At 40.5% G+C, this 288,358-nt stretch overlaps 3 protein-coding genes and 1 long non-coding RNA gene across 7 annotated transcripts; 3 read left to right on the top strand and 1 right to left on the bottom strand.

Moving 5' to 3' along the window:
• Positions 1-18,188: 18,188 nt before the first annotated feature.
• Positions 18,189-84,741, top strand: LOC127570846 (centrosomal protein of 170 kDa protein B-like). Of its 4 annotated transcripts, none has more exons than XM_052016737.1 (20): positions 18,189-18,268; positions 19,739-19,882; positions 26,731-26,820; positions 27,126-27,206; positions 29,402-29,458; positions 29,542-29,683; positions 42,006-42,119; positions 49,033-49,515; positions 49,861-50,660; positions 52,635-52,835; positions 54,007-54,127; positions 54,224-56,128; positions 67,624-67,840; positions 70,872-71,004; positions 71,696-71,734; positions 71,851-71,991; positions 77,294-77,382; positions 78,329-78,422; positions 79,292-79,343; positions 79,528-84,741. In XM_052016737.1, exons 2-20 carry the CDS (start codon positions 19,778-19,780, stop codon positions 79,815-79,817), a joined length of 5,154 nt encoding a protein of 1,717 aa, XP_051872697.1. In that variant the 5' UTR covers positions 18,189-18,268; positions 19,739-19,777; the 3' UTR covers positions 79,818-84,741. The 4 variants fall into 4 exon arrangements, with proteins under 4 accessions (XP_051872697.1, XP_051872705.1, XP_051872690.1 ...); XM_052016745.1 differs by lacking the exon at positions 18,189-18,268 and adding an exon at positions 18,420-18,539 and having other exon boundaries at positions 67,729-67,840; XM_052016730.1 differs by lacking the exon at positions 18,189-18,268 and adding an exon at positions 18,420-18,539.
• A 13,379-nt stretch (positions 84,742-98,120) lies between these two features.
• LOC127571006 (5'-3' exonuclease PLD3-like) lies at positions 98,121-126,701 on the top strand. Its single transcript, XM_052017018.1, has 10 exons — positions 98,121-98,201; positions 101,034-101,185; positions 107,178-107,361; positions 114,204-114,327; positions 119,617-119,744; positions 121,747-121,947; positions 124,311-124,450; positions 124,550-124,712; positions 125,090-125,186; positions 126,493-126,701. Exons 1-10 carry the CDS (start codon positions 98,121-98,123, stop codon positions 126,699-126,701), a joined length of 1,479 nt encoding a protein of 492 aa, XP_051872978.1.
• Positions 126,702-128,796: 2,095 nt separating this feature from the next.
• Positions 128,797-149,880, top strand: LOC127578648 (uncharacterized). Its single transcript, XR_007957549.1, has 3 exons — positions 128,797-128,813; positions 132,212-132,318; positions 149,855-149,880. It is a non-coding gene; the product is annotated as an uncharacterized LOC127578648 (long non-coding RNA).
• Positions 149,881-151,305: 1,425 nt separating this feature from the next.
• On the bottom strand, positions 151,306-227,086 carry LOC127570925 (neuroblast differentiation-associated protein AHNAK-like). Its single transcript, XM_052016910.1, has 10 exons — positions 227,004-227,086; positions 202,078-202,130; positions 201,015-201,119; positions 197,494-197,598; positions 197,204-197,360; positions 192,007-192,176; positions 175,857-180,261; positions 166,939-175,205; positions 161,757-166,821; positions 151,306-153,754 (listed from the first exon to the last, which is right to left on the bottom strand). The coding sequence occupies exons 4-10, from the start codon at positions 197,506-197,508 to the stop codon at positions 152,760-152,762; spliced, it is 19,074 nt and encodes a 6,357-aa protein (XP_051872870.1). The 5' UTR covers positions 197,509-197,598; positions 201,015-201,119; positions 202,078-202,130; positions 227,004-227,086; the 3' UTR covers positions 151,306-152,759.
• Positions 227,087-288,358: the final 61,272 nt, after the last annotated feature.

Below are 288,358 nucleotides of genomic sequence, written 5' to 3'. Positions count from 1 at the left end.
GGATAGTCAGCATGGCTTTGTTTGTGGGAGATCATGTCTTGCAAATTTGTTAGTGTTTTTTGAGGATTAATGAGGACAGGACAATGGACCTTGTCTATGTGGACTTTCGAATATGTCCCACTTGGTAGGCTGATCCAGAAGGTTAGAATACATGGAGTCCAAGGTGGGTTAGCAAATTATCCAGAACCACTTTGTTAACAGAGTAATGATGGCAGTTAAAGATAGAGGAAAACAAACAAAGGAACTTGTAAAGCTGAAGAATGCAGGTCAGAGTTGTTGGGTGAGATCTGGAGCCCAAGAGGAGAATCCTGGAAATGCCCAGCAAGTAGTGTCTATGGCGAGAAAGAAACAGAGTTAATGTTACAGGCAGATAATGTTGCAACAGAACTAGATGGTTCCAGTGCAAACAGGAAAACCAGGCTATCTGAAATCATTAAATTCAATATTAAGTCCTAAAGGCTGCAATCTTCCCAGGAGGAAGGTGAGGTGCTGTTCCCAAGCTTGTATTGAGCCATGCCTGGTTTCTCCTCTTTGGAGGAGACCACATCATGAGTACTGAATATAATAGACTAGATTGGAATTGCTGCCTCGTTTAGAAGGATTGTTTGGGTTACCCGAATGATGGGAAGTAATGAGGTAACTGAGCAAGTCACACAAAATGCTGCAGAAACTCAGCGGGTCAGGCAGCATCTGTGGAGGGAAACGAACAGTCGATGTTTTGTGTTTTCCAGGTGAGAGGGGAAGGTAGGTGGGTGGGGGAGCAGGGAGATGTAAGAAGTTGAGAGGTAGAGGAGGCAAAGGGCTGAAGAAGGAGGAATCTGGTAGGAGAGGGCAGTGGACCATAGAATAAAGGGAAGGAGGTGGGGGATAGATGGGCAGGTCATGAGTGTGGGAGAAGGGGAAGAGAAAAATAGTTAATGTTTCAGGTCAAAAACCCTCCATCAGAACTGGAAATGAGAGAAAACCAGGTAGTTCTATGTTGCAGAGGGGTGGATAGGACAAAGGAAATATCTTTGGGATGAGCATCTCCTGAAGCATTAACTCTATTTCCCTCCATAGATGCTGCCTGACCTGCTGAGTTCCTCCAGCATTTTGTGTGTGTTGCTCCATATTCCAGCATCTGCAGAATCTCTTTTGTAACTGAGCAGGTGTGGCATCTCCTGTGATTGCGTGAGAAAGTGTTGTGAGAAGGGGAGTGGTTGGTGAAGATGAGAGATGCAAAATGAATGATCATTTTGGAATGCTGAAAGGGGCGGGGAAGATTGTCATCTACACTGGAGAATCCAAACATTGGTTGGATCACCATTTTGTAAAACATTTCTGTTCGGTTTACAAAGGTGATCCCGAGCTTTCATTTGCCTATCATTTTAACGCAGCATCTTATTCCCATTCTGACCTACATGTTTGTGATCACCTACATTGTTATGCACAGTGAATGCTAACGAAAGCTTGTGGAATAGAACTTCATTTTCCACCTTGGCGCTTTGCAGCCTTTGAAAATCGATACTGAATTTAACAATTTTAGATAACTTTCATTCCCTGTTGTATCCAAACTGGTCGGTTCTGCTGTATGGTTATCCATCTGTAATACTACCTCAGTTTTTCTCTCTGCAGACACTGACTAATCTGCTGAGTATTTTGAGCATTCTCCTTTTGGTTTCAGCAACAGCATTGATCTGCATTCCACAGCCTTGCATATCCCTTTACCTCTTTTCTCTCTCTCTCTAACTTCCCTCATTAGTTTATTAACCAGATGGCTTTGTGAATATCAGGATCACCCGGACAACTCTGGCTTCATCCCATCAAAGATATTTCCTGTGTCCTGTCCACCCCTCTCCTGCCCTCTCTGCAGTGTAAAACTACCTGGTTTTCTCGCATTCCCAGTTCTGATGGAGGGTTTTTGACCTGAAGCATTAACTACTTTTTTTTACCATTTTAATTCCTCCTCTCTCTCTGCATGATCAAGCGGTAATTGGGTTACTTTAATGCCTTATGAAAGCACATGATGATAAGTTTGCTATTGCCTAAATACCCCGACTTATTTCATAAATCTTCAAAATGTAAATATATTTTTAAGCCCTTTCTCTATACAGCTCTTCTCTAAATCTTCTCTAAGATTTGCAATCTGTCTCCATTATTTTCCAGTTGAGAGGGAAGCCTACCAGCAGGTTTCATTAATGCTAATTAGTGGGCGTTTGATAAGACAGAAGCCTGTGGTCACATTTCACTTTCATTTCACTTCCTTCCCTGTGGGGAGGTAATTGACCTCCTCCTACCACTTGGTCTTTATGGCATGATTAAAACAGGGAAGTATATTGAATTTGTATCACACTGGTCTATGGAGCAATGCACAGTGCCATCGTAATGCCGGTATGATTGTATGCTTGTCAACTATTCTGAACACACCTAAAACAAAATAAATACACATTTGTTAATTTTGCTAGAGATATTCATCCATTTTTTTTCCACTGATCTTTGCATGTCTTCCACAGCTGAATAATCAACCACATATCATGCTCTCAGGCTGGAAATGACAGCCAGAAACTGATCTACAGTGGCCTTGTGTTACCTTCCAGTTGTCCCCTACTTCATTGAGTCTTTGCTGCAAGAGGAAATAGTTAAGATCAAACACCAGCTATCAGGTTCAATATCGATCTACAGTCTAATGAATCTGATTTTACTTTTGCAGATTTTTGTTATTAAGCAACTGTAACATTCAAAATGCTTGTATAAAGAATTACAATTTATATACATACTAGCATCCAATCTGTTAGGACCTCTATAAATGGATGAATACACGTTATACTTAAGTATTATTTAGAAATAGTATCCAAATTATATCCAAATAGTATAAACAATTTAGCAGTTAATAGTATCCAAAGAAAAAAGCAAACTATGGTCCTTTTCAGTGGAATAGAAATCAAAATACCCAATAATGCTCTTTAAAATTATGAAGGGCTTTGCTTGGGTAAACTGTTTTGACTTTACAGTGTTACGGACTCAGTGAAAGTCCCTTTAAGATAGAGAGTGTGTGTGTATGTGTGTGTGGGGCGTGCTTACGTCAATAGAAGATAAAGGATGTAATGACGTTGTTGAAGAAGAAGAAGGAGAGAGAGAGAGAGAAGGGAGAGAGACACGAGCCTGCTAGTTTTCTCTGTCGATGGATGAGAAACAATAACTGTGTCTGCCACTGAAATCCATGTATGGAAGTTGGAAGTAATCCGGTGGAGTTCACTTTGTTGCTGACCTGTAGAAGGAAACAGGTATTTGTGTGTGGATGACCACGATTCGGATGCTTTTTGGGGTGAGGAAGTCACTACCAAGTAAACACTGAAGTGTCGCTGGGGTTCCATCGTGGAACATTTGGATTTCGTATTTACTCTCTCTACGTTTCTCTATGTCTACGTCTTATCTTCAGACAACGGTGGTTGTTGAAGAAGCCTTTTGCTCATGTTTCACCTTATGACTTGCGGAACTGAACTTTAAGAACCATTCTGGAACTTGGAGTTTGGGACTTTGTCACACACACACACGACGAGTTTAGTTTTGGGGTTAACGTTTGAGGTTTAACATTTTTGAATTCTAACATACTAACATTTTTACTTTTATTTTACATATTATCATAAGTAGTGATTAATAAAATAGTTTTTAACACTGAATTATGCTCAGTGTGTTTCTTTTGTTGCTGGTTCGTGACAAAATTGGGGGCTTGTCCGGGATAGTTCCCAAGGTTAACGAGATTCGTCCGGGATCCAATCCAAAGATTAACGAGTGTCATCTGGGATCGTTCCCCAGATTGACGAGATTTGTTCGGGATTCAATCCAAAGATTTTTGAGGGAGGTCTGATAAATTTTTTTTTTAATTGGCTTGTGTGTGTGGAAACCAGCAGCAATGGATATTAAGGCATTTTTGGAGTCACCAACCCTACAGGGATTGGAGGTGGCGAAAAAGGATGATTTGTTAAAGATTGCTACAAGGCTAAACCTTACAGAAGTAAAGCAGTCTATGAGAAAGGCAGATATTCAGAGACTGATAGCTGGCCATTATGTGGAAAAGAAGGTGTTTGAGAAGGAAGTGTTAAAACAGTTTCCTGGCAGTGAAATAGCAATTTCTGAGGCAAAGGTGCAGCTGGCAAAGATGGAGGCTGAACAAGAGCAAACCCAGTTAAAGATAGAGGCTGAACGAGAGCAAAAGAGATTAGAGGCCGAACAAGAGGAAAAGAGATTAGTGGCCGAACAAAAGAGATTAGAGGCCGTACAAGAGCAAAAGAAATTAGAAGCCGAACAAAAGATAACTCGGATGAAGTTAGAGGCTGAACGGGAACGAGAGATAACTCGCATGAAGTTAGAGGCTGAACAGGAACGGGAACTAATTCGGTTAAAGTTTGAGGCAGAGGAGAAGGAAAAACAGAGGCAGCATGAGAAACAAATGAAGCGTAGGAGTTTGGAATCTGATTCTGATGATGGTTTTTCAGCCAGTAGGGAGGTTCGATTAGTCCCTCCTTTTGAGGAAGATCAGGTTGATCAGTATTTCCAACATTTTGAAAAGGTTGCTGTGAGTTCAAACTGGCCAAGGAAAGGATGGGCTCTTATGGTACAGAGTGTGATTAAAGGGAAAGCTCAAAAAGCTTATTCTGCTTTGTCTGCTGAGGATGCAGCTGATTATACCGAGGTAAAACAAGCTATTGAAGGCCTATGAATTGGTACCTGAAGCTTATAGACAAAAATTTAGAGACTTGAGGAAATCTGCAGATCAGACTTATATGGAATTTGCCAATGGAAAGAGAATATGTTTTGAACGATGGTACATGGCTAAAAATGTAGATGGGGATTTTGATAAATTGAAATAATTGATACTAGTGGAAGACTTTAAAAGATGTGTTCCAGCTGAATTAACAACATATTTAAATGAAAAGGCAGTGGAAACTTTACAAGAAACTGCTAGGTTGGCAGATGATTATGCTTTAACCCATAAATCCAAATGGGGACAACCTAAAACCTTTCAAAAGAGTTACAAGGACAATCCAGGTAAACCGGAGATTAAATTGGGAGGTAATCAAAAAGGAAGGAAAAGATGAAAAGAAGCCAGGGCTGGAGAAACCTGTTGAGCGTACTTGTTATTACTGTAGGAAACCTGGCCATGTGATATCTAATTGTGCCCTTTTGAAGAAAAGGAAGGAAGCTGTGCCTAATGCTTGCTTTCAGGCAATTAAAAATTAAAAAGGTTTAGGAGATGCTGTTAAAGATCAGTCCTTGCAAGAGGTAAAAGCGGAAAAGTTGGAGGAGGTGAGAAAGGAATTCCGTTCTTATGTATCAGAGGGTTTTGTTTCACTGAATGATGAGTCACCCCAGGTGCCAGTGAAAATTCTTAGAGATACTGGGGCTAGTCAATCTCTCTTGCTGGACAGTGTTTTAAATTTTGGTGAAGAAAGTGACACTGGTGAGGTAAATCTAGTACGAGGCGTTACAGATGACACCATGTCTGTCCCTTTACACAGGGTGATTTTAAAGTCAAAGTTCGTAGAAGGACCAGTCAAGATAGGGATAAGACCTAGGTTGCCAGTGGAAGGAGTTTCTTTGTTATTGGGAAATGACCTTGCGGATGGAGAAATTGTTCCTGTGGTACGGTTAACAACCAAACCAAGGATTGATGAGTCTGAGAATGATCCAGATGTTTACCCATCATGTGCGGTGACTCGATTTAGAGCTAAAGAATTAGCCAAGACAGACAGTCCGGTGCAGTCTGACGTGGTTCCTTGTGACAGTCCTAAACAGGAAGAAAATTATAATGCCTTATCTGAGACTTTTCTGTCTTCACTGGAGGATCAACATCCTTGTAGTGAGCCTGAATTTAAAGATTTGTCTTTGTCAAGGAAGGATTTTATGGTGGAACAGACAAAGGACCCTGAGTTGACAGAATTGAAAGAAAAAGCACTCTCATGTGAGGAGATTGAAAAAGTGCCAATTGGATATTATGTCAAAAATGTTAATGAGGAAATGGAGACCTCTTCATGTTCCTGTTAATGAGGAATGGGAAGTTATTCATCAGGTTGTTGTTCCAAAAGTTTATAGGGATGAAATTTTAAACCTGGCCCATAGTATGCCTTTGGGTGGTCATTTTGGGGTGAATAAAACTGTAGGGAAGATCTTGAAACAATTCTATTGGCCTGGTTTGAGAAAAGATGTGGTGATGTTTTGTCGAACCTGCCACACATGTCAGATGGTAGGTAAACCAAATCAAAAACCCCCTGTGGCTCCGTTGAAACCAATTCCTGCTTTTGGTGAACCCTTTTTGAAGGTGATAGTGGACTGTGTTGGCCCCTTACCAAAGTCTAAGACTGGAAATCAGTATTTGTTAACCATCATGTGTGCCACTTCTAGATTTCCAGAGGCAATACCCCTTAGAAATATTAAGGCCAAGATGGTGTCAAAGGCTCTTTTAAAATTTTTTACCTTGTTCGGTTTGCCAAAAGAAATCCAATCTGATCAAGGTAGTAATTTTATGTCAAATTTTTTTCAACAACTAGTCTATGAGCTGGGAGCAAAGCAGATTGTATCATCTGCATATCACCCAGAATCTCAAGGAGCTCTGGAGAGATTTCATTCTACTCTCAAAAATATGTTGAAGACTTATTGCTTTGAAAACACAAAGGATTGGGACGAAGGCATTCATTTACTTTTGTTTGCCGTTAGAGAATCAATCCAGGAGTCAATAGGATTTAGTCCGTTTGAGCTTGTATTTGGACATAGGGTGAGAGGACCTTTGGAGTTGTTAAGAGAGCAATGGGTTAATGAAGAAGTGCACTTGAGTCTGTTGGACTATGTCCAAAAATTTAAAACTCGGTTGGAGAGAGTCTGCCAGCTAGCGAGAGAGAATTTGAAAACTAGCTAGATAAGAATGAAGACATATTTTGATAGACGTGCTCGGCCTAGGACATTTGCAGTGGGGCAAAAGGTGTTGGTATTTTTCCCTAGCCAAAATAATCCATTGCAATCTCATTTTTCTGGACCCTATGTTATTGAATCTCGAGTGACTGATTTAACATATATAATCAAAACACCAGATAGATGCAAGAAAACACAACTCTGTCATGTAAACATGCTAAAACCTTATTATGAGAGGGATTCAGTGGTGGCCTTGGTGGATGATGTAAAGGTTGTTTCTAGAATGCCTGATGTTGATGTTGAGGAAGGCTAATTTAGACCAAATATTGTTCCATCAAAACTAAAAAACCAAAATATCCTGGAGAACCTTGAAACGAAGTTGGACCATTTACAAGTTTCACAAAAACAACAGATAAGAGAATTAATTTCAAAATTTAAAAATCTGTTCCCAGATGTTCCAAACAGAACATGGATAATTACCCATGATGTTGATGTTGGGGATGCAAAACCAATCAAACAACACCCATATCGAATGAATGTGGAAAAAAGTAAACTTGTTGATCAGGAAATAAAATACATGTTGGAAAATGATATTATTAGACATTCTACTTCAAATTGGAGTTTGCCCTGTGTTATTGTACCTAAACCTGATGGAACTGTTAGATTTTGCACAGATTACAGGAAAGTGAATGCTGTAATGAAGTCAGATGCTTACCCTATTCCTAGGGTGGATGATTGCATAGATAGAGTGGGAGAGGCAAAATTTCTTACGAAGATTGACCTATTAAAAGGGTACTGGTGTGTTCCATTAACAGATAGAGGAAGGGAGATTTCTGCCTTTGTAACCCCTTCTGGATTGTATGAATACAATGTTTTGCCATTTGGAATGAAAAATGCTCCGGCAACATTTCAACGAATGATTAATTCAGTGATTCATGGGTTAAAACATACAGATGCCTACATTGATGACTTAGTGACTGGGAATGATACATGGGAGGATCACATATCTGTGTTAGAAAGGTTGTTTGAAAGACTTTCCAAGGCTAACATTACAGTTAACTTGGCTAAAAGTGAATTTGGCCATGCCACTGTGACGTATCTTGGGTATGTTGTAGGTCAAGGCAAGCAAGCTCCTGTTCAGGCAAAAGTTCAAGCAATATCTGAGTTCCCTATTCCCACAGGTACGAGGACTGTTAGAAGATTTTTGGGAATGGTTGGATATTATCGAAAATTTTGTAAAAACTTTGCTGATATTGCTCTTCCCCTAACTAATCTTCTGAAGAAGGGAGTAAAGTTTGTTTGGACAGATTCTTGTCAAGAAGCATTTGAGAAGCTGAAAGCCATTTTATGCTACCATCCTGTGCTCAAAACACCTGACTTTGAAAAGCCATTTTCATTAGCAGTAGATGCCAGTGATGAAGCTGCAGGAGCTGTGTTAATGCAGAAGGGTGACCTTGATGATATTGACCATCCTGTAGCTTACTTTTCAAAGAAATTTAATGAGCATCAAAAGAATTATTCCACCATAGAGAAAGAATTACTGTCGCTTGTTTTAGCCTTGCAACATTTCAGTGTATATGTTTGCACCGCTCAGAAACCATTGACTGTATATGCAGATCATAACCCATTGGTGTTTCTGAGCCGAGTCAAAAACAAGAACAGAAGGCTGTTAAACTGGAGTTTAATTTTGCAAGAGTTTGATCTCATGATAACTCACATTAAAGGCAAAGATAATGTGATTGCTGATTGTCTTTCCCGATGTTAAATGGGAAACCTGTATCTGTACTAATCTGATAGTCTGTAATTGTGTAAAATGATAATTATTAACATTACTAACTGTATGCGTGGTTAAATTTTTCTTGGGAAAAATTTTTTTTTTAGGTGGGAGGTGTTACGGACTCAGTGAAAGTCCCTTTAAGATAGAGTGTGTGTGTATGTGTGTGTGGGGCGTGCTTACGTCAATAGAAGATAAAGGACGTAATGACGTTGTTGAAGAAGAAGAAGGAGAGAGAGAAGGGAGAGAGACACCAGCCTGCTAGTTTTCTCTATCGATAGATGAGAAACAATAACTGTGTCTGCCACTGAAATCCATGTATGGAAGTTGGAAGTAATCCGGTGGAGTTCACTTTGTTGCTGACCTGTAGAAGGAAACAGGTATTTGTGTGTGGACGACCACGATTCGGATGCTTTTTGGGGTGAGGAAGTCACTACCAAGTAAACACTGAAGTGTCGCTGGGGTTCCATCGTGGAACATTTGGATTTCGTATTTACTCTCTCTACGTTTCTCTATGTCTACGTCTTATCTTCAGACAACGGTGGTTGTTGAAGAAGCCCTTGCTCATGTTTCACCTTATGACTTGCGGAACTGAACTTTAAGAACCATTCCGGAACTTGGAGTTTGGGACTTTGTCACACACACACACGACGAGTTTAGTTTTGGGGTTAACGTTCGAGGTTTAACATTTTTGAATTCTAACATACTAACATTTTTACTTTTATTTTACATATTATCATAAGTAGTGATTAATAAAATAATTTTTAACACTGAATCATGCTCAGTGTGTTTCTTTTGTTGCTGGTTCATGACAACAGTGAATCTGAGACCCAAGATGAAAAATGCACGATAGCCACCATTGGATCAATAAAGAAATTCAGGTGAAAATTCTTTGTACAGAGTCAGGGGTGGGGGGGGGGTGGAAGATGAGACTCTCCTTGCCACATGAAATGACTGAAGTTGATAGCTTTGCTATATTTAAAGAGAGGCTTTCTCAGTGAAACTTGATCTATTTGCCTTATGGATTATACTTACAGCTCTCAATGTGTTATGTGGGCAGCACCACACAATGTAATGGAGGAAACGATTAATAAATAACTGCTTTTAACTATAATTGCATCTTTGTACTAAATAATTGATCTGGAATTGATATTTATAACCACAGAATGCCTTCTGCCATGGTTTCAACTATCATATGGTGCATTTAATAGGTCCCATTTAAGTTTCAATTTGCCTATATAAAGAAATCCCTGTGTTTTGGGTAATTCTAGTCAACAACTATTTAAACAATGGAGATGTTTACTCTCTTGCTAATTCCTTCATTTTTCTGGGAATACAATAAAAAATTAATAAGGGAAATACTCAATAGATCAGGCAACATTTGTGGAAAGAGAAATGGAGTTATTACTACAGGTTCGTTTCTGATTATCTAATCAATGACGTGAAAAACTTAACTGTTTCTTTTTCCACAGACACTGCATGATGGTGCTTAGCCCCTGCTCTACTCTCTCTACACACATGACTGTGTGGCTAAGCACAGCTCCAATGCCATCTTCAAATTTGCCGACGACACTACTGTTGTTGGACAAATCACAGGTAACTATGAGTCAGTTTACCGGAGTGAGATAGGACAACTGGTTGAGTGGTGCCACAACAACAACCTCTCGCTCAATGTCAGCAGAACTAAAGAGCTGATTGTTCATTTCAGTAAGGGGAAGGAGGGCGAACTTGTGCTGGTCTACATTGGGGATCAGCAGTGGAGAGAGTCAGCAGCTTTAAATTCCTGGGCGTTAACATATCAGATGACCTGTCCTGGGCCCAACACACAGACACAATCATAAGGTAAGTGCACTTTACTTTCTTAGGAGGTTACGGAGGTTCTGCTTGTTACTGAATCCTCTAACAAACTTCTAGAGATGTACTGTTGAAAGTATCCTGACTGGTTGCATCATGGTCTGGTACATCAATTTGAATGTGCAGGAACATACTGTAAGCTGCAGAGAGTAGTGGACTCTGCCCAATACATCATGGGTATATCCCTCCCCATCATCGGTAATAACTACAGGAGGCGATGCCTCAAGAAGGCAACATCCATCATCAAAGATCCCCACCATCTGGGCCATGCCATCTTTTCACAGCTACCTTCAGCCTGAAGCCCCACACCACCAGGTTCAAGAACAGCCCCCCTCCCCCCCCCCCCCAACCACCATGCTTCTCTTCTTCCCTTTCCTAGCCCTTTTTTCCTCTCCTTTTACCCATCCCCTCCCCCACACCTGCCTATCACTATCACTTACCTGCATCTACCTATCACCACCTTGTGCCCACCCCGCCTCCCCCCTTTTGTCCACCCATCACTTCTCTGCTTTTCCCTCCTATATATCTGGCTTCCCCTTTTCCTATCTTCAGTCCTGAAGAAGTGTCCTGACCCAAAATGTTGACTGCCTGCTTTTCTCCGTGGATGCTGCCTGGCCTACTGAGTTCCTCCAGCATCATAGTGTTTTTCATCAAGAAAAACTTTCCTTCAACCATTCAGTTCTTGAACCAACTGGCAAAACCTTAATCACCACTAAAGTTTAACAACACTATGATCACTCTTACTTTGCACTAAAATTGACTTTTTTTTGTTCTAATTGTGCTTTTTCTCTTGTAAAATTATGTATAATTTGTGTTTAATTTGTATTTTTCTTGTGAATGCTGCTTATATGATGCTATGTGCCTGTGGCGCTGCTGCAAGTAAGTTTTTCATCGCACCTGTGTATACATGTACTTATGCATATGACAATAAACTCAACTTTGACTTTCTGAATTTTCATCATTTTTGGGTATTTTATTTCCAGATGACCAACATCTGCAGTCTTTTGCTTTTGTGAAGACCACATATCAGGAAGCACTTTGTCTATAACATTATCCTTACAATCTCAAATTGAATTAACTTAAAAAGTTAAATGCAGTTATACAATGTAATGTGAATTGGAAAATATTCAGCAGCGATGTCATATTTGTCCAATCTTAAAACTGTCATTGATACATTTAATTCATTAAACATTAATTAAATTTCTCTTTTACAAGTGCAGAAGACGGAGAAAGCAAATGTTATTACTACTAATCCCCATTCCACAGGGTGGTTAACTGCTAAATTGTTTATACTATTTCAATCAAACAATCACCTTTTACCTTTGTGACTCTTAGATGGTGATTAATTAGAGATAAGACAGAAAAATGATTGATAGCAAACAGATGAATAAATATTTTATCTAAAGTTCCTTAGAAGAGAAGGTTACTGCACATGGAACTGCATTAACCTCTGACTAGCTCAATGGTCCTGGGAAATTCCAAAATCCCATAAATTAAAATTTGTAAAGTATGGCCACAGAATAAATTTAAAAATCACAAAGTAAAACTTTCCCTTGTCACGTAGTTGACATTGAAATTTAACATCTGCTATAACTCATATAATCATCACTCAGAATGAGTTATAGAGGTGTACAGCAAGGAAACGGACCCTTCAGCTGACTAAGGTTGCCTGCATTTGGTCCATATTCCTCTAAACCTTTCCTATTCATGAACCTGTCCAAATTTCTTATCCTGAGAAAAAGATTGTGACCATACACCTTTTCTATGCCCCTCATGATTTTATAAACCACTACATATAAGGTCACCCTCAGCCTCTCCTTATAAGTCAAGCCCTCCCATCCTGGTGATGTTCCTGTGAATCTTTTCTGCACCCTCTCTAGCCTAACCATATCCTTCCTATATTATGGAAACCACAACTGCACACAATATTCCAGGTGCAGCCTTATCAACCCCCTATACAGCTGTAATGTGGCTCCCAACTCTTGTACTCAATATTCCATCCAACAAAGGCAAACGTGTCACATGCCACCTTCATCACTTTGTCTACCTGCCTCAACACCTTGAGGAAACAATGTACTTGTACCCCCAGGTCTCTATGCTCCACAACACTCCCCAGGGTCTCGCTGTTCACGGTGTATGTCATGTCCTGTTTTAATTTCCCAAGATGCATCACTTCACTGTTATCTGAGTTAAATTTGCTTTACCCACTTTCCCAGCTGATCTAGATCCTGTTGTGATTTTAGACAACTTTCTTCACTGTCTGCTACACCACCAATTTTGGTGTCATTTGCGGACTTGCTAATCATGTCACCTACATTCTCATTCAAATTGTTAATGTATATGCTTCCAGTAAATATTTAATCTTTTCCTCACTATCTGAAAAATCTAACAGCTAACATTTAGTAGTTAGATTTTCCACAATCATCTTTCTTTTTCAATCTTTTTATTAGTTTTCATATTAATACAGATTAATATATAACATCAATGATTGTACATGTAATACAGAGATCAGAAGAACAATCATGGCATAGATAATCATAAAGAATAAAATATAAAAAATCTGTAGATCCAACAATCTCTTAGTAAATGAATATAATATAAAAGAAAGGAAAGAAAAAGATTTATTATATAAATAAAAAAAGAGAAAAAAAATCCCCAAATCAATAAGAAAATTATAAAGAGTATATCAAACCAAACTAAGCTAAACAGAAAAATTTCAAAAAAAAAGACTGGACTAAAATTTCTCAGTAGAAACAGAGCAATATTATGTTGTCAACTCCGTTCCTCTAAGTTATTGAAAGGGGATCTATATCATGTGAAAATATTGAATAAATGGACTCCAAGTCTCTTCAAATTTAAGCGAAGGATCAACAGTACCACTCCTAATTCTTTCCAAGTTTAAACATGATATAGTTTGCGAGAACCATTGAAAAGTAGTAGGGGGTATTGGATCCTTCCATTTAAGCAAAATGGATCATTTGGCCATTAATATAACAAAGGCAATCATATGGTTAGCGGAAGCAGATAAATGGCCAGACTCTATCCTTGGTAATCCAAAAATTGCAGTGATAGGGTGAGGTTGTAAATCAATCTTCAATACATTCGTAATAATGTTAAAAATGTCTTTCCAATATTTTTCCAAAAGAGGATAAGACCAAAACGTGTGTCAAAGAAGCCACATTCGATTTACATCTGTCACATATAGGATTTATATGGTGTTAAAAACGAGCTAGCTTATCTTTTGACATATGGGTCCTGTGAACTACCTTAAACTGTATCAAAGAGTGTCTGGCACACATTGAAGCTGTCCACAATCAATTGCCTAATTTTATTCATTGAATTGTATTTATGCCTTCTATACATCAATGTTTTGCTTGAAACTCTGTCTCTCATCAAACTGAGGTGATATGAGCTCATGCAAGAATGCATCTGTATTATTCTTTAGTTGAACTCTTAAGGTAGTTTTTACTTTTCCTGTTTGTGCTCAGTTCACTTTTCCAAAATTAGTTGGAAGAGTTTATCATGAAAATATTTAAAATAGATTAAATACTAGATTATATAGCTGCACCATCTCCTGTGCTGCATTGTATAAATATCATAATGTGCATTTGGCTGTTAAAGCTACAGAACTTATCTGTAATTTGTGTTATTCTTCTGTAAGGTCAGAAGTTGGGATGTTTGTGACTATAGTATTCAGTTCCATTAACAAGTCTATTGATAATGAAACCCTCCTTGTCCATCTTCAGTAAGACCAAGGTAACATTTAGGCTTGGGTTAATATGTGGCAAGTAATTGTGAACTACCAAGCAGTGTCCATTTTCATCAGGAGAGTCTAATCCCCTCCTAATGGCTTTCACCAAAATCATAATCACTAAATCTCTCACTATCTACTTTTAGAGCACCAGCTTTATAAATATACTTACAACCAGAGTTCAGAGACTGGATATTCTGTGTTAAATGATTTAGTTCCTGACTTCCAAAATCCTTTCCATACTTTACAAAGCACTTCAGAAGTGAGATGGCATTTATTCCATTTGCCTCCATAACTGATGGAATAATTCTTAGCTGTCTGGAGATATGCTTGATATTATATGGAATGAAAAGGCTTTATTTGGTGGTGTCCCTTCCTTCACCTTGAACATTCATTCCCCCCATAACTGGTTGTAGTATGACTGCAGTGTGTACTAACTGCACCAATCTCAAACCCATGTTTAACATCCAAAATGGCAGGACAGATAGATCATCACAACCCCGAGTTCCTCTCTTTGACATGGAAATATATTGTCATTCTCTAATTGTAGCTGAGTCAAAATCCTGGAAAATAATATTAATTAACAGTGCTATGGAGTACCTTCACCACATGGAATGGTTCACCCCATCTTCTTAAAGTATAATTAGAAATAGGCAATATCTGTAGACTTTGGCACAATGTCTACATCTTGTGTCTGAATAAGAAAGCAACAATTATATTCATGGTGAGGACCTCTTGCTTTCCCACACCATTTCTAAAATGTGCTAATAAAAATACCACAAACTAGTGGAACCTCTAATTCAGGGAAACCCAATCTAAAGCCTATGGCACCCCATGCCTTGATTCACTGAATCAGAAGCTCTAATATTTAATGTGTGCAAAGCCTAATGCATCTTGCATGGTCGAATTTCTTCTGTGATCATTCATTATTTCTATCGATGTACGGTGGAGAGCATTCTGACTGGTTGCATCACAGCCTGGTATGGAGGCTCCAATGCACAGGATTGCAAGATACTGCAGAGGGTTGTAGACTCAGTCAACTCCATCATGGGCACAACCTCTCCACCATCGAGGACATCTTCAAGAGGCAGTGTGTCAAGAAGGAAGCATCCATCACTAAGGACCCTCACCATATAGGTGCCTGAAGACCCACACTCAACGATTTAGGAACAACTTCTTCCCCTCTGCTATCAGATTTCTGAATGGTCCATGAGCACTACCTGGTTATTTTTTTGCACTATTTATTTATTTTTGTAATTTATAGATTTTTATGTCCTATATTGTACTTACAAAACAACAAATTTCATGACATGTAAGTCAGTGTAATAAATCTGATTCCTAGATTCTATTCTATTGAAAGAGGATCTTCTGGTGGTGGTGGTGCTGAACTTAATCAACAAAAGTGTTAGGCAGTGGCAATTAGAAATGCTGATTAATTGGAAAAAGCATCATCCTAGAGGAAGGTGGAAGCCTCATAGTCTCAAGCAAGGACCCAGGTAGAGTGGAGCTTCTTCATGCTGAAGCAAGCCAACCCTCCAGTTAAAACCTGCATCAGTGTTCTCACAAGTCCTTGTATGTGCAGTAGAATTTTCTGTGTGTCATCAAACAAGTGCTGTATGCTGTTTGACATACTCATGTTCACATATATTGCACTTAGTAATGTTGACAACAGTTTTAGCCCGGGGTATTCTATTCCAACCTGAAAATAGTCGTCCGAGCACAAACGTTTGGGAATCCTTCCTTCAATCCCCTGTCCCTCATTATTGATTCTAATAACTTCCCCACAGGAAGTGTTAGATTAATAGGTCCAGAAATGTGAGTTTTTTTCTCCTCTCCTCTCACGTTTCTCAAATAAGGGAATTATATTTGGATGAGTAATTCACCCACAAAGAAGTTTGAATATTTTGCTTCAAAGTATCTGAAATAACTGTTTTAGTTCACTGTAAATTAAAACAGTTCAGAGACCCACTAATAGAAGTTCTTTAAATTAAACTTGTTGGCTCTAGAAGTGAGTTTCTGTTTCCCACATGGTTTCCTCGGGGAGTTTTCTAGTGAGGTACTGAATAAGAATAATGTTCACACCTCACTCTCTCCCAGTAACATATGCCTCTCCCTTTTTAATACATAACCGGGTGGAACTTCATGACATCACCACAGGAAACTGTGGCTATCCAAACTAACTGGTAGTTCCTAAATTGCCACTGACGAGCAGTTTTAAGAAACAAATACCGTGCTTTAAGGCACTGGTAAGTGTATGCTTGTAATATTACATTTGGGCCATATATCATTGTACTGCGTCTCTCTTGCTCTGGTAAATGAATATTTTCTTTTACATTGTTTAGCTCGGCTTTGCTGGAACTTACATTTGCTTTAGAATGGGCACCTGCCTGTATCAAGCTCACATTCGGCGCCTCTCTATTTTACAATATGCGCGTCTTTGCCACAAATTTAATTTTCATGTGTTTGAAGCCACATTCTTAGCCACACATTTAAATTGCGTAATTTTCTGAAGTTGTGACCTCAAAGGAATAACGTATGCTATAATTTTTGGAAACCTTAATTTCAGGGTAGGATTTATTTTAAGACAACCAATGTTCAATGTGAAATAAGACACGCCTGTTCAACAGAGACACCTCTGATCTGTACTATTATGAGAAAAATATTGAAGTAATAATTATATAGGTCTTTGAAACGATTTCACACAGGAGTTCCAGGAATTTAAAATTTGATTGCTTTTGAAGGAGCACGCTAACCTGCAAGAGCACACGCATGTTTGCGGGGCGGGAGTACTTTGCACTCCCTCCACTTCGCTATGGGGGTTCGCACCGGCGACACCAGTAACAGTGCCGATCTAATATTGTTACATTTTCAGTAAGAATTATTATTTAAATAGTTCTATAGTCTAGTGTTAGAAATTAAAGAGCTGATAATATTTTGAAATCAAACAACGTATCCTCTGACAGAATGTACACTAGAACTATTAGCAGGAATCTGGTTAACTTTCTGTGTAACGAAAAGATTAGTAATATTTACACATCGTAACACATTTAATACTTAGATTATTTGAGTTCAAATAGATAAATAATTATATTGGAGATGAGTCACAAACACATACATGTGCATTGAAACGTGGAATACTGTTGCAGAAATACAAATGGAACGGATAGATTTTATTTTCGTGTTTCGAACACTTTATCAAAGAGGTTAAATACGACACTGGCACAACATTTCTTGAGATCAGGGAGTCAACAACAGAACGCTCAACCTGTTATCTTCTGACATGCTGATGGATTCCGCTTTTCCAGTTCGCTCACGGATTCCCAGTATTAGCATTTACTTCAGTGCTTTTAGGCATATAGCCTTCACCTCGACGTGTTGACATTATCCACCGTATTGGGAAAAAATAAACGTTTGGATTGATACAACATCCTTCCCACAGTAACGTCCGCTGGCAAACAAATCGTGTCTCTGGGCGTTCTTTCATTACTAATGCAAACTTTGGTCACTGAACTGAAGAAAAAAATATCCCGAGGAATCTCCATAAAACTGTTTTGGGGCGCAGCGATATTTACGAGAGTAATAAAGTACTGATTAGAGGGTAAAGTCTAAGTGCACAGGCAGGATGGTATAATTTACCATGTAATTAGATCGATGCGCACCAAGCAATTTTTTAAGCAAATGTTGGACAGACCATGTTTCTTTAACGTTGTATCCGTTCACTCTGCATTACCAGGTACATGTAATATTTGGTTCAAGTGGTCTCCAGGGGGAGGAAACGCTGTGTCCTGTTGCATATCCCGGTCTAGTCACCTTCCCTCTCCCAGGCGGAGAGAGCGCTGCTGCTGTCAGGTGGCGGCTGACGTCAGGAACCTGGTGCTGGCGGCGGGGGGGGGGGAGGGAGGGAAGGAGGGGAGGAGGCGGCCGGGGGATGTGGATGTGGCTGTGGCGGCGGCGGCGCGGTACCTGAGGCTTCCGGCCAAGCGCGGTGCTGTCTCCGAGTGAAGGTGAGAGCGTCTCTCGGTGCCTGGCCGCGGGTTGGGCCGCCAGGCGGGAGCAGCCAATCCCCGGGCGGGCTCGGCCTAGCGCGGCAGCCGGGTGCTAGGGTGCGGGGCAGGCGGTGGCGGGGGGAGAGGGCGGGGGCTGAGGCGGGGAAGCGGCCGATCGGAGAGGCTGCGGGCCCGGGGCGGGAGGCGCGGCGCCGGCCTCGGCTTGGCCATCACCTGTCAATAGGCTGCTGCCGAGCTCTCGGCCTCTCCGAGTCGTCACGTCTTTTGAGTGAGTGATCTTCAATCAGATGTTTCATTCTGATCCCAGTTGTCCGGAGCCCAGTTCATTGTTCTGCTCGTAGATCAGATTATTTTAATATTTAATGACAGATGGTCGTGAGGAAAAGGCGACGATCTGAGATTGCACGTTGTGCTGCGGATTGTCTGGAAGGCTTAGATCCTTTCCTTTTTCTCATTTTTTAGACATAGCCCAGATTTTCCAATTGAATGAGGAAAAATAGCAATTGCACCAGGATTATATAAATTCTGGAGGTTGCATAGATCTTGCAGGTTCGCCCAGATGTGGGTTTCCTTTGATGTTGTTTTGGTTAATAATGTATACGGGGTTTCCATTCAGTGAGGCAGCTTTCAATTTTTGTGCCGTTTAAATTTCGGCCCCACTATTATCTTTATAACTGTAAATTAGTTTAAAAATAAGTTTGCTCTACCAATATAACATGAAATCCGTGCCTTGCATTATCTGAGGAGGCTTGGGCAATTTCAGAGGGGAGCTGCAGTTTTCTATCTGCTTTTGCTGGTTTTATTTTGGTTGCATGTGGCAAATAACTGAAAAAGATGGGTGGAAACGGGAGAGGGCGACCTACTTTCGTGCCACGAACAGTGTTTCCATGTGCTGTGTGATTTCAGTGGAATAGTTAAAACAAGAGCCACCAGTACTCCGTGTTCACCATATTATCTCTGTTACAAAACGTGCTGAAAATTTTCTTTCTCTCCCTCACCCTTTCCTCCCGAAACAACCACTCATCGAAAATATTGCAGTGAATGGGTGGATATTCAAGAGTAATTTCAAGACAATAATCAGTCCTATAGTTCAAGTAATTCAACACCCTAGAAGAGAATTATTCCCAGATATGAAATCTTGCCCATCTTGTTATAATCCTATAAATGTTGTGTTTAATATCATTTTTTAAGAAAGAATGCAAAAGTTTTCATTAGGGGGTTTGTAAAGACTTATTTATAATTATTGAATATTAATATAACAGCTCGTGTTTATAGTATTTTGTGAAAATATTGTTAATAAAAATCATATCTATCATTGTTTTTGTTGCTGATCAGTGTTGCATTATACAGGAATAACAGTTTTTTCTTCCTCACTTTACTCCAATTTCTATTTTAAAATGTGAATTTTAAGAGAAAAAATACTGCAACTTACTAATCAAATCTGTTGTATTTGACCTTTTTTTTTAGCATGTTGAATTGTGGAAATTAGGTGCCAAGACACCAAGAATGAGTGTTACTTCATGGTTCCTGGTGAGCAGCTGCGGCTCTCGCCACCGGCTCCCGAAAGAAATGATTTTTGTTGGGCGAGAAGATTGCGAACTAATGCTTCAGGTAAGTAATTTTAACCATGAGTTGGGCTATTCACAAAGAAGCAATCTATAGAAAGAGCACAAATAATGCAGCAGGAAAGCAGCAGAAGATTTTATTCTCATTTAGACTGTAAGGTTATTTTATTTTTGGATTTTCCAGTACTACTCACTGGCAAGATTACATCTGGATAAAGACTTATTCCCAGATCTTTGCCAGTGGTACAAAGAGGTACGTTCTCATCCATGGTCTTCAACTCTTTCGTTTTCCTTTATTTTGTTACTTTTGGAAAAGGCTTCACTAGCGCTTAGCCCTACTGTTGCACATACATGAAAGCTGACTCATAATGTTCCAGTATTTTGCTGGTTCTTTTAAACATTGCCTTCTCAGATGAGAATAAAGGCTTCTGAATTAATATGCAAATATTTTCGCTGTGTTGCTGTCAGTCCATTTATAACTTTTGGTGGTTTTTGCCGGCAGAAATGGCAGGTAACAACGTGGAACTAATGCTGAGTTACCTTTGCATACCAGGCTGAGATTTTTTTAAAATCAAAAGTAAAATTTTTGTTTGGGTCTGTGGTGCTAATTTATGGATGCTTATTCCTTGCATTCTCATATATAATGCAGGATTAGGTCAAAAGCAGCATAATGATTGCGTGTACTTTGAGTCCATGTGTCTTTACAGTGAAGAAGTTGACGATGTGAGTGCTGTGTGTAGAATGTTCCTGCTTGGTTTTATATCAGTTGTTGGGATGAGGTAACTCTTCAGTGATAAACATGGAACTACAAGAAGGTTACAATTTTCTAATGTTTTTAAGTACAGCATAGAGCACATTGATCACCAACTAAAACAGTGACATTAATACTAATAGCAAATCAGAAGAAGTGTTGTTTTGAAAGAAGCAGAACCATTTACTGTAGAAAGTTAAATATGGGTATATGGCCCTTTCAGGCTATAAGGTTTAATTTATCTGAATTCTTGTAACATTGGAGGTATTGTATATCTATTATGCCCTAAAATTACATTTTAGGATTATTATCCATCTGTCAAAAAGATCCTAAATTTGAATGGTGAATGTTGCAATGGTCCTGATTGTAAGAAATACTTCTGTTTTAACTGAAGTCTGCAGTGGCTCTTCAGAAATGCCTGAAATGAACATTCCACTTAAGATGAATCACATCCATATTCTTATTGACATATAAATGTATATAAAAAAAAAGGAACAGGCCTGTTGGCTCCCTTGAGACTCACCACAGTTCAAGAAGGTCATGACTGATCTAGTTGAAAAACAGTATGATGCTAGAGGAACTCAGCAGGCCAGGCAGCAGCCGTGGAGAAAAGCAGACGGTCAACGTTTCGGGTCAGGACCCTTCTGCAGGATTGAAGATAGGAAAAGGGGAAGCCCAATATATAGGAGGGAAAAGCAGAGCACTGATAGGTGGACAAAAGAGGGGAGGCGGGGTGGGCAGAAGGTGGTGATAGGTAGATGCAGGTAAGAGATAGTGATAGGCAGGTGTGGGGGAGGAGGGGAGAGGAGATCCACCGGGGGATGGGTCAAAGGTAAGGAGGGAAAAGGGAGGTAGAAAAAAGAGAGAGGCTAAGAGAGGGAAGAAAAGAAGAGGCATGTTTGCGGGGTGGGTGTCGGGGGCGGGGTTTGTGGGGATTACTTAAAGTGGGAGAATTCAATGTTCATGCTGTTAGGCTGCAAGGTTCCAAGACGGAAAATGAGGTGCTGTCCCTCCAGTTTGCGCTTGGAATTCTCCTGGCAGTGGAGGAGGCCGAGGACTGACATATCTGTGATGGAGTGGGAGGGGGAGTTGAAGTGACTGGCCTCCCAGCCTATCTCTTTTTTTTCCTACCCCCCCTTTTTTCCTCCTTACCTTTGACCCATCCCCCAGTGGATTTGCTCTCCCCTCCTCCCCGCACCTGCCTATCACCATCTCTTACCTGCATCTACCTATCACCACCCTGTGTCCTCCCCGCCTCCCTTCTTTTGTCTACCTGTCACTGCTCTGCTTTTCCCTCCTGTATAATTGGGCTTCCCCTTTCCTATCTTCAGTCCTGAAGAAGGGTCCCGAAACATTAACCACCTGCTTTTCTCCACGGATACTGCCTGGCCTGCAGAGCTCCTCCAGTATCTCAATTCCAGCATCTGCAGTCCTTTGGTTCTCTAGTATAACTGATCTAGTCTTGGCCTCAAAACTGCTTTCCTGCTCCCACCCCATTATCCTTGTCTCCCTTGCAGCTAAATATCTGTCAGTCTATTGCATTGAGTATATTCAATGACTCTCTCTCCACGTCTCTCTTGGATAGAGGATCTCGAAGATTCATAACTGAGCAAAGAAATTTGTCCTCATCTCCATCTGAAATGGAGCCTCCTATTTCAAAACTAATCTCCCTAGTTCTAGATAACTTGATTGGGGGTGTCCTTGCAGCATCCATCCTGTCAGTCCCCTTCAGAATCAACAAGATCACATCTCATTCCTCTGTACTACAACGAATATGGGCTCAACCTTTCTTCACACATCAACCTTTTCACCCCAGTGAACTTCCTTTGCACTGTCTGCAATGCAGATACATCTTTCCTTTAAATGTGGAGACCAAGATCATACGCAGTAATCCAGAAGCAATCTCGCCAGTGCCCTATAAATTTGTGTCAAAACTTCCTTGCTTTTAAACTTGATAGCCCTTGCAATAAAGGCTAGCAGTCCATTAGCCTTTTCAACTGATCATCCGTATTCAGACCCCTATTCCTGCTTTCTCCCCTTGATCAGTTTAGGCATTAGAACTATACCTAGCTCCTTCTTGAATATTTGATGATTTGGCCTTGGCTGTTCTAGAGAATTCCACAATTTCACTACCCTTTAGGAGAAGAAATTCCTCCTCCTCTGAGTGCTGAATGGCTTGCCTAGGCTATAATCCTGGTTGTGGACTTCCCCCAGCATTGGGACATCCTTTCTGCACGTAGTCTGCCCAGTCCCATCAGGATTTAAGTTTTGATGAAATCCCCTCTCGTTCTTCAGAAATATAAGCCCAATCATCCTAATCTCCGTTACTACATAAGCCCTTCCATCCCAGCAATCAGTCTGGTGAATCTTTGCTGCACTCCCTCAAGAGCAATAACATCCTTCCTCAGAAAAGGAGACCAATATTGCACTCAATATTGGTCCTTCTGTAGAAACCAACATACCATTTACTTCCTTAACCACCTGCTGCACTTGCATGATTACTTTCATCAAATAGTGGATGAGAACACTTGGGCCTTATTGCACCTCCTGCTTTCTTAATCTATCGCTGCTCAGATAATAACCTGCTTTTCTGTTTCTTGGCCCCAAATCACATGTATCTACATTATACTACATCAGCAATGCATTTCCCCACTCAGTCCAAATCACACTCAAAGCTCTCTGAGACCTCCCCACAGTTCACACTCCCACTCAGCTTTGTGTTGTATGCAGATTGGGAGATATATATTCCCTGATCTAAATCAGTATTATATATTGTGAATAGCTGGGATCCAAGCACTAAACCCTGCTGTGTCCCACTAGTTGCTGCCTGCCATCCCAAAAGGATATGTTTATTCCTGCTCTTTGTTGACAGTTTCCCAATCAGGTCTCTATCAATGTCATTACATAGTCCCCAGTCCAACATGCTTTAAGTTTGCACACTAAACTCTTACATAGGACTTGTCCAAAGCCTCCTGACTGTCCAAATACAGCACAAGCGCTTCTGCATGATCCACTCTTCTAGTTACTTTCTCTAAAAGTTCAGTAAAGTTGGCAATTATGATTCCCTTTTCAGAAATCCACGCTGATTGATCGACTCTGTTACTCTTTTCCAAATGTCCTGCCCTCACATTTTTAATAATAGACACTAGCATTTTCCTTTGTACCAATGTCAGGTTAACCAGTTTATAATTTCCTGTTTCCTCTATCCTTTTTTAAATAGTGAGATTACATTGGTTACCCTCCAATTCATAGGAACTGAATTAAGTGTCCGAAGAATGTTGGGAAAATAACCACCAGTGCATAGACTATTTCTAGTGTCATTTCCTTTAGTACAGACTATAGTTGCAGACTATTGTGTCCTGGGGGTCAATCCCATCAATTTCCTTAACACTATTTCCTTACTAATATGGAGTTTCTTCATTTGCTTTCTCTCATGAATCACATGGTTCCCTAATGTTTCTGGGAGATTATTTGTGTTTTTCTTTGAAGCAGAACCAAAATATTTTTTCAATTGGTCTACCATTTCTCTGTTACTTGTCGTAAATTCATTCAAATTCAAGGCCTACATTTTTCTTCACCTTATCTTTTTCTCAGTCTGTTTAAATTTTGATCCAGCCACAATAAAGAAGTAGTTAGTATGTTGTGTTAGGAATTGAATTAATTGGAACATTAATGATTGATATCAATTTATGCAGTAATTATCTTGGGGTGGTTCTGTAACTTTGAACATTTAATTGCACCTTCATAACCAATTAAATTCAGCCAATCTTAAATAAATTATCAGTTATTGCAATAAAATTAATATGCAAATGTAGCAAAGTTTCTATATGTTAAGCTATCAATAAACATTACCAGAGGAAGGAGCCTAAAGCAGATTAAAGTGCTGGGAATAGCCAGAGACTTTGACATCTTCTGTTCAAGCATTAAAATGAATGTTTAAGTTATTACTTATCATGTTGAATCTATTTTTAAAATTTACTATTTAAATGTAATAGTCAATCAATTAGAGGTGCATACACACATTGGAGCGGCACAAAGGATTGTTCTTTTGTTTCCGGAACTCAAATTAAAATTCAGCCTGAATTAATGCGATTAAAAGCTAATGCTTCTCTTTGCCTGAAAAGTTCAACAAAAGACAAGTTTGGGCAGTCTGGATTCAATTTCTAGTAGGAGTAGTTCAACAGCTCCAAACAGCAGTCTCGCAAGGATGGTTGGTGTAGGAAATAAAATGGTCGTGACCAAACTGTTCTTCCAGGCTAACTTGGGGCCAAGTAGTGCAATCCACATTGTTAGCACAGACTTCATTTTAGCCCTCATTGTGATACTGTAAGCCCCTGATTCTATTGCTCTTTGCTGTTACTTAGTATAGATTTTTTAAAAATGCGCAAATCTTATTTCCTTGCTTCACAATGAATTTGCGTACCATCACAAATAAAAAATATAAGCGCATACCAGTGCTTTTCGTTCTAAGCTGGAGGATGTGCTATTTAATATTAAATAGAATATAATACCATGTCACATGAAATATGTTATTCTGTTCTGGTCCAATTTTCTGTAACTCGGTGTGTCCACCTATTCTGCAAGGATAGGTTACTCCGTCCATGTCAGTACTGGGAGAGCATCTTCACTGTAGGGACTGCGGTGGTTCAAAAAGCCACCATGCTTATACAAGGCTGGTTAAGGACTGGGAATTAAATGCTGGTCCTGACAGTTATACTCACAACCAATGAATGAGAAGTGATATTGCCAAAAAAGCAATTGATAGTCAATTCAGAGTTTAACCTTCAACAACTTTTTTTTAATTAAAATTATTAACTTTATTTTTACACATTGTCCCTTGAACAGATTATGTTTAGGATGTGCATGAAACGCTGGTGATCTTATTTTTGACCTTCTGTGGGAGGAGATGCAGTGCAGTGTTTTAGTAATTTTTCACCATTTCAGCATCAGATCTTCTGGTTTCCAGGAAATAAAAACTCTTGAAAGTCAAAACTACAGATGCTGGAAATCCTAAATAAAAAGAGAAAACGCTGAGAGTACTCAACAGTCAGATAACAGGTCTCATCTGTGGACTGAGATGAGGAAGGATGGGTCTGATGAAGGGTCTTTGATCTGAAATGTTCTTTGATCCATTTCTCATTCCACAGATGCTTCCTGAACTGCTGAGTGTTTCCAGTATTTTCTGTTTTTCAATTCAATACTCTTCAACAATATTTAAAACATCAACAGAGAAAACAACAGAATGACTCTTAATTTTTAATTGGCCCCATGGTGATTATAAATGGTAAATATTTAGTGGTAACCAGAAATAAAGTACTAATAATATGAAATGTATGTAACTTCCATTCTCAATAGGCTTAGGAAACAGTTCAAGCTTGAAACAGATCATGAGTTTTAGGTAACTGTTTATAAAACTGCATTTTGAAGAAAGGCCTTAAATGGCAACCATATAGTCTGTCAGCTTAAATTAATTGGACTGTTTTTTATTATTCTGGTTTTTACTTGTAAGTTTAATGAAATCTTGGAATAGTTGTACTGTAAACGATCATTCACCTTCTTCCCCCCCCCCCCCCACCCCCAACAACCCCTCTTATTCCATTGATTGTATACTTTTGTATTCTTCTGGCTCTTCCTTTGTTTTCTCTGCCAGCCACTGCCTCCCACCCCAATAAAGTTTTTATCAGTCTCTCCCTCCTGCTTTCTTACCATCCGTAGTCTCTCCCAATCTGCTTTGTCTTTCCTTTTCCCTCCATCCATGGCAGCTTTCCCTTTCTTCCCTCCATTGTGCCTTTGCTTGCTTATGTCACATCACCCCCACCCCCCCCCCAATTTTGATTGAATCATACTGAGGTGATTAAAGGGAAAATAAAGACTTAAATTTATGTAGAACCTTTCATGACTTCAGGATGATTGTTTTAAATGTCACTGACATTCAGCCTACAGTGGTATTGGTGTTAAGTAGAAACTGTTCAATAAAGATATGAAAATTTATGTACATACGATGTCTTTACTGTTCTACATGTTTTGATTGTAGTTACTTATAATGCAATGAGAGCTGTGCTAAATTGGAACCAATTAGCACAATATTGAAGATAGTTATTTCTTTCTGACTGGCTTAGAATTAATTATACATGTTCTCCCAGTCTCGCAGTGTAGACAAGCAACATGCAGTAATCAACTATGACACAGCAACAGATGAGCACCGGGTAAAGGACCTTGGAAGTCTAAATGGGGTATGTAGAGAAACAATAAAGCCACTGTTTCACACCGTAAGTATTATAATGTTGTTAATATAGTTCACTGTGTCAGAAAAATGTTTCATTTTACCAAGGTGAGATTCAGATCAAGGTAAGCATATGCTGTTAAATCAAAAGCTTCCATGATACAATTCTGATTTAAAATTCAGCCTTTTTAGAAATGAAGACGTTAATTACTTGTTTTCTAAAGATTACTGTTGATTTTACTCATAAAACTTTTCCTTTTATGTTTGAATACTTCTCATGTACTTATAATATTGTACCTGCATTTTTCTCTGCAGACATTTGTAAACGATGTAAGGATTCCTGACCAAATCTACGTAACACTAAAAGTGAATGACACTGTTCGATTTGGATATGATATCCTTTCTTAATCTAATCCATCTTTGAAGCCTTTATTGGATATATAATTGTCAGTGAGGACACCTTGATGTACAGTGCAGTGGTGAGATCAAACCTGAAGAACTGTGTGCAATTTTGGTTTGCTGTGCTTAAGAAGGGATAAGCTTGCCTTCTGTAGAATGTGGAAAATGAATGTAATTGTTACCTCTCCAGGTCAATTTTAAATATAGCTTGAGTATCAAAGTCCATGAGCAGTCACTTTGGTTCATGACTGTAATAAAAATGCAAAAAAAGATATATTCAGAGAATTGGAGTGCAAATGAGTAAAGATTAAATGTCTTGTCTGAAGGATGAGGTGAACTGTATGACGTATTCTTTGTCTTTACAGTAGCAGTCAGCCAGGTTTCTAAGTACGAGTACCATGTTTATGAGAAAAAGATAAGGGTCGTATATATTTTTTTAAAGACTTTGAAATGACCTAATTGATAAGATATCTTTATTAGTCACATGTACATCGAAACACACAGTGAAATGCATCTTTTGCGTAGAGTGTTCTGGGGACAGCCCACAAGTGTCGCCACACTTCCGGCGCCAGCATAGCATGCCCACAACTTCCTAACCCGTACGTCTTTGGAATGTGGGAGGACACTGGAGCACCCAGAGGAAACCCATGCAGACGTGGGGAGAATGAACAAACTCTTTACAGACAGTGGCCGGAATTGAACCCATGTTGCTGACATTGTAATAGTGTTACGCTAACTGCTACACTACAGTGCCTGCGGTTTTGAAGGAGAATGAGAACATTGGCCTACTAATCGGAGTGCAGAAGTGTTAATAAGCACATAATGCAAATGCCAGTGACAACTGGGAGATTTGAGATTGTGAGGATATTGTGGTCCAGGTTTTCAAATCCATGTAAATGATTTATGTGGCTTCAGGAAGTAGAAATGGAAATGCCTTTTAATGTGACCGAACTCTAGTAAGGTTGGATGGTCTTTACTTACAAGAAAGTGAAAGAAAAGCCAGTAATTTTATACATTGCATAAGTACTTTTTCAACAGCAGGCTGATCTGGATCATGTTATAATGTGGTTGTATTCCAGAGTGCCACCTTGGTTTAAAATGTTTAAAGGTAGAATTGAGCATTGTTTTGATATTGCACTTTCAAATGAAGTGTTTTCCATACCTGTTTTGTTCTTGTAGATTTGCATTGCTAATGTTATAGTTTTACTATTTGTTTCTTGCTTAATATTTCTTTTATAATCCATTAAAATCATTTTGGATTGTAAAACGGTATATTTTACAGCTCCTTTCAACAAAAATATTTTTTCTGCCAGATATTATCATTTTGATAGATTTCTAAGCCATCTATTTTATTTAAGAAACATTCAGTTAATAAATACATAGTAATATAGTTTTTCTTTGGAAACTAGTAATGGCTTCTATTTACAATTAGGGAAGCCATAACAAGAAATTACAGTGCATAGATGTGAGAGTAAGATAGCAGATCTCATGGCACTGCTTTTCTCTCACTCCTAATCCACTCTGTTCCTCTCTGTACAAGTCTTCTTTCTTTCTATATCTTGTATTTGATATTAATTCACCTTGTTCACTATGCTCTCATCTTCTTTAATTAAAGAGATAAGTTACGTATTTTAGGGGAGGTTGGATAGACATATTAGGGAGGAGGGAATAGAGGGTTTTACTTAATTGAAGTTACATAAGTTAGGATGACAGGGAGCTGAAGTAGCGTATAAACAGCATCAACGGTTGGCTTGATTGCCCTATTTCAGTAGTACATTTTGAGATTTTGTGTGTGTCTATGAATGCATTGTAACTTTAGCTTTATTGCACCATTATCTAGTTGACATTCCAGCAATTTGACTTGCAAATACAGTGTCCTATCAGTGTGCATGGGAAAAGTCTGTTTGATATTGTTGATCATCAAACTCAACATTACAGTAAATTTCTGATCCATATTTAAAAAAAAATCTTCCATGGGAAGGCAAGCCTTAGGAACTGCATACTTGGTTAAGAGAACAGCGATATCAATAATTGAATAAACCTTTCAGAATGGTGCTTGACTCCAAGATTTTGGGATTTATTTGTGTAATTGCAGGAGCAAAAGGAGCGAGATTTAGAAATTTAAATTGATCTGTAATTTGTCTCATTCTTGAAGTATTTTCATAATTTTGCTTTCTTAACAAATATCACATTCAAACATGTATATGTTGGAAAAAAGTACACACAGAGTTCCTGAAGAAGCCCTGAAGGTAAGTGGAGCTCAGCCATCATATAAATCAAAAAAAAAGAGAAAATTGCTATCTCATCTTGTTTTTCTTTTGTGTCTTGATAGCATGAGAAATACACCAGTCAATTTCAGATACATGTGAAAACAGCAGAAGATAAGAAGGTGGAACAATCTGATATGGCACAGGACCAGTCAAGTACAAAATTGGAGTCACCAAGACAAAATCTTGAAAAGACTGAAAAGAAAGGTGTGCGTATTTGTTATTCTTTGGCAATATTGTAATAGATGGTTTGTGTCACTCTTCCCTTATAGCAGTTGTTGATAAAAGAATACTACATCAATTGCATTAAAATTTTGGGTGGATTGTAATGCTTCAAGTTGAAAAAGATGAAATGTTGCAATCCATTCAGAATTTTAAAATACAATCTAGTTTTCAATGGGAAAGGATCGTGAGGTTTATTTGCAATGCCTCTTATCCTTAAGGTAGAATTGAGATTTGTTATTTATGTAATATATTGGTAATTCCAGTAGCCTGCACTGGAGCTTTAGCTTGGCCTTCAACCTCAGTATGCGTTCAGGTGGCAGCTGTATTACCAATTCATTGTGCAATGGTGCAGACTAAATGTACAGGGAACAAGAAAATCTCTCCATAGTTTTAAGAATGCTGGCTGTTTACATCTTCATACAGTATGTATCAAAATAGAGGAATAGGTCCGCAGCCAAAATTTGCCTTTATACATCCCTACTGCAGAAAACACTTGCCATCTCTTAACTGCATTTAGGAGTACTAGTTTTATTTTTCTGCAGCTGAATCTGGATGAATTATGGGCATATCTTTTTCTAGCAATCTGGAAATATGGATGGCCTTCCCATTTTGGATTCCACTTGAGCTCAATTCCATAACTCCTACTACAAGCACATGTAAAAGCCCAGGGTGGCCTGTTCAGATTTTCCCTTATTCCTGACAATTGTGCAGGTTCCTGCTGGTGTGAGTTCACCTCCCACTCTTTGGTGCTCCACTTTAGTTACAATATTCAATGTTGATATAATGCATCAAGAGAATTAACACAGCACCTAAAAATTCTCACTCATGAAAAAGGAAAAATTATATTATGTGCACTTGTTCTACAGTTACCTGCAGGTATAGCAAGCAGATAGAAAGGCAATTGGTATGACAGCCTTTACTGCAAAGGCATTGCTGTACAAATGTAAGGCACACTTGTGTCAATTGTAGATAGCTTTGGGACAATTAATGGAAAACTGTGGGCAGTATGGTCTCTGTACCCAAGAAGGGTATACACTGGTAAACTATTTATTACTATCCCATCGAGTGCAGATTCATTAAAACACTCAAGGTATTTCTATCTGAATGCTCATAGGTACATGCCACCAGAAGACATGTGTTCAGACTATGCTCTGCTGTGTCAGGAACTTGGCATGGAGCCCTGCTGTCACTCCCACCAAGTTGAGGGTCGATGAGATTACTGTTTCATAGCTGCAGGAATGCAGCAGTGGAGAGGGCAAGAGTTGGCATCAGGTACCCAGGACAGCAGCACCATGTAATGCATTTCTCTATGAATAATGACCCTTCTTAGTGCTGATTCCAGTAGCACTGCCGTCCCTGGGAACACACCCTAAGTGCTAAGCAAGGTACCAGTGTATCTGCCTTGGAGGTGGCACAATATAGATTGACTAGGTTGATTTCTGGGATGGGGGACCTGTTTATGAAATGAATTTGAAATATTGTAATTTAGAAGAATGAGAAATGATCTTCTTAAATAAGATTTTGAAGGAGATAGGTTAGATCTTAAGTGTCTGTTTCTTCTGGCTAGAGAGGTTAGAACTAGGAAGCGCAGAATAAGGGGTGAGTAAATTAATGAGGTAATTCAGTCAGAGAATTGTGAATCTTTTGAATTGTCTACCTCAGCAGATTGTGAATGCTGAATTCTTGAGACTTCTCAGCACTTTTTTTCCCATTGTCAACCAATGGATATGGAGATTGGGTGGAAAAATGGAGTATCAGTCATGATTTTGTTGATTGGTGGTGTAGGCCAGGCTTCTATTTGTTCTGTTCTTGTAAGTTTAATTTCTGTTCACAGATTAAGCACTACATTTTTTAAATGCCTCTGCAATACATAGTATAGCCCATTCATTATCAAATCTGCATTTGGATGTAAAGAACATTTTATTCTAGCTACAAACACAGAGTTCCTAGCTTAGACATATATGCTAACAATTCAGTTTTAATATTACTTCCTGACATTGTGATGATAGTAATATTATAGTAATAACCTGGAGCAGCTGTTTCACTGGTAGCAAAGGAATTGCGCTGTAGCTGAATCAATGCCAGAATATAAACTAAAGCAACAAAAGGTGGACCAAGAGATGTGTTGCCTTTTTTTTGGTCACTCTAGTGTTTTACCAGTGATCCAGGAATTGCTGCTCAATGTTAGTCCTCTATTTTGTAAACTTTATTTCATTGAAAAAAGAAAACCTTATTTATATCAGCAGTTTAATTTTATTTCCATTCCCTAAATCAAAGATGTTTGTTCATCGCTATTTTGAATGATAAATTCAGTTACATGCCAAATTTGCACATGGATGAACGTAATGATTTTTAAGTAGTAAAACAGTTATCCACTTCAGTATGAAAAACAAAGGTAATATCTGGAAGAAATAGCGGAGGTACTTAATACTTTACATCAGTATTCACTACGGAAAAAGATCTGGGTGATTGTAGTGAGGACTTGCAGCAGGCTGAAAAGCTTGAGCATGTGGATATTAGGAAAGAGGAGGTGCTGAAACTTTTGGAGAGCATCAAGTTGAATAAGTCGCCGGGACCGGATGAAATGTACCCCAGGCTGCTGTGGGAGGCAAGGGAGGAGATTGCGGAGCCTCTGACGATTATCTTTGCATTATCGATGGAGATGGGAGAAGTTCCAGAAGATTGGAGGGTTGCGGGTGTTGTTCCCTTATTCAAGAAAGGGAGTAGAGATAGCCCAGGAAATTATAGACCAGTGATTCTTACCTCAGTGGTTGGTAAGCTGATGGAGAAGATCCTGAGAGGCAGGATTTATGAACATTTGGAGAGGTATAATATGATTAGGAATAGTCAGCATGGCTTTGTCAAGAGCAGGTCCTGCCTTACGAGCCTGATTGAATTTTTTGAGGATGTGACTAAACACATCGATGAAGGGAGAGCAGTAGATGTACTGTATATGGATTTCAGCAAGGCATTTGATAAAGTACCCCATGCAAGGCTTATTGAGAAAGTAAGGAGGCATGGGATCCAAGGAGACATTGCAATGTGGATCCAGAACTGGCTGGCTCACAAAAGGCAAAGAGTAGTTGTTGAAGGATCGTATTCTGCATGGAAGTCGGTGACCAGTGGTATACTTCAGGGATCTGTTCTGGGACCCTTACTCTTTGTGATTTTTATAAACGACCTGGATGAGGAAGTGGAGAGATGGGTTAGTAAGTTTGCAGATGACACAAAGGTTGGAGGTGTTGTAGGTAGTATAGAGGGCTGTCAGAGGTTACAGCGGGACATAGATAGGATGCATAGTTGGGTTGAGAAGTGACAGATGCAGTTCAACCCAGATAAGTGTGAAGTGGTTAATTTTGGTAGGTCAAATATGACGGCAGAATATAGTTTTAATGGTAGGACTCTTGGCAGTGTGGAGGATCAGAGGGATCTTGGGGTCCGACTCCATAGGACGCTCAAAGCAGCTGCACAAGTTGACTCTGTGGTTAAGAAGGCATATGGTGTATTGTCCTTCATCAATCGTGGAATTGAATTTAGGAGCCGAGAGGTATTGTTGCAGCTATATAGGACCCTGGTCAGACTCCACTTGGAGTACTGTGCTCAGTTCTGGTCACGTCACTACAGGAAGGATGTGGAAGCCATAGAAAGGGTGCAGAGGAGATTTACAAGGATGCTGCCTGGAATGCGGACCATGCCTTATGAAAGCAGGTTGAGGGAACTCGGCCTTTTCTCCTTGGAGCGACGGAGGATGAGTGGGGACCTAATAGAGGTATATAAGATGATGAGAGGCATTGATTGGGTAGATAGAGGCTTTTCCCCAGGGCTGAAATGGTGGCCACAAGAGGACGTAGGTTTAAGATGCTGGGGAGTACGTATAGAGGAGGTGTCAGGGGTAAGTTTTTTACTCAGAGAGTGGTGAATGCATGGAATGGGCTGCTGGCAATGGTGGTGGAAGCGGATACGATAGGGTCTTTTAAGAGACTTTTGGATAGGTACATGGAGCTGAGAAAAATAGAGGGCTATAGGTAAGCCTAGTAATATCTAAGGTAGGGATATGTTTGGCACAGCTTTGTGGGCCGAAGGGCCTGAATTATGCTGTAGGTTTTCTATGTTTCTATGTAATATATTATTTAAAAAGTGCAGGATTGGGAAATGTTGATGTAAAAGGGACCTGAGTGTTATACACCAGTCACTGAAAGCAAACATGCAGGTATAGCAGGCAGTCATGAAGACAAATGGTATGTTGGCCTTCATTTCAAAAGGAATTAAGCACAAGAGTAAAGACGAATTGCTGCAATTATGCAGAGCTTTGGTGAGATTACACCTGAAGTATTGCATGCAGTTTTGATCTCCTTTCCTAAGAACAGCTTTGTTTCTCACAGAGGGACTATAGCAAAGGTTCACTGGACTGATTCCTGGGATGGTAGAACTGTCATATGGAAAGAGATTAGGTCAACTAAGCCATATTTACTAGAGTTTAGAAAAATGAGAAGGAACCTCAGTGAATCATGCAAAATTCAGACAGGGTAAGGAAGACTGGATGCAGGGAGGATGTTTCCCCTGGCTGGGTTATCTAGAATAAGATCACAGTCTCAGCATATGGGATAAGATATTTAAGACTGAGAAGAGAAAAGTTTCTTCCCTTGGATGTTGATGAAGCTGTGGTATTCTCTATCAAAGTATGTGGTGAAAGTCAAGCTGCAGAATATATGTAACGTTGAGGTAAATAAATTTTTGTACACAAAAGGGGATTGCAGAAAGAGAAGGAACATGGTATGTAATAGAGGTTCAGACATTATCATGTTGAATGATCTAGGAGGCTTGAAGAGGCATGTGGACTGCTACTACTCCTATTTTTAATGTCTGAAATGTATTTTAAATTCAATTAATTGCCATTATTCCTAAGTAAAGTAAAGCCTAATGGAAAATCTAAGGCTTTTTGAAATTAAAATCTTAGCTACTCGGGTACCTAGAAGTTTGTGTTATTTAAGCATTTCATTTGTATAAGCCTCAAACCAAACCAAAAGTGGTCATTAGAATTTGATATTCTATTAAAAGGAATATCTGATTTTGCAGTATGTTCACTTATTTGCTGACCTTACATGAAGCTATGTAGTAAACACTTAAAAAATGAATTTGAGTAAATAATGAGGAAAGCAGTTAAGGCAGATATATTATCCTGGGGTTTATATTGTCCTTGCTGCTATTATACTCTAATGCGTATTTTACGATTAGAATATAAAGGCATCTCTGTTCTGACTGCCAGTTTTAGTTTTAACATGTAGGAGTGTGTGGAATTGCTGATTTAGGCATTTTGACAAAACTAATAGTTTTGCATTCCTTCCTACAAAAGAAACTGTTGTCTAACACTAAGGCAGTAAAATTAACAAAAGAATGTATATCTGCTTACTAATTTTATTACTTCCTACTTCTTTGGAGAATAACTGCATTCTCCATTAGATTTCACATTATTCCATTTATTTACAGTTTAAATTTATTTGGTTGTTTTTGTCTCCACGGGTGCAAACAAGTTTAATAATTATGAAATAATACTAAATTATTTGCCTCATGTTGTTTCATCTTTGTCTGCTATAAAGTTGTAAGTTATTTCTCAAAATGTCAAAGAAAAGCAAAACCTTGCAGTTGTTGGAATTGTAAAATAAAAACAAAATGCTGGAAAACACTCAGCAGGTCAGGCAACATTTGTGGATCGAGAAATGGGCATGAATCTGCCAGTCGGGTGCTGATGATTCTCTTTAACTAACCTGCATTTCTTCAAGAAAGTCCCTAGGCCCAGTGGTGGCTTAAACTGACAGTGGCATTTTCTACTGTGTTGCCAGCTGCCTCTGCATTGCACCGGTGGAACATCAACAGGGTAGCACAGAAATCTGCCTGCTGAGCCATTGGTCCCATTGAAATTAGTAGGAAGAAATGGTTGTCAGGATAAGAGTAAATAGACTGTTTTCTACTTTGATTTAATTCTGTTAGTTATGCATAATTAATTGTTTTTTAAGATTTTTAATTTTTTTTAATACTACCGAGGTGTTTTTGAATATTTGTGAATGTCAGAGAATTAATTTAAATGAGAGCTTGGAGACAGAAGGGACTGCAGATACTGGAATCTAGAGCAAAAAATAAACTGCTGGGACAACTCAATGAGTCATACAGCGTCCATGCAGGCAAAGGGATATCAACGTTTCAGGCTGAGAGCCTGCATGCAGTCCCTACGCCTCCATGGATGGTGCTTGACCCTCTGAGTTCTTCCAGTATTTTATTTAAATGAGAGCTTTGTCTGCCAGTGAGCCTAAGAGCAGCGTGTCCTTGTTGTCAAGGTCTTTCTGGCAGCACAGCTGGTCACTTATGCTTGTGGAGGTGCTGCACTCTGCTCGGGTGTGCTGGGTCATGGCAATGAACCAGCCACTCAGGACCATGCTGAATTAAACAGCATGGTCCAAGGGCAGAGAGACTATACTTTATTCCCATCTGAGGAAAAGCTGATGCAAATTTGGCACTACAGAATTAGTGGTTCTCCAAAAGGATTGATGCAGTGCAATTCTGTTAGAACTGTGAATGGATCATGGTCAGCTAGATTAAGAACTGTGAATGGATCATGGTCAGCTAGATTTGAGGCTGAAGCTCAGAGTTAATTTATAGATTCCTCGCATTATTATCACAACATAGAAGGAGGTTCTTCAGCCCCTTGAGTCTCTGCTCTCAGAGCAACTCCATCAATCCTATTCCTGCACTTAATTCCTGGTAAACTATTCTCTGTCACATGCCCATCAACTCCACCCTGATTCTCCTACCACCCACCTACACTAGGGATAATTTACAGTAACCAATTAACCTACTAGCCAGTGTGTCTTTGGGATGTGGGGGAAAACCAGAGCAGCTGGGGGAAATCCACACTGTGAGATGGAGGACATGCAAACTCCTCACAGACAACGCTTGATGTCATTGAACCCAAATCGCTGGAGTTGTGAGGAAGTTGAAGGGTCTCAACCTGAAACGTCAACAGTCCATTCCCTCTACAGATTCTGCCTGACCTGCAGAGTTCCTCCAGCAGTTGTTTTGGTCACTAAGCTTAATTGACAGGGAAGTTACCCAGTCAACTCTACTCTGATTGGCTTAGCATTGTCACAAAATGCATTGTATTTTAAAATAAAAGTTTATTTGATTATTACACTGCTGTTTTGAGACATAACTTTGTGCAAATATGAAAATTGAATTTCCTACATTACAGTAGTGACTATGCTTCACAAGTTCATTGGCTATAAAGTGCTTTGGGCTAAACAGAAAGGAACATGAGTGGTGCTGTAGACATGCGAGTCTTTCTTTCTGTTTTCTTTATAGTAAAGTCTAGTTGAAACTGTAAATTACATGAAAAGTGATTTGCCTAAAATAATGTTTCAGTGTCTCTAAATAAAAGAAAGGATGTTTCTGCTCTAGTTTTAAAATTTAGAATTAAAACATTAAAGGAATCTTAGAATTCAGTAGAGTAGATATTCATGCTGCCTCCGAAATTCATTCTGTTGAAGTCAATGAAATGAAATGGGAGGCAGAATACAGAGTACAAATACATGGTACATTTAGTGCCACTGATTCAGGTAGAATTTCTTTATTTGACAGTCATAAAGCCAAGGTGCCAAGTTCAGTTGTAATGTACTAAATTCTGCTCGTTTTAATAATTAATATTTTAAGCAATCAATGAAATTTCCTGTTGAAAAATACAGTGCATAAATTATATATAATACTGCAAAATAAATATAGAACTGATTTGAATATTCTCAGCTGATAATTATGGAGAATACAGATGTAACTGAATTATATTAGGACCACTGTAATGGAAGGAAAATTGCTTTTCCTGCATGGTATAAACCTTTTCTGCTGAATACTTTGTGTAGTTTGAAAATTGTTTGTTTAGCAAAGATTTTTATATGGTTTCTGCCATTGCATGATGGGAAACTCTTTCTTTGGACTTGATGTTTAGTGGGTGTTTTATATCCGGCCTATTTTCTATTATGCTTCAATGAACAAGTTAATGATGGTTTTGAGCTTGGCCTATGTGCACATATAAACGCATCGTTTCCACACTGAAGCACAGACTGATGTTGGAGTGACCTGAATTCTGAGTGGAGGCAATGTAGGTTGAATAGCTTGCCATTTGTGCTTTAGATTAGCTACATTCCATTGGGAAGCCTGTTGCCGAGGTGAAGTGCTGCATTATGTGAGAAAGATTGAGAAAATTGTGATTGCTGTTACAGAAATATCAACAGGTGTATGCTGCAAATTAAAACTAATTGAAGAAACTTGCAAAACTGGATTAGCTTGTTTAACTTGAAAATTAGTTTAGTTTAAAACTACTCAGTTGAAGCTGACATTAATAAGGTTTGATTTTATTGGTGCATTTTGGTAACTGTGTCTGATATAGAAGGATCAGATGGTGGGAATGTTACACTTTTTTTAAGGAGGCATTAAAAATGTCCTTGGATCTTTTTTCCCTGTGTAATTTCTTGCCATTTTGGAGCTGGGAATAGATTGTCTGTATCTGGAGACAGGTGAACGATAGGTCTGCCCATTGGAGATGGCTGAATGCAGTTATGGTCTGAAATCTATGATTTTGGCCTGGAATGAGTTCTGAGGTTGGCTTGTTTTTAGTGCTGATGGAGTTGGATGATTTTGCATAGATGACATAGGCACAAATGGAATTGGTGGTTCAAGTCATGGATCGATCTTAGGTCACAAGATGCTTGTGTTGATTTTTTTTATATAAGGACTAATAGAAATTTGCACAGAAGGAGGCCATTTGGCTCATAATATCTCTAGAGACCAAAGAAGTGCAATCCAGCTTGTTCCCAGGTTCCAGTTTATGCTCTATAACCTTGTAAGCTGCTGGACTTAAAGTGTACATCCATGTACTTGTGATGAGGATTTCTGTCTCTCTTACCCCTTTGAGGCAGTGATTTCTGGATTCTAACCACCATCTGGATGAAAAATCCAGATAACTACTAAGCATTTTGCCAAATTTGTATCAATTGCAGATTTCAGATTTGTGTTTCCTGAATTCAAGTTCAGGCCATCAACATATAACAAGAAAAGTTTTGGTCCTAATTTTGACCCCCTAAGGGATCCTACTGCACACATCTCTCTAGTTGGAAAATCAATTCTTAATTACTGCTTTTCGCTTCTTATCTCTTGGCCAATTACATTTTTAATTATTCATGCACAGGATGTGAAAATCATTCAGAAGGCCAGTGTTTACAGTCCATTCCTAATTGAATTTGAGAAGAAGGTGACAAACTGCTGTCTTTAACCATTCAAATTTGTGCAGTGAAGATACCCTGAGAGGTCTTTCAGGGAGTACCAGGATTTTGACCCAATGACATTGGATCAGTACATATTTCCAAGTCAGGAGAGTGTGTGACTTATAATGGAATATGAGGTAGTCATACTGCCCTTGTAGTTAGCAGAGATTGTGGATCTGGGATGAGGATTTGGAGAAGTTTGATGAGTTGCCTCACTGTGTCTAGTGAATATGTGGCTGAAGTACAAATTGCAAATCTTCATCTCTTGCATAGAATACATTTCATCTTAAATTTTTGCTATTGTGTACAACTTGGGTTTCTGAGTTTTTCAGATTACATTTATTCTTTTGGTTATGCGTATTTTTGTTTTTGAGTCATTACTTGGTAAATATATTGCATTTGGGAGGATTTGAAATATACTATACAAAAATATACAGGAGCATTGTTTTGTAAGTATATATCCTGACTTATGTCCTTTTTTGAAATATATGTTAGACATCTACCAAAAGTTAATAATCACAAGGAGGACTGTTGACTTGCATTTGTTTGAAAGGCAAACCTACTGAAGGCTGGGGTTGAAGTTTTAAGCTAACAGCCAACAGTTAGTGTTTAATGAAAGATGTTTTGTGTAAATTGAATTAGAGTGGTGCATGTCACAACATGCTTTGCATCAGCACTAGTTTAGTCCAACCGTCAATATTATTACTCCACTATGGACTTGGGAAGGGAGAAAAAATTTACCACCAGGATTGAGAACATTTACTCTCTGAGAATTAGAACAAATTTAAAAGCTTAGGTGTGTAAGGACACATTTCCATTTACAGATAGTCCTTTAGGAACAAAACAATGGGAATATCTGTAAGAAACCAGCTAATTTGTATATAGAATAGAATGTATGAGTCATATACTTCATGATGGCATTGAATCAACTCTTACATTTTATTAAGATATAATATTTATAAAAGCAAATCATGAAAGATTTTGTTGGACTTTTACGGTAAATTTAAAATGTTTTATTAAAAAAAAGTGAAGAAATAAGCAGCAGGCAAAACTTTATTGAATTAGTTGAAGAAATTAAATCTGTAGAAATTATTACCTCATCCTTGGCATCAATGAAAAAAAAGTCTGTCACACCTGAATCATGTGCTTAAATAGTTTTGAATTACATGTTTTGACCTTGATGATTCAGTAACTAACTTATTAATGTAAACTAATCCAAAGAGGTTTAGGCAGTGAATTAGGAAGAAAGCACAAAGCAATGATGGTGTGGTAGGTGAATATTGCCATCAATCCTATGTATGGCTAGATTATGAATGAGAGTTGGAAAATAAGAGTTTGGACATAGTTGCAGAGAGGAATGTGATTTTAGTCATGGAATGATTTGATAATTGAACAAGAATTTGTGACCAAGAGGATTAGAGATGAGCTAGGATCAAGGATAACAGAAGCAATGAGGTAGAAGTATAACACACAAATCTGAAAAGGTACGTAGGCCATTCAACCCTTCAAATTCCACCATTCAATTTTATCACAGCTGTGGTGCATCAGAACTTAATTTATCTAACTTTCCTGTATATCCTTTATGTTTTGATAAAACATTACGATTATTGAGGCTGTGAAGAAAAAAATTATCAAACTTGATATCATTAGTTTCAGTTTTTTGGAGAGTGAGCTCCAAAATTCTTCTAAATTTTGTATGTAAAAGTGTTTACTGAGTTCAGTACTATTTAGCCTTGAGATAATTATAAGACTTTGTTGAAAAGCAAAAAATTGCAGATGGTGGAAATCTGAACTGTACGAGTCCAAAAAAATCTTCTATTTATAAATACTTAAATGTTTTATAAATATTTTGTTAAACTGAAACGCGGCATCTGTATTCTGAGCATCTTGTGGAGAGAGAAATAGAGTTAATGTTTCAGGTCAGTGAACATCAGAACAGGAAAAGTGAGAAAGCAAGCACATTTTAACTTGCAGAGTGGCAGAGAGGACAAAATGAATGTCTGTATTGGGATGGAGATCAAGATTGTCCAGGTGATGCAACTGCTTTTGATACTAAGAGAGGGAAATGAATGCTACTAAATGATAGCTGATCTGTCTGAAGCAGTATAAATAGAGGATGGAAGGGAGCAGTTAGAGAAGGAAATAAAATACCAGCATGCTGGAATTGTGAGATACAAACACAAAGGTTGCTTGAAATCTGGAATGAAAGAGAATACTGTAAATACTTAGCAGCAATACACAAAGTGCTGGAGGAACTCAGCAGGTCAGGCAGCATCTATGGAGGGAAATAAACAGTTGATGTTTCAGGCCGAGACCCTTTATCAGGACAGGAAAGGAAGAGTGCAGAAGCCGGAATAAGAAGGTGGGGGGAGGGGAAGGAGCACACTCAGGCAGGGGATAGGTGAGTTCAGGTGAGAGGGGAAAGGTAGATGGGTGGGGGAGGGGGAGAAGATGTAATAAACTGAGAGGTCATAGGTAGAAGAGACAAAGTACTGAAGAAGAAGGAATCTGCTAGGAGAGGGCAGTGGACCATGGAATAAAGGATGGAGGAGGGGAGGAGAGGAGATGGGCAGGTCAGGCAGCATCTGTAGAGAGAAAAAGTGAGCTAATGGTACATATGGATGACCTTGTATCAGATCTGGTCTATTCTGACACATACATATCTGAAATTGTTGAATTCATTATTGAAACCTATGGGCTACAATGTGGTTAGATGGAAGATGAGGTGGTGTTCTTCAAACCTACATTAGGGTTCATTGGAAAAGTGCAAAGAGGCCAAAGATAGAGGTCATGGTGAAAATGGGATGGAGAATTATAGGTCACTGGATTGAATGGAGGTATTTTGCATTTGGTTTCTCACTTGGTATCCATTCAGTCACAGACATTCCATTTGTTTTCCCGCCCTCACTGTAAATTGAAACATACTTGTTTTCTCACTTTTCCAATTCCAATGATTACTTATTACATTTTGCTTATGCTTTTATTCATTTTTTCCTTAGATGGTGCCACAATTAGACCCACTCCTCTGTATGGCCAACCATCATGGTGGGGAGATGATGACGTGGATAATCAAGGAGAAGGAAGTGAACTGAAGAAAACCGATTCCGTTAAGGGTATTTATCAGTTTATAAAATTAACCTACTGATTGCTACATTTATTTGTCAACTTATTCTTGGTTATTTGGGCTTTAGAAGCAGCACAGAATTGCATGTGAATGGGAATTAGTCTGCAAACCCTTATGTTATAGTTGAATTCACTCATCAGTCTGAGTGGATGCAATCAATTAGTTAGTGATATTCATTTCAAGAATTGCTTGTAGAGAAATTAAAAATGCTATAAAAATATGGTTATTTTTCACACATCTTTCTTCATTGATTTTTTTTAAGCAGTGAAGTAAATTGCAAGGCAGATAAGTGGCATTTAACTTCATGCATATTCAACAGAACAGTCATTTTTCCAAGAATTATTCTCACTCAAATTCCCAAAGATACTCTTTCTTCCTTGGGCACCTCAATCTCTCGTTGTAGGTTCTTGTTGCCCCACAGGCACCCTTCTGCAATATCCTCAGTCCAGAGGGACCATGTCAGAGATTTCTTCTCTCTATGTTACAAGGGCATTTTTGCTCTATGATATTGCTGGTCCTCATAGCTATTTTTGGATGTGGCTGACACAGTGGAAATTGCTGGTCCAGTACTTGCCAGCAGCAACTAGTCCTAAACTCCGAAAGCAAAAACAGTGTTAGTATCAGGTCAGTCGATTATCAAGGAGTAGAGAGATGGTCATACTGTCTACCAGATTCCAAGCACATTTTAAGCTCATCAGTTTTGCAGTCTGGTGGGAATTATGTGCTACCTGTGAGCATCCTGTAGGAATAAATAAGAAGACCAATTTTTTTTCCTTATAATTTGATTTAATCTCTAAAGAATGCCTCTTTCTTTCCTCTGCCCATTTTGAAAATATAATGAATGGTGTTAACGTCAAGTAGGTTAAATTAAAACTTTTTAAGCAGATTTATCTCAAGTGCTGTAGAGCCATCTGTTTGAGAAACTATCCTTCCCAAGCTTGCCCTTGTGTTATGTCCTTTTGAGTTGTAACAGGTAAACAAATGTACATTAAACAAATCTATGATCATCTTCTGTAGGTGTACAAATATGTGCCTAAGCATATGCCCCATGCTTCAATCTGCTAATTGTTTGTATTGAAGCACACTTGCCTGGTGTATACCAAATACATAGGATTTTGTTTCTGGTTTTAGAAGATTGTATAAATTAATTGAATTTCGCATCTGAAGATTTAGTGTTGGGGTTTCGAGAATTTAACTAATTTGGTCAGGCTCCATTTTAAGAAGGCAAAGGGCATGTGTGGGAGAAGCAAAGCTGTAGCTTTATTCCATGCCTAGCCTGTGCTGAGTTATCTGAAAAATAGCACTGCAATTAACATCCCACCTAAGCATCAGTTTACAATTAGCACTACACTTAAGTATCAGCCTGAATTATGAGTTCACTTTCCCAGATTGTGGTTGAACCCATAGCCTCTGACTCATAGGCAAACCTGATCACTAAACCAAGGTGGTACTATTTTGAAGTACGGATTCTTCCTGGTTTCCTGGCTACTTTCTGAAGCAATCTTCATGTAGTTACTAAACATCATTGGATGAGTTTAACTGCAGCCTTTTAGAATGCTTTTGATGGACACTGTTAACAATCTTTGTTGCAACTTGTACAAAGCATCTTTCTTTCTTGCTATCCCACTTATCTGCTTTAGTATGGTTCAAAGGTATAGGTGACAGCAGAATGAAGGAAAATCTTGGTTATTTTACTAATTATATGTATCATAATTAAATTGACCATTATCCAATTCTTTTTGAATGCATCACCTCTAATTGGGCTATACCCGACAATCTGAAATAAAACAGAAAATGTTAGAAATACTCACTAGATCAGCAGCATCTGTGGAGAGTGAAGCAGAATTAACATTTCAGGTTAATGATCTTCCATTGGAACTGCGTAAACTGAGTGAGAGGTAAAACGTGTTTCAAATCGAAAGGGGAAAGGGAATGGAGAATTAAAAGGAATGTCTCTCATAGGATTGAGGACAGGAGAGAAGCTTGTTGTTTTCTCTTTCATTGCAATAAAATAGTAAATGTGCTACAATTAGCCAGTTGAAATGTTACTTTTCAGTTTCTTGCTAGACAGAATTCTTTTAAGCAACTTTCTACCTTCCATATGCAAGTCGAGGGATCCTGCTTTAGAAGGGATTAATAGCTATAGTTCACTGTATTTCAAACTTGGAATTTTACTTCTGTGACATATAATTATTTTTGGAACAGATAGTAAAGAGATTTTCTTGAATGACAATCAATATTTTCAAAACAGTTGTTTACTTTGTATAAAATATTTGTAGAATATGTCTTTTGATGATATTTCTGGTTAGATATTTTAAAATACTTGCCAGAAACGTTAATGATGATCAGATTGTATTCCAGTAAAGAGACACACAAGCCCTCTCCCTATTTCATCTAGCCCTATCAGCATATCCTTCTGTACTGCTGTATAAGTATCTATCCTTAAATGCATCCAAACCATAACCATTAAGTATTCCTTCTGATAGTAAGTTCCACACTTTCTAACCAGCAATTTCTGTTGGATTTCTTGATGGTTATTTTGTATTTATAACCCCTGTTTGGTTTCTTCCCCCAGCATCCTTCCTCTACACCCTATGCACAGATGCAGAGACCTCTGATAGGTCATCACTTGCAAGTTTCCCTCCAAATAAGAATGTTAGAACATGAAAAATATATTCATGTTCCTGTTTCTTTGTTGTTAATTCTATTTGTAATATAAAGACAGCTGTGTGTGTAATAGCCAGAATTCTGGACAATTTGCAATGTGTGTTACAAAGCCACAATGGTAAATAGAAGCTATTCTTGTAACAACTATTTTTTTTTCTGGATACTGAAATACCTAATGAAGGCTCACTTTAGTCAACAGAAAATAACCTGCTCCTCATCATGTTATGACAAATGTCCAAATGATGCTAACAGCTTAGATGAAAATGCTGACTGTTTCCTTGGACATATCCTGCAGCCATCAGCATGATATGTAAATAATTGATACTCTCTTGCTGTTGTAACATAAATTAATTGTAGCAAGTACTCATTCATGTAAATTCTAAATTATACTCACCAAATCTGTGATTTTTTTTTTCCCCAGTAGTCAGCTGTAGATTATTTCTTGGGAAATCGAGAATGAAAACTACACTGTTGTCTAATGCAGTGGTGTGAATCTCACATCACACTAAGATCACAAAATGTTGTGGTTGTTGGTTTCATTGCTGAAGCTGTTGAAGCACAAGCAAGCTAGAATAAACTCCACACAAAGGCTGATTCCTGATTTTATCAGGATTTAATTTGGTATCTGAATCCGGTAGTTATAAATTAGTTGGCCTTTGTCCCCCTGACCTAGATAATATTTATTTGCTGTTAGTCTCTTCTTTTACTCTTGGAAATCTGCTCGATTGTCATATTTCTCCTTGGTTTGATTAAACAGTGTCTCACTGAAATAATGTCTACCACGTAATGTTGAATTTACATCATAGTTAATGTAAAACTTGAAATATATTTGAACAACATTCAGTGTTTGGTTGGGATTAAACATCTCAATAAATACTGTCTTGATTCCTCAGTTTTGTCTCAGGCAATTGCAAGAAGCTCATGGATATTTTTGTTACCAAGACAGAGAATAATTATTTACCAAATTCCACAGCTTCAACTTTCCCACTTACTGCAGACCCTCCATATTCTGCTCCTGAAACAGTGCATTTCATCAACTTCTCTTCCATCCCTTCACATTATCCTTTCCACACACATCCCACCCACAAGCCCACTTCTTTTCCTCATGACCCCGTTCTGATAAAATTATTATCCTTTCTGCTACTTTTCCTCCTCTTGTATTAACTGGCCTTGTAAACACTCTATGTCAAAATATCTGACTTTGGCTTCTAAATGAAATCTCTATTTTCAGACTCTCTTAAATGTGTTGCTGGCTTTCAGATTAGTGCCCATCTGTCCCACAAAATTGGAATCCTCCTCGATGGGTTTCCATCCTCGTCCTCACCCAAATGCCAGTTCACGGTTTCTGTGGATGCCCATAGTTCATTATCCTTCTTTGTCTTCCCCAGTCTTTTGGTAGCTTTTGATATGAATGACTACCCTTCCAGTTCTTATTCTCCATTGTCCAACTTGGTGGAACATCTTTACTTGATTTTGTTCTTATTTAATTGATAATAATACAGGTTATTTTCCCACAAACCATACTCCAAAAGTCATTGTTGGCCTCTTAAACATTATTTACATGCTGCGGCAAGGCAGTATCATCCCACAATCTTTATATCCTGACATCCAACTTTACCTTTCCTCCAGTGCTCATAATCCATCTTGTGTCCTTGTTGTCTTTCATTTAATCTTGGATAAATGCCAACTCAAAATGTTTACGATTGAATCAATCACTTTGGTCACAATCACAAACTGTACCCTTGCTGACCATTGTTCCTCTGCTCTGGCCACCGGTGTATGTCAAATCAAACCACTCATAACTATGCCTCCTTTTCAACCTAAAGTGAGTGATCAAACTTTTATCGTTATCATCACGAAGAGCATCTCCATAACATTACCTATGTGTTGCTGAAATCCTGTCAACTCTGCTTTTAACAACACTGGCATGTTCTTGGTTGACTTCCATTCCTTACTGTTTGGAACCTTCACCTCTCTAAAGCTATCTACATCTCCATCCTCCCTCTCATTTAAAAATAAACTTATAACCAAGCTTTCACTTTATCATCTAATAGTTCATGTGGTTCAGCATTCATGTTTTCAAGATGTCACATAAATAACAACAGTTTTCATTTATGTGGTGCTTTTAATGATGAAAAAACATCTCAAGGTTCTTCATAGGAATCGTATGAAACAAAAAAAGGTCAAAGCCAAGCCGTGCATGACAAAGTTTGGTCAGAAGTTGGTTTTAATGAGCATCTTAAGGGAGGGAAAAAACAGTAGTTTTGGGAGAGAATTCTAGAGATTAGATTTTGGCAGCTGAAGGAGCACTCACCATTGAGCAATGAAGTTCAGGGATGTGCAAGCTAATGGAATTGGGAAAGAGCACTTACCTGGGAAGTGCTTTTCTCCACAGATGCTGCCTGGCCTGCTGGTTTCCTCCAGCATCATAGTGTTTTTCTTCTAGATTCCAGCATTGGCAGTCTTTTGTTTCTCTCACTTACCTGGGAAGTGTTATAAGCAGGAGGAGATGATAGAGAGGGGCTGACGTTGCTATTGTTGAAACAATGCCTTAATTTTAAAACTCTCATCTTTTTAAAGAGATCCCTTCTCTTCCTAGACCTCCTAGGCCTCACCACTGTGGACATAAGAAATGGAGCTGGAATAGGCCATTCAGCTCACAAACCATCATATATTAAGGTCATGGCTGCTCTTCTACCTCAACACCATTTTCCTTCTAAATCCTTTGATTCCTCATTATACCAAAATCCATTAATTGTAGTTTTGAATTCAATCGATGATGGAGTCACCAAAACCTTCTGAGTTAGAGAATTTCAAAGATTCCCCATCCTTTGAGTGAGAAAATTTCACCTCATTTCAGTCATTCATCGTCTACCCCTAAAATTCCAGATGAAATATCTGAATTTAAATTCCCTTGCTGCTGTGGTGGGATTTTAACTTGTTTCACAGGAACATTAGTCCAAGCTCCAGATTACTATTTCAGTAACTTAACCATTGTATCATCCTTCTCCATTTACTGAATGTCTTGCTCTCCCATTTCAGGAGGCAATTAAGAATCAACCACATTGTTGTGGGTCTGGAGACACTTGTAGACCAGATAATCCAGTAGTTTTGTAGTTATCGTTGCTAATACTATTTTTTTAAATATTCCAAATTTGGTGTATTTAAAGTGCACTCCTTTAGCCTTACAGTTTTGTGAGGTAATTTACTCTCATGAAACCCTGGCACCTTTTGATGATCCCTTATTTTTGGTCACTGCACCACTAATGCTTTTGCCTTGCTTTGCCCTTTATTACAAGGGGAGTATAGAAATAGGGAAGTCTTGTTACAGCTATACAGGAAATTGGTGAGATCTGGATTACTGCACACAGTTTTGGGCTCCTTATTTTTAGGGGGGTTATACATTAGAAGCAGTTCAGAGAAGGTTCGCTCTTTGATTCCTGGAAAGAGGAGGCTTTCTTATGGAGAAAATTTGATCAGTTTGTATGTATGCATTACTTTGAAAGAATGATATGTGATTTTATGGAAACAGAAAATTCTGAAGGGGCTTAATGTGGTATATAAGGGAATCTAGAACTAGGGAGCACAGTTTCAGAAGGGGAGGGGGTCGCTTGTTTAAGACAGAAATAGATTTCTTCTGTGAGGATTTTCTAACCCTGGGAGCTGTGGAGTCTCAACCACTGAGTATATTTAAGACTGGTAGGCTACGTTTTGGTCTATAGGGGAGTTGAGGACTGTAGCGAATCCTGTGAATGTGGAATTGAAGCTAAGATCAGGTCAGCTGTGAATGGCAGAATGGGTTTGAAGGATTGGTATTGCCTACTCCTCCTGTATTGTGCATTGCAGCTGAGGGTCCAAGCTCTGGCATTGCCTCCTTAAACTTCTTTACCTCTCTTTTACGCCTCTAATCAGTCTTTAAAATCTACCCCATCAGCCCCAAAATCACCTTTCATGCTGTGGTATCAACTTTTGTTAGCCAACGCTCCCATGGAGCATTTTTTTTGATGTCTTACTGTGTTTAAAGATGCTTTATAAAAACTGGTTGTTGGTGATAGAGCAGTGACACAGCAATATTAGACAGCTACAGCAATATTAGACAGCTGCATCAATGGCAGTGGAGCTGGAAGATCCAGAAAGTAGGTACAGTAGTAGTGGCAGAGGGTGAGAGATGGAAAACATTGGTTCCAAAAGCTAAGAACCCCAGAAAATTAATTTATCTGTATTCTTCTCCATAGATCATTCCAAAGAAACCCCAAGAAATGAGCAGGAAATTAATGGAAACCTTCCGGATTATAAAGACTTTGGAGATAAATCTGTTTATTCATTTCGAAGAGAGCCCAGCTACTTCGAAATTCCAACAAAAGAATTTCAACAGCCGTCCAAGACTCCAGACTGTGAAGTTCATGAAATTCCAACAAAGGACACTGATACAATTCCATCACCTCGAGTTCAGAGTCATGCTTCCTTTACTATTGAGTTTGATGATGGCACCCCAGGCAAAATGAAAATAAAGGATCATGTAACCAAATTTCCTTTGAGACAAAGAAAGGCTCAGCAGGTAGAAAAAGTTCCTGTACAGGGTGATGTACTGTCAGCAGAGAATAAAGTGGTTGACTGGCTGGTTCAGAATGACCCAAGCTTAATGCTGAAAAGGCAGGCGTCAAGGGATATTTACAGCACCAAGAGTGATCACCAGGTTCATATAAAGACTCTAAAAGGTATTGTTTGTCTTTTCTGATATTGAGGCCTATTAGGAGCTTAAAATCCGATGATAGTGTTCAACTATAAAGGAATGTTCTTTTTCAGAAGGCTCTTCTGACTACCATATTGCCACAATCCAGACCTACTTTGAATGCAGTTTTTTTGTAACAGAAACAGAAAATATTGGACCAAAGGTCTTTAATTTGAAATGTTATTTATTTTTCTTCTCTTGTACAGATGTTGACTCACCTGCTGAGCACTTCCAGCACATTAGCAGGAAGTAGATTAGCAAGAAAATGCTAATCTATTAAATTAGTTTGTCAATTTAACTGGAACATTCATTGTTTTTCTTTACTTATTAGGTTGTAGACATGAAGATGGTACTCAAAGTGATTCGGAGAATCAAATTGCTTCTAAACAACAGGAAAAAGGAGACTCACCTCTGGATTCACCTCCAAGGCAAATACAGATTTACAGTGATGGTAAAATGTGCCAGCTCCAACATGACCAACAAGATATGCCCATGGGCCAACAAGCTTTTGTTATTGAATTCTTTGATGATGATAATCCTCGTAAACGTAGAGCACACTCTTTCACTCAAAATGCAAATGCCATGCACAATGATTCTTATATTGCTCTCAGAGCTAAACTAGAAAAACGTAAGGGCACCTCAACCTGTGAGAAAGTTTCAGTACAGCAAGCACAATCTTTAGTGCAAATGAGTAAACCTGCTGCTAGTTCATCACTTCCCCAAAGGTCTAATTCACTAAAGAGAGAAAAGACTGAAGAGCGATTAGGCACCTCTGCTACTTCAAGCTCCAAAGGTTCACTTCGGAGTTTTGGGAGTGTGGGACGAAAGAGTAAACTCAGCCAGGAGTTTGCTGCTGAACTATTGAAAGAAACTGCAAAAAGTGTTAAAGTCGATAAACCTTCAGATCCTGTTCCTGCGACAGTTGCACGTGTGTCAGTGACACCTCCTTTACCAGAGGCACTAAAAGCACCATCAACACCTTCAACAAAGGCAACCTCAAGATCAGCTGATTCACCAAAGCCAAACTCCAGACAGGGTGATCAAGACAGTTTAAGTGACACTGGCACATACACTATTGAAACAGATACACAGGACAAAGAGGTTGAAGAGGCTCGGAAGATGATAGATCACGTAAGAAACAAATATGCAATTAAGTATGTCATTTAAAGAAAATATGATCTTCTGACACATTCTATAATTTTTAATTTCATAATCTTTACACCAGTGATGACCTAATTATTCTCAATCATGTGCTTTTCAGTTGCTAGTTAAGAGCATAGAAATGGACATTTGTAATGCACTTCTTCCATGGCTTTATATTCCTCCTTCCTTGGCTTTATATTGATTAATATGGAATACTAACGATAATCTACTTTTAAGGCCCACCGAGTAATCTCACTGGTAGTCATTTGCTGTTGTATAGCTGTCTTACCCTTGGGTAACTTTTATTCATTTTGTTGCTTCACCTCTGGAGATAGGCAGTGTTGGCAATGCCATACTTGGTGTTTATCTCCAATTTAGGTGCTGCAGCCCTTCCTAAAGTCATTCTCTCACTGGTGTTAGGCCAAAATCCTGCTTTATCTACCTATTAGTCAATGAATAAGTCATTTGTTCAAGACAAGATAGTATGCTGCTTGGATGACATGATGAGCTTCCCATGTTGTCATTTTGTTTCAACAAACAATCTGTTGGAGAAACTCAGCAGCTCGAGCAGCATCTGTGGGAGGAAGGGAATTGTTGACGTTTTGGGTCGAAACCCTGCATGAGGACTGAGAGTGGAGGGGCAAGATTGCCAGTATAAAGAAGGAATCCCAGACTGATAGCCCTTTGTGTTCTTGGTTATCCCCCTTCAGCAGCTGTCTCCCTGTCTCTGAACTCTATCTCTGCTTGCCTCTCCTACCTGGCACAGCCTCCTCAGTCCTCCAGTCACCTTGGGCTCCTGTCGCACCACTCCCTTCCCCCTCTTTCTATTGGCCATCTCACCTCACCGCCCTCAATACTGTGTGTTGCTCCAGATTCCAGCATCTGCTGTCTCTTGTGTCTCCTGTCACTTTGTTAGTCCATTTTGGTGGTGCAGGTCACAGATCTGAGAAATACTGTTGAAGTAACTTTGAGTTGGTACATCCTGCTGAGTGTCTGGAGCAAGGCTATGATTGGGGAATGGATTCTCACCATCAGCAGGTAGCCCACTGGCGGTGCTTGACAGCACTTCGACTTTAGGATTAATTCAGACCTATATTTTGGAGACAAATGGAAGCATTTATTATTTTCTATGCTTTTTCTTTTTCATGTACTTCTAGCTAAAGACCCTCCCAAGCCTTTCTCCAACGTTGCTCTGTTATGAGTGGCTAATTGTTTAAATTTTTTTTTCTGCCCTTCCCAAGATCATCGAGCAGGACAGCAGAGCTAAGATCAGAAATTCAGATCTACGCTGTTGAAATATTTTCAGGGTTCAACACATTCCTTGATCATGTTTTTTTATGATTTAATAGTTGTTAAGCAATTTAAAAGAACCCCTTGTTTTGCTAACAATTAGACAGGATTGGAAAGGTTTTAAAAGATTCAGAAAATTGCAGTATTTGTTCGTCACTCACTTGTAGAGCCATGCATATATGCAGTGCAGTGAACTAAAATAATCGGCCCCTCTTCCCTGCCTTCTGGCTCTCCATTATTAATATCTAGCTTCCCTTATCAGCAGTTGTTTATTAAAGGTAATAACATAGTATTGTTCTTTGTTGGGTAATCAGATAATCAAAATTAGATCACCCAATAAGTACAAATGGTATCAATTAACCACAGGAATAGATACAATTACATGATAGACAAGGTGGCTTCATAAAGTAGAGCCAAAGAAATTGAACTTAAATGACTTAATCTCCTAATAACAAATATTCAACCATTGTTCACATTAATTGACTTGTCCCTGTGTTTAATATAGATAGATATTTATTAGTCACAAATACATTGAAACACACAGTGAAATGAGTCTTTTTGCATTACTGAGAATGTGCTGGGGGTAGCCCGCAAGTGTTGCCACTCTTCTGGTGCCGTATTTTGCTTGTTTGAAAAGCTGTGGCTTACTAACTCTTATTTATCTTTAACCAGGTGTTTGGTGTTTTTGAATCACCTGACTTTTCTGGAATTAACTCTGAAATTTATAGACCTGTAATCTGTGGTGAAGATACTCCAACACTAAGGGATGAAGATAATGTGTGTAATCAAAATACTAGCACTATTTACCAGCAAGCACCTACAGTACAGGCATATCGCACTACAGCCATTACTGGTTCTGATACTGTGCCACAGGTAATGGTTAATAAAATAATAAATATTGTTACAATACAGGTGACCCCTACATTATGTCAGTTTGGGTAACAGAAATTCTCCCTTACAGAATTCACAAATCACTGTCAAAAAATCCTGTGGTATGGAATAAAAATTCTCTCACTGAATTTATGTGGGGGAAAGCAAATAAAAAAATGTATTTTTTTTTAAATCTCGCATTTCTTGACACACATGCAGATGATATGGCTTCGCGATATGAAAAATTACAATGCGGATGTTATTTTTGGAATTAGGAATACAACCCCCCCCCGTAACTTGGGGGTCATCTGTATCTAGATTTTGGGTATCCAGCTATTAAAATAAAGTGGTTATTGTGTAGCAGTTCAAAGTGCATAAAATAAAATGCTATACATGCATTTACTGTGTTTTTTGTGACATTGCTTCATGCTACAACCATGCTACACCTGGTGTTTTGCCTGGCTATGGGGTTCTTTGGGCAACATTTATTCCTTGACCATTACCATTGAAACAGATAAATTGGAGTTTTAGCATAGCATTTGTATTACTGGACTAGTAATCCAGAGGCCTGGATTAATGATTAATGATTCAGAAATGTAAATTCAAATGACAACATGACAGCTGGGAAACTTAAACCCATCTGGTTCACTGATATAATTTAGAGAAGAAAATCTGCCAGCAGGACTATATATGTGATTACAGGACTATATATGTGATTCACAGAGGTGAAGTTGGTTTTTAACAGCCCTCAGAAGTGGCCTAGCATGCTGCTGAGTTGTGAAGGAACCAATAAGAGACACAGTCTCAGCTCCATATGGAGGATGCCCTCATCTTGTGTGGCACTACAACTTAATGTGTTCCGATATAATGGACACTTCCATAAGGTCCTTTGGGCCATCGGAAAAGGTCAATATTATTCCACCACAATTGGCAACCTTGTTGCATGGTATGACCCTTGCTTTGTCAAACCAGGGATAAACCCTGGTTCAATGATAAACCCTGGATCCTGAGTGCAGTGCTGGATGCATCTAAAAACAGGGTGCCACCTAGTGAAGTTGCATTGCAGGACAACAATTTTTGGGAAATTCTGGGCCAACCATGCATGAGAATTTAATGTGCAAAGTCTTGCATATATGTAATCAATATTTTTGTATCCTCTTGGTACAAATTCTAGGTGCGTCCAGTAGGCCCCATATCCCATGGAACTCAAAAGTGGGTCTCAAGATGGGCTAGTCTTGCTGATGGTTATAATGGTTCTGTGCCAGTTAGTGGATTCCATGACCTTCAACAAGGGAGTGAGTATTAAAGTTAGTAATGTTTTGGATAAACTTGCAATGGTACTATAGGTTTATTTTGTTCTTATCTTCTCTCCATTTTTATATTTTTTGTAGAAGACTCAGCCACAGTTGATATTGGAACTTATGGCAAGAGCATTGAAACTCTAGATTCAGATGCAGCATCAACAACTAGCCAGTCATCTCGAAAGCGTCGGACTCTTCCACAGTTGCCACCCAGTGAAAAACTTGATTCTCCAAAACCAAAAGATTTTCTTCAGCAACGTTCTCCCCCTAGCTCTGAATCAATAAAGAAATTAGAAATGGAATTGCGCTCCTTTCCACAGACTCATGAAAAATTGTTTATTTGTGAAGACAAAGACTTGGAGCCTGACAGTCTGAGTGATGATGATAAGTCTGATGACTCTTCCCATATTGCAAAAGGGAAGGGTAGGAAGTATAGAATTTCCCGGGTTATTAGAAAATTGCACCAAGAGCAGACGTGGAATGATCAGGGAACATCTGATATGTCTGAAGGTGGACCACAGGTGACTGATGCATACACACAAAGTACAGCCAAAGAGCTTTCAGACTCAAGTGGCAGTAAATGCTTCTCAGAACATGATCTGAAATCTTCTTCCTATAGTAGCATAAAAGAAAAAAAGTTGGAAAGCCCCGCTAAACAAACTTCACTAGCTAAAGTGACATTAGCAAGCTTGGAAAGAAAGACAAAAGAACGAGAGTTTAGCTCAAAATCATGTAATGTTTCATCCTCTACAAGATGGTCATCTGTCTCGGATACCAGCAAGGCTGCTCTGGAAAACACAGATGCAATCAGCTCCACAAGTAAAACAACTCGAATAAATAACAGAAGTCCCTCCCGAGAAAGAAAGAAGACTTCATCAAAAGATTCTCGTGCATCTGTTATCAGACAAGAAAGCTTTACTAAAGACAGACCAAGTATTGATACCGCAACATATAAAGTTCCTAATATTTCAAGCCAGTTGTCAGTTAAAGATCATGCAAGAACCTCCCACAGGACAGAATGCACAGAGGACACACACCTCATTCTGAAGGATACCGAAGCTGCAATGGCAGCCTTAGAAGCAAAACTCCAGTCTCAAGATTTCCATTTTAGTCAGCAAGAAAGTAATTCCCATGTCCAAGGTGATTCCTTCTCTGGAGAATCAGATAATGACACAACAAGTTCTGTAAGTCTGAAAAGTAAAAATACCACTAGTTCTGTGCGGAAACAGAAGAATCTCAGTAGTGCACACAAAGGGAAAACAGCTGCATCAGTCCAAGACCATCCACATCAAGCCAATGCTCGGGAACGACTGTCTGAGAAGCGCCGAACCCAGCTTCTGGATACAACCAATAAACCAGACTACAGTCGGCGTTTCCAGCTGAAACGCAGCACAGGATCACGTGGCTCAACAGACTTCACAGATGATGAGAGGTCCTCCAGCCTTCCATATTTACCGATAACCGATACACTCTCTTCTGACCAGGAGCACACTCAGACCAGTAAACCTCAAATGCGTAAAAAGTTTTCTGGTTCTCTGCGCATGAAGGAGGATTCGAACAAGTCAACAAAATGTTCAGTACAAACAACACTGACCCGTTCCAACAGCCTTTCAACACCCAGACCAACCAGAGCATCTCTGCTGCGCCGTGCTCGCCTTGGAGATGCTTCAGATAATGAGGGTGCTGATGTGGACAAAGTTTCATTGGCTTCAGAACTGTCCACGACAAGTTCAACTTCTTCAAAGCAACCAACTGATAAGAAATTATCACGGCTTGATATGCTAGCTTTGCCCCGGAAACGAGCCGGTTCACTCACTGTAAATAGTGACACAGAAACCTCAGTGTTGAGGAGCAGTTTTAGTGTGAGAAGCGTTGATGTAACTACTACTAGTCGCAAGTCGATCAGTACTGATGCTAAAACAGCAGCTAGAAAAATTACTGCAAGTACAGCAAAACAGACAAGAGTCCGTGGTAATGGTACAAAATCAGCTTCTAGTGAGTATACACTAAAAGCATATCAAAAGTACATAGTTTGGAAAGCTATTCAAAAATGAACATTTAATAATGAATTGTTGGCTGTTTTTGTTTGGAAACCTATGTTTCAACTTTATGAACAGATCTCTTAAGTTTCCAGATGTTTTCCTTTGAATCAATTTTTTTTTCATCTTCCCGGTCCTTCGAGATCTGTTTTTATCCCCATTTCAGTCCTTCCTATTGCTCAGTGATGCTCCTTTTCAATTCTCTCCCCATCTTGATAATTTTCCTTCCCCTAAGGCTCTAATTACTTCCTCGTCCTCTTCTTCTATACATCTTTGAACCCCCATGTCTCTTTTAGCATTCCTTGAAGAATGTACTATAGTATTAGTAGCTAAACTTGTTCATCCCCCTTCCTCTTTTCCTTACAGCTCCCAAACCTGGTGGGATGCTAGTGGTGACTCATCTCACCAGTTACACAGCCACCCACCACTGAATCATTAGACTATGTCAATGAATCAGCAATTATGAGCTCTCTCCAGGTTCTCATTCATCTTGAACATAACCCTCATGGACGATTTTAATAAGTGATGGATAATATTCTAACCCTAGCTGAAGGCCCCTTTTTGTTTAGATAGGGGAGCAGATGTAGGCTAATTGGCCTCTTGAGTTTGCTCTGCCGTTCCATAAGATTGTGGGTGATCCAATCTTGACCTCAAAACCACTTTCCCATTCTTACCCCATGCCCTTTTCTCTCTTGAAGTTCGAACTTCTGTCAGTCTTCACCTTGAACATATTCATTGATTCAGCTTCCATATCCCTCAGAGTAGAGAATTCCAGAGTCACAATCAACTCTTCTTCAACTGTCATGTTCTGAAATTATACACCATAATTCTAGACAACTGCACTAGGGGAAACATTGTCTCAGCACATACCTTGTCAATCCCCATCAAATCTTGTTTCTTTCATTCTTCTAAACTCCAATGAGTATATGACCAGTCTGCTCAATCTTTATTTGGATATCAGCCCCTTCCTCCTAGGAATCAATCTAGTAAATCTTCTCTACACTGCTTTCAGTGCAAGTATATCCTACCTTAAATAAGGAGACTAAAACTCTACACTGTACTCTTACCTTGTGCAGTAACCTTTTTTGTGCCTTATTGAATGCATATTGAAATCCAAATGAGCTAAATCTACTGGTTCCCCTTCATCCACTTTGTTTGTGTCATCCTCAAAGAACTCTAATAAATTTCTCAACCACAATATCCCTTTCATAAAACTTTGACTCTTACTTGTCTTCCTTCATCATTTCTGCCAGCTGCAATGGGATCCCACCAGCAATTGCATCTTCCCCTCCCCATCCCTTTCTGCTTTCCGCAGGGACCGCTTTCTCTGTGACTCCCCGGTTCGCTCATCCCTCTCCACCTACCCCTCAGTGTCCCCTGTCCACAATGGCCATTTCAAGCTCCCGGTTGCATGCCATTTCAGCTCCCCTTCTCATTCCCACATTGACCTATCTGTCCTTGTCCTTCTCCATTGCCAGGGCCAGGCCAAACGCAAACTAGAAGAACAACACCTCACATTCCGCCTAGGTAGTCCACAAGCCAGTGGTTTGGACATTGAATTTTCAGGTACCCTGCAGCTCCTGTGTTCTTTTCTCTCCTTCTGATCCCCTAGATTCTCTTAACCCCTTCCACCCCTTTTTCCAAACCAGCTTACCCAGATTTGTTCCTCTCCCCCACCTGGTTCCATTTTCCCATTACCCCCACACTTAACCTGCTGGGTCTCCCAGCCTCCCCCCAACTGGCTCCATCTGCCCATCATCCCTCCCCTGTCTGGCTTCACATCACCTTCCTTATTCATCAGATCTCAGCCTCTTGTGTCTCCACTTATCACCATCCAGCCTCTGTACTTCCACTCTCCCCTCCCCACCTGGCTCTCTCTGCTCCATTTTTTAGCTCTCCTTATTTGGTTTACGTGCCACCCTCCAGCTGCTGTTTCCCACCTCCACCCCTTTTCCGCCCCACGGGGCTCTATCTGCCCATCATACCCCACTTCACCTAGTTTCACCTATTGCTTTCCAGCCCCTCCCTCTCACTTCTTTATACGGGTTCTCTCCTCTCTACACTCTCAAGGTCTCAATCCAAAATGTCGGCTATCCCTCTGCCTCCACAGATGCTGCCTCATCCACTGAGTTCCTCCAACAGTTTTTTATTTGCTCCAGATTCCAGCATTTGCAGTCTCTTGTGTTTCCCCCTTAATTGTCTTATGCTTTTCTAAAAGTCCTGCTATTATCCCCTTAATAATGAATTAAAGCATTTTCCCAAATAACAGATACTAGGTTACCTGGCCAATAATATCCTGCTTTCTGTTTCCCTCCTTGAATAGCAGCATTGTATTTGCAGTTTTCCAATTCTCTGGGAACTTTACAGAATCTAAGGAATTTTGGTAGATTGCAATAATTGCATCCACTGTCTCTGCAGTCACTTCCTTTAGGATCAGAGGATGTAGGCCCTCAGGTCAAGAGACTTGTTAGCCCCATTAGTTTATTTAGTACTTTTTTTCTCTCGTGTTAGGGGTTGTTTTCATTTCCTCCCCACTATCCCCAAAGGCCCATCGATTATCTACTTTTGCTGGAATACATTTATGTCTTCTACCATGAAGATTGATCCAAGATGATCATTTGGTATTCCTGCCATTTATTTCTCTATTCCCATTAATTCACCTGTCTTGTTCTCTTACTTTTGATCTTCCTTTTTACAATTCGATTTTATATTATTTCTTAGATAAAATTGAAGTCTATCTTCTGCCTCTTTTTATAATTTCTTTGATCATCCTTTGCTGCTTTCTCTTAAAAAAAACCATTCCTCTGGCCTACCACTATTCATCATAGCACTGTATGCCTTTTCAATTTGATGCGAAGATTAACTTCTGTAGTTAGCAATGGATGGTGTTTCCTCCTCATAGAGCCTGTCTTTCTCATTGAGACATGTCTTTGAGGTTTATGAAGTATCTCTTTAAATATTTGTCACTGCCAACCTTTGAAGTTAACCTTTGAACTATCATTCCAGTCCACTTTAGCCAATTCTAACACCATTGTGACTGCCTTTAAGTTTAGGACACTGGTTTCAGACTGAATTTGAAAGCCGCCTATGGTATGATCACTCTTTCCTTGATGCTCCTTTAATTAACTGTGAGATCTTTAATTAATCCTGACTCATTCCATAATACCTGTTTGAAAATAACCTGCTCCTTAGTGGTTCCTCACGGTATTGCTGTAAGAAATTATCCTGAATGTACTTTATGAATTTGTTCTCAAGACTATCTTTGCCAGTTTGTTCTGTCCAGTCTGTATGATTTTCCATAACAATTTCAGTAGCTTTCTCATAACCCTCAGTTATTCCATGGTTTTTGTTTCTCTGTTTTACAATATAGCTGCTTCAAAATGGCCTATATACTACTCCCAACAGTCACTTCTTACCCTTGCTATTTATTTCTTATCTTTACTTGCCATCTGGACATAATCTTATACCACAATATCTACCAAAACTCCTTTTAAAATGTGATAACATTTCAGTGAAGCCCCTTGGACAATGTTGTCATCTTGAAGATGTACATGTGCAAGTTGTGGTAGCCCTATCCAATGGCATTCTTTTAAAGACTTTACAGTAAAATTTTTATAACCTGTCACTTCCACCATCTGTATTCTCCAAAGACAAAGGGGGGCAGACCTGTCTGTGGCCGCCATCCTTCATGAGATCAATTAATAGATGAATGCGAAGCTTTAAGGCCCTCATGACAATTTCGTGAACAAGGTACTTGATTCCATCAATGTGTAAAATGGAGAGCTTCTTCACTTGTCCTGAGATCATCATGAGGGTCTTAAGCCCACAGACTACAGCTATAATAATATCACAATAATTCCATGTTTATAACACCTTTATGATTTGGGCCAATGCAGAGAGTTTCCCACTGTGCTTCCCATGAGCAACACCTTTACAGTCAGGATCCAACAGAGCTTGCAGTCACAGGGAATACTCATTTTTAAACCTGACACCAAGAATTTTACTCTCCCTGAAAGGGATACTGGTCTCTCGACTCCCTCAAGATAAATCCTACCATACATTGGAAATTTTTTAACCAATATTCTAAGTTGCATCTATTTCAATGCAATGAGTACTGTACCAATGACATAGGCAGGAAAAGTGACAAGGTCCTGCACAGTGAATTTAGGGAGTTAGGTGGTAAGTTAAAAGACAGGTCCTCCAGGGTGGTGATCTCAGGATTGCTACCCGCACCACGTGCTAGTGAGGCAGTGCAGTTTAACACGTGGCTAAGCAGATGGCGCAGGAGGGAGGACTTCAGATTTTGAGATCATTGGGCTCTCTTCCAGGGCAGGTGGGATCTGTGCAAACAGGACAGTTTGCACCTGAACTGGAGAGGCACCAATATCCTTGTGGGAAGGTTTGCTAGTGCTGCCCAGGGGGGGTTTAAAGTAGAGTTCCAACTCTGGTGGGAACCAGAGTGGTAGGGCAGCAAGTGGAGAGGCTGTGGGGAAAGTAGATGTTAAGGCTATAAGCAAAGATGGAAACCGAAAGGTTGAGCATGGTGGGACTAATGTTCTGAGGTGCGTTTATTTCAATGCAAGGAGTATTGTAGGTAAAGCAGATGAACTTAGAGCATGGATATGTACGTGGAATTATAATGTTGTAGCCATTAGTGAGACTTGATTGCAGGAGGGGCAAAACTAGCAGCTGAATGTTCCAGGGTTCCGATGTTTTAGACATGATGGAGGGGGAGGTATTAATGGGGAGGGTTGGCATTACTCATCAGGGAAAATGTCACGGCAGTGCTCAGAGAGGACATACTGGAGGGCTCGACTACTGAGGCAATTCGGGTGGAACTGAGGAAGAAAAAAGGGATGACCATGTTAATGGGACTATATTATAGACCTCCTAATAGTTAGCGGGATTTAGAAGAGCAAATTTGTATAGAGATGGCAGACAGTTGCAGGAAATATAAAGTTGTGATAGTAGGTGATTTTAACTTTCCACATATTGACTGGGTCTCCCATACTGTAAAAGGACTGGATGGGATCGAGTTTGTCAGCTGTGTTCAGGAAAGTTTCCTTAATCAATATGTAGAGGTCCCAATTAGAGGGAATGTGATACTGGATCTCCTCTTAGGGAATGAGACAGGGCTGGTGACAGAAGTGAGTGTAGGGGAACACTTTGGATCTAGTGACCATAATTCCATTAGTTTCAAGATAATTATGGAAAAGGATAGGACTGGTCCTAGGGTTAAGATTCTAAACTGGATGAAGGCCAATTTTGATGGCATCAGAAGGGATCTGGCAGGCGTGGATTGGGATAGGTTGTTTTCCAGCAAAGAGATGCTTGATAAGTGGCAGGCCTTCAAGAGTGAAATATTGAGAGTACAGAAACTGTATGTTCCTGTTAGGATAAAAGGCAAGGCTAACGGGTTTAGGGAACCTTGGTTATCAAGGGAAATTGATGCCCTGGTAAACAAAAAGAAGGAGGTACATATCAGGTATAGGTAGTTAGGATCAAATGAGGTGCTTGAGGAGTATAAGAAATGCAAGGGAGCACTTGAGAGAAATCAGGAGGGCGTAAAGTGGACATGAGGTTGCTCTTGCAGACAAGTTGAAAGAGAATCCAAAGGGTTTCTATAGCTATATTAAGAGCAAAAGGATAGCAATGGACAAAATTGGTCCTCTTGAAGATCAGCGTGCTCAGCTATGCGTGGAACTGAAAGAAATGGGGGAGATTTTAAATGGGTTTTTTGCATCTGTGTTTACTTGGGAGACAGACACAGTCTTTAGAACTGAGGAAAAAGAGTAGTGAGGTCATGGATCGTACCTGAATTATGGAAGAGGAGGTGCTTGTTGTCTTGAGGCGAATTAGGCTAGTGCAGAAATTGCAGGGGCCCTGGCAGAGATAGTTAAAACATCCTTAGCCATGGGTGAGGTGCCAGAGAACTGGAGGATAGCTAATGTTGTTCCGTTGTTGAAGAAAGGCTCTAAGAATAAACCAGGAAATTATAGGCTGGTGAGCCTGACGTCAGTCATGGGTAAATTATTGGAAGGTATTCTGAGAGACAGGGTATATAAGTATCTGGATCGATAGGGCATGATTAGGGATAGTCAACATGGCTTTGTGCATGATAGGTCATGTCTAACCAATCTAATTGAGTTTTTTGAGGAGGTTACCAGGAAGGTTGATGAAGGGAAGGTAGTGGATGTTGTCTACATGGACTTTAGCAAGGCCTTTGATAAAGTCCCTCATGGGTGGCTGCTCCAGAAGGTTAAGTCGCTTGGCATTCAGGATGAAGTAGTCAATTGGATTCAACGTTGACTTAGCAGGAGAAGCCAGAGAGAGGTGGTAGATGGTTGTCTCTCTGATTGGAGACCTGTGACTGGTGGTGTGCCACAGGGATCGGTGCTGGGTCTGTTGTTGTTTATCATCTGTGTTACTGATTTAGATGATAATGTGGTAAACTGGATCAGCACATTTAAGGATGACACCAAGATTAGGGGTGTAGTGAACAGCAAGGAAGGCTATCAAAGCTTGCAAAGTGATCTGGACCAGCTGGGAGAATGGGCTGAATAATGGCAGATGGAATTTTAATGCAGACAAGTGTGAAGTGATGCACTTTGGTGGGACAAACCAGGGTAAGACTTACACAGTGAATGGTAGGGCACTGAAGTATGCAGTAGAACAAAGGGAGCTGGGAATACAGATCCATAATTCGTTGAAAGTGGCATCGCAGGTAGATAGGGTCATAAAGAGAGATTTTGGCACATTGGCCTTCATAAATCAGGGCATTGAGTACAAGGGATGTTATGTTGGTGAGGCCAGATATAGAGTATTGTGTGCAGTTTTGGTCACCCACCTACAGGAAAGATATCAATAAGCTTGAAAGAGTGCAGAGAACATTTACAAGGATGTTGCCGGGACTCGAGGACCTAAGTTACAGGGATAGGTTGAATAGGTTAGGACTTTATTCCCTGGAGAGCAGGAGAATGAGGGGAGATCTTACAGAGGTGTACAAAATTATGAGGGGTATGGATAGGGTGCATGCATGCAGGGTTTTTCCCCTCAGGTTGGGTGAGACTAGAATGAGGAGTCATAGGTTTAGGGTGAAAGGTGAAATATCTAAGGGGAATCTGAGAGGGAACTACTTCACTCAGAGGGTGGTGCGAGTGTGTAAGGAGCTGCCAGCGGAAGTGGTGGATGTGGGTTCAATTGTAACATTTAAGAGAAGTTTGGATGGGTACATGAATGAGAGAGGTATGGAGGGCTGTGGTCCAGGTGCAGGTAGATAGGACTAGGCAGAAAACCAGGCCGGCATGGACTAGATAGGCTGAATGGCCTGTTTCTGTGCTGTAGTGCTCTATGTCTCTATATATAGGGGAGAAATTTATCTAACGTTACCAGCACTAAGTGTGCAAACATATAGGTTTAACTTAATAGGATCATTCCATTTTAAAGTATAATTAGTTTAAAGGTAATAGTTTAAATGTACCGAGACAGAAGGACAATACAGAACTATAAAACAAAATTAATTAAATGGCTTTTCTATCACACTTACTAAAAATTTGGGATCAGTAGATGGAAGATCTTCCCTCCTGCTACTCCTATCATTTTGGTGCCCACTGAGTGGTGCTTGAATACTTCCTGTTTAAAACATACAGCTTTTAAGCAGGCAGCATATCTGCAATCTCCCACTGCCTCAGAGCCATACTGTTTAAAGAGCAATGCAAAGAATGAAGAAAAGATTACAAATGAAAATCAAAAAAAAACTGCAGATAGTGTAAATCTGAAATAAAAACAGAAAATGCTGGAAACACTCTGGAAAGAGATGGTTAATGTTTTAGGACTAAATTCCTTTTTCAGGACAGGGAAAAAGAGAGAAGGCCCTGGTAATTTAAAAAATTAAATGCAACCTCTTGTCAAATCCAGAAAGTTGTGTTAATATGGAGACAGTGAAAGATACAAATCAGCTTATTCAGAATGAATGCCTGATGCAGAAATAATAATTAAACAATCTACAATGCTAGCTCTCAAGACAAAGCAATGTATTTTGTTTGGTGAGCGAGGCTACTCTCACCAGTAGTGTCTAATGATGCCAGTAGTATACATATAAAATATAGTGATACAGTACAGAAACAGGCCCTTTGGTCCAATGAAACCATACTGACCATCAAACATCCATTTGCACTAACCCTACATCAACCCCATATTATTCTCACTACATTCCCATCAGCTTCCTTCAGATTCTACCACTCACCTATGTACTAGGGACAATTTACAATGATCAGTTAACTTACCAACCAACACATCTTTGGGATATGGGAAGAAACTGGAGCACACAGGGGAAACTCGCGTGTCACAGGGAGAATGTGTAAATACCACACAGAGAGCACTAGAGGTCAGGATCAAACACTGGAGCTGTGGGACAGCAGCTCTACCAGCTGCTCTGCAGTACTGCTGATATATAGACAAATGAGAAGAGCAGATACACTAAGGTCAATAGAACTTGTAAAAGTGCAGTTGAATACCCATTTTGTGTGCCTAGATAATGCTGGTGAACCCATGCAAATAGAGCCCCATTATATTTGTTGCTTGTTGCATAGAGCATTATATCACGTTGAAGAAAAGTTTATACTCATGGAAACTAAAAAGTCTCAGGAAGAAACAGAATTTGTGTGAGAGGTGAGCAGTGACTCCTCTTTCATACAGTGGAAAATATGAACCGAAAGAGGAGGGAGTAGCTCAGGAAACAAGAGTGTAAGAACCTAACAATTGTGTTGAAGTATCAAATAAAAGACGGTTGCAATCTTTCTTCACCCTTGCAGAGCTCCTCATTATCAAAGACAAGCCAATTTTCTTCAAAAAACTAAAATACAAAGTTTATCCTGCTTTTATCTTACTGAAAGTCGGCAAACATACATTGAAGTTAACTTGTACTTCTATATCCTCGAACTATATTTACTTTCCAAAACAATGTTCACCTGACCTCCAGCTTCAGGAAATGATATCCAACCTTTATGATTCTTAACATGCCTGATCTCCTAATCTGGAATTTGAGATACTTTTTAAATCAGATGGGGTTTAGCGGTGGGCTGTAAATGGTTTCAGTGTGTTAATACACCATAGTGGTAGGATTGTGTTGCATAGCTAGATCATGTGGAAAGTTACCATTCTCAACTTGGGCTGCAAGAGAAATGTTATTAAATATTTGTTAACAGGAAGAGTGACATTTCAAAGGTGAATAAATCTTTTGTTAATTCTACACTACACTTAGAAGAAGCTTTTGTAAAGATGTTTTTTTAAAAAGTCTTTCATCTCCTGAATGGTGTAGAACAGATGAATCTAATGAGAATATTCCAAAGTATTTTCTATGCTTTGGTACTATTACTGAGCCTCATCAATATAATATCATAAAAATTATTATATAAGCTTTGTTCAGTAATTGCATCCATCTTTATAGTACTCTTTGAATAAAATTAATGAACTAGTGAGCAGAAAAAGATTTAACATTAGTAGATATCTTGTTAAGGGCTTAAGTTTTTATTTCTCATTCTAAACTCTAATCCTATTTGCTCTGAAATACTAACAAAAATCAGATTAACCATCACACTACATTTATTAATAACAATTACTTTGGCAAGTTATGGTATTTTCCTTACTAAAAAAACTCATGTTTATTGAGCATGATGAGGTTATGTTTTGCTTTTTCATCTACTAATCTGTGATAAGTCCTCTGGCTATTTTATAACCAAGTTCTTACAGATGGAGATTAAAAGTTGGGTTTTGCGCTTCAAATGCATTCACGGTTTTATGTACGTCTTAAATGCTTCACTTTTTTGCTGGCTTAAGTTGCTAGTAAGATGTTTAAAACATTACATTACATTTGTTTGGAGTGAAGATTAGAGTAGCATCACTATTCACAATAAAGTATCACACAGCATCCATATCACTAATAATACCATTCAATCCATGGCTATTGAGTATGATAATTGGCCCAGATACGTGTCCTAAGAGTATTAGTATTGATTTTCAAGCATTATTTTGCAATTTTCAAATGAATGTGAAAAGAGAGGGAGGCCTGGGGGTGTTTGTGCACAAAATGTTAAAGTTGATAGTTTAATAAAACACATGAGAACCTGGATTTTATCTTTAAAGCAAGGAAGTTATCTGTGATCTATTTTTTATAAATGTGTTTGCTGTGCCTCATCTGGAGTATTAAGTCCTAGTTTAAGAAAGGTGTGATTACAGAAGAGATGGAAGAACAGGAGAAATAGAATAGCATTAGGAATCAGGTTTTAACATTCCTGAATAGACTGGAGAAGCTGAAGTGTTCTGGTTAGGGCAGAGGTAGCTTAGAGGAAGTTCAATGGAGCTGTTTAAAGATGGCACAGATTTAAAATAATTGGCAAAAGATCCAGAGGTGACATAAGGAGAAATTTTATTTTCATGCAGTGAATGGTTAGTGTTTAGTATGCACTGCCTGGTTGAATTGTGGATATAAGTTTAAGCATAGAAGAAAAGTAAACAGCCACTTGCCATGGCCAGCATCTACAGCTTCCAGTGGGAAGTAATTTCACATATCTTCTGTACTCGAAGAGATGTTTCCTATCTTTAATGATCTTGCTCTGCCTTCAAAGTTACGTCAGAAACCCTCAGCGGGTCAGGCAGTATCTGCCGAAAAAGAAACAGAGTTAATGTTTCAGATCAAAGACCTTTCATCTGCAATTTCTGTTGATCTTTGTTTAAAGGCATGCTCTCTCATCCTAGTCTAACTCCAGCAAAACAGGTTTCTGTCTACCTGCTCCATCGGCTCTTTTCAAAATCCTTAAAGCCTTAATCAAATCACCTCATATATTCTAAAGAATACAAACTAATTTATGTAATCTCTCTATAGCATATCCTTGATGCCCTGATCACATTCTGATGATACATTCCTTCCAAGGCTAATATAACTTTTCTAAGGTACATTTCCCAGATCTCTGTGCAGTACTTACAGGTGCAGAAAATTTATTCCCTTTTGTATCCTTGTTAAAATTGCAATATTCTGTTAGTGCCTCTTTACTTTCTTGGTACCTTACCTGTATGCAATTGATACCCAAACTTGGGTTTCATTGGGCATCATTGATCATAGTTTTCTGTTACTTCCATCCTTGTTATGATGCACCAGAGTTTTCTTTCCAAAGCCAAGAAATCCTTTGCATATCTCAGGAATGATTATTGAAACAGCATTGCCAATGTTCTGTTTCTAAATGGGAAAATGTTTTTAATGGAACATTCAAAAGGAGGCATAACTATTTTAAAAAAACTCACATCTGATCTGTGTGAATTGACCTCTGCTACAAATTTCTGAACAATCTCCATTTGTAAGAATTGTGTATGTTGTTTTAAATCTTGGGTTGTTCTATCTTTTGCCTTTGTTCTTTTATCACCTTTCTCTTTGTCTAAAACTAATTCTTTTACAAGACTCAAGATGGAGACAACAAACTTCAGATTACACTTCTACTTCAGAGGAGGAGTATAACTCAAATCACGCTTCTCCTAAACACAACCGCTTACATGCCTCAACAGCTACCCACAGCAACAGAGCCCAGTCTTCCAGTTCAGGAAGAACAAGGCAAAATGTGAATGATGTTGACGATCCATATGAAAACTGGACTACACACAGCGCAGAAATTGCAAGGTATTAAGAATTTTGCTTTATAATATTGATCCTAAAACTGAAAACCTCATGGTTGTGTACACCATTTAGATGTGTATTTCTCTCTCTCTTTTGCCTTGCTCAATATCATGCATCATTTGAAATAAAGATCATAGGCTTGTGAACTGCACCCAGCATGTCCATATCATTGCTGTTAATCCAGCTGTTAAATGTGCATGCAGAGCCCCAGCCTGATATCTTTCTCTGGGAGGAAATGCCTAGTTACTTGACCTATTCCCCTATGGCAAAGATGATATCAGAAGTTCAACATCAAAAATTAAGGATAAAAGCAAGAGCTGATGTAATACACCAAATCTACTATGTGTACTTGTAACTCCTGTTTAAAGGGAAAGGAAAGGCTTAGTCATGTACATTTTCTTTAAAGTATTACTTTTTTTGAAAGACAAGAATAGCTGTCATAACTTTATCAATGTTATTGTTGGCATGTGGACCTTAAGTAGAATCTCTCTATGTGCAAAGTCTCTGTGATAATGCCAGTTTCGGAGGTTGGCCTGGACTAACTTTGCTGAAAATACCAAAGGCTGTAACTTTGAAGAGGCCTGAAAGCCACTCTGTCTCTCTCCTTATAATGGAGTGATTTCTGATGTTCCATAATTTTTAATTCTCATATATATTTGCATTTGCAGACGTGGAAACGGTCTCAGTGCGAGTGACGTAAATTAATTCAAAGTACTCTATATAGAATAATTGAGGTTAAGGGTTTTCCTGATCTTGAACAAAAAACAAAAAATACACGTTTCAGGTCTGCAAATTTTTTTGATTTTCATTCCTAATCTTGAAGAATTTTCCCCTTTCATCAGCAAAAGTCTTTCTCCAAGATAAATCAGAAAAACAGACTGTTATCTTTGATACTAAATGCCGTGATATTGGAATGATTCACGGTGTCTCTTCTGTGTTTTCACCTTTGGAAGTTAACTGATTGCTGATGAAATTTTGATAGCCATTTAAATGGTTGCAGAACTCTTGAATGAAATTCAGCCAAATAGCTCAAATTACATGTCCTGATTAAGTTCATGTTTTGTTCTTTGAAACTTGCAGACTTTTGAGTTACACTAGTATTTCAATGCAGCTTTAAAAAAATATATATAATTGAAAAAAGAAATTATCTCATCAAATATTTCTCTGGTTTGTGATGGCATTGGTGGTAAGGATTGTTTAGTTCTCTGCTGACTTTGGTCAAATTATTGTGCGGTAGTAAGATTATATACACATGTCTGATTTCCAGATGATTTCAGTTAGAATTGGAGATTTAAGAAAAACTGGTTTAAGCTGACATTATTCATCTTTTTAGTAAAAAATATTACAATACAGTGAAAATTTTGATAAACCAACAACCACCAAGTATTAAATCTGCACAGATGATGAAATCTGTTTCACAGCCAATTGTCTAGTATGGGCTACCCTGTCTTTCAACTACAGCCTGAGGGGAAAATAATATAGTCAAATTGAATAAACTCTTCCAAATTAATTTTGAGCACCCCCCTCCCCCCACCGGATGTGTTGGGATTTTCCAAATAACTTGCAGGCAACAGTGCACTAAATTAAGGTTAGTTCCTTAGAATACAAGTCCTGCTCCAAGAATATTAGCCAATGATATTAAAAACAGGTTAATGTTCTAAAAATCTGTTTTTAATATTATTTGCTAGTATTATGCCAACTAATCTACTGCTTGATATGTTTTGAGAATACTAATTATTTAGATGTTCTTAAAATTAAACATAAAATAAAAATAGTTCTATGAATAAGTACCTGCATAATGTGTGAAAATCAGTGACTTTGGTGTAAATTCTTCACTCAAAAGTAGTTGTAAGGTATGTTTTTTAATCTGATTGTGACGGTTTCTGAGCTCATGATAAATATTGCATAATTACTGAAATTAATATGATATACCACTGACAGTACAGTTTAACAAATCATTTCAGGTTTATTGATACTGTAGTTAACTACAGGGAATTTTAATTTGTCACAATGGTTATCATTCAATTGATGTTGATTGAATTTTGCTGTCAGTTTCCTGAAACAGCACATGTTCTGGTGCAAGTATTACTCTTGGCATTGATTCAAAAGTCTAAACCAATGTGTTGTACTCTTTATTGCATCAGGTTTTGAGTCAGGCTGTGAGCTTGACAGCATGGCACTAAAACAGAGAAGGCATCAGCCCTCCTCATCTTCATAATCTCCTTCATCCCTACAACATCTAGAAAATATGTTCCTCACTCTTTTTCATTTCTGCATTGGCCACCATTTTCTCAGCTCCCTAGGTCTTATGCTCTGGAAATTCCTCATACCTAGCCTTCAGCTGTCTCTAATTTTACATGACCGTTCTTAAAACTAACCTTCTTGGCAAAAGCTTCAGTTACCATACCTATTATCATAAAGCTTGTCCCTGTATCCATTCTCCTTGACTCTGAAACCTAGTACAGAAATGCAAAACCAGGAATTATGTTCAGTTTTAATACAAAAACACATGGGTGTGAAATCTTTATATATGCTTCCAGATTTCAGCTCCGTTGGAAGCTTTTAAGTTTTAGAACAATTGAGTGAAGTCCTAGCTGTTAGCCTGATGTTATGCTCATAATGTGGCTGTCTTAGCTAGAATTTTGGAAAAGAAATATTGAGAGCCAGCTCCCACTGTTAATGTTACTAAAATTAAATCCTTGTACTCAAGTCAGATTTGCAATTCACAGGAAACTGGCAAAATTGTTGTTTAATGTAATAATGGTATTAACATTGGAACTCAACTCAAGAAAAAATTCTCCCAGGCAACTGATTGAAACAGGTGACAGTTGAAATTAGCTGTGATAAAAGTACACTTAAGAGTTAATAATATCATGTAAGAATTATTTTGACACAGCATTAAAATCTATATTACCAGACTATTAAAGTGTATTTGTTTCAATGTGATTTGTTTTTATTCCTAATAATTTTACTTAAATGCCAACGTATCTACTTAAAAGCTTTTGTTAATGCTAAATATTAATATATGTTTCAGACTCAGCCAAGATTTAGCTAAAGACTTGGCAATCCTTGCTAGAGAGATTCATGATGTGGCAGGAGACGGAGATTCTTTAAGTTCATTGCCACCTACATCTACCCTCGGCTCCACAATTTCAGCCAGGGAAGAGGTAAGGTCACAGTTTTAAGAAACTTCCAGTGTGATCTTGCAAAGGTTCAGGTAAGTATATTAAAATGTATTCAGAGATAAAAGTTACCTATCCATTTTAAGATGACCATAGGAAAGTGAATATTGGAAAGCTGATAAATTTGTAAATAGGAAATTATCAATTTTACTTCCCTTTCAAATTGTTTACTTCCTTATGAGTAAACTTCACATAGTCTTTAAGTTTACTCATAAAGAAGTAAGCAAGTATGGATACCACAAGTAGATGCTGTGGAAGTCCTGCTTTTTCTAAATTGAAAGCAAATTTGTAATGCTGATAAGTTGAACCTGCATACCAGAAGCACATCTGAATTAGAAATATTTTGATCAATTTTGCTTACTTGCAATTAAACATTTGCAGGAATAGTGCATATTTTTGGCAGTTTATATGAAGTTTAGAAAGGGGAATGTGGTGAGTGCTTAATATTATTCCTGATTGTGTGTAACCAGATTGATGACTATTTAAAATAGATATATCTTTTTAACTGTTCAACCTTTTCCATTATAACAATTTAAACCTCTTTAATAGTCTGTTTACACAGACAAAGCACACTTTTGAAACAACTCAGTTCCATTCAAGTCTATTGCAAAAATTTAATAGTAGTTACAATCAAATAATATGTTGTTATATCTTACTTCCTTTTTCATTGACCCAGATGCCAAAATCATCATCACGGACATCCCATAACTCGCAGGTGCATCATTTAGTTTCCATCTCTCATTTTAAAACATGTGATTTCATAATTGCTTAATCACTGAAAAAACACATTGTTAAACCAAGATTTTAAATACACTTTACACATTTTTTTAGTTGGTGCAGCACATTCCTGAAGCAAGTCTGAACTTCCAGAAGGTTCCCCCAGAATCTTCGGGAATTAGGAAAGATTTGGATCAAAATATGAATGATAGCAAAGATCCAGATTCAAAAAGAAGAAGCTGGAACAGAGAAGAGGTTGTCAATGTTTTCTTTATATTTAAGAAATGCCACGAGTTGCTTTTATTTTCAGATGTGTGGGTGCATCATTATATATTAACTAATGTAGTGACGGATAAATTTGTAAGACACTGTAAATTTATCTGTACTGTTTATGATGTCAATGTGTCATTGCAAAATGTTTTGTGTGGAATCTTTTCAAAAACCATCACCAATGCATATTATTGAGATGTACAGATAATTATGAAATACGCCAGAGAGTGTAGTCATGATTTGAGCATTTAGAAGACATTGATTGAATTAGTGTAAAATTGTGTCATAAAATCAGAATGATACAGTGCAGAAGATGACCATTTGCTCCATTGGATCTGCAGCTACCCTTTCACAGAACAACTTGGTTCTTTCAATGTAGCCTGGCAATTTCATTTCCTTAAAGTATTTAATTAATTACCCATTTATTACTATTGTTGATTTTTACTTTTGAATATTCATCCACCATTCTATAGTGCTTTCCTGATTCTAAGTACTGCTGAGGGAAAAAAAAGATAACTTTCTTTTATGTTCCCTTGGGTTCTTTTGAGATTGCCTTAAATCAATATCCTCTGGTTATTCACCCTTTAGCCATTGGAAAAGTTTCCTTATTGAGTTCTCTCATGAGATATGGAAGGCACTGGCTTGAGCTCCATTTAATGTCCCTTCCCCAATTTATCTCAAGGTGGTGGTGATGAGCCACATTCCTGAACTTTAGTCTTTGGGTTGAAGATATTTTCTTGTGTTGATAGGAAAGGATTTCCAGGATTATTTTATTTACAAGTTTCTCACCATTCATCCTATCTATGCCCTTCATAATTTTGGACACCCTTATCAGCCTTCTCTGTTCCAAGGAAAACAAATCCTGCCTATCAGTCTCTCCTCAACCGAAATGTCCCATCCCAGGCAACATCCTGGTTAATCTGCTCTGTCCTCTCTCTGATGCAATCATGACCTTCCTATAGCGTAGTGATCAGAACTGCACAGAATACTTTCAGGTGTGGTTTAACCACATCTTAATAAAGTTGTTCCAAGCCCTGCATGTTCTTATATTCTGTGCCCCAGCTAATGAAAGCCACCATCATATCTATCTGCTGGAACTGTGAATTTGTATGTGGAGGTCCCTCTATTCCTCCATACTCCCTCAGGTCCTACCATCCATTGCGTACTTATTAGACTATCAAGAAAACATCACTTCACACTTACTGGGATTAAATTCCATCTGCCATTGCTCTGCCCAATTTACCAGTTGATCATCATCGTTCTATAATCTAAGACTAGCTTCCCCACTGTCTTCATTGCCATCTGAAAGGCACTCAATTCAAGGATAATTAGGGATTGATATTAATGGTTGCCTTGCCAAGAATGTAAACAAATAAAACAAACATACTTAATTAACTGCTTTGTTATTCTGTGCAGTCACCTTCAAAGTTTGTGCACAATCATGCTTAGGTTTTGTTGTTGTTGCCTACCTTTTAAAATTGTACCTTTTTCTTAGTATTTCCCCTCCTCATTCTAGACACCAACCAAAGCAAAATATATCGCATCATGCTTTTCTGCTTTGTCATCGTTAGTGTTTTGCATGTTCCATTGTCTTGGGTCTCTTGGTATCTGTTAGTCTCTTCTGTAATTTCCATGCTATAAATTATCCCAAAAATTTGAAACTGTACCATTTTCTCTCCAATTCTAAGTCATTAATATATTATTAAAAATAGCAGAGATCCTCATACTGAACCCAGGAGATCACTTTATCTCCCTTCAATCTGAAAAACAGCCATTTATAACAATATCCATTACCGATTTTGAATCCATGTTGCTATTTTTCACTTCTTCTCCCATGAGTTTTAACACGGTACATTATGAAATGCTTTTTGAAGTCTGTATAGACAACATCAATGGCCGTGTTCTGACCCTTCCATAAATTACCTTCTTAAAAATGATGGCATTTGAAAGCTGTTTCTAAAATTGATTTAGCTATGTGATAATAAAACAAGCATTGACATTACTATACTAAAGCAATTACCAAATTGATAGCTCCATTAGTACAATACTAACCTTACAGCACAAAAGAGAATATGGAATATGCAATTTAATACAAATATCAAATTTAAGAACTGCTACTAAGGAATAAAATACCTTCTGTTGTGGGCACTAAGCCAGGTGTAGTGTGGTTAGTTGTCGAATTTTTACTTTGCAATGTTGACGTCAACATTTTCTGCACCATCCATCGAATGGTGATCGCATTTCAATAAATCCCAAATTAGGGACAGCTGGTATTTATGAGTTTATGATCACTATGATTAAAGGTACTCAGATTTCTGTCACTTGGGACATTTGTGGCACGCAGGCAGAGTTTGCTTCGATCCCTAAACATTAGGTTGGATTTTAACCCTGAACACTGTCATTATATTAAAAAAACCTATAAAAATGCACTATTAATATATCATTTGGAATTGATGTTTTCCACATATTTTATCCTCTCACAAATATGTAATGATTTAATTTAACTGTTCCATTTCTATCAAATATCTATACAATATATTCTAATCTTTGTCAAAACAAACTTTCAGAAAATTGTTAGGCCAGGATTCCATTTAGTTGACACATCTCACAGTGTACATGTTAAGTTTACAATTGCATGTTTAAGTTCTTTAAAAAAGAGCCCTAAAACTTGCTGGAAGCATGAGCTGGCAATCATACAGGGGATATTTAGGACCTTGGTGAACAACAGAACTCAGTGTCTATCTCCATATACAATGAGATTCAAAGATTGGGAAATAAACAGAAGGAGCAATTACACTGCATAAATTCAATATCATCAGGTACAGAAAAATAATTAGAAAAGGCAAGAGAGGTGGAATTAAAATGTAAAGGGAATATATGTAAATGAGGCTGAAATTATTGGGAAAATAATGTAAAACAATTTGCAACCTGAAGAAATTACTATATCTGCACTTTCTGAACAAGAGAGCTTGAATGGCAGTTATATCTTTAAAAGGATACTTGCTTTGATAGTTACCAGACTTAAAATTTTGTTAAAGAATTAACAGACAATTGCAATGACTTCAGAAAATTATCCAGGAATTAACCCTGAAATTGACAAAACTGGAAGCAGAACAGAACAAAGTGACCAGCAATTTGTGATTTGAAATTTATAGGATTTCTCCTCTTCATCCCAAGTTTTCATAATAATAAGACCATAACTTTTTTACTGATAAAATTATGTTTTGTTGTGATTCTTCTGGGGTCTGTATAATAATTTTAGAGGCAGTATTCCAACTGCAGTGACATATACTTGGGTTGCAAATTGACTTTGGCTATTCCCTTTAACCCAGCTGAGCCCTAGAATTCTAAAGTTTATATCATGACATGATTATAGTCATGACCAGGTCATTCTTGCGTGTGGTTTTATTTTACATGGCAGAGAATTATGTAAGCAACATCGCCGACAATGCGATCACATTCCAATGAGGTAACTTTATTTGAACTGCACCCAATGTTAATAACACTAATATCTTATGTTACGTTTCTAATCACTAATGTCAGAGGTGTGATTAATGTTGTGGAATGTTGTTAATTATTCAAGAATTATTTTGTTGTTGTATCTAATTCTGCATTTCTACTTAGAGTTAGTAATTTGCAGATTTGTTTTAATTCCCTCAATTCACAAGGAAGCTTGTGTCATAGAATTTGCTCATATGTACAATAAGCTTTAACTATTCCAATTTAAATGTCTAGATTTTAATTTGCTTCAACTCAGGAGTTGCATTCCCAAATTTTAAAATATTTTTCAAATCTAAAGTGGTTAGTTTTATTACAGCAATTAAAAGAGTAAAACAAGTCTGAAATATTTAATTTTCATACTGCTTATTCAAAAAATTAAAATATCTTGTATTTTGAAGATGAACAGTTTAATGCCACCTGTAAATCATCAAACTTATTTTCTGAGAAGTGTTCTTAATAGATAAATCCACAAAGAACCAATATTGCTCTAAAACTTATCTAGTGCTAGTGCAAGAATTAAAGACTTACAAAGAGAGCCTAATTTTGTGACTGGCGAGCAATCCTACAAAACTAGTCCTTTTTTTAAAAAAAAAGTATTAATTAACTACTTTCTGATAACTTAGAGATTTGGAATTATTTCCATTTTTTTTCCAAAAGATTTCTTAAAAGAGTTTCCAGGTGATTTTTTGACGATTTGGCAGAATCAGAGGAATGTTAAGTATTCAGTCTTCTTGTGCTGTAGAGTTGCTGCTCGTTGACGAGTTACGAGAAGGGAGTCCTTAAGTTGTCATTCAACTCTGACTGAGGAAGTACTCTAGTTGTATGTAGCACCTGAAAATAATTGCACACTTCATGGTCTTCTGAGTTCCAGGTGAAATCCATTCTCGGCCTTGCCCATTGGCATTCGCTCCCCAAATGTTTGCTGTGAGTAAAAATAAAAATTGCAGTTAGCAGTTGTGCTGGTCTTTGCATTGCAGAAGAGGTTTCTCTTCAGGAATCTGGCTTCTGCAAAGGCTTTGAGGTACACCATGCTGCACAGAGGTTCTCTAAAACTATTTCTGTAATTTGGAACCAAGCCCTAAATGGACACAATTTGTCTTACCAGAGTTCCTCCAGCTCACATCTCCCAGAGGAGTTTGTAAAACATCTATAAGGTTTAGTATACATACTGTTAATACCCAGATTTTGTAGTGATGATGATGGCAGAATCCTGTGAAGCTGGCAACAAATTTTGGATTTTGTTAGTTTAAAATGGAAATCCTAAATTTGCTGCTAGTCATTCACTCCTGCTCCAGCTTTTGCAGCTTCCTTCATCTGATCAAAATGGATTAATTCAACTGCCATGGATTTAAGGTATGTAAAAGTAAGCCTGCTGAAAAATATCCTGCAGATCTTAAGACTTTTGCAGGTGTCATAAAGGAGAAGTTCTCATGACAGATTACTGGATCTTTGTGGGAGCTTTCTTCAGGGTCAATAGTGAGTGTCTTTTATTTGCCACTGACTGTAAATTCAGGGCCATTCTTTTGAGTTACTCCCATGCAGTCAGTTACAGGCAAGGCTTTTCATTTACAATTAAGTTTGCATTTATACCATATTGGTTAGATATTTTGTAAGTTACACTGGGGGTCCTATATACCGGAGCTACTCCAAGTACATAAAATCCATCTCAAACTAAAACTAATTTATGATTCATGATTACTACAATATTTTCTCTTTCAGTTATTTGAATGTTATTGAATATTTAACTTTTGAGGCAAAAGCTTTACAAACATGTGTCACATTTTAGGTCATACTGGATAATCTCATGTGGAACTCAGTTTCCCAGCTGTCACAGTTTATACGAGAAAATATGGAACAGACTGCAGCAAAAATAAAGTGAGTAAATTTGTGGCTTTTTGATGTATTATTTATGAAATGAATATTAAAATAGTTGTTTTATTGTGTTCTGGATAATCATAGTCCAAACTACTGAATATTAAGATGTCAAAGCATGATGCTTTTGTAGGCAGTATTGAGATTCAACTGGATGGAACATTCATTCCTCTGCTGCCTGTATGGTTCACTAGTATGTTTTGTTTTCCCCACATACATCTAACATGTTATGGGAAATTGTGAAGAGGGAGACTTCTACAAGGCATCAACCATAGGTTGTCCATCAGTTCTTTTTCATAGTTGCTGTCAAGGCTATGATGTGACAGTTCCTAAAACATACATACTGTAAAAAGAGTGCACGTGGTAAGTTGTCCAGGTAGTTCAGTAATTAATCCACAGATACTATACCATCATTCTCTACTGATGCAAATCTAAATATGGTTATCCCAGATGACCATATTTTCTTGATACTTAGAAAATGGGTAAACATGCAAGCTGTCAAATCTTAGTCATTGCCATGAAATCTGTATTGGGAGAGATAACTAAGTGAAGTATAGCCTTACCTCAGGTAGATTTTGCCTCTCCACAGACTGAATGAAAGTTGACAAATGTTCTCCTTTTCTCTTCCTTGCTTAACGTATTAATTTTGGGATGTGAAATTTGACTTCTGTTGTAGCATAGTATGGACAATAGTGAAGAGATAAACCCATTCAGTTTGTTTTGTCACTACAGTCTCAGAAGCTCTGGTTTTATATCCACATCAGAAACAACTTGGTTAAATTTCTTTACATCTGAATTCGAATAGCCTTTTATTATGGGATAATTTTTAGCACTGACATGCCCTAAAATATTGTGCAAATGTGATTTGTGAAGTTATAATTGTGTATTGATAGATTTAATGCTACTCTTAATTTCTTTTGTAGAAAGTATCTGTGTTTTTGCTTTTTAGAATTCTATTCCAAAATAAAGACAGAAATTGGGAAGAGATTGAGGCCAAAATAAACTCTGAAAATGAAGTGCCAATTCTCAAAACATCAAATAAGGTAATCTTTCTGTTTTCAACATTGCTTGTCTCTGGTCTGCACTTTCGAACAACTTAAAAGGAATGACTGAAGCAGGATCTTGCTTCCTGTCAGTGTTGCTAGCCTCATTATATCCCGGTTCTAACCTCATTTTGCAGTACTGCTTTTATTCCTTTTTATTTCCTGCTTGTAATTTACTGCACTCCAGAAGACTTTGTCCTATTATTCCCATGGTGCTGGCCACCTTTGATATATCACCCAAATATTCAGTCTTCATATTTGAGCTAAATAGTGAATAGTGGATGCCATCATAGCTGAAATTGATCCTTTTCTCGACTAACATCTTCCCTCCAAAGCTCCATTCCTTGCCTAACACTCCTACTAGGCATAGTTCAAACTGTTCTGCATTGCAAAATTCATCTTACTGCAATTTTAATCAATGTTCCATCAAGGACATCTTGATGTTGCATATTGAAGGACTAGTATTAATTGAAATCAGTAGGATATCAGTGATAAAAATGCTTTGTAACAAATATTATTGTCTTGACTGCTTTTAGTGTTTATGCCCTTGAATATAGGTATGAATACATTAAAAAAGGCAGAAGTAGCTAAATATGATAGGGAAGTTTATCAGAAAGGAGCAGAAAAAGCAGCATGTTAATTTGAATATAATTATTCATGCACTGATGTTCTGATATTGTATATTGTCTGTATATATCAGAAAACTGATTCATGTTTAAAACCTCTACATTTGGTATGTAGATTGCAATGAGCAGTCTTCCAAAAATAATAATGTTAATACCCAAATCTCAATACAAACATATCATTGAGAAATCTTTTTTATTAACCAAAAATGTTCTGATTGTTAACTTGTCTCTTATCTATTCTAGGAAATATCTTCTATTTTTAAAGACTTGAGAAGAGTTCAGAAACAATTAGAAGGTTAGTAAAATTCATTGAAGCTCTTTATGCAATTGATTGCTATTCTAACTGATCTTTCTTTATCAACTGTCACACATGCAAAGTTAATTCAAACAGTGTCTTAGAAATAGTTGATTCACACTCTCAGATTTTTCCTCTATTTTGCAAGAGGGGTGGATCAATTAATATGTCTTTTATTTCACAGTAATCAATACAATCATAGACCCTGATGGATCTCTGGATGCCTTGGCTGCTAATCAAATGCCACCAAATTCTGCTTCAGCAATGAAGATGAAAGAAAGGACTGTTAATACAATGATCTCCTCAAAAGATTTGCCAAAATCACCAACTCAGATAGTGATGGCGTATGCCCACCAGGGCTCTAAACCATCCCAGCTGTCATCAGACGCAGACAGCATTGACTCTGACTCTGAGTGTAATACTCAGTATACCATGGTAGAACCAAATACGGAAGATACCATTACAATGCTTTGAAAGAGCATGTTTTGTTTTGGCCATTATTGTGCCAGTGTGCATTGTCATTGTTGCTATGTGAGGGTGATTGTGGAAAAAAAACTGTATAGAATAATGTTGTGACTGATATATTGCACAAAAAAAGCTTTTTGAAAAAATGGAAATTAGCAAAAAAAACTTAGCTAGGCTGCATAACACTGTGGCAACATACATTCAACATAAGTGCAAAATGGAATGTGACTGAAGCCGAAAAAGTATCAGTTCTTGGCTAAGGCGTGCCATTTGAATACTATGTAACTACCATGCACTGAAGAACATACTAGTATTCCGTTTTGCATGTCAAGTTCAGCACAAACTTAATAATTGAACAATGGCTCCAATTAGCAACTTATTACATTCTTAGTTTTCTTCGCTTTTTTTATATCATGATGTTATGATATAGACAGACTGATATTTAACACACAGTGGTGTTTTCAATATTGGTTAAATATTTTGTGAGGGAGAAATCAATCACTTTCCTCTAACTTGATCTCTATTTTCTTGTAAACATATGTAATAGTTGACTAGCTGTATTTGGGTCAGGTATGTGGTATTATTTCGTCACTTCAGTACAATGCATGAATACATAAGGTTTTTCTAATCCTCGATGTTGAGCAGGGTTTAATTTTGAGGGAGCAAATCCATACACATCACTTCATTGATACGACAATTCTAAAGCTTCCAGACAGTTTTCTACTTTAAATTGTAACCAATTCAAACAAACATAACCTCCTCAGCCAATAAATTCTGCAAGAGCAAAGTTGGGACTTTCCAACTTTCCAGAAAACAGTAATGCACAAGTAAATATACTGTATATCCCATACTTTAACATGTCATGGTTTATCAATGAAAATATTTTCAGCTGTATGTGCTTAAGATACGTTTTCTCTCAAGCTGTTCTCCTTTTAACATGCTTATTTTTGCCACTCACATTATCCCCTTTCATACCCGTCCATGAACTTCCCACTTAATTACAGCTAACTCCACTAGTGCATGGCTTGCCTTCTGTACTGATCTAACATGCCAACAGTCACAGAACTCTTTCATAGGGAAGAACTTGTCTGAGTGATATTTGAAGTTTGGACAACTTTCATGAAGGTTTAGAATTGTAATATTAGAGCTGTCAAAGTGTCGGATATGGCAAATAACAAAAAAATGATACTAATTTTTGAAAAGTTTCTTTAAAATGAGAAAATATTTCCTGGACAGAAGCATTAATGATGCCTACATTTGTGCTGATGAGCTTCAGAAATTTAATGCACAAGCTCTAGAGCTCTTAAACCAAGCAAAACTCATTAATATCCTTTCTATGATCATAACCTGTACAAAAATGAAACATGCATTGGATGTTTGCACAGGATAAAGACATTAAAATTTTTAATTGGTTACAAATACCATGAATATAGTGCATAAACAACAGCAGCAATGTTCTGTGACAACTGGAATGATAAATTATAAAGTTGTAAATGACTATCTTTGTAACTGCAGCACAGTTATTTCAGTGGCTTGGTTCTTATGAAGTTTGACTTCATTACTGCAGATTAACCCATCTAAGACAAAACCAGAGCCAAAGATCTTAGCTTTTCACTGGCATTTTCTTTAAATTCACTCTCTCTCATCAGTTGGTTTAATACAACTTCCAAAGGTTTATAGATCAATTCTTGCAATAATTATGCACCTTCATATTACCATTTCCTAAGATATAGTAAGTGAACAAATGACAGTGAGGCCACCTATAGTACACAACATAATGGATGAATGTAAATATGGCATCTGTGTACTCTTGTACTTTATGTGCATGTGTGTCTGCCTGTTCCTGTTACTATGATGCATATGTTGTTTCAGCATAAGTTTGACTACTCACCATAAAGAACAAAAGCTGGTGGCATGGCAGCCAACAATTATCAATGACTAACTTTTAATGTGTGCAGCACCTCTATGTATGATGCAAAATCCCCTGCACTTCTTCCTGGAGATCAATTTTTGTGCTGCACCTACCTTTCATGTATTGTGTACTGTAGGTATCTGTGAGGTATGAGAATTTGAATACAAGAAGTCATTTTTTGGGTGGTGTTGCCTATTAACAGTCTTCCACTTGCAGTCAAATTATAATTTTAAATGGTGACAGACTAGTGGAGGTATAATGTCCAAACTTCAATTCCTTTTTAATTTATTTGCTGCAGATAATTAGATAGTTTTTTTTAAAAAGAAACATTTTAACCTTTAGGTTTGGTCCTGATTTGACTGACTGCTCTCAGCAAGCACACTGGCTTTATGGAAAAAAATATTGTCACCTCCTTTCACTGAGAATTAAATTGATAGCAGAATTGTAAGTTTGGTACAGCAGTATATGAATATGTTATTATATGTTGCTTAAGAAATAGCATCTCTTGTATGTTCATAAGTTAAATTTTATGGGGACTTTGCTATTTTAATAGTTGACTGATAACAATTTTGTCAAGCAGTTTGGAAGATTCAGAATCAGAAACTGATATCCAAAATGATTAGTTGATTTAAAAATAAGATTGTTGTACGCTTACACTAAATTTTCATAAATGCAGAAAATGTAATTCCTTCAATATTGTTGTACACTGTTCATAAGTAATGTCCTGTGCTAAAGTGTCTTAAGCACTTGTTGCTTGCCTGCTGATACTGTACTTTTTCTTGAGTGGCACATGTATTATTTTACCTGTAACAAATTCTATTTAAATGAAAAATGCCGACCATGCAGCTTTTTATTTCCAACTGGATCGTGCCATTTTTGGAATATTGTATTTCTGTACACTTTCTAGCTTTCTATTTGTTGTATATTTCACTTTTGCACAATTGTATAAAGCTGAATATACTCGGCTTTCTTTCATTTTTGGCCAGTTTCAAAGGTGTAATTTATTTTGTTGCCTTATAATGAATATCATGTGTAAATTTTGTTGAAATGAAAGCATTTGATTTTTAAATTGTTTTGCACACAGTAGTATAATTTTAGATTTCTATTTAATTTTTCCATAGAATGTAATGATAATAAACCATTCTTCATAGCAGTGAAATGTTTTTGTTAATATCCCTGTTAACAACTGATGAAATGTTAAACTGACTAGGCTGCAAAATGAAGTATTTAGTAATTATAATAAAAATAGACTCGTCATCTCAAGTTATCACACTGGTCTGTGCCAAACTGAAATTTGACTGCTTTGAATTTATTTTCACTCTTAAATTGTAATAGAACCCTTTTCTACAAGTCCGTTTGAATCAGAGGAAAGAGGAAAATTGGAACTAAAGAATGCTTAAAATGGCCTCGTTTCTTTTCATAAGAGTTCTTTCTTCTTAAAGTCCAGCAACTGTTATCCTGGGTGGGGGGGGTTAAATAATCATGGAAATTTACAGCACAGAATTAGACCATTTGGCCCATTCTATTTATGCCAACAAAAATCCCACTTTGTAGCTCTGCAGGTTGTAGCTTTTTAAGTGTTTTACCAGGTACTTTATAAATGTAAGCTTCCACTATTTTTTTCAGGAAGTATGTTCACTTGTTGAGTGAAATAACTTTTCTCTCAATTCCTCTCTAATCCTTCCAGAAGTTAATTTAAATGTATGCCCCTCTAGTTACTGACCTCTTGGCTAATGAAATAGATCATTTTGTTCACCACATCTAGGCCTCTCATAGTTTTAAGCCATCCCTCAGTCTCCCTCATTCCTAAAGAAACAACCCCAGCCTAGGTAGTCTCTCCTATAATTCTCCATCCCTGGCAATATCCTCACTCTGTATGTTAACAAATCCGTCCTGGTACTCTAGCTGTTGCCTAATCTGTATTTTGTCCAGTTTTGTCATGATCTTTCTGATGCTTTGACTAAAACAGGTAGATATCTATATGCCAGTTTACCCACCTGTCTTGCTTTCTACAGGGATTTGGGAATTGCATTCCAAGATCCCTATGTTCCATTACATTTCCTGGTATCCTACCCTTTATCATGTGTTCCCTTGAAATGTTTGCCCTCCCCACATATATGACTTTGTACTTCTCTGGATTGAATTCCATTTCCCACTTTTGTGCCACCTAACTGCATGCACCTCCAGTGACCTTGACATCGATATTGTTGTCTGTGCAGAGTTTGCACATTCCTTGCTTGAGCATATGGGTTTCCCTCCTGGTGCTTCAGTTTCCTAACATGTTCCAATCACATGCCGTTAAGTTAATTAGCTGCTGTGCCATACCCTTAATATAGGTTGATGGTAAAGATAATCAAAGTGGAGTTGATCACCATGTGTGTGAGAGAGAGAGTAAGTTGCAGGGGTACAAGAAAATAATGGGAATAAGATTCTGGAAGCAATGGAAGTGATGGGCCAAATGGTCTCCTTGTGCATTGTTATAAATCTAAGAAAAGGTAATCAGTCCATTGTTGGAAGAAAGCTGGCCATTTTATGTTTACTTCAAGATAAAAGTATATTTGTTTCCTAAACAATTTAGGAAATAGATATATATCAAACTTTTGTGACTTCCATTGTACTTGTTCAACATTTCATGTGATATTTTCAGTAATAATACAAGCAAACTAAAATGTATAATGCACTTACACAATATTAGATTCAAGTTTTATTCCAACTCAGACGTTGGACAGGCACGGTAGTATAGTGGTTAGCGTAACGTTATTACAGCAGCGACCCGGGTTCAATTCCGGCCACTGTCTGTAAGGAGTTTGTATGTTCTCCCCGTGTCTGTGTGGGTTTCCTCCGGGTGCTCTGGTTTCCTCCCACATTCCAAAGATGTAAGGGTTGGGAAGTTGTGGGCATGCTATGTTGGCACTGGAAGCATGGTGACACTTGCGGGCTGCCCCCAGAACATTCTACGTAAAGATGCGTTTCACTGTGTTTTGATGTACATGTGACTAATAAAGATATCTTATGATGAAAGGCTTGTTCTTATTTATGCCCCTTACTATATAGTTAAAAAATTGTTTTAATAATGCACATGGTCAAATACTAAAGGTATAGTTTGATCACTAAAATTGAATTGCAAGACACCTAGATGATTTGGCACAAGTTATCAGGATGCTACATTGGTGAGGAGAGCCTGTGAATGCAAATTATGACATCCATCAGATTGCAACGTTGATTGGTCTCTGTGCTGCTGAATGGAGACATCAGTCATAATTAGCAGGCCAGCACAGAATTGACCTGCTTGCTGCATTACACTGAATGGCATTTGGTTTATTGTGCATTGTGCCTGGTTTTGGGGCAATCAACACACAAACCCATTTCTTATTGGTTACTGGTCTGCCATTGAAAACATACTGATAATTTTATGATCTGACTTGAAATAGCAACATACTTGGAAGAAGAAATAAATTCAGCCTGCTCAGGAGAGTCTGATCAGCTAAATTAACTACAACAGATGGAAGTTTTAAAATATTAACTATACAAGTTTTTTTAAATGTATGTCTTTGTAAAAAGCTTGCTGAATGCAGTTTTAAGTAACTTATTTATGCACTTTGTGCTTGTGTTTTATTCATTACCCAGCATGTTCTGGTTATGAACAAGCACCATTCAACAAACAATACACCAAAAAAGATCATGAAAAAATGTCATTTTTATTATTTTTTCAGTTTCAAGGGTCCAAGTGTTGCCCATTCCCAATTTCCCTTGAACTGAGTGGCCTGCTTTGCCTTTTCAGCAGGACTTTTATGAATCAATCTTTTTGTGCAAATGAAAATGAAATGGCAGTGGTGGCAGTTAGTGATAACAGTATAACCCAAAACCAAATTACAGCAAAAAAAAGTGCATAACTTAAAAGGGAACTAACAGAAACTTAGCTGTTTCTATAAAGGTTTCATCACATCACAGCAGCTGTTTATTGTGAACTGAACCGCTAGTATCTGTAGATGCAGAACAACCGGCGAAACCATCCCGCTTTCCTATACTGGTAGGTTCATGTGTTACATTTCTGTTTTCCATTATTGAATTGAAGTTATTTCTGTCTAATGCAGTTTTCTTAAAGCAGTCACCTTAAAGTTTGTTTTTATGTATTTTTGAATTCTTTCTTTAATGGTTGATTTTTATAATTATAATGCACAATTAAAAAGGCTAAAGCAAAAGACAGTACTTGGCATCAAATGCATCTAATGGATGTAAGCTCTCTTCCCACTCTTTTTAGTTTGTCTTTAAGGAAAATTAAATGAATATAATTTCATTGTTTTAGCTACTGAAAAAGTTCAGATTATCTTTTAATTAAATGAATTTCTTTGAATTTACTAATATGCTATATCTAATCATCGAAGTGTCCTGCTCCTTCAATATTTGTGTGTGAAGTCAGATATTGGACATGCAGAGGTCCAGTATCCCAGCCTTTGTAATCATGTAGCATTCTCTGCACGTAGCCTAAGGGCCAACTAATTAATCCAATGGTGAAAAGCATCCAGATGACAGCTGCGTATTTACTGACTATAGCACAAACATTTTTAGACAACTTTCCTCCAAGTTTTCAAACTGATGTCACCCTTTATCCTTTCAACAAGGCATTGTCTCACAATTCATACTTGAGTATTAACTGTGGTTATTGACCATGGGACTTAACACCCATTAACCTCATTTTAGCCTTGCCCAATGTCCACACACTTGTACTCTCACCAGGTCAATAGCAACGATTCACACCTGGAAGCCTAGCAGATTGGACATTTTCTTCTCTCAACTCAGCAAATTGTAGGGCCTTGATCACCTGAGTTTAATTAATTTGCCACAAATTGAGCCCGTGACCTCCTTGTTCTGTATAGTGCAGCTAGTAAATTGATAAACTTGTTTAATCATTGGGTAAGTGATTTAAAATAATTAATGAGTTTCAATGAATGCTGTGGAGTAATGACAGTAGCTGCCTATAAGTGAATTGGTAAAAAGTGAGTTATGTAATCGGACAAGAATCCAAGCATACATTTAAATCTACAGATACATTAATCTGTATCCTTGGATGGCCCTTGTCATTTTCAGTGCCTTTATGTTGCAGTATTTTCTTTGCTGCATGCAGTAGATCATATGAGGCACAATTAAAGCTATACATTTGATCTAACAGTATTTCAGTTAATGGCTTCACATGCAAAGCCAATATGATTGTGATCTGTGTTTGGTTTGATAGTGGAGGATGTTTATGAGAGGCCATTCTTGCCATTATTAATACAAAATGTTTCATTATCCGCAAGTTGTTGTATTAGTTAATGTTCTGATATTGCACAATAATGTATTTAGCACAACATCTTAAATTGTTTGTGATTCAAAATATATTACTGACTCAATGGGCATAAGTGATGTATGTGTGTCTGTGTTGCCCATTTTAATACAGTATGACCAATATCAAGCATTGAGATGTCACAATTTTTCTGCAAACTAGATCAATGTTTTATTTTAATTTGTTCAGATTAAAGTTAAACTGAATATTTTAAAAGGTGACATTATTAGGCCTTATTATACTAAAAATGAATAATTTTGAGTTTGTGGGGTAAAATAAAGCATTCAAATTCAATATCAAATTCTTTGTGGACTATCATACTTGTCATGACCCAAAATGTTAACACAAACTAATTACAGATGCTAAAATAACTAGAAGCTGAATTTCTTGAAATTAATATGCTCACTCCCAGTAACCACATTCATTTATGATAACTGTGAAGGTCAACAGAATTCAGTGAACTGCAATTTTGTATGGGATGTTGTATTGCATTGGCATTCTAACACACCAAGTAATTTTCTGTGACTGCTATTTGTAAAGAGAGACAGTACGTTGTACTTCAACAAGTGTCAGCATAGAGGAAATGCATATGAGTCCATTATCATTTGCATATTTATAATATAAACTTATTATTTTGGATAAAGGTGCAGTAATTGGACTTGAAGTGCCATTCTTGGTAATTACTTTTGCAACCATATCCTGTTCTTGAAGGTTGATTATTAATTCATGGCTACTAGATGTGATGATCCATTATTGGTTATGTAACTACTGAAGAATTTTTAGAGGAGTTATCTTGTGTACAGTTGTACCAGTGGGTAAATATGATCTAAGGTTAGCAAATTAATTAATTGATTAAGGAAACCTTTCACTTCATATTTACCACAGTCTGGATTCTGGCTGCAGCAAACAGTATAACTCAGTGATATTGATGATACGGCATTTGATCTTGTACTGTTCATTTAAACTTTCCAATAAACTCAGTATCCACCTCTCAATGCATGAGAATCTGATTACAAAATAATTATAAATACTGACTAATTTTCTTGCAATGAACTGTAGCACTTGTTTGTCATTTATGTAAAGGGAAGCAGATCTAAACAGAATTTATTCATAATCCTTGGCAAGTCTGTCTTTTATTTATTATGTTCTTGTATGAAGAAACCTGCCCAAACCATAACTCATCGGTAAATGCAATTCAATGAAAAATGTCATTACCAGCAATTTTAAAACACAAATGATGGAAAGCATGAAAAATAACAGTTAAATTCCTGGATGTTCCCAGAATAATTTCTTTCCAAGCATACTTCTGCATTTTAAACAGAATCATTACAGCAGAGTTTAAATGGTTCTGATTAACAAAGTAACTCTGCAGAACAGGAAACAGAAAGTGAACAATATTGCTAAAAGTAAAAGGTTGGAAAGTTCAATAAATTCTTAAACTAAATGTTATATATTGAGAGTAGTTTTATTTTTAACTGGGACTTCTATGTGTCATTTGTCATTATGAATACAAAATACATTTTGATACCTAATTATATAAAATGATTGGCCTGATTTACCATTCTGTGAATTGTTCTCAGTAATTCCTCTGCAGCTGATTTTTCCCCCTCTGACTGTATTGTGTTTTGAAATCATTTATTGCAAATTACTTCATTAATTAGAAAGTATTTGCATCTCAATGTTTTGATGTAAAATGTCCTTGATTTTAATTTTGCCAATTTATTCAGCTGTTGCACTATTTTCTTAAGGTAGTGGAATTCAGTATAGTACCTTTATGAAAATCTGTTAAATATTTGACTGTTGTTACTCGATGTAAAACCATATTTTTAATCACTTCTCTTTTTAAGCCACTGTTGCATGTGATCGAGCACTGTTAATTCTATAAAGGGCATATAGTAAGAGAGATCCAAAATGGTGGCTGTTTATATAGCGGTTCAATAACTTACAAAATCACTATTTGAGCAGTAAATGGAACTGCTATATGCCTTTACTCACTGCAAGAATAATGAACTTTGAAGTCTGATACTGAAAGAGAATAAACGAACCTAGATCTGTCCTCAACCATGCTTCATTAGCTGAAGAGATTAAACATGACAGTCGGCTAGAAAAGCCAAAGTTCAAAAACCCAAGGTTCTCACCTTTCCAGTGATCTCTGGGTGTGCAAAAGTTGGGATTGGACCAGGCTCTCTCCATCCCCTCCCTCCCTCCTGAGAGTATTGTAGGTTGTCATTGTCTTGGCTCTAATATAAAAAGAATAGTAACCACTAGCTTAAAGTATGGAAAGATGACTTTCCGCCATTGAAACTGGCATCCTAGCGAAAGTCTCCACCTTCTGAAGAGGAGGGTAGAAAATTGTGCAGAGAGAGGATGAAAGCTAGTGACATTATTCTGATGTGATATTGCAGGCTACAATATTCTACTTCAGTTTTATATGTGATAGGAAACTTGAACAAAATAATTTGTTTTTGATGCAATATTGAACAAATAGCAAAATATCACCGTTCACCACTTCTCAGAATGGATAGATATAACTGCTAGTTTTGAACTGTGGTGAGGACTTAGTTTTTGTTAGTACAATCAGTTGATGACATTGACTATTGTATAGGAAATTAAATTGTCAATAGAAGTAGTAACGCTACTTCACGCAACAGAAACAGGAAATAACAGAGAGCTTCTCAAATTCCTTTCTCTGCAGCAGGCTGACAACAAACAGATGTGAAACTTCGGTCTCAATTCCTCTTTTTATACTTGGTGACTTATTGGTGATTGTTGGCACAAATCAGCCCATGTTGGTATTGGGTCTGTTTTGATTGGTGAAAATACTAATTCATTGCTTATTTTATTACTTTATCCTGTCAGATCTCTGCACTTAAATTGCTCCCACTGTTGAATAAAACACTCTAAAAATGTAAACATAAAGTTTAACAATATGTTCTGTTGATTTCCAGAATTTTCTTAATATATATTTTTTCTTTCAAAAAGAGCAAAATGCCATGTTTATTTTGCAGAAAATATTTTAGTGGAGGTACCAGTGAGATGATGAGAACACAATAAACAAAACAACGTTGATGGGCAATTTACCCTCAACTATTTCTATGTATCTTCTCATGTATGGCTATGGGAGGAGGTTATCTGCCTACTAATTTCTGTCCTTTGTTGAGCTAATCAATCTCAGCTGTAGAAGTTCTGCACTAGGCCTCGGTATCCTAAGATCAAAAAAAGGGGAAATCATTAATATTTATATTTCCAATTAATCCGACAACTTTCAGCAGCAGTTTTTATTGAGAAACACCATGCCAAGAACATCACCTGGCAGGATATTATGAAGGTTAGTTTGCTTTTGGCATGGTCAATCAAATTATGTGCCACAGCTGTCTGTAACTGTGCTAAAGGCTGGAAAGTTAAATTGCTTACACACGACTAGAACTTGGTGTGCAAAATCCCGAGACCCTGGATGAAACTGATGAGGGTTCCTGCATGTTTCTACATGCAATGTGATTTCTAAGTCACTATTTCTCATTTAAAATGTTTTTGTTCTGTTTGATTAGTTTGCATATTTTGTTGCTTGGCATACATTATTTAAAAAAAATAGCAAGGAATGCTTTGCAATATATTTTCCTTCGTAGACTCCACAAATCTCTCATGTTAATTTGGAATCTTTTATTTACAGGCAATTGTGCAATAAACCTAATCTCTTTTTACTTTGAAGCTTTGCTTTAGTAAAATTATTCCATGGCGTTATTTTGGATTAAAATAGTCTTCCAGTGATTTGCCATTATAACTTGGAACAAATGCCAACATATTCTAAAGAGCTCCATCTTTCCACCACAAACCACAAAGTCTGAACAGTTGGAATAAATAATGGAAAGTGAAGGCTTAATAAGGAAATACCAACAGATACAAATAAAAAGTTTGAAAGTAATGTTGGGAGCATGTGAGGCTGAGACTTATATTTACGCAAGTCCATTTAATGCTTGGGTTTTGCTGTTCACAAGTGGTCCAGAATCAAGGTCTTCTAGCTCATTTGATCTTATCCTTAATGCCGCAATTAGAAGAAAATTGGCTATTTTTTTAATAAGCCTCTAACCTGGTATCAACTAATCTTTAGGAATGCATTCCAGGTGTTAACTTTTTGCAAAAATGTTTCTTCATATCTGCTCTAAAGATTTCCTTGTAATCTCAAGCTTGTGTACATTAATAAATAGTTCTAAGTCTACTTTCTGCAGTCAATTAAATATGTTAAGTACCTTTTTTTCCCCCCAGATGTGAAGTTAGTAGTTCTACCATCCTTAACAATGTAGTTTGTTTACTTGTTATAAGAGATTAGAACTAGACATCAAAATATTATAAATATTATTTATACAGGCTCAGACATTGCTTATCCTCTACATAACTGTATTAAATTTTATTTTATAATTTGAGGTTTTAAGGCCAATCTGATGCTCTTTACAATAGCCCAAACAATTTCTAAATCTTTCTGCTACTGAGTTTTGCACATTCCCCATTTCTAAATTAACATTTTTTACTGAAAAGATTCTGAATTCTTAGAAATCTCACAGGTTCATATCCTCTGTGATCTCATTCTTGAATTTAGATCTGCTAGAACATGTAACAAAGCAGTAATTTTTTCTTTAGGTTGTTAAAATTTAAGCTCTTGTTTTAAGTCTTAATATCTTTGGTGGGATTTCTTAGATGAGCAAAGGTTTGGGAACAATTAAAGAGGGTCTGAAGTAGAGCAGTAATTGAGGTCTTTTGGAGTGTCAAAGATGAATAAGCAATTGAAGACATGGGGATAGAAGGTGAGAGGGAAGGAAGAAGGTTGGAAACGATGTTATTAGGTCATTGTTAATACGGGTCCTGTCTATGTGTTGTAACTTTTATGTTGTTTTGCTGATTGACGCAGAGAATGTTTCTGGCTGAATTAGAACTCAGTAAAACACTAACAATTTTCAGCAGGCTGGACAGCATCTGTGGGAAGAGAAACAGAACTAACGTTTAGGTTGAAAACTCTTCCGTTGTCGAACCTTTGACCTGCTGAGTATTTCCAGCATTTTCTGTTTTTATTTTAGATTTCCAGCAATGCCTTTGTTTAATTTTTTCACGAAATAAAATACTTACTGCTTAGTTCAGTTTTCTACTGTGCAAACAATCAGTAAACCCAAACTTGACCTACAGCCCAGAGGAATCAATGACAGCTAAATTCTCATTTGCACTTTAACTGCACACATTGTAGTCTAGATGTGGCTGCTGATATTCTCCATTATTATAGTGGTAGTAATTGTTCATTATTATTTATCGCTGAACAATCTTGGCAATTGCTACTTTTAGTTCTATAAGTGCTTTATCTGGTGTATGTGGCTGTTTCCTGTTTGTAAATTTCTACTTCCTCAACTTGTATAAGGTTTTAAAAACAGTGTGTCTTAATCATATTAGTACCTCAAATTGGTCAAGATTTAATTCTCATGAGTACCATTATTTAATTTTTAAAAAAGCAAAAACAAAAAAGGAGCCACGCAGTGGCACGGCTAGTAGGGCTGCTGCCTCATAGTTCTAGAGACCCAGGTTTATTCCTGACCCCCAGTGCTGTCTGTACAAAGTTTGCACTTTCTCCTTCTGGCTGCTTGGGTTTCTTCCGGGTACTCTGATTTTCTCCCACATCCCAAAGAAGTGCTAGTTGCTAGGTTAATTGGCCAGTGTAAATTGTTTCTAGTATGTAGATGAGTGGTCGAATCTGGGAGAGTTGATGGAAACATACAGAGAATAAGATAGGATTAGTGTAGATGACAGCTCAGTGGTTGGGGCAAACTTAGTGGACTAAAGAACCTGTTTCTGTACCCAATTAATTAATACTACTTAATGGTGCATCATTATCTGTACTGAGTTTTTGGGAAAGCATTTTCCTTTTGTTTAAACAACAGTGATCTAATCATTTTAACAAAGTTACATTACTGGGGCAAAACATCAAGGTCTCACACCTTTATTTACCTGGTACTGAAGAAGAGGGGCCACTTTTCTGATCCAAAGGGCAGTGTCAGAACCTGCAATGAATCGCTCAAAATGCCCTCTAGAGCTTTGACGGACAAAGTCCTCCCTCCACCTTTGACAGTGGTCAAAGCTGTGATCTTCAGAGTCATTTTTAAAAAAAAACATTAAAAATAAAGTAAGTAATTAACAATATTTAAAAATGTGATATAATTCAAAACAAATCATTTTAAAAAGGCACTTTACTCTCTCCTTTGCCTTATAACCACACACCTAAAATCTCTATTGATATCAGTGTGGTTTCTGATCTAAAGATCTGAGGGAACTCGGCAAATTACCTCCAGGAACTTGACAAAATTGAGCTCCAGTACTGGCATCCAGCAATGGAGCGAGTTCACAGGTGAGGTGCCATCTGTTGTTCAGCAAGTTTTGGCATTTTTGCTTTTGGCAATGTGTAGCCAAAGTCCAGGACTTTGCTACCATTTAAACAGCTAATTAAAGCTGATTCTGTCTGAAACTGTTAGTGTTTGTTAACAAGTTTCTTCCCCATTGTATCACATGCACATAATTAAAATAACATTAAGCTCTTTTTGGTTCTTTCTCCAAAATGATGATTGCCCTACCTCTCCTCCTCAAGATGCAATGGCCTCAATGTAACAGTGCCAAAAATAACTTCCAATATTATCTTGCCATTTGTCAGATCAATCAATTATCGTCTTCTCTTGGAGTAATTTTATGTTCTTTATATTTATTTGTTTAAAGAAGCGAGGACCATGATGACTGCTCACAGATGACCAGCCTGCTTGTGTTCATTGAATAGTGGCTATATTGGTGAAATATTAAGTAATTATAGGGAGCACTTGGAAACCTATCTGCAAAAGAATTGGAGAGAAGATTGGCAAGAAGTAAATCCCAGAAAAGGCAAAAAGCAGGAATTTATTTTTACTTCACCCTTCAGTCGATAAGAATGTAATTGAGCTGTACTAGATTTCTGCATTAATTTGGCACATGATTTCTGGAAATCTCTTATCAGACTTGGCAATTCATCATCATCATCATTATTATTATTATAATATGAATAGGAATAACTTGCCCTCTGACCAACCTTTAATCTTGGTATTCCACCCCTAGGTTTGTCCATCATGTGTCCATAAGACAAAGGAGCAGAAGTCGGCCATTCGGCCCATCGAGTCTGCTCCACCATCCTATCATGACCTGAACCATTCTCCCATTTAGCCCCAGTCCCCCACCTTCTCACCATAACCTTTGATGCCCTGGCTACTCAGATACCTATCAATTTCTGCCTTAAATACACCCAATGACTTTGCCTCCACAGCGGCCCGTGGCAACAAATTCCACTCCACTCCAGTCCGCTCCACTCCAAGGATATGTTGCCAGGCATTGCTCAGGTTTAAATTTAATTCTCAATGGATATAATTAAGGAAAAAAAAACAAATAAACCAATGCTTGATTACAAGTAATCAAAAGATGAATTTCATATTTGTTAAATGGATTTTAATGAAACAATAGAGTGAGTCTCTTAACTGTTCCATCAGAGTCTTTGAATGCAGCCTCCAGTAAGTGTAATTGAGTTTCTGTCCCTGTTTTAATGTAGAAATAATGGATGTAATGGGACCTGCTGACAGAAGAAAGATTCAGACCTCAGTAATTCCAGTGGCTGGAGTCATACACATACAAGGGAGGAGGTTTATGGTTGCCAAAGGTCAATTATTCCAGCTTCATGACATCCCTGGTTTAACTTCCCAAAATGCATCACTTCACACTTTGGGAAGGTAAATTCTGGTAGGATATATAGAGTAAATTGCAGGGAACTTAGGAGTGTTGATGTATAGAGAGATCTTGGGGTGCAAGTCCAAAACTTCTGAAAATGGTGAAACAGGTAGATAGGGTAGTGAAAAAGACATTTGGTATGCTTGTGTTCATAGGCCGAGGCATTGAGCTTAAGAGTTGGCACGTCATATTGCAGCTGTACAAAATATTGGTTAGACCTCAATTGGTGTATTGCATACAATTCTGGTTGACACACTACAGGAAGGATGTGGTAGTAATAGACAGAGAGCAGATTTTCACTAGGATGCTGCCTAGAATGGAGGGCTATATTTATAAGGAAAGATTGGATAGGCTGAGTTTATTCTTACTCTAGGAGGCTGAGGAGTGACCTTATGGAGGTTTATAAAATTATGAGGGGCATAGATAGGACAGATGGTCAGAATCTTTTTCCCGAGGCTGGGGAGTCTAGAACTGGAGGGCGCAAGTTTAAGATGAGAGAGGAAAAATTTAAAGGAGAACTGAGGGTTAAGTTTTTCACACAGAGGGCGGTGAATACTTGAACTGAGCTGCCAGAGGAGGTGATGGAGGCAGATACAATTACAATGTTTTAAGGGCATTTGGACAGGTACTTAGATCAGAAAAGAGTAGAGGGACGTGGGCCTATTGCAGGCAAATAGGATTAGTGTAGATAGGCGTAATGGTAAGCATGGATGAGGGCCTATTTCTGTGCTCTGTTTCTATGATCCATGGAATAAATTTTGCAATCTTGATGCAGTTTCCACTAGGTGTGATTGCATATAAATGCATATTGTAATGAAGTTTTTACACCAACTTAGTGCTCAATTTTCAAAACCACCAGGAAAGATTTTGTTTAAATATCACCTTACCACATTTGACCTCTCTTCTGACGACTCCTGTGTACTGGCTGCTTTTCCTCCTACTCTTCTGTCTACTGAGACCTTCCAGATTACTGGAGGCATCTTTCAGCTGTCCCACTGACCCTACAAACTCTCCAGATCTCCCAGTTTTCTGTGTGGGTGACATAAGCATCCCTGCTGCTTCTATTTGTAACTTTTAGGTGCAACTCACCCACCTCACTTCCCCCTCCTCAAACAACCAGGCTTTGCAGTTTCTCTCATCCGTCTCTGAACTTGTCACAATCTCCCCCATGGATCTTTACGGCCATTGGTGAATGCTCCACTGCTTAAATCTTTCAGCCTCCTGCCATGCTTATTAAACTGTTGATCAATGTTCTTGCTTTTAAATTCCAGCATTAAATTTGAAATTTAATGACACCCACCTGAATGTTGTACAGCCTTGGTGCTTAAATGAAGCCTGCTGTGACTCGTTTTACTGCTCCTTTATAATCTACCAATAATATTCAAAGACATTCTGCATTCATTTCCTATCTAATAAAATTTGAATTTTCTGAATTTTTAACAATTAATATTAATTAATATAAGCCAATCTGAAAAGTGATTGTCAGCTTGCCTTGCAGTCATCACTTCCATCAGCTGGTGACACTCTGCACCTCCATCTCCCAGCTTCTCAGCTTGAACTTCTGAGGAAGTCCAATGCACAAAACGTTCTACTTTCCACCTCCAAAGACGGCTATTAGTTTTGCCATTTAATGCTCTCAATTTCTGTGAAATCAAGATTTATAAAACTATGCATTAAATGGAGACAAAATTACATTCAGTTGTCCCATCCTCCTATCCACTCACTGGAAGGTAATATTTATTCTTGTACATCATGTGTGAAACAACAGCAAATCAACTAATAATTAATATTTATCTGATACAAATTAAATTTAATATCCCAGTACATCCCCTGTAAGGTGGAAGGTGCCCCTGGACAGAGTGTTCCCACTTGTGGCTCCAGCTCCCAGCCCTTCACCATAGGGACTGTTAAGTAGCTGGCTGCACTTGCTGAATGGTGTTGACAGTCAGTGAGGTTTTATTATGCTGTTGGGTATTTCCAGTATTCTCCTGCTGATGTCAGCAACAGCTTTGATCTGCATTTCAGTTTTTCATGTCCCTTTGTTTGTGCTCTTTCTCTAACTTCCCTTTTTAACCTATTAACCAGATCCTTCTGTAAACCGGGCAATCCTGATCTCCTCCTATCGAAAATAATCGCCGCCTTCTGTCTGGCCCTTCCCACCCTCTCTGTAACTTAAAACTAACTTGTTTTCTCTCTTTCCCAGTTCCGAGGAGGGTCTTCTACCTGAAACACTAACACTTTTCTCTTTCCACGCATGCTACCTGAGATACTGATGCTACCTAAGATTTAGCATTTCCTGATATTATTTCGGATTTCTAGCATCTGCAGATTTGTGATGTTCGAGCACAAATCTGTGCTGGCTCTCCATAATTAACTCAAACCTCTCCAAGTACCCGTTAATTTTTCCCAGATTATTGTTTCTTGATCCTTACCACCAGTATTAAATTGACATCCTATAGTTTTCAGAATGTCCTTAAACCTTTTCTAAAGCAGGTGTGTTACATTTGACATTTTCCAATCATCTGTCACCTTCCTTGTATCTAGGGAAAATTGCAAGATTAAGGCATCTCTTCCACTATCCCCATCTCCACTTTTCTAAGAAAACGAGGGTACAACTCATGCAGACCAGGCAACCCATCCACTAAAAGCACGGTCAGCATATTCTACCAATCAATTTCACCCCGTCCATTACCTCTACGTCCTCTGTTCCTGTTATTATTTGTCCTTAGGAAACAAAGGCAGAGGAGACCATGGAATAATTCCTTCCCTCTAGTTCTATTTCATTGTTTTACACCAAGCTCTGTTCATTAAGAATATTTTTTTTAAAAAAGCTCAAAAAGCTCTTCAAAAGGCTTGTCAATTAAATTACTTTTCTCAGTAACTATTTTTTTCTAATGAGCAAAATTGCATCTTTAATAAAAATCAAATTAACATTTATATTTCACAATATCTTTAATTGTGACTTTAAATGAACAGGAAAAAGGATACGTACCAGTTTTCCCAATGGTAGAAATATCAGCTGAGCAATTCGTGTACTTCACATGTTGCTCATTATATAATGGGGGGAAAAGTCTAGACTGTTCAATGTTTGATACATTTTATGGCTATGATCTGCCATCTAGTGTTAGAGAAGAGTAGAGCCCTTGCATATAATCACCTGACAAAACATCGGTGAGTAGGGAGTTCTGACATACCTAATTCTTTATTTTAAGACAGAAGTTTACTGTGTGACCTCAATTATTTTGGAAAGCTGTAAACATAACAAGATAATATCAAAGTGTGTGTCCTTTTTATACCCCGACAGATGAAGCCTTTCGGAAACCTGGTGCAGAAACTGCTGCAAATGTCGTATGTTAAAAGCCACAGGAAAGACATCAACAAATGGGTAAGTAATAATGCAAAGCTCAAGCTGCACATGGTTGTGTAAGAGTCCGGCAGATGAAATAATTTAAGTAATAAATATATTGGGCATGTGCTAATTTGCAAAATGTGTGACACGTTCTTTGTGTGAACTATTCAGAACCTTGTATCTGAGCACCAAAACTACGCATGTTTATTTCACTTGGTATCATCCCCTTGGAATATTTCTTTCCCATATGCAAGACCAAAATTTGGGATTGCTCATTCTATTTTCTATTAACTACCTTGGCTAAAGGAGGTTTGAGTAAAATTTTTAAAAAGCATGTGTTTTATCACATCGTACTTCACAATGCAATGCAAGAAGGTGCATAGATGTTTTTATTGCATAATAGTTTATTTATGTAATATAATTGGTTAGCTTGGCTTTGAATTATGATTAACTTATGATAGGTTTTATAATCATAAGAAAGAGCTGTGAAAAGGACGGAGACATGAGAGAGACTGCAGATGCTGGAAATCTGGAGCAACAGACAAAATGCTGGAGGAACTCAGCGGGTCAGGCAGCACCTATGGAGGGAAATAAACAGTCCATGTTTCGGGTCGAGACCCTTCATCAGGATTGGAAAGAAAGAGGGCAGAAGCCAGTGTAAAAGGATGGGGGGGGGCGGGGGGGGGGAAGGGGTGGAGCAAGAGCTGGCGGGCAATAGGTGAATCCAGGTGAGAGGGGAAAGATAGGCAGATGGGGCAGGGGTAGAGTGGGAATGACGTAAGAAGCTGGGAGGTGGAAGTGACAAAGGGCTGAAGCAGATGGAGTCTGATAGGAGAGGACAATGGACCACAGAATAAAGGGAAGGAGGGGAACTGGAGGGAGGAATGTGTGGGTGATGGGCAGATTGAGAGTGTGGGGGAGGACAATGAGAAGGGGTGATGGGGCCAGTGGCATAAGGGAAAACAAAGGGGAGGGGGAACAGAAGGGAGTGGTTACCAGAAGTTAGAGAAATCTATGTTCATGGCATCAGGTTGGAGACTATCAAGGTGGAATATAAGGGGCTGTTCCTCTAATCTGCATCCATCCTCAACTTGGCAGTCGAGGAGGCCGTGGACAGACGTGTCAGTGTGGGAATGGGAAGTGGTGCTCGACGAAGCGACTTCCCCCAATCTGCGTCGGGTCTCACCGATGTAGAGGAGGCTGCACCAGGAGCACGGGATGCAATAAATGATACCGATGGATTCACATGTGAAGGACTGCCTCACCTGGAAGGACCCTTTGGGGCCCTGAATGGTGGTGTAGGGGCAGGTGTAGCACTTAGCACGGCTGCAGGGATATGTGCCTCGAGGGTGATTCGTGCAGAGGGACAAGTGGACAAGTGTGTCATGGAGAGAGTGCCATGTGGGCCCCAGTTATACCTACCTTTTTGTTGGCCACGTGGAGCAATCCATGTTCCAAACCTCCACTGGCAATGCTCCCCAACACTTTCTCCGCTCCATTGATGACTGCATTGGTGCTGCTTCCTGCACCCACGCAGAGCTTGTCAATTTCATCAACTTCGCTACCAACTTCCACCCTGCCCTCAAATTCACTTGCCCATTCTCTGACACCTCTCTCCCCTTTCTTGATCTCTCTATCTCCATCTCAGGAGACAGATAATCCACCGACGTCTTCTGCAAACCCACTGACTTCCACGGTTGGAATTGGAATTGGTTTGTTATTGTCAATTGTACCAAGGTACAGTGAAAAACTTGTCTTGCATACTGTCCATACAGTGCGTTGAGGTAGCACAAGGTAAAGTAATACAGAATGCTGAGTGAAGTGACACAGCTACAGAGACAGTGCAGTGCAGGTAGACAATAAGGTGCAAAATCATAATGAGGTAGACTGTGAGGTTAAGAGTCCATCTTATCGTACTAGGGGACCATTCAATAGTCTTATAACAGCAGGATAAGAAGCTGTCTTTGAGCCTGGTGGTACATGTTTGCAGGCTTTTGCATCTTCCGCCTGATGGGAGGGGGAGAAGAGAAAATGTCCTAGATGGGTGGGGTCTTTGATTATGCTGGCTGCTTTACCGAGGCAGCGAGAAGTATAGATAAAGTCCATGGAGGGAAGGCTGGTTTCCATGATGTGCTGAGCTGTGTCCACAATTCTGCAGTTTCTTGCAGTTCTGGGCAGAGCAGTTGACATACCAAGCCGTGATGCATCCAAATAGGATGCTTTCTGTTTCAGTTTAAAATGTATGTTGTAAAATGTATGTCAATTATGAGGACTAATTTAGTAATAAACTTAAGATTTTCAAAAAGCAAACTTCCTTGTTTCAACTTACCTATGCACGGTAGTGTGGGTACCAGTAATGTAGCGGTTAGTGTAACGCTTTACAGCGCAAGCAACCCAGGTTCAATTCCGGCCGCTGTCCGTAAGGAGTTTGTACGTTCTCCCCGCGTCTGCGTGGGTTTCCTCTGGGTGCTTCAGTTTCCTCCTACATTCCAAAGACATACAGGTTAGGAAGTTGTGGGCATGCTATGTTGGCGCCAGAAGCGTGGTGACACTTGTGGGCTGCCCCCAGAACACTCTACGCAAAACATGTATTTCACTGTGTGTTTCTATGTACATGTGACTAATAAAGAAATCTTATTTATTCTTATTCTATTCTGCAAACAAAGCAACTTAATTAATGATATTTATAAATGTTTGGCTGCAATGACATTTAAGTTAGAGATTCATATTAATGTTAAGACTAGTAATAGAAGGCAAAGAAACAAGGAAAATCACAGAAAAAATAACTTGTATTGTCAATTGCTTTTTTTTGTGCATATAGTTACCTGATTTTAAAAGATACTTCTGTGTTCTGAATTGTATTTTCAGGAGCTTGGATCAGTTGTCTTCCTGTTACTTATGATCCTTTGCTTGCTGAACTTTGCAGTTGTCCAGATGGTGTGCAAATTAACAGAGCATCCCTCAGGCAAAAATAAATCTTGGAAAGATCAGCATACCACAACTTGTGACGATCCTTGCAGGTGAGATGCTAATATCACCAATTCTCTTGAAAGAAAATTATGAATGACTGCAATGACCAGAAGTAAATTTATTTTTTTCAGTTATCACTGAAGTTCTAGTGACAAAAAAAATTGGGCCAGCTGACTTTCTAGATTAAAATTCTTCAACTTGTTCCATCAACTCTAATTTTATTACTATCTTATCTCCTCCTTGTCTGTTGCTTTCCTTATTTACACAGAAATATCCAATTCTTCTTTAAATGTTGTTAAAGTGACCACTTTTTCCAGTCCTGTTCCACTTTGCTGCCTAAAAGTAGCTAACCCTATATACACAAAAGTGTGGCTGATTTTGGAGTCTTTCCTCATCAGTGTGGCAGGGTCTCTAGAAAATGAGGAATGCAGCTGTAAGTCTGAACACGAGCATCCCTGATTACATGCTCTCAGAGTCTGCTGAATGACAAGTCAAGGCAGGAAAGCTCCTGTTCACCCCACTCCATATTCTTGTTCACCACCACACCCCATATTTGTGACATTGTCGCAGCTGTATGAACTGTACTCCACACTCCCTCCCCTCAAGGCTCCCAGGTGGAAAGTAAAAGAAGTAGATTCTTGTCATATTAGGTCACCAAGCCAATCTTCCTGCCCTTTGTTTAAGTCATTTGCTGGGACAAGGCAAATAGAGAAATTAATTTCTGCATTTGCCTTTTTAACCCTCTGCAAATATTATTCTGTTAACCCTGTGCCAATGTATATAGCTGTATCGTTCATTTTTATAGGAGTTAGCTAATATCTTTGATTCTTCTTTAGGGATTTGGCAGCCAATGAAAACAAATATTTACTGTTCATCTTCTCAAAATCTATCATCATTTTGAAATCTCCAGTATATTCTTCCTTGAATGTTCCTGCTGTACTTATATAAAAAAAAGTACCAATTTTTCAAAACATTCTTTATAACATGTGCAATCATCATCACCTGCAGACTTTTCCATCCAATATCTTCCCAGAAATCTGGAATTGCTTTCACTTTTTATGACTCTTTATATCCTGAATTTCCTTCTTAAAAGTTTTCATATCTGCACCTACAAATTCCTCAATATCATTTCAGGTTCCTTCCCTTTCACCATTTCCTCCCTGGAATCGTGCAACTTCCTATTGGTTTGTATCTGACACTTAATTGTTCATGTCACTTAATTATTGTGTGTTCTTTTTTTCAATCTCTCTGAGTTTGCCAAACCCTACAGTCAGCAGATTTGGAAACCTTAATTTGTTGGGTAGATTGTGCATTTGTACAAATAGTTAGGAAATGTAAGCTTTAAACAAACATCCCAAGATAGACAAACTTAGTTATTAATAACAATAGGAGCATACAGAAAAGACAGATTTCTTAAAATCCCTTTGAGCTTCTGATCATTTCTTGAAGCCCAAAGAATTAGAACATAGAATAATACAGCACAATACATGTCCTTCGGCCCACCATGTTGTGCTGACCTTCAAACCACTCCTAAGACTATCTAACCCCTTCCTCCCACATATCCCTCTATCTTAAATTCCTCCATATGCTTATCTAACAATCTCTTGAACTTGACCAATGTATCAGCCTCCACCACCACCCCAGGCAGCACATTCCATGCACCAACCACTCTCTGGGTGAAAAACCTCCCTCTGACGTCTCCCCTGAACTTCCCCCCCCCCCCCCCACCATTACCTTAAAGCCATGCCCTCTTGCATTGAGCATTGGTGCCCTGGGAAAGAGGCGCTGGCTGTCCACTCTGTCTACTCCTATTAATATTTTGTACACCTCTATCATGTCTCCCCTCATCCTCCTTCTCTCCAATGAGTAAAGCCCTAGCTCCCTTACTCTCTCCTCATAATCCATACTCTCTAATCCAGGCAGCATCCTGGTAAATCTTCTCTGCACCCTTTCCAACGCCTCCACATCCTTCCTATAATGAGGTGACCAGAGCTGGACACAGTACTCCAAGTGTGGTCTAACCAGAGTTTTGTAAAGCTGCATCATTACTTCGCGGCTGCTAAACTTGATCCAACGACTTATGAAAGCTAACATCCCATAAGCTTTCTTAACTACCCTATCCACCTGTGTGGCAACTTTCAGTGATCTGTGGATATGAACCCCCAGATCTCTCTGCTCCTCTACACTGCCCAGAATCCTGCCATTTACCTTGTATTCTGCCTTGGAGTTTGTCCTTCCAAAGTGTACCACCTCACACTTCTCCAGATTGAACTCCATCTGCCACTTGTCAGCCCAGCTCTGCATCCTATCAATATCCCTCTGTAAGCTTTGGCAGCCCTCCACACTATCCACAACACCACCAACTTTGTGTCACCTGCAAACTTGCTAACCCACCCTTCCACCCCCTCATCTAAGTCGTTAATAAATATCACAAAAAGTAGAGGTCCCAGAACCAATCCTTGTGGGACACTGCTAGTCACAGCCCTTCAATCTGAATACACTCCCTTCACCACAACCCTCTGCTTTCTACAGGCAAGCCAATTCTAAATCCACACAGCCAAGCCTCCCTGGATCCCTTGGCCTCTGACCTTCTGAAGAAGGCTACCATGCGGAACCTTGTCAAATGCCTTACTAAAATCCATGTAGACTACATCTACTACACTACCCTCATCAATCTTCCTGGTCACCTCCTCAAAGAACCCTATCAGGCTAGTGAGGCAAGATCTTCCCTTCACAAATCCATGCTGGCTGTCCCTAATCAGTCCATGATTCTCTAAATGATCATAGATCCTATCTCTTAGAATCCTTTCTAGCAGCTTACCCACCACAGATGTAAGGCTCACTGGTCTGTAATTCCCTGGACTATCCCTACTACCTTTTTTGAATAAGGGGACAACATTCGCCACCCTCCAATCCTCCGGTACCATCCCCGTGGACAATGAGGACTCAAAGATCCTAGCCAACGGTTCAACAATCTCCTCCCTCGCCTCACGAAGCAGCCTGGGGAATATTCCTTCAGGCCCCGTGGATTTATCTGTCCTAATATTTTCTAACAGCTCCATACATCCTCTCTCTTGATATCTACATACTCCAGAACATTACCCTTACCAACACTCTCCTCAGCGTCATCAAGACCCCTCTTCTTGGTGAATACTGAAGAGAAGTATTCATTGAGAACCTCACCCACTTCCACAGCTTCCAGGCATAGCTTCCCACCTTTGTCTTTAATTGGACCTACCTTTACTCTAGCCATCCTTCTGCTCTTCACGTACGAGTAAAAAGCCTTGGGATTCTCCTTAACCCTACTCGTCAAAGCCTTTTCATGTCCCCTTCTCGCTCTCCTCAGCCCCTTCTTAAGTTCCCTCCTTGCCATTCTATATTCCTCACGAGCCCTGTCTGATCCTTGCTGCTTACACCTTATGTATGCTGCCTTCTTCTTCTAACTAGTTGTTCCACCTCCCTTGTCACCCATGGTTCCTTCACCCTGCCATTGCTTCTCTGCCTCACCAGGACAAATTCATCCCTAACATCCTGCAAGAGATCCCTGAACGTCGACCACATCTCTATAGTACATTTCCCTTCAAAAATGTCATCCCAATTTACACTCTCAAGTTCTTGCCTTATAGCCTCATAATTTGCCTTTCCCCAATTAAATATCTTCCCGTCCTCTTTGCTCCTATCCCCGTCCATGACAATTCTAAAGGTTATGGAGCAGTGGTCACTGTCCCCCAAATGCTCACCCACCGATAGATCTGTCACCTGACCCGGTTCATTACCTAAAACTAGATCTAATATGGCATCTCCTCTAGTCGGCCTGTCAATGTACTGTGACAGGAATCCATCCTGGACACACTTAACAAACTCTGCCCTGTCTGAACCTTTGGCACTAAGCAGGTGCTAATCAATATTTGGGAAGTTGAAGTCTCCCACTATAATAACCCTGTTATTTTTGCATCTTTCCAAAATCTGCCTCCCAATCTGCTCCTCAGTATCCCTACTGCTACTGGGGGGCCTGTAGAATACTCCCAGTAGAGTAACTGCTCCTTTCTTGTTCCTAACTTCCACCCATATTGACTCTAGAGAGGATCCTTCTACATTATCCACCCTTTCTGCAGTTGTAATAGTGTCCCTGACCAGTATCGCCACCCCTCCTCCTCTTCTTCCCCCCCCCATCCCTTTTAAAACACTGAAAACCAGGAATATTCAATATCCGTTCCTGCCCTGATGTCATCCACGTCTCTGTGATAGCCACAATATCGTAGTCCCATGTACTTATCCAAGCTCTCAGTTCATCTCCCTTATTCCTGATGCTTCTTGCATTTAAGTAAATGCACTTTAGGCCATCCGCCTTACTACTTTTATAGCCTGTACTCTGCTTCTCCTTCCTCAAAGCCTCTCTACCTGTTAGATCTGACTTTTCCCCATCCCCTTCTTCCTCTGACCTACTCCTCTGGTTCCCATCCCCCTCGCAAACTAGTTTAAACCCTCCCAAACCACCCTAGCAAACCTGGCTGCAAGGATATTGGCCCCCCTCAGGTTCGGATGTAACCCGTCCTCTCTGTACAGGTCCCACCTTCCCCTGAAGAGATCCCAATGATCCAAAAATCTAAAACCTTCCCTCCTGCACCAACTTCTCAGCAACGCATTTATTTGCCATCTTCTCCTATTCCTACCTTCACTATCACGTGGCACTGGTAGCAATCCCGAGATTGCTACCCTTGAGGTCCCATTCTTCAGCCTCCTGCCTAGCTCCCTAAACTCACTTTTCAGGACCTCATCCCTCTTCCTACCTATGTCATTGGTACCAACATGAACCACGACTTCTGGCTGTTCTCCCTCCCGCTCAAGAATGCTGTGGACCTGATCAGAGACATCCCAGACCCTGGCACCTGGGAGGCAACATACCATCTGGGATTCATGCTCACTGCCACAGAACCTCCTATCTGTTTCCCTGACTATCGAGTCCCCTATCACTACTGCCTTCCTCTTCTCCTCCCTTCCCTTCTGAGCAGCAGGACCGGTCCCAGTGCCAGAGACCTGGCTACTGCTGCTGGGCCCCTGCAGGTCATCACCCTCGACAGCTTCCAAAGCAGAAAACCTGTTATTGAGGGGAACAGGTTTAATTCTTAAACTATTTAATGAATAAATAGGCTAGGACTTTATTCCTTGGTTTGTAGAAGACTGAAGGATAACCTTAGAGGTATATAAAATCATGAGGGGCATAGGTAAGGTGAATGTACACCGTCTTTTTCCCAGGGAAAGGAAACCAAATATCTAAAGGGCATAGGTTTTCTTTAAGCATTACGTTTACCATATCTGCAGCTGCAAGTTCTATTAATTCCTCTGCTGTGGTGTAAGGTTTTCCAAACTTTTACAATTCTGCAATTCACTAGATATGGGGGCTCAGGGGACTTAATATTATTGTCACTATCAGCAGTGGATTCAAAACATGTTCAGCATGACAGGTGCCTAAGTCCACTTGTTCGTGTTTTGATTCCAGATGCTTGTGACTGGGGGGATTCACTGGCTCCAGTCCAAGTAAATCCCATTTCTGTGCAATGTTGTAACTGAGCACATTAGTACTAAGGAGTCAAATTTCATCCCTTTGCTGCTCACCACTGATTACGTGTCCTTGGCTGGCTGTATATTTTTACTTGTGTACCCTGGTAGCTACAGTTGGATGATGACAGCTACAATTAGCAGAAAACATCAGAGCTCAAACTGGGTAGTTGCTGGGCATTGGAGCCACACTGTAATGTATATTATTAGGAGTGAGGCTTTGTACAACATAGTCTCTACATATTCATGTTTTTGTTCATTCATCTTTATTACCTTGCATAACAAATTTCAATTGGTGTTTAAAGCTTTGTTTGAGTGGTCAACAGTGAAATGTAAAAAATAAAATCCATCTTTAGATACTTACTCTTGTGCTCCACTCAGTGGTGCCTCATTTGCACCATCCCACTGCTTGGCAACTCCAGTTCTAGATGACACCATTCAATGCCACAGAGAATTTAACTGCAGACCCCACCATCCTTTTAGGTTTGTTCTTGCAGAGACTGTCCCTGATGGGTTAGTCTATGCCGAAAATGCTACAGGATATCAATCAATATACAACTCCTGGATGAACCTAATTAATATGGCAAACAGCAATCTGGACATTGCCTCATTCTATTGGACTCTTACTGGAAGTGATATAAACGTGACTGACCCTACCTCTAAATATGTAAGTAAAACTGTTCTTGTTTAGCTTGTGCCTGGCTGTATTCACTGTTTGGCATTGCGTTTTTGAGCTTTAGAACAAAGAACAGTACAGCACAGGATCCTTTGGCCCGCTGTATCTGTGCCAACCATGATGCCGATTGAAACAAACCCATCGACCTGCACATGATCTATGTCCCTCCATTCCCCTTCCTGTTCATGAGTCTGTCTAAATGTCTCTTAAATATTGCTGTCATATCTACTTCCACCACTTCCTCTGGCTGTTCATTCCAGGCGCCTACCATTCTCTGTGTTTTTTTTAAAAATCTTGCCTTGTAAATCTCCTTTAAGCTTTCCCACCCTCTCACCTTAAAGCCGTGCCCTCCAGTGTTTGACATTTAAAATTAAAGTTAGATTAGACTAAAATTAAATTGATTTTTACTCAAACTCAACAAGTCAGTGAAGATGGGATAAATTCTGAGGAAAGTTGAGATGATGGGAACTCTGACCACAATCTCTCAATCATCTTTGGATACGTCAATGACACTGGAGGACCCTGTTCAAAATAGAGCAGGAGGAAAAACTAGTAAATTACAAGGCAGGCAATCTAACATCACTGGTGAGGCTACTGGAGGCCATTTTCAGGGAGAAAAGATCAATTCTTAGTTGGGGAAACATGAGTTAGTCAAGATCAGTCTGCATGGAGTTGTTGAGTTCTAACTTTACTGAGCTCTCTGATAAAGTAACCGAGGTTGTTATTGGAAGTAGTATAATAGGTGATAAATGGACAAGAAAACAGCTGAGCTCTCTTTCTGGGTAGCAGGGGGATGGTGTTGGGGTGTTTGGATAGTGGGACGGAGAGGACCAATGGTGGTGTAGATCTTGAAGCGTGGCTAATGGGAGAGGGGAGGCTGTTATAGGATGCTGTGAGTTTTCAAAGATTGAAAGGAAGAATGGGAGGGATGTGGGAAGCAGCTTGAATGGGAGATTGGTGAAGAATCAACAGAGTGGGGAGCTGGTGTGATCAGGCATCTGATCTGCGGGTGATTGGGAGGGAAGTGAAAAGGTGTGTTGGGTTTGTGATTGGCTTGGGAAGGATGAGGATCCCGATGGGGGTTGGAAGGCATGAGAGAGCACTTCTGTAATAGGTAAGTGCTATATCAAACCCACCTGTTACAGGTTCCAGAGCCTAGGATCTGCTCAGGTAGATTCCCTTTAATAATAAGACCATAAGACATAGGAGCATAATTAGGCCATTCGGGCTAAAGAGAGGATGAGGCAACTGTGGCTGACAAGGGAAGACAAAGACAGCTTAAAAGCAAAAGAGAGGGCATACAATATTGCAAAAATTAGTGGGAAACTAGAGGATTGTGAAGCTTTTAAAAACCAACAGAAGGCAACTAAAAAAGCAATAAGGGGAAAAAAGATGAAATATGAATGTAAGCTAGCCAATAATATAAAAGAGGATACCAGAAGTTTTTTCAGATATATAAAGAGTAAAAGAGAGGCAAGAGTGGACATTGGACCACTGGAAAATGAATCTGGAGAAGTAGTAATGGGGAACAAAGAAATGGCAGATGAAATTAATAAGTATTTTGCGTCAGCCTTCACTATGGAAGACACCAGCAACATGCCAGAAATTTGAGAGAGTTGGGGGACAGGAGTGAGTGTAGTCGCTATTACTAAGGAGAAGGTGCTTGGGAAAATGAAAAGTCTAAAGGTGGATAAGTCAACTGGACCGGATGGACTACACCCCAGGATTCTGAAAGAGGTAGCGGAAGAGATTGTGGAGGCATTAGTAGTGATCATTCAAGAATCATGAGTCAGGAATGGTTCTGGAGGACTGGAAAATCGCAAATGTCACTCCACACTTTAAGAAGTGGGGGGGGGGGCAAAAGACGGGAATTATAGGCCAGTTAGCCTGACTTCAGTGGTTGGTAGGATATTAGAGTCCACTATTAAGGATGAGGTTTCGGGGTACTTGGAAGCTCTTGATAAAATAGGCTGAAGTCAGCATGGTTTCCTTAAGGGGAGATCTTGCCTGACAAATCTGTTGGAATTCTTTGAGGAAGTAACAGGCAAGATAGTCAAAGGAGAGCCAGTGGATGTTGTTTACCTTTATTTTCAAAGGCCTTTGACAAGGTGCCATACATGAGGCTGCTAAACAAGATAGGAGCCCATGGTATTACAGGAAAGGTACGAGCATGGATAGAAGATTGGCTGACTGGCAGAAGGCAAAGAGTGAGAAAAAAGGGGGCCTTTTCTGGTTGGCTGCCGGTAACTAGTGGTGTTCCGCAGGGGTTGGTGTTGAGTCTGCTACTTTTCACGTTATATGTTAATAATCTAGATGATGGAATTGAGGGCTTTGTGGCCAAGTTTGTGGATGATACAAAGATAGGTGGAGGGGCAGTTAGTGTTGAGGAAGCAGGGAGTCTGCAGAAGGACTTGGACAGGTTGGGAGAATGGGCAAAGAAGAGGTAGATGGAATATAGTGTAGGGAAGTTTACTGTCATGCACTTTGGTAGAAGCAATAAAGCCGTAGACTATTTTCTAAACGGGGAGCAAATTCAGAAATTGGAGGTGCAAAGGAACTTGGGAGTCTGAGTGCAAGATTCCCTAAAGGTTAACCTGCAGATTGAGTCGTTAGTAAGGAAGGCAAATGCAATGTTAGCATTCACTTTGAGAGGACAAGAATATAAAAACAAGGATGTAATGCTGAGGCTTTATAAGGCATTGGTCACATCTGGAGTATTGTGAGCAGTTTTGGGCCACATATCTAAGGACGGATGTGCTGGTATTGGAGAGGGTCCAGAGGAGGTTTAAAAGATCCTGGGAGTGAATGGGTTAATGTATGAGGAGCGTTTGATGGCTCTGGGCCCGTACTCTCTGGAGTTTAGAAGGATGAGGGAGGATCTCTTTGAAACCTACCGAATATTGAAAGGCCTGGATAAAGTGGATGTGGAGAGGATGTTTCCAGTAGTGGGATAGTCTAGGGCACAGCCTCAGAATAGAAGGATGTCCCTTTAGAATGGAGATGAGGAAGAATTTCTTTAGCCAGAGGGAGGTGAATCTGTGGAATTCGTTGCCACAGACGCCTGAGGAGGCCAAGTCATTGGGTATATTTAAAGCGGAGGTTGATAGGTTCTTGATTAGTAAGGTCATCAAAGGTTATGGGGAGAAGGCAGGAGAATGGGGTTGAGAGGGAAAAATAAATCAGCCATGCTTGAATGGTGGAGCAGACTCGAAGGGTCGAATGGCCTAATTCTGCTCCTGTGTCTTATGGCATCATCTACCTTATTTCGTATACTGCATGCATTCAAGTATAACACCTTCAGTCCTGTATTCAACACCCTTCTTCTCAAATACAGTGGTATGCAAAAGTTTGGGCACCCCTGGTCAGAATTTCTGTTACTGTGAATAGCTAAGCGAGTAAAAGATGACCTGATTTCCAAAAGGCATAAGGTTAAAGATGACACATTTCTTTAATATTTTAAGCAAGATTACTTTTTTATTTCCATCTTTTACAGTTTCAAAATAACAAAAAAGGAAAAGGGCCCGAAGCAAAAGTTTGGGCACCCTGCATGGTCAGTACTTAGTAACACCCCCTTTGGCAAGTATCACAGCTTGTAAATGCTTTCTGTAGCCAGCTAAGAGTCTTTCAATTCTTGTCTGGGGGATTTTCACCCATTCTTGCAAAAGACTTCCAGTTCTGTAAGATTCTTGGGCCGTCTTGCATGCACTGCTCTTTTGAGGTCTATCCACAGATTTCTGATGATGTTTAGGTCAGGGGACTGTGAGGGCTATGGCAAAACCTTTAGCTTGTGCCTCTTGAGGTTGTCCATTGTGGATTTTGAGGTGCGTTTAGGATTGTTATCTTGTTGTAGAAGTGATCCTCTTTTCATCTTCAGCTTTTTTACAGATGGTGTGATGTTTGCTTCCAGAATTTGCTGGTATTTAATTGAATTCATTCTTACCTCTACCAGTGAAATGTTCCCCGTGCCACTGGCTGCAACAGAAGCCCAAAGCATGATCGATCCACCCCCGTGCTTAACAGTTGGAGAAGTGTTCTTTTCATGAAATTCTGCACCCTTTTTTCTCCAACTTTCCTGTGTCATCACCACAATTCAGCATCAGAAGTTTGCAAAGGAACATCTAAACAAGCCTGATGCATTTTGGAAACAAGTCCTGTGGACTGATGAAGTTAAAATAGAACTTTTTGGCCGCAATGAGCAAAGGTATGTTTGGAGAAAAAAGGGTGCAGAATTTCATGAAAAGAACAAAGATCAGTGCATGCAAGACAGCCCATGAATCTCACAGAACTAGAAGCCTTTTGCAAGGAAGAATGGACAAAAATCCCCCAAACAAGAATTGAAAACCCCTTAGCTGGCTACAGAAAGTGTTTACAAGCTGTGATACTTGCCAAAGGGGGTGTTACTAAGTACTGACCATGCAGGGTGCCTAAACCTTTGCTTCGGGCCCTTTTCCTTTTTTGTTATTTTGAAACTGTAAAAGATGGAAATAAAAAAGTAATCTTGCTTAAAATATTAAAGAAATGTGTCATCTTTAACTTTATGCCTTAAATCAGGTCATCTTTTACTCGCTTGGCTATTCACAGTAACAGAAATTTTGACCAGGGATGCCTAAACTTTTTCATGCCACTGTATGTCTCCATGTTGCCTGAAGTTAAATTCTAATCCCTTTCTAAACTTTGTCTTATTCTTTATTCTGGAGACTTCAGTAACCTCTCCTGCACTCTCCTTCTCTTTTACTTTATCCATGCTTTTCCAATCTGTTGAACCCCCCCCCCCCCTCCACTATTTAGTTTAAAGCCCTATCCACAGCCCTAGTTATGTGATTCGCCAGGACCCTGATCCCAGCATGGTTCATTTGGAGCCCATCCCATCGGAACAGCTCCCTCCTTCCCCAATACTGATGCCAATGTCTGCGCAACGCTACTACAGCGCCAGCGATTGGGGTTCGACTCCCGTCGCTGTCTGTAAGGAGTTTGTATATTCTCCCGTGTCTGTGTGGGTTTCCTCCGGGTGCTCCGGTTTCCTCCCACATTGCAAAGATGTACGGGTAGGTAAATTGGGTTTAAAATGGGCGGCGCGGACTCGTTGGGCCGGAAGGGCCTGTTACCACGCTGTAAATAAAAGTTAATTTAAAAAATTTTAAAGAATTCAAATCTACTTCTCCCACACCAATCTTTGAGCCACACATTTAACTCTCTGATCTTATTGATCCTGTGCCAATTTTCACGTGGCTCAGGTAACAATCCAGAGATTATTACCTTTTTTGTTCTGCTTTTTAATTTAGTCCCTAGCTGCTCTAATTCCTTCAGCAGAACCTCTTTCCTTGTTCTATAATGATGAAGCTGTGAAGACCCCTGCTCCTGCATGAAAGAGCTGCAATGTTCAGGTGAAGGTTTCAGACTGTTGGATCCTACTGCACACATTCGGGCTTCTCTGTGCCTTAAATTGTGAACTTGGTGGGACCTGCAGTAAATTCACAATATTTTCGTGATTAGAATTGAATCAGATCATGCAGGGCACAAAATTATTGCGCAGTGCACAAAATTATTGCACAGTGCAATCCAAGGCTGTGGTGTTAAAGGGACAAAGATAACAGGTACGTAATTGACAAAGGCAGTGAATGTTTCATTTAACTCTTTGATCACAGAGAAGTGAGTAAAAGATTCCTCATTACAGATCTGGCAGAACGATTTGTGTAGGCCATGGAATGTGGGAGATGAGGGGGAGGCAGTTGAGAGAGCATTGGGAGTAAAATGGGTTTGGAGCATCAAGGGGAAAATATAGGGAGGATTTGGAACCTGGGGAAAGGACGTTAAGGGCCAGGACTTGAGGGAAGTTGCGTAAAGGGTCAGGATGTTGTGAGTGGCTGGGACTAGGTTTCAGGATAATGAGTATAAAGATGTCACGAAGCCTTGGGGTCAGGACATCAATAAAAGGACAATGGGAGTCGAGACCAAGGCACATCGGAGGGAAGTTAATGAGCCCATTGCATCATGTACATTTTGCATCAGGGACTGGATAGTGAGGATGGGTCAACCATGGTCAGACCTTGGCTTGGGAAAGCAGGAGGTGTTGTGGAGAGCAGTCAGGCATGTGATCAAGGGGCCTGAATGACATTAGCAGTGAGGTGGAAGTAGGAAATAGATAGGGTGAACAATTCTTAAGAGAAAAGTTCTTAAGGAGGACCCAGATGACAGATGATTAATGCTTTAGATTTCTCAGCCCTCACTTAGGCAAGGCTGGTCCCCTTTAAACTAGCCTGAAGCTGACCTGAACTCAGCAGTGAATCCCTGCTTCCATGTGGGTGGTCTCCAGGCCTTGGGTGCATCTTCCCTGAACATGTTGGCATCCTCCCAATGTATGTGTATCATACACATGGAGGATCCTGGGCAAATTTTTTAACCTCCAGAACCTACTGAAAGACCAATTGCACTTAGTAATTGTGTTTTAGATTAAATTCCTTTATGCAGATCATTTTAAAAATTGCATTTCATGAAATAATTTTTAGTCTGATGTTTTTATATTAGCATTTTAAAAATTCCACTGAATGACAATAAGGTAATTCTGCCACTAGGTAGCATTAGCTGCATGTTCTATGATCCTCATTTTGCTGTGGAGGAAATTGGGTATTGTTATGGAAGCAATTGCAAAGATTCTCTTTGGTGATCCATTAATGTGATGAATTTTAGTAGCTTTTAATTATGTCTCCGTGTCAAGCTCTTCTCTGCCAAGTGTCAGGTCTGCGTTGCCTGTATGTGTGATATGACGAAAGAAAGGAGCTGAATGACCCTTTCCTTATTATCCTTTTTTTAATATATAAATGTGTCTGCTATAGGGTGAAATCATACTTGATGAACTGGGGAAATTGCCATCAAAGAGAGTCAATGTGCGTGTTGCATCGAGTATGTTGAAATTCCCACATCAATTTTCCACCGACCTTAAAATCCTGAAAGAGAAAGGTGAGAACCATAAATGCTTGTCGCCGTATGTCACCTCAATAGGATCTGCCACTGAAAGCTTGTTGCAGATGTGGTAGGAAATACAGTAATCTTATGATCAGTGCAGAAGAGTACTGGAATCTGGCATAGAAACAGAAAGAGGAAAAAGGAACAATAACCTGGGTCCTTAGGGTTCTCATGGCTGTGCTATTGCTGAGCTCTACCCATGTTTTCAGATGAAAGTCCTGGTTTACAGCACTGGCGTGGTTGTTGAGCTGGCTCTGGCATCTTCTGACTGCCTGCACTGCATCAGTGAACTCCTCAGGGAGGCCAAAGGAGGAGCATGAACTTCCTCTGGCTTCCCATCTCTCAGGTTGGGTGGTCTCCCTGCTGACCCTGGGCAGGTTAAATCTAGTGCTAACAGTCTCTTTCAAATGAACAGGAGAAAATGACTGCTGAGAGAAAGGTTAGTGGAACTTATTTTGTTATTTAATTAAGTTACATTTGTTGTTCTTAAGTGTGTATGTGTGGGTTTTTTTAGTCATAGAGTCATATAGCATGGAAACAGGTCATTGGGCCCACTGTGTCCATGCCTGGTCTTCAAGTACCCCATCAATAATCCCATTTTTCAGCAGTAGTCCAGACCCTTCTATACCATGGTTATTTAAGTGCTCATGTAAATACTTCCCCTAATCCCCTCAGGCTGTGAGTTCCAGATTTCATTCACCTCTGGATTAAAAAATTCTTTGTCAAATCCCCTCTAAATTTTGTACTCCTTATCTTAAACCTATGCCCTCTGATTATAGACACCTCTGCTAAGACGAAAAGTTTCTCCTTTCTATCCTATTTTGGTTCCTCATAATTTTGTATCAGGTTCACTCTCAGCTTCCTCAACTCCAAGGAAAACAAACCCGGCCTATCCAGTCTTTCCTCTTGGCTGAAACACCCCACTCTGGGCAACGTGCTGGTGAATCTCCTCTGCACCCTCTCCAATGCGATAACATCCTTCCTATAGTGTGGTGACCAGAATTGCGCACAATACTCAGGCTGTGACCTGACTACTATTTATATAGTTGACTCATGATCTCTCTGCTCTTATATTCTATGATTCACCGAGTGAAGGCAATTATGTCTTCTTAACTATGTTATTTACCTGTGCTGCCACCTTCATGGATCCTTGGACATGTACACCGAGATCCCTCTGTCTCCCAGTACCTCCAGGCCTTACCATTTATTGTATATATCCTAGACTTATTAGTCCTGAAATGCATCACCTAACATTTTTCAGGATTATGTTCCATCTGCCATTTCTCTGCCTATCTTACTAACTCGTCAGTATCATTCTGTAGTCAAAGACTATCATCCACACTATGTGTATTATCATTTTCTGTATTACCACCAATTTCTGTATTATCTGTGAACTTACTAAATAAATCCCTTACATTCACACCCAGATCATTAATGTATGCAGTAAATAGCAAGGGTCCCAACACCAATCCCTTCAATACGTTACAGGTCACAGGATTCCAATTACAAAAATAACCCTTGGCCATCACTATCTGCCTCCTTTCACCAAGCCAATTTCATTTCCAGTTTGGCAATTTTCCCCGGATTCCAGGAACTCTAACCTATTGGACAGTATCCCACGTGGGACCTTGAAGTCCTTACTGAAGTCCATGTAGACCACATCAACGACACTATCCTAATTGACACACATAGTCAACTCTGCAAAATATTCAATAATTTGTCAGACGGGATCTCCCTTCAACAATGCCACGCTGACTATCCTTGATTAATCTGTTCCTTTCCAAGTGTGGAATAGTCCTGTTCCTCAGGATGTTTTCCAATAGCGTTTCAACCACTGACGTCAGACTCAGAGGCCTGTTGAAGCTGTCCTTCTTGAATAAAGATACCACACATGCCCTCCAGACATGTGGCACCTCCTCTGTGACCAGTGAACACTTAAATTTGACAATGTAAATTTCAAAAATTTGTGAGCCCTAATGTATTGAATGTGCCTAGTTGGAAGATGAAGTGATGTTCCTCAAGCTAACATTGGGCTTCGTTGGAACAGTTTTAACAAAAAAGGCTGTACTTGATGTGGGGACTATGAGACTGGACACTACGGAAGGAAGATCTCCAGAGGAAATGTCTGGGAGATGAAGGTCAGATGTTCAGTGTTATGACTATGATCCAGAGGGAGGGATGAGGAGCTGTTACATCTCGCATTCACCCTCTGCAAAACCACAACAGTGCTGACCTTGTCAGCAAATTTAATGATGACATTGTTGGGGTTGGTCCATAGTCCAAGTACAGGGACTGGAAGATAGCTTAGTAAGGTCAGTGGAAAAATTGAGTCAACATCATGCCAACAGACAGCAATGAATAGATCCAGAGAAGAGGCCAGAGGGAGGAGTTCAGGTGGAGTTGGTCTCAGCTGAAATTATGTCACATGCTTAGTGGAGATGGTCTTTGTGGTGGGGGGTGGGGATCAAGTGGATTTCAAAGATAATAAAGCAATAAGGAAGATAATTCCAAGAATGGCAGACAAAGTGAACCCAAGAGAATGGACAGTGATCATGGGAGTGGAGTACAGATGGAAGTAGGTGCAAAATATTCTGCAGTCTCCTCAGAATGAGAAAGTTGAGAATTGTATGTCCTATTCCTGAGACCTGAACACAGAAATCCAAGCTGAGCACTCCAGTACAAGACCGAGGGAATGCAGCAGTGTCAAAAATGGTGTCTGAATGAGATGCTAAACTGATTCCCAGTCTAGTCCCTCAGTTGGACATTATAAAGCACCATGGTCAACAACTGATTATTGTTTGGCTATTTGTGGCATCCTGCTCTGTGCAAATTGGCTGCTGCATTTCCTAAACATGCATTTGCAACAGTGGCACTTCATTTAGTGTAAAATACAAGGAAGTCCCCGGATTATGAACGAGTTCCGTTTTTGAGTCTGTTCGTAAGTTGAATTTGTATGTAAGTTGGAACAGTTATGTACAGTTCACATCTAGCGTCAATTAGTCAAATGTTTGTCTTAGTAAATAGTATATATTTTACGTACAACATCACAAATTTAATAATGTAGTAATAATAATTTTTTTATTCTGTGTGGGATGCAGCGAGTTAAGGTTCAGTGGGTCGCGGGTGACGTTAACCGAATGTGGAGCAGGTATTAGCATTTCTTTACTTTATCAAATAAGTTTATGAGAAAGCGGATTGATTGCAGTGTCTGTGTCAGGTGGACCGCCGCACTATCAGGGGATGTGAGAGGCCTCAATGTGCGAATAACTCTCAGCCTGGAGTTACACTCACTGCCAAACCTGAATATTGTGTTTACCATTTGTCAATTTCGCAGCCCGTTCAACGCTGCTTAAATTCCGTACGTTAAAGAAACTGTCAGAATAAAACTGCACATCAATGAAACTGACCGACCAGCTGTGCACTTCCAGCATTTTATTTCTGAATCAGATGCGGAATGAAGATACAATTAAATTCACTTCTCCCATCTTTCATCGTCACACTTGAGAAGATGCATGAACATTAAATAAGAAGACGAGTTATGAACACTATTGATCCACAGAACCAGTGTGGGTCATTACTCGGGGCCTGATGGAAGCATCAGATCGGATGGGTTCTCTTTACCGTGAACCTTCTCAAGTGCAGATGAGAAACCAATTCCAGTTTTAAAGGAGACACAAGTGACGGCAGATGATGGAATCTGGAGCAAAAAAAAAACACAATCTGCTGGAGTAACTCTGCGGGTCAAGCGGCATCTGTGGAGGCGAGGGGAAAGTCGATGTTTCGAGTCGAGACCCTGCACCAGGAATCTCTTCGACCATCCTTCTGCCTCCACAGATGCTGCTTGACCTGCTGAGTTCCCCTGGAAGTTTTTTTATTTGCTCCAATTTTAAAGGAACCCCCCGGTATTGTATGGAGCAGATAACCAACATACACCATATCCATGTTGTCCCTGAACTAAAAGGAGGTGATAGTGGTGATGAGAAGGAGCACGGTTGTTTTATGAAGTAACGCTTCAGTCTATCGGTGTCTAGTCTCCGTGACCACCCTTCCCACCCACTCCCACATTTATCCATTGTTAACTGTAAGATTGTTTTACCTGTATATATTTCAGTATATATATATCTTAAAAACTATTGTTTGCAGTCAGACTGAGAATTTTTTTTTTAGATGAAGTCTCTTCAAAGAGATTATCGGCTTTATAAATGAACTGGATCCAGTGTTCACCACCTCTGTTCTAAGACACGGTCAGATGTTCAGAAAGCATCTAACTCAAATCATTGTGAAAGCGAATCAATTCTTCTACAATATTTTACAAATGAACATTAAAATTCTTCACAATCAGATGCGAATATGGACAACCATTGCATTAAACCATACATGTAAATATTTACAGTTCGTCCCGTACTAACGAACCACCCGTTTGTTAGTAGGAACCTTTGTGTGTAACTCGATTTTTTTAAATAATAGGCTTTACGGAGGTCGGTTCATAAGTATGGGCGCTTGGAAGTCGGGCGTTCGTAACCCAGGGACTTACTGTACTTTGTCCTACATTTCACTTGCAAAAAAGTGCCAGTGTTGCATTTGACTTCCTAATTATTGGCTGTACCTGTAAACATACTTTGTGTCCTGAGGTTAAGAGGACAACATATTGTTGCAAACTTATTCTGACACCTTGTGTCGAGGTTTAAGGAAGCTGCAGCATTTCTATATAGAGTAAATGAAGTTGCATATTTGTGCCGATGGGTCTTGTGTTTTGTTTTTGGAGATGTAGGATGATTCACAGCATATACAACATTTAAACTTTCCTTCTCTCTGAGCCTTATTGGCAAGGATTTTGGCAGTTGTATCTTAGAAAGAAAACATACCTTGCTGCAGTATAGTTTGGTAGAATTATTTGGTAGAATTTTTTGGCAATTTGCTTTGGAAGAAGGTTGAATTTGGGGAGAGGTTATCTTAAAATGTTAAATTAAGAAATTTAACATTTTAAAATAATCCACTGGAAAGAACGGAAGTAAAGAGCTGAACAATAATTAAAGAACAACAATAAACTGAAATATGGATGAAATGTTACCTCAGTTTCTCTTTCCGCAGACACTACTTAACCTGCTGGGTATTTTCTGCATTTTCTGTTCCCAAATAAAACAGAAAATTAACTTAAAGACACATTTCACTACATCTTTTTAAAACCTCTTGCTGCTGTTCTTGTTTGGTGCTATTTAAAAATAAAATTACATAATATTGGAACTAATGCTCCACATTTGAGAAAAGTATTTTCAATTACAGGAATTCAAATCAGGGAAGTGAATTTTGAAAAAATAATGCATGGCGTTCTTCATTCAAAACTCTGGATTGTTGATAACAAACATATATATATTGGGAGTGCTAATATGGATTGGAGAGCACTAACTCAGGTAAACATAACTATTCCATTGTAAAGCTCTCCCATTGATAATTGTCTGCAACAATATGTTCTGAGAACAATTGGTGTTTCTGGAAGAGGAAATTGCATTTCTCCCTTTTTATGCTCTTCAACAGGTTCCCTACTTGGATACCTGAGAATATTGTGTATAAAAGTTATTTATCTTGAGGTAGACAATGATTACATTGGAGTGAAATAATTTGCTCAGTGGAAAATTGGCCTGGGCACATCCAGTATGGTTCACATTAGTGTGGCTGATATTTTCTTGGCACCTGTTGTGCATCTAATGACATCACAGGTCATGCATATTATGCTTTTCCTCCATTGTCAGTATATATTAGATCTATTGGATACAAGGAGTAATCTTTGCTGAAGTTACAAAAAGTCCAGAAGCACATTGTGCAGGAATCAGCACTGACCTGTTGACTAAAGGTCTCCACTGTGACATCTATGTCTCGTACACAGTCTCAGCGTTGAATATGTAGCTGTTCACAACCTTTTCACACAATTTGCATTACATTATGTGATCACTCCTCCTTTGATTGTCTAGCAGCTTTCCAAGTCGTGGGGCCTCTTACCACTTGGAACTCGATCTGTGCATGGGTACCATAGCCCACTCCTACTTTATGTTTTCCCTCTGCTCATTGGTGGCCTTTTATGCATTTATTCTGTGGCTGTTGTGGGGCGAGTTCCTTTACAAAATAACAAATTTGCCTGTAATCAGCACTGCAATATTACAGCACTTCTGAGGTCCAGATTCATTTTAGAATTTCTATGTACAAACCACCGTAGCATAGCTTTTAATGTATTATTGGCCAATTTCCCAAATTTTTGCAGGGAATCGAATGAGTCTTTAACATGATGCATAACACGTGGTTAGTTCACCAAAGAAAGCGTGAAATTCAATTTCTTGTCTTGAGATATATCCAAAATTATCAATGCCATTAATTGTTAAATTCATTCTGGTGTCAAATACTGGATTACTGTTAAACAATTTAAACCAAATATTCCTATTTCAATTTAGCAGCAATTTTGCTCATCTTTTTTGATGGTAGTACAATTTGGTCAAGCTCAGATGTTATCAAGAGGATCCACATTGTGAAGAAAGTAAAGTAGTCCTCCTTGTAGGATCTCTTGTAGAATTCTTGTAGGATTGAAAATGACTGTCAAATATTAAGTATATATATATTTTGCAAAGATGTGCATCTAGTTTAAGATTTTATTCTCTGCACCCTCTCATAAAACACAATGACATGGTCCTTTGGGGTTTCTTTTTTAAAACATTTTACATCTCTGGTTCCCAAGAATCACAACCAGAGATCACAAGTTTCCAATTGTATGCTTAGTTGAAAATGACCACTCCAGCATTCTCATATCCTGCTAAAGACTTTAAAATGGAAAAGTCTACTTACTTGAAAGGAATTTTGGATTGAAACTAATCAAATGCAATGAGTAGAATTTAAATTGTTCAGTAACTATAAGGCAGCAGTTTGATTTATTTTATCAATGAAAAAGCAGAAACAAGAGATGTAATCTTCACAGTGTTGAAAACATTGTGAAATCCTTTTCGATAGCCCTAACAATTGATTTATTTAGTCACTCTAAACTAGTGAACTTGATTGTAGCAGATGTTGGTAAGAATATTTAACTTTTTAAACAATTTGTCATTGTCAGTTCCCTGCTATATAGGTACAGAGTTGTATTAATATATTAGCATTTCATATTATTTAAGGCACAATAAATCAACATAATGTTCCAAAATTTAAGGAAACCCTCAACCTGACATTGCACTGGGTGATTTGAATCAGACTCGTGACAAAGCTCTCATTCTGGATGTTTCATGTAAAGCAGATCAGAGGTTTGGAACATCAAGCACACGTATTAATTTGAAACATGTGAAAGTCGTCTGGCAGTGGAACTATTATAATAAATCTGCAATTATATGGGAGATCTAACTTTTGGTCTTAGATTATTTGATGTATTTTTTTTCCCAGGTGAAGGAGTTGGGTGCTGTGATTTACAACTGCAGTTGCCTCGCCAATGATTTTGCCAAAATATTTGAAGCTTATTGGAGTCTTGGACTGCCAAATGCCACCATTCCCACACCATGGCCACCTTCTTATTCCACAAAGATTAATAAAGAAACACCTCTTTCTGTAAAACTGAATGGAACTGCTGCAAAGGTGTATTTTTCAGTGAGTTGAAATAAATATAACTTTTTTCTAAACAAAAATGAAGTGATGGGCTAAACAACCAGTGAAATGGAGGGTCGACATCCGTGATGAGTCTGATATTGATATTGACAAAATATTTGAAGGCATATTTTTCAACTACTGGGAGATTTATGAGGGCTGGTCCTCAGACCTTAGTACACATTCTACAATGACTGCAATAAATGTTGGTGCTTGGATTACATCTTTCTTTAAAATATGGGCCTCATGGAGTCTGCATGACTATGTTGTGCAGTAAGACTAGCTTCATGCATCTTTTCTTGTCACTGCTCTGGGCCTCACCTTGTGAGTGTCGTTCTAAATCCTGTAGTGAATGCTCAGTACAGCAACTGTGCTTTAACAATGGCTTCAGTGCTCCCCTGCCTTCTTTGATGGAGGAGTTATAAGCAGGGACGCTAATGGAAGAAAGGGAGTAAGGTGCTATTCTGAGGCTAAAAAGCACCTAATGGGGGAAAAAAACATATTGTTTGTGCAGGGTTTTGTTGCAAAGTATGCACATGAGTGATTGGGACAGACAAAAGAAATGAAGTCTAGCCTTTATCTTTGCCAGATTGTCTGTGATTGGAGGACAGTGTGGTGAGGGATTTGAAATGAAATGTAACCCCCTGTTTCTTGAGGACCAAAAACTTGGGTGTCACTCCAGTGGAGTACTGAGGAAGTATTGTACCATTGTCTTTTGGATAAAATGTAAAACCTATACCACATCTGCTCTTGGAGGTGGATTGAAAGGACCAATGGAATTATTTGAAAAAGAGCAGAACTTTCTAAATATTCTGTCCAAAATTTACTCTTCATTCAATATTGCTTGAAAAGAAAACTGATTATTTGGTTAGTAACACATTGTTTTTTTTTGGGAACTTGCTGTATACATTGAATGCAATTCCCACTTTACAACAGCAACTGCATTTTCAAAGTACCTTATTGGCTACAAAATGCTTTGGAATGCTGTGATAGGGACCTGGAATAAACTTGATAAATATGGAACTTTGTTCTTGCAGTCTCTGATGTTAAGAGCAGACCTTTTCTGCAAATGATGCTGACATGTTAGAAGCCAGAGGTGATTTAGACCAGTAAGAAATATATACCATGCTTCTGACAAATACTTAATCTATTTTAGACCTGTTAGGTCAAGTCACTTTAAAAAAATTCTAGGAGAAAACTGTTAAGGCTTGAACTGAAAACAATTTAGTGAATCTTCCTGAACAATGGATGTGTTTATGAAACTCAGTAAAACCTTTTACCAAAGAGCTGAGCACAAAACTTTTAGATCACAAGTCAGAGGAAACAATTAGAGAGCCGGATACTTCCCTAGTCTGCTTGATATAGTGCAGTACTGGCTAGCCTTATCTTGGCCAACATCCCAAGGAGATACATTTCTAAGCAATAGATTTGAGATCTATAAATTCTGTCAGTGACTTCTTGCCAAATAGGCTGAATATATTCTCAGGAACATAGGAAGGGTGGGAAGAGGGAATTGTAGAGAGGCAGCCTAAACACCAGCAAGGACGGACTGGTTAGATCATATTGCTGTTCTCCGCTGCAGATTCTTTAAATTCTTTGTAAACTATAGAGATCTCTGGAAGAGATTAGGCTGTGCTTCTCTTAACCCTCTTCAGTCTGAATCCTCGCCTCTCCCATCTCAATCATAAACTTAAGCAGGTGGACATGAAATATAATGCTCTGAATACTTGACAGCCATTGGTCCCATTTATGTTAGGCTCCATTCTGTTTCTTTCCATTTTTTTGTGTACCCATTCCTTGCATCCTTCCACTGTTTCTCTTCTCTGATCCCTACCCCTCCGCTCCTGTTCTTCCTCTTGTATTTTCCACTTGTCTCTTTTCTTTCTTTCCTCTTTTTTGAACCTCGCTCCTTTCTCCTATTCTGCTTTGTTTTCCAGCCTTTTCTCCAGTCCTTACTCTCTCTCTCTATTCTTTCCCTGTACCTGCTGCCTTCCTTTATCCATGCTCCACTCCTTCACACTCTTGCCCAATCCTTTCCTACTTCATCAGTCTGCCCTGCTATACTTTTCCCTGCGTCTGTGAGAAATATGGAGGGAGCACTGGTAATGCTAGTGTCATCCTGCAGACTTGAATTATGTGATGCCTTTTAATGTTTCTCAGTTGGATTGGTTCATTCAAGGAGCTGTATTTAAAACATGATCAAGGATGTTATTTATATAGATGGACTACCACTACTGGAGCCATATATGTACACATTGTACAGAAACCAGGGATATCAATTCTAAGTAACAATTAACAATCACTGCATTGTAATTGGAATTAAAGAAAATTTATCAAGTAGTAACTGAAACTGTTCATTTATCTAGAGTTCTCCTCCAAGGATATGTCCAAAAGGCCGGACTACTGATCTTGATGCTATTCTCAGTGGCATTAATGCTGCAAAGCAGTTTCTATATGTTTCTGTCATGGAATATTTTCCAACATCACGTTTTCTACGACATGTATTGTAAGTAAAATGGATTACTAGCACATCAGGGATACACAATTACAGTATTTACATAATTGGAATGCTAGATATGATCATAAACCTTGTTTTGTTGCCTAGATACTGGCCACTTATTGATGACTCACTGAGGAAAGCAGCTATTGAACGTTGTGTTCACATCCAATTGTTGGTTGCTTACTGGAAGCATTCAGATAAATCCATGCTGGCTTACCTCCAGTCATTACAGGCTCTGAGAAACATCAAGAAAGTCCATTTTGAAGTGGTGATTAACATATTTCTTTCCTTAAAAGAAGTTACTAGTTGCACCAAAAACTGCTCAGAATTTATTCATTCTTGGTTAATTTGTTAATGTAAGGATAAATGTAGAAATGTATGTGGAGAAACAGCAATTATTCTTTTAAAAAAAAATAACTTGTACTTTGAAACAAGGTCAATGTAATCTAAATGCTAATGAAATATTTGGTATGTTGCTGTGAGGAATATTTAGACTTAGTTTCTCATCATTCTTAGGGCCCTTAAATTCTGTGGATATATAATTATTTTTGAGGAGTTTCCTAGAGTTATACTAGGCTTTGATTATTTTATACATAATGTGAATTTGAGTTGATTAATAGAAACAGAAATATTACTCTTTTGTAGAAACTCTTCATTGTTCCTGTGGGGAAGTTTAGCAACATTCCTTATGCAAGAGTGAGTCATGCCAAATACTTTGTAACAGAAAATATTGCATATATAGGTAAGAGCTTTATACTTGTTCCAATGCTTTAAGTGTTCTAAGCCATCAATAAATGACAAAAAAACATAGCAAAATAGTGTAAAGCATTCTACAATAACTCAACAATAAAAATATTTTATTCAGGTATTCATGTTTTAAGGTTTCATTGAAATGAAGCATGAGTAATGCTGTAATAAAAATTGGACAATAGTCCTCAATAGTTGAACTTCAAAATAAACTGAAGAGTGAAAACATTAGTGAAATACACAGATAAATTCAAATTTCAATTTGGTATGCTAGATTTGAAATAATACCAGGATATTTGCCTGCATCGTAGAGGTGATTGAATTCCAAATGCAGTTTATTTTCTATTCCTAATTTTCCTGAGAAAATTGACCTCTCCTCAAATTGCTACAGTTCTGGTGATGTTGGGGCTCTCTTAATAGTGTTAGTTCTGGGATATTAGCATAGAATAAATGGCGGTGTACGTCCAATAAGGACATACCGTATGTAATTTGGATGTGATGGTGTTTCTACAATATTGATGCTCTTGAACTTGGTGGTGGAGGCTGTGGAAGAGGAAATTGCTACTGTAATAGCCTGGGTGACTTGCTGGAGTAAATCTTGTAGACTGAAACACTGTAGACATAGTGTGCCAGTGATGGAAAGAGTGCAAACTCTACTGGTGACCACAAGTGAAATAGAATAGTACAACTTGAGTGTTTTTGGATGGCAGGGCCAGCTCAATAAATATTTTTTCTGTATTATTTTGTATTCATTTAACACATTATCTATTTCCATTAAAATTTACTCATCCTATACTTTCTAGTTATCAAATAACCAAGAATGCATATGTTGACATTAATGTTGTATTTTAACTATATCTTTCATACTCCTTTTATATGATGCACCTCTTCCCTAAAATATAATGGTTTTATTGTGTCTATCCTTTAATCTGGAGAAAAATATCTTATTTGTTATCATCAATACCTATACGTTCCAATCACTATATGGCACTACATCCAATGTATTCTGCTTGATTAGTTGATTGAGGAATGGTCAAATTGGACCTTGGACAGTCTTGATTGCCAGTCAGTGCAGATTAGTCGTTGGATTCCTTGACACTTTATAGAAATTATAGTCAAATATTCTTGCATTAAATAGTAGAAAATAAAAGAATATTTTTAGGTTTGCAAAAAAGTTTCTACGCCCAATAGATTTTATACATACAGTATTGATAAGTATTGCTCAGATTTTGGAGGGAGGGAATTTCTGCTTTGCTTCAAACTGCAAAGATACCGTTTTCATCAAAAATATTGTCTTTCAGGTACTTCAAACTGGTCTTATGACTACTTCAATTCTACAACTGGAGTGGGTCTGCTGATAAATCAGACTTCAGGAGATAAAGAAGGGGCTGATAATACAGTTCACCATCAGTTAAAAAGTCTGTTTCAAAGAGACTGGAATTCCAACTATTCCATCACCTTGGATGATTTGAAAGATGATCCTGATTTTTCTGTAAAATTAATGGATTAAAATGATACTTTGTAGGTGCCATCAGGGTGAAAGGCTAACAGGACCATTTAAACTCAGGAGGCTTTTGTTTTCCATGTTCCTCAAACTCTGAATTTGAGAGTTGGAGGAGTATAGGAGGCAAAGTCTCCCTGAGCTGTAGGAGATGGAGGCTCTCTGAGTTATTGGGCTCTTGGTAGATGCTGAATGAATGATGATGGCAGCTGGGTGAGATACTTTCATTCCCAACAGGATGTATCTACCTCTACCTGTCAGACGCTGTCAATAGACTGCTGGGAGATCAAGATCTGCCAACATTGGGCAGCAGTGGGTGGGTAGCAGAAGATTCTTTCAAGGTTTCCTGGGATCGATCTGGAGATTCTTGGCTGGGCATTAGGCTTAGTGTGGTGAGGCTGCTGGGATAGGGTTTGGGGGGGGGGGGTTGCAGATTGGGGAAAGGTGATTGGATAATTGGGGAATGATCTGTGGAACAAGTGAGTGGCAGTCGTTGGTGGGTAGCTACGTGCTTTGACGGAGGAGGTTGCTTGCAGCTGGAGAGTTTGGAGAAGCAGTGGTCAGGAGGGAGTGTGGTTGGAGTTGAGTAAAAGAGTGGAAGATCAAGAGGGTAAGTAAAAGGAAAGGTGAGTGCATAAGGGGGACTGAAAAGACGGGAAAGGTGTTAAACATGGAGACTGATTTAGGGGGGACTGAAGGAGGGAGGACTGAAGTAGTCAGTGATCGGGGTGTGGGGAGGGTGCAAGGGAAGGGTGCAGAGGAAAAGAGTGCAGGCAAGGTTGAGTCTATGTCTCTGTTTTGTATTGTCAGAGTGTGGCTATGAAGGCTTAGAGTGTATCTGTTGTGTGCCCATGTGCCTGATGCATGTGTTAGGTCTGTGCAGCAGAGCGTGATCTTCTCTGTGTGTGTGTGTGTGTGTGTGTGTGTGTGTGCGTGTGTGTGTGTATTAGGTCTGTGCAGCAGTGCATGATCTTCCAATCATCTTGGACCTCCTTGTCACTTGACCAAGACCTCACTGTCAAGTCCTTATGGTAGCTGGTGTACAATGGCCACACCTTGGGAAAAATTAAATTAAAACGCATAATTTTATCATCTACTCATATGAACCAGTGTGGAAACATGTCATCCTCATTCATGAGAGACTTGTCTAAGAAGAAAATACATCCACATGCAATTTAAATGTGATGAGAGTTTCTATCCCCTACTGCCCTTTGGAATTCCTATCTGTGGAAACAAATTCATCTTTATGTAGCCTTTCTAACAATCACTTTAAATCCATGCCTCCCAGATTTTGACCTTTCTGTTAAAGAAAATACATTCTTCCTATTTACTCCATCTAGGCCTTCATAATTTTATATACCTCTATTAAGTCTCCCTTTAATCTCTTCTTTCCCAAAGAAAATAACCCTAGTTTATTCAATCTTCTCATGTAACTTAAAATGTTAAATGTAAAATGAATTGTTGAAAGTAAGCTACTGCTAGCAAGATCGTTTTTGCAAATGCCTGACGTAACTTAAGTTGTTAAGCAAGAATGTAATTTTGAAGTTTTGTGATTAAAAAACTGTTTCTTTTACACTGCGGATTAAAATTCATTATCTAAGTCATTGCATTTTTTTACCTCACCCTGAAGGTTCTCGATGGGAGGTTATACAGCTGGTCCTACTGCAGTACAAAATCAAACCATTGCTGATGCTAAAAATCTGAAATAAAAGCGCAACATGCTGGAAATAACTCAGATTATTTAAGGCACGAAATTGGTAACGACATAAAACTGCAGCAAAGCGTTTTCACACACATTTCTATGCCCAGCTCCCCAATCCCGCCACCAGCAGGAGGTCTGCTGCTACAATCTGCTGGAGGAACTCAGGGGATCGAGCAACGTCTGCAGGGAGGAAAGGAATTGTCGATATTCCGGCCCAACAATTCCTTTCCTCCCCACAGCTGTTGCTGGACCCCACCGAGTTCCTCCAGCAGACTGTGTGTTGCTCCACCTTGCAGTACCTGCAGTCTCCGGGGTCCCTGTTGGTCCACAGCTGCCTCGACAGCCGGGGGCAGCGTGGACGACGTCATGACGCCACGGCCGGGAAGCCCCGCCCACTCGTTGGTTGTGACCAGTCGCTGGTATTTGCTTAAAAACTTCCAGTTGTTATTAAGTTTGTACAAGAGCAGTCGTCTGGTGAAATGTACTCCGAGCATTGAAAATCACTTCGCGGGCACAATAATAATGTGGAGTGCAAGTAGTTGCCGAGTATTTTAAATCGAGTCACACGGGGTAGGTTGTGGGTCAGGATGCGTTTCCAGAATGTTCTGGTAGTGCAGGTGTCGGGAACCTGGAAGGAAATGGTGGGAACATTCAGCAGGTCAGGGGGCTTCTGTGGAGCGGGTTAACGTTTCAGGTCGTTAGGACTTTTCATCAAACTGCCAGAAGTCAGAAATGAAAGGTGAAGCTCAGTGAGGGCTGAAGAGATGGGACGATGCGGGTAATGCCAGAGGGGACGGTGGGAGGAGGACTGCGGGGGGAAGATGTCAATAGGAGATGAGGAAATACTTAAGCACCAGAAGAGCAGAGAGAGAGAGAAAAATATAGTGGACATACGAGAACCAGATATTAGCCATAAGCTTATCTTTCACCATTCTTACCTCTGGTAGAGGTAGATCTGATCTCAGTGTGTGTGGATTGGGCAGATTCTGAACATTATAGAAGAAATCCTGTACTGATATTGCATCAGTAGGTTAAATATATCCTGTTCAGTATGGAATTGCTGGCAACTCCTGCTCTCTCCATGCCACCACTGTTCCCCTCCCTCATTTCCTCCCTTCCCTCCTTATGTTCTTTTTTGCACTCCTGGTACCATTCCGTCCACTTTCCTCCTTCACTAATACCCTCCCTCCCTCTCTCTTGCCATCCCTTTCCCAACCATTGATCTCCCTCCTCTGGTCTCCTTCCATACTCCTTTTCCTTCCCCTCACATGGTCTCCTTCCCTGGTCTCACTCCATCCTTCCCCTCCCTCAGTCACAAGCCATCAATGGCTTTTTCTCCTTATCTTTACCTCTCCCCTTGCCTCACACCCTCCTACTGCTCAGACACCCCTCTGCTAGTTGCCTGCTTGCCCCTCTGATGAACCTGCCTCACTCCCCTTGTGTGATCTCCCTCTGTTCACCCTTACCCTACTCTCACTCTCATTTCTTCCCCAACCCTTTCTCTTTTCCCTCCCGGATCTTATTCACAACACAATCATGGTCAGTCTCCCTTCCCTCTCCTGGTTCTCCTCCCTTTCCCTCTCCTGAGCACTGAATGCTATATAAAACTAAAAGTACGAGTAAGTTACCACTTCACATGTTTTAGGCCCTGGATTGGGGTTTGTGGGAACAGACAAAAGATCAGGTGTTTCATCACCCATGGTTAGACACAAAAGTGCTGAGGGAAGGAAAATGTGTATAGGTGGAGATGGAGGCATGAAATCAGAGCACTTGATTTACTCAAACAACCGCTTCAGAAACAACTGTTTCATAATGTTGAAAGGTGAAGAGGACGAAGAGCTGTCTAGTGTTGGTATTACGTTGAAGGTTCCAGAATTATGTATGTTGAATATGAAGACATTGGGGTGAAGAGTGAGGATGAGGGGAATCCCATCCAGGTTGTGGGTGCAGAGAGAAGGAGGCGGGATTAGAAATGCAAAAAATGAAAGAGATGTGGTAGAGTGCTCTGTTGACATGCAGAAGAAAAATCCACAATTAAGGACAAAGGAAAACATTTTGGAATGACTGGTATGGAAGATGGCATCATTAAAATTGATGCAACAGAGACAACATAAACTGGGAGAATGGAATGGGGCCTTTAGAGGATGGCTGGAAGTGTAGTCACCTTTTACTTAGAAACCCTTTCAGGCCTCCATGACTCTGGATGATATTTCCCCTTCAACTTCCTTTTAATTTATCTATGTATTTTAACTCAAAAATAGGCTCCTAAGCATTTTTAATGTATAATATCTGAACCTAATTTGGACACACACACCACACGCACCAAAGACTCTTGCAAATTTCTGCAGACGTACGGTGGAGAGCATTCTGACTGGTTGCATCACCGCCTGATATGGAGGCTCCAATGCGCAGAATCGAAAGAGGCTGCAGAGGGTTGTAGACTCAGCCAGCTCCATTACGGGCACAACCCTCCCCGCCATTGAGGACATCTTCAAGAGGCAGTGCCTCAAGAAGGCAGCATTCATCATTAAGGATCCTCTCCTCCTGGGATATGCCCTCTTCACATTACTACCATCAGGGAGGAGGTTCAGGAGCCTGAAGACCCACCCTCAATGTTTGAGGAACAGGTTCTTCCCCTCCACCATCCGATTTCTGAATGGTCCATGAACCTATGGACACTACCTCATTATTCCTCTTTTGCACTGTTGATTTATTTTTGTAACTTACAGTAATTTTTGTCTTTATGCCTTGCACTGTACTGCTGCTGCAAAACGACAGTGATAATAAACCTGATTCTGATTCTGACATGTAGAAGTGAACTGAGTTAGAAAAAAAGGGAGAATTATCTACTCCATTACACATTCCAAACACGGGCAAATCCACATAAATGCATGATTTTTTGAGTTCTGTTTAAATTAAATTCATATTTTTTTGATGCATGTAAAATGCATTTAAAAATACACACGCCCTAGAGTTGTGGAAAGTATGCACTGTATGATGTTCCGTTTTGGGATAGATACCAGGAAATCTCAGGTTGTCTTACCGATTTGTACTAAGTTTGCAGATCTTGGCCTGCTTGGCAGCATTGTAATTACAATTAACTTGAATCTTCAAAGTTTAACAAGAAAGAAGAAAATGCATGATTCTGCCAGATAGTGCTTGGTAACAAAATTCAGTTTTGTTAAAGGTATTTGGGGCCCTGCAGGTGCTAAGTTAGTCTCAGAATATTGTTAGAATTGTATGCATAAACTTTTGGTACCAATCACACAGGATGCTGTGTTGATGAGTATTTGTGTGTATCCAGCCAATATCTGACAGAGTTTTGCATAGCAATACACAATGATATGGGTAAGCATGCAATGGTGATTTGACCCCAAAGCTGCCATTTTGGAACTTGACCTTCTGGAGAAGAAATTAAGCTAGCAGTGTGCTTGAGGTGAGATAGAGATGGAGGCTGGTAATGTAATGTAGATGGGGAAAGAAATTATCTTTTTAGTGGCAAGGATGTGGAGTTCAAAGCTAAGCTTATGTAAAAAAATACTAAGAATGCAGACAGTTGGGTTAGGCTGAGTTAAAAGCAAGAAATAGAGATGAAATAAGTGGCTAATGTGCAAATTTTGGGCTGATTTCAATGTTGCAGGTATATTTTTCTTCCTGGTTTATAGTTTCATTGCAATTGTGTGGTAGAGTTCTCGTACCATGAGTCATTTCATACAACAAATGTACTTACTTTATCAATGCTAATGTACTTCTAGATTGTGCGACTAAGCGCCAATTTCACTTACTAATTAAATTGTTTTGATGTAATTTATAATAGGTCACATTGGGTTTCTGCTATGTTTTGATATGTTAAAAGGATGATGGAAAATGGATGCTATTTGAAGAAGACTATTCACGAGTGAACTATATCTCTTCATATATTGAGTATGTATATGACCTTCGAATTCTTGGGAGTTTAATATTAATCAGCCTTTTATATCATTTCCCTTACTAATTTTTATTGTTTGAATTAGAAATTGGAATTATTGTTCAGAATGAATCACTTAAAAGTGAATTTGTGTATGTCCAGTTAACATTAATAGAAGAAAGAGGTGCATAAAATAAAATCTGTCATTGCTTTCTTAAAGTATAGGTTCTGGTTAATTAATGAATGTCAGCTTGCTTTCTGCCATTAACTCTGTCGGTGAAAAAAAGTAACACTGAGGTGCGTTAAGTAAAACTCTGCTGTAATATACCACAAATTTTTTGCTACATGTAATGATGATTAGTGAACTTGAGACAGCTTCAGACATAAAGTATTGTCCTTCCAAACCTCTTACTGACTCAGGACTCTGTGTCACAAGTACTGCATAAAATGTAATTAATTTCTTAGTGCATATTTATATTAACTAAAGGAGTAGGAAAACTACATACTGTTTATCATTTAATGTCAAAGTAATACTGAGGCTAATGGCATTGGTACAGCAATTTTAAGTGGGGGACAGATGAATGATTAAATATAGCTATCCAAAATTTTCTGAGTTGTGCCATTCTGCTTTTGAGAAAAGGGCAGATCATTTTGCCATGCAGTTGAACTGGTTGGAATGGTATGAGCTGCTCTATTTAAAGAGTAGACACAAACTGAAATCACTTTTAGAAAGCCTTGTGCAGGATGCATTTTTAACAAGGTAATAATTTTTAATTGTTGCCAGTCAATCTCTGAAAAATAACTACTTCAAGAGTGGAATCTCATTCTGAGAGGTTCAATTGTCAGTAGTGATTTTATAAAAATATCATATTACAAGGTTTACTTGCATGACAGCTATGGCAGGGTTTGCATGCCGTTACTTCCTATAAGGCAAAACCTAAGAGCATAAATGGCAGTGATGCTTCACTCCTTGACAAGGATTCAACGCCATTTATGCACGCTTTGAAAGGGAGAATAACTGGTCTCTGTCTTAGAGGCTGATGTCTGAACATCCTTCAGAAAGGTGAACTCTTGCAAGGTGTCAGCCCCCAACTGTATACCTGGCTGGGTGCTGAAAACCTGTGTTGACCAACTGGCTGGAGTATTAAGGACATCTTCAATCTCTCACTGCTGCAGTCTGAGGTTCCTATCTGCTTCAAAAGTGCAGCAGTCATTCCAGTGCCCAAGAAGCTGCCTTAATGACTATTGCCTGGTAGCACTCACATCCACTGTGATGAAGTGCTTCAAGAGGTTGGTTATGGCTAGAAGTAGCTCCTGCCTGAGCAAGGACGTGGACCCACTGCAATTCACCTATCGTCACAACAGGTTTACAGAAGACACAATCTCACTGGCTATCCACTCTGCTTTGGAGCACCTAGACAACCACAAGACGTACGTCAAGTTACTGTTTATTGATTACAGCTCAGTGTTCAACACCATCATCCCCTCAGTACTAATAACCAAGCTTCAAAACCTGGGCCTCTGTACCTCCCTCTGCAACTGGAACCTTGACTTCCTTATAGGGAGACCACAGTCAGTGCAGATCGGCAATAACACCTCCTCCTTGCTGGCTGTCAACACAGGTGCTCCTCAAGGATGTGTGCTTAGCCCATACTCTACTCTCTACATTCATGACTGTGTGGCTAAGCCATTTATAAATTTGTCAATGACACACCTGTTGTTGGCAGAATCTCAGATGGTGATGAGGAGGCTTACAGGAGTGAGGTAGATCAGCTGGTTGCATGGTGTTGCAACAACAACCTCGCACTTAACGTCAGCAAGACCAAGGAACTGATAGTGGACTTCAGGAAAGGGAAATCGGGAGAACACACACCAGTCCTCATTGAGGGGTTAGTGGAGGAAAGGCTGAGCAGCTTCAAGTTCCTAGGTGTCAACATCTCAGAGGATCTATCCTGGGACCAATACATTGATGTGATCACGAAGAAGGTACGTCAGTGGCTCTACTTCATTAGGAGTTTGAGGAGATTTGGTATGTCAGCAAAGACACTTACAAATTTCTGTTGATGTACAGTGGAGAGCATTCTGACTGGTTCACAGGACCACAAGAGGCTGCAGAGGGTTATGGACGCAACCAGCTCCATCATGGGTACAATCCTCCTCACCATCGAGGACATCTTCAAGGGGCAGTGCCTCAAGAAGGCGGCATCCATCATTAAGGACCCTCACCATCTGGGACATGCCCTCTTCTCATTACTACCATCAGGGTGGAGGTACAGGAGCCTGAAGACCCAAAATCAATGATTCAGGAACAGCTTCTTCCCTTCCTCCATCAGATTTCTGAACGATCCATGAACACTACCTCATTATTCCTTTTTTTGCACTATTTATTTATTTTTGTAATTATTTTTGCAGCTGTACTGTTGCCGCAAAACAAATTTCATGTCATATATGTCAGTGATAATAAATCTGATTATGATTCTGATTATTTTCTTATTTCTATTTCTTCTCCAAACTTTCTCAGTCTTTATTTCTCATCCTGTACCTGATTTTGATATTCAAGTTTTTTGCCTAATTCTTCAATCTGATTGGTTATGCATAGTTACTAATTTTGTTTTCCTTGATGCTGTGCTACCATATCAAACTTCAGCACCATGTTGTGTTACTTTAAAAAATGGCTGATCCAGGGAACCTGGAACTTTTAGCATTGTAAAACATCTTAAAAAACATTTACGAAAATAAATAACTAGATATTATCAGAGATGTAATATGCATAATTTGGTTGTGCACAAATGATGTGTAAAATATAACTTGTTCTTGTCCCTGATCTCAGCTTTAGACATTAGTGTTAGTTTATAATTCTACACACATGCAACTGTGAAGTGTTGACTGAATACTTACAACATGCAGTAAAAAATCAACACCAGCCAGTCTCAATGTAGACAGAAATGTTTTAATGCACCATAATATTTTACAAACTTAATAAAAGTAAACACACAATTGACATAATCTTCATTGCCAACTTGAAATTTCCCTTTTAATAAAGATTCCTTCACAAAGTTTTAATTTGCTTTTCAAAAGTTTTCCAGTGTTTTCAACTCTGATGAAGGGTGTTGTAATCAAAGAAGAATGTCTGCAGCAGAACAAAACTCAACATAATTTGGTGTACAGATTTGGAGAAGTCCAGCATGTTTACATGATTTGAGTTTCCCACGTCTGCCAAGTTTACTCATGAACAGCAGCCTCTTGGACTTCAATCCTTATTAGGCATTAATTCAAAGGATTATAGTCAGTATTCCAAATAAAACCATGTATCTGATTGGTCAGGATCCATTGTGATTTAGGGATTTCCTAAATCGACTTCAGTTCCTAGTGGTTTCTCTGTATTAAGTGCAATACTGTATTTGATATTTCCAGTTAGCCACTCTGGTTATATGATTTAACCTGTCCTTCCACATTTTTTTAAAATCGATTTTGTTTTCTTTCAGGTATCAACAGAATTACAGGTCATGATTAACAAATATAGTGTTTCACTGGTGGCTGCTGTTTAAATTCAGCATTTTCCATAGTTTGTTTCCAATCACAAACCAAATACACACTGTGGGAGAAATTTGAGTTTGGAACAAATTGGGTAAAATTCAACAGAGTTATAGCAGCATCCATCCAAAGCATGATCTTGTTTTAATTAAATAATAACCTGTAAATAGTGAACATTCTTACACTGGTATGGTATTATCCAGCTGCTACACAAAACCAGTCAGAAGAGTGAATGGGGGAGTAGGAGAATGTGAACCAGCAATTGTTGTTCGGTCCCTACAAGAATGCTACAAAAAACTTTTCTTGGACCCTGCTCTTAAGCATCAATTGATATTAGGGTCCTACAATTGGTATAATATTGTGACTGGCATTCTTAAATAGCTTCTCAACTGAAATAGGTGGACGTACAGTTTGCATAGGTTACTAGTCATTCTGGATTGTCTGTAATGGAGTGAGGTTCTCCTGAATGCAACCTCTGGTAGCCCAGGAAATCTTTTCCATGAACCTTTCTGCTGCTGAAAGAAATCTTCAGCTTGATGAAGTTAGGATAACATAGGGATCTTTGCTGGGTCCTCCACTATTCACAAAAATAAATACTGATAATTTAGATAAAAAAACTGTGTAAAGTATCCAAGTTTGCTGACGATACAAATTAGTTTGAAAAAATAATTGTGGAATGATCCAAGGGCTCTGCAATGAGATTGAGACAGGCTACACAAGAGGTCATGAAGATTGCCAATTGAGTGTAAATTGGTAAAATATGGGGGTACACATTTTGCTAGAAATAAAAAAAGCAGTGAGAAATTAGAAGATTTTCATGTACAGAGGGATCTTGGTGTGCTAGCTCATCAGTTGCAGTAAGTAAACATACATATACAACAAGTGATTAGGAAGACAAATGCTATGTTGTCTTTTACGCAAGGGTTTGTCTGGCTGAGATTGTACAGGGCTATATTCTTTCTATAGCATGAAGATACTTTGAGAACTGTGAAGTTTTGATCTCAATGCTGAAGAAAGAACACTTTCCTTAGGGTCAGTGATGCTCAGATTGACTAGATTAATTCTTGGGATGAGAGGGTTATCTTATTAGAAGAGATTGAAGACTGACCAATGCCTATGACATGAATTGTGTGATCTCACTGTAGAGTCATTCAAAGTTCTGAGAGGGATTAACTGTTAGTGGTGAGACTAGAAGTATATGACTTCCTGTTAACTGGAGAGATTAGAACTGGGAGGCATTTTCTAAGGATAAGAGGTCAGTCATTCAGCTTGTTTTTAGCAGCCCCTTTGGTTCAAGGACGATTTACTTAGCTCTTGTATTGTGGTTAATGAGGCCAATGTGAGCACTGCAGTCTATTCCACAGATAATATAGGTGAGGGCTTATAGGGTGATAGTGATATGGTCCATTGCTTCTGCAGGGCCTCTATGTGCTGTCAACACATGGCTCTCCTGAATGCAAGGGTTCACCCTCTTGAAGGATGTTCTGACATTAGCCTCTGAGACAGAGATCCCAGGGTCACTGGCTGCTGTGGGGATTCTTACAGGTGTAGTGTTATTCTCCCTTTCAAAGCATGCATAAAAGGCGTTTAACTCGTCGGGTAGTGAAGTATCACTGCTATTTATGCTGTTAGGTTTTGCCTTATACAAAGTAATGGCATGTAAACCCTGCTACAGCTGTTGTGAACCCAATTGTCTCTCGAACTTCACTCGGAATTGCCTTTTTGCTCTCATGGTGGCTTTCTATAGGTTGTACCTGAAGTCTTGTAGGATTCTGGATCATTGGTCTTGAATGCTACAGATCCAGCCCTTAGAAGACTGTGAATCTCCTGGTTCATCCAGGACCTATGATTTGGGAAGATTCAGTAGGTTCTTGAAGGCACACACTTGTCCATGCAGGTCTTGATCTTGTTTATCGATTACAGCTCAGTGTTCAACACCATCATCCACTCATTACTAATCAACAAGCTTCAAAGCCTGGGCCTCTGTACCTCCCTCTGCAACTGGATCCTTGACTTCCTTATTGGGAAACCAACTTGTGCCCAACAAGTTACCACAAACAGTAATGTGATTAACCTAATAATAGATTATTTCTTCTGAGTTCTGTTTGACAGATGAAAATTCAGCAGGAGATTGTCAACGTTAGGTTAAGTCAACCATTCTTCTTAAAAATAGTGCTATAGAATTTTTTTATTACATATCCACCCAACAAAACAGAAGGTACCCCAGTTTATGTCTAATCTAAAAGGACAATACTTCCAATGGTGTAGTACTCCTTTGTTATCTCACTGTTTTGGTCTAGACCTTGTTTTCAAAACTCTGGAATAGGCCTAAGTTCAACTGGCTAGCTATGGAGAGAACATAGAGTGTAGGTTATGGTTCATTCATTTCATTGCATGAATAAGCACTTTGGGAGAATTTATTCCCCCCAAAAATTATGTGTTACATAGATGGAATCTAGTGGCAGACCCCAGCATTTCAACAGGGAATCTACTCACAGAGTCTGCACTAAGTTGAAAGCCCAGTCATTTCACAGTGCTTCAGCCTGAAGGCTTCACCATCCACTGCATAGACCGGATGGTGGCATCAGGGAAGGGCAGAGGCAGCAGCGTCTGCTTCATGATTAATTCATCGTGGTGCACAGATGTGACAGTTCTGTCTCAGTCCTGCTCTCCTGACCTGGAACATCTGGCGGTCAAGTGTCGTCCGTTTTATCTGCCAAGGGAGTTCAACGCCGTCATCCTGGTGGCAGTATACATTCCACCCCTGGCAAATATCAAGCTGGCATGAGAGGAGCTGAGCAGTGTGATCAACAATCACGAGACAGCTCACCCTGATGTCTTCCCAATCATCACGGGTGGCTTCAACCAGGCCAGCTTGAAGAAGTCTCTGACAAGCCACCACCAACATGTCAGCTGAGGAACCAGAGGAGCCAACACACTCAATCACTGCTCCACCGCCATCAAGAATGCTTACCGTGCCATCCCATGCCTGCGCTTTGGCAACTCCGATCACCTGGCTATACTTCTACTCCCAGCATATAGGCAGAGACAGAAGACCGCAGCACCAGTGGTGAGGACCATGAAGGTCTGGTCAAAGGAGGCAGACGAGCGTTTACAGGACTGTTTTGAATCGGTGGACTGGACCATATTCAGGGATTCATCTTTGGATCTGCCATGGCCGTCACCAACTTCATCAAGTCCTGCATGGATGAGTGTGTGCCATTGAGAACGTACTAAGTTTTCCCAAACCAGAAGCCGCAGATGAACTCAGAGATTCGCAGTCTACTGAGGGATAGATCTGTGGAATTCAAGACCAGCAATCCAGAAACCTACAAGAAGTCCTATGGAAGGCCATCGTGAGAGCAAAAAAGCAATTCAGTGTGAAGTTAGAGAAACAATCGGATGCACAACAGCTGTGGCGGGGTTTGCATGCCATTACTTCCTATAAGGGTGAAACTTAACAGCATAAATGGCATTGATGCTTCACTCGCTGATGAGCTCATCGCCTTTTATGCACGCTTTGAAAGGGAGAATAACACTACACCTGTGCAAATCCCCACAGCATCTGGCGACCCTGTGATCTCTGTCTTGGAGGCCGATGTTAGAACATCCTTCAAGAGGGTGAACCTTTGCCAGGCGTCAGGCCCCGACGGTGTACCTTGCCGGGTACTGAAAATCTGTGCTGACCAATTGGCTGGAGTGTTCAAGGACATCTTCAACCTCTCACTGCTTCAGTCAGAGGTTCCCACCTGTTTCAAAAGAGCATCAATCATACCAGTGCCTAAGAAGAGCAGGGTGAGCTGCCTCAACGACTATTGCCCAGTAGAACTCGCATCTACTGTGATAACTCCTGCCTGAGCAAGGACCTGGACCCGCTGCAATTTGCCTACTGCCACAACAAGTCTACAGTGGATTCAATCGCACTGGCTCTCCACTCGGCTTTGGAGCACTTAGACAACTGCAAAACATATATCAGGCTGAAGGGTGTGCTTGGATTTTGTACTTGTGTCTGGATTAAGGCTGGAAGCTTACCTGGCAGGGGAGAGACTGTGATCAAAAAGGCAGTTCTCCCAGGATGGATTCGTGGTGGATCTCTGCAGACACCGTCCTTGAAGGAAAGACATCAAGGGCTCTTCACGACCAAGTGGCTGCCTGATGAGAGCTTAACCTGCTGACGCAGAGGTGGGTCCTAATGCTGATTGGGAAACCAGTCTAACTCCTCTGTTCAGCAAATGACTACATCAGGATGGCGGCAGCGACGAGCACCTCAGGAAGAGGGATCCGCAATACAGTCAGTGTGACGGTGAACAATCTCAGCGAAGGGAACCCTTTCACACGGGACCTCTTCATCAGAAAGGTCTTGCTGGATACTTGCAAGTTTGAGGCTAAGGACATCTACTGCCTCCAGGATTTCACAGGTAACGGGTACTTTGACGTTACCTTCAAGCCCCCGATGGGGTGGCAGAAGCTGCTGCAGGACTTTCAGGAGAAGGGGAATGAAGCTCCACTGTCATTGCTGAAGGTGCAGCCAATCTTCACCCACCCCCCCACCCAGAAGGAATGTGTGGTAACAGTGCACGTGTCTAATCCACATGTGCCTGTGGTGGATGTCTTCACCTTCCTGGCTTGTTACGTTGAGGGAGTGGGAAGCTGACATCAAAGACCTGTTCGGGATCTGGACCAGCAAGCGCCAGGTGAAGGTCAAGTTGAGAGTTAACACAAATGGAGCCATCATCCACCCCCCCCCTCAGTGTTTGCCATTGGAGGGAACTGTGGATACATGGTGTACACAGGACAACCCAGGGTGTGTTGCAACTGCAACAAACCCAGATGTGGTGGCCCAGTGCAGTGCAGTCATCTGCAAGAACTGCAAGCAAGGAAGGTCACCATAGAAATGACTGTCGGGAAAGCAAATGTTGCAACCTGTGCGGGGAAGCAGGCCACCTCTACAACGCCTGCCCAAAACGGGCCTGTACATACACACAGGCAATAAGAGGGGGTGTCATCACCAACAACACCCCGAGGAACACTGACACACACCCCCACCAGCACAGGAGCCTCAGAAGAGACCGAGGCAAGGAGGGGTGAGGACAGCCCGACTGCCTCGAGCCCCCAACCCCCAGCCACGAACTCCCAGCCCCCTCCCCAAGAGGAGGAGTCAATGGAAGAGGGAGTGGAGGAGGGACAAGAAGGGGAATGGCACAGGGGAATGGTGAAGAGGAAGAAGGCACAGAAGACACCACCCAAGAGTCAACGGGCCATGGAAAACAAGGAGACTGGAAAGAAAAGAATAATGTAGCAGATGGACACCAGCAACCTCTCCTCGTTAGAGGATGAAAGCAACAGCGGAAGCCGATGACAGAGGCAGAGGAAGCGGCAAAATGGAGGAGAGAAAACCAAAGAGAAACAACAGACAGGAAGAAGTGAGGGAAGAACCCTGCCTGCCAACCCCAGGCTCCGGGAGCAGCACAGAGGCTATCGCACCCCCCCCCCACCCCCAGCTCCAGGAGACCAGGAGCAGCACAGAGGCCATCGCCCCCCCCCAGCTCCAGGAGACCGGGAGCAGCACCGCATCCGATGTACCCCAGCACTGGGAGATGAAAGAAACTGGACCACCAGAGAAAAAGACGGCACAGAGAGATCCCCTCCCCAGAGATACCACCAGCCTCACCACAAGGGACCCCACAACCAGGGGGAGACCACTCCCAATATCTGAGCCTGGAATCGGTGATGCATTTCACCAAAGCTGTGGGCATGGGGGCCCAGGACAAATGAAAATGGACTGTGTGATTGGTACTGAACTCCAAAAGAGCCATGGAGATAAAACTGGCACCTCTAAACCTGCGCAGCGTGAAGGGTACTGCGCAATGTGTTAACGCCTTGCAGTTCCTTGCCAAGGTCAAGGCGGATATGACTTTCCTTCAAGAGTGCGGGCTGTCGCACCTCTGCAGCTATCGGAGGTGCTCGCGATGGTGGACTGTCGGTGTGGTCAGGGGGCAATAATTGTCGCACCTCGGGCCTGGGGTTTCTGATGCGGGGGGGGTCAACTTTCAATCACCGAAGTCAAAGAGGTAGCGGGGGGTGGGGGGTGGCTCCTCATGGCAGATGTGATGTACTGGAACACTCCACTCCAGTTAATTAATGTGTACGCCTCGCCCGTGCAGAGCAAGCGGCTAGCCGTCCTCCAACAGCTCCCACCGCTGCTGGCGACGTCCTGGCTGGTGACTTCAACTGCATCATCGATGTGGCTGGACGATCTGGCAGTGCCGACAGCAGACTGGATAGCACCTCTAGACTCCTGATAGAATCGGTTAAAGATGCCAAGTTGCGCGACGCCTTCTGCACCCCTGCAGGCGGAGCACAGCCGCAACACCTGGTTGAGATTAGACAGCTCAGCCTGGTCCTGGATCGACTTCCTCTTCATCTCGGAGCCAATCGTAGTCAGATTCACTGACGTCATGCCGGTGTTCTTCTCTGACCACTGTCTCATTCAGGCCTCCTGTCACTTACAGGAGGACCAGGAGAAGGCAGGAAGGGGGACGAGAAAGTTGAAAGTCAAGCTGCTGACCCCAGAGAGCATTGAGGAACTAAAGAGGGATTACACAGGTTGGCGAACCGTGAAACCCCTCTTTGACTCCCCTGTGCACTGGTGGGAAGTGACAAAGGAGAATATCAAGAGGTTCTTCATCCACAGAGGGGTCCAGAAAGCAAGACAGAGCCAGAGGGAACTGTGCCAACTCCAGAGAGACCTGCAGCAGCTTCTCCTTCTGCAGTCAAGGTGGGTGGATGTGAGCAAGGAACTCCGAGAGGCAAAGGGCCAGCAAGCCTAGCTCCACACCTCCGAATCCTCCAAGATTATCTTCCGATCCAGGGTCCGCTCCGTGGAGCAGGATCAGACGTGCTCACGTTTCTTCTTCCAAAAGGTGCACAGGAGGAGCTCTGTGATCCACAGCCTTAAGGAAGAGGACGGCTCAGTAACATCCTCGCAGACAGACATTTTAAGGATTTGCAGATCCTTCTATGCCAGTCTGTATGACAAAAAGGCTACAGACAGTACAGCCTGCCAGAATTTCCTGTCCTCTATCACGGAGGTCTTAGATGACAGCAAGCAGGAGAGTCTGAACCAGCCACTGACCCTGGAGGAGCTGACTGGCTTCGTCCGTTCCCTTGATTCGAATAAAACTCCCGGAAGCGACGGCTTACTGGCGGAGTTATACTCGGCTCTGTGGGACTGGATGGGCCCGGACCTGCTGGAAGTGTACAATGCTACACTTCTGTCTGGCAGCATGTCAGAATCCATGAGGAAGGGCACCATTACCCTCATCTATAAGCAGAAGGGGGAGAGGGAGGACATCAGAAATTGGAGACCCATCTCACTGGTGAATGTGGATTATAAGATCCTGTCCAAGGCCATCGCCAACAGTGTCAAGTCTGCTCTGGGACAGGTGATCCACTCGGACCAAACCTGTGCTATACCTGGCAGGAAGATCCTTGACAACCTTGCGCTTCTCAGGGACACCATCAACTACGTACAGGACAGAGGGATGGACACCTGCCTGGTCAGCTTGGACCAGGAGAAGGCCTTCGACAGGATATCATACACATACATGTTGGACATGCCCTCCAAAATGGGCTTTGGGGAGGGAATCAGGAATTGGATCGAACTGCTCTACACAGACGTCAGTAGCGCAGTCCAAATCAATGGGTGGGAAACAGACAGCTTCCCCATTAAGTCTGGAGTCAGGAAGGGCTGCCCTCTCTCCCCTGTCTTGTTTGCATGCTGTATAGAACCCTTTGCCGAATCCATCAGGAAGGACGAGAGCATCAGAGGGGTGACGTTGCCAGGCAAGGGGGGCACCCAGGTGAAACCTCCCTGTACATGGACAACGTCGCCGTCTTCTGCTCGGACCCAAGGTAAGTTCGCAGATTGACCAGCATCTGTGACCAGTTTGAGTTGGCATCAGGGGCCAGAGTTAACCGCGCGAAGAGCAAGGCCATGGTCTTTGACAACTGGCCCGACCGATCGAACGTCCCCTTCACCGTCAGGCCTGACTACCTGAAGGTGCTGGGGATCTGGTTTGGAGGGGCCGGGGCGTACAACAAAAATTGGTGGGAGCAGATTGGGAAGGTGAAGCAGAAATAGGACTGTGGGAACGGGAACTGGGAAGAACTTGGTCATCAGGTGTGAGGTGCACTCAGGGCTGCTATACTTGGCGCAGGTGTGGCCTGTTCTTCGCTCCACTGGCTTTGAAATCACCCATGCCGTCTTCTGGTTCATCTGGGGATCCAAGATGGAGCAGGTCCAACAGGTCGCCATGCACAAATCCCTGGACAATGGGGGCAAAAGTGTCCCCAATGTCGTCCTCATCCTGCTGACCACCTTCATCTGTGGCTGCATCAGGCTGCGTGTGGAACCAAAGTACATGGGCACCAGGTGTCACTACGTACCAAGGTTCTACCTGTCCCTGGTGTTGCGAAGGATGGGCCTGGCCCCGTTGCTGCGCAACGTTCCAGTCAGCTGGACATTGCCGCACTACCTGTCCTCGTGAAAAAGTTCTTCCAGACCAACACCTTTGACCACAAGTCCATCAGGCAGTGGTCAGCACGGAACATCCTGCAGACACTGCAGGAGAAGGACTCGATGGATACGGTGGGGTGGTTCCCTGAGCTGACTGTCCAGACCTTCTGGCAGAATGCCTCATCGCCAGAACTCACCAACAAACACCAAGACTTTGCTTGGCTGGAGGTGAGAGGGGCCCTCCCAGTCAGATCCTTCCTGCATGATCGAAACATCAGTCCCAGCGCGTGTTGCTCCCGGGAGGACCGCACTGGGGACGAGATGGTCACCCACCTCTTTGTGGGCTGTGGGTTTGTGAGGAGGGTGTGGCGAATGATGCAAGCGTCCTTGTCACGTTTCATCCCCAGCAGCTGTGTAACAGAGGATCTACGGGCTGGTCCTGGAGACATACACAGAGACGGAGATCAACTGCTGCTGGAACGTCATCAACTCAGTGAAAGACACCCTTTGGTTTGCCCGAAACTTGTTGGTCTTCCAGCACTGCGAGATGTCTGTAGGGGAATGCTGCCAGCTGGCACATTCCAGGCTGCAGGAGTATGTGCTGAGGAACGCACTGAAGCTGGGTGCAGCCAAAGCAAGGGCTCAGTGGGGAAGGGCTACAGTTTAAGGTTCTTCTGCCACTGGAGAGGGAGGGGTGGGGTCTGGCAAGGAAGCCCTTTAAATATTGTAAATATGGGATTGGGCTAGCACCCCAAGGATACACACGAGTGGCATCGGTGCTGTGTTTTTTTATATATATATAATGATTGATCTGTACACGAATGTAAAGGTTTGCACTGTTTTATTGTTGTATATAGTTTGTTTTTTATGATGAATAAAGTTTATTTTGGAATATAAAAAAAGATTACAGCTCGGCGTTCAACACCATCATCCCCTCAGTACTAATCAACAAGCTTCAAAACGTGGACCTCTGTTCCTCCCTCTGCAACTAGATTCTCGACTTCCTTATAGGGAGACCACAGTCAGTGCGGATCAGTAGTAACATCTCTTCTTCGCTGACAATCAACACAGGCACACCTCAAGGATGCATGCTTAGCCCACTGCTCTACTATCTCTACATTCATGACTGTCTGCCTAAGCACAGCTCAAATGCCATCTATAAATTTGCAGATGACACTACGGTTGTTGGCAGAATCTCAGATGGTGATGAGGAGGTGTACAGGAGTGAGACAGATCGGCTGGTTGCGTGGTGTTGCATCAACAACCTCGCACTCAATGTCAGCAAGACCAAGGAATTGATTGTGGACTTCGGGAAGGGGAAGTTGGGAGAACACACACCAGTCTTCATTGAGGGGTCAACGGTGGAAAGGGTGAACAGCTTCAAGTTCCTGGGCATCTGTTGTAGTACTATTATATTACTACAAAAAGTACTGCTGCCACCAAAACAACAAATTTCACAACATATGTCAGTGATAAAAAACCCGATTCTGATTCTGATTCTGATTGATGAAGTCAGTGACGGCTGTGGCATACTCATTCAGATCTGAATATGAATCCCTGAATGTGGTCCAGTCCAGTGATTCAAAGCTGTCCTGCAAACGCTTCTCTGCCTCCCTTGACCTCACCGCTTTGTGGTCCTCACCACTAATGCTGCAGTCCTCAGTCTTTGCCTATATGCATGGAGTAGAAGTACAGCCAGGTGATTGGATTTGCCAAGGTGCGTGCGTGGGACGGCACACTAAGTGTTCTTGATGGTGTAACAGTGATCAAGTATGTTGGCTCCTCTGGTTCTGTGAGTGACATGTTGAAGTAGTTGCTCAGAGACTTCTTCAAGCTAGCCTGGTTGACATGATCTTGTTAAAGGGTAAAGCAGGTTCGATAAGCCATACAGCTTATACCAACTATTTCTCTTGAGTCTGCTGTGCACTTAAACAGGTAGGGGTGGGGAGAGTGTCCATGAGCAATATACAGCCGGCACATTTTGCTCAAATAAGCTGAATACAGATATGTTAAAATAGTGAGAAAAATTTTGTCTTCTTGTTGAAAGTCTAATGTCCCAGTACCTACTAGGTACTATCACCAATAGATTTTTAATTATAGTTTGCTAGAAAGTGGATATTTACTTGTATTTATAGGGTGAGTGCTGTATTATGTTGAACGTAGATTGAGATTTGGCTGAAATATATCTTACTGTTTTACATAAAGATTACCAAAGCTTGGAAAACTCAATTTTTCAAAAGTTTCAGGATAACAATTTGTAAACCAGACAAAAAAAAAGTAAAATTCGAATGGAATGAGCTATCATTCTTATCTTACTCATCCTTTAATCAAATCAGCATGTAAGGCACAGAGAGTAAGTGTGGATATTTTATCAGATGCACTTCTGGTGCATTTGACTGCTAGCATTTACCTTAGAAAAGTAATACATAATTCTATTTGATTTCTAAGAGCATTTAGAAATTAAGGGTAATAGCTTTTTGTAAGGTAAATGTGGAAGTGAAGAACTCAATGTGATGGGCCAAAGATGAAATAAGTGGCACCTACAAATTGTATTTAGTAATAACTTGTGCACTCATGGGCACTAGTTATTTTCAGATTCAAAGTTCATGAGCAAGTATGTTTCAAACTCTCCCTGGAATTTGAGCAAAGAAATATCAACAGAGCAATTTTTTATTTGTCTTGACACTTTTGTTAGACATCTCAATTAATATTGTTTGATTCCGGATGAATAGTTAGTCAAGATGATCAATATGGAAAACTGGAAAGCTGTTCATTGTTGATAAATCATTTTTAAAAATGTTTTTTGGCATTCTGAAAATCAGTGAAAAGGAAATTCAGTAGGATGTATCAACGGTGACCTATCTGTTGTTTCCACTGAAGATCAAGGTGAACTCAATCTTTTATTTTTATTATTGCCCTGGAAGTAAAGTTGTCTATTTTAGATAATCTAATAGAATAATATTATTGGAAGATCAGGAGAAAACTTGTGATAGTTCTGACCTTAAGAAAACATCTCATTATCTGCAACTGAGTTTATAAGGGGAGCGGGTTGCACCTCAGACGTTGGTACTTGGAGTTGAACATAAGTGACATATTTAAGTAAAATCTTAAAATTTAATCAATACAGAAGGAGGCATTGTTAACTTTTGTCTCTCCTGCAGATGTGGAAGTGCTCTATAAACAGATGGCAGCTTTCCACCATGAGATGATTGAATTTAGCAACCAATAATAACTGTCAATCCATGACACACTCTGCTGTATCTCAATTATAGAGCCACACTCTGTCAGCCATCCAAAATTTGCCTTTTAATAACATGAAGCTCAATTAGCAATATTTGCAATTTACGTAGCACAACAAGCTTGCTTTGCAGCCACAGATGTTCTTGTGATAATTATGAAAAGCTTGAGAAGCTGGAAATCTTGATACAAAATTCTGGAAACACTTAGCAGGTTAGGCAGCATCTATGGAAAGAAAAGCAGAATGAATGTATCAGGTCAAAGACCCTTTGTAAAAATGGAAGTTTAAGTGCTAGTAAGAAACCTGAGAATGCTGAAAAGCAGCACCCTAGGTTTATTGATCAGTTTGCTTATGTGATCTACTTGTTTATTAAAGAGCATAAAATTACTTAAAAGGTATTCCGCACTAACTTTCCAAGTAATAATATCTGACAGTGCGAATTGTTCGTTGTCTATGTTAGAGAAAAAAAAATTGATAATATAGAATAATCAAGAAGTTTAGTTGTTTTGGTGAATTGCTACAATATACATTCAGGTTATACTTAATCAAAAAAAATTGATGAATCAGTCCTGTAAAATAACCTTTTCCTCCTTTAAAATGAGAAATAAATTGATAAATATTACCTTCAATTTTAATGAATGCCTTTCAGAGATTGAAACTACATATCAGGCAAAGGAATCTGCTGGCAGAAGCATTCTTTCTATTTTAGAAACTGGCACTGAAAATTGATCTTGCTGCTTAAACCTGCCCTGCAATTCTTATATAGTATGACAACCTAAAATATCAGGGGACTGGGGGAGGGGGGAATCTGTCCTAAAATGGGATTATCTTTCCACATGATTATCCCAGCACTTGATTGCAATTTTCTTTGGAATGGCTTTCTCGAATATGCAGAGAGAAATTACAGTGAAAATCATGCTCCTAATTTGGTAGCTCTGATTTGGACAGAGAGAACTTGGGGAATGTTGCAGAAGTTAAGAGACTCCTTTGACTGATATTTCCTGAAATTAAAAAAGGCATCTCAGAAATGGGACTGAAATGGAGAACGATGAAAGTAGAAATACTGCTAATAGGAACAGGAGCGCCTCCATTGCATCTTTCATTTTCTCTCCTATTGTTGTCCTAACCCTACACACATTTCCTGCAAAGTTGGGAGGAAAAGGCAGTAGTTGCTGCACTGCCTATTCACAAGGATAAGTCTGCAGTAATTGCGTAAAACACACACTGAATTAGTCTGTACCATTTGTAAGTATTTGTGTTCTCTACAAAAGAGGAACAGACACAGAACCAGAGGTAATAACAGTTAAAACGTAAAATGAATCTGCTGCAGTATTCACTGCTGCCTGGTACTGCATCCTTTCTGTTGTTGCATAATAGAGGAAATTAGAAAGAAACACTGCTGCAGTTATTCTGAGTAACTGTTCCATCATCCTTGTTTTTTTGCTGTAGAATTAATTTCTTTGGACATTGATACAACATGGCCAGTGGAAAGCAGGTTTTGTGGTACATTGCAAGTGAACACAATTAAGTACTGCCTCCTCAATGTCAATCACAACTGGGGAGCTTGTTGAAGTTGGAAGACACAGCCTTCTCTGATCTGGCATCCAAGCATCCCAGTTTTTATTGTAGCAATCAAAGCATTTCTGGAAGAATATCAGGATGACCTTTGGCCCTCTATCATGAGCTCTGCAAATGTGTTTAGAATTGTTAAGTGCTCCAGGGAGACTTGCATGTTGCTAATTGTCCTCACTATTCTTGTCTGGTAAACATATGTCAATCCCAGATATAAACAATAATTGAGCAAGAATATATATGTTTTTGAAAAAGAGAGTTCCACACTTCTACCACCTCACGCATGGCAAAATGTTTTCAGAATTGTTGTTTTCTACTCCGGACTCCTATCAACAGAAAAAAAAAGTTCCTACTATTGAATTATCTCATTTATAACCTCAGATCTACTTTCTCCTCATAATCTAAGTTTGCAGACATAGTAATATGATGGTGAAACTATATTGTACATCATTAGCTGTACGTAGTAATCTGGATGTTGCTTAAACAGGTTCTTATAGAGCTGCAGTAAAATTTCCTTCCATCTGTAAGTTTTACTCATGTAACATAAAAATGTGTTTTTTTTGCCAAATATGGATATGTCTCTTTATAGTGTTATCAGTCTTTAATATGTAATTTCACATGTTCCATGTGTTGTCCAGTGCATTCAACCCAACGCATTGTATAATTTTCACCTCCTATTTATCATAGTTAGAAGCACCTGCAATTGTGCTTTGGAGGGATAGAATGGAGAACAGTGCTGCTAGTACCAGATACAGAGAGTCCTGGATCTTCTTCCTGTGGCACAGTTAAAGCTGGAAGAGAGAAATGGAATGATTTCCTGATAAATATAGCTCAAAGGCAGCTCTCAGTTGGACGGTGACATTAATGTTTCATGCTAGAGTTCTGTGACAGTTATGATGAGGGGAAATAGGAAAGGAAACATTCTTCCCAAAACCAATGCCATTCTCAACATAAGGCATATGTTCCCCTTCATAAGGTCTAGTAGCTTGATGTCAGTCATGCTGTCTTTTGACTCTGAAGGTCTTTTACTCACAAAGTGTTGAAAAAAATCCAAATATCACTGGTTATCATCACATCCATTAGCATATAATTTTCAGCATGTAGCCCCAGTGGAACTGATACTATTCAAGGTTATCTTTGAGGGGTGAAATTATGCAATGATATTAATAAAGGAAAGTTTTAAGCTGAAGACTAGAGGTGTATACCTTGGCAGCATTATTAGCAAAGAAGTTCACTGATGTTCGCCAGAGTGATTGGGGGCAGCTACAGTTGGTAGCAGTTCTGTATGCATTACAACTTTGAAAAGTGTGGCCAGCATCTCTTGACTTGGTCAACCTGATAATGGTATGAAGCATTTTCTGACACTGAGTGATCATCCCTGCAGCATTAAAAATTGTATTCAAAGTCTTGATTTCCTCCTTGTACTATCTTCCTTGTGGGCATATATTTTGCCATTTCAAACAAGAACTTCTTATGCCTTACCTTTTGCTGTTACATATCAAATTTGCATCAACGATTTGGTGGGACTGTAAGCTCGGGTTAATTGCAAGCAAAAGTTTGTGATTGGTTAAGAAGTCCAGGCTTCAGTGTCTAGAAGCACATATGAGGAATGAACATTTGACTAATGTCCCAGAAGACTGCTCATGGCTGTTGAGTCACACCTCAGTAAGGTGTGGGATATGGTTAGCTAAACAATGTTTAAAGTCAGCCAGGCAAATTCATGAACACTTTTGATTTTGCAAAATGCACATTGCTGTCCTGGTGTTAATTTTTTCCAACACTACTGATAATTGGGGTTTGCCATTTCACAAGATTATACGAGATGAAGAAGGTCAGTTGGTCATCACAATTAATTATCAATCTAGGGACATTTTAGCATTAGCCCATTGTAACATCTAATTGTTCTCAAGGTGATTTTCAAGCTTTTGTATCCACTATTTTATCTGTTGACGATTCTTTGTATTTTTACTTGTTTGAATTGCGTTCCCTAGTTCTGCTTCTGGAGTATAGTGTAATACTCCAAATTAACATTTTTTCATATTATAAATGTTTGTCATTTTAGAAAAATAGTTACTACTTGAAATCAAATCAAACAGTATTCAAATTTTATGTCTATACACCTAATTTATTGATGATACATACACAAAGTTAGCAGATGCATTAATTATAAGCTAACCTAACAAGTAAAATTACTATTTGAAATGAATAATACCTTGGAGTAATCATGGCATAAGTCAGCAGCTGTTTCAGAATACAAATTTCAGTTAATTATATTTACAACAAAAATATTCACACATATCTTAAAACATATCTAGGATTTTCAGTACAAGAACAAATTGGCTTTCTATCCACTAAGCTCCACTGATATGTTGACATTAAACACTTGGAAAATAAATTCTTTCAGACATTTTTATTGATTGGATATTATTCATATGCATACTTTAGAAATAGTTTGTGATGCTAATTAATACAAGTGCTAGATCAATGAGTGAAATCCAATATAAACATTTGAGAATTATTGTGGAAAGCTGGGTGGTGTAGTGGATTAGGCACTGGTCTTTTATGACAGAAACATAGACTCAATACCAGTGGGATGAAAATATTTACAAAATTACTCCTAAATTGATTTGAATTGTTAACGTCCCTCAGACAGGCCTAATCTGGACTAAGATGAGAAATAAAAAACAGAATACTGGTGCACTGTGATGTATGTTTCTAATTGCTGATGCAAAGTGATTTAAATGAACTTTACTCTGTATTTGAAGATGTTTGATATATGTTGCCTTAGTTATAAAAGATTTATAAAAGACATTCTAATTGTGAACACTGTCACCAATCTTTTATTATCATTTTTATCTGCATGGCTTATTGTATTATCGAGGTCAGTGCTTCATATTTCTTTGTATTTTTTGTTTAGAAAGATAATTCAATTTCATTTTGTCTATTATGAGGGATTGATTGTGGATTTTCTATTTTTCTGATTAAATCTTACTGGTATCAAACCTTTTTTATAATTACATTAGTTATTTTAGTCTGGGAAGCTACATGTATAAATGTTCATGAGAAGATATCTCCTTTGCTAGCACTTAGATATTCTTGAAACTGACTGTGCAGGTGACTGTTCTAAAAGGGTCATATAATGTTAAGTCAAAAAAAAAGAAAACGGACTGATATGTGTTGCTAAATGAAGCTTTGGAAGCAGGAAGCTTTATATTTCAGTCAAAATAAGTTTGGAGCAACTTATACATAAATGTGTAAAATAATGTACAATTTACTGGTCAGCTATATTTAAATTCGGATCTTAAAGTAAGTTCTATTATAATGTGAGCATGTGACTTTTAGCAATGAATGCTGTGTGCAATATCCTTATTGTTCTGTAGAACATATATTTTGCATATAATAATCAAGTTAATATTTGATTAAATGCAGAAAACAGCAGATGAGTACACTGTAAAAGCGTCATACCACAATTATAAACAAAACCGTAAATACATATCTTACTCCTTAGTTACAGTCTCGTTAACCTGTGTGTCTCAGATCCAGATACAGAGATGGCAACTGAAGCAGCTTGGGATGTTTCGTATAACTGCTTTTGTTCACTCTGATTTTTTTTCCTTCTTTCTTTGGAAAACAGCAGATGAATCTTCAGTAGTTGCTGCTTCTGGAACTGTGTCTTCTTGTATTTTGGGATTCTCAGTTAAGATAACTACAGTTCCTTCAGTTTTGGTATAATTCCTAGAGAAGGAATGGCCTTCAACAGATTCAGTATATTCTGATTTAGGTAAATGGAAATCAGGCAGGAATGAAGAATGTTCTTTTGTAGAGTTCCCTTGTCCAGAAGGCTCACTGGCAGCATGTTCTTGAATGCTATATTCCTTAGTGATATTTGTGGAATGTTCTTTAGGATATGATTGTGATGAATTTTCAGAATGTGAGTGTACTGATAGGTTGGGAGCTTGAAGAATTCTTGGCTTCTCTATACTTTGTTGTTCATTGAATGTTTTTGTTACTTTAGTTTCAGTCAAAGTAGCTTGAAGAATTCCAGTTGACATTTCAGAGGTTCGATCTTGGCTTTGATGAGAACTTTCAGGCAATGGCATTTTTCTTGTCTTGGATGACTTTACATTCATTGTGAAATCACCTGATTCCAGCAAAGCAAGCTCAGTTCTGGCAGTTGATGTTACTACTTGGCTGGACTTTTTCACAGACACATCTGTTGTTATGACATCAACATTTTTGCACTTAGTTACCATTTGACCAGTGTCATCAGCTGCAGCTATATTTTCAACACCTTCACCAACTGCTGCTTCATTTGTAGACTGATGACCATGAGTTGTCACTTCAGTAGTTTTGAGACCAAGTTTATCTGGTTCAGCACCAAGCACTGTAACTTCATGTGAAGCTTGTTTCTCTCCATTAGTATTTTGCTCTTTTTTCCATGGTGATGAAAAGCTAATTTTTGGAAATTTAAACCAACTTGTTCTTTCTTTTGATATGGAACTATCTTTTATTTTTAATTCAGCATCTGTCAGGGACAGTTCAGGAATAGTTTTATTCACATCTTCAGTCACCTTTTCCTGAACTGAAGGACCTGAAACATAAGAAGAATAAGAAAAAGGAATGACCAAGCATTCAAATATTACTTTATGAGATCCAATCACATCCCTAAACTTCTCTGCCTTTGTTTTATCAATATGCCTTTCTACTGGATCTGGTTATCAAGTGGCTTAAGGTGAAGGAGGTTTAAAAGGGATCTGAGGGGTAAATTTTTCACACAAAGAGTTGTTGGTATCTGGAATGAGCTGCCAGAGGAGGTGATGGAGGCAGGAACAGGAACAACATTTAAAAGGCACCTGGACAGTTACTTCGATGAGCAAGGGCTTGAGAGATAGGGAATTAATGCAGGCAAGTGGGATTAATGTAGATAGGCATGATGATTGGCATTGAGGCAGTGAGCCTATTTCTGTGCTGTACAATTCTATGACTCTATGGCTTTCAGAATGAGCATGTGTTAAAACATCTAAATTGTTCCTATCGAGACAAATACCTGTACCTTCTTCATGTGGTTTAATTTCAATTGTGCATACTTATACTTTCATTTTCGGTGCATTCATATTTAACCAGGTGAATTTGTATTCTAGCAATTGATGATGGCAGCTCTTGGACTCCTCCTCATAAAATGAATGAATCCTTTGATGACTATAAAAAGATTAAGAATACAATTAAGAAGGAAAGCAGGAGGGCAAAGAGAGGGTATGAGATGGATCTGGCAGGCAAGGTTAAGGAAAATTGAAAGAGGTTCTACAGATATATTAAGAGTAAAAGGGTGGCTAGGGAGAGAGTAGGTTCCCTTAGAGATCAGCAGGGCTGCCAATGTCTCGAGCCGCAGGAGATGGGTAGGATTTTTAACGAATATTTTTCCCCGATGTTTACTGAGGGGAAAATCATGGTTGCTCAAGAGATAAAGGAAACAAGTGATGTTTTAGAGAACATTCATATTACCAGGGAGGAGGTATTTGCAGCCTTACAACAAATTAAGGTGGTGAAATCCCCAGGCCTGACCAAGTGCATCCTCAGACTTTGTGGGAGACTAGAGAAGAAATTGCAGAGACCTCTGTGGAGATATTTGCCTCATTGTTATCCACTGGTGAAGTTTCCAAAGACTGGAAGGTGGCAAATGTTGTTCTGTTGTTTAAGAAGGGTAGCAAGGGCAAGCCAGGGAACTGCAGGGCAGTCAGCCTGACATCAGTAGTGGGGAAGTTACTAGAGGGAATTCTGAGGGACAGGATCTACCTGCATTGGGATAGACAGTATCTCTTTAGGAGGAGTTAGCATGGCTTTGTGTGTGGGAAGTCTTGTTTGATGAATCTTTTAGAGTTTTTTGAAGAGGTAACCAAAAGGGTAGATGAGGGTAGGGCAGTGGATGTTGTCTATTTGGACCTTAGCAAAGCCTTCAACAAAGTTCCGCATGGCAGGCTGGTCTGGAAGGTTAGGTCCCATGGAATCCTGGGAGAGCTAGTTAGGTGGATTCAAAATTGGCTCAGAGGTAGGAAGCATAGGGTGGTGGTTGAAGGTTGTTTCTCGGAATGGAGGCTGGTGACTAGTGGTGTGCTGCAGGGGTTGGTGTTGGGACCCATGTTATTGGTTATTTATATAAATGATTTGGATGCGAATGCACAAGGCTTGATCAATAAGTTTGCAGATGACACGAAATTAGGAGGTGTTGTTGATTGTGAAGAAAGTTATTTTAGATTACAGGGGGATCTTGATCAGTTAGGGAAGTGGGTGGGCTGAGGATGGCAAATGGATTTCAATACAGATAACTGTGATGTGACGTATTTTGGAAAGTCAAACCAGCATAGGACATATACTATGAATGGTAGGGCACTTGAGAGTGTAATGGAGCAGAGGGATGGTGAAAGTAGCATTGCAGGTAGACAGGGTGGTGAAAAAGGCATTTAGCATGCTGGCCTTCATCAGTCAGGGCATTGAGTATAGGAGTTGGAACATTATGTTGCATTTGTATAAGTCATTGGTGAGACTGCACTTGGAGTACTGTGCACAGTTTTGGTCACCTTGCTATAGGAAAGATGTGGTTAAATTGGAAAGAGTGCAGAAAAGATTTACAAGGATGTAGCCAGGACTAGAGGGAGAGGTTGGCCAGGCTAGGTCTTTATTCCTTGGAACGCAGGAGAATGAGGGACAAACTTTTAGAAGTGTTTAAAATTATGAGAGGCATAGATAAGGTGGATGGTAACAGTCTTTTCCCAGGGTAGGGGTGTCCAAAACTAGGGGCAATAGTTTAGGACAAGAGGGGAAAGATTTAAATGGGGCCTGAGGGGCAAAGTTTTAATGCAGAAGGTGGTATGAGCTGCCAGAGGAAGCGGTTGAGGCAGGTATAATAGTATCATTTAAGAAGTGCTTCGATAGGTACATGGAGGGGTGAAGCTTGGAGGGATATGGGCCAGATGCAGGAAATTGGAACCAGCTGGGTGGATAACGTGGTCGGCATGGACTGGTTGGGCCGAAGGCTCTGTGTTCTTGCTGTATTGCTCTATGACTCTTACCTAACCTTGAACCATTGCCCCACCAATGAAGACCAGGCACTGTCTCCCATGCCATCACATCAGGAGATCTCACCTCAACAGCCTGCAGCCGGATAGTGCCCAAATCCCATACGCCCCGCTTCTCCACCCCAAGATCCACAAACAGGACTGCCTTGGTAGACCCATTGTTTTTGCCTGCTCTTGCCCTACTGATCTCCTTGTACCTTTACTCTATCTTGCTTCCCCCCCCCCCCCCCCCAGTAACTTACAACCTACATCCCAGACATCTCGCATGCTCTCCACCATTTTAACAACTTCCAATCCTTGGCCCCCACTGCTTCATCTTCACCATGGACGTCCAGTCTCTTTTTCGCCTCCATTCCCCATCAGGAAGGCCTTAGGGCCCTCCTTCTTTCTAGAACAGAGATCCAACCAGTTCTCCTCTACTAACACTTTCCTCTGCCTGGACAGACAACTTCTCTTTAGATTCCTCTTATTTTCTACAAATCAAAGGTGCAACCATGGGCATTTGTAAGGGCCCTAGTTATGCCTGTCTTTTCATTGACTACATAGAGCAGACCTTGTTACTAACCTACTCTGGCACAATGCCCCAACTCTGTCCACTACATTAACAACTGCATTGGTGGTGCCTCCTGCACCCACGTGGAACTCATCAATTTTATGAACTTCGCTACTAACTTCTACTCTGCCCTCAAATTCACTTGGATTATTTCTGACACCTTCTTCTCTTTCTGAATCTGTCTGTCTCCATCTCAGGAGACACACTATTCACTGACATTTACTAGAAACCCATTGACTCCCACTGCTACCAAGCCTACACCTCTTCCCACCCTGTCTCTTGTAAAGACACCATCCCTTTCCCTTCATTTGTCTCTGCTGCATCTATTTGTGAGATGAGATTTTCCATTCCAGGATGTCTGAAATGTCCTCCTTTTACAGGAAATGTGGTTTTCTCTCAGTTGTGGTTGCTGGAGTCCTCACCAACATCTCCTCCATTCTCGACAACTCTGCTCTCATCCTACCTCTCCCAAGACAGAATAGAGGTAGAATTCCCTTGGTTGTTACCCTTCACCCGAACAGCCTCAGCATCCAGCACATCATTCTTCGTCACTTCCACCAGCTGCCATTGATCCCACCACCAGTCACATTTACCTCTCTCCACCCCTTTCTGCTTTCAGCAGGGACCACTCTCTCCTTGACTCTGTGGTTTGTTTATTCCTCCCCCCCCCCATCCCCCCCATCATCAGGCACTTTCCCCTGCAACTGTAGGTGATCTAACATCTGTCCCTACACCTGCCCCCTCACCACCATCCAGGGACCAAAACATCCCTTCCAGGTGAGGCAGATATTCACATGGACCTCCTCCAACCTTGTCTAATGCATTCAGTATTCTCAGTGTGGCCTCCTCCACATCGGTGAAATCAAGCGCAGCCTGGGCAACCACATTGCCGAGCACTCGGTTGCAAGCCATTTCAACTCCCCTCCCCATTCCCACACTAAGCTGTCTGTCCTCAGCATCCTTCACTGCCAGGGTGAGGCCAAATGCATTCCAGAAGAACAGCACCTCATATTCCACTTGGGTGGTCTATGACCCAACAGCATGAACATTGAATTTTCCAGTTTTAGGTAACCCACAATCCCTCTGTTCCTTTCTTTCTTCTCCTGATTCATCCAGGTCCTCTCGCACACTCCCTTCTTTCCAACCCCATCCCCAGCCCCCATTTCCCAGTTTCTTTCCCCTCACCTGGTTCCATCTACCTATTACCCATAGACTCAACCCACTTAGTCCCTGACACCCTCTCGTCCCCCCACTGCTCCTTTCTGCCTAGCATCCCTCCCTTCTTTGGTTCCACTTATCACCTTCCTTTCTTATCAGATTCCATAAACTACAGCCCTTTGCAGTCTCCACTAATCACTTCTGAGCCTTTGTTGCGATCTCCACACCCCCCCACATGGTTCCATGTGTTCATCAACCCCTCCTCAACTGGATCCACCTATCGCCTGCCTGCTCCTGCCTCACCCCTCCTCCTGGCTATACTTTTGGTCTGCTCTCTACACACTCAGTCTTGACGAAGGGTCTTGACCCAAAATGTCAAATATCCCTTTCCTCCACAGATGCTGCCTGACCTACTGAGTTCATTTAGCAGTTCATTTTTTGCTCCAGATCCCAGCATCTGCAGTCTCTTGTGTATCTCTGTATTCTGTTTTTTTCCTCTTTACCAATGCCATAAAAGCCTAAATGTATTTGTTCCATTTTGTTGGCGGCACACGGGTCAGGCAGCATCTATGGAGGGAACAGTCGATGTTTTGGGTCAATAGCCTTCACCTAGACATCTGGTCCAGATAGAGTCATAGAGCTATTGAGCATGGAAACAGCCCCTTCAGCCCAACTGGTCTATGCCAACCAAGATGCCCCATTCAAGCTAATCCCATTTGCCAGCATTTGGTCCATAACCTAAACCTTTCCAATCCATGTACTTGTCCAATTGTCTTTTAATGGTTGTTATTGTACCTGACTGAACCACTTGCTCTGGCAGCTCATTCCTCGTAGATACCACCCTTTGTTTAAAAAAGTTGCCCCTCAATTAAATCTTTGCCCTCTCACCTTAAACCTATGCCCTGTAGTTTTTGATTCCCCAACTCTGGGAAAAAGATTGAGTGCATTCACCCTATCTATGCCCCTCATGATTTTATACACCTCTATAAGATCACCTGTCAGTCTCCTACGCTCCAAGGAATAAAGTCCTAGCCTGTCCAACCTTTCCCTATAACTCCATCCCTCAAGTCCTGGCAACATCCTTGTAAATCTTTTCTGCACCCTTTCCAGTTTAATAACATCTTTCCTTTAGCAGGGTGACCAAAACCTAACACACCACTCCAAATGCGGCCTCACCAGCATCCTGTACAACTGCACTGTGACCTCCCAACTTTTATGCTCAATGCCCTGACTTATGAAGGTCAGCATGCCAAAACCCTTCTTCACCACTCTGTCTACCCATGACTCCACGTTCAGTGAACCATGTACTTTCATGGCAGGCATGGTAGTGTAGCGGTTAGTGTAACGCTTTACAGCGCCGGTGACCTGGGTTCAATTCCAGCCACTGTCTGTAAGGAGTTTGTACGTTCTCCCCGTGTCTGCATGGGTTTTCTCCGGGTGATCTGGTTTCCTCCCACATTCCAAAGATGTACAGGTTAGGAAGTTGTGGGTATGCCGGAAGCGTGGCGACACTTGTGGGCTGTCCCCAGAGCACTCTACGCAAAAAATGCATTTCACTGTGTGTTTTGATGTACATGTGACTGATAAAGATATCTTATATCTTATATCTTTTCTTACTTGTACTCCAAAGTCCCTCAGTTCTACAGCGTTCCCCAGGGCCCTGCCATTCAATATGACAGTCCTACCTGGATTTGATTTTCCAAAATGCAACACCTCACACTTATCCTGTTATTCTGGCTGGAGGTCTGTGGCCACTGGTGTTCCACAAGGATCAGTGCTGGGACAGCACTGTTTGCGATATATATCGATGATTTGGATGATAATGTAGATGGGTGGATTAGCAAGTTTGCAGATGACACCAAGATTGGCGGAGTTGTGGACAGTGTAAAGGACTATCAAATAACACAGCGGGATATAGATCAGTTACAGATATGGACAGAGAAGTGGCAGATGGGGTTTAATCTGGGCAAGTGTGAGGTGTTGCACTTTGGGAGGTCAAATGAAAGGAGAAAGTATACAGTTAATGGTAGGCCCCTTAACAGCATTGAGGTACAGAGGGATCTTGGAGTCCAGGTCCACAGTTCACTGAAAGTGGGTATGTAAGTGGATAAGGTGGTAAAGAAGGCATATGGAATACTTGCCTTCATTAGTAGGGGTGTTGAGTATAAGAGTAAGGAAGCCATGCTGCAGCTATATAAAACTTGGACCACACATGGAGTATTGTGTTCAGTTCTGGTCATCCCATTATAGGAAGGATGTGGAGGCTTTGGAGAGGGTGCAGAAGAGGTTTACAGGATGCTGCCTGGATTAGATGGTTATGAGTTATAAGGACAGGTTGGACAAACTTGGGTTGTTCTTCTAAGAGCACCAGAAGCTGAGGGGAGGACTGATAGAGGTTTTTAAGATTATGAGAGACATAGATAGGGTAGACAGTCAGAATCTGTTCCCCAGGGTAGAAATGTCAAACACCAGAGGACATGCTTTCAAGATTAGAGGGGGGAAGTTTAAAGGTGGCATGAGGGGCGAGTTTTTTAAGCAGAGAGTAGTAGGTGCCTGGAATGGGTTCCCGGGGTAGTAGCGGAATAAGGCAGTTTCGTGGAGTTTAAGAGGCTTTTAGATAGATACATGAATATGAAAGGAATGGAGGGATATGAATGATGAACAGGAGGAGGACATTTAATATAAATTGGCATTAAGATCGGCACAACATTGTGGGCTGAATGGCCTGTCCAGTGCTATACTGTTCCATGTTCGATGTTTATCTGAATTAAACTCCACTTGGCATTCCTTGGCCCACTTACTCAGTTGATCAAGATCCCCCTGTAATTTTTGATGACCTTCTTCATTGTCCACTATGCCACCTATTTTAGATGAAGGGTTTTGACATGAAATGTCGACTGTCCATTTCCCTCCATAGATGCTGCCTGACCTGCTGAGTTCTTCCAATGCTTTGTGTGTTATTCCATTTAGTTAATCAGTACTAGGGTCCTTAATATCATTATAAATGATTGGGAAAGATGGAGTATTCTGTAAAAGCATTGAATTTTGCTTGTATTTTGGCAATATTTATAATTTCTGCTGATGAATCAAATTCTTTGTTATAGGCCACCAATCCAGTTTCTCCCCATTTTGGACACATGCCAGTGTGTGTGGACACAACTTTAATTGAACGTGAAGCTCTGGAATTTGGACAGTGTGGTAATTTGTAGAAAGAGGGAAGGAGGTGTTGGTATCTCAAATTGACCTCAGGAGAAAAGCCATGGATTTTCCAGGTTTAGGGAGAGGTAGAGAAAAAAAACTATATTGAATCATGATATCGGCAGTCACCAAGAAGCTAATTTATTGGTAACAGATGAGAAATTTAATTGTGTATAAAATAATGAGAGGTCTCGATGTGGTGGGCAGGGAGAACTTATTTCCCTTAGTAGGAAGATCGAAAACTAGGAGATGTAGATTTTGTAGAAGGAAAAGAGAGAATTTGAGAAAATTCTACTTAAATCAAATATTCATGGATATTCGAAACTCACTGCCTGAAAGAAGGGTGGAGGTAGAAAACCCTTAATACATTTAAAATATGTCTGAAAGAGCACTTGAACAGTTATAATCTATAAGACTAGAGTATGAAGAAGTGGGAGTAACCTTTTGCTTTACGTTTGGACGGTAGGGTCAGAATGTTGCATGAGTAGCACCTATTCTGTGATGTTTCTTTCTCTCAGAAGCATTAATTTGGTCTCTAGTATCTGTTATTTCTTTGCTAACAGTACTTTACCAACTAATTAAAAAAAAAGACATGAAATCAATATCAGTACCTGGTTCTTCAGGCACAACCTTGGCAGCATCAGAGTCTTGTGAGAGTGAAACACCTTTCTTTGATGTTGTAAAGCCAAAGTCCACATCTGGAAATGTAAATTTAGAAACTCCAAATGCTGACACTTTCACCTCTGGCATTTTCAAATGATGATCTCCACTCACTTGCAGGTTTGCTGAATCAACATCTATATCAATTGTTGGTGTGTGCATGCCAGACTCTGGAGCGTTGATTTCCACTGAGAGTTCAGAAGCTGAAACATCAAGTTTGGGCTCAGACAGGCCTTCATCAACATCAAGATTGCCTTTTACTTTTGGAAGTGGAAGATTTGTTTTCACAGATTCATCAGATTTTGGAACAGAAATGTCAACTTTGGGCAGGTTGACATCAAGGTTCATACTTGGACCTTCAGTGACAGGTGCAGACAATCCAAATTTTGCCTTTTTAATTTTGGGAATTTTTATTTTTCCTTCAATGTCCATGTCTGGTGATTTGACATCACATTCTGGAGCCCCTATATCGACATCTCCAACTTCAACCTTCAAGTCAGGTTTCGCAAGTGAATTGTCCACATTTGGCTTACTTAACCTCTCATCCACTCCAGGACCTTTGAATATAGGAATGGAAAGTCCAAATGATGGCATTTTCACAGATGGCGTTTTCGACATAACACCAGGGATTTTCATCTTCAGATCTGATGAGTCAATATCCACATCTATTGTTGGTGCATTGATATCAGTCTCCAGAGCCTTGATATCCACTGAGAGATCAGGAGGTGAAACATCAAGTTCAGACTTCAACACTCCTGCATCAACATCACACTTACCTTTCACCTTCATTGGTGGAATGTCAGTTGATGGCTTTTCTAAACTGGCAACAGGAGCTGCTGTATCAGAGGCAGAAATTCCAACTTTTGGCCCTTCAAGAACTTTTATTTTCCCTCCTTTCCCTTCAGTATCCATGTCCAGTGTCCCTACATCTAGTTCACAATCGGGAGACACCACATCAAGGACGTTACCCTTTACTTCCAGTTCAGGCTTTGGAATATTGCTATCTGGCTTCTTCATTCCTGCAGCCAAATCTGGACCTCTGAATTTTGGCAGAGCGAATCCAAATGATGGCATTTTCATGGATGGCATTTTGAACTTACTGCCCTGGCTTTTCACCTTCAGGTCGGCAGAATCAAAATCTATTGCTGGTGTGTGGATCTCAGCACTTGGAGCCTTGAGGTCCACTGACAGTTCTGGTGCTGAAACATCAAGATAAGGCTTCTGCACTCCTGCGTCAACATCAAGTTTACCTTCCAGCTTTGGAAGTGTAACGTCGACTGATGGTTTTTCAATCTTGGGCGTTGTAAAACTTGCTTCGGGACCCTCCACATTTATGCCACCAGCACCCAGATCCGCTTCCAACTTGCCTTGTTTTATATCTGCCTCTGGTAATTCCACATCAACATCAGATTTTGGGATGGAAATGTCAACATTCGGCAGGCTGACATCGCGGCTCATTTTTGGAGCTTTTATATCAAGTGCAGAAATTCCAAATTTTGGGCCTTTAAATTTTGGAAGTTTAATTTTCTCTCCTTTTCCTTCAATATCCATTTCTGGTGTGTCTACATCAATGTCACACTCTGGAGCAACAACGTGAGGGACTTTGCCCTTGATATCAAATTCAGGCTTTGTCAGTGAAATGTCTATGTCTGGCATCTTCAGGTCTGCATCCACATCTGGACCTTTGAATTTGGGAAGAGAAACTCCAAATGAAGGCATTTTCATGGACGGCATCTTGAATTTCCTGCCTTGGCTTTTCATCTTGAGGTCGGCTGGGTCAGTATCAACATCAATTGCTGGTGCTTGTATCTCAGCACTTGGAGCCTTGAGGTCCACTGACAGTTCTGGTACTGAAACATGAAGTTGAGGCTTCTGCACTCCTGCGTCAATATCAAGTTTACCTTCCAGCTTTGGAAGTGTAACGTCTACTGATGGCTTTTCAATCTTGGGCATTTTAAGACTTGCTTCCGGACCCTCCACATTTATGCCCCCAGCTCCCAGATCAGCTTCCAACTTGCCCTGTTTTATATCTGCCTCTGGTAATTTCACATCTACTTCAGCTTCTGGGAGGGAAATGTCAACTTTGGGCAGGCTGACATCATGGCTCATTTTTGGGGCTTTTATATCAGGTGCAGAAATTCCAAATTTTGGGCCTTTAAATTTTGGAAGTTTACTTTTCCCTCCTTTTCCTTCAATATCCACCTCTGGTATGTCAACATCAACTTCACACTCTGGAACACCTACATCAGACATTTTACCCTTAATATCCAGCTCAGGCTTTGTCAGTGAAATGTCTACGTCTGGCTTCTTCAGGTCTGCATCCACATCTGGACCTTTGAATTTGGGAAGAGAAACTCTAAGTGAAGGCATTTTTATGGACGGTAACTTGAACTTACTGCCATGGCTTTTCATCTTGAGGTCGGCTGAGTCAATATCCACATCAGTTGCTGGTGCTTGCAACTCAGCACTTGGAGCCTTGAGGTCCACTGACAGTTCAGGTGCTGAAACATCAAGATGAGGCTTCTGCACTCCTGCATCAACATGAAGTTTACCTTCCAGCGTTGGAAGTGTAACGTCTACTGACGGTTTTTCAATCTTGGGCATTGTAAGCCTTGCTTCCGGTCCCTCCACATTTATGCCACCAGCACCCAGACCAGCTTCCAACTTGCCTTGTTTTATATCTGCTTCTGGTAATTTCATATCTACATCAGCTTTTGGGAGGGAAATGTCAATTTTGGGCAGGCTGACATCAAGGCTCATTTTTGGGGCTTTCATATCAGGTGCAGAAATTCTAAATTTTGGGCCTTTAAATTTTGGAAGTTTACTTTTCCCTCCTTTTCCTTGAATATTCACCTCTGGTATGTTTGCCTCAACTTCACACTCTGGAGCACCAACATCAGGGATTTTGCCCTTGATATCAAATTCAGGCTTTGTCAGTGAAATGTCTACGTCTGGCTTCTTTACGTCCGCATCCACATCTGGACCTTTGAATTTGGGAAGAGAAACTCCAAATGATGGCATTTTCATGGACGGCATTTTGAACTTACTGCCATGGCTTTTCATCTTGAGGTCGGCTGAGTCAATATCCACATCAATTGCTGGTGCTTGTATCTCAGCACTTGGAGCCTTGAGGTCCACTGACAGTTCTGGTGCTGAAACATCAAGATTAGGCTTCTGCACTCCTGTGTCAACATCAAGGTTACCTTCCATCTTTGGAAGTGTAATGTCTACTGATGACTTTTCAATTTTGGGCATTTTAAGACTTGCTTCTGTACCCTCCACACTTATACTTCCGGCACCCAGATCAGCTTTTAACATGCCTGGCTTTCTATCTGCTTCTGTTAATTTGACATCTGCATCAGCTTTTGGGAGGGAAATGTCAGCTTCGGGCAGCCTGACATCGAGGCTCATTTTTGGAGCTTTTATATCAGGTGCAGAAATTCCAAATTTTGGGCCTTTAAATTTTGGAAGTTTAATTTTCACTCCTTTTCCTTCAATATCGATTTCTGGTGTGTCTAAATCAACATCACACTCTGGAGCAACAACATCAGACATTTTGCCCTCAATATCCAGTTCAGGCTTTGTCAGTGAAACGTCTACGTCTGGCTTCTTCAGGTCTGCATCCACATCTGGACCTTTGAATTTGGGAAGAGAAACTCCAAATGAAGGCATTTTCATGGACGGCATTTTGAACTTACTGCCGTGGATTTTCATCCTGAGGTCGGCTGAGTTAATATCCACATCAATTGCTGGTGCTTGTATCTCAGCACTTGGGGCCTTGAGGTCCACTGACAGTTCTGGTGCTGAAACATCAAGATGAGGCTTCTGCACTCCTGCGTCAACATCAAGTTTACCTTCCATCTTTGGAAGTGTAATGTCTAGTGATGACTTTTCAATCTTGGGCATTGTAAGACTTGCTTCCGGTCCCTCCACATTAATGCCACCAGCACCCAGACCAGTTTCCAACTGGCCTTGTTTTATATCTGCTTCTGGTAATTTGACATCTGCATCAGCTTTTGGGAATGAAATGTCAGATTCGGGCAGGCTAACATCGAGGTTCATTTTTGGGGCTTTTATATCAGGTGCAGAAATTCCAAATTTTGGGCCTTTAAATTTTGGAAGTTTACTTTTCCCTCCTTTTCCTTCAATAACCACCTCTGGTATGTCTACATCAACTTCACACACTGGAGCACCAACATCAGGGATTTTGCCCTTGATATCAAATTCAGGCTTTGTCAGTGAAACGTCTACGTCTGGCTTCTTTAGGTCCGCCTCCACATCTGGACCTTTGAATTTGGGAAGAGAAACTCCAAATGAAGGCATTTTCATGGACGGCATTTTGAACTTACTGCCATGGGTTTTCATCTTGAGGTCAGCTGAATCAATATCCACATCAATTGCTGGTGCTTGTATCTCAGCACTTGGAGTCTTGAGGTCCACTGACAGTTCTGGTGCTGAAACATCAAGATGAGTCTTCTGCACTCCTGCGTCAACATCAAGTTTACCTTCCAGCTTTGGAAGTGTAACGTCTACTGATGGCTTTTCAATCTTGGGCATTGTAAGACTTGCTTCCGGTCCCTCCACATTTATGCCACCAGCACCCAGACCAGCTTCCAACTTGCCTTGTTTTATATCTGCTTCTGGTAATTTCATATCTACATCGGCTTTTGGGAGGGAAATGTCAACTTTGGGCAGGCTGACATCAAGGCTCATTTTTGGGGCTTTTATATCAGGTGCAGAAACTCCAAATTTTTGGCCTGGAAATTTTGGAAGTTTACTTTTCCCTCCTTTTCCTTCAATATCCACCTCTGGTGTGTCTACATCAACTTCACACTCTGGATCACCAACATCAGGGATTTTGCCCTTGATATCAAATTCAGGCTTTGTCAGTGAAATATCTACGTCTGGCTTCTTTATGTCCGCATCCACATCTGGTGCTTTGAATTTGGGAAGAGAAACTCCAAATGACGGCATTTTCATGGACGGCATTTTGAACTTATTGCCATGGCTTTTCAACTTGAGGTCGGCTGAATCAATATCCACATCAATTGCTGATGCTTGTATCTCAGCACTTGGAGTCTTGAGGTCCACTGACAGTTCTGGTGCTGAAACATCAAGATGAGGCTTCTGCACTCCTGCGTCAACATCAAGTTTACCTTCCAGCTTTGGAAGTGTAACGTCTACTGATGGCTTTTCAATCTTGGGCATTGTAAGACTTGCTTCCAGACCCTCCACACTTATACTTCCGGCACCCAGATCAGCTTTTAACATGCCTGGCTTTCTATCTGCTTCTGGTAATTTGACATCTGCATCAGCTTTTGGGAATGAAATGTCAGCGTCGGGCAGCCTGACATCGAGGCTCATTTTTGGAGCTTTTATATCAGGTGCAGAAATTCCAAATTTTGGGCCTTTCAATTTTGGAAGTTTAATTTTCGCTCCTTTTCCATCAATATCCAACTCTGGTATGTCTACATCAACATCACACTCTGGAGCACCAACATCAGGGATTTTGCCCTTGATATCAAATTCAGGCTTTGTCAGTGAAACGTCTACGTCTGGCTTCTTTAGGTCCGCCTCCACATCTGGACCTTTGAATTTGGGAAGAGAAACTCCAAATGAAGGCATTTTCATGGATGGCAACTTGAACTTACTGCCATGGGTTTTCATCTTGAGGTCGGCTGAATCAATATCCACATCAATTGCTGGTGCTTGTATCTCAGCACTTGAAGCCTTGAGGTCCACTGACAGTTCTGGTGCTGAAACATCAAGATGAGGCTTCTGAAGTCCTGCGTCAACATCAAGTTTACCTTCCAGCTTTGGAAGTGTAACGTCTACTGATGGCTTTTCAATCTTGGGCATTGTAAGACTTGCTTCCGGTGCCTCCACATTTATGCCACCAGCACCCAGACCAGCTTCCAACTTGCCTTGTTTTATATCTGCCTCTGGTAATTTCACATCTACATCAGCTTTTGGGAGGGAAATGTCAACTTTGGGCAGGCTGACATCAAGGCTCATTTTTGGGGCTATTATATCAGGTGCAGAAATTCCAAATTTTGGGCCTTTAAATTTTGGAAGTTTACTTTTCTCTCCTTTTCCTTCAATATCCAACTCTGGTATGTCTACATCAACATCACACTCTGGAGCACCAACATCAGGGATTTTGCCCTTGATATCAAATTCAGGCTTTGTCAGTGAAACGTCTACGTCTGGCTTCTTTAGGTCCGCCTCCACATCTGGACCTTTGAATTTGGGAAGAGAAACTCCAAATGAAGGCATTTTCATGGATGGCAACTTGAACTTACTGCCATGGGTTTTCATCTTGAGGTCGGCTGAATCAATATCCACATCAATTTCTGGTGCTTGTCTCTCAGCACTTGGAGCCTTGAGGTCCACTGACAGTTCTGGTGCTGAAACATCAAGATGAGGCTTCTGAAGTCCTGCGTCAACATCAAGTTTACCTTCCAGCTTTGGAAGTGTAACGTCTACTGATGGCTTTTCAATCTTGGGCATTGTAAGACTTGCTTCCGGTGCCTCCACATTTATGCCACCAGCACCCAGACCAGCTTCCAACTTGCCTTGTTTTATATCCGCCTCTGGTAATTTCACATCTACATCAGCTTTTGGGAGGGAAATGTCAACTTTGGGCAGGCTGACATCAAGGCTCATTTTTGGGGCTTTTATATCAGGTGCAGAAATTCCAAATTTTGGGCCTTTAAATTTTGGAAGTTTACTTTTCCCTCCTTTTCCTTCAATATCCAACTCTGGTATGTCTACATCAACATCACACTCTGGAGCACCAACATCAGGGATTTTGCCCTTGATATCAAATTCAGGCTTTGTCAGTGAAACGTCTACGTCTGGCTTCTTTAGGTCCGCCTCCACATCTGGACCTTTGAATTTGGGAAGAGAAACTCCAAATGAAGGCATTTTCATGGATGGCAACTTGAACTTACTGCCATGGGTTTTCATCTTGAGGTCGGCTGAATCAATATCCACATCAATTTCTGGTGCTTGTCTCTCAGCACTTGGAGCCTTGAGGTCCACTGACAGTTCTGGTGCTGAAACATCAAGATGAGGCTTCTGAACTCCTGCGTCAACATCAAGTTTACCTTCCAGCTTTGGAAGTGTAACGTCTACTGATGGCTTTTCAATCTTGGGCATTGTAAGACTTGCTTCCGGTCCCTCCACATTTATGCCACCAGCACCCAGACCAGCTTCCAACTTGCCTTGTTTTATATCTGCCTCTGGTAATTTCACATCTACATCAGCTTTTGGAAGGGAAATGTCAACTTTGGGCAGGCTGACATCAAGGCTCATTTTTGGGGCTTTTATATCAGGTGCAGAAATTCCAAATTTTGGACCTTTAAATTTTGGATGTTTACTTTTCCCTCCTTTTCCTTCAATATCAACCTCTGGTAGATCTACATCAACATCACACTCTGGAGCACCAACATCAGGGATTTTGCCCTTGATATCAAATTCAGGCTTTGTCAGTGAAACGTCTACGTCTGGCTTCTTTAGGTCCGCCTCCACATCTGGACCTTTGAATTTGGGAAGAGAAACTCCAAATGAAGGCATTTTCATGGATGGCAACTTGAACTTACTGCCATGGGTTTTCATCTTGAGGTCGGCTGAATCAATATCCACATCAATTGCTGGTGCTTGTATCTCAGCACTTCGAGCCTTGAGGTCCACTGACAGTTCTGGTGCTGAAACATCAAGATGAGGCTTCTGAAGTCCTGCGTCAACATCAAGTTTACCTTCCAGCTTTGGAAGTGTAACGTCTACTGATGGCTTTTCAATCTTGGGCATTGTAAGACTTGCTTCCGGTGCCTCCACATTTATGCCACCAGCACCCAGACCAGCTTCCAACTTGCCTTGTTTTATATCTGCCTCTGGTAATTTCACATCTACATCAGCTTTTGGGAGGGAAATGTCAACTTTGGGCAGGCTGACATCAAGGCTCATTTTTGGGGCTTTTATATCAGGTGCAGAAATTCCAAATTTTGGGCCTTTAAATTTTGGAAGTTTACTTTTCCCTCCTTTTCCTTCAATATCCAACTCTGGTATGTCTACATCAACATCACACTCTGGAGCACCAACATCAGGGATTTTGCCCTTGATATCAAATTCAGGCTTTGTCAGTGAAACGTCTACGTCTGGCTTCTTTAGGTCCGCCTCCATATCTGGACCTTTGAATTTGGGAAGAGAAACTCCAAATGAAGGCATTTTCATGGATGGCAACTTGAACTTACTGCCATGGGTTTTGATCTTGAGGTCGGCTGAATCAATATCCACATCAATTGCTGGTGCTTGTATCTCAGCACTTGGAGCCTTGAGGTCCACTGACAGTTCTGGTGCTGAAACATCAAGATGAGGCTTCTGAACTCCTGCGTCAACATCAAGTTTACCTTCCAGCTTTGGAAGTGTAACGTCTACTGATGGCTTTTCAATCTTGGGCATTGTAAGACTTGCTTCCGGTGCCTCCACATTTATGCCACCAGCACCCAGACCAGCTTCCAACTTGCCTTGTTTTATATCTGCCTCTGGTAATTTCACATCTACATCAGCTTTTGGGAGGGAAATGTCAACTTTGGGCAGGCTGACATCAAGGCTCATTTTTGGGGCTTTTATATCAGGTGCAGAAATTCCAAATTTTGGGCCTTTAAATTTTGGAAGTTTACTTTTCCCTCCTTTTCCTTCAATATCCAACTCTGGTATGTCTACATCAACATCACACTCTGGAGCACCAACATCAGGGATTTTGCCCTTGATATCAAATTCAGGCTTTGTCAGTGAAACGTCTACGTCTGGCTTCTTTAGGTCCGCCTCCATATCTGGACCTTTGAATTTGGGAAGAGAAACTCCAAATGAAGGCATTTTCATGGATGGCAACTTGAACTTACTGCCATGGGTTTTGATCTTGAGGTCGGCTGAATCAATATCCACATCAATTGCTGGTGCTTGTATCTCAGCACTTGGAGCCTTGAGGTCCACTGACAGTTCTGGTGCTGAAACATCAAGATGAGGCTTCTGAACTCCTGCGTCAACATCAAGTTTACCTTCCAGCTTTGGAAGTGTAACGTCTACTGATGGCTTTTCAATCTTGGGCATTGTAAGACTTGCTTCCGGTGCCTCCACATTTATGCCACCAGCACCCAGACCAGCTTCCAACTTGCCTTGTTTTATATCTGCCTCTGGTAATTTCACATCTACATCAGCTTTTGGGAGGGAAATGTCAACTTTGGGCAGGCTGACATCAAGGCTCATTTTTGGGGCTTTTATATCAGGTGCAGAAATTCCAAATTTTGGGCCTTTAAATTTTGGAAGTTTACTTTTCCCTCCTTTTCCTTCAATATCCAACTCTGGTATGTCTACATCAACATCACACTCTGGAGCACCAACATCAGGGATTTTGCCCTTGATATCAAATTCAGGCTTTGTCAGTGAAACGTCTACGTCTGGCTTCTTTAGGTCTGCCTCCATATCTGGACCTTTGAATTTGGGAAGAGAAACTCCAAATGAAGGCATTTTCATGGATGGCAACTTGAACTTACTGCCATGGGTTTTCATCTTGAGGTCGGCTGAATCAATATCCACATCAATTGCTGGTGCTTGTATCTCAGCACTTGGAGCCTTGAGGTCCACTGACAGTTCTGGTGCTGAAACATCAAGATGAGGCTTCTGAACTCCTGCGTCAACATCAAGTTTACCTTCCAGCTTTGGAAGTGTAACGTCCACTGATGGCTTTTCAATCTTGGGCATTGTAAGACTTGCTTCCGGTGCCTCCACATTTATGCCACCAGCACCCAGACCAGCTTCCAACTTGCCTTGTTTTATATCTGCCTCTGGTAATTTCACATCTACATCAGCTTTTGGGAGGGAAATGTCAACTTTGGGCAGGCTGACATCAAGGCTCATTTTTGGGGCTTTTATATCAGGTGCAGAAATTCCAAATTTTGGGCCTTTAAATTTTGGAAGTTTACTTTTCCCTCCTTTTCCTTCAATATCCAACTCTGGTATGTCTACATCAACATCACACTCTGGAGCACCAACATCAGGGATTTTGCCCTTGATATCAAATTCAGGCTTTGTCAGTGAAACGTCTACGTCTGGCTTCTTTAGGTCCGCCTCCATATCTGGACCTTTGAATTTGGGAAGAGAAACTCCAAATGAAGGCATTTTCATGGATGGCAACTTGAACTTACTGCCATGGGTTTTCATCTTGAGGTCGGCTGAATCAATATCCACATCAATTGCTGGTGCTTGTATCTCAGCACTTCGAGCCTTGAGGTCCACTGACAGTTCTGGTGCTGAAACATCAAGATGAGGCTTCTGAAGTCCTGCGTCAACATCAAGTTTACCTTCCAGCTTTGGAAGTGTAACGTCTACTGATGGCTTTTCAATCTTGGGCATTGTAAGACTTGCTTCCGGTGCCTCCACATTTATGCCACCAGCACCCAGACCAGCTTCCAACTTGCCTTGTTTTATATCTGCCTCTGGTAATTTCACATCTACATCAGCTTTTGGGAGGGAAATGTCAACTTTGGGCAGGCTGACATCAAGGCTCATTTTTGGGGCTTTTATATCAGGTGCAGAAATTCCAAATTTTGGGCCTTTAAATTTTGGAAGTTTACTTTTCCCTCCTTTTCCTTCAATATCCAACTCTGGTATGTCTACATCAACATCACACTCTGGAGCACCAACATCAGGGATTTTGCCCTTGATATCAAATTCAGGCTTTGTCAGTGAAACGTCTACGTCTGGCTTCTTTAGGTCCGCCTCCATATCTGGACCTTTGAATTTGGGAAGAGAAACTCCAAATGAAGGCATTTTCATGGATGGCAACTTGAACTTACTGCCATGGGTTTTGATCTTGAGGTCGGCTGAATCAATATCCACATCAATTGCTGGTGCTTGTATCTCAGCACTTGGAGCCTTGAGGTCCACTGACAGTTCTGGTGCTGAAACATCAAGATGAGGCTTCTGAACTCCTGCGTCAACATCAAGTTTACCTTCCAGCTTTGGAAGTGTAACGTCTACTGATGGCTTTTCAATCTTGGGCATTGTAAGACTTGCTTCCGGTGCCTCCACATTTATGCCACCAGCACCCAGACCAGCTTCCAACTTGCCTTGTTTTATATCTGCCTCTGGTAATTTCACATCTACATCAGCTTTTGGGAGGGAAATGTCAACTTTGGGCAGGCTGACATCAAGGCTCATTTTTGGGGCTTTTATATCAGGTGCAGAAATTCCAAATTTTGGACCTTTAAATTTTGGATGTTTACTTTTCCCTCCTTTTCCTTCAATATCAACCTCTGGTAGATCTACATCAACATCACACTCTGGAGCACCAACATCAGGGATTTTGCCCTTGATATCAAATTCAGGCTTTGTCAGTGAAACGTCTACGTCTGGCTTCTTTAGGTCCGCCTCCACATCTGGACCTTTGAATTTGGGAAGAGAAACTCCAAATGAAGGCATTTTCATGGATGGCAACTTGAACTTACTGCCATGGGTTTTCATCTTGAGGTCGGCTGAATCAATATCCACATCAATTGCTGGTGCTTGTATCTCAGCACTTCGAGCCTTGAGGTCCACTGACAGTTCTGGTGCTGAAACATCAAGATGAGGCTTCTGAACTCCTGCGTCAACATCAAGTTTACCTTCCAGCTTTGGAAGTGTAACGTCTACTGATGGCTTTTCAATCTTGGGCATTGTAAGACTTGCTTCCGGTGCCTCCACATTTATGCCACCAGCACCCAGACCAGCTTCCAACTTGCCTTGTTTTATAACTGCCTCTGGTAATTTCACATCTACATCAGCTTTTGGGAGGGAAATGTCAACTTTGGGCCGGCTGACATCAAGGCTCATTTTTGGGGCTTTTATATCAGGTGCAGAAATTCCAAATTTTGGGCCTTTAAATTTTGGAAGTTTACTTTTCCCTCCTTTTCCTTCAATATCCAACTCTGGTATGTCTACATCAACATCACACTTTGGAGCACCAACATCAGGGATTTTGCCCTTGATATCAAATTCAGGCTTTGTCAGTGAAACGTCTACGTCTGACTTCTTTAGGTCCGCCTCCACATCTGGACCTTTGAATTTGGGAAGAGAAACTCCAAATGAAGACATTTTCATGGATGGCAACTTGAACTTACTGCCATGGGTTTTCATCTTGAGGTCGGCTATATCAATATCCACATCAATTGCTGGTGCTTGTCTCTCAGCACTTGGAGCCTTGAGGTCCACTGACAGTTCTGGTGCTGAAACATCAAGATGAGGCTTCTGAAGTCCTGCGTCAACATCAAGTTTACCTTCCAGCTTTGGAAGTGTAACGTCTACTGATGGCTTTTCAATCTTGGGCATTGTAAGACTTGCTTCCGGTGCCTCCACATTTATGCCACCAGCACCCAGACCAGCTTCCAACTTGCCTTGTTTTATATCTGCCTCTGGTAATTTCACATCTACATCAGCTTTTGGGAGGGAAATGTCAACTTTGGGCAGGCTGACATCAAGGCTCATTTTTGGGGCTTTTATATCAGGTGCAGAAATTCCAAATTTTGGGCCTTTAAATTTTGGAAGTTTACTTTTCCCTCCTTTTCCTTCAATATCCAACTCTGGTATGTCTACATCAACATCACACTCTGGAGCACCAACATCAGGGATTTTGCCCTTGATATCAAATTCAGGCTTTGTCAGTGAAACGTCTACGTCTGGCTTCTTTAGGTCCGCCTCCATATCTGGACCTTTGAATTTGGGAAGAGAAACTCCAAATGAAGGCATTTTCATGGATGGCAACTTGAACTTACTGCCATGGGTTTTGATCTTGAGGTCGGCTGAATCAATATCCACATCAATTGCTGGTGCTTGTATCTCAGCACTTGGAGCCTTGAGGTCCACTGACAGTTCTGGTGCTGAAACATCAAGATGAGGCTTCTGAACTCCTGCGTCAACATCAAGTTTACCTTCCAGCTTTGGAAGTGTAACGTCTACTGATGGCTTTTCAATCTTGGGCATTGTAAGACTTGCTTCCGGTGCCTCCACATTTATGCCACCAGCACCCAGACCAGCTTCCAACTTGCCTTGTTTTATATCTGCCTCTGGTAATTTCACATCTACATCAGCTTTTGGGAGGGAAATGTCAACTTTGGGCAGGCTGACATCAAGGCTCATTTTTGGGGCTTTTATATCAGGTGCAGAAATTCCAAATTTTGGGCCTTTAAATTTTGGAAGTTTACTTTTCCCTCCTTTTCCTTCAATATCCAACTCTGGTATGTCTACATCAACATCACACTCTGGAGCACCAACATCAGGGATTTTGCCCTTGATATCAAATTCAGGCTTTGTCAGTGAAACGTCTACGTCTGGCTTCTTTAGGTCCGCCTCCACATCTGGACCTTTGAATTTGGGAAGAGAAACTCCGAATGAAGGCATTTTCATGGATGGCAACTTGAACTTACTGCCATGGGTTTTCATCTTGAGGTCGGCTGAATCAATATCCACATCAATTGCTGGTGCTTGTATCTCAGCACTTGAAGCCTTGAGGTCCACTGACAGTTCTGGTGCTGAAACATCAAGATGAGACTTCTGAAGTCCTGCGTCAACATCAAGTTTACCTTCCAGCTTTGGAAGTGTAACGTCTACTGATGGCTTTTCAATCTTGGGCATTGTAAGACTTGCTTCCGGTGCCTCCACATTTATGCCACCAGCACCCAGACCAGCTTCCAACTTGCCTTGTTTTATATCTGCCTCTGGTAATTTCACATCTACATCAGCTTTTGGGAGGGAAATGTCAACTTTGGGCAGGCTGACATCAAGGCTCATTTTTGGGGCTTTTATATCAGGTGCAGAAATTCCAAATTTTGGGCCTTTAAATTTTGGAAGTTTACTTTTCCCTCCTTTTCCTTCAATATCCAACTCTGGTATGTCTACATCAACATCACACTCTGGAGCACCAACATCAGGGATTTTGCCCTTGATATCAAATTCAGGCTTTGTCAGTGAAACGTCTACGTCTGGCTTCTTTAGGTCCGCCTCCATATCTGGACCTTTGAATTTGGGAAGAGAAACTCCAAATGAAGGCATTTTCATGGATGGCAACTTGAACTTACTGCCATGGGTTTTCATCTTGAGGTCGGCTGAATCAATATCCACATCAATTGCTGGTGCTTGTATCTCAGCACTTGGAGCCTTGAGGTCCACTGACAGTTCTGGTGCTGAAACATCAAGATGAGGCTTCTGAACTCCTGCGTCAACATCAAGTTTACCTTCCAGCTTTGGAAGTGTAACGTCCACTGATGGCTTTTCAATCTTGGGCATTGTAAGACTTGCTTCCGGTGCCTCCACATTTATGCCACCAGCACCCAGACCAGCTTCCAACTTGCCTTGTTTTATATCTGCCTCTGGTAATTTCACATCTACATCAGCTTTTGGGAGGGAAATGTCAACTTTGGGCAGGCTGACATCAAGGCTCATTTTTGGGGCTTTTATATCAGGTGCAGAAATTCCAAATTTTGGGCCTTTAAATTTTGGAAGTTTACTTTTCCCTCCTTTTCCTTCAATATCCAACTCTGGTATGTCTACATCAACATCACACTCTGGAGCACCAACATCAGGGATTTTGCCCTTGATATCAAATTCAGGCTTTGTCAGTGAAACGTCTACGTCTGGCTTCTTTAGGTCCGCCTCCATATCTGGACCTTTGAATTTGGGAAGAGAAACTCCAAATGAAGGCATTTTCATGGATGGCAACTTGAACTTACTGCCATGGGTTTTGATCTTGAGGTCGGCTGAATCAATATCCACATCAATTGCTGGTGCTTGTATCTCAGCACTTGGAGCCTTGAGGTCCACTGACAGTTCTGGTGCTGAAACATCAAGATGAGGCTTCTGAACTCCTGCGTCAACATCAAGTTTACCTTCCAGCTTTGGAAGTGTAACGTCTACTGATGGCTTTTCAATCTTGGGCATTGTAAGACTTGCTTCCGGTGCCTCCACATTTATGCCACCAGCACCCAGACCAGCTTCCAACTTGCCTTGTTTTATATCTGCCTCTGGTAATTTCACATCTACATCAGCTTTTGGGAGGGAAATGTCAACTTTGGGCAGGCTGACATCAAGGCTCATTTTTGGGGCTTTTATATCAGGTGCAGAAATTCCAAATTTTGGGCCTTTAAATTTTGGAAGTTTACTTTTCCCTCCTTTTCCTTCAATATCCAACTCTGGTATGTCTACATCAAAATCACACTCTGGAGCACCAACATCAGGGATTTTGCCCTTGATATCAAATTCAGGCTTTGTCAGTGAAACGTCTACGTCTGGCTTCTTTAGGTCCGCCTCCACATCTGGACCTTTGAATTTGGGAAGAGGAACTCCAAATGAAGGCATTTTCATGGACCGCATTTTGAACTTACTGCCATGGGTTTTGATGTTGACGTTGGCTGAATCAACATCCACATCAATTTCTGGTGCTTGTCTCTCAGCAGTTGGAGCCTTGAGGTCCACTGACAGTTCTGGTGCTGAAACATCAAGATGAGGCTTCTGCACTCCTGCGTCAACATCAAGTTTACCTTCCAGCTTTGGAAGTGTAACGTCTACTGATGGCTTTTCAATCTTGGGCATTGTAAGACTTGCTTCCGGTCCCTCCACATTAATGCCACCAGCAACCAGACCAGTTTCCAACTTGCCTTTTTTTATATCTGCTTCTGGTAATTTGACATCTGCATCAGCTTTTGGGAATGAAATGTCAGCTTCGGGCAGCCTGACATCGAGGCTCATTTTTGGGGCTTTTATAGCAGGTGCAGAAATTCCAAATTTTGGGCCTTTAAATTTTGGAAGTTTAATTTTCTCTCCTTTTCCTTCAATATCCATTTCTGGTATGTCTACATGAACATCACACTCTGCAGCAACAACATCAGACATTTTGCCATCAATATCCAGTTCAGGCTTTGTCAGTGAAATGTCTACATCTGGCTTCTTTAGGTGTGCATCCACATCTGGACCTTTGAATTTGGGAAGAGAAACTCCAAATGATGGCATTTTCATGGACGGCATTTTGAACTTACTGCCATGGTTTTTCGTCTCGAGTTCGGCTGAGTCAATATCCACATCAATTGCTGGTGCTTGTATCTCAGCACTTGGAGCCTTGAGGTCCACTGACAGTTCTGGCGCTGAAACATCAAGATGAGGCTTCTGCACTCCTGCGTCAACATCAAGTTTACCTTCCAGCTTTGGAAGTGTAATGTCTACTGATGGCTTTTCAATCTTGGGCATTTTAAGACTTGCTTCCGGACCCTCCACATTTATGCTTCCGGCACCCAGATCAGCTTTTAACTTGCCTGGCTTTCCATCTGCTTCCTGTAATTTGACATCTGAATCAGCTTTTGGGAATGAAATGTCAGCTTCGGGCACCCTGACATCGAGGCTCATTTTTGGAGCTTTTATATCAGGTGCAGAAAGTCCAAATTTTGGGCCTTTAAATTTTGGAAGTTTAATCTTCCCTCCTTTTACTTCAATATCCATTTCTGGTATGTCTTCATCAACATCACACTCTTGAGCAACAACATCAGACATTTTGCACTCAATATCCAGTCCAGGCTTTCTCAGTGAAACGTCTACGTCTGGCTTCTTCAGGTCTGCATCCACATCTGGACCTTTGAATTTGGAAAGAGAAACTCCAAATGAAGGCATTTTCATGGATGGCAACTTGAACTTACTGCCATGGCTTTTCATCTTGAGTTCGGCTGAGTCAATATCCACATCAATTGCTGGTGCTTGTATCTCAGCACTTGGAACCTTGAGGTCCACTGACAGTTCTGGTGTTGAAACATCAAGATGAGGCTTCTGCACTCCTGCGTCAACATCAAGTTTACCTTCCAGCGTTGGAAGTGTAACGTCTACTGATGGCTTTTCAATCTTGGGCATTGTAAGCCTTGCTTCCGGTGCCTCCACATTTATGCCACCAGCACCCAGACCAGTTTCCAACTTGCCTGGCTTTCCATCTGCTTCCGGTAATTTCACATCTACATCAGCTTTTTGGAGGGAAATGCCAACTTTGGGAAGGCTGACATCAGGGCTCATGTTTGGAGCTTTTATATCAGGGCCAGAAGTTTCCATTTCTGGTGCCTCAGAAAGATCAGACAGTTTGGCCTCAATGTTAATTTTTGTATCCACGTGTTCATATGGGCAAAATTCAGGTTTCTGTCTTTTGTTTTGCGATATTTCTGTTTTACCCTCTTTTTTTATTTGTTTCGTTGGAATTTCTTGTGACTTCTCAGGATTTTTAACAGTTTCTGGACCTGCTGTCATCGACTCTGTGTTCCTGATGTCACCTTGATAATTTTTCACTGAAATTTCCCTGTCATGTTTCTTCGTTCTGCTATCCACTTTTGGAAAAATGGTTTGCTGCTCATTTGGTCCACTCTCTTGCTCAATATCCACCTGGCTTGGCACCCTTTTTATTTCTGTTGTTGTCCCAGCAAGATCAGTGCTGTGTTGGGAAACGTCAACTTTCATTAGACTGACATCAATTGCAATTGTAGAAGACTTGGAGTCAGTTCCACTGGTTTTAATTTTGGTTTCCTTCATTTTGTGTTGTTTAATTTTCTCTTGCTTCTCAATCTTGGGTTTTTTGTTTTGTGTTTCAAATGTTTCCATTGAAATGTCAATAACTTGCTTGCTGCTGCTTGCATGATGCTCCTTTGGGAATGGTGAAATAACATCAACCATTACATCTGTAATGCTCAATTCTTTTTGTGATAAATGCTGTGGCATTGATTGAGTTCTTTCCTCTAGTAATTTGTTTGCAGCGTCTTGTGTTGTAAGAATTGGTTCTGGAAGTATAAATTTAGCTATTTTGACTTTAGGCATTTTAGTTTTGGATTCACTGTTTATATTGTCCCAATCCATTTGTTCACTCTGATTATCCAGCATTTCTTTACTTTGATTTGTGGTTATTATTATGGTGTCATTTGTTTTTTGTTGTGTACCATCTGCATTTGTTTGCAATTTGTCACATTCCACAGCAATGGAATCCTTCATTCCAATCAAAATTTCTTGCTTTTCATCTTTAGAAGCTTCTTTTTTCTCTGTGTTTATATTTCTTGTACCAATGTGTGGTAGTTTTATTTTTCTTCTTCGTTTTTTCACTTTTTGCTGGTTTTCTACTGCTTTTAAATGGGATTCGATATCTGTGCATGTTGCAGTTACATCATGCTGATCACGTTCTTCTGGTTCTGATAAGCTGTGAGACCTGTCTAGTTTATGTGTCTTTGACTTTTTGAAAGCTGAAAACTTGGGGCAGGAAAAGGTGACATCGGGTACATCAGCCTTCTTTGTTTTCCCCTTCTGAATGGTTTCTTGAACTTGTGGTCCTTCTGCATGAAATTCTTCAAAAGTACCTCTTGTTTTTGATTTGCTTCCATAAAGTTTCATAAAGAAGTCTTCCTCAGCTCCCTAAAGGAAGACATGCACAGTTATTTTCTGTGTTTTTAAATGGAGTAAATCTATTAGCTGGAGAAGCAGACAGACACAAGCAGTCACTTTATAGGTACTGAATGTAAAACTTACGAGACTAGATTTCTACAACATATTTATAGCTTTGGCACTTTTAAATTATTGAATATGTTTTGTAAGTGGGCTAAACTTTTTCCCTAAACTGTAATAAAGAAGCATCTTCAATATATTTTACAATTTTGTAATTCATATTTGCGCATCATGAGACCTTTATGTTATTTTTCATGATTTGCCTTAATTGTTGATCGCAGTGTATACAAGAACGTAAGGAAAAGGAACAAGAGTATAGGATCAGGAGTAGGTATGAAAGGTCATTGAGCCATTTATTGGTATTCTATTAAGCCACTTATAATAACACTTCTGACTTCCCAAATGTTTAGCCTTCACTTTTTGCAGCTACCAACAGTTCATTTACACCCTTACGTCCATCTTCAATGCCCTTAGCCTCATTAAAATTGTTATTCTCTCCCACCCTGGTTATTGCCTCTGGTATCCTCATGTTTTTTCCCGTAAGTTTCAGGAACATAGAACTGAACATCTGGAGCAGACTGGCTTCACCATTCATCATCAGATCTGGTTGGCTCACCTGATGTTATATTTTTCACTCAGATCTTAGAGCAGGATAAAATGTTGGCACAACATTGTGGGCTGAAGGGCCTGTACTGTGCAGTAATGTTCTATGTTCTATCTTTCCGATCTGCTGTCATGTGCTCTTTGAGCCTCGAATTGAGATCCACCTCCTTATCCCTCAAACCTGTTCCTGCCAATCTAGTGACCATTGTTAATTACTATTGCTAGCGGTTGCTGGTCCTCATGTATTATGCTCCCTTTCAATGTTGCCAGCATCCATCTCGTCTGTCTCTCTCAGCAGGTCGAGCAGCATCTGTGGGGGTTAGGAAATATTGATGTTTCAGGATTGATGCAGGGTTTCGACCTGAAATGTTGACACTTCCTTTGCTGATGCTGCACAGATGCTGCTCAATATGCTGAGTTCTTCCAGCAGACTGCTTGTTGCTCTGGATTCTAGCATCTGCATTCTCTTGTGTCTATATCCCCAATCTCCTTTTCGTTTTCAAAATCCTTGAACATGTTTTAGCTCTCTTTCCTGCTATTGTACATTTAATACCCACAGGTTTCTGGCTCTGCCAAAGTTATAAATGACATCTTATGAGATTTTCACTTGGTAAACTATTCTTCTTCATACTTTTCAACTTGTCTGTAATCTTTAATGTGATTGATCACACTATCTTCTTCAAATACCTCTCCTCTGTCATCGAACTGGATGGAAATGACATTGGCAGTTTTCATTCTTATTTATCAAAGCAGAACCAGGGAATCACTTGCAATAGCTTCTCTTTCCACACTCATAGAGTTACTTCTGGGAATCCTCTTTTTCCCCCATATTTTAGACCTCATTAATGTTAAACAAAAACATATCAAGTTCCACATACAGGCAAACAGCAGCCAATACCACCTTACACCAGGGGTTCTCAACCCTTTTTGAATGAAAGCCCCATATACTCACACTTGGTAAAATGGACATGTCCCCCTCATAAATGTCAAATGACATCATTGGCCACTCCTTGTAAACAGTTGAGATTGTCCTTGGAATTCCAGGCATTCAGCCCTGTAAACAGGGTAGCTGGTGCATTCAATTTACATTTAGTTACTTTTTTTTGTGAACTGCCGAACTAAATTACCTGAACATTTATTAAAATCTCACGGACCCCCTTTAATCTTTGGCACCTCCACAAACACTTGTCCACTCCAGATTAGAACCACTGCTCTATACTAGCTTCATTACTCTTTTGCCATACCTGCTAAAAATTGGATTGTGAAGCACTGCTTTTTTTCCCAACACAATGCAATTGAAAATTGTTTAAATGTGGATTAAATCATGTGTGTAACTACTTCTGGGTCAATTCACACTGGTTGGGAAATTTAGCCAAGCATTTTCTGTTCTGACCCAATTTCCCAGTGAGGGGCAAATTGAATTCCCCATGCAGTGTTCCTTTTGGGGTACTGCAGGGGTCTTGGACCATATTCTTCCTCATTGGGCACTCCTAGAACTACGTAGTTGGCCCTGCAGCACCAACTAGCAGATCTGCATGGAAATGGAAAACTTACTGAAATCCTTGGTGAACTCCCAGTGCTGTGTTGACTGGACTTCCTTGCACCCCAAAACTGCTAGTCGACCTCCCCATCACCTCAAATCTTCTCTTGAAACTGAAAGGAACTGCTCCATTTAGAGATAGAAACATAGAACATAGAAAACCTACAGCACAATTCAGGCCCTTCGGCCCACAAAGCTGTGCCGAACATATCCCTACCCTAGAAATTACTAGGCTTACCCATAGCCCTCTATTTTCTCAGCTCCATATACCTATCCAACAGTCTCTTAAAAGACCCTATCGTATCCGCCTCTACCACTGTTGCCGGCAGCCCATTCCACGCACTCACCACTCTCTGAGTAAAAGACTTACCCTTGACATCTCCTCTATACCTACTCCCCAGCACCTTAGACCTATGTCCTCTTGTGGCCACCATTTCAGCCCTGGGGAAAAGCCTCTGACTATCCACGCGATCAATGCCTCTCATCATCTTATATACCTCTACCAGGTCCCCCCTCATCCTCCGTTGCTCCAAGGAGAAAAGGCTGAGTTCCCTCAACTTGCTTTCATAAGGCATGCTCTGCATTCCAGGCAGCATCCTTGTAAATCTCCTCTGCATCCTTTCTATGGCTTCCACATCCTTCCTGTAGTGAGGCTACCAGAACTGAGCACAGTACTCCAAGTGGGGTCTGACCAGGGTCCTATATAGCTGCAACAATACCTCTCAGCTCCTAAATTCAATTCCACGATTGATGAAGGACAATACACCATATGCCTTCTTAATCACAGAGTCAACCGGTGCAGCTGCTTTGAGCGTCCTATGGAGTCGGACCCCAAGATCCCTCTGATCCTCCACACTGCCAAGAGTCCTACCATTAATACTATATTCTGCCATCATATTTGACCTACCAAAATGAACCACTTCACACTTATCTGGGTTGAACTGCATCTGCTACTTCTCAGCCCAACTTTGCATCCTATCTATGTCCTGCTGTAACCTCTGACAGCCCTCTATACTATCCACAACACCTCCAACCTTTGTGTCATCTGCAGACTTACTAACCCATCCCTCCACTTCCTCATCCAGGTCGTTTATAAAAATCACAAAGAGTAAGGGTCCCAGAACAGATCCCTGAAGTACACCACTGGTCACCGACCTCCATGCAGAATACGACCCTTCAACAACCACTCTTTGCCTTCTGTGGGCCAGCCAGTTCTGGATCCACATTGCAATGCCCCCTTGGATCCCATGCCTCCTTACTTTCTCAATAAGCCTTGCATGGGGTACCTTATCAAATGCCTTGCTGAAATCCATATACAGTACATCTACTGCTCTCCCTTCATCGACGTGTTTAGTCACATCCTCAAAAAATTCAATCAGGCTCGTAAGGCAGGACCTGCTCTTGACAAAGCCATGCTGACTATTCCTAATCATATTATACCTCTCCAAATGTTCATAAATCCTGCCTCTCAGGATCTTCTCCATCAGCTTACCAACCACTGAGGTAAGACTCACTGGTCTATAATTTCCTGGGCTATCTCTTCTCCCTTTCTTGAATAAGGGAACAACATCCGCAACCCTCTAATCTTCTGGAACCTCTTCCATCTCCATCGATGATGCAAAGATCATCGTCAGAGGATCCGCAATCTCATCCCTCGCCTCCCACAGCAGCTGGTATTGTTTGAGTTAAAATTTTTGATTTGTGTCATTAAAAATGGAAAAATGAAATTATACACTTTTGAAAATTAGTATAAAATCCGTTCAAGCAAAGAGCTGTATTTGAAGGAAGCATATTTTAGAAAACCAGTGGGATAGTTTTGTGCCTTTGTTTATGCCCTTGCTTCCTTGGGAGAGGTTCCCTATTGAATCAAATTTACCCTAATTCTCACCAACACTGTCAATTTTTGGCTGTTAAAATAATATGATGTTTGTGGTTTGCCTTGACATCATTAATGCTAAGTGCAAGGGACTCTGTGAATTGAACTGGAGAAGGGAAGCCTTGCCATTTTTCCTTAGTCAGCTGCTGGCTGCAAAAATGTAAGCCAACCTAAATATCAGTGGACATCCAGCAGCCTCTCAGATGCATTAATAAGAAATTTACATACTTTTGGAACAAATCAACACAATGACATCAAAGCTAGCAAGTTTCCTTTACAGCATGGAAATTTAAAACTTACTAAAATCCTTAGTGAACCTTATTTTTTTATTAAAAAAGGTAGACACTGAAGAGAATCTAAATGCAATGGCAGTAGACAATTTCAAGCGCTAAATGTCAAAAATTGAAAATCCAGAGGTAATTGTTTCAATCACAAGATGAACACTTTGCAAGAGAAATTGGGCTTCATTCTATGATTTTTTCTGGCATTCTGGGCAGCAAAATACTTCCAATTTTAAGCAGTAATTTTTAGTGCATATCTTCTGCATGAATTGCTTAATTTGGATAACATATGTGCACATGGAGGAATGCAGAGTAGCCAATTAATGACATAATAGCCCTGTCAAATTGGACTGTACATGCATGTTTTACACAGTAAGTCTAACACATTCTTTTGAAACATGCACTGAAATCAACCCCACCCCCCTTCATTTGAGAGCCCAAGTCTAACATCTAGAACATGTTATAAAACTTTAGGGGGTCAAAAGGATCTGCTCTGTGCTAGCCACAGGAAAAATATGGAAACTGCTGGAAGCATTGAGCAGATTGTGCAGCATCAACAAACACGTGTACATATAAATCAGAAGTTGGAGCAAGACATTCGGTGCTTGAGACTGCTCCACTATTCAACAAGATCATGAGTGATATGATTGTAACTTCACATTCCTGCCTACCCCCAGTAATCTTGCTTATCAAGAATCTAAGTGCCTCTGCCTTAAAGTATCCAAAGACTCAGTTTCTACTCCCCTTTGAAAAAAACAGTTCCGGAGACTCATGGCCTGCTGAGAGAGAAAAAAAATCACTTCAACTGTCTTAAATGAGTGACCGCTTATTTTAAAATGATGATCCCTTAGATCTAGATTTCCCACAAGAATCTTCGCCACATCCACTCTGTCAAAACCCTTCAGAATTTTATATATCCAAGTCTTCTCCTCTTGCTTTTCTAAATTTAAACAGATATAAACCTAGATTGTCGAATATTTTCCTCATGGGCACATCTACTCATTCCAGATATCAGTCCAGCAAATCTTCTCTGATCCACTTCCAATCAATTTACATCCTTAAATAAGGAGACCAATACTGGATACAGTACCCCAGATGTTAAAAGTTAAAAGACAGGACCTCCAGGGTGGTGATCTCAGGATTGCTACCCGTGCCACGTGCTAGTGAGGCAAGAAATAGGAAGATAGTGCAGTTTAACACGTGGCTAAGGAGATGGTGCAGCAGGGAGGGCTTCAGATTTTTGGATCATTGGGGTCTCTTCCAGGGCAAGTAGAACCTGTTCAAATAGGACGGTTTGCACCTGAACTGGAGGGGCACCAATATCCTTGCGGGAAGGTTTGCAACTGCTGCTTGGGGGTGGGGTTTAAACTAGAGTTGCAGGGAGGTGGGAACCAGAGTGGCAGGGCAACAAGTGGAGTAGCTGTGGGGAAAGTAGATGTTAAAATAGATGCCTACAAGCAAAGACAGAAATCGACTGATTGATGAGCATGGTGGGACTAATGTTCTGAGATGCGTCTATTGCAATGCAAGGAGTATTGTAGGGAAGGCAGATGAACTTAAGAGCATGGATCAGCACATGGAATTATGATGTTGTAGCCATTAGTGAGACTTGGTCGCAGGAGGGGCAGGACTGGCAGCTCAACGTTCCAGGGTTCCTATGTTTTAGACACAGTAGAGAGGGAGGTATTAAGGGGGAGGGCTGGCATTACTCAACAGGGAAAATGTCACAGCAGAGGACATACTGGAGGGCTCATCTACTGAGACAATATGGTTATCAAGGGATATTGAGACCCTGGTAAAGAAAAAGGTGGCATATATCAGGTATAAGCAGTTAGGATCAAATGAGGCACTTGAGGAGTATAAGAAATGCAAGAGAACACTTAAGAGAGAAATCAGGAGGGCAAAAAGAGGATATCAGGTTGCTCTGGCAGACAAGGTGAATGAAAATCCAAAGGGTTTCTATAGCTATATTAAAAGGATAGCAAGGGACAAAATCGGTCCTCTTGAAGATCAGCGTGGTCATCTGTGCATGGAGCCAAAAGAGATGGGGGGGATCTTAAATGAATTTTTTGCATTCGTGTTTACTCTGGAGACAGACACAGAGACTATAGAACTGAGGCAAAAGAGTAGCGAGGTCATGGACTGTGTCTGGATTACGGAAGAGGAGGTGCTGGCTGCGTTGAGGTCAATTAAGGTGGATAAATCCTCAGGGCCTGACAAGGTGTCCCCTCGGACCTTGTGGAAGGCTAGTGCAGAAACTGCAGGGGCCCTAGCAGAGATATTTAAAATGTCCTTAGCCACGGGTGAGGTGCCAGAGGACTGGAGGATAGCTAATGTTGTTCTGTTGTTCAAGAAAGGCTCTAAGAATAAGCTGGGAAATTATAGGCCAGTGAGCCTGATGTCAGTCATGGGTAAATTATTGGAAGGTATTCTGAGGGACAGGGTATATAAGATTGACTGGGCCTGATTAGGGATAGTCAACATGGCTTTGTGCATGGGAGGTCATGTCTAACCAATCTTATAAAGTTTTTTGAGGAGGTTACCAAGAATATTGATGAAGGGAAGGTCATGGATGTTGTCTACGTGGACTTTTGCAAGGCCTTTGACAAAGTCCTGCACGGGATGCTGGTCCAGAAGATTAAGTCGCATGGCATTCAGGATGAAGGTGCCAATTGGATTCAACATTGGCTTAGCGGGAGAAGCCAGAAAGTGGTAGTAGATGGTTGTCTCTCTGACTGGAGATCTATGATTAGTAGTGCGCCACAGGGATTGGTGCTGGGTATGTTGTTGTTTATCATCTATATTAATGATTTAGATGATAATGTGGTAAACTGGATCAGCAAATTTGTGGATGACACCAAGATCAGGGGTGTAGTGGACAGCGAGGAAGGCTATCAAAGCTTGCAGCGTGATCTTGATCAGCTAGGAAAATGGGCTGAAAAGTGGCAGATGGAATTTAATGCAGACAAGTGTGAAGTGATGCACTTTGGTAGGACAAACCAGGGTAAGACTTACACAGTGAATAGTAGGGCTCTGAGGTGTGCGGTAGAACAAAGGGAGCTGGGAATACAGATCCATAATTCCTTGAAAGTGGCATCACAGGTAGGTAGGATCATAAAGAGAGCTTTTGGCACATTGGCCTTCATAAATCAGGGCATTGAGTACAGGAGTTGGGATGTTATGTTGAAATTGTACAAGATGTTGGTGAGGCCAAATTTAGAGTATTGTGTGCAGTTCTGGTCACCCACGTACAGGAAAGATATCAATAAGCTTGAAAGAGTGCAGAGAAAATTTACAAGGATGTTGCCGGAACTTGAGGACTAGGGAAAGGTTGAATAGGTAAGGACTTTATTCCCTGGAGCGGAGGAGAATGAGGGGAGATCTTATAGAGGTATACAAAATTATGAGGGGTATAGATAAGGTGAATGCATACAGGCTTTTTCCCCTCAGGTTGGGTGAGACTGGAATGAGAGGTCACAGGCTTAGGGTGAAAGGTGAAATATTTAAGGGGAATCTGACAGGAAACTTCTTCATTCAGAGGGTGGTGCAAGTGTGGAATGAACTGCCAGCAGAATTGGTAGACACGGGTTCAATTGCAACACTTAAGAGAAGTATGGATAGATATATGGATGGGAGGGGTTTGGAGGGACGTGGTCCAGGTGCAGGTAGATGGGACTAGGCAGAAGATCAGGTTGGCATGGACTGGATGGGCTGAAGGGCCTGTTTCTGTGCTGTAGTACTCTATGACTCTATTCAGTTGGGATCTCACTTATAATGGGTTTGCCTTCTTTATGGGCCAGTGCTCGCACTAAGTTGCACATTTTGCTCTTGCATCCTGTCAACCATTCCCCTCAACAATTTAGTCACTGATCAAAAATGTTAGCATAGTTTCTGCCTCGATTACTAACCCTGGAAAATTCCTCCATATAGAAGTGCTTCTGCACTTTATTCTGTTTCATTAATTTAATCTTGCACCCATAGCATCTTGCTCCTACCTACTCAGCCAAAGGAAATTATCCATCCTAAGTCACTGTTTTATATTCTTGAGCACTTCTATCCCATTGTCAAGTAACATGCTTAGGAAACAAAGAATCCAGAACAGAAATGTTGCCTCAACTAACTGGAACATCAGTAGCACCAGATCCCACATGGTGATCATAAATATAAACAGAAAGTGATGGAAATGCTGATTCAGTCCTGATGAAGGGTCTCGACCCGAAACTTCAACTATTTTTTCCATCCATAGATGCTGCCTGACCTGCTGACTTCCTCCAGCATTTTGTGTGTATTGCTCCAGAATCCAGCATCTGCAGAATCTCTTGTGTCATTGGTTGGAAATGCTCAGAGAAACAAGGCTGGCCTGCTGAGTATTTCCATCATTTTCTGTTTTTAATTCAGATTTCCAGTATCTGAAGGTTTTTTGATTTTCACTTACTGGGTGATAAGAATCCACTTTTGGCAGGTACTAGGTGTAAGACCACTAAGGGAGCTCACAAGGAATGTTGAACCTTTCCAGAGCTGCCGTAAATGGAATGCAGTAGCAGTGCACCAATTTTTCACCTGCAGCTCACTCAGGACACTTCTACAAGTACTGAAAATCAGTCTGACTCTGGCCTTTGATTGGCGTGGTTCCTTCACTCTGCCAACTTGAGTTGTTTTGGAGCTGCATTGAATTTCTCAGCCATTGTTTCTGAAGTTAAATCTTCCTTTGACACATCAAGGGTTTTGATGCACACACATGTGTGGTTGGTATGAATAACTGCAACCTTGCTCCCTTAAGTGAAATTGTATTTCTTTGTCAAAGCCCATTTAATTTGCCCCTACCTCTTCCAAAATTAGGAAATATAATTGTATCTCCTTTTACATTTAATTGCCATATATGTGGTGTTTTTGCATTAAGTAGCATTAGGCAGACATTCTTGGATAGCTGATATGGACTAAATTATTTATGGCATACCTAGTACAAACCTGAAAATGGAAGCCCAAGGCTCAGAAATTTAGTGTAGGTACCATTGTAATAAAAACGTAGAGCTTTTATTTCAAACTTCAGTTAATTCTCAAATTCAGTAACTGCTCCTGCTCTGTTCCTTTTCCGCTTTTTTCCTTTTCTCTCTCCTCTGATCCAACTGGCCCCCATCACCCTATTATCTTCTCCCACACCCCCCCAAACCCTCTCCATCTTCCTATGACCCACACTCTCTTCCCACTGGTTTCCCTCCCCACCTCCCTCCCTTTATTCCATGCTCCACCTTCCTCTCCTATCAGATTCCACCATCTTTAGCCCTTTGTTACTTCCACCTATCACCTCCCAGCTTCTGACATCACTTCCACTCTCCCCCCTCCATCATCTGCCTATCATCCCCCTCATCTGGATCCACCCATCACCTGCCAGCTCTTGCTCCATCCCTCCCTCCACCTTTTTATACTGGCTATCTCCCTTCTTTCTTTCAGTCCATAGGAAGGGTCTTGAACTGTAATGTCGACTGTCCATTTCCTCTTATAGATGTTGCCTGACTCACTGAGTTCCTCCAGCGCTTTGTGTGTTGCTCCAGCTTCCAACATCTGCAGTCTCTTGTGTCTCAGATTTTGTTACAATTAGACAGCGTGTTGGTAAGGCCACACTTGGAGTGCTGTGCACAGCTTTAGTCCCATTACCTAATGCTGGAGGCAGTCCATAGGAGATTCACCAGGTTAATTCCTGGGATGAGAGGTTGTCCTAACAAGACTAAATAGTTTGGGTCTATGTTCTTTGGCATTTAGAAGAATGAGGGCTGACCTTATTGAGAAATATAAGATGCTGAGGGGGCATGACAGGGTAGATGTTGAGATGTTTTCACCAGAGGGAGAGTCTTGAACAAGGGGACATAAGTGGCTGGTCGTTTAAAAGATGTGTCAAAATTTCTTTTCACAAAGGTAGTGAATCTCTGGAATTCTGTACCCCAGAGAGTTGTGGAGGCTGAATCATTAGAAGTACTTAAGGTGGAGGTAGCTAATTTTTTTGAAAGATTGGGGAATTGATGGCTTTAGGGAACTGGCACAGAAGAGGAGTTGAGGCCAGCATAGATCAGCCATGATCATATTGAATGGCAGGGCAGGTTTGAGGGGCCAGGTGGCATACTGCTCCTATTTTTCTTGTGTTTTGTATTCTTGTCTAAACTTCCTTTTGCAATTGGAAAACACTTTTCTTTAACGTTAAAGCCCAAATTGGCCAGATTGTTCTGCAAATATTGTCCACTTTAAATATCCTTGTTTTTGGGCGCTGAGACCAGATTTAAGGAAAGGGGTGGGGATGGAGTGTTGGTGTTAGGCTCAATTATTAATAATACATAAATGTTGCCGTGTTCTAAATTTGTGGTAGGTATCTACGACCCAGCACGGCAAGGCTCCACTTTGTGTACAACAAATAAGACTTGGTCCCCATGCAAATCCTTTAAGTGCTTGTATATTTCTCCCTCTCCTCTTCCAGTCGACCTCTTTAGTCTCCCCTACTGTTTTCGCAGCAACTTTTCCTGGTGACTGGCTCAATACACTGATCCCCTCTGAGAGCATTGATCCTTCACTCCATGAGCTCTGTGTGGTCACCTTTAGCACAAAACTCTCCTCTCACTGATTTTAGGGAAGATAAACCTGAACAAACTATCTGAATAAATAACAACACTTTATTTAACTGGCAAACTTAGCTTTAAAACAGTGAAACATTTTGAGACCTTATCAAAACATTTGCTTATAAAAAGAAAATAGCCAGAACCTAAGGACCTGTTCTTTTTCTAAAGCTGGCCCAACTCTTTTAGGTGGATCCCATTGAGATCGAGGTTGGGTAATCAGGCTTGACCTCTCCTTCCACAGAACTGGCCTAATGTTTAGAATAATGTACTCTTTGGACAATTAACAGATCTAACCATTTTAGACAATCTTAGATTGTTCAGTTTTATTAAATATCTTGTAACTGTGGATTTTACAGAATGATTTTGGGAATGAGATTAAAGCATATCAGTTAAAATAAAATATGAAGTAGATTAGATAGACTGAATAGCTCCTAAACAAAAGTTCCAGCCAAAGGTAATAACCAGTGGAATATTAAATAGGTTTGTTCTGCATGAGATTTCATCACTTACCATTTTCTGGAATCCTGAACCTGAATTCAACATCTAATTGATTACAATTAAGATAAATAATTATGTATACATGGGAGAATGGAAATTATATGATAATCCTTATTTCACTGTGAATGTGTTATCTGCATACCTATTTTATATTCCCTTCTTCATGGTGTCTGTTCTTTCTAGTAATACAAATGTTAGAAATTGAAAGCAAACTATTCTTTATTTGATTGTTGGAAGTAAGTTTCTAAGAAAATAATACTATCAATATAGATAGTGAATATTTGACTTGATGCAAAAAAAAAACAAACCTACCGCATTAGGCTTCATTTCTTTTCCTTCAACTGCCTTAGATTCAACAGTGCCAGGTATTGTTCGTTTCAGGCAGTATTGCATTTTGTACGGTTCTGAATACTGCAAAATCTTGAGTGCATCTTCATATTTGACATTATCAAAATAAATTGTAGCACTGATAAGTTGATCACCTGATGGAAAACAAAATCATAAATTTTGGTGATAAGATCCTGAAATGAATTGAAAACTTTCAGTATCTTTGGCAAGTATCTAGCTTGAAGAAGTCTCTGACCAACCACCACCAACACGTCACCTGCAGAACCAAAGGAGCCAACACACTCGATCACTGTTACACCACCATCAAGAAAGCCTACCATGCCATCCCACGCCTGCACTTTGGCAAGTCCGATCACCTGGCTGTACTTCTGCTCCCAGCATATAGGCAGGGACTGAGGACCTCAGCACCAGTGGTGAGGACCGCGAAGGTATGGTCAAGGGAGGTGGAGGAGCGTTTTCAGGACTGCTTTGAATCAGTGGACTGGACCATATTCAGGGATTCATCTTTGGATCTGAATGAATGTGCCACAGCCGTCACTGACTTCGTCAAGACCTGCAAGGGCAAGTGTGTGCCTTTGAGAACATACCGAGTTTTCCCAAACCAGAAGCCCTGGATGAACCAAGAAATTCGCAGTCTGCTGAGGGCTAGATTTGTGACGTTCAAGACCAGCGATCCAGGATCCTACAAGAATTCCAGGTATGGTCTATGGAAGGCCATCTTGAGAGTGTAAAGGCAATTCTGAGTGAAGCTGGAGGCACAATCGGATGCACGACAGCTGTGGCAGGGTTTGCATGCCATTACTTCCTATAAGGCGAAACCTAACAACATAAATGCCAGTGATGCTTCACTCCCCGACAAGCTCAATGCCTTTTATGCATGCTTTGAAAGGGAGAATAACACTACACTTGTGCAAATCCCCACAGCATCCGGTGACCCTGTGATCTCTGTCTCGGAGGCCAATGTCCGAACATCCTTCAAGAGGGTGAACCCTTACAAGGCGTCAGGCCCCGATGGTGTACCTGGCAAGGTAATGAAAACCTGTGCCGACCAACTGGCTGGAGTATTCAAGGACATCTTCAACCTCTCACTGTTGCAGTCTGAGGTTCCCACCTGCTTCAGAAGAGCAGCAATCATTCCAGTGCACACGAAGAGCAGGGCGAGCTGCCTCAATGACTATCACCCGGTAGCACTCACATCTACAGTGATGAAGTGCTTCAAGAGGTTGCTTATGGCTAGAAATAACTCCTGCCTGATCAAGGACCTAGACCTGCTGCAATTTGCCTACTGCCACAACAGGTCTACAGCGAATGCAATCTCACTATCTCTCCACTCTACTTTGGACCATTTAGACAGCCTGCAAGACATACATCAGGCTACTGTTTATCGATTACAGCTCGGCATTCAACACCATCATTCCCTCAGTAATAATAAGCAAGCTTCATAACCTGGGCCTCTGTACCACCCTCTGCAACTGGATCCTCAGCTTCCTTATAGGGAGACCACAGTCAGTGTGGATCAGCAAGAACCTCTCCTTCTCACTGACTATCAACATAGGCACACCTCAAAGATGCGTGTTTAGTCCATTACTCTACTCTCTCTACACTCATGACTGTGTGACTAGGCACAGCTCAAACACCATCTATAAATTCGCTGATGACACCACTGTTGGTAGAATCTCAAATGGCAATTTTGTACCTAAAATTTAACATCCCTGGATCTAATTTTAATTGAAGAAAGAATCAATAATCTGTATTACCATGTCGTAAAACATATTACATGTAATTTCACGTCTAAAACAAAGCATTTGAATTATACTTGGAGCTCAAGTAACATAATGGACTTTGGAAGAGTGACATGAGGAGGAATTTCTTCTCTCAATAGATTGAGTCTTTGGAATTTCTTGCCCGAGAAAGCTGTGGAGACTGAATTGTTGCATGTATTCAAAGTTGAGATAGATTTTTTGTCAATAGAGGAATTAAGGGTTATGGAGATGGGGCAGGAAAATGGATCAGGAAAATTGGATCAACACGATCTTATAGTGAAAAAGGCTCAAGAGGCCAAATGACCACCTTCTATTCCTGGTATGGTCATAGACCATTTACAAATACATTTATTTTTATGTCATATATAGCTGAAAATTTTCAACAACTCAGTCTTCAGCATTAGTCTTACAGTTTTGTGTCAACATTTAAACTATTCATCTGAAATCCTTTCTTTGGGAATTTTAAGCAGATATACTAATCTATTTAAAATAAACTTGCAGTTGTACAAGGCGCTGGTGAAGCCACACTTGGAGTAATGTACACAGTTTTGGTCACCCTGTTATAGGAAAGACATCATTAAACTGGAAAGAGTGCAAAGAAGATTTATTAGAATGTTGCCAAGATTCGAGGGCCTGAGTTATAAGGAGAGTTGGGCAAGCTAGGACTTTATTCCTTGGAATGTAGGAGACTGAGGGGTGATCTTATAGAGGTGTATAAAATCATGAGGGGCATAGATAGGGTAAATACACACAGTCTTTTTCCCAGGGAAAGGGAAGCAAAATCCAGAGGGCATAGGTTTAAGGTGAGAGGGGAAAGATTTAAAAGGGACCTGAGGGGCAACTTATTCACCCAGAGGGTGGTGCATATATGGAACAGACTGCCAGAGAAAATATTTGAGGCAGGGACAGTAACCACATTTAAAAGACATTTGGATAAATACATGGATAGGAATGGTATAGAGGGATATGGACTAAACGTGGGCAAATGGGACAAGCTTAGGTGGACACCTTGCTTGGCATGAATGTGTTGGGCTGAAAGGCCTGTTTCCATGCTGTATTACTCATTCAATGATTGCTGGTTACATTAGGAAGACAGCAACTGGGTTAGGCCATTTAGTGTCTCAAACATATTTCCCTATTTAGTGGGATGATGTCTGATGTGCGATATAACTCCATGCACCTAATGTCCCCAATTTCTTAATAGTCTAAGTGAACAAAAATTTATCCACACCACATTTGCCATTACCAGTTGTTTCACCAATTGCCTTGTGCTGAAAAGTGTTACAAACTTCTACTACCTTTCACTAGTATAAGTGTTTCCTAACTTCTGAATGCTGTGTCTCTACCTCTTTGGACTATACCTATATCCCTAGATTCCCCACCAATGTAAATAGTTCCTGTCTATCCACCCTATCAATTTCTCTTAATGTCTTGAAAACTTTGATCAAGTTATGGCTTTTCTTTCAATCGTTTGTGGGATCCAATGAAACGCTGGTTTACATAATATCTCTTTGTAATTTAACCTTTGAAGTCTTAATGAATATACACTGTACTCTCTTCAAGGTCATTATATCCTTCCTATGGTTTGGTTTTCAGAACTACTCACAGTATAGATGTTATGGCCTAATCAACACATCCAATATGCCTTATTAATTATTTTTTGCATGTATCTGAGATATTGACCCATATTCACAAATGCCTAAACCTCTTTGGATCTCCATTGTTCTTAGCTTCTATTATCAATGCTTTCTGGAAATCCATATTTTGAACATGCATGGACATTTTGCTGTCCATAATTTCACAGTAACTGATGTTAGATTAGCTGGTTTCCCTACCTCACCTTTCTTAAACAGCAAAGTAATATCCACATCATTCCTATCCAAAGGAACATTTCCCAAATTGAGTGAATTTCAGGAAACTATACTTGGGCATCTACAATATTCTCACCTACTTTTTAATACCCTGTTTGGCCATGAATCGCAATCACATCAACCTGCCTTTTAACATCTGAGATAAGAAGCATCACATTTCTCCTCTTGGCATCTCAGGAATTCATTGATGAATTGACATATTGGTCATCTAGATGCGAGGCTTTGCAGGTCATAAAAAAGAGAAAATCTTCAATGGAAACCATTTGATCTTGAATATTTGTCATTATTTAATATCTTCATCATTGTTGTTTTGCTTCAGTAAATATTGGTGATTTAATATTACTTTCCTTGGGATATCTGGAATGCTATCCCTTTTCTCTAAAATAGTTTCCTGTAAAATAATTGTTACAGATTCATGCTATTTCCTCATTATTATTTACATATCTCTGTCACCACTGTTCAAGGGCTCAATGTTGCGTATGACCATCCTTTTTCTAATATAATTGTAAAATAGTTTAGGCTTCACAAGCAGATGTGCACAAAATATTTGACTGATACTCTTCTGTTTTGCATTTCAATCCAGATGCTAACCTACTTCTGGATTCAGAAACGTTACAAACGTTTGTTAAGTACCACCACTAATATTTCTGGATTGACAACCCTATGCCTATTCCATGAGATAATAGCATCTTAATATTTATTATTTTCTTCCTTTTTCATTTCTCTTTTTAAATTGATTGCTGGCAATATCCTCAAGAATTCTCTGTAATTTCAGAGAATATTTGGTGGAAACATATACAGTATATCAGGTGTTCTGTCTAACCTATTGTGGGTTGCAAATGCCCTTACGATTATTAGACTTAAGGCAAATTATCTTTCCAACAAGATTAATCCATTAGAGTAAACCAGAAGTTATGCAAACTAAGCCTAAAATGGTATTTTCACTATTGAATTCTTTGGTATTACATATTCTTTTTTATTTTAACAGATACATTTACAGAGATAGAAAAGTATAACAAAGCCACACATATAAGAAACGGTGATCTAGAATTTTTTATGCACATGGAAATGCCATCAAAGCGCATGTCAATTTCAAGGGGTGGAACAATTTCTTCCCATGCACAATATCCAAGGCATTGGACATGTAAGCATCACAAATACTGGGCCTTTGCCTAACTGCACATTATTTCCAAAACTGTGGCAGAAGGACAAACTGAAAAGCACTATCTCTCACCATGACAGGAACTCCCAATGGATTTAAGTTGATGTTTGCTTGGGGTGATGGATCAGAGATGGGAGTGTGCACACAGAATTCCAACAGAAGATGGGACATTGTGCCTGGAATGGGCACCTGGAGCCAATAGCAAACTGGTTGGATCACCCGGAAAGAAAGTAAGCCTTTCTGCACTGCACATCTAAATACTAACATTTAGCCCATTTAGCTGTTGGATGAGCACTTCAGTTCTTCTGGTCATAAACTTCTATGCGATTTTTACTGAACATCTGGATTTACATTTCATGTTTTACCTTCTCTCATGCTTAGACGTTTTGCAGCAGGAGACTCCTTCAGAACATGTTTAATAAATATCCCATCCTTTTCTCCACCTTTAACACTGAAGCCACTGGCACCTTTTTCGACATCTGTGTTCACAACCACTTCCACAACATCCTCTCGCTTTTCTTCCTGGGAAAAAAAAACAAAGTAATTTAAATGCTTGTAAATGGTGTGACAGGTATTTTCATTATTTTTATTTCATTTGTCTCCAAATGAAACAAATGCTTTGAAAATTACAGGCAGCAAAAAAATGTGAACTTACCACTTTGTTACTCATGTTTGCAGGAAATTGTTTCTTTGACAAATTTTCTAATCCTTGCTTATGGTCTGTAATGTTAGATGCCTCAGCTGGTATTTCCTTCAGCACCTGCACAAGAGAATTCAAGTAACCATTTGAAATAAGAGGGAATCTTAAAGCATTTGACTACAAAATTTGTTAAAATCTACATGTTAAGAAGTCTGATCATAATGGTTTACTTACTCTGAGGACAATTTAATTTTTAGTTAGCATGAATAGTTTGAATTAACAAACTGTGGTACATTCAGGAAAAAAACACAAATTATACGCAGCCTGTGTTGTTAATTTTTACAGATCTGGATCTTTTAAGGATTAATAAACTTAAATAACCACCATGTGTCAACTGTGATAGTATTTCTACACCTAAGTAGGAAGCTTGTTCAAGCTCCATTCCAAACTCTTGATCAAATTATTTAATATTGTGGTACTGAGGGAATGGTGCATTATCAAAGATGTTGTCTCTCTGTGGGGCACAATTTGATGCTATTCCCTCTGAGATGGTTATAAAAGTGCTTATGACATATTACTAGACCTTCAACCAATGTTCATAATATATTATCCAGTAATTAATTTAATTATGGGACTTTATTATGGCTGCCATGTTTCTATTCACAAGAACAGTGACTGCAAAAGTTTTATGCTTTGTAAGGTTATGACAATTGTAAGGTTAATTAGTCTCCAGAATATTATGGCACATGAGGCAATTCATTTTCTCCTCTGCTGTCAGTCCAGTGCATGATTTATAGTTCTTTCAGAGGGTATGATAATGGTGCAATGGTTACATTGTCAGACTAGTAATCCAGAGACCTGGACCAACAATCCAGATACTAGAGTTCAAATTCCAATGTGGCAGCTGTGGAATTTAATATTAGTTAATAACCTGAAATATGAAGGAAAAACAGTAACTGTTCTTAGTAAAGATAGCTATTAATAACTGCTGGTTTATTGTAATACATTACACTCCTATATTACAATCCCTGGATATATCTTGGCCCACCAGCAGAACAAACCCTCCAGAGGTGGCAGAGCAATGATATGCAGGCATGAGGCAGTAGCTCTTGGATTCGTCCCTGTAAAGATTCATGGCATCCTCCTGATTAACACCTTTCTCGGCTGATTAATCAGTGCTCCCCCTGTTCGACAACACAGAAGAAGCACTGAAAGTAGCAAGAGCACAGAATGTACTTTGGGTGGGGGGACTTCACTATCCATCATCAAGATTGGCTCAGAGCACCATCGCAGACCGAGCTGGCCAAGTCCTGTAGGATATAACTGCCAGACTGGGTTTGTGGCTGGCAGTGAATGAACCAACATGAGGATGTAATCTACATGATCTTGTCCTTGGCAATCTAGCTGTGGCAGATGCAATTATCCGTGATAGCAGTGGTAGAAGTGACCATTGTATGGTCCTTGTGGAGATAAAGTTCCAGGTTTACACTGAAGATGCCCTCATGTTGTGTTGCGTCTCAGATGTGCTCTATGGATAGTCTCAGAACTGGGCATCCATGAGGCACTGTGGACTATTGGTAGCAGCAGAAATATGCAGTTCCACAATCTGTATTCTCATGGTTTGGCATATTCCTCACTCTTACTATCAAGCCAGGGATTCAACCGAGGTTCATTGAGGAGTGCAGAAGAGTTTACTGGGAGCAGCATATAACTAAAAATGATGAGTGCCACCCTAGAGAAGCTACTATCTTAGACTACTGACTTGCTAAACAACAAAATCAGTACAGACAACCTCCGCATTATGGAGGTTTGTGTTCCTAGAAAATGGTCCATATCGCAATTTTTGTGCCAAAGAAAATGATAAGGCCAGTACATTTAAGGTCACTTTATTGATTGCGGAAATGACAATCAAAATCAGTTTATCTGCCAGTCAGCCTTTTGTAGGTCAGGATGTGTTTTGGAATCACCACATTCAATGCAGAAAAAAATGGCTTTTTGCACATATTCGGGAGGGAATCTCCAAGTTATTGGGTTGCCAGTGAGGACAAATGGGTCCAATTGGACCAGGAGCATGCATCTGTGATTGTGGGCATTGATTAAATTGAATCACTCAAATTCAGGGTCTCTGGGTTGGAAAAGATCACTGAAGAGATCTAGGAGCCACATATAATATGAGGTGCATAGACTCAATTGCCAAAATAGACCATTTGTCAGGTGGTCATTAGAGATGTCTGTAAGTCACAGAAACTGCTAGACCAGAGTCACTGGCTGCAGTTGCAATGAAATAATCATGGAAGATGAGAGTTTGATAACCATCACAGATTATTTGGGGTAGTGACAGAAGGAATAAACCAGGATGAAACTGAAGCAAAGATACACAGCTCTCTTCATGAATGCAAGGATGCACTGGCATCTTTATGGAAAAGTGACATCAGTCCATCAGAAGAAAAATGTGGAGCTTGCTAAAGGGTGAACAAACAACTAAACCTTGGACCTTTCTATGGCAGCCATGGAGCAGCTATAGAAAAGGCTGCATGCCTTTGGATGGCATCATTAATTTCTGCTGTGATTTCCACAAAAAGGCAGGAATAAATAAAGGGAGAGTCAGCAATACTGCATCACAAATGCTGAACAATAAAAAAACCTGAGGCTCATGGAGGCACATAGAATGTTGGGTCCCTTTAATTGATATCTCTTTGCCGATGCTGCGGGGTTTAGTCCTTGTTTTAATGTGAGTGAAAAACATAGGCTGTGGTTCCACATTTAGCAGCCAATTTCTTTTAGTTAATATGAACATGATTGCTGTGCTTTAAATGCACTTCTGATACCAGGCAAACATCAGACACAATTAATAGATTCACACCTGGAGGTGACTGGACCAGTATCCTGAGAGTTGTTCATCAAGAGGAAAATAAATGTACAGTGTCTTTTAGAATCTGGAATTTATAAAGGATAATAAAAGCAGATTCAAAAATAATTTTCAAAATAGAATTGGATAAATACTTTAAAGGGAAGAATTGCAGGACTGTGGGAAGAAGCATGGGGCTGGGATAAATTGGTTAGGCTTTCAGAGAGCTGAGCCATGTATAATAGGCTTAATGATCTCTTTCTGTGATACTTGATTTTACAGGAAAGGCATGTTAGTCATGTTATTCTTCACCTTAATCAGGCTTTGAATCAATCAAAATTAATCAATACATCAAAAAAATGTTTCTTCACAATATAGTTGCTATTGTCTCCTTAGTTTCTTGCTATTGCATAAACTTTTTAGTGCCCTGAGTATGATAGAAGCATCTAGTCAATCTGGTCAAATATAGTCACATTGATGTGTACATCAGAATATCACTACAAAATACTCTGAGAATCCATCTTTCTTGGTGGATTCCACAATTTGATGTTCTCAAAACAAATTGCTATTCACAGAATACACACCTAAGGAAAATGTCAGCAAATAGTCTTTGTTTTAATCAGATTACAAGTTATCCAATTTAACTGGTTTTATTCTCATTGTTTCAGCTTTGTATTTATTTACGTACGTTTTTGTCCTTGTATTCTTCTGTCAGTGAGTAGTCATATACCGGTGAAGACCCTTGAGGCCTTGGTCTAACAGTCTCTACAAATTCTGTTGGCAACTCACACACCTGTAAGGAAATAAAATACCAAAATTAAATAATCTAAAATGGAATTAATAAATGAAATGCTAACTACCCTCAATAAATAAACATTGCCATACATCATGTAATTGTGATAGTGTAAACAAAATCTTGAAACAGATAATCTATAAATGAAAGTTTTTCTATTTTTCAATTTAATATCAAATTAACTTGAAAACTATCACTGACAGGACAGATAGCATATGATTTTTTAAGATTATAAGCAAATTGTGTACACTATTTCTGGAAAGGTGTTAAATATTCAACAAAATAATAGGGTATGAAATTAACACAAAAACAAATGATTTTACCTATATTTCAATACAGGATGGCACAATGGCATAGTAAATGGAACTGCTGCCTCAATCCTCGGTTCAATTCTGACTTCTGTTGTTGTCTGTGTGAAGCTTGCATGTTCTCCCTGTGCCCATGTGGGTTTCTTCCCATAATCCCAAAAACAAGCCAATAGGTTAATTGGCTACTGTAAATTACCCTCAGTGTAGATGAGTGGTAGAAGAATTAGGCATGTGAGAGAAAATAGGTTACAGAAAAATAAATGAGGGAAGGGTTGATCTGAGAGCTGGTGTTTACTAATGGGCTGAATGTCTATCTTCTATGTCATAAGGAAACATGAAATACTGGATATACTCAGAAGAATAAACAGCATAATGAACATTTTTGGTTGGTGACCTTTGAGTAGTTTCTGGTTTCTTTCAGATTTCCTTAATTTCTGGGTTTTGGCATTAATATTTATATAAATTTGTACCATTTCAGTAAATATAATTCACAAAAGACATTTTAAATTTTGATTTCAAATTTTATGATAGATTTTTTGTAACATTTATTTTTGAACCTAACCAATCTGTGTATGACATTTAGCTGAAATTATATAGCATCTAAAGCAAATTTAGATGTCTTACACTTTTTTGTAAAACTTATTACTTACAGAATCATGTTCTCCAGGATCTGTCTCAGCATCTTTTAAGCATTGGACTGAACCTACAAAAGCATTAAACATATAGAACTTAATAATCATGGAAAGTAGTGCAAAACCTGCAGAAAGACATAGGAGTTAATTTGTATTGGTTTTGGCGCTCTGGCTTGTTTCTAATATGGTCACTGTTTTCTAGCATATAAATCTACCAGGCAAGAGCTTGTTGACTCAAAATTAAAACATTGAGTCAACTTATTCATACACAAAACTGTTTCCAAAACACATAATAGCTAGGAACTATGATTATTACAATGGGAACTCGTTTTCTCCCTCAATCAAAAGGCTTATTTTAAGGCCAATGCTAAAATAATAGATACATGATCTAAGGAGGAGGGATACATTCTTTTGAGATAAAGAGTGCGTTTTATTTTATAAGCATCATTAGTTTTTTTGGCCTTGAATAGCAACTGAAATATGAGAAATAATATTCTAAATATAGCGACATAGAGTTTTACAGCACAGAAATGGGCCCTTCGGCCCACCGCGCTCACGCTGACCTTTTTGCCCATTTACACTAATCCCATTTGTCCCCATTAGGAGCATATCCTTCTATGCCTTGTTTAAGTGTCTGCCTAAGTGCCTCTTAAATATAGTAATTTTATCTGATTCCACCACCTTCTCTGGCAGCACGTTCCAGATTTCAATCACCCTTTGTTTAAACCTATTGTTTCTTGTTTTTGATACCCCTACCATGGGAAAAAGATTTTGACTATCTATTCTATCCATGCCTCTCAAAATCTAAACCTAAACGGCCTAACCAGTGTTTTGTATTGTTTGGATTGTGTGATTAAAGGGATGTTCAGAGCATATATAGTGAAAATGTCTAATAATTCATTTACAAAGGCTTTTCTTTGTTCAAAGAAAAGCCTTTGTAAATGAATTAATTGGATCAATAGAAACATCCACCTTCTACTGGTTGGTAACATCAATTTACCCATGTTTGTTAATTTTTTATACATTGTATAAAATCCTTTACTCAATTTACAAAATCTACAGCAGCCTTCAAAAAGACCTTTAAAAGGTACCTTTTGAACAGTAATTTATTACAGATCATAGAAAGACACTATTATCAATGCATTTATTTGGCATTGCATGGGGGACCTGCTACAGTTCATTCTGGTACTGTTAGTGTGTTTTTTTGTTTGTGTGCAGATCTCATGTGAGGACTTAAGTGCATAGGATATGTCAATCATGATATTTCACCGTGCATGGCTACTGAGAATAATTTGCATAAATTTGCATTGTGCCTGCACTACTGCTAGAAGTCATTGTGCAACTTGGGGAAGCACTGATGACACTAACAGCCTTGGAGGCAGGGGAGGGGGCACTCCATTTCACTGATACATATTGTGATGTGTCTACATGCCTACAGTATTTAAGTACCTGATCCACAAAGTTTTCTGGTCGATGGTGATTGTTACGATGTTGCTGTTGGGGGAATGAGCAATAGTAATGTCTCTGAACATCAAGGACAATGACAAGACTTCTGTTTGGTGCAAATGTTCATTGTAAGATATTAGTTTTGAGTGATGGAAACATGCATTTATCATCCATAGTCTAAATCATGGCCATGTTTTGTTGTTTTAGTATGGCTGTGACTGATACCATAGTGTACAAAAGGAGATGGATTACTGGGCATTGTGTATCACAACCAATCAGCTTCTTGGGAACTTATTTGGATTGCCTTGGAGGATCAATGCAGAATTTCACCCAAACTTTTCTCCTTGTATTGGACTAGGATTTTATCTCAGACTATTACATGGCTATTAGCAGGTTGGAGCATTGCAGCCTATGATGTTCATTTCCATTTGAGAGTGTGAGGTAGACTCACTGGACCAGATGAATTTACCTGTTCATCTTTCATGTGCAGTATACCCTGAATGGTTTTGGTTTGGGTCAAATCAGGCTATCTCAACTGCATTGAGTTTAGAACCACCTGTTGGTAATAGAAATTCATCCACCATTGTTGTTTAATAGCACTAAATCTTTCACCTCTGAAACAATCTACAATGCATAATTTATGGAGCACAATATTAACTTCAAACAAATGTTTTATAGAACTGAGATCTAACATTTCTAGGCCAGCTGTTTAACAACCTCAGATACTTATAAAAACTATAGCAGTGAATCTTTTCCCCACAACTTTAGTATGTAATCACAATAAAATGTAAATATCAGCTTATTTTATGTAAAACTTGAAAATTATAGAAGAAAACTTTAATCAATATCACCGGATGAAAATGTCAGGGCATTGCTTTGATCGCTTTGCAATGCCGATCAACAATGCAGTTAGTAATTCACTATTGTTGACTATGCAGCTGAGATTTACATGCTCATATAAGCATGGTTCTTGCTCTGAACATTGGCAAATTCCTGAAGATATTTTTTAATTGAAGTGTTATTAACATTTTGCCACAAAGCATTAGTCTGAAATACTTTTAGTATATTTTCTCACTTTGTAAGTGAAAATATTGCAATTTAACTTCAAAAACAAGTGACAGTCTCTGGGACAACCTTCGTCCATGCTTTCATGCCTGGACAGCTCTCTCTGTGGAGGTCAGGGTCTTGGTGACTCTTCAACCTGGGTAGTCACAGAAGATCTATGCCCCATTTCTCAATTTGCTGCCCACTGCAGCATCATGCTGGTCACTGGTCCTCTTTATTCATGAAGCAATGATTTCATCTTTTTGATTTCAGTGAGGAGAAAATGCCATTTTGGGTACTGGGATTTGCTAGCTTCCTGTGACTGCAGGTAGCCATTGACTAGATTCACGTGTCCTTGAGAAACCCTATTACTAACTCAAATCTTTTCATCAATATAAATGATTTACTCTTCATAAATGTCCAGCTAGTTGTGGATCCAGTGGAAAATTTCTTAATGTTGAATACTGTTTCTGGGCAGCTCCTATGACTCCTACATCCTGAGGTAATTTGCTTTGCCAGATATGTTCACCAGCTAGCACTACTCTGAAGGATAGATCCTGAGGGACAAGGGCTACTTTCTGCTTATGTGACTTCTCGTACCTGTTTTCACTGAAACCGTGCCTGCTGAATGAAAATTCAACAGCTGTACAAGTATTAGTATAGTTATGGAGAAAGCTGATGTTCTCTTGAAGATGAGATTCCATTGCTTTTATCGGTCCCATGCATCTACAGGTATGGACTCTATTTAATCAAACTCGCAAATTAAAGATGGAAGCCAGTGGCAAGAAAGAGCACCAAGAAGACCCAGGACCTGACGGCTGTCAGGTAAAGCCTGAAGACCAGCAGTAGTAAGAGGAGCAGAGGACAATTAAGGCTACCAGAGGGCTGTGTGTGCCAGCATCACTGGACTCATCTCCTAGCTGAGCAGAGAGGGGATGTATTGTTTGCATGGTCCTATGAGATTCCCTGATAGACACTTCTCTTGAGTACTCTGCAAAAGCTTAGCCTTAGTGCAAGCCAAGTGCCCCTCTCCATTCCCAATCATTGCCGCCAATACTGTGCACCAGTAATCAGCCAAGAGAACCCATATAATGCATAATTTTACCTTGCATCCCGTTTTACAGGTCACCAATTATAACAAACTAGTGAATTAATCCCTAATCCAATTGGTACATCTGTATAAATCCTGATGTGTGGGAGCTTGTTTAAAGGCTTTGAGCAAAATACACTCTATTCAGAGGATCTTCACTCTGCAGGTGTAAGCAATACTCAAGAACTTGATCGCTTTGCAATGCCGATCAACAATGAAGTTAGTAATTCACTATTGTTGACGATGCAGCTGAGAGTTATGCAAGTTACAATGTTTTGCTAGATATGAATTCCTCCACTGGAATGGCAATTTCTCCACTGCCAGGAGAATTCCAAGTGCAAACTGGAGGAACAGCACCTCATTTTCTGTCTTGGAACCTTACAGCCTAACAGCATGAACATTGAATTCTCCCACTTTAAGTAATTCCCACCCACCCCCTTCCCCACAACAACCCCCCCCCAACTATGCTTCTCTTCTTCCCTCTCCTAGCCTATCTCTCTTTGTTCTGCCTTTTTTATCCTTTCTCTCCTTAGCTTTGAACCATCCCCCTGTGGATCTGCTCTCCCCTCCTCCCCACACCTGCCTATCACTATCTCTTACCTGCATCTACCTATCACCACGTTGTGCCCACCCCACCTCCCCACATTTGTCCACCTATCACTGCTCTACATTTCCCTCCTATATATTGGGCTTCCCCTTTTCCTATCTTCAGTCCTGAAAAATAGTCCTGACCCAAAACATTGACCGCCTGCTTTTCTCCATGGATGCTGCCTGGCTTGCTGAGTTCTTCCAGCATCATCGTGTTTTTCATTTAGGTTCCAGCATCTGCAGTCCTTCGTTTCTCTCATTTTTTAAAGTATCCCTCACTCTCTAGCAGCAATCATTGTTTTCCATGAGCATATTGACATGAATTGCATGACATTAGCAAACCTTCTAGGTGAGTCATCCCAAGATGTGCAGAATGCCAGCAGCTGTTACACTAATGTAACTAAGTATACATAGCGAAGAATGTTTAGAACCCTAACTGAGAACATATTTGAACAACACAAGTCTCTTGAAAACAGCTTATAATAAAGCATAATCAGACATAAACAGAATAATGTCTTTCCTCTTTCACCTCTTATAAGTGGGGTTTGATGGCATAGAGTAATGTCACTGTGTCCTCTCTAATGCTGCTGGAAGACTACTCCCTTTTTCTTTGAGTTCACCTTGGCATCCAGGAGCCCTGCTTGACTGGCTTCAGGCTGAAAAGACAATCTTGAATGTCTGGCAGCAGGATATGGGTGAGAGTGTGCTGCCTGAGAATTTGAAAAATTGAGAGAGTGGACATCAAAGTCCTGAACCTGTGCAGCATGTGACCTGTCAGGGAACTAGGAAGACAGTGGTGGGGTGGAATGATATGCTGGCACTCTGAGTACACCACCATTGTTTCAAGCTCCCAACCCGGAGATGACACAGTTGACAGACCCTGAGCCGCAGATGCCTCTGGTCCTTGTTTTCTTCACTTTTCTCCTCTGAGCCAATTCTCTGGGCATTCTGAGCAGTTCTCTGCTTGCAGTGAAAAGGTGTTTGAGTAAAGGCAGGGTGGGGAGGAGCATATCTCCTCTGCAGAAGAGTGATGAATTGCTGCATACTTCATTCTCAAGTACTAGAATAATCTGCTTGTGCATGCCATCCTTCTGCTAATCCAAGTGAGTAATCTGCAAATATACAGCAACTGTTTTCATGGAGAATAGAGAGCTGCTCATGGGCAGCATCCAACTGCACAGTAACAGTTTACTTGTGTCTGTTGTATGAGTTTCTTGATGAGAGCAGTAAGTTTTTTTAGTGGTGTGCCACTCAACTTGATCTATTTTCTGAGGTCATGGAAATTCTTGTAACATCGCTCCATTGTCCATGACTTCTGGAGAAGACAATTTCAGTCCACCTCCTGCCTGGCTGTTCTAATGGTGCCACTGATGCACATGACTTTCCTCTAGGCATGTACCTTAGTTATAGCATAACAATATTGGGAGATGACATTCTTGGGGGATCGTCTAGTGAGGCATATGAATAGAATTTAGAAACCAGACGGGGAGGGTCACTGTCATGGGGCTGTATTATAGACCCCCCCCAGTAGTCAGCGGGAACTTGAGGAGCAGGTGTGTAGAGAAATTGCTAATAGTTGTAAGAATAATAGGGTTGTATTAGTGGGAGATTTTAATTTCCCCAGTACTGGTGAAAAGAGGTGCTTCTGTGCTTCTGCTTGTGAGTTTCACCTTGCAGAGTCGGGAGTTGGAGTGAGATTTGGAGCAGGAGCTTTGAAAAGAGGTGAGTCCCTGTGCTTGTGCTTGTGAGTTTCACCTTGCAGGAGTCTAAAGGATGCACATTTCTAAGTTGTTATTTGTAAGTGGCTTTGTTGGAGTGGACCAGTGTTAGAGTGGGGAACTGAGGCTTTGGCTCAAGAGGCTTCGGCGAGAGGAGGCGGAGGCTAAGGTAAGTCTCCAGTAAGTTTCTTTCTTCCTTTGCTTTCTTCTTTAGTGCCAGGCTAGACCAGTTAGAATGGCTCCAGGGCCAGTGGTGTGTTTATCTTGTGAGATGTGGGAGTTCTGGGAGACCTCCAGCCTCCCTGATAGCTACATCTGTACAAGGTGCATCCAGCTGCAGCACATTATAGACCGTCTTAGGGAATTGGAGCTGCAGCTGGATGACCTTCAGCTCCTACAGAAGAACGAGGAGTACATAGAGCTACAGGAAGGCAGTCACTCCTAAGCTGCAGGAGGCAGGTAGCTGGGTGACTTTAAGGAGAAGGAAGGAGAATAGGCAGGTAGTACAGAGTACTCCTGTGACCAGGTCCCTGACACAGTTGACAGACCCTGAGCTGCAGATGTCTCTGGTCTGAGCCTGGTTGTGTGGTGCAGAAGGGAAAGGGGGAGAAGAGGAGAGCAATAGTGATAGGGGATTCAATAGTAAGGGGGGCAGAAAGGAGATTCTGTGGACATGAAAGAGACTCCCAGATGATATGTTGCCTCCGGGAGCCAGGGTCTGGGACGTCTTGAATCGGGTCCACAGCATTCTGAAGGGGGAGGCTGAGCAGCCAGAAATTGTGGTACATATTGGTACCAATGACATGGGTAGGAAAAGAGATGAGGTCCTGAAGAGGGAATATGGGGAGTTAGGTAGGGAGCTGAAAAGCAGGACCTCAAGGGTAGTAATTTCTGGATTGCTGCCTGTGCCATGCGCCAGTGAGGGTAAAAATAGGATGATTTGGCAGATTAATGCATGGCTAAGGAGTTGGTGCAGGGGGCAGGGTTTCAGATTTGTGGATCATTGGGATCCCTTCTGGGGAAGGTATGACCTGTACAAAAGGGACAGGTTACATCTGAGCTGGAGGGGGACCAATATTCTTGTGGGCAGGTTTGCTAGAGCTGTTGGGAAGGGTTTAAATTGTTTTGGCAGGGGGATGGGAACCTGAGTGATAGGTTAGAGGTTGGTGCATTTAGTGTACAAGTAGATGCAGTGTGTAGGAAGACTGTGAGTAAGCATAGGCAGATGAAAGGGCAAAACTGCAGTCAGTTGGATAGGCTAAATTGTGTCTACTTTAATGCAAGAAGTATCAGGAACAAGGGTGATGAACTTAGAGCATGAGTAAGTACATGGAACTATGACATTGTGGCCATTACAGAGACTTGGCTGTCACAAGGGCAGGAATGGCAGCTGGATATTCTGGGGTTTGGATGTTTCAAAAGGGACAGGGGTGGAGGTAAAAGAAATGGGGGAGTGGCTTTGCTGATCAGGGACAGTATCACAGCTGTAGAAAGGGAGGACATCCTGGAGGGATTGTCCACTGAGTCAGTGTGGGTGGAAGTCAGAAACAGGAAGGGAGCAATCACTCTAGTGGGAGTATTCTACAGATCCCCCAATAGCAGCAGAGACACTGAAGAGTAGATCGGGAGGCAGATTTTGGAAAGGTGTGAAAATAACAGGGTTTGGTGATTTCCCTAATATTGATTGGCATCTCCTTAGTGTAAAGGGGATTTGGGGCAGAGTTTGTCAGGAGTGTCCAGGAAGGATTCCTGACACAGTATGTGAACAGGCTGACTAGAGGAGAGGCCATACTGGACCTGCTACTAGGCAATGAGCCTGATCAGGTTGCAGATCTCTTGGTGGGAGAGCATTTTGGAGATAGTGACCATGACTCATTGACCTTTACTACAGCCTTGGAGAGGGATAGGAGCAGACGATATGGGAAAGTATTTAATTGAGGGAGGGGGAATTATGATGCTATTAGGCAGGAACTTGGGAGTGTAAATTGGGAACAAATGTTCTTGGGGAAGTGCAAAATGGAAATGTGGAGGTTGTTTAGGGAGTACTTGCATGGGGCTCTGGATAGGTTTGTCCCATTGAGGCAGAGTAAGGATGGTAGAGAGAAGGAACCATGATTACAAGAAACATAGGATATCTTGTCAAGAGGAAGAAAGAAGCTTACCTAAGGTTTAGAAAGCAAGGATCAGACAGGGCTCTGGAGAGTTACAAGGTAGTCAGGAGGGAGCTTAGGAATAGACTTAGGAGAGCTAGAAGCGGGCATGAGAAGGCCTTGGTGAGTAGTATTGAGGAAATCCCCAAGGCGTTCTATGTGTATGTGAAGAATAGAAGGATGACTAGAGTGAGGGTGGGACCGATCAGGGATAAAAGAGGAAACATGTGCCTGGAGTCAGAAGAGGTAGGGGAGTTCCTTAGTACTTTGCTTTCAGTATTCACCAGTGAGAGAGACCTTGAAATTTGTGAGGATGGCGTACAACAGGCTGATACAGTAGAGTATGTCAATGTGAAGAAAGAGGATGTGCTGGAACTTTTGAAAAACATTAGGATAGATAAGTCACCGGGGCCAGATGGGATATATCCAAGTTATTACGGGAAGCGAGGGAAGAGATTGCTGCGCCTTTGGCAATGATCTTTGTGTCCTCACTGGCCGCAGGAGTAGTGCCAGATGATTGGAGGGTGGCAAATGTTGTTCCTTTGTTTAAGAAAAGAAGTAAGGATAACCTAGTAATTATAGACCAGTGAGTCTTATTTCAGTGGTGGGCAAATTACTAGAGAAGATTCTTAGAGATGACTTATGAGCATTTGGAGAAGCATAAGTTGATTAGGGACAGTCAGCATGGCTTTGTGAGGAGCAGGTCTTGCCTCACGAGCCTGACTAAATTCTTTGAGGATGTGACAAAGCACATTAATGAAGGTAGAGCAGTGGATGTGGTGTACATGGATTTTAGTAAGGCATTTGATAAGGTTCCTCATGGAAGGCTCATTCAGAAAGTTAGGAGGCATGGGATCCAGGGAAGCTTGGCTGTGTGGATTCAGAATTGGCTCAACCATAGAAGACAGAGGGCAGTTGTAGATGGAGAGTATTCTGTCTGGAAGTCGGTGACCAGAGGTGTTCCACAGGTATCTGTTCTGGGACCCCTGCTCTTTGTGATTTTTATAAATGACTTGGATGAAGATGTAGAAGGGTGGGTTAGAAAGTTTGCAGACGACTCGAAGGTTGGTGGTGTAGTGGATAGTGTAGAAAGTTGTTGTAGGTTACAACAGGACATTGATTGGATGCAGAGCTAGGCTGAGAAGAGGCAGATGGAGTTCAACCCAGAAAAGTGTGAAGTGATACACTTTGGAAGATTGAACTTGAAGACAGAATACAAGGTAAATCGCAGGACTCTTAGCTGTGTGGAGGAACAGAGGGATCTTGGGGTCCATGTCCATAGATCCCTCAAAGTTGCCACGCAGGTCGATAGGATTGTTAAGAAGGCGTATGGAATGTTGGCCTTCATTGGTCGGGGGATTGAGTTCAAGAGCCATGAGGTAATATTGCAGCTCTGTAGAACTCTGGTTAGACCACACTTGGAGTATTGTGTTCAGTTCTGGTCACCTCATTATTGGAAGGATGGGGAAGCTTTAGAGAGGGTGCAGAGGAGATTTACCAGGATGCTGCCTGGGTTGGAGAACACATCTTATGAGGATAGGTTGAGCGAGCTAGGGCTTTTCTCTTTGGAGTGAAGGAGGATGAGAGGTGACTTGATAGAGGTGTACAAGATGATAAGAGGCATACATCGAGTGGACAGTCAGAGACTTTTTCCCAGGGTGAAAATGGCTAACACGAGGGGGCATAATTGTAAGGTGATTGGAGGAAGGTATAGGGGGGATGTAAGAGGCAAGTTTTTTACACAGAGTGGTGGGTGCATGGAATGCACTGCTGGCAGAGGTTGTGGAGGCAAATACATTCGGGACATTTAAGATACTCTTAGACAGACACATGAATGATAGAAAACTGGAGGGCTATGTGGGAGGGAAGGTTTAAATAGATCTTAGAGTACGACGAAATGTGGGCACAATATCGTGGCCTAAGGGCTGGTACTGTGCTGCAATGTTCTATGTTCTACCCAGAGTGTTAAGGGCCTGGACGGGTTGGCATTTGTGAAATGTGTCCAGGAAAGTTTTCTACTCAGGAGTGTGCAATACTGAACCTTCTCTTCGGGAACGTGCCAGGGCAGGTAACTGAAGTGGCAGTCAGGGAGCATTTCGACTCCAGTGACCATAATTCTATTAGTTCTAAGATAGTGACAGAAAAGGATAGGACAGGTTGGCACAGTAGCGTTGTGTTTAGCGTGACACTATTACAGTGCCAGCGATTGGGGTTCAATTCCCGTTGCTGTCTCTAAGGAGTTTGTATGTTCTCCCCGTGTCTGCATGGGTTTCCTCTGGGTGCTCCGGTTTCCTCCCACATTCCAAAGACATACGGGTAGGTTAACATGGGTTTAAATGGGTGGCGCAGACTCGTTGGGCCAGAAGGGCCTGTTACTGTGCTGTAAATAAAGTTTTAAAAAAAGTTTTTAAGATCTTCAGGTCAGGGTACTAAACTAGAGCAGGGCTAAGTTTGGGGGAATTAGCTATGATCTAACAGAGATTGATTGGGTGAGCCTGTTTGAAGGGAAAGGAACAAATGGCAAGAGGAAGGCTTTTAAGAGTGTGGTATCAAGAGTCCAGGAGCAGCATGTTCCTGTTAGGGTGAAGGGTAAACCTGGAAAGTTTAGAGAACCTTAGCTGATGAGAGATATTGAAGCTTTGGTCAAGAAAAAGAAGGAAGCATACATTGGATTTAGGAGGTTGGGGACAAGTTAATCCCTTGATGACTATAAAAAGATTAAGAAGATACTTAAGAGGGATATCAGGAGGGCAAAGAAAGGGTATGAGATGGATCTGGCAGGTAAGGTTAGGGAAAATCCCAAGAGGTTCTATAGCTATATTAAGAGTAAAGGGGTGGCTAGAGAGAGAGTAGGTCTCCTTAGAGATCAGTAGGGGCCGCCCATGTCTTGAGCTGCAGGAGATGGGTGGGATTTTTAATGAATATTTCTCCTCGGTGTTTTCTGAGGAGAAAATTATAGTTGCTCAAGGGGAACAAGTGGAAGTGTTTTGGAGAATATTCATATTACCAAGGAGGAGGTATTTGCAGCCTTACATTGCATTAAGGTGGATAAATCTCCAAGGCCTGACTGAGCGCATCCTCGGACTTTGTGGGAGGCTAGAGAAGAAATTGTGGAGGTCCTTGCAGAGATATTTGCTTCATTGTTAGCCACTGGTGAAGTTCCCAAAGACTGGAAGGTGGCTAATGTTGTTCCATTGTCTAAAAAGGGTAGCAAGTATGAGCCAGGGATCTACAGGCCAGTCAGCCTGACATCATAGTGGGGAAGTTACTGGAGGGAATTCTGAGGGACAGGATCTACCAACATTTGGATAGACAGAGTCAGCATTGCTTGAGTGGAAAGTGGTGCTTGATGAACCTTTTAGAATCTTTTTAAGAGGTAACATAAAATATAGATGAGGGTAGGGCAGTGGATGTTATCTATTTGGACTTTAGCAAGGCCTTCGATAATTTCCCACATGGCAGGCTGATCTGGAAGGTTAGGTCCCATTGAATCCAGGGAGAGCTCCAGGGAGAGTGGATACAAAATTGGCTCAGAGGTAGGAAGCAGAGGGTGGTGGTTGAAGGTTGTTTCTCGGAATGGAGGTCAGTGACTAGTGGTGTGCTGCAGGGGTAAGTGTTGGGACCCTTGTTATTCATTATCTATTTAAATGATTTGGATATGAATGCACAAGGCTTGATCAGTAAGTTTGGGGATGACACAAAATTAGGAGGTGTTGTTGATAGTGAAGAAAGTTATCGTAGATCACAGGGGGATCTTGATCAGTTAGGGGAGTGGGCCAAGGAGTGGCAAATGGATTTCAATACAGATAAGCTTGAGGTGATGCATTTTGGAAAGTCAAACCAGCGTAGGGCTTGTATTATGAATGCTAGGGCACTGGTGAGTTTAATGGAACAAGGAGTACAAGTGCATAGTTCATTGAAAGTGATGTCACAGCTAGACAGGGTGGTGAAAAAGGTGTTAGCACACTGGCCTTCATCAGTCAGGGCAATGAGTATAGGAGTTGGGACATTATGTTGCAGTTGTATAAGTTGTTGGTGAGGCCACACTTGGAGTACTGTGTACAGTTTTGGTCACCCTGTTATAGGGAAGACATGGTTAAACTGGAAAGAGTGCAGAAAAGACTTAGAAGGATGTTGCCAGGGCTAGAGGACCTGAGTTATAGAGAGAGATTGGCCATGCTAGGTTGTTATTCCTTGGAGAGTAGGAGAATGAGGGTTGACCTTATAGAGGTTTATAAAGTCATGAGAGGCATAGATAAGGTGGATGGTAGCAATCTTCTTCCTTGGGTATGGGAGTCCAAAACTAGGGGGCATAGATTTAGGGTGAGAGGGGAAAGATTTAAAAGGGACCTGAGGGGCTACTTTTTCACACAGAGGGTGAAAAAAGTATATGGAGCGAGCTGACAGAGGAAGTAGTTGAGGCAGATACAATAGTATAATTTAAGAAGTACTTGGATAGGTACATGTAGAGGCAGGACTTAGAGGGATATAGGCCGAACAATGGAAATTGGAATTAGATGGGTGGGCATCATGGTTGGCATGGCTTCATTGGGCCGAAGGGCCTGTATCCGTGCTGTATTGCTCTATGACTCTTATGGGTATTGCATTACTTCCCCCTCTTTCCTGCAATCTCTCCCTCCTACAGGACAGCCATGACGTGAGCAGCTGCTGTCTGACCGTAAGTTTGCTTCTAAGGGCTGATATTCTTCTTTGATTGCTGCTCAGCAAAGTGTTGGCAGCAGCGATGAATTTGGTGTAGTCCCATTGGGAACTGTCGAGGTTATGTTTTACTGCTTTGTTCTGGCAGGAAAACACCCAAATGCTGTTGCACAGTTGTTTTTGACTATTTTGCAATTTTTAAAAAAGTGGTCCTAGTGCTAAATGTAACCGTATTTCAACACATCAGAAATAAGTGCAATCCAATTTCTAGGCTTAAACGTTGTTTCTGTACTCTGACGTGCCAAAAATGGATTGATGTCAATTATTTCAAGTTCATGTAATATACCAATTGTATTATTGATTTCAACAAGTTCAAGGTTCATACTTTCACAGAGCCATTCCAATCATTGTATGTCTTATTTAAATGTATCTTATAGGGTTACACTTTGTAATGGATAATCTAATAAATTTTGAAAACATCTTTCAAATATGTTGTGTATAAATAATGCCTGGTGATATTGTCTTTGAATTTTGTTTCAACTGACTGTAATGCCTTTGTTTTTGTTATATGCTTCTGGCCATGCATGGTAATCAGATGACATGAAATTTACTGCAAATGGCAGCATGAGGAAGCTGCATTACTTTCCATGGGAGCACATCACGCTCTATTCCTGTTGATGAGCAGCACTCCCAAGGTATCAATTAATGTTACTCTTCTATGGATCTTATTCTGATTGGGTTTTGATTGGAGAAGTGGACTCTTGCTAAATGTTTTCAAATGAAACATTTGTTTCCCATTTTTTGCAGCTAGAGAATTAAGAAAAACAAAGGTGGTCACGTTTGCACCAATCAATAACATTTTGTAAGAACGTCTAGAAATAAGAACAAATCTAGGCACTTGACCTCTTGAGCTGCTCCATCATTCATCAAGATATTGGCTGATCTTCTACTCAACACCATTTTCCTGCCCCTTCACATATCTCTTGATTCTTCCAATATCCAGATATCCATTGATATCTGTTTAGAATGAGATCAATGATTGACCCTCCATAGCCCTTTGGGGTCAAAAATTCATAAAATTCATCATTCTGTGGGCCAAGAAATTTCTTCCTATTTCAGTCCTAAATGGCATACCCCTTATTTTGAAACTGTGACTCCTAGTTCTAGATTCTTTAGCGAGGGGAAACATCCTCCCCATATCCGCCTGTCGAGCCCTCTAAGAAATTTATAAGTTTCAATGAGGTCACCTCCTATTCTTAACTCTAGAGAATAGAAGCTAGCCTACTCAATCTCTCCTTGTATGACAGACTTGCCATCCTAAGAACTAGTCTGGCGAATCTTTATTGCATTTCCTCATTAGCAGGTATACCCTTTATTAGTTAGAGACCAAAATATTACACAATTTTCCAGGTGTCTTCTCACAGCCCTGTATAATCGTAACTATACATCTTTATTTGTGCACTCAAATTCACTTTCAATAAAGACCATTTACCTTATTAACTGCCCAGCCTACACATGTTAGCTTTCAGTGACTTACATACAAGGGCACTGAGGTCCCTTTGACTATCAGCATTTCTCAATCTCATATTTTTTGTTTGTATCACCTTATGCTACTATCCTCTCATATGATCAAGATTGACTTTATCAAGTTCACTAAACACATTTTACGACTGCAAAATCAGTACCATTTTCATTCTTGTCTCCCTTGTCTTTGACCTTTTGATCATATCATCTTCTGTCTCTCTCGTGTTATTCACACTAGGACCAATCCATCATAATCAGCACACCTTATTTATGCAGCATTTTTCCCCTGCCTTTTTGTATGAATGACATTATCCATATCATAGGGTCAGCTAACCTATGTGCACTGACAAACTATCCCAAATTGGTAAATACCCAAAAAGACAATGGCTTAAATTCTTATTTTTAGGATTGTTTCTGGCAGCAACCTACAGTTTGCAGCCTAACAATTATCTTTGTCTTAGGTCCTTGGTGCCAAGGAACTACAAAATAATTTAGTGACTTTCATGTATCATTACATAATATTATAAAAAGAAGTTTATAGCACAATGCTTGAGGGTTTTTGTTCCAATTAACCAAATACCAAAACCCAGCTCCAACATGAAGTTAGCTTATCCATTGTTAAGGTGAAACATACAGCTTAGCATGATGGAATATTAAGAATCAATTAGTCTAAAGATTTAGAGAATTTTATTGAATGTGCATAAATTATCTTTTTTATTTATGTGCCATTTCATGGTGAAATAGTTAAAAGCAGTTCATACTATGAATTACTTCTGAATTGCAGTTAATGTTGTTATGGAGGCAAACTAAGCTGGAAATAAAGGAAAATAAAACTTAACGTTAATGCTCACTAGTTTTTTCTGAATTAAACATTGCCGCCTGATTCTATGCATTAATTCTGTTATCATTCGCCAGAGCCCTGATGCCTTTTCTCTGCCATGCTCTGCGCATGTGATGATGGCACAATGTGTATGGCTCTTTTTAATTGCTTAATGACAGAAATTTAATCAACAGGTTACAATTTACAACCTTCATAAATAACTATCAGTTAAATGAAGTATACATTGCACGGAAAGGACTGAACAATATGCATGAATTAGTTCCCCACAGGACATTGTTTTATAAGTAAAAAGGTATCCATCATAATTATTATTTAAAATATCTATGCTGACAGCTCATTGTCCAGAGTAAGGAGCTTGTGAACTGCTAGCTGCAGCTTTCAAGCTATGAACCTGATGCTGCCAGTGATTGCAGAGTGTGAGATTACTGTGGCCAAGGTGCACAATTCACTCACTCTATCTGTCAAGGGCCAAAGCCTAAAGACCAATTTTGAGCCATGCATCTTGCAGTGAACATTTAAAAGGAAATGTGTACTAAAAAATATGCTCTTAAAGCATTTGTTTTTGTATACCCATTGAAAAAAAATGTTCTAAATATTTAACTCCTGTAAACAAACTTCAACTCACATTTATTAGTATGGATTGCATATTCATGAAAATAAATTAACCTAATTTCTGTTATAAAATTTTTGTCAAATGTTGATGAATATATTTAATGCATTCAGTATGGTTATTGGCACCGTTCATGAGTCATAGGTGCTGGTTAATTTATTGTCATTCATTAATCTTTCAGTAATCAGTCTGCTACTCCATCAGTGTGTCTGTTGATAAGCATATGGAAATAGTTGAGAAGCACAGTATTCAAAATAAAAAAATTGCTGCTATGTATAGATGAAGAACACTATGATGCTGGAGGAACTCAGCAGGCCAGGCAGCATCTGTGGAGAAAAGCTGGCAGTCAACGTTTTGGGTCAGGACCCTTCTTCAGGACTGAAGATAGGAAAAGGGGGAGCCCAATATATAGGAGGGAAAAGCAGAGCACTGATAAGTGGACAAAAGAGGGGAGGCAGGATGGGCACAAGGTGGTGATAGGTAGATGCAGGTAAGAGATAGTGATAGGCAGGTGCGGGGGAGGAGGGGAGAGCAGATGTATAAGGGAATGGGTCAAAGGTAAGGAGGAAAAAAGGGAGGTAGAGAAAAGAGAGAGGCTAGGAAAGGGAAGAAAAGAAGAGGCATAGTTGGGGGTGGGTGGGGATTACTTAAAGTGGGAGAATTCAATGTTCATGCCATTAGGCTGCAAGGTTCCAAGACAGAAAATGAGGTGCTTTTCCTCCAGTTTGCACTTGGAATTCTCCTGCTAGTGGAGGAGGCCGAGGACTGACATATCTGTGATGGAGTGCGAGTTGAAGTGACTGGCACTGGGGAGATGCAGATCGCGGTTACAGACGGAGCGCAGGTGTTCTGTGTAATGCAGGTATTCTGCAAAAAAGAATAAATCACAATCTGAAAGGCTCAAATTATGCATAGAATTGCTTGAGATATTTGTCATTCCTAAAATGTATCATGCTTTTAAACCTTTTTTCAGTTTATAAATGTAATATGTTTTGAATATGCTCTGAATTTCTTCCATATGCTTTTACTGGTAGAAACTGAATAATATTGTATGCTGAAATTTGGTAATAGATTTCAAGCATCAAGAAATTCTGTGCTTGTAAGGATGGGGTATGGTTATGCTGAGATTATGACCTAGGGAACATAATAACTCAAAAATTGTCCATGCTTCTCTCTCACTTTATGACAATAACCGAACACCTCAATGGATTTCAAAACACAAAAAAAAGATAAAACTTGTTTGAATTCCAACTTTTCTCAGTTCTGATGAAAGGTCATTGACCAGGAAAGTTAACTGTTTCTCTCTCCATTTATGCTGCTTGATCTGCTGAGTATTTCCAGTATTTTGTCTTTAGTCCCTCAATGGATAGAGTATCATATGGCTCCATGATTTTCATCTATGACATACATGTTCTTTTTCCATGGGTCTTAATTAAAAGTGCACGTTTAGTCATAGCAATAGATGAGCATTGGGGTTGGGGCAATTTTCCATTCGTTACAATCCTTATTTTCATCACCTCTATTTTTTTTCTCCACCTCACAGGTGGACAGGGTGGTGAAGATGGCTTTTGGTATGCTGGCCTTCATCAGTCAGGGTACTGAGAATAGAAGTTAGGATGTTATGTTCCAGTTGTACAAGACATTAGTGAGGCCACATTTGGTATATTGTATTCAGTTTTGGTCACCCTACTATAGGAAAGATGCTACTAAGGTGGAAGGAGTGCAGAGGGGATTTACGAGGTTGTTGCTAGGACTCGAGGGACTGAGTTATGAAGAGAGATTGAGCAGGTTGGGTCTTCTTTCATTGGAGGATAGGAGACTGATTTTGTAGAGGTGTATAAAATTATGAGGTAGCTCAGATAGCTTGAATGTGCACAGTATTTTTCCCAGGGTTGGGGAATCAAGAACTAGAGGGCACAGGTTTAAGGTGAGAGTGGAGAGATTTAATAGGAACCTGAGGCGCTACTTTTTCACCCAAAAAGTGTTAAGTATATAGAATGAGCTGTGAGAGGAAGTGGTTGAGCCAGATACATTAACAAATGGGAATAGCTTAAAGGGGAATCTTGGTCGAGTTGGGCCAAAGGGCCCACTTCTGTGCTGTATGACTCTATTTTAGGCCATACTCCACTGCAAATATGCACAAGTTAAACAGTTTGCTCTTAAGCTTTCAGTTTGTTGTTGTAAAGCCACATTTTAGGAGGGGGCAAAGATCAATCATTTTACCCTCAGGATTTTCCATTTTTTTGTGTAGAAAAACATTATCATATCTCTGCCAGTCATTCACCACTCTACAGGGACCAGAACTTCACCATCAGGGTAGTTGTAGGCATGAACACTTATTCTATTGAACTATAGGCATGGGCACTCACTCTATCATTTGATGGTGTGGCACTTCATTCCATTAACTGGCTACTCTTCCAGCCACATTGATTTGATTTTACTTTGGAAAAAAAAGTGTTTAAAAATATGTCTTGTTTATCAGAATATGCAAAAATTTGGTTTCTAATAATGCGAACCATTACAGACCAACATAATGGCATCATGATTACCATAATAATGGCTTTATTGAAAAATGTTTAAAATCTATCTAAAAGGATTTGATGTTGTGTACTTAGTTTCTAATCTAGAGGCATATGTTCCACTGACATGAAACCAATGAATAAGTCATGGGGAAATATCTTGTTCTTACAAATGGATCATTGGACAGGCAAACACATACCAAACTAAAAATAATTACCAGTCCATGTGAGTCACAGGGCATAAGCCAGCACTTTAGCAAAATATTTTGGAGATTTCTGCTGCTGACCCTGTGGGAAATTGTAAGTGCATTATATTATTTTACTCTTTTTAGTTATTTGTTTATATATTATGGTATTTTAATTACTTTGGTTTTAATTGTTCATATTTTTAATTATTTCAGTCTATTTGAATAATCTTTAAATGCTTTCCATTATCAAAGATATTTTAAAATCCTTTGACAGCAGTAAACTGTCAAGCTATTTTGAGGGTAGGGCCTCAGGATTTGATGCCTCATATCTACTCATCACTTGGAGCCAATTCTTCCCTGCAGGACACCTCTTGGATCCAGTGAGTCAGTTCATTTAGCCCTCCTCATCCAGAAAAAGTGAGTGTGGGCAGACAGGCATTGCACATAGCAAGTCTGGCCAGCAGACCAAGTGCATCAGTCACATCAAATCACACATTATCATGTCACATGAATATTGTCACCAAAGTTGAATTGACGCATATTAGTAAATGAAAATAAAGAAAAAGCCAAAATCTGGAATAAAACAAAAAATTCTGCTCGTATAAAATAAACACACAGCTAGTCAGCCAGCATCTGTGGAAAAAGAAACGGAGTTAATGTTTTGAATTTGAAGGGTCTTGGACATGAAACATTAGCTCTGTAACATTATTCACAATGCTGCCTGACCTGCTGAGTGTTTCCAGTATTTTCTGCTTTTATTTTAGAATTGATGTACACCTTCTCTGGGTCTTCTACAAACCCAAGTTAACAAGGATATTAAAACATTTCTTCAGCCAGATGATGCCCTTAAACAAGGGTAATGAAGAACTATCAAAGCAAAGATAGTAATTTTGTGCGAAAAAACAAACTGCTGGAGAAACTCAGCAGGTCAAGCTGCATGTGTGGAGGCAAAGTGATAGTCAACATTTTGGGTCGAGACCCTGCATTAGGATATAATAATTTTTACTTTTCACTGTATTTATATTATGCATGCTTTATGACAATGCTGCTAAGGTGGTGCAAGGGGATGCCACAAATATGGAAAGCAGATCTCCATAAGTGTGTTCTTAAACTGGTGCCCAATATCTGTAAAATTTGGAATATCAGAAAATAATTGACAAAACAAACATCAAGTAATTGGAAATATGATCCAACCAATCTGCTGGCCATTTAGATTGCAGAATAACTAGTGATTTAAGAGTGGTCATGCAATTGGGACAAATATTCAAATGATATGCATAACTTAAATTTATACCTTTAATTTTGCATTGTTGTAAACCAGAGCAAGTTTTGTGTTGATATCAAATGCCAATTATCATGCACATATATAATTATTGGCACAAGGTGAGAGGTAATGGGGCTGTTATCCAAATTTTATGCTTTGGTCTTCAGAGTTCAAGTTCTAAGAGTCATAGGGTCAGAGATATACAGCACAGAAACAGGCCTTTTGGCCCATCGAGTCCAATCGATCATCAAGCGCACATTTACACTAATCCTACACTAATGCCATTTTATTCTCATCACCTTCCCATTAATTCCCCCTAAATTTTACCATTCACCTACTCACTAGAGGCAATTTGCAGTGGCCAAATTGCATGTCTTTGGGATGTGGGATGAAACCAGAGCACCCGGAGGAAACCGACATTGTCATAGGACTCCACACAGTCAGCACCAGAAGTCAGGATTGAACCCTGGTCACTGGAGCTGTGATCATTTCTAAAATGTCTAATACAAGAGGTAGTTGGTATGGAGTGTGGAGTATCTATGGGTGTTATCAATGCAGTAGGGTATGTCTCAAGGTTTGTTCACCAAAACATCAAAGATGTAAAAGGATCCCATAGTTACTCAGTCAAGAATAGATTGATTGATCTTTGGATTAGTGGAATCAAGGGACATATGGATAGGGCGGGAGATTGGAATTGGATTCTTATTAAATGGCATGGTAGTTCTGGGATACATATGGACTACTCACTATTTCTTATGTCCTTACAATAAATGTGGAGCCTCACTTCATTAGGAACTTGATCCATTGTAATTCATATAGGGTCAGTTTCTGTTATTTTACAGAATCCCTGATCTAGATTTGACGCTCCAAATTTGCCTCAATAATTCTTAAATAAGCTACTTAGATAATACGTTCTCTTTACAACAAAATGAGAAGCAAGTTAATTCCTATAACACTGCATTAGATAAAATGTTGGTAATTTATTGCTGCAAACAAAAAACTCCCTTCCCGGCGGCAGAGCATTCCTAAAACAATTGTAACCAAAGAAGTGTTTTTGGAGTGTAGTTACTGAGGTAACATTGGCAAAAAACGTGAATCTACAACAAAGCAAAGCTTAACTTTCTCTAATAGAAGGAACTATTAGCGCAGGCTTGCACGTTACGTGTTTCTCCTGCATCTGGGTTATATTAAATGCAGGAGTCAAGCTGTCAAATACAGAGGTAGGACTGGAATTCCAAAAGAGATGTTGAACACTAGCAGTTGCTTGACAGAGCTGCCGAGTTTATGAACGGCAGTAAACATGTCAGAGAAATCTGTGTGAGCCTATTAGTTCTGTGCTAAGTCATTGTTTTCCTCAGTTCAAAACAAATGCAGTGAAAGTAATATAATTAATTGTTGAGAGATGTATTTAAGAAACTATTATTCTAATTAATTACATGTATCTTATTAACACCTCCATTACTATAAAAAGGCATCAAGGAGAGAATATGCTTTTTATCAAAACTATAAACAATGCCGCATATTTCAAGAAGAATGGAATGACCGTGGAGATTCGACAGTCAGACAAACAATGCAAAATTTCATTTTGGCTCCAGGTTCTAAGTGATGTAATACAAAACATTGTAAGTGAAAAACACTGTGAATCATTCACTACTTCCTCAATTATAAATCTTAATGTCCTGTAAAATGGCTAAGTTCACAAAATGTTGGTGCATATACATGACTTAAAATTTATATCCACACACTTAAAGTGGGTTCATCTTCTTAAATCAAAAAAGAGAAATAGAGATCAGATTTTAAACTGCACTTTGCCCTTACTTCATATGATAATGTATGCCACCTACTTAATTCATAGGGGATAAATTGTTATGAATTAAAATGTCGTCAATTCATTGTTCATAACATTATACTCAGAAAAACTTTGAAAAGGCTTTTTTTTCAGTTGGTTTGGAATAGGTAACGGGTTCATACTAAAATACTTAATCAAGGTGGTCATATTTTGCTGAGGAAATTTTCTCAAGCCTGATTCCACTTTTAGATCAAAATTAGTTGCACAAATGAACCACTTATTTATCATCTTGTGTGAATGCAGCTTGTGCAATCATGTAACATTTGCCTACTTATGTATTATTCAGACAGTGTCTGAGACATTGCAATTAACAACACACAAGTAAGCTCAGAAGTTAAATATTTTGAACAAAGATTGATTCATATGTGTTCTTTACATAGCTAGTGTATGTACTTGATTCTATAAAACATGGTCAGTGCAAGTATAGCAAATACAGGTATATGTATTTACATAGCACATTTTACGTAGTAAAACAGTCCAAGGCACTTTACAGGGATGTAATCAAACAAAAAACCTACACCCAGCTGAAAAAGAAGGTTGGATTGGGTGACTAATAACATGGCAAAAAAGAAAAACAAGTTTAAGGTGTGTTTTGAAGGATGAGTGAAAGCTGAAGGGGGGGACATACATTAAAGATGGAATTCCAGAAATTAGGACCTAGATGGCTTAAAGCAATTGAAGCGGGGTATGTACAGGCAGCAAGGGTTGGAGGAAGTTAGAATTCTTGGCACTCAGAAGAATGTTACAGATACAGAACAAGTGAGAGACCATGAATTATTTGAATATGAGGTTGAAAATTTTTTTAATTGAGTTGTTGGTAGATTGGGAACCAGTGTAGTCAACTGTAACAGAGCTGTTAGGTGAGAGAGATTTGGTAGAGGTTAGAATATGAACAGACAAATTACAGGTTGGAAGGTTTGGAAGATGGGAAGCATGTCAGGAGAGCATTGGAGTAGTCATTTCTCAAGATAGCAAAGGCATAGGTTATAGCACGAATGGCAGATAAACAGAATATTATAGGGGTGAAATTATAAAAGTGGAAGTAGGTACTCTTTATAATATGGAGAATATTAGTTTGGTTTGGAAACTCAACCAAGGGTCAGAGGTTGTGAACTGTTGGGTTCAGACTGAGATGGGTTCCAGGGAGGAGCTTAGAATTAGTAATATGGAGACATTTTGTGAAAGGGCTACCAGTCTCACCAACATTTGATGAAGGAAATCATGGCTCATTTGGAAATTTCGAACTAGGTGTCGGATAAATTGTCTGACAATAAAGATGCAGTGGAGAGGCAGAAATGTAAAGTCATGCAAATTTACTTTGTGACCAAGTTTATAAGATGTTACCACTTGATTAAACAGGTATTGGGAAACAAAATAAACTGGCTTGACCCCAAGTTTTACTCAATGCAACTGCTCGGAAATTAATATTTTAGTATTCAAAATGTATTGAGTAGATACTTATTTTCTGCTTAAGTTGCAAAATAATAGATAATTATTGCTAAATTGCATTTGATAATTTTCATGTGCTTTGATATTGGTATACATAATATACCAAATAGTTAACGTAGCTGCTTAATAGTTTATCTATTCTGATACATAACTCAAATGCTGTTTTTAATATCCTCTTCCAAATAAGCTTCAATGTCTAGAAATTGATTTATCCATAATCATTCATTAAAGCCATTTTGTGCATGATTTAACACAATTGTGCCAATTTCCAGTGAAAGCTTATTCACTGGGATATTGGAACAGGTACTTCCAGCACTCAAACATGGATGATGTTCTACCAGCATCATTCATGCTTGTGACGTGCATAAACTTATCTCTGTCTTACTGAGCGAAAGTGGAGTGATAGTATGCAACCTACGACCTTCCTTTATATTTCCCAGTACAAGTGCAGTGACATGGCAAAGGGCTGTGAATTAAAGGGTGCCAAAAATGATATTTATATATGGCTGTTTACATGTGTCTTCCTGAGTTTTCATTGCTGCTGATGCATGTTATGCCATTGCTACAGCTTGCATTGCTTAAGAATCATGTACAACATGGAAAAAACTATCTGAATAACAAGCCTACACATTGTATTGATGTGAGCACAGGACTCAATCTACGAGAATGAAAATGGCAAAGATGATTGTGGTCATCCACACTTAAAACATGTGTCCCACCTCACCCACACCTCTCCCTCACCTGCAATATAGTCTTTTATGCAATACCATTACTGTACTGGTGGAGAGAGTTTTAATGCTGTGACTCACTTCCTCACCTTCCTAGTGGCAAAGTTGCAGCAGTTTCAACCTTTGCAGGCAGCTGCCATTGGGAACGGCTGAGATTTGTTGTAGCCATCAGGATGAAAACTACTCTCTCAAGTTTTTTAAATGTTAATTTTCCCAATTTTGCAATTTCTTTTAGGGCTCTCCTTTGGGCAAATAGTGTTAAATGCAGCAGCCGTTTAACACACCAAGTAAGTGTGAAGTTCAGTTTCTAAGCAATATATTTTTATGTGCAGAATATTTTCTGTATGCACTTTAGAAAGTATTTACTGGAAAGTTATTTGAAATAGTGTACAAAATATAAACAATTAATTCAGGCAATGTACAGTTAAACTTTGCTCTAGCTTGCCTGTTAACCACTTGGAATTCTTATTTCCAGGGTACAGATTGCCTAACATTGCTTTGTTCCTGTTAGATCCTATGTATCCTTAATGTTTCTGCATTTTGCAAGTAATAAATAAAAAGATCCAAATATAGTTTATATATTGCTTCTTTTTGTTATAATTTTCTGTGTTCAATGATACACTAATTTGGATTGTTTTGGGATTGTCCAAAGTTGATGTTTTTCTCTCTTCAATAATTTTAGCATAAAAAGAAATATTAATTTCTAATTTTATTACAGAATTACCAAGAAAGAAACATAAAGCTTAAATTTTCTTTGTAATATTGATTAAAAATTTAAAGGCAGTGCTTCCACTGTTTGGTAATTCTGACCTTGTGTGATATGTAGGCAGCATGGTAATCAAAACCATAGTGTACATGCCTGAAGTTCTTGCCCTTCAGAAATGCAGTTGCATGATTTTCTCTTTACAACTGTCTTGATCAAACACTGTTTTTCTGGTTATAAGTTACTGCCCTTGTTTCCTGAGTCAAGTTTACTTGGCAAAATTACAAAATAAGCTGGAGCGATATTTTGATCTTGCACACATATTAAGAAGTAACAGGCCAACGCTCTCAGTTTTGTCCTGGAGACTAGTAAACACATTCAAAAAGGTTGTCTCATGATATAAATATAACAACGAGCGCTGAATAGAAGTATAAATCGTACTGGTTTATCATCAGTAGGACAGACTCAAATAGAATAACAAATAATCTAAGATTAAGGTTTTCAAATAAGAATATTTTCACTACAGAAACTGTTAGCATAGTTTATAAAGGTAAAACGTAGTCATAAAACTTACCAGAAAAGTTTGTAAAGTTCTAATCCTGGGTATCTTGAGAATTTGCAGAAACTAGTCCTGAAGTGAACAAGCCCTGATCGTCAGCCTGACTGCTGTGTTCTGTCAGTGTATGAGTGTCAACTGAGCAGAGTTTTTCTGTGAAACTAGTTTTGTCTATGTAAGGATTAAGGGGGCGGTCCATGACGGTTAAGTTGGACTGTGCTTCCACTAATCAAGCTGCCTAACCAAAGTTAAAGTAGTGTCGTCAAGACTAATATCCTTTGAAATTGAAACCCACAGTTTTCAAGTAACAACTGGGCTGCTGCATTTAGACCAAGGCTGAGCAATCAATGATTCCTTTATTCCTGGTTTAGTCACACTAGTTTAAGAATAACTGTTCTTTTCTGAATCTTCCACAGCAAAGTTATTTACCCAAAAAATTAACAACATATTTATGTAAAATGTAGAAAATTGTCCAAAGGGGCCTGACAGATGCATATTCTGACAAAATGGATACTGAGTCAGAGAAGGAGATATTTGAAGAGGTGGCTTGAAGCATGATCAGAAGACTGGGTTTTACAAAGTGTCTAAAAGAAGGATCAAGAGCTAGTGATCAAAGGTCTATAGAGTAAATTTCAGAGCATGGGGATGAGGCTGCTGGAGGCATGGCTACCAATGATAGGACAGAGGTGTCATGTCATTTTAATGCTGAAGGCAAATATAAAACAATGGAGCAATGAAGTCATCAAGGCATTGAAAAACAATCACAATTATTTTCTTGCCAGCCTTAATTTTGAATGTCAGCTTTAGCAAGTAGAAGAGATAACATTAATATTCAAGTCAAGGTCCCCCATGATGTCAATTGAACTAAAATATTTCTTAAATGTGTGTCACATGTGTCAGATTCCATGCAATGCATGCCAAGGAAAGCTGTTACAAATCAGATCCTGGAGTGAGGGTTTGAGGTAAAATTTTCTTTCTAGGCCAGGAACTTAGAGACCCCTCTGGGCCTCACAAGGAATCATTATCAACTTCCGTGTCAAGGGCAATCCTTCTGCTTACTCCTCCTCTCTGTCCCCACTACCACTCTCCTCTCTGTCATTTACCTTCCCATAGACCCTCTTGTCCCTGTTGACACATGATTTCCTGCATGTCATCAATAAAATTATTGCCTGCTTTACATAGGAGCCCAATTTCACAACCATAATTTGAAGTGCATGACTCCCTTGACAGTATGAATATGTGAGTTTATTCCTCTCCCCTTCTTCCTCATTCACCCTGCCCAAATGAAAAGGCTAACATATTTTCTGTAATTAATGACTTGCCCATAAAATGTATTCTCAAAAATCCTACTGAAGTTCAAAGCTTCAAGAACATGAATTCAGTGCAAGAAATACTTAATGAGAAAGGGAGGACCTAAGAAAGGTAATTATTGGTGTTGAAAGGGATTGACCTGAAGTGGGTTCTTAATGCCCAAGCCTGAGCAAGTCCTCTTTTACTAACGTGGAAGCAGTAAAGCCCCAGCATTGTAAAGCCATTTTAGATAACTAGACAATTATAGAGTACAGAATTTATGATGAAATCTTGACAATTCAAAGTAAAATGAATTTAGATTTTGTCTCAATGCCTAATTTGGTTTTCAGTATCTTATTTAATGTATGGCAGAAGATAATTTACTTCGCTCAAGCAGAGACTTATAATCAATAAAACAAAATCATATAGTCACCAAGACTGAAGTACCATTTTGAGAACCACAAACCTTTACATGCTTATCAGCATGCAAAATATCCTCCTATCTCTAGACTCATACCATTTTCTATACTAAAATCCAGTCTGAGTTAAATTTACTTTAATATGAGTTTAGCTTTGTAGATGGGTAACAGAGAAAGAGCATTGTCTTTACTCCTGATTTAAAATTTTTTTTGCACACACACAAAGTTTACAGCATGAGAAGAGGAAGGAAGATGGCAATACAGCCTATCAAGTCCAGCTAGCTCTGTGCAACAGCATTCCAACCAACCTGACATCCCCACCCTTTCCCCTTAGCGTTATGTTTTTATTTTCTTTTCAAGTATTTGTATAGTTTCCTTTTGAATGGGGGAGGAGACAGTAATGATATTGAACAGGATAAAATTAATAAGGAGAAGTCACTGTAAAGGACAGAAGTGATGTAAGTAGAAAAGTAGAAAATCCTAACCTCCCATGGGACAGCTAGCAGAGCTACTGTCACACTGCTCCAGCAACCCAGGTTCAATCCTGACCTCCAGTGCTGTCTGTGCAGAACCTGTGACTGCCTGGGTTTCCTTCAAGTACACCAGTTTCCTCCCACATTCCAGACATGCAGAATGGTAGATTAATTGTTGGGGAGTTGACTAGGAATGTGAGGAGCGTAAATTGGGATTAGTGTAGGATTAGTGTAAAATGGATGCTTGATGGTCTACACAGACTCAGTGGGGCAAAGGGTCTCTTTCTGTGCTGTATGATTCAATGAGTCATTGAGTCATAGAGTCATACAGCATGGAAACAGACCCTTCAGCCCAACTTGTCCATGCTGACCAAAATGCGCATCTAAGCTGGTCCCATTTGCCCTCGTGTGACCCATATCTGTCAAAACCTTTCCTATCCACGTGCCTGTCCAAATATCTTTTAAATGTTGTTATTGTACCTGCATCCTAGGTCTATTCTAGGCCAAAGGCTACTGAGGGAAGAAAGGATGGAAATTGCAGACGCTGTGACCATAATCTTTCAGTTCTCTGTGGATAAGGAGATGGTGCTAGAAAATTTGCAATGTTATTTCTCCATTTAAAAAGAGAAGAAGAAACCTGGCAATCACAGGCAATCGGCCTAACATAAATGGTGGGGAAGTTTTAAAAACAATCAACCAGGACAAACTGATTGGCACTTGGATGACATGAGAAACATATTTTACATGGTGAGTTGTGATCTGCAATGTACTGATGGAAAGGACTGTGGGACCAGATTCAATAGTAATGTTCAAAAGAAATTTGGATAAATACTTGAAAAGAAAAAAAAATACATGGCTATGGATAGTACAATCAATCAAATAACTGTACCAAGGAACTGGGAGAGGTATAATGTGCCCTGTTCAATGTATTATTCTGTGATTCCATGACATTTCTTAAATGTGATAATGGGGCTCATCTGATTCTTGTTGTTTCCTGAATAAATGAAGCCTTTGCATATAATAAAGCTGCAAGATTTGAAGGACAGAAAACTATAAAATGTCAAAAATTTCTGAAATTCTTATAAGAATGCCATTCTTTTAAAAATGCCTTGGGTAAAAAATGTATTATTTTAAAATTGAAAATGAATGCAAATGTGGCATTTTGAGAAAAGTGAAATCTGTAATTATTGTAAATTAATTATTTGCATTGAATGTTATTCATTTGACTGGATAATGTTAAACAGATTTGCCTGCCTATTCAAAGAATTAATCTTAGTTTAATCAAGTGTATATTCATTCATTTATCCAAGATGAACAGATCATGTGGTGGCTCGTGATTAATTTCAGTTAGCTGGAATACAGCAACAGTGATTCTCTGCTCTGCGTTGAGCTAGCTATTGATCTCACAAGGAACACATGGTCTAGTTATTGGAGCAGTTGATGAACTTGAACTGAAAGAAACTGCCTTGAATAAAAGCTGAAAGAGTTAACATTTAGGCCAACATTTCTCAAAAACCTCACAGGTTATTTTTCTCATTGTGGGATTCTGTGTGTATAAATTGGGGCAGCATGGTTCAAACATAATTTACTGCCACGCTCCCAGCAGAAGACTGTGTCCAAACCGTGCTGGAAGAAAGAACTTGGTCCAGGGGTAAGTGGGCAGTGATCCCTGGGTATCAGAATATCTGTTCCATTCTGCACCACTCTTGGTGTTAAAATGCTGGATGAGGTATAACTAAATTCTTACTGGCAATTTTTTAAAAGTTTATTTATAGTTCATTTTCTGACTTTGTCCACGTATATGCCCCAGTACTTTGACATGGGCCAGGGCAACATGGTGCAACCCAGGGCCACTGCCAGAGTAGGAGGCCCGCTGCATTGACATAATGCCCTGCTGAATGCCTTTTTCTACCATCTATCCCCTCCCTCCAGTTGCTTTCCAAATCATGGAGCTGACTCAATCCTCCTCCCCAGGCTATTTTAATGATTGTTAATCCAACCCCTCTGTTGAACCCCCTTCCCCCTCTCCCCAATTGGTGGAGTTGAGATCTAGTTTCAAACCTTTTCCTATGTTTAGAGTTAATAATTTTCTTAAATCTTGTAATATTATGCACCATAATCTTTGTCCGTAAATCAGAACATTTATAGATAGAATTTATAGTCATTTCTGAGAATCTTTATGACATTGTAACTTTATATAAACAGGTTTGCATTGTTTCTCTGAAACTTTACAGAAACTTGCAAAGCACCTACATTTTGTCACTGTATATTTGACCAAATCAATTGTTTTGTTGCAGAAATAATATATTGTTTTAATACTTTGCAATCTGAGTTTTCTTGTCAGAATTTTTAAAAGGCAGGTTTTAGCATGAACCCAGTACAAGGTGAGGTGGTTATATTTTGTCTATTAGCTCTCATCAGAGGAAACACATTTTATAGATATAGAATGAGAAATTTAGATGTTTAGATATATTTTCATACAAGAATATATATAGATGTTCTAATTTGCATTATCAACCCTAAAATTAATTGGGCATTCTTCAGATAGAAGAGTTGTAGAAAAAAATACAGATTAATACTTTTAGCTTCAAAGTGACTCTATGGCTGTAACTTTGAAATGTTTTTTGCACTCTTCATAAAAGCTGGTAGGTTGCAAAATCCAAATGTCATGGGTTTAGGAGTGATGTCTTCTGCTTCAATAACTCTCACGCTTTAACAACCATGGGTCTGCCCCACTAACAAAGGCTTCAGGAACCATGTCTCATGCCACAGAAAAACATACTTTGGGTCCCAATGCCCATGCCTTTATATCTCAGGCTTCAGCAGTATGTATCATATCAGATTAACACAGGATAATGGAACCATTGGACACACTCTACTAACTTCAGGAACCATGTTTCATGTCATATTCAAGAGCTGTGGGTCATGTCACAGTGACACGGGCTTCAGGAGTCACTAATCGTATCTCATTAGTTGGTGGATTTAGAAACTATGGTACTACCCCATTAACTTGGGTTTTAGGAATCCTGAGACATTCTCTACTAACTCAGTTCAAGAGTCATAGGTATTAATACAGGCTTTAGGAGCCCAGAGTTATGTCATTGTGATACAGGTTTTAAGAGACATAAGTCATCCTTCTGAACACCTGCTTCAATAGCCATGCACCATGTCTTACTAATATGAGTTTCAATAGACCTGAATTGTACCTCACTGACTACAGGCTTTGGAAATGATGTTCCATTCTGGCTTTATCCTCAGACTACCACCATCATAGAGGCCAGTCTCCAGCAAATTTGATTTATTCTATTTGATATAAAAAAAATGGCTGGGTGTGCTGGATACACTCCCAATAGAACTGTAGAAGTACCTTCTCTAGAAGGACTGCAGTACTTTAAGAAGGCAGCTCACTACCACCTTCTTAAGGGGATTTAGGGATGGACAAAAAATCCTGGTCTTGTAAGGAGTGCCCAAGTACTGGAAAATGAATAAATAAAGGAAGTACCCCGCCAATACAGGCTTTAAGAAACAGGAATCCAAACTCATTAACTCAGAATTCATGAAGACACAATGACTGCAGATGACTATGGAATTCATGAAGAGTGCAGATGCTGCAATCTTGAACAAAAATCAAATTGCTGGAGGAACTCAGCGGGTCAGGCAGAATCAATGGAGAGAGATATAGAATCAGATTTTAAAGTCAATGACTCTTTATCAGAAATGGAAAGGGTCATTGGTCTGAAATGTTGATTCTCTTTCTCTCTGTCTGCAAGTGCTGCCTGTCCTGCCAATATTTCCAGCATTTTCTGAGGTTTTTTTTGGATTTTCAGCATCTGCAGCTTTTGCTCCAGTTTAGCATATCTTGCTTGTTTGCTTTTGTACTCAAGTTGCTTATATTTTCATCCATATACAATCAAAATCATTGGTAGCAAATGAGTTATGGATGGGGTAATGCAGAAAATGAGGTTCAAGGTATTTAAAATATTTTTTCTCACCCAACACACAGCCTGATTGAAAGGTTAGCTATCTTCAGACACGAAGGCTTGCAGGAAAGTGGTCAACAGAAAACAGGTACAGCAGTGGGAACTGTGGCAGTGAGTAGGAGAAATTACAGCAAAGTAGAGACACTGATCCATGGGAAAGCTTGCAAAGGATGGGGATAATAATTATGGGAAAGTTCATATATGGAAGAGATAGTTTTTGGGGGAGAGACCACAGGTAGAGATGGAAATTTGAGGAACAGTTATGGAAATAGGATTGGTGATCAGGAAATAGACATCATTGGACTGAAGATAATGGTGGTTTCAAGAGATCAAGTGGGAAAAGGTGAGGATTTTTGGAGGAAGCATTGCAGAACCTGAGATAATGATCAAGCAGTTGAAGGTCATGGTCTGTGGAGAAATCTGGGGGAGTGCAAAGTGCTGGGTGACAAAAGTTGTAGATGGAAGAAAAGATTTCAGGGCTGGAGAAGGCAATCAGTGAGGAGAGTGATTGTGGGGAGTGATCCTAGAAGTGGAGTGATGGTTGAGGAGAGATTGCAGACAGTTGGTGATGGTGATAAGGGGGTGAAGATGTTTGTGTGAGGTTTTGTAGTGTTGCTAGAGATGGTGATCTGTGAAAAAATCACAGTGGAGGAAGGGTATGGCATTCAGAGTGATTGAACATGAAGGCATTGACAGATCTGAGAGGATATTTGCAGATAGGTTGGTTGGACTGGGAAAGATACCTTTGCTCCTCCTGATCCACCATCAATGCTGTAAAGCTACTTACCTGATGGATCCAGCCATACAAGGCTACATTTAACTACCAAGTCTCCCAAGGCCAGGAAACCCCAGTGCTAAATTGAAAAGTTCATTAAAATGGTAGGGACCCTCTTTAGGAGGCTTTACAGCTTGATGTTGCCCCTTCACATTCTGCCTTCCATAAAGTATCAGTTCTCTGTATTACATTTCAATTGCCATTTGGCAATTTAACCAAAGCAAAGAATGTTCCAGGATGGCTCACATGAAGTCAGTTCTTAGAAAAATAGTCACAGTATTATTAGGAAATTGGGATAATGGATTAGAATTAAATTAATTTTAGGGCTTTTTAAAAAAAAATTAACAGAGATTTTGGATTATATATCACAATCACTTATAAAATAACAAATCTCTGGAATGCTTCACACTTGGATGCATTTTCCACCTAATGTATTTCTTAACATTTTATTATATTAATATAAATAGGATATTGTAATGACTTAATAAGAAAAGCAATATCATTGAAGATCTTGGACTCTACATAGCTGGATTCAACCCATTACTTGGATTCACTCTTTGACCCTCACTTGCTTAGTCACTATTCCAGTTGTGGAGAACCAGGCAACAGAGTTATTGTTGGAGTGTGAAATTAGATTGCTGTAGCACATTTTGTGAGGTAACTTGGCATTCATTGGATGAATGTTGCCCACGTATGCCCTAGAGCCATAAATGCCCAAAAGGCATGAAAGCTCAAAGGCATATTTAAGAGTTTCCATACGAAAATACTGAGTAATTTACTGACATAAGGTTTCTACTTCTCTATTAGGGAGTTTACACCATCATCCATTAAGCCTCACATCAGTATTCAACCAAAACTATGATGTTTAGACATAGTTAGCAAAAACCAAACCATGCAGGGATACTGTATGAGTTTAACTGGCTATATTAGGGAGCTTTCCAATATGAACAAAATATTTCCAGTAAATGTGTTAAGTAAAATCATTTTGTACAAGGACAGAACGGGATTAGCCAACCCATTTAAGTGACATTTATATTGACTAAAAGGTGTGAAGGAGCCAAAAAAATCTTTTGCCAAGGTAAGATAAAGAAGTGATTGGAGTTATACACAAAGGGATATAGACATGCAATGTGATATAGCAGAATAGGCGGAAATTATAAAAATAATCTATCCTTCGAATGGACTATTCTTGACTATGAAACTGTCCAAGTCCATAGGACGCTCAAAGCGGCTGCGCAGGTTGACTCTGTAGTTAAGAAGGCATATGGTGTATTGTCCTTCATCAATCGAGGAATTGAATTTAGGAGTCGAGAGGTATTGTTGCAGCTATATAGGTCCCTGGTCAGACCCCACTTGGAGTATTGTGCTCAGTTCTGGTTGCCTCATTACAGGAAAGATGTGGAAGCCATAGAGAGGGTACAGAGGAGATTTACAAGGATGCTGCCTGGAATGCAGAGCATGCCTTATGAAAGCAGGCTGAGGGAACTCGGCCTTTTCTCCTTGGAGAGACGGAGGACGAGGGGGGACCCGATAGAGGTGTATAAGATGATGAGAGGTATTGATCGGGTAGATAGTCAGAGGCTTTTCCCCAGGGCTGAAATGGTGGCTACAAGAGGACATAGGTTTAAGGTGCTGGGGAGTAGATATAGAGGAGATCTCAGGGGTAAGTTTTTAACTCAGAGAGTGGTGAGTGCCTGGAATGGGCTGCCAGAAACGGTGGTGGAGGCGGATATGATAGGGTCTTTCAAGAAACTGTTAGGTAGGTTCGTGGAGCTGAATAAAATAGAGGGCTATGGGTAAGCCTAGTAATTTCTAGGGTAGGGACATGTTCAGCACAGCTTTGTGGGCCGAAGGGCCTGAATTGTGCTGTAGTTTTTCTATGTTTCTATAATAAAAACAAAACAGTATTTTATTTTTCTCCTTTTTCTATTGTTTTCCTTTGCAGTTTCAAACATGTCAAAAAAACAGAAATTCTTCTCCAATTTTGACTCTAAAGATCAAAAATCAAATTTACACTGAGTCATTTCTTATGGACCCAAAGTAATAAGAAGACTTAATACATAAATGCAACATTTGGGACTCTGCCCAGAACAAAATGTCAGTAAAGCCTTTAACAAAGGTTTATTGCTTTCTTTGCAAAGGATTAGCTGTCTTTTTTCAGACTGTCAGGCAGTGTAGTTGGTTTACATCAGAAGCCATGTCTACTTACTGTAGGATTTTCAAATGCATTGATAAAAAGGTTGTCTTTGGGCAATAGTGTAAAACCAAGACAAATATGATGAAAGTTGAGAAAAATTTTCAATTAACAGCTGATCTCATATTGATCATTTTATACTTTTAGAGTCATGGATTCATGGAATCATACAGATACCATACAGATACAGCCCTTTGGCCCATTGAGTCCATGTAGACCAGCAAGCACCCATATTTACGCTAATCCCAGCCCAACCCATTTAATTCTCCCCACATTCCCATCAACACCCCTCTATTCTACCACTCATATATGCTCTGGAGACAACTTAGAGTGATCAATTAACCCACCAACTCACATGTTTATGGGATGTGGGTGGAAACCGGAGTATCTGGAGGAAACCCATGTGGTGACAGGGAGAACAAGCAAACTCCATGCAGACAATAACAGGACTAAAGTCAGGACTAAACTCAGATCATGGACCTGTGAGGCAGCAGGTCTATTAGCTGCTCTGATGTGCTGCCCAAATTAATAATTATGATCATGAAAGGTGACAAATTCATTGAAATTATTTAGATTTACCACCTTAAAAAATGGAAGTGAATCCATCTGGTGACTAAAGGAGGCACAAGAGACTATAGATGCTGGAGGAACTCAATGGATCAGACAGCATCTGTGGAAGGAAATGGTCAGTTGCCATTTCGGGTTGAGACCCTTCTTGTGGACTGAAAGACAGGGGGAGATAGCCAGTATGAAGAAGTGAAGGGAAGCAGTGGAGCAAGAGCTAGCAAACAGTAGGTGGAACCAGGTGAGGAGGGGTGATAGGCAGATGAAGGAGGGAAAAGTGGTAATGGTGACTGAGGCTGGGAGGTGATAGGTGGAGGTGACAAAGGGCTGCAGATGATGGAATCTTATAGGAAAGGAAGGTGGAGCATGGAACCAAATAAGGGAGTTGGGTTGGGCAGATAGGAATAGTGGGGACAGGGGACCCAGTGGAAGGAGTGTGTGGGTGATGGGCAGATGAAGTGGGTGAAGGAAGGGAAAGAAACAGGTTGATGGAGGGCTGGGGTGGGTGTAGAAGGGACTGGGTAGATCAGGAGGAGAGAGAAAAGGGACAGAGGGAGAGCAAGTTACCTGAAATTGGGGAATTCAATGTTCATGCTTTTGGGTTGTAGACTACCCAGGCAGAATATGAGATGCTGTTCTTGTGTTTAGCCTCATCCTGGCAGTGGAGGAGGCTGAAGACAGACATGTTGGTATGGGAATGGGGAGGAGGAGGCACACATTCACATTCATCTCCTCCAGCCTTGTTTATTGCATCCGGTGCTCCCGATATGGCCTCCTCTACCTCGGTGAGATCAGACCACCACTTTGCCCAGCACTTGTGCTGTGTCTGCCATGGTCTTCTGAAGCTCCTGTCTTCTAGCCATTTTAATTCCCCTCCCCATTCCAACATGTTCCAACATTCCAACATACCAACATGTCTGTCCTTATCCTCCTCCATTGATGCTGTCTGACCCACTGAGTTCCTCCATCATCTTGTTTGTTGTTGGTGACTAAAGGACATGAAGTAGTGATCAAATAGACAACCTATAAACCATTGCCCTCTAAAATTAGATATTTGAATACTAGCATTAGCATGCTCAACACGTCTGGTCTGGTCTTCTTTATGTGTCATATTTTAAGCAACTTAACTCTTTCCTTAAAAGAGTAATTGAAAACCTTCATAGGAAAATATTAACAATATGTTTGCTAATATTTGGAGCACAATTTCAAGGTCATTTCTTTGATGTATCATTATTTAAATGGATCAACTTTATAATAAATTGAAGCAAACTTTTCATGGAAATAAATTTATTTTGCTGGAGCTATCACAACCAGTAACTGTTGATAATCAGCAGTAAAAATGCCACACCTCCACAATATTTGCTACATGATTATCCCTGGAATACAAACTGGTGAATCTTCCATAATGACAAGGAATAAGTAACAGCTGGCATTCTTCTCAACTCTCTGCACCTAGAGTTCCCAGATTTACTTTCCCTAACACATTAGACTATTCAAACATCTATCACATTGTGAAATTTGGTATGACTCAATGGCATCACAATATTATTCCATGCTATACCTTAGCTCAGAAAAGATGAGAGAACAGATTTGTTGTCCGTTCATCACAATCTGTACAGTAGATTCCTTCTGCTGTGGGAAAATATCTTTTGATTCATCAAAAGAAAAGCCAGGTGAAGATGAACCCAATGTTCATTTCTGCAGCCTAACCACATGCAGACTTTAACCTTGAGTAGAATCCTTCAAGTTATGTTTCTTCTTAGCAAAACTTAATAAAGAATCTTTTGTAACATTTAGAAGTGAAACAAATAGTATAGCTTTACAATATGTTCCAAAAGCAAAAAAAATCAGCAGGCGCTGGAAATCTGAAATCAAAACAGAAAACGGTGAACATACTGAGCAGATTAGTCAGCATCTGTGGACAGAGAAACAATAATGTTTCAGGTTGATCTTTCATCAGAACTTTTATCATAATTATATTTGTTTATCATCTGCTTTAAGCATTCCTTCATTGACTTAATATAAATATAATTTACAGTGGCTGTAAAGGAATGCTAACATTTCATTTTATGCAGGGAAATCAACTTTACTTTTGTATATACAGTTTGAAAAATGACTACTTGTCCAGTTTAATATGATAATTTAATTAAACAAGAAACTCTTTAGCCTGTTGCCTGTTCTTTTATACTGGTTCTCCATTTTCATTTCATATTCTGACTGCAAGTTTGTTGATTTACAGATCATCATGTTTGCAGTTCTTACATTATTCTGGAATTTCCCTTGCTCAAGGTATTTCTTTTTACTCTGGACTTGGTTTTCATTCACATGTAAATATAATTTAGTTTTTATATATAAATATTGCACCCTTTCATCAGTGTTCATCCTCCTACAATAACATGACAATTTTTAACAGGTAATTAGACAAAATATGATAGAAGTAATTTGGTTTTACAAAACGTTATTAAAGCCACAATAGTTGTTTTACATTAGTCCTTTTCTCCACATTAAAACAAAATTATATCAATTTGTATGTGGTTCTTCTGTTACTTGAGACAAAAGAAGTTTCAAAGATCAGATATTGTTGTACAGGTACTCCTCAGGTTAGGTATCATTTGATTTTACTTTAAAAAATCCAATTTGTGTACATTTTTATGGATACATATATGTAAGTGAAAACTTTTTACAGCCGTGGCTAGGGCTAAACTGCCGAAAAAGATTCACGGAGAAGGACTTGGAAATTTATCCTCAACTCACTACTAAATGGCATACCCCATATCCTTAAGCAATTTCTGCTTCTGGACTTCCCCACCAATGGGAACAGCTTTCCTGCATCTAGTATGTCTGGTTCGGTCCAGTTTTATAAATTCCAATGAGGTTCCCACTCATTCTTCTAAATGCTAATGACTATATGCACATCATCCCAATGTCTCTTCATACATATGTCCAGCTATCCCAGGAATCAGTCTGGTGAACCTTTGCTGCTTTCCCTCCAGAGCAAGAACATCCTTCCTTCCTAAGGCCAAGATTGCACATAATGCTCAAGATATGGTCTCACCAAGGTCCTGTACAATTGCTTTAAAGGACAACATAGCATTTGCCTTCTTACTGTACCTGTATGCTTATTTTCAATAATTTGTGCACGTGGCAACCTTGAGGGATCTATGGAAGTGGACCCTAAGATCCCTCTGTTCCTCCACACTGCTAAGAGTCATGCCGTTAACCTTGTAAAAGATCCCTGCAGCTTTCTGTTGTGGTACAGTGGAAGCTGAAACATTACCCAACTGTCATGTTAGGTCTGCATGTATTGGGGTGGAGCTTACCATCAGTTCTATTCTACAGAGGGGCTTAAGCTCCTTTGTTACGAGGTTGGAACTGGACACCCATATTCTTTTCACTATTCCATCAGTTGCAGGCTGTACATTGAAATATAAGGAAAAGATCACTGTACAAAAATAGACCTAATTTCTTGGCTTTATTGTCTGGGTTGATAGTTATGAGTGTCAAATTGGGAGATCTTTTCCAGGTAAAATCTTGACCATTAGGAAATGGCCCTGGGCACTTCTGTGAAGGACTTCCCTTAGTATGACTGACATTTTCCCAGAGTCATTCCCACACCAAATGAAATCACAAGTTACGCACCACACATTTCCTGTGTTGGCAGCAGAAATTGGAGCTTATATGTGTGATTGACAACGTTCATCGATCACATACTAAAAATCTAGAAGTAAAATCAGCAGTGAAGCATCAATTAGTCAATTGGGATGTAGGAAAAAGGATTAGGAATTAATTCAGTGTCATCTTCAATATCCTTTTTTCCCAACTATCATAGTATAATACTTATTGAGTATATGTGGCCATGGACTTTGTGGCCACTCTAACAAACATGAGTCCACCATATGTTTGAGTGTTAGTGCTGCTCTGATTCCCCATTAGCTAGCTCCTGGTGCAGTTAAAACACTAATTTTCCCTGCAAAAGTGAGGGAAGTGCATTGGCACATGTCTTGTAATTCATACGGATGTTGTGTCTGCCATGGTTAAGTAGCCAGTACTTTTTGGAAACTGTGAGATATGAATGTGAAGTACTGAAATATGTGTGAGTGTGAAGGGTCATGTGAATGAGAGGTGGAAGTACAGAATATTGGCTGATGTCAGTTTGTGAGTGATGCACAGAGTAGTGTGTTATTGGGGGATGGTATTGAACGATATCTTCACTGGCCTTAACCAGATTTATGAGATCATTATATTTCTGCAGCACTGCAAGCAGTTCTAGCCACTTCAGTCCTGGTATTGACTTCATTTTGCTTCCTCTTCCCATAGCATCTGACTATTTGCCTGAAAGTATTCTGTGGGAGAACCTCCCTCCTCTCAACTTGTCAGCCAAAATTTCCAGAGCCACATTAGCAAAATGAGGCACCTGTTCTCAGCAGTGATCAGACATGGTTTCCAGCAAGCGACTTGTATAATGGTACCACCGTGTTTTACAGCCACAAAATGCAATTATGCCAACTCCAAACTCCACTCCACCCACCCGACTGCCTCAACTTTTCACTCCAAGAGCTGCAGGCATGATTTAGTTTGGTGCTGGCTAGCCACTGTAAAAGTTGCACTCTGTAGATATTTATTAAGGCTGTACTGTTGGTATTCTCTGGTCACTGTTATCATGTCAATGTAGTGATTGCACAAATTTTGTGAGTATCCTACACCATTTGCTGGTGAGTTACTCATCATGATCCGTGAACCCATTTTCAGTACTTTCCACTTTGGCACCCATTAGCCAACAATAACCTGTATGTCAAGAATGCACTTAGTACTAAAAGAAATTTTAACTCTCCCTTATAAGTGGGTCAAGAGTAGAGGAGCAATTAAAATTGATCAGCTCCAATTCAGTTGGTCATTTAACTCCCCCAGATTTTCTTAGCAGATGAGGCTATTATTTTACTTAGATGGGTCTCTGGTTTACAATGCTAATCTGATGGATAAGGGAGTCTGGTATTATTTTCATCCATTCTTGGGCAGCATCCTCATCTTAGCTGGCCAACCTGGAAAAGCTGTTGAGAAGTGAACAAAGTCCATTTTATAAGAAGCAATGGATGTGCTCTTCTTGACCTCATTTTCTCTCCTCATGGTCATATGAACACTGTAACCCAGCGTTTCCCCACTCATGTCACTCATGGACTAACTTTGTTGCTGTCAGCCTCTGGACTAAACAATTTTGATTCTCACCAGCTCTCCAATCCACATTCAAAGGAGGGGCAGTAGTTAAAATCTGCTTGGTCTCAAACAAAAACTTGCGCAGATTAGTTTTCTGGCTACATAGAGGATATTCTTCAATTTAGGCAAGTGTAGGAAGCAATTGTATATCCCATCCATTTTCCATTCCACTGAAACCAATTGTAGGTGTTTAATGGCTGGCAGATCTGCTACTTCCCATTAAATGTCCTCATCAAATTCAACTTATATGTGTATGTTGTAACTTCATTAATATGATGGGTTAAGCCTGGTCAAAGGTTATAGGTTGCAACTGTCCTAAATTCCATTGCCATGCAACTTTTGCACTCTGGCCCTGAATGCTTTGATGATATATGACCAGAGGTACCCATCTTTTAAGCCATGGTAGCCACATTTTATTTGCCATGTGTTTTTAGCTATATATGACTAAATAGGCAGAGTTTTTGCATTATTTATGGCTTCTTACTACATAAATACAGGCAGTAAATAATGCAAAATATAATGCAGACTCTCCAAACAGTTGACTGAGAGATAATAAAGGAGTCGTTGATGAACTTAATGCTTTCACAAATATTAAAAATGCATGAATTGATGTCAGATAACTAATTTTAATATATTGTATATTTTATGCAGTTTGAGCTCATACCAAAATTGTTCATACAGATCAAAGAGCAAAACAAAAACTGCAGATGCTGAAAAACTGAACCAAGAACAGAAAAAGCTAGAAATACTCAGAGGGGAAAAAAAAACAGAAAAAAAAATTTATTTCTATTTACATCTCCTCAAGATGTACCTTTTTCTTACTTCCTAGTTCTGATGAAAGGTCATTGACGTAAAATATTAACTGTTTCTCTCACTACAGAAGCTGCAGAGTATTTAGAGCATTTTCGATCTTTATTGTAGTTAATACAGATTTTACATAATAATAGCTGTCATCATGGTCCCTAATACATGAAAAGACATTAGCAGGATGTAATTTCCAGTATCTTTGAAAACTTGTCACAGGTTTGAGTAATCAAGGTTAATTAATTCTGGACAACTTCAACCTTAATGTATAAAACAGCTGGGTTATTTGTTGCCATTTTAAGTGTGAAGGGGTCAGCACAATTTTTGAACACCTGGTTTATTTTCTCCATGCCAGTATTTCACCATTGTTTATTTTCTCCTTATTTATACATTTTTTTAATTGAATGTATTTTTGAATTATTTGCCCCTCTTGCTCCAGATTCAACACACACATGTTCTAGGAACTCAGCAGGTCAGACAGCATCTACAGAGGGAAATAAACAGTCGACATTTCCGGTCGAGACCCTTCATCAGGACTGGAAAGGAAGAGGGCAGAAGCCAGAACAAAAAGGTAGGGGGAGGGGGAGGGGGAGGAGCACAAGCTGGCAGGTGATAGGTGAGTCCAGGTGAAAGGGGGAAGGTAGGTGGGTGGGGGAAGGGGGATGAAAGGGAATGACATAAAAAGCCAAGAGGTGATAGGTGGAAGAGGCAGACGGCTGAAGAATAAGGAATCTGGTAGGACTGTACACCATGGAATAAAGGGAAGAAGATGGGGAATAGGAGGGAGGTGATGGGCAGGTCATGAGGGGGGAGGAAGGGAAAGAGAAGGGGTGAGGGGTCCACAGGAATGAGGGAAAACAAAGGTGAGGAGAGGGGGAAAAAGGGGGAAAACAGAGGGGAGGGGTTACCAGAAGTTAGAGAAATTGATGTTGATGCCATCAGGTTGGAGACTACCAAGGCAGAATATGAGGTGTTGCACCTCCAACCTGTGTCTGGTCTCAACATGGCAGTAGAGGAGGCCATGGATAGAAATGTCAGTATGGGAATGGGAAGTGGAATTGAAGTGGCTGGCCACCAGGAGGTCCTGGCTGTTGCAGCGGATGGAGCGAAGGTGCTCAATGAAGCGGTCACCCAATCTGCGTCGGGTCTCACCGATGTAGAGGAGGCCGCACCGGGAGTACTGGATGCAGTAAATGACACCCTCGAATTCACAGGTGAAACGCTGTCTCACCTGGAAGGACTGTTTAGTGCCCTGAATGGCAGTGAGGGAGGAAGTGTAGGGACAGGAGTAACACTTGGCATGGTTGCAGGGATAAATGCCGGGTCATCGGTGAGGAGGGTTGAGTGGACAAGGGAGTTGTGGAGAGAAAGTGGGGGGGGGGGGGGGGAAGGGGAAGATGTGCCTAGTGGTGGGATCCCGTTGGAGGTGGCAGAAGTTGCAAAGAATGATGTATTGGATGCAGAGGCTTGTGGGGTGGTAGGTGAGGACAAGGGGAACCGTGTCCCTGTTATATTGAGGGGTGATGGGGTGAGGGCAGACGTACAGGAAATGGAGGAGATGCGGGTGAGGGCTGCATTGCTGGTGGTGGAAGGGAAACCCCACTTAATAAAAAAAAGAGGACATCCCTGATGTCCTGGGATGGAAAGCCTCATCATGGGAACAGATGCGGTGGAGATGGAGGAACTGAGGGAAGGGGTAGCATTCTTAGAAGTGATATATAGCATTCCCTCCATAGATGCTGCCTGACCTGCTGAGTTCCTTCAGCGTTTTGTATGTGTTGCTCCAGATTCCAGCATCTGCAGAATCTCTTGCGTCACTCCAGATTCTCCTGTTTTGTACACAATTTCATGACCTAATAAATTATTCTGGTCTTTAAACCACTGGAAGTAGCTGTGTAGGAATAATCTGAAGATACAATTGTCAATTTTATCTCCACAAAACTCTTGGTCTCACAATAATGCTCCACTTTGATGAGAGTTTCCATTTAGAATCTGCCATGTCACAATAGTTCTCGAAGATTTTTATGAGCATTATGCAAGCAAGTCATTAATCCTGATTAGAGCTTTAACCAGAGAGATAATGGCCAGGAAAATCTCCTAACAAGCAATTGTGGATTTGCCATTTAGCACTTATGAAAATGTGACACATATCTGAAAGTGACAGAATCTCTTCTATCACGGTAATATATGGACAATAAATATGTGGTCCTAACTCATGCCCTTGAATGTCCCGTCCAGTCTTTTCCCAAAATCTGATATTTGAAATCTGAACAATGTCTATTGTTGCCTTTTCTTCTACATATTTATTATTTTCTACACTTCCCTGAATTGCTTATTTACTAATTACTGAGAAATATTCCTAATCATAGGAGGCAAGGTCACATTGGGGAAATTCTGCAAAATCTTATCAAAGTAGGTACTTAAAAATGCTTTCTGAGCAATAATCTCAATAATAAAATTTGTTTCTGGAACTGTTTTAAAATATAAACACTAAGAACCCTGTAGCACAAATTATAAAGCCACTTTATGTCTTCAAGCAAAATAGAATTTATCATCCTATTTTCCTTATATTTCACTGAAATTGCTTTGAGTGTAAATTTTATCCCTGTTAAGTGAACGATAATAATGTGAAGTAATGGACATTTTTTTCACCTTTAGCACTACCGCCACGTCAGCTCATGCATTAGTTAATTAAGAGTTAAACCGCAAAAATAAAAACAAGTTGCACAGGTTAGACTTTATTAAATAACTATTTCTCCAAGTTATAATGATTGAAATACTTATGTTCGGAAACATGCAGCCATAGCATCTAAATATAACCCTTAGATGTGCAGCAACACTCAACCTTTCACTCATATCAAGGGATACTGACATTGGAAGATGACACATTTGCCCTAAATTCATCCATATGCTATTTTATCAGCTAGAGAAAGAACTCTTAAGACAAAAAAAACATGCTTCCACTGAAATAATGGAGAGAAATGTTAGATGAGCTCATTACGTGTTCATCTGTTGTTTATTCCATGGTGAAAATCCAGTTTTGAGTACCTCCATACATGTAGAGACAAATTTACAGGATGTGGATAAGACATATCTGCCCACAAATAGCAACCCATACCACTGAGATCCAGAGGAAAATGGTGTTTCCAGATTTTAGACCATTTCACTTGGTGCACATGCTAATTATTTATACAGTATATTATAATAAGTTTTCCATCCAACATGGAGTTAAGAAACTTGTATCACTTGTGTCATAAAGATGCTTTCAGAGGTATTGATTTCTGGACACAGTTGGCTGAAGTCACAATGGTGTCACTACAGAATCAAACCATTAACTCAGGCATCTCAGTGCAGGCAAAGGAGCCAAATCAAACTGCACTATGGTTATTCTACCCAAGAACTTTCATTCTAATTTTATAATTTTACAAATGTGAATTCTACATAATAACTTTAGTGCAGCAAATGTTACATAAAGATCAAAACTCAATTTGCACTCCTTCAAGTACTTACTGCTGCAACTTTAAAAAATAATAATTTTGCAAGCCCACCCTTTTCTTATAATTTATCATTTTTTTCAGGACCTGGGCAATGCTGACATGTCTATCATTTATTGCCCAAGCCCAATGTGGGTACGTTTGCATTGCTCTACATGTGCACTAGGGTTGTCTTTTCTCGTTGGGATTAGACAATAACCTGCCAAATCAGACTTTCACACAAAACCTGCGGCAGAATTCAAATTGAAAAAGCCCTGCTCCAAACGGAATATAACCCCAACTTTTTTTTAAATTCACTATAAAAACAGATGTATTTTTAGAATCAGTATTAAACCCGACTTTGTTCCCTGACAATTCAACAGTATATCTCCCTGCGGGCCTGGGCAGTGACCTGCCAGAGATGGGAGCTGAAGACGACCTTGAGAGGGGGTTTAGGCGATGCAGCTGCTGCGTGACGTGGGGTGATGGATGCTGATCCATTCCTCCCGTTCAATTTCATTCGCTTTCTTGTGGAGCTAACTTTTACCAGCCTGCTCACTGCATTTACTGTCACCTGGACTGGGACCATCGCCCTCAAAAAAGTATTTCGGTCACTCGTGGCAACAACCACAATAGCGGCGCGCCCCCGCTGCTGAATTTCAATTCAGTTTAACCAAATGTACACAGTACAGCTGAAGCATGTGTTTACAGAGCGGGGGGTGTGGCTGATCCTCATCCCTTACCGCGGGCAATTACACTAAATGTCACAGCCTGTTGCCTCTCTGACTGGTTTGTGGCCGATTAACCAAATACTAAGCAAACAAATATACTTAATCGGGTTTCGCCCACAATTGTTTCTCTCTTATGACGGTTTCCACCGTACGCCCAACAACGGCGCTAATCCAGCAAACATGGATGGTGGATAACAGAAGGCAAACTCCGCACAAAACAATTACATCCAAATAAGTCACTAAAACAGTTCTGTCTAAAGCTGCAAGTTGATGTAACAATCCATGCATGCAAATATGGATTTGAATTATTAGTTCACCGCACAATAAGAATGCAAAAATATTAATTTAGTTTTATACAAAAGCATATAGCAATACAACAGCCATAACGTAAGCAGCTAAATATTGCCGAGGTTGTTTTAATTCCCCAGTCATTTTTTTTCCTTAGACCTGTACTGTATCGTTCATGCAAACATCGACCACGCCCTAAAGCTGCAGAAAAGCGAGGATTGCGTATCCAGAGCAAAGCGAAGCAAAGCATCATGAACAGGTTACAAAGCATAGATAAGAAGCCCACCACTGGCTGGATCTCCTCGCCAGTTTGGAAAGGGCAGGTGAAAACAGTCGCACATCTTGGAAATCTTGTAGGAGTCCCGATCTAAATGTCTTCGGCCAGTCAGACAAGCCCGGAGTTAGGAAAAAGCGATATTCCACGGCGAGTAGTTAGCTAGCAATGTCGAGGCACAACATCTTAACAGCTAGAATGAAAGATGCTGACACACTGTCCGGAATCCCTGCATCACTCAATACGGGTCCCTAGGCGGTAGCCAAATTATCCAGGTCAGCTTTGAAATCCATTATGTCCATTTGATCAGATCTGCAGAGGACGGCCAGGACACTGCAGAGAATCATGCCAAAATATCTATTAACTAATATACTGCATTAACCCTGCTCGAAATACAGAGTTTGAAAAGTGAAGGAAATTATGATTTGTTTTCTAGTCGAGGATGGTATTGATCGGGATAATTTATCCTTTTCTATGCACATTAAGGTAGTTGCGAATTTGAGCCGAATGCATTGTTAAAGGTTCGTTTTGCACAAGTCTTGCAAAGAAACACATTTTCCTCTATTCAAATCACATTCAGATATAAGGGTTTAGTTCACAATAAATATTAGGAAAATCGTGTTTCGACACCTGCCAGAACTGATGGTGGTATGATATCTTAAAAATGCTAGTAGATTTAATAAAACTTACTTGAAAATACTATGTAGACTATGCCTTGAAAATACTTTGTATTTTTGATACTGTAGTCGATATACTTAAAAGAGAATAAGAGGTTGATGTTGAGGAGCTCATTCAGTCTGGGTACATTGGGCACTGATGGAATAGCCATTGTATTGTTTTGTAAACATCAGCTTCAAAAAGCCTTTATTAACGCGTTGCGAGAATTGTTCGCATTTGTGGAGAAGGCAAATCGCAAACAAAAGCTACAGTAGAGAAATACTATTGCAATTTGAAGGTTTGCAAGTCAGTCTTCATTGATTTTTATACACAGAAATTCGGTGTTTGAGGTGCAGAAAAGAAAATTCAACATTTTTTTTTACCGAAGTAAGCAATATTAATGTAACAAAGGGCGTCAAGTGTGAATTACATTCGCATGAGGGGAAGACTTCTTTACAAAAAAAACCAAAATGAAAAAGAATTAAGATTTTAAACTGGAATAAGCTGCAACACGAGCAGCTAATAGGATTTGGTAGTACCTTGTTTCGAGGTCTGCAAAGATCGAATCTTGTTCAAGATTGATCATTATGATTAGTTTTAGTTAAAATGTGGAAGAAATCGGAACCTGGCTAGTATGCTATTACAAAGTACATTTTTATCGTATCCTTATAGACTTTACAAAGCCGTCAGCCTACTTCACCACAGCTGGTGAAGATTATGACATTCTGCATTGGTGCCTGATTGTGGGTGACAGCCCTGCGCCAGTTGCCCAGGTTCGCTGAATTATGAAGCTGTTTAGGAGGTTCTGGGTAACCGTTAGAAATAATTGATGAAAGAGCAGAACGGCAGCAATAGAAGCGCGCTTAACATACCCCTTTCTCTGAAAAATAAAGAAATGTTTATTTTAGTAACTATTTACTCGAGCCTGCTAGCAGTTTATCAAGTTGAATACCCCAATGAGTGCATACAACAGGATGGCAGTTCATTCCTTTTATTTGGTGTAGTTGTGAGTTTATTAACACCTCATGGGTAAATTCAGATTGTTCCACTGTAATCTGATTATCACGCCCTGAAAATGTCGCGTCTCTGCCCTGTCAGTAGAAATATACAACGGATATTTAATTAATGAAACTAAATGGTGCACCTGTATATATTCTGACATTTGTTGAGGCAATTTTCAAGACCGCAATTTTAAGTGAAAAACGTAAAATGCGTCCAAAGTTCAAACAGAACGCGATGCCTTTTTTCTCTATGTTGTTGCTATGATTCGATATTCGAGTATTAATGAATGGAAAATATTTCAGTTAAATTTAAAGTATTTACATTTTATAGAAACGACTCTATGACATGCTACTTGTTACAAAAACTCATCTTCATTATTCCAGTAGACAGTGCTCAATTAATCTTTAGGAAAGAAGTAAAACGACTCTTGATGCTGCAGTGAAAATATAAACCAAGTCTGACGTAGTCAGTAAAAACAGACTTCAAAGAATAGTTTTCTTTGAATAGAATATGGTTTTGGTGGATGTATGATCCAGTGTGGTGTTTTTGTGAGTCCCAGCTCCTTTCATTGCGAATAGTAGCAGTGTTCAGAACCTAGATACTAGGCGACTTCGTATTTTTCAAATAGTTTTACAAGAAATGTGAACGAAAAATTACACATGAAGTGTGGAAAAAACACTAGCTGGTATTTGTATTTAACTGTAACCAATTCACATTGTGCGTGTCAGAGGGAGTCTAAATATCATTCGTCTAAATACGAAAATCAAACTACAAAACTGAGTTTCGATCATTCTTTGCACGTTTGTAGTGTTATAAGTGTTCTGCCCTTGTATTAATATGTATGGAGGAGCGTAAGTATTTAGGCTTTAATCACTTCACCCCAACAATCTACCAGGGTTAAGAGAATAACTCCATTGAAGGCTTAAAGAGTGAGTCTTTAGCAGTTTCTAAGCAAAAGGTGCTTATCTTCTGGAAAACGGCGATCTTCATAACCAAACGCATAGCTACTAAAGAAGTCAGAGAAAAATGTATTCAGATGCTCTGCCAAAACCACACTTTGAGCATTGCGACGACTTTTGGTCGCTCAGCAACAGGTGCATATTCTTGCAAGGGTTGAAAAGACTGTATGGTCCAGTTCTTGGTATATAACGAAGTGCTGCAGGATGGAGGTGGGGCCATAGTCACCAACGCCCTAGACGGGACTTGGGAGTATCAACATGTGGCTTTTCATTTTGCTTGATCATTCAAAAAAAATGTGAAAGCCCTTTCACTGGGTGTGCATTTGGAAAAGGGAAATCAGGCATCGAGACCTCCAGGATTGTGTCCAGCTAGAGCAGGGAATAGTTATTAGAGGCCAGAACCTAAGATTAATTTAAGAGAATCAGCGAGAGGAGCAGCTAAGTAACGCCAGGTGAATAAAGGGAAGCGTGATGGTCGTGCTCACTTTCGGGCTGGACTATCATTTAATGAAACACCAAGCAGGAGTGCGACGTGCGAAAGGTACAGGATTGGTTACTTTTCTGAAACTAGAAAACTGATCCTGTATTAAATGTGCTCTATTTATCAGGTCACGGGAGAGAGGTCGTTGCACTAGTGTTGCCCTGAAGGACTGAAGAATTGTTATTCTAACAAGCATTAGATCATCTGTTGCAAATCACTGGCTCTTTCTGCCACATAGGTCGGCGATGGAGAACAGGTGGTACTGTCGCTGCGGGCAGTAGACGAAGAAAATAAATAAAACCTTTTTGTTTGCGGGACCGTAGGGCCCAGCTTTAACATCCGGGCGAGACCAGAGAGACTAGGAGCATCTGATATAGAAACTAATGTCAGTAACTTTGTTTAACAAACTCGTTGCCGCATGATCCTTTTAGTTTGTGAATAAACCACGTGCTAAGATTACCTTGACATTGTTCCAGGTTGTCATTTGTCGAAGTTATTATCTCTGTAAATGTTTGTTGATGATTACAACATTCAGCTTAATTAGGAACAACTCAAATAATGAGTAGTCTTTGCCTACATCATGCAAGACCTGAACCAGAAATGGGCTGGCAAGTGACAAATAGCATATATGTCACACAAAGGTGAGAAAACAACCATCTCCAACCAGAAATAACTTATTCATTTCTCCATGGCATTTAATGGTATAATCATTTCCCTAATTTCTGTATATTTCCGTTTTATTAAGGCTTCCTGAAACCACACTCAATCAAAAGCCATAGTAGCAAGAGCAAACACTCTCTGGAATTCAGCACTTTTGTCCATGTTTGGACCAAGGCCATAGTGAGATCTGGAGCTAAGTGGTTCTGGGAGAATTCAAACTGAGCAAGTTGTGTGTGAATGAGTTCCACTTAGTAGCATTGTTGATAGCTTCTACAATTTTGTTGATGGCTGTGAGTAGGGATAATAATTGGTTGGATTGGATTTATCCAGGTTTCTATGGAAGGGGCACCTGGGCAACTTTCCACATTGTCAAGTAAAAGTCAGTGCAATATGCTACACACCAGCCTTTTCTACAGCCCCTATTACAATGCAAGTTAGGATTGACATGGAGTACACTGCGTTTACCTGGCTGAAGGCAATTCTGATGACACTCAAGAAACTTCCTTCCCTTTATATGCTCACTATGCTAACTGAGGTACAGTTAAGGGAAGGGAAACTTCTAGTGCCAATAATATCAAGCAGATAAGGCAGATTAGTCAATCATGCCATGCCTCAAAAACAATCTTAGCTGAATGAGTTGTCTCAACAAGGCATGCCAATATCACTTGAGTAAGATTGGACATTTTCAAATGTCATGACCAAAATAACTATTTGAGAAGTCATTTAGGTTACCCATCTGTTTGTGATTAATTCATTAATGGAGTTTGGTAATTAGGATAGGGATGGACAGAGGGCATTTACCAAAGTAGTAATAAAACTCACACCATGGAGTAAGCAAATCATTGATTTGAGTCCCCCGACAGAGATCTGAGTACATAATCCAAACTGATACCTCAATGCAATACAGAAGACACATGTCCAGTCATTTAGATGAGGTAGTAAACCAAGGCCTAACCTTCCCATTCCACAGGATATAGGAAATTCAATGCCACCCTTTGAAGAAGAGCAGGAGAATTCTATTGTCTTGGCTAGTATATAATCCACAATTAATACTTAAAACTAAAAATAATCTGATTATTTATCTCATTGTCTGTCTGCTCTTCAACTCTGTTAAGGGCCTTGCCCTTAAGAGTGTACTGCCTCTTGACATTAGTCCTACAGGTCTGTAGTTACCCAGATTTTCCCTTGTTCCTTTCTTAAATAGAGGAACAACATTAGCCACTTGCCAGTCATCAGGGACCTCACCTGTGGTCAAAGGACATAAAGATACTGGTCAAGGCCCCAGCAATTTCCTTTCTTGCTTCCCTCAGTAACCTAGGGTATATCCCATTGGGCCCTGCAGACTTATCCACCTTAGTACTGTTTAGGAAATCTAACACTACCTCCTCCTTTACCTCTAAATGCTCTAACATGTTTCCGCCCTCAGTTCCAATTTCTGCGTCCTGCATGTCCCTTTCCTGGGTAAGTACTGAAGAGAAATGCTCATTCAGAACCTCACCCATGTCCTCTGCATCCAAACATAGATTCCTTTTTTATCCTTAAGTGGTCCTACCCTTTCCCTCATTATCCTCTTTTTCCTGACATAGGTATAGAATGCCCTTGGATTCTCCTTAATCCTACTTGCTAAGGACTTTTCATGGCCCCTCCTGGCTTTCCTAATTCCTTTCTTGAGTTCAGTTCTAGCTTCTCTATAGTCCTCATGTGCTCTGTCTGATCCTAACTTGCAAAGCTCTACATACTTGTACTTTTTCTTCTTGACTAAGTTCATTACTTCCCTGGACATCCAAGGTTCCCTTATTTTCCCATTCATGTCCTTCCTTCTAATTGGGACATACCTATCATGTAGTCTGTACATTTGATCCTTAAACACTTTCCACATGCTCGATGTGGACTTGCCAGCAAAAAGGTTTTCACAGTTTACTCAACCTAGTTCCTGCCATATGCCTTCATAATTTTCCCTGATCCAATTTAACCGCCCCCCCCCCCAGCCCCATACCTATCCTTATCTATAGCTATCCTGAAAGTTAATGAGTTGTGGTCACTGTTCGCCAATTGCTCACCCACTGATAGGTGAGTCACCTGGCTAGGCTCACTACCCAAAACCAGGTCCAGAATATCCTCTCCCCTTGTTGGTCTGTCAACATGTTGATTTAGGAACCCCTCCTGGATAAACCTAACAAATTCCGCCCCATCTAACCTCCTTGCTCTAAAAAGGTCCCAATTTACATCAGGGAAGTTGAAGTCCCTCATGACCACAACCCTGTAATTTTTATACATTTCCCTAATCTGTTTGCATATCCGTTCCTCAATGTCCCGGTGGCTATTGGGAGGGCTATAGTACACCCCCAAGAGAGCGATTGCACCATTCCTATTCCTGAGTTCTACCCATAAACACTCTGTCTCTGAGTCCTCCATAATGTCTTCCCGGAGTGCAGCTGATATATTATCTAATTAGTATTGCAACTCCTTCCCCTCTTTTACCCCCCTCTCTATTCTTCTTAAAACTTCGAAATGCTGGTACATCGATCACCCATTCCTGTCCTCCTGTCAACCAAATCTCTGTGTTTGCCACAACATCATAGTTCCATGTACTGATGATCCATGCTCTAAGTTCATCACTCTTTCCCATAATACTCCGAGCATTAAAGTACAAACACTTCAAACCATTCATCCTATCACATCTGTTATCAGGAATCTGCCTAATACTATATTCCCTGATATCAGCCCTCCTGCCCGTTCCCTCACTTTCTGGGTCCCATCCCCCTGCGAAGCTAATTTAAATGTTTCCCAGTAGCATTAACAAACCTCCCTGCCAGGATATTGGTCCCCCTCCAGTTCAGGCACAACCCGTCCCTCTTGTACAGGTCATCCCTTCCCCAGAAAAGGTTCCAATGATCCAAGAACTTGAAACCCTGCCCCCTGCACCACCTCCCCAGCCACTCATTTGTCTGTGCTATCATCCTGTTCTTTCTTGCACTAGCTTGTGGCACCGGAAGTAATCCGGAGATTACTACCTTCGAGGTCCTGCTCTTCAGCCTCCTTCCTAACACCCTATACTCATTTCGCAGGACGTCTACCCCTCTCCTGCCTATGTCATTGGCACCACGACCTCTGGCTGCTCACCCTCCCCCTTAAGAATATACTGCAACTGCTCCGAGACATCCAGAACCCTCGCACCTGGGAGGCAACACACCACCCTGGCGTCTCTTTGGCGGCCGCAGAATCTCCTGTCTGTCCCCCTGACTATCGAGTCCCCTATGACTATCGCTCTGCCTGACTTCTCCCTTCCCTTCTGAGCCTCAGAGCTGACCACAGTGCTACTGGCCTGGCTGCTGCTGCCTTGCCCAGATAGGCCATCCCCCTCAGCAGTATCCAAAGGGGTAGACTTGTTGCTGCAAGGTATGGCCACAGGGAGATCCTACACTGACTTTTTCTTCCCCCACCTCTCTCGGTGCTCACCCATCCACTACCTGAATCCTACACTCCGGGTGTAACCACCTGCTCAAAAGTCCTATCTATGATACACTCAGCCTCCCTGATGTTCCTCAGTTCATCCAACTCCAGCTCTTTAATCCGGTCTTCCAGGAGCTGAAGTTGGCTGCACTTCCCGCAAGTGTAGTCATCAGGGAGACCATCAAACTCCCTGAATTCCCACATCCTACAGGAGGAGCATTCCATTGCCATATCTGCCATCCTGCCTACACTATATTAAGGGAATCTAAGGCTACAGCAGGAACAATAGAAGGATACTTTCCTCATTCCACTTATCACCTTCCTTACTTATCAGATTCCAGCATCTGCAGTCTCGTGTGTCTCCACTTATCACCTTCCAGCCTCTGCCTGTATGATCTCCCTCTCCCCCCAGCCATTGTCTCCCCAACTCCACCCCACCCAACCCACAACCTGGTTCTACCTGCCCATCATTGCCCCCCTCACCTGCCAGCCCGACTCATCCCTCCCTCTCACCTCTTTATTCTGGCTACCTCCCCTCTACAGTCCTAATGCAGGGTTTTGACCAAAAACATCGACCACCCCTCTGCCTCCACACATGCTGCCTGACGCACTGAGTTCCTCAAGCAGTTTGTTTTTGTGCTTCTTTTAAGATGTTGTCTCTTTGTATTCTTTCAGTTTTAATGGATTAATATGTTGGTTCTCTCCACAGCTATTGCAGAGCTAATGATGAGTTTCCAGAAGTTTCCATATTTGTATTCTGACAAAATATTTAACAAAATATTGTTACAAGATCCCGCAAGGTAGACTCATCCAGAAAATTAGGAAGCATGGGATCCATGGTGATTTAGCTGATTGCATCCAAAATTGGCTTGTCAATAGAAGGCAGGGGGTAATGGTGGATGGGTCTTATTCTGGATGGAGGTCTGTGACTAGTGGTGTTCCGCAAGCATCTGTACTGGGACCTCTGTTGTTTGTCATATAGATAAATGATTTGGATGAAAATCTGGTAGGGTAGGTGGGTAAGATTGCACACAACACAAAGATTGGTGGCATTGTGGATTGCACAGAAGATTACCAAAGGATACAGTGGGATATAGATCAGTTGCAGATATTGACAGAGAAGCAGCAGATGGAGTTTAATCTGGGCAAGTGTGAGGTGCTGCACTTTGGGAGATCCAACATAAAGGGCAAGTACACAGTTAATGGCAGGATCCTTGAACATTGATGAACAGAGGGATCTTGGGGTCCAGGTACATGGCTCCCTAAAAGTGGCCACACAGGTTGATAGGGTGGTAAAGAAGGTGTATGGCATGCTTGGCTTCATGAGTTGAGGCAATGAGTTCAAGAACTAGGAAGTTATGTTACAACTTTATAAAACTCTAGTTAGGCCACATTTAGAGTCTTGCTTTCAGTTCTGGCTGCCTCATTATAGGAAAGATGTGGAGAGGGTGCAGAGGAGGTTTACCAAGATGCTGCCTGGTTTGGAGGACATGTGCTATGAGGAGAAGTTGGACATGCTGGGGCTGTTTTCTCTAGAGCGGCAGAGATTTGATAGAGGTTTATAAAATTATGCAAGGCATAGATAGACAGCAGTAACTTTTTCCCAGGAAATGTCTAGTACTAGATGGCATCTATTTAAGGTGAGAGGGGGAACGTACAAAGGAGATGTGCGAGGCATTTTTTTTACACAGAGAGTGGTGGGAGCCTGAAATGCACTGCCAGGGGTGGTGATGGAGGCAGATAGCATAGGAGCACTTCAGAGACTCTTAGATAGGCACATGAATATACAGAGAAAAGAGGGATATTGTCAATGTGCAGGGAAGAGGGATTAGATTAACTAGGAGTCATTGGTTTAATTAGTTTGGCACAACATTGTGGGCTGAAGGGCCTGTCTGGTGCTGTACTGTTCTATGTTCTGTGTTAAAATAATGGGGCAGGGAGAACTAAAAGATAATGCTCAGTGTTAAGATCGTTGATTAAATCTTGTCATAGAAAAACAGTACATATATTTAATAGCCAGTAAATTTTTCTTTAAAATGTTAGAAAAATAGATAAGACTGCTTATGTGCAAAGACCATCTTAGTAATACATTAAATGGTTTTAAAATATAAATAAAATAAAAATAGTTAAGTAAGGTAATGAAAAAGATAAAAGCAACATCATTTAAATACACAATCAACTCAAGATTAATGGGTGAGGTCCCGGAGGACTGGCAAGTGGCTAATGTTGTTCCTCTATTTAATAAAGGAGTAAGGGAAAATCTGGAGAACTATTGACCAGTGAGTCTCACGTCAATTGTAGGGAAGCTGCTGGAGAAAATTCTTAGAGATAGGATATACGAGCATCTGGAATCCAATGGGCTTGATTAGGGAAAGCCAGCGTGGCTTTGTGCGGGGCAAGTCATGCCTTACTAACCTGGTTGAGTTTTTTGACAAGGTGACGAGAGAGATTGATGAAGGTAGAGCTGTGGATGTCATCTATATGGACTTCAGTAAGGCATTTGACAAGGTCCCACATAATCGGTTAATCAAGAAAGTTCGGATGCATGGGGTCACTGGAGAATTGGCTGTGTGGATCCGGAACTGGCTTGCCCACAGAAGACAGAGGGTGGTGATTGAAGGGACTTATTTGGGCCGGAGGCCTGTGAGTGATGGTGCTCCGCAGGGATCTGTGCTGGGACCTCTGCTGTTTGTGATGTACATAAATGACCTGGCCAAGTATGTTGATGTATGGGTTAGTAAGTTTGCAGACGATACCCAGATTGGTGGAGTTGCGAATAGTGTAGAAAACTGGCAACTGATACAGTGTGATATAGATCAGCTGCAGATGTGGGCAGAGAAATGGCAGATGGAGTTTAACCAGGATAAATATGAGGTGTTGCACCTTGGTAGGACTAATGTTAAGAGGTAGTACACTCTTAAGGGCAAGATCCTTAACAGTGTCGAAGAGCAGATGGACCTTGCGGTGCAAGTCCATGACTCATTGAAAGTGGCTACGCAGGTAGACAGGGTGGTTAAGAAGGCTTATGGAAAGTTTGCATTTATCAATCAGGGTATTGAGTACAGGAGTCAAGAAGTTATGATGCATCTCTATAGAACTCAGGTTAGGCTGCATTTAGAGTATTGCGTGCAATTCTGGTCACCTCACTATAGGAAGGATGTTGAGGCTTTAGAGAGGGTGCAGAGGAGGTTTACTAGGACGCTGCCTGGATTCGGGGGCATGTGCTATCAGGAGAGGCTGGACAAACTTGGGTTTTTTTCTCTGGAGCGGTGGAGGCTGAGGGATGATCCATTGGAAGTGTATGAAATTATGAGGGGCATAAATAGGGTGGACAAGCAATATCTTTTTGCCATTATTGAGCGATCCAATACTAGAGGGCATGCATTTAAGGTGAGAGGGGGTAGAATCAGAATAGACATCGGGGTATGTTTTTTACTCAAGAGAGCGGTGGATGCCTGGAATGCATTGCCTGATAGGGTGGTGGAGGCAAATTCATTGGGGGCTTTTAAGAGGGAATTGAATGGGCACATGAATGAGAGGAAAATAGAGGGATATGGGCATTCTGTAGGTAGGAGGGAATAGCTATGCTGGCACAACATTGTGGGCTGAAGGGCCTGTTCTGTGCTGTCCTGTTCTATGTTCTATGAGATAAGGAAGGGATGATGGGCAGATGGAACCAGTTGGGAGGGGATGGGAAGCCAAGTAGGTTAAGTGTGTGGGTGATAGGCAGATTGAACCAGGTGGGGGAGGAGAACAAAACTGGGTGGGTGGATCAGGAGAGAGAAAGGAACACGGGGTGCCTGAAACTGGAAAGCAGAGTGCTGAGCCATTTCTCTGTGAAGCAGAGTATACAGCAGTCCCTGATGTCCCTCTCCTACTGCAGTCTTGCTCTCAGGTCTTCAATTTTATTTTCCAGAGACTGTACATTAGCCAGGAGGATGGTAGGAAGAGGGGGCCTTAGGGCCTTGCGTTTCAGTTTTACCCGCAGCCCTCCAGGACAGCCACCTTTCCTGAGATAATAGAGAGGTTCCCTGAGCTACCAGCTGCTGCACTCACTGCCTGGGTGGTCTGATGTCCGGAGTCTGTCAGTTCTAAAGATCGCTAGTTTTTTAAGTGACTTGAAACAATGTTGCTTACTGCAGTGTCTGTGGCTGCAGATTTCAGCTGTAGTAGTTGTAAACTTGGGAACTGCACACAAAAAGTCATCTCTTTCCCAGTGCCAGTTTTAAAAATTACTTCAAAAATCAGCCTAAAAACCTTCCTGATATCAGGAACGATTTCAAGATGTTGTATAGAATCACTGAGATAAAGTCAACACCTTGGTCATCCTCCTTAAATTCAATGTAGGGAAACATTTACGGGTATAGTATAATTATAAACTCATTGACAGACAAGACCTTTACAATGTTGTGATATAAAGTGAATAGGGAACACCTCCCCCCTTGTATACTGCATGAGCAACACCATCAACAGCTTCAATTTATGCTGGAAAACAAATAAAACTGTAAATGTTGTAATCTGTAACTAAAGCAGAAATGCTGGAAGAACTTAGCCAATCAAGCAGCATTTTTGTAAAGAGATACCAGTTGATGTTTCAGGTCGAAGACCCTTCATGAGAAAGAGAAAAAGCAAGTTGGTCAAATAACAGAAAAGGTGGGGGAGGGCAATGGGTGGAACAAAGGGAATGTCAGTGACAGGCCTCCGGCCCAAATAAGTCCCTTCAGTCACCACCCTCCTGTCTTCTGTGGGTAAGCCAGTTCCGGATCCACACAGCCAATTCTCCACTGACCCCATGCATCCGAACTTTCTCGATTAACCGATTATGTGGGACCTTGTCAAATGCCTTACTGAAGTCCATGGTAACTGTGTAACATGTTGCTAATTTTGTGAAGTCTGGGTGATGTCGTATAGTCTGGCCTATTCCGATGACCTGAGCAGGCCAGAGTATAGAAATACAAAACAAAAGGGAGAGAGGAACGCCGTATACAAATGGCCAATCCTGATACAAACAGAAAGAAAGAGTAAATTATCTGAAACTGGAGAATTCAATATTAAGTCTTGCAGGCTGCACTGCAACGTGCCCAGATAAAAAAATTAGGTGTTGTTCCTTGAGCTCTGTTTGGGCCTCACTGTAACAGTGCAGGAGGCCACAGGCAGTGAGTCAGAGTGAGAGCGGGATAGTGAATTAAAATCGCAGGCAACTAGAAGGGAGCCTGAGCTGAACAAAAAGCAGCAGGATAATATTTTAAAAATTACTGAACCAAGGGAAGTTGCTAAAGAAAATAAATAAATTGCATATTGTTGTGTGGTAAAATTACATCAAAGGGGGAAAAAGAACAGACTAGTTATTTATCAGAGAAATTGCTGGAGCTGAAGAGTAAGAGGGTTTTATTTTGAGTTATTTATCTGCCTCCCTCAGATTAAAAGAGTGGTTTCATGACAAGCCAGAAGACAGTTGTTAGATTCAGCTGTAAATTCCATCACTAGCATCATCAGTGAATAAGGCGATTGAAATAGATAGGAGACTAACTGAGTGAAATACCAATTCAGTCTTTACTATCAAAAATGTAGGGTAAATAGTTTTGATCGACCAAGTTTACACATGCACTCTTAAAGTGCTTATACCAGAATCTTGTGCATTGTATTTTAAAGCAGGTGCCAGTCAGGTGAGCTTATTAACTATTTGCAAGAGTTTTTATTCTTGTATTTAATAGGTTTGCTTTACACCACTGATAACCATTATTTCTTATCTTGTCCTGCATAGCTTGTGGAAACCTATAAATTATGTAATTATTTTTCAAGGTCCACTGACATTTAAGATTTATAAAGTTGATCCATATTTGATTAGTAACTCATACCAGTATCCCTTTAGAAAAAGATGGATACAGGAAGTTGCATCATAAAATTTACAGGCAGTAAGTTTCCAAACATATGCCACTGAATTATTGATAATTGATTGTCTCCTTATTGCCATTATACTAATCTGCTTCAGCCTGTCAGTTAAGCCACACAGCTGAGTTTGATAAACTATGGTCAATTTGTCCTACCCCTTAACTAACATTTGCATCTGTGTACGCTCTTTTATCTCTGTGACTTTCAGATTCCATGATCTGAAAAAAATGCATCAGCATGTCAACCTATATACATTAACAGCCAGTTAGATTAATGCATTTGGAAACCTAAGGGCTTGTTTGGTGATCCTTCAGCTAGGAAATGGCAAATGTCAAAAAAGAATGACAAAATGTAATTTTGTTACTTTGCTTGGAATGATGACTCAGTTTGACCAAAAACTTTAACCTCACTGAACATCAAAGTAATTCACCACTGACAGCAAGTGATGGCCATTCTCTTCTGCATGTCAAAATTCAAATTATCTCGGCACTTTACCGGTTTCTTGGTTCTGGGAATGGCTGTGGCTCAGAATCATTGAGACAATATACTACCCGGGTGTGATGACTTGTAAATAACCTTTTTTAAAAAAGTAACAATATCAAACAACATAATAGAACGCAAAAGTAGATCATGATATTACATTTTTATTACACAATAGAAAAAGTGGAAAATTGCATTACACTTTTGCATCTTGGAAAATATGCTACTAAAATGCTCTAAGGATTAAGACCACTAAAAATAAACTTCTGTAAGTAAACCTTGCAATAAATGGTTATCATTTTGGTAGCTCTAATATCTCTGACTCTGACCTTCAAATACATGAAATTTATATATACAAATAAAGCCATTGAAGTAACTAAAGGCACCAAGGTGACTAGCAGGAGTCTATCTTTTCTGCAGAAAGAAAGTGATTCTTTTGTAACCTGACTCTGATTTCCCTTATGGAAATATTGATCTAAGGTTCTAAGGCTACTGATTACTAAAAATTACTCACACAAAAGCAAGGTAATGACTCAAGATGTTTGTAGCTAAGTATTTGAGAACACAGGTCCTGGTAATATCATGGTCTCACTCTGCAGTTTAATCCTCAGACCATCATGTTATACCAACTCAAAACATTTGTGACAGGTTTCCATATACAACTTTCACAGTAAAAAACTAAAGATATCTCAGATATCCATAAAATATAAAGATGGAGATGTGCAATATTTCAATATTTTTTATAAAATGGAAACTCACAGTAGATCAGTATCATATGTGCAGAGAAAGGACAATTTCAAAAAAGAGAAATTAAAGTTGAACCACATCACAAAGAATCAGAAAAAATAGGTGGGAGGTAAAAACTAAAGTGTTTGTGTGTGTGTGTGTGTGTGTGTGTGTGTGTGTGTGTGTGAGAGAGAGAGAGAGAGAGAGAGTGAGCGTGTGAGTGGCTATATATGTGTGCAAAAAGCCAAGAATGCAGGAGGCAGCACCACAGCAATCGTCAATGTAGTGGTGAAAGAGTTGGGGTGTTGTGCCAAAGCTACTTCACTACTTCTCCCACCCAATCTCTTGTAAGGACACCTTTCTTTCATTTTCTCTCTCTCTACCACATCTATTCTCAAGATGAGGCTCTCCATCCCAGGACGTCTGAAATGTCCTCATTTTTCAGGAAATGTGGCTTCTCTTCTATTGTGGTTGACAGAGCCCTCACCTGCATTTCCTCCACTTTCTGCATCCCCCCAAACAGAACAGGGATAGAATTTCCTTGGTCCTCACCTTTCATCCTATCAGCCTCCACATCCAGCACATCATCCCTTGTCATTTGCACTAGAATATAAAAGCAAGGTTGTACTGCTGAGATTTTATAAGGCATTGGTCAAACTGCATTTGGATTGTTGTGAGCAATTTTGGGCCCCATATCTAAGGAAAGATGTGCTGGCCCTGGAGAGGATCCAGAGGAGGTTCACGAGAATAATCCCAGAAATGAAAGGCTTAACATACGAGGAGCGTTTGATGTCTCTGGGCCTGTACTTGATGCACCAAAGAAGGATGAAGGGGGATCTCATTGAAACCTACCGGATACTGAAAGGTCTGGATAGAGTGGACGTGGAGAGGATATTTCCATTAGTAGAAGAGTCTAGGATCCGAAGGCATGGCGTCAGAACAAAGGGGTGTCCCTTTAAAACTGAGATGAGGAGAAATTTCTTCCCCCAGTACTTCCCTCTGCAACCGAAGGAGGTGCAACACTTGATCCTACACCTTCTTCTTCACCACCATCCAGAGACCTAAACAGCCCTTCCAGGTCTGGAGAAGATTCACATGCACCTCCTCCAACCTTGTCTACTGTATTCAGTGCTCTCGATGTGGCCTCCTCTACATCAGCATAACCAAACATAGATTAGGCAACTGTTGTGCAGAACACCTGTGCTCTGTCCACAATGGCCATCTTGAGCTCCCAGTTGCATACCATTTCAACTCCCCTTGCAAATGTCAAGCTGGCACTGGAGGAGCTGAGCACCGTGATCACCAGTCATGAGACAGCGCACCCTGATGCCTTCCCAATCATTGCGGGGGACTTCAACCAGGCCAGCTTGAAGAAGTCTCTGACAAACTACCACCAACATGTCAGCTGTGGAACCAGAGGAGCCAACACACTTGATCACTGCTCCACCACCATCAAGAATGCTTACCATGCCATCCCACGCCTGCACTTTGGCAACTCCGATCCCCTGGCTGTACTTCTATAAGATAAGATAAGATTTCTTTATTAGTCACATGTACATCGAAACACACAGTGAAATGCATCTTTTTGCGTAGAGTGTTCTGGGGGCAGCCCGCAAGTGTCACCATGCTTCTGGCGCCAACATAGCATGCCCACAGCTTCCTAACCCGTACGTCTTTGGAATGTGGGAGGAAACCAGAGCACCCGGAGGAAACCCACGCAGACATGGGGAGAACGTACAAACTCCTTACAGACAGTGGCCGGATTTGAACCCAAGTCGCTGGCACTGTAAAGCATTACACTATCCGAAACACTACTGTGCTGCTACTTCCGACATATAGGCAGAGACTGAGGATCGCAGCACCAGTGGTGAGGACTGCAAATGTATGGTCAAGGGAGGCAGAAGAACATTTATAGGACTGTTTTGAATCGGTGGACTGGACCATATTCAGGGATTCACCTTCAGAAGTGAATGAATATTGAATGAAGCTACGACCTACGGAAGGCCATCGAGAGAGCAGAAATGCAATTCCGTGTGAAGGTAGAGACACAGTCGGATGCACAACAGCTGTGGCAGGGTTTGCATGCCATTACTTCCTATAAGGTGAAACCTAACAGTATAAATGGCATTGATGCTTCACTCCCTGATGAGCTCAATGCCTTTTATGCACACTTTGAAAGGGAGAGTAACACTACACTTGTGCAAATCTCTACAGCATCTGGCAACCCTGTGATCTCTGTCTCAGAGGCTAACGTCAAAGGGTGAACCCTCGCAAGGCATCAGGCCCTGATGGTGTACCTGGAAGGGTACTGAAAATCTGTGCCAACTAACTGGCTGGAGTGTTCAAGGACATCTTCAACCTCTCACTGCTGCAGTTGGAGGTTCCCACCTGCTTCAAGAGGGCAACAATCATACCGGTGCCAAAGAAGAGCAGGGTAAGCTGCCTCAATTGCTATTGCCCAGTAGCACTCACAGCTACTGTGATGAAGTGCTTTGAGATGTTGGTCATGGCTAGAATTAATTCTTGCCTGAGCAAGGACCTGGACACGCTGTAATTTGCCTACTGCCACAACAGGTCTACAGCGGATGCAATTTCACTGGCTCTTCACTTGGCTTTGGAGCACCTAGACAACAGCAAAGCATACGTCAGGCTGCTGTTTATCAATTACAGCTTGGCGTTCAACACCATCATCCCCTCAGTACCAATCAACAAGCTTCAAGACCTGAGCCTCTGTACCTCCTTCTTCAACTGGATCCTTGACTTCCTTATCAGGAGACCACAGTCAGTGCGGATCAGTAGTAACATCTCCTCGCTGACAATCAACACAGGTACACCTCAAGGATGCGTGCTGAGCCCATTGCTCTACTCTCTCTGCGCTTATGATTGTGTGGCTAAGAACAGCTCAAACGCCATCTATAAAATCGCCAATGACACCACTGTTGGCAGAATTTCAGATAGTGAAGAGGAGGTGTACAGGAGTGAGATAGATCGGCTGGTTGAGTGGTGTCACAACAACAACCTCGCAATCAACATTAGCAAGACCAAGGAGTTGATTGTGGACTTCAGGAAGGGGAAGTTGCGAGAACACACACCAGTCCTCATTGAGGGATCAGCGGTGGAAGGGGTGAACAGCTTCACGTTCCTGGATGTCTCCGTCTCAAAGAATTATCCTGGGCCCAACATATTGATGCAGTCATAGAGAAGGCACGCCAGTGGCTCTACTTCATAAGGGGTCTGAGGAAATTTGGTATGTCACCAAAGACCCTTGCAGATATCTACAGATGCACGGTGGAGGGAATTCTGACTGGTTGCATCGCCGCCTGGTATGGAGGCTCCAATGTGCAGGATCAAAAGAGGCTGCAGAGGGTTGTAGACTCAGCCAGTTCCATCATGGGTACCTCCCTTTCCAGCATCAAGGATGTCTTCAAGAGGGTGTGCCTCAAGAAGGCAGCATCCATTATTAAGGACCCTCACCATCCTAGACATGCCCTCTTCTCATTACTACCATCGGGGAGGTGGTACAGGAGCCTGAAGACCCACACTCAACATTTCACGAACAGCTTCTTCCCCTCCGCCATCAGATTTCTGAATGGTCCATGAACCCATGAACACTACTTCATTATTCCTCTTTTGCACTATCTATCTATTTATTTATTTTTGTGACTTATAGTGATTTTTATGTCTTGCACTGTACTGCTGCTGCAAAGCAACAAATTTCATGACATAAGTCAATGATAATAAACCTGATTCTGATTCTAATTTCTACTTCATAACTATTTATCAGTGAGTAGTTAATCCAGTACACCTTTGCTTAAGAGACAAAAGGAAGGCACAGTCATATATATTTAGATCAATCTGATATCTATTTCAGACTTTCTGATCCAAAAGAAATAGAAAATCCAGAAGTTTATTCGATCAACCACCTTCTCTTCATTAGTGGAAAGACTGAAGTGTCTACTGGTTTGTTAACTGTATAGTTCAATATACCTAGTTTTCAGGTTTGTTCACACTTGAACCTTCCACTCTGTAGTTTCTTCCTTATTTGCATGTATTCCTTTCCCCTCGTATCTCCTCTCACATTCATGCAAAAATAACATCGCTGATAACCACATAAAATTTTAAACCAAATATGAGAAATCGGGCGAGAAGGTTATTCGGTCCTTTAACGAACAGACTGTTGCCTCATTCACACAACAAAGTATTACTGATAAAAAATATTGACCCATTCTGTAAACATTTAATAATGAAAGTTTTGAAAAATAATAAACTACTGTATGATTATTATTATTATTCTATTTCACCAGTTCTCTTAGACACAATTTGTTTAAGCCACATTTCTATACCTTAAGTGGACACCTGTCAAGCCTCCAGAGTCAGCACGCCTATTTCAGTGAGTAATTTAGATCTGCTTGCCTCAGAGAGTCCTTTGTTAGGGGAAGTCAATGCCTGACAGCAAAACTTCAGCAGGGCTGTGGAACAAGGAGGGGCACCTTAGTCACACAACATAATCTTTTGTTGACTGCTGCTTCTTAGTCACAGTGAGCACTGAAAGAAACCAATTGTGCGCAGCCAGCCCATTTCTTCATCCTCTCACTGTTGGATTTTTGTGCCAGTTTTTGTTGCTAAATATTTATGGTTGACCTGTACTGGAAACAATTTTTTGAGCCAGACACGAATGCATCACCGCATCATGGACAGCAACTGACAGGGCTCAGAATGAGGTGTCTTGTGTGGAATCCTGGTGAAGCTACAGTCTCCAATGAGGACCCCCTTCACCCTTCCTGACCTGCTATCCTCACCATCCAGTCATGCCTGCACCTCGCTCTCACCCCTGCTGTATCTCCCTGGGTGCTCTCCATGTCCTCCACCCACACACTCCAGCTCCTCACCTCCACAGCCGAATTCATGACCCTCACATTCCTCAACTCCCCTACACCCCATCCAGACACTCAGTTCCAGCAAAGCAAATGTCTCTTTTACTACATCGTCTTCTAGATCTTGTAAAATAAAAACAACTTCAAAATTTATCGCAAAGATGCTACTTTAAAAATTACAATGTAAGTAAAGTTTAAAAGATTTCCAGGTTGCCCTATAGTATGTAACGTGGGCGAATAAGTGGAAAACCATAACTCTTACACATTCACTTTAGGACAGGGATCCTAAAAAAGGAGGGTTTAAACTAAATTGGCAAGAGGATGACGACCAGCATATAGAAGTAGAACAGAGGAAATAGAATCAGAATCAGGTTTATTATCACTGACATAGGTTGTGAAATTTGTTGTTTTGTGCTAGCAGTACAGTGCAAGACATAAAGATATAAAAATTACTATAAGTTACAAAAATAAATAAATAGTGCAAAAGAGGCATAATGATGTAGTGTTTATGCATTCATGGACCGTTCAGAAATCTGATGGCGGAAGGGAAGAAGCTGTTCCTCAAATATTGGGTGTGGGTCTTCAGGCTCCTGTACCTCCTCCCCGATGGTAGTAATGTGAAGATGACATGTCCTGGGTGGTGAGAGTCCTTAGTGATGGATGCCACCTTCTTGTGGCACCACCTCTTGAAGATGGCCTTGATGGCAGGGAGGGTTGTGCCCATGATGGAGCTGGCTGAGTCTACAACCCTCTGCAGCCTCTTTCGATCCTGCACGTTGGAGCCTCCATACCAGATGGTGATGCAACCAGTCAGAATGCTCTCCACCATACATCTGTAGAAATTTGCGAGAGTCTTTGGTGACATACCAAATCTCCTCAAACTCCTAACAAAGTAGAGCTGCTGGCGTGCCTTCTTTGTGATTGTATCAATGTGTTGGGCCCAGGATAGATCCTCTGAGATGTTGACATCCAGGAACCTGAAGCTGCTTACCCTTTCCACCATTGACCCCTCAATGAAGTGTGTTCTCTCAACTTCCCCTTCCTGAAGTCCACAATCAATTCATTAGTCTTGCTGACATTGAGTGTGAATTTGTTGTTGTGATACCACTCAACCAGCTGATCTGTCTCACTCCTGTATACCTCTTCATTGTTTCATATAAAGTGCATGAAGGAACAGAGTGTTTGATAGTACAAGGAAGCATCATATTACATAGAAGCTAACTGAGAAGAAAAACGTAGAATATATAGATAGATCTAGAATGCATGTTTATAAGTGCAGAAAGTGTGATGAATAAGGTTGGTGCACTATAGGCAGAAATGGTCCTGTGGAATAAGATGTGGTGGCAATAATGGAAACATGGGATAAAAATGATGAGAACCACATTTAGTATTCGTAGGTACAAAGTGTTCACAAGAGGTAGAGAAGGAAAAAAGACCAATGGGTTGGGAATGCCGACAAAGGAAGACGTTACAATATTGGAAAATGTCCTTGATGGTGCAAAGAAAGAATCCATTCAATTGAAGTCAAGAATCATAAAAAAGAGTAGGATCATGCACTGGAGACATTCCATAGGCCTCCAAATAGTTCTGGAGGGGAGAGGGTCAGAGAAATTACAGTGATATGTAAAAACTATTCATGGTTATAATGTGGGACTTTAATTCCCCAGATGTTGACTGGGATTGGAATAAGCATAATGTTAGTGTAATGGGAAAATGGAGAAAGGATTTTCATGAAGTGCACTCTGGTATGTTCTGTGTGGAGTTTGCATGTCCTCTGTGGCTACATGGGATTCTTCTGCTACTCTGGTTCCTTTCCACATCATGTGAGTTGGTAGAATTGATGGGAATGTCAGGAGAATAGGTTACAGGAAAAATTAGTGAGGGAATGAAACTGTTCTATGAGTCAGCATGGACTTGACTGGTTGAATGGCTTCCTATACTGCAAGGAATTACATTTAAAAATGGGCTTAAATCACAGCTTACTGCACCTCTTCTCCAAACCATAGGATTTCATCATGTGAACACATTTTTAAAGCTGGCTTATTACAAATGATGCATTTTCTGCAAAAATATGTGTTTTATAACAACAATTAACTTTATTATTGTTAATTCAAGCAAGTGAATTAAAGTGAAGGGTAGCAATGAATATTCTGATTACACCCTGAAAATAAAGTGCTATTTTAATACAATTTCTGGCACGGAGTGAAACAAAATAGAATGGTTTAAACCTGCATTTAATGAGGACAATGATTCATTTTCTTTAAATGTAGCTTTAGAGTGTCATCTATCTACCATGTAAACAGGGCTAGGAGTACATTTCCAAAGATAGGTATTTGGATAAATTCCTGGCTTCACCACTGCATGATATGCTGATGCAAATTGCTGGGATGCCACTCTATCCCAAAACTGCATTGGTAAGCAGTTAATGTTTCTAAAACATCAATTTTGTGAGGCACTATAGCAGACTTGCATTTACTTGTCCCTTCTGGAACAAAATCCACTTTATGTCATTATTGGCAGAAGTACAGTTCCAATACAGTATAATGAGAACTGTGAAAAAATAGAAAGGCTCAAATCTTTTTTTCAAAAGTGCTCCATCAAATGTAAGGGAGGAAGATTGCAGTTTGAAAGAAAGGAAATTTAAATATTAGCAACAAATATTTAATTATGCAGTATCTTAAAATGTAGATTTATGTTTCTTTCTCTATTCATGTCAAAAAGTATCAGCTACTTTATTAGTGTTTGTCTTAAGCACTCAGAAGAATGAGCTATAAAATAAGGTGACATAACACAGGGTGAAACAGAAGCTATCACTTAATGAAAGAGTGCATTGAAAAATATATGCATGTTACATTGCATATAGGAATTTGGTTGCTGCAGCCCAGAAGTTGTTGTTACCGGTAATAACAGATGTCTGCTTAATGATTGTTTAGGAAATAAATAATTAATTTGGAACTGACAGTTAATGTTTGCATTAAATTGGCAAACCTACCAAAATTCTTGAGGTTTTGTACTCTGATATCAGCAATCATTTCTTATGTATGTAGCTTCATTAGTAAAAATTTTCTCTTGATAACGTATCAAGGAAAATCATAAATGCAAAATAAAACAGAAAATACTAGAGAAAGTCAGCAGACCAGGCAACATCTGTGGAGAGAGAAACAGAAGTTAACATTATCAAGTTGATGACCTCTCATCAGAACTGATGAAAGGCCATTGACCTGGTCTGTTAACACTGTATATTTTCCACAGATGCTGCCTAACATGGAGTATCTAGATCATTTTTTTATTTTTCATTGTAGATTTCCAACATTTGCAGTTTTTTGCTTTTAGATTTTTCTTTCAAATCATACATTTGTTCTCTTGCAATCAAACAACATCTCACTCGAAACAGGGAAAATCTTCACAAACGTATTTACTGTATCACTATACTTTGTGGCCAGAGAAATATTCATGGTATGTGTATTTTAAGTACAATTTTATGAATGTAAACTTCATCTGTTTAAGTCAATCATCCGTGCATTTTATGTGACCACTTAATTTTATAAGATCATAAACAAACCCTCATCACAAGGGTGGCATGGTGGTGAAGCAGTTAGTGTTGAAGTCTCACAGTTCCAGGCTCTTGTGTTTGATCCTGTCGTTGGGTACTGTTTGTGTGAAGTTTGTATGTTCTCCTTGTGACCGGGGGCTCTCTGCTGGGTGCTCTAGTTTCCCTGGGAAACTCCTCTTCTGTTTTTCTGACAGGACAGAACTATCATTCATCACTGTTGTTTCCTTTACTGAGCCATTTTTCTATCCATGTGGCTTCAGTCCAATTTATTTCATGAGTTTCAATCTTGATGAAGAGCCTAATGTGTAGGCCCATATCAAATGCATTTTGCAAAGCCCTGTTTACCTCATTGACTCCCTCTATTACTTAATCAACAAATTTATCAAGTTAATGACTTTCAATTTGCTTTAACAAATTCATGTTGGCTTTCTTTAATCAATGTGCATTTATCCAGGTGACTGTTAATTTTGTCCCCACTTAATACTAGAACTTTCTCCACCACTGATGTTGACTGTCAGTAGTTACTAGGTTTATCCATGTGTGTGTTTTATGAAAAGCACAATTGTTTGTAATTTTCCAGTCCTCTGGCACCACCACTGACTGCCTGGAAGATCACAGCCAGGCCTCCAGCAATTTCTCTCAGGGACCCAAGATTCATCTTATCTGGAGCCAGTGATGTATCCACTTCAAGTGCTGCTGCTCCTCTTCAGTTTTTAGCTCAATAACATCCTCCTTTGCTGAAACTCCAGCATTATCTTCTTCAAATACTTGTTTTTGTACGTCAGCTATGGCCTCTGTTTCCAATACCCTCTGTATTCATGGTCTCTCATTGGCTCTCACCCCTTTACCTTTTCACATGCTTGTAAGATATTTTTGGATACTCTATAATTTATGTAGTTGATGATCCTTTTCAATAATGCTGGTTGTGGGGTCTTCCTGAACATGGTCCAAAATGACAGCACTGATATCAAATCAGCCACACATTCTGATCTGTCTGCTCTCTGCACCTCCAGCAAAGTTGCTCCTTTCATTTATGCTAATACTCTTATTAATGCCACAAATGTGCATACATACTGCAACACCATTTTGGAACATTGAAGGTTCTTGGAGTGCCCCAAATCATACTACCAAATTTAATTTTTCCCTGTTACACTGCCACTAGCAACAGCCATATTTGAAGCAAGTCTAGGTCATCAGTACGTAAATACAACTGGATATAGCCAAGAACTTACTATGCATTTAATTTAGATAATTCTGAAGAATGATATATGAACATGCTAATTATTCATCTTCTGATGTTAAAAATCATTAATTTGTGGGTCTGTCTGTATGGCTGCAGATTTAAAACAAAAATATTCAAAGATTTTTATTTTCATCGGAAAGTGTACATAAAGAATAAAATTACTGTTATTTGATAGAACAATAAACTGAAATCTCCCAGTATTCACACTTTTTTCCTGACCAATTGGCATTGGTGCATTAGTGTTGCAGACAGATTAATCTCAGAGCCACTTGGCAATTTCATCAAAGGAACTCAAATGGTGCATTGCAGTGAAAGAACAGACTTGGGGAGGGATGGAGGAATATGCAAAGGTACAAAAGAAACAAATGTCTTCGCATACGATATTTTATTCTGCATTCAGAACAAATCCTCTGAACCTAAAGTGGATTGTGGATAATGCAGGATAATGACACATTTAACATATCTTTTGACACATTTAAAAGATGAAAGTAATTGTAGATATTGTTTTACTACTGGTCAAGTAAGCAATACAGAAGGCACTAATACCAAAGAATAGCATAAATGTTGCTTTAAAGTTATAATTCTCATGCCACAGTGGCAATTCAAAATGCAAAGAAGAATTGAAATTGTGTAATTTATATTACTCCATTATGTTAATGCTGTTTAATTTTGTTGGCCCTTTTCAATAAATTAGCTTGCATGTACTTGTATAATTACTTCAGCCAACAGAGGCATATGTTTCAGACTTTTTTGGCTCTTGTTTTTTTCTCCAGAGTGGAAATCCATAGCATGGACACAAGTATAGTTGTTTTAAATCAGGATCCACCACTTTGTTTCTGGTTGATAATTGAGCAAGATCATTGACCATCAATCCAGGCTTGGATGACAATAAGTCTGCTCTGGAGACTGTTCCTTGGCTTCCCCCCCCCCCCCCCCCCCCCCCCAAAAGGCACCTGAAACAGTTCATCTTTCTCACAGTTCTGTGCCATAAATTCACCCACCTCTTGTCACTAGCAGGAATTACCAGGAAGAAATCTTTTCATTTCATTTTCCGTCTCTTCCCCACTCACATTTCTGTGGTATGTCATCCATTCATAACAGATGGTGCCTGCAGGTCTGCAAATGATTCTCCCTAACCATTTATTTATTACCACCTGGAAAGATAAGATTTTAAGTAATTCAACAATTCATGAAACAACCCATTGAAGTAGCAATGCAACATGGCATTTAAATGTTTACTAAGGAATACAATTAAGAATACGTAACTATTAGCAAGTGCAGACTGTTATCAGACATTCACATTTTGAATTAAATGTAGCATCATACATTTTCACATAGATCTTATTGCTTTGGTTGTCTTTATCAAAACCATCAAGCAAGATATGCTTTGGTTAGTGCATTAATAATGCCATGTAAATGCAAGTTGGTGCTGCAATGAGGACAGAGTTAGATGCTTGTTTTTTACTGTGGACATGTGGGTGCAAATCCAATCGCAAGTCTCAATCAAGCTGAGTGGATATTGGCTATGGACAGATTCAGTTTTACTCAGACACCCAAAAGTTAACCTGAGAAATAAAAGCATATCCATTGGGATTATGTAGAGTGAAAGCATATATGGTATAATTCTGATCTGGAGTGCTTAATGATGATAGTGGATGGAAAGGGCTTCATTTCTCAGTATGAACAGCTCAGATCCTGACAAGTACAAATAAAATGTATGTTTATAAATACACATGGTCAGTTGTGAAACCATCTTGCAGGTAAGCTTTCTGTATAAAAGTAATCAACCTAAAATATTAACCTTACTGCCCATCTACTAACTATTCATTGTATAAAGAGTCTCTACAGTAATTATATAGCAAATCTAGCATTTAGCATTGATGTTACATTTCAAAGATAATTTGCCACTTTGATTTAATTATTTTCCAATCCTTGAGGAACACAAACAGGAGTAGGCCATTCAGCCTCTACAATAGTTTTGGTCTTGGGCAGAAAACACCAGGCAGCAGGCTTCTGGTTATTTTAGATGCATCAAATCTCCACCAAATAGCCAATCTCCTTCCATTCACCAAACATAGACAAAAGTTACTGTGACAATGCAATTGAAAATGTCCCGTAGGTTGTCCTTGCACTGGGTTTTGCAGTAGTGAAGTCTCCATAAATCCTTGTATTGGAGTCAAACATTCCTGTTATACAAGCTTCTGGTTCAATTTCAGTTTGCTGAGTAAATTGCAGATATTAATTAAACCAGACTGAATTAATCCATGAAAAAACAATGCTGCACTGAGTGATGAAGCAAAGATATCAAGGCATTACTTAGTGATGAGCTGCACAGAGTACAGAGAAAGTACAGAAAAAGAACTAAGTGCAAGTATCTTTCTGCAAGATGTTTAATTGCATATTCGAGGTCCAATAAACAAAGTTTGGATCGTTTTCCGTCATTTATAAATTTGGACAAAAAGGGACCAACTCCTCCTTCATGACCACAGAACCTTCCAACTGTAACAGGGTAGATAGCTGGTTGTTTGTAATTTTTTTTACTCCAGGGAAGATTCACGCTGTCTGGTATTTCCATCATTAAGAAAATATTGAAGAATCTCCTGAGGTAATTAGACTATATCACATCACCTGAAACCAGAAATTATGTCATTGAAATTCAGACAATGTTACCTAGAAATTGCATTTCTCCTAATGCATCATTGCAATTAGCACTAATGCCAAATGGAGATCTCTCAAAAATCTGAGAACTTACACACCAACAAGTTAAAACATCATAAGGGTAGTTTACACCCAGAATAAAGCTTTAAAATTGGACCTACATGGTTCCCGACAGGGCCAAGCTCAATTTAGTGCAGCTCACTTTGCTAAGTAGCAATTGGAGAAGAGTATAAGCCTTAAGGTTACATTCTTCATGGCTGCCAGGCAGCAGCAACATAGATTGCAGCTGTCATAGAAGAGAGAGAGGATGCAGGGGAGAGGGAAAGAGTTCTCAGATTGACAATAACTTCTGTGGCCGCTTCAGTCAATGTGATATCTACCAGGAGACAGGTCCTGTGCACTGGGGAACAAGAAGAATAGCCCACAGAACATGGCTGGAGTCATCCTCTTCAGGAGTGAAAATCTCTGCACAATGGAAAAATGTCACAAGTGCCAGTTAAAACAAGATAATACACTTAGTCACACAAATACTGTTATTCTGTTCATAAAGCCTCACTAACCCACCATTAAAGCCCCTGCACAGAGGTCAAGTGTTCCGAGGTAAGATGAAAAGTTCGCTTAATATCCTTTATCTCCTCAGAAATAAAGTAAAGGAGGGAGGCCAATTCCACAGAAGGGGCACCTCTCAAGTGCATCATCTCACCAGGCGGAAGGTTCTATCCTCCTCATCGTGGTCAGAGGCCACAGAAGCTGAACCTACCTTTGAGCAGACATTTGAAATTTGCTAGGTTTGTCTATTAATAATGTTTCATTGTCATTACTACATCCCCCTTGAATTGATCAACAGCAGACTCCATCATTACCTTGTCTGTTGCTGCATCTCCACAAAGGTGTTTAAGCTGAGCCTATAGGCACATCTCTTTTATATTTGCATGGTATTAGGAAGGGACCCATTTCCCCTCACCAAAGTACCACCCTTCTGAGCGTACGAGCAGGTGGAACATGAGGGGAAACTGGAAGGTGAGGTAAAGGACTAGAAAATGATGATAATGATGAAGACAGAGTACACCATTGTGCTTCATACCTCAACACTACCACCTCATGACGAGGATGATGCTCCACACTGAATGTAGGAGATGACAAAGACTATGGAAAATTCCTTCTTCATGTTATACGGAGCCAAGAGGCTTTCCACACTGGAGGCTAGCGCTCAGTAATCCTACTGGTTCAGGCAACACCTGTGGAAGCACAGACAGAAGCCAGGCAAAGCAGCTGTCCTCATTAAGGAGAGAGATGCTGCTCATGAACATAATACAGTCTTCATCAAGAAGCTTGGTGCCATTTGTGAAAATATTGCCATCTTAAGTGGACTCAGGAATGGCAATTCATGAGCAGCTTGTGGTTACAAGAACAAAAGGATACTGCATTTCAGCAGTTCATTGCTCATATGAATGGAGAGATGCCATGTATGATATCTTGACTACTAGTGAATGAGGTATAAGGCACAGGAGAAATCATTCTTGTCTGCAAAAGCAAAAACGTACCCTCCTCCCACACCCATTTGCACATCACAGCCTTTGTTAGCACACTCATCCACACCCCACAGCCATTGCCGTGTACTCCATCAATTGGCCATAGGCAGTTGCCTGAAGCCAGCCCATCTGAGGTAAAAGTTCTTCATGAGCTATCAAGGACATCCAAATGGACTCAGGGGAGCAATTCTCCAACAGCCAGATTGCAATGACACAGGGACATTATGATGTTTGTAATTGGGCAGGCACAGTAGTGTAATGGTTAGCATAACGCTATTACAGTGCCAGCAACCTGGGTTCGCTTCCAGCCACTGTCTGTAAGGAGTTTGTACATTCCCTGTGTCTGCATGGGTTTCCTCCAGGTGTTCTGGTTTCCTCCCACATTCCAAAGACGTATGGGTTAGGAAGTTGTGGGCATGCTATGTTGGTGTTGGAAGAGTGGTGACCCTTGCGGGCTGCCCCCAGAACACTCTACGCAAAAACGGTGCATTTCACTGTGTGTTTCAATGTACATGTGACTAATACAGATAATTATCTTATGTAGTGTTAGGGCATCTAAACCACTGCAGTGTGCAACTTTAGAGACAAATGGCATGACTTTCTACTTATGTACTATTTGAGAAACAATTGTCAAAACATTAATAATGTTCAAGTACATTTTCATTTAAGGCATTTAATATTGTTCTGTGCAGAGGCAACTCACATTGGTGTGGCAGCTGCTGACATTGCTGAGGACCTTCCCCTAGAAAGGTAGCAATATCATGTCACATGAAGGTGCTCAAGAAAAATCTTTTGCTGCTAGAAATTGCCTTCCCTTTAAAATGATAGCCTTGTTAGAATGGAATATATGATTGTGAAATGATTTGATTGATTCCCACAGCTGCTATGTTATTCCTGGGCAATGGTAGCACATGACATCCAATCAATGTGAAGTTTATTTCTTTCTCATGATTCTTCTCCACTGCTCAGTCTGCTCTCACAATAATCATTACAACTCCAGCTGGAAAGACTTCCAGGAGTAGCTGAGAAATATGAGAGGCCGCATGGTGAAGTTGAGTAGCTGCTTGATGTTGCCCTTTGTTAGCAGTTCAAGTTTATGCAGTGTATTGAAAGAGGAAGGAATAGGTGAGAGTGCTAAATGAAAAATGATTACTTATGCAGGAAAATGTGGCAATACAATGGTCATATCCAGTTGTTACCAATGTAAACTTGATGCTTCTGCCACTGAGACTTCATCAGTCCCTTAGTGAATCTTCAAATGATCAGTTGTTACAATGACCTAAAAAGAACCACATTTAGAGCTCCAGGGGAGATGTCTCATCACTGAATGAATGTAGACTTCATCGTATTAAAATGTTAGCTCCTCAATTCATGCATGCCAATCTCACAACATACTGTGATGTGCATTACTCAGAGCTGCACTGGTGACTAAAATATTGACTAACTATAACCAATAACTAGCCCAAAGTGTTCAAGCATCAACAGATGGTCCAACCTGCAGAGTGGAATTGCTCTGAGGAAAGTGTACTTTTGCAGAAGTCATAATGTTCAAGAAAGGTGTCTTTATTCCCTTTAGAAGGTATGATTTAGTAGGATCATTGTGAAAAGTGTCTCCACCTGGGAATGTCTTACAGCCCATGCATACAAAACCTCCTTCCTCTGAGAGATGTGGCTACTGATCTTCATTCAGGACATCCCTCTGCTAATCATGCTTGTCTTCTTGCTCATACAAGTCTCCTGGCATGACCCTCAAGCTATGTAGCTCTTCTCTGGAACTAGCTGTGGTCTCCAATTAGCTAAGTTGTGCAGCATGCTCCAATGAAGACTTGTAACTGGTTGGTCCATACTCCAGGGAAACCCCTGACTAATGCAGACAATGAAATCAGATTTTTAGGAGACCAAGGCAGTTTCCACCATGATTCTGGAACCAGAATGGCTGTCATTGTATCAGTACTTAGTCCATCAGTCGATGGAGTCCAAACCATTGAGAAGCCAAGAACATAGAAGGTTATCCCAATCTGCCATGATCCATCCCATGGCGCAATGCTGGCTGGTATTGCTGAATCTCTCAGGAGCGCTAAGAAAATTGGTATTACCAGTCACAAAAAGGAAGCCCATATGGGCACAAGTACAATGTCTGGCTGTCTGCACTCAGAAGAAACCAGCAGTGTTGGCAAATTCCTGTGCCTGAGATGCTACATTCTCCTCTTAAAATAAATGAAGTTGTAGTGGCCAGCTACACACTACGAAATGAAGACACAGAGTCGCTGGTTCGAAATCAGAAGTCGAATGAACGACAGGGGCATGGTGCACCTTTAATATCGGAAAACTTCCCGCGCTACAGTTCCTGCACTGACGTCACGCGCGGGTCACCTGACCTTCCTGCGTGCAGGCTTTCCTAGCACGACGATGGGGAAGAAGGAGGGCCCTGCGCCATCTTGGATCGGGGCTTCTGACGATGTTCGCGATGTCGGGAGCCAGTTCGATGCCGGTGTGGTGAGCCACTACATAACCGCTCCCCCCCCCCCCCCCGCAGAACCGGTGATACCGTCGCCTAAACCAGAATTAAATAAACTATGACTTGGGTGGCCTGCCCCTGCGTCGCGCTCGCTGGACCACCACGGGTTGGTCCAAGTCTAAATGAGCCGGCTTCAGTCGGTCAATTGTAAAAACCTCCTCGCGCCCCCCAACGTCCAGCACAAACATAGACCCATTGTTCCTGACGACCCGGAATGGCCCTTCGTACGGCCACTGCAGCGGTGTTCGGTGTGCGCCCCTCCTGACGAAGACAAACTTACAGTCTTGGAGGGAAGTCGGCATATGGGTTGGGGCCTGTCCGTGTCGCGAGGTGGGTATTGGGGCCAGGTTTCCAAGCCGCTCACGCAGCCGGTCGAATGCTGCGGCAGGTTCTTCCTCTGGCCTCCGAGGGGCTGGTAGGAACTCACCCGGGACAACTAAGGGCATTCCATAGACCATCTCCGCGGACAAGGCATGCAGGTCCTCTTTTGGCGCGGTGCATATCCCCAGCAGGACCCAGGGGAGTTCGTCTACCCAGTTGGGCCCCTTAACGCAGGCCATGAGTGCTGACTTCAGGTGGCGATGGAACCTCTCCACCAGCCCATTGGATTGCGGGTGATAGACGGTGGTGAGGTGGATCCGGGAACCCCACAAGTCGGCGACGGCAGACCACAGGCCGGAGGTGAATTGAGCTCCCCTGTCTGAGGTGATATGTGCCGGGACACCGAAACGGGCCACCCAAGTTGACCAAAGGGCCCGTGCGCAGGACTGGGTGGAGGTGTCCGCAAGGGGAATGGCTTCCAGCCAGCGGGTAAAACGGTCGACAATCGTGAGGAGGTACCGTGCTCCTCGGGAGACTGGGAGGGGGCCGACCAGGTCAACATGGATACGTTCAAACCTCTGGCAGGTAGGTTGAAAATCCTGCAGGGGGGCCTTGACATGCTGCTGTACTTTCAAGGTCTGGCAGTGTGTGCAGGACCGGGCCCATTCGGAAACCTGTTTACGCAGGCCATGCCAGACGAACTTGTCGGACACCATCCGGACAGTAGTCCGGATGGATGGGTGTGCAAGGCCGTGGGTGGCATCAAACACCCGTCGGCGCCAGGCAGCTGGGACGATGGGGCAGGGTCTACCCGTGGAGATATCGCAGAGCAGGGTGTGCTCACCGGGGCATAGCAATAGATCTTGCAGTTGCAGGCCCGAGACTGCGGTGCAATAGCTGGGCATCTCCATGTCCGTTCTCTGTGCCTCCGTCAAGGCGCCGAAATCCACCCCCTGGGACAAAACTTGGATGGTGGGCCATGACAGTGCATCCGCGACCACATTCTCTTTCCCAGACAGATGGTGGACGTCAGTGGTGAACTCTGAGATGTACGACAAGTGCCGCTGTTGCTGTGCTGACCAGGGATCTGAGACCTTGTTGAAAGCAAAGGTCAACGGCTTGTGGTCGGTGAAAGCTGTAAACAGCCTGCCCTCCAAGAAGGATCGGAAGTGTGTGATGGCCAGGTACAATGCCAACAGCTCGCGGTCGAAGGCGCTATATTTGAGCTCAGGTGGTCGAAGGTGCCTGCTGAAGAACGCCAGCAGTTGCCAACGCCCTTCGATAAGCTGCTCTAGAACGCCTCCGACCGTTGTGCTGGAGGTGTCGACCATGAGGGCAGTCGGGACGTCTGTACGAGGATGCACCAACATGACCGCATCCGCCAAGGCCTACTTGGTTTTGACGAACGCGGTGTGAGCCTCCTGACCAAACAATGTCCTTGCTTCCGTCTGACAGGAGAGCAAACAACGGGCGCATGATGCAGGCCGCGGATGGTATGAACCGGTGATAAAAGTTTACCATACCGAGGAATTCCTGCAGGCCTTTGATGGAGGTGGGTCTGGCGAAATGGCAGATGGCGTCGACCTTTGCAGGCAGGGGCGTGGCGCCGTGTTTGTCGATCCAATGGCTCAGGAAATCGATTGTCTCAAGCCCGAATTGGAATTTGGCTGTGTTGATGGTCAGGCCGAAATCCCTCAGGCGAGAAAAGAGTTGGCGGAGGTGCATGAAATGTTCCTGGCGGCTGCTGCTGACGATCAAGATGTCGTCGAGGTATATGAAGGCGAAGTCAAGGTCGCGCCTGACCGCATCCATCAATTGTTGGAAGGACTGAGCAGCGATCTTGAGACCAAAGGGCATCCGGACGAGGTCGACCTTAGAAAAAATGGACCGCCTGTGCAGGTTGGCAGCGAAGTCCTGAATATGCAGCACAGGGTACCGGTCCGGGGTAGTAATGTCATTGAGGCATCGGTAATCACCACAGGGTCGCCAGCCTCTGGATGCCTTGGGGACCATGTGTAGCGGAGAGGCCCATGGGCTGTCCGACCTGCGGATGATCCCCAACTCCTCCATTTTCTTGAATTCCTCTTTCGTGAGGCGGAGCTTGTCCGGGGGTAGCCGCCGGGTGCGGGTGTGGAGGGGAGGGCCCTGGGTGGGGATGTGATGCTGGATGCTGTGCTTGGGCAAGGTGGTGGAGAACTGGGGCATTAGTACGGCTGGGAACTCTGCCAAGACCTTGATGAACTCATTGGTCAACGTGGTGACGGAGTCGAGGTGTGGGGCCGGTAGCTTGGCCTCACCCAACGAGAATGTCTGGAAAGTCCTGGCATGTACCAAACGCTTACCCCGCAGGTCAACCAGCAGACTGTTGGCGCGAAGGAAGTCTGCCCCGAGGAGTGGTTGCGCGACGGCAGCCAGGATGAACTCCCAAGTAAAGTTGCAGGTGCCGAACTGGAGGTGTACCAAACGGGTGCCAAAGGTCCGAATGGTGCTGCCGTTGGCGGCTCTGAGGGCGGGTCCTGGTGTGCAGTTGCGAGTCTCGTGGCTGTTGGGAGGCATGACACCGACTTCGGCTCCGGTGTCCACTAGGAACCGACGTCTGGAACATCTATCCCACACATGCCAGAGGCTATCTGGGTGGCCAGCTGCTGTAGCCATCAGCGGCAGCTGGCTCTGGCGTTTCCCGGAAACCTGCATGGTGGCCGGCATCTGCGGGCATCAGCACCTCACCGCTGGTGGTAGAAACACCATTGGTTGGTTGGTGTCTCAGACCTGGTGGCAGGTGGGGTGCGTTCGATTGCCGGGTCTGGCCTGCTGGGCCGCTGGGTACATGGCGTGGCAACGTGCTCGACGGACACCCCGCTCTCTTTTTTCGCCCGCCAAAGGACATCTGCCCGGGTGGCCGCCTTCCGGGGGTCACTGAAATCGGCATCCGCCAGGAGCAGGTGGATGTTGTCAGGTAACTGCTCCAGGAAGGCCTGCTGAAACATCAGGCAGGGTTTGTGCCCATCTTCCAGGGCCAACATCTCGTTCATGAGCACAGAGGGGGGTCTGTCACCCAACCCATCGAGGTGGAGGAGGCGGGAGGCCCGTTCGCATCGGGAAAGGCCAAAAGTCTCGAGAAGGAGGGTCTCAAACTTATCGTACTTCTCCTCCTCCAGGGGCGTCTGGATGAAGTCCTGGACCTGGGCTGCGGTGTCTTGGTCGAGGGCGCTCACCACGTAGTAGTACTTGGTGTCGTCCCTGGTGATCTGCCGAATCTGGAACTGGGCCTCAGCCTGGTCAAACCAGGCACGGGGCCTGAGGGTCCAAAAGGTGGGCAGTTTAAGGGCTACTGCCTGTACCTCTTGTGGTGCAGACATCGTGGGTTCAAAAATGTTTGGGCCCGTCGGGGTCACCAGTGTAGTGGCCAGCTACACACTACGAAATGAAAACACAGAGTCGCTGGTTTGAAATCAGAAGTTGAATGAACGACGGGCACGGTGCGCCTTTAATATCCGAAAACTTCCCACGCTATAGTTCCCGCACTGACGTCACGCATGGGTCACCTGACCTTCCTGTGCACTGGCTTTCCTAACCCGACGATGGGGAAGAAGGAGGGCCCCGCGCCATCTTGGATCGGGGCCTCCAACGACGTTCGCGATGTCGGAAGCCGGTTCGACGCTGGTGTGGTGAGTCACTACAAAGTCTTATATTCTTGTTTTCTTCCTGGCCATAACATCATCCCAGGCATTAGCAACATATCTATCCTATATCTTTTTCATTGCTCTGAGAATTGAGAACTTGGTGATCTCTCTGAAAGATACAGTATAGTATAGATATGTTGCTTATGCTTGGAATGATCTTATGGCCATGAAGAAAATAAGAATATAACAAAAAGAAGCAAGAATAGCCACTTGGTCCCTCACACGGCTGATCTTTTATCTCAGTGCTATTTTCCATCACTTATCATATATTCCTGGATTCTTTTAATAATTAAATCTATCAGCCTGTCTTCAATATATTTAGTGGCGGAGTTTCCTCAGCCCTCTTGGGCAGAGAATTGCAAAGATTCACCATCCTCTGGGTGAAGAAATCTCTTCTGTCCTGAGTAGCTGATTCCTTACTTTGAGGCTGTAATCTCTGGTTCTAGATACCTGCACTCTGCTGCAACTCTAGCCTGACAAGCCCCTTAAGAATTTTGTGTGTTTTGATAGACACTTCTCAGTCTTCTAAACTTGAGTGTATCGGCTCAACCTGCTTAACCTCTCTTCTTACAATAAACCAGCCATCCCAGAAGTCAATCTGGTGAACCTTCAAAACACTCCAGGGAAGTACATTTTTCCTTGGGCATGGAAACCAAACCTGTACATAATATTCCATATGCAGTCTCAAAGGGTCTTTACAGTTTGAACAAGATGCCTCTATTGTACTCAACCTCTTGCAATAGAGGCATACTGTTTGCGTTCCTACGTACTTGCTGAACCTGCATGTTAACTTTCAGTGATTTGTATGCAAGCTGTCCATCTGAAGGCCAACGCCTTTTAATCTTGTATCATTTAACAAATACTCCACCTTTATTTTTCAAAACAGATGGCTTCACTTTCTTCCACTGAGAATCACTATCACATTTATCTCAATGGAGAGAACAATTTGGGTTTGAGAGCAGAATGTCACTTCCCTTTGATGAGAAAAAAAACCTAAGCATTGTTCATCCAATAGGTCCAGGTGGCATTTGGCATCTATTATGAGTGGAAGTAGACTGTGAGAAGACTCCTCCCATGTGACTGTCTCCTGCCCAGAGGACTTGAACCTCTGAATCACCTGACACATCCAATACCTAGCCTAAAGTAATGGAGGGCTGCCAAGTGTCATCGTTTAGGCAGATTTTACAAGTGTTTAAGCAGATGACAGTCAGTTCTAAAGCTACCCAGTTAGGTTTCTCAATGTCAGCAGGGGGGGTCCCTTTAAATAATGTGAGAAACATGATAATGGACTGTGCTCTTAGTTCCAGTGAGACTATTCCATGACTGTCATAGTGCAGAGTGTTGAGCTCCAATTTATTTTGTAATGAGTGGAAACATGCACTTTGAGAATTACAATCAGAAGCTCAGGATTCATTTTTGCAGTTGCTGTGATTTCACCCAAGATGATTGCTAGCCCAATTTACTGAGTAAAATCAATACTTGATTGCAAAGTACTATTACAGAATCTGTTTTCAAGGCTTGAATGCATAATCTTTCTTGATTTACACTGAAACTTCCAATGCTGGTTCCCCTCTTTCATGCTGAAAGGGAAAGATGCTGAGTCAGTTCCTTGGATTTAAAATGCCCAAAGGGATTAAAGGTTCTGGCAACTGGTCTCCAACTTATTTCTGCCCCAATGTTGCCTTATGCAGGTGTAGAGTTCATGAACTTGTTCATCCTTGCAAGCTGTTAGCCTTCATTTCCCTCTGGAACCACTGGCAGTAGTTCAGTACGATCTAGGTTTGCAAGTATGAGTGATCTGAGAATGAGCATGCAGGAAGGGTAAGTGTTATAGGGTTTGAGAGAAAATGTCCAGACCCAGATGCTGTTCAGGAAAGTCTCTTTGGGGAAAGATGACTTGGGTTTCTGTTGGGGGCCTGGTGTTATTTTCTCCTCACCCTTATCTTCCACTTTCTCCAACTCCTTGTGGCTATCCTGGTGTGGTGCTTCACCCTGCTCTCCTATTTTGGCTTCTCTTGCTCCATCTCAGAGCCAATGGCTGAGCTGACCAGCAGACCACAACAAAGTTAAAGATCCTGTCAGGTGACAACTGTAGAACAGCAGTAAATGAAAAAAAAATCAAAAAACCTGATGAAGGATCTTTAGTCTGAAACATTAAGAGTTAACCTTCGTACAAATCATTCCTACCCTGCTGAGTGCTTCCAGCATTTTGTTTTTATTACTGTAGAATATTACTGAACCATGGGTCATGTCCCAAGTGTGACTCCTTCCTCCCCAACTCCTGAAGTGAAGCCTGGGAATGAAGACAGATCTTACTTGAGTCTGACCTTGGATTCATACAGCATATAAAGGCCCTTCAGCCCAACTCATCCATGCTGACCAAGATACCTATCTACACTAATCCTATTTGCCTGCATTGGGCCCATATCTCTCTAAACCTTTCCTATCTATATTCACGTTCAAATGTCTTTTAATCATTGTAAATGTACCCACCTCTGCCTCCACCTCTAACATTTTGTTCTATATACCCACACCCTCTGAAAAACCTGCCCCTCAGGTCTCCTTTAAAATCTTCCCCCTCTCACCTTAAACTTGCATCCACTATTTTTAGACTTAACTACCCCAGGAAAAAACTGACCATATACCCTATCTATGCCCCTCAATTTTGTAAATATCTCAAAGGTTACCACTCAGGCTCCTTCACTCTGGGGAAAACAGTCCCAGCCTATCTAATCTTTCCTTATAACTCAAGCCTTCCAGTTCAGGCAATATTGCTATGAATCTTTTCTGCAGCCTCTCTAGCTTAATCACATCTTTCCTATAGTGCGGTGGCCAGAACTGCACACAGTACTCCAAGTGGAGCCTAACCACTGATTTGTACAACTGTAACATGACATCCCAACTCCTATCTTTAATGCCTCAGTCGATGAAGGCAAGCATATCATACACCTTCACCACTGTCTACCTGTATCACCATTTTCAGTGAATGATATACTTGTACCCCGAAGTCTTAACATTCCCCAGGGCCCTGCCATTCTGTCTGTTCTGGCCTGGTTTAATTTCCCAAAATGCATCACTTCACACTTGCCTGAGTTGAATTCTATCAGCCATCCCCACGCCCACTTTCCCTGTTGATCTGGACACCCAGGACCACAGGTAACACCTCAGCCGCAGCATCTGAGAGAGTGTAGGGGATAGAGTCTCCTAACAACAGAGGTGGGATTGGAGATGAAAAGGTGGAGGGGAAGGGGAGGAGAAATAAGGGAGCAGGGAGAGGTACAGAAGAGGGAAGAGTGCAGAAACCTCCCCTCCTGTGGGAACATAATTTGTTCTTTGCTCCTTTGACTGAAATTTAGGGCTTGTTTCCCCCTTCCCCCCCCCACACTTCCTACTCTCAAGTCACTGACATCAAGTAACACTTGAACTTGGTTTCTGATGTAGGGTCACTACCTGAAATGTTGACCATTCCTTTGCCTTCACAGATGCTGCTCAATGTGCTGAGTTTTTGTTCCAGATTCCAGCATCTGCAGTTTCTTGTGTCTCAACTTGCTCTCTTTTGTTTTCCTCCAACTCCTCTCCTTTTGCCCCCCTCTACCCTTCTCTCAATACCCCAACTCCTCCTCTCTACCCTTGGCTCCTCCCCCGTCAAAACCCCAACTCCCTCATTCACTAACCTCTCAACTTCTCTAACCTCCATGCCCCCTCCCCAACCCCACTCTGCCCCATCACTGTTCCCCCTTTCTACCCTCTTTCCCTCTGAGCCCTCTCACCATCCTCACTCCCACTCTAACCCCAACACATCCTCCATTCTCAACTCTCCCTCTCTACCCTCCTCAGCTGCCTACACCCTGACTTTCCCCTCACTCTCCTCTTTCCCCTCTCAAAGCATTTTCCTTTTTCACAAAGCCCTGAAATCAGCTAAAATGATTAATAACTTGTATTGTTAGTGTAATTAATCATAATTTAGTAAATTAAACTTTGAATGACCACTAATTGACTGTAGGCTGCCAGGATCAAGACTGGAAAACCCATCATACTCCAGTGTATGGGCTTTAAGGGAAAATCATTGTTCTTGGGCCTGGCATTGAAGTTTGCTATAGAGTGCCACCGGTGTAATCCAGACAATGAAGTTATTTTTTTCAGTAGCTCTGTTTCAGTCTCAACCAAGTTCCTGAGAGTGCATGACCATCACTGTAGCCCTGCTCAGCTGGACAGTTTGGAGCTCTTCACATAGTGAGCAGCCTTTTGAAGAGGAAATGGCTCATACCCCAAAGTCACTCAGGGCATTGTGCCTCCTAAAAATGCTGCTGTGTTTGCCCAAGAATGAACGCATCATGTGAGCAGTTAGTTTGCTGCATGGGCAAAATATCCTATGCTTCAGCCTTGGTGCACCAGTTATAGAGGGTTGGATACTGATTCCCATGCCAGAAATGCTTATCAAGTAGTTGAGGTTCTTCAGGCAAACTATTATATACAACCCAGTTGATCTCTATGGTAACTACTAAAAATGACAAAGCATTCCTTTTATTTAACAACAGTTTGGCATTGATTTAATTGATCAAAGGCCTTGAACTATAATCACATTTTACCTTTCAGCTGGTCTTAGGTGCTCATACCATTATTTATCCTGCAAACCAACATTACTGAAACAAGTTATTTGAAACAAGTTATTAGATTGCTGTTTGTGGGCATTCCTGGTACAAAAATTGGCTGCTGCATTTACTACACTAAGTGGCTACATTTCAAAAGCACTGCATTGGCTATAAAGTGATTGAAAGGGAACTGAAAGGCACTTCCTAAATGCAAGTTTTTCATATTTTCTGCTTTGGACTCAGTATTTAATGTACATGATAATGATTCAAAGGGACCAAACAACTTAATTTAGAATTAAAAATGGATTTGCAAGTTTTTTTTAAAAAAACATGGCTCGAACTACATCATATTGTTTTACCTTTCAGCTAGCTTTTTATGTAAATGGCAAAACCGCATCCATACTTTTTTCCAATGAGCACCAAGGCAAAGAACGCTTACTTAGTCCTCTATGCAAATAGCTTTTCTTTGTTTAGAATTGTTGCTGGGAAAGGGAAGCTCAGGATAGAATCCCATGATTTCATTGAGTAATCTAGTGAATTAGAAATGCTGTCATACAAGTATGAATTTATCAGGGTAGGTCACTTTAACTGCTTGATTCAGGAATGACTTGTGTTTTTCCACAAGCTGCTAATCATTTATTTATTTGAATGCTTAATAAAATCACCTAATGCATTTGCTCATGATTTGATGTGATACTTCTGCACAATTAGATTACTGCTGTTCCGTTTAGATTTCAGTCAAATGTCATTTCTGGTTAATACATTGGTTTCATGTGATTTGGAGGCATTGGGAAGATTTTCTTCCTTTCTGCCAGAGTACGGGGGTTGGGGGGGAAGAGAAGAAGAAAAAAATTCAACCTTTAGGGGATCCTACCCAAGTTTTCTCTGCACTTTGACCAATTGCTGCATTACGCCTTTTGCATTTTAAACAATTTGCCATTTGTTGCAACCAGAGATAATGAGCAATTGAGTCAAGTTTACAGTGGATATTACCATTCCTTCCTCATGTTTACACAATTTGGCTTGTCACATACATGCCAAATTGGAAAGAAAGGACAAAACAAATAAAGGCTTCAAAAAAAAAAAACACACCAGGAACTGAATGCATCTGTCTCTGTAAAATGAGTTCCAGGAGTGATTCTGTAATTAGGTCCTCATGGAGGAGAGTGGTGTCACAGAAAACATATCACAAGAAATTGTGACATCTATAGTGGACACACAAATTTTGCACCTATAATTTCAAGCTGTACTGCTAACAAGTAGGATCATGGAATCTTGCTGTATCCAGTCAATTTTATAACAAAAATCATGCCTTAAATAAGAAATAAACAATAAAATTCCCTTTCATTTCTCAAGAAATAGTTCTAAGCTAATGTCAATTTTGACATACAAGTAATTCAATTGGAGTTTTTAAGGACATATTATTTTCCTAGAAGTTTTCTTTTTCTGTCCTATTTGGAGAGGATTTCCCCCAACAATCACAATTCACAGCTGTTTACTTCTCAACTACTAGTTCATTGCAAGTTCCTTCTCCATTAACAACCCACCCATCTCCATCCTTTTCAGTGCCAAGTTTGCAATTCAGTTCTGAACCACTCTTGCCAGGTCAAAGG

This window comes from Pristis pectinata, chromosome 1 (genome assembly GCF_009764475.1).
Source record: "Pristis pectinata isolate sPriPec2 chromosome 1, sPriPec2.1.pri, whole genome shotgun sequence".
NCBI lineage: Eukaryota > Metazoa > Chordata > Chondrichthyes > Rhinopristiformes > Pristidae > Pristis > Pristis pectinata.
Note: the sequence above shows the minus strand (reverse complement) of the source record. Positions and strands in the feature narration are given on the sequence as shown.

Coding starts and splice junctions, on each gene's coding strand:
- LOC127570846 (XM_052016737.1), top strand. CDS start 19,778: ATGAGTGTTACTTCATGGTTCCTGGTGAGCAGCTGCGGCTCTCGCCAC. Junction 29,684..42,005: donor TGAAAAGACTGAAAAGAAAG/GTGTGCGTATTT, acceptor TTTTTTCCTTAG/ATGGTGCCACAATTAGACCC. Junction 49,516..49,860: donor TCATATAAAGACTCTAAAAG/GTATTGTTTGTC, acceptor TTTACTTATTAG/GTTGTAGACATGAAGATGGT.
- LOC127571006 (XM_052017018.1), top strand. CDS start 98,121: ATGAAGCCTTTCGGAAACCTGGTGCAGAAACTGCTGCAAATGTCGTAT. Junction 101,186..107,177: donor ACTTGTGACGATCCTTGCAG/GTGAGATGCTAA, acceptor CCATCCTTTTAG/GTTTGTTCTTGCAGAGACTG. Junction 121,948..124,310: donor CTGCAAAGGTGTATTTTTCA/GTGAGTTGAAAT, acceptor TCATTTATCTAG/AGTTCTCCTCCAAGGATATG.
- LOC127570925 (XM_052016910.1), bottom strand. Junction 166,822..166,938: donor AACTTGATGTTGACGCAGGA/GTGCAGAAGCCT, acceptor GCCGACCTCAAG/TTGAAAAGCCATGGCAATAA. Junction 153,755..161,756: donor GGTTGTGCCTGAAGAACCAG/GTACTGATATTG, acceptor CTTATGTTTCAG/GTCCTTCAGTTCAGGAAAAG.